General features: G+C 38.9%; 3 protein-coding genes and 1 long non-coding RNA gene across 10 annotated transcripts; 2 read left to right on the top strand and 2 right to left on the bottom strand.

Annotated features, from left to right (window-relative positions):
• Nucleotides 1-46,307: 46,307 nt before the first annotated feature.
• Nucleotides 46,308-146,390, bottom strand: TBC1D1 (TBC1 domain family member 1). Of its 7 annotated transcripts, none has more exons than XM_014262241.2 (22): nucleotides 146,300-146,390; nucleotides 138,111-138,633; nucleotides 98,491-99,024; nucleotides 95,382-95,471; nucleotides 94,252-94,356; nucleotides 93,498-93,630; nucleotides 92,001-92,092; nucleotides 90,305-90,415; nucleotides 87,215-87,343; nucleotides 85,104-85,172; nucleotides 83,731-84,020; nucleotides 81,933-82,061; nucleotides 79,451-79,570; nucleotides 78,152-78,291; nucleotides 67,792-67,977; nucleotides 63,857-64,018; nucleotides 61,890-62,048; nucleotides 57,149-57,393; nucleotides 56,559-56,718; nucleotides 52,215-52,384; nucleotides 49,352-49,522; nucleotides 46,308-48,099 (listed from the first exon to the last, which is right to left on the bottom strand). In XM_014262241.2, exons 2-22 carry the CDS (start codon nucleotides 138,525-138,527, stop codon nucleotides 47,902-47,904), a joined length of 3,810 nt encoding a protein of 1,269 aa, XP_014117716.2. In that variant the 5' UTR covers nucleotides 138,528-138,633; nucleotides 146,300-146,390; the 3' UTR covers nucleotides 46,308-47,901. The 7 variants fall into 7 exon arrangements, with proteins under 7 accessions (XP_014117716.2, XP_014117706.2, XP_014117723.2 ...); XM_014262231.2 differs by lacking the exon at nucleotides 146,300-146,390 and adding an exon at nucleotides 146,072-146,180; XM_014262248.2 differs by lacking the exon at nucleotides 146,300-146,390 and adding an exon at nucleotides 146,072-146,180 and having other exon boundaries at nucleotides 83,770-84,020.
• LOC148184125 (uncharacterized) lies at nucleotides 115,754-116,855 on the top strand. The gene is made up of 3 exons (XR_015772664.1): nucleotides 115,754-115,901; nucleotides 116,569-116,644; nucleotides 116,727-116,855. It is a non-coding gene; the product is annotated as an uncharacterized LOC148184125 (long non-coding RNA).
• A 1,906-nt stretch (nucleotides 146,391-148,296) lies between the features above and the next one.
• Nucleotides 148,297-170,288, bottom strand: PGM2 (phosphoglucomutase 2). The gene is made up of 14 exons (XM_005517778.3): nucleotides 170,173-170,288; nucleotides 165,631-165,798; nucleotides 164,687-164,793; nucleotides 164,245-164,329; nucleotides 163,000-163,083; nucleotides 162,242-162,435; nucleotides 160,929-161,118; nucleotides 160,171-160,268; nucleotides 157,528-157,708; nucleotides 157,316-157,409; nucleotides 156,103-156,232; nucleotides 153,462-153,651; nucleotides 152,730-152,863; nucleotides 148,297-151,900 (listed from the first exon to the last, which is right to left on the bottom strand). Exons 1-14 carry the CDS (start codon nucleotides 170,245-170,247, stop codon nucleotides 151,798-151,800), a joined length of 1,833 nt encoding a protein of 610 aa, XP_005517835.1. The 5' UTR covers nucleotides 170,248-170,288; the 3' UTR covers nucleotides 148,297-151,797.
• A 19,627-nt stretch (nucleotides 170,289-189,915) lies between these two features.
• RELL1 (RELT like 1) lies at nucleotides 189,916-213,152 on the top strand. The gene is made up of 7 exons (XM_005517779.3): nucleotides 189,916-190,060; nucleotides 200,324-200,563; nucleotides 202,277-202,348; nucleotides 203,590-203,647; nucleotides 206,237-206,476; nucleotides 207,145-207,327; nucleotides 210,677-213,152. Exons 1-6 carry the CDS (start codon nucleotides 189,973-189,975, stop codon nucleotides 207,323-207,325), a joined length of 879 nt encoding a protein of 292 aa, XP_005517836.1. The 5' UTR covers nucleotides 189,916-189,972; the 3' UTR covers nucleotides 207,326-207,327; nucleotides 210,677-213,152.
• The last annotated feature ends 6,722 nt before the right edge of the window (nucleotides 213,153-219,874 follow it).

The following is a 219,874-nucleotide window of genomic DNA, read 5'->3' as shown; positions in this document are numbered from 1 at the left end:
TGAATGGCATGGTAAAGTCATATAAGGAGCGTTTCCTGGATTTTTATACTCAACTATATAATGTATATATACACTGGGCATGCCCAAAACATTTATTATATTATGTTAAGTAAACTATATTTTGGGAGAGAGAATTTAACTTGAGTAAAACATAATAGCCATAAAGTTAATATCTGTAATTTAGAAAATGCTTCTTTCATGAAACTCTGTCGCTAGTACCCAAAAGGTAAGTGTAAATTATGTTATGGCGAGCTAGTTGCAAAAGCAATTAAAAGTCTATATTCCTCCCAAAAGAAGGAAAAAATACAGGAAACAGTAAAGTAACTGGAACAAATAATCAAGTTTTAAAACACACCTTACAGGCTGAAAATTTTAACCTCTGTTCAGTGAAAATAAGATAGCCAGTGTTTATCATCAGTCTATGTTGATTTTCTGTCTGCATAACTATCCTTCCTTTCAATGGTCTCAACTTGTGTTCCAACCAGGCAGCTTCCTTCAAAATGAAGGAAGTAAAGGACATGGTTGGTATGTTCTTCAAGAGTCAACTGGTATCTTGAACAGTCAGGAATGATTTTGAAGTGGCAGGAGTCTATAGAACACATCTAAAACACAATTCATGTGAGAGGCTTTAGAAAAAGTTACTAAACAACTGCTGAGATGAAGACAGCAGTGAAACTGGGGGAGTGGAAGCTGCTATTCTTACTAGAAAAAGGCTAATGTTATATCCATTATATACAGTTATATATGTCTATAGTCAAGGCAAAAAGAAAGACCTGGGAAGAGGAACTGTAGGCAAGTAAGTCTCACCTCAGCCCTGGAAAGATAAGGGAGCATGATTCTTGGGGATCATTTCCAGTAACATAAAGATGGAAAGATGAACCAAGGGTAAATCCTTGAGAGGCCTGACTGCAGTCTGCGAGGAGCAGGCTACATGGAGTATTTATTGACTTTGGTGAAGATTTTGACATGTCAGAAGCAAATGAGAAAACTGAATCTCTCTGAGCTGGCAGATGATATAACATGCAGCTATGGCCACAAACTGGAGGTTCAGACTGGACATTACAAAAACATTTCCATCAGGAGGATGGTGCAGCACTGGAAGAGATTGTCTGGGAAGGCAGGGGAATCTGGATGCTTAGAGGACTTGACCAAAGTCATAGCTGACCTATCAACCAGCACTGGTGGTAGTCCTGCTTTCAGAAAGAGGCTGGAGTTGATGACCTTCACAGGCCTCTTTTAACCAGTGTTCCTGTGACTGTGTACTTGCCAATGATCTTCAAGCAGCACTTCAGCAAAGCCAGCTGAACTACTGTGAGCTACTCTGAGCATGACACCTTTATTGCTTCATGTAGCTTAGTCCAGACACAGTCAGGACCTTCCTTCAGACTTAGGCCTTTGCAATTGCAGTTGTGACATTCCTGACTCAACTTCGACAGCCCTTTGTGGGGGTGTAAGGGCTGCTGAAGTTCCATGTATTGGACTGCAGTGGGAATCCACATGCCAGGTAAGCCCAGAAAGGAACTTAAGGCTCCCTCTTCCCTCTAATCAGTTATTATCAGCAACATCAAAGGGAGAGTGGGCTTCCTCAAGCCATTTGCATCATGGAGTGACTACCCCCTCCCCTTGTCCAGGTTACAGGGTAGGGCAAGGCTGGGTGGGCACTGATCCCTGCCCAGCTCCTTTCTAGTCCTGTCCTCGTACCTGCCACAGCACACTGTGTACGGTGCTCACCACACACCGCGTGTGCTGTTGTGCACAGCCCCCCGCAACCATGAGGGGACTGCGACACTGAGTGCCCAGATGTGCTTCGTAGATTGGGCAACATCATTCCCTTGCTGGGGAAAAGCTGTGAAGCAGCAATGCAGCAAACAGGAAATGATTCACCAGTTTTCTGCACCCATCTCAGGCAATATTTGTGCTGCAACAAATGCGCTGTTTGATTTTGCCCTACAAAGTGCTTATAAAATTAGCAACAAAGAAACACCATTTTTTGTTCTTAACTTTGAAGAGCTACAAATGTCTATTTTAGACTGCCCAGATACTGGCTGCATTGAGTTGTTTACTGCAACACAGTGTCTTATTCTTCACTGACTAACTTTCCTTACAGAGACTGCCAAGCACAAATTAGGTCAACCTAAGCGGCAGTATGAAATGCAATTAGCCAAAAACTTCTTTTAATTAGTGCTGTTATTCAGGGTGGGGAGAGCTTAGCTCACAGTCAATTGGCGTAGGGCACTTTGATAGAGAGAGACTCTTTCTAAAGAAAGGTGGATCTAACGCTGGATTTCTGCCCAATATATTTTGAAATTTTGGTTGCAATCTTTTATGACTAGAGTGAGGACTGTAATTTGTGCCTGTAGGGTGCTCTGCATAACACTACTAGACTGCAATGAAACAGCAAATAATCATTCTTACGGACAACACCCTCTTGCAGCTAGAATCAGCGATTCTAAGTCTTCAGGCACTCTGTGTCAGAGCCACAGACACAGAGACTGTGTTGTTAAGAGACTGTTTCCCTCCTTCCTGAAGCACCAAAAGTGCACTTGTGCCTCTGCACAGCAGCTCCTGCTGCACTGCCTGACCAGGACCTGGCATCCTTCACACTGTGGCTGTATCCCTGGGCTCAGTTCAGGAGCCCACCTTGCAGGGGATACAAAAGGCAGATCAGTATGGCTTCCAGAGACCAAACCCCCCACAGGGCTGAATTTGATGTTATGGGCATCTTAACTCTCATACAGGCCTGAGACTAAAGGAGTGTTTAAGTTAGTTTGATACCTCTGAAGAGAGTCAATCCTCACCCAAGCAGGATCTGTATGAAGAGATTCCTACTTTTCATCACTGAGCAACTTTCACATTCCCTCACCTCTCCCCTGCAGTCAGTGTAAGACACTGACCAATTTTGCTTAAATAACAGGAAAAACACTAGCCAAGGCTTTAATTTCTGCTCCTTGCTCATTTTTCACCCTTACAAGCCATCTCCTATCTGGAGTGAACAAAATGATTTGCATTTTTCCATGTACAAGTTCTAGTGTGTACTCATGCAGGACAAGCTACTGATTAATAATTCTGAGTAATATATAATACACTTATGAGAATCTCCTGGAGTAAAAGGCTAAATATAGTATTAGTGAGCATAGACTGTAATAAAAATCATTCAAGTGCCAATATGGAAAAATATGCTTGGGAACACCCAACAAAGCTCCAAAAATAAATAATTTTTGCACTGGCTTTGAATCAACTAATTTTTGAAAACAGTCTAGCTACATTCAGGCAGTATTGCACCAAAACTAGTAAAGCTTTGGGAGAGGCATGATAATAGGATAATGTATGCAAATTAAAATCCAACTGGGTGAATTTATTATAATGCACATCAGAATCCCACATCTGTATATAAATTAAGTCCTTCCCTAAGTTTTAAAATATTGTCTAAGTGTGGCATAAACTTTGTGCTGATGAACCACACAGGTTTTTGTTATCATCATGAGAGTTGCATTTTAGCTGGAAAATTGTTTTAAGGATAAAGCATCCCATCTTCTACTGAAATCTCAACATCTGGACAGTACAGCAAGCCTCAGGGTTTGCTGTAGTTCTTATCTTGGCCTGGCTTACTGTGAAAAAGTGTCATCATATATCCTAGGAGTTGGACTGCATTAATGATCATATTCTTTCAAAAGCTTAGAAGGTGCCTATTTTAATACATAGTGTGGAAGAGCAAAGAAAATCTGGTTATAAAATGGTAACATTAGTGAAGGATTAAACATGTTATTCAAGTTCTTTACCTGGATTATAATTTATTTAGACTTATTTCAGTTTTGTATAAAGCCTGCAGCCATAGCCACTAGAAGCTTGTCACAAAATGTAACATTTTTTAAACTACCATCATTTGAATTTATCAGTGACCACTGTGCATACATTTAGCAAGAATTAATGTGGGCAACTTAGAATTAAATAGAATTAAATATATAATTTCATATTTAATAAGCAGATTTAAAAGGTTTGATCTTCAGATGAAGAAACCTAGAAGATGAATTCAAAATCTCTCCCAGACCCCTCTTCAGGTAGGAAACAGTTGCCTCCTGGATTTTCAGCATTCATTCATAGGTGAAAAAGGAGGATCAGAAAAGGAATGGGATCTTACTGTGCAGTCTGGCCTGAAACATCTTTCTGCCCTGGTAATGAGTTCAATTTTGTTAATGGAAATTGAAAGACTTTCAGTGACTGGAACAGTGATTAAAACTCAGACATCAGAAAGAAATAGTGAAGCTATATTTTGAGAACTCAAAAAGTATAGTTATAGGAACTGTTAAGAGATGCTCACCAAAAAAGCCAATGTTAATAGCTAATTTTCAGTGACTTCACAGTAAACTGCTTCTTAATAGTCTGGAAACCTGTAAAAAAGTTTGATTAATTCTGCAAGACCTAGTGGGCATTGTATATTTAGCTTAGTGAAAAATATTTTATGGAAAATACCACATAGCTGTGCAAAAATAGGCTGTTCTGTGAATACCAACATTAAAAATGCATCCTTATTTCTGATTTTAACTTTTTCATTTTATTGTTAAGGCATAAATGCATCAAAATAGATGTTAATTGATACTTCTCCTGCAGTTTTATTCCTGACTTTATTAGGTTATGTAGACATGGTACTTATGAACATGGCTTAATGGTGAGTTCTTGGTTAAAGGTTGGATTTGATGATTTTAGGGTGTTTTCCAACCTAAATGATTGTATGATTCTATCTTTATCTTTACAGAAATGCCTGCTAAAACAGACCTGTCATCTAACTGTGACCACAAGTGAATGTTTCACAGAGAAACAAACCAATTTCTACTTTAATCATTGGCTATGAAGCAGTTTTGTGCTCACAGTATGTACATTTTCCCTTTTATGTAAATCTACCTATCATCTGCATCAACTCTGATAATGCTGTTAAAGCAAAATATATCATATGCTTAGAAACATAGAGCCTCCTTGCTTAAGTTGACAGCCTTTTTATATTAGTTTAAAAATCAATCCTTCCTCAAACTGAGGATTAGCCAGCTACACAATAATGATCAGTTTTGTAGTATGTGAAATGTGTCAAAACTAATAACTAAAGTCTGCTCAAACAAAAGAATGTGTTCAAAAAGATTAGTGGATTACTGAAGGCTCACACAGTCTGATGCCACTTTTCATGCTTCTTGGACAGCTTTTAGCATGTCTCAGCTGCTGCCTTTAAGCATGTGCTCTTTAAGCATGGAAAATAATGCAGGACTTTATAGGAGAGCTGTGCTGATGCTTTGAATGAGATGGCTATTTGGTAAGCTGGAGTCATAAAAGGCTTTCCTTTTTCATCAGAAGGATTTTCTACAAAGCCTGGGAGAGATCCTGTGCTTCAGTTAGAACAAGCCCAGTTAATACATACCATCCCCATACAACTGCTGACTGCAGCAGGCTTAACCAGCAGATGCTCATGCACTCTCACAGTTTCTTGTCAGGCACTGTACAACTGCTCTTCATTCAGACCTGCCTTAGAAGCTGCTGCCAGAGGGACAAGGTGCTCCGTGGGGCTGGCAGCTCACAGCAGCACAGATAGTAGTGCTCAGGGTGGATGCCCTCAGCCAGAGAGAGAAGGGTCAGTGTTAGGCTAGCAAACACATGGACCAAATGATCTCTCATGACTGCAAAATTCATCAACTTTGGTATTTTCACTGAAGACCGGTAGACTTTCAGGTCTCCTTCCTAATGATGTGTGGATAGTTTTATTAGCACTGCATCTTCAATAGCCTGATTTGATGTGCTTGGAGGAGTGCTTCTAAGTGATGGCAACTGTCTACTTGGTGTGACATCATCACCCACAGCACGCTCAGATGCCGAGATATTGATAGTTTTGACAAGAGGCTTTAAAGGTTTGAGTTAAAATGGTACACTCTGCCCTGTATTCACCTGCCTAAGCAGTTTTGGGAATTCTGTGAGAATGTTGTGACTATTCAAAAACGATCATCCTTAAACTTGAATTCTTCTTTGAAACAGGTTTCTGAGGACTAGTGGTACACACTTTGCAGGAGTAAAATTTTCACAGGGCAGATATCTAACTTGTAAACATTTCAGTGCATAAGAAAAACCCCTGTTATCTCATGTGTGGTATCACTAATGGACAAAATGTTGAGACAGGTATAATCCCACAGAGACAGATTTGGATGTGTTTTCCTAGTCACATTTTGCTGTCTTTCTGTATTCTGTGTACTGCTGTAGGTAGCTTACATGCTGGTAAGTTGTCATTAACTTTTCTTGAAACTTCAGAGTCTCACTGTGTTGTACAGAACCTGCAGAATGCTTGCAGAAGTCCTTTGCAGTTAATCTAAATCTAAAACCACTACTGTTGCAATTTCAGTTTCAGCTACTGTCCTGCAATCCACTGTTCCATCAGGTGATTGTGGAACTATTTTACTTCATTTCTGTGCATGAGCAATTTGTCAAACATGAGATTTATTTAAATATTGCTTCAAGTTTAAGTATTGTTTTTGACATTGTTATTTATTAAGTTCAGAAAAGAAATACAGCCACTTCTGCCAATACAAGAATGGACAAGTTGTTAGATAGTCTACTCTGATGCTATCAAGTTCCTGTAAATCATTGAGTGATTGCCAGTTTTCATGCTTTCTGTATGCTGCTTTGAAAAATTGACTTCTGAAAACCTGTTTTGCTTAGGCTGCCATGGTATTTTTGAATCATGATTTCAATGTCAATTTTAAATCTGTGTCTCATAGATAACTGAGGCTGTGGGCAGATTTCTTTCTTTGTGACTATTGCTGTGGAACACTGGAATCTGCAACGGGTACTGTTGCATAGTCTTTCAGTTGTGCAGTGAATGAAAGAATACATTTCTGGTACACCTGTGCAGTCTACATCCTTCAAAACAATGAGGTATTCACAGTCCTGCTTTTCATCTCCCTGCTCCAAAGTTCAGTAAGAGGACACAGTGCCATTACTTTCTAACACCAAACACTCTAATTATATTGGTCAGCTAATTACTGATTAGATAGAAAGTAGTCCCTATTAGACACATGAAGGTGATCACCTCTTATCACATCCTGGGTAAATGCTGTTCATTGTAAGTGCATGCTCTGTTATCACTATTTTTAGTTCTCTTCTTTGTAAGGTATTTTTTATTCTCTTCTTTAAGCACTAAGGAGCACAATACATTATTAACTATGATGAAATCTTGGCCTTTCCTGTTTTGAAATGTCTGAGAAAAATGTATGAGGATGGGCACTACCTTGATTCTGGGAACATGAAGACTCCTCTCTTCAGTGAGCATCTTCAAGCACTGTTGAAGGGGCCACCACTTCCCCTGGACTGTAGCTGTGGTCTCATGGGCCCTGGTGAAGGAGCAGCCCAAGGTTTTGGTGAGCCACATGCACACCAGGCAGCATACACTCTTCTTGTGGTCCCAGAAGAGCTGCAGCTGGAAGGACAAATAAATCAAAAGATAGCCAGTCACCTCCTCCTGGCATGGCATCTCATGGGCTCAGTGCTCAGTTCCTGTGGATTTTCCATGGACGCAGCTTTCTGCTGCAGCAGACATTGGCCAAGCTGGCTGCTCAGGGAGGTGGCTGCTTCAATCCCTACAGGTGCATTGAGGTGTGTTTATGCACAGGCAGCCAGGATCAGAGGAGAGGTGGGAACAAGAGCAAATGTTATCATTCCCAGATGAAAACTGGTCTGTAACTCCAAATGGAAAACACTCAGTCCATATAGGAAAACTACGAACTTTGCACTTTTTTCATACACCTTTTTTTTTTAATGTGTGTAAGTGTGAAATACCTACATTTTTTTCTATTAAAAGTTTGATTTGTTGAAATACGATTTTTCATCAGAAGTAATAAATGATGGATATGTCCTTAACAGTCTTCTTTAAAACTGCATAAACCCAAATAAAACATTCCTTGTGGTATTAGTAGGGTAATGCAATATGCTATAAAGGTCATATTCATAAAAAGATATTCTATACTGCGTAGTCTTGGTGTTGGAAATTAGCCCAAGTCAACTCTTGCTACGCTAATCATTCTTTACCCTGTGTGCTCCCTGACTTCTGCAGGATACTGATGGTCAATAAATAATCATACTTACTTAAGTAGAAAAGTAGCTGCTGTAAAAGTAATGTTGTTTGATTTCTGTTGATAATGTAGGAATAAGTCCTTTAGCAGGCAATACTCTGTCTGAAGTAAAAATTTTCATTTCCTGGACATGAACTACATAATGAGACATCAATTGTAGACTGCCACTGAAGGGAGTCAAACCTAGTTTGCTCAGAAGCCACCTACAAAGCATAAGGTGTGATTAAAACAGTATGTTGTGAAATAAGGTGAGACTATAACAGTATCTTCTGAAAAGTCTTTGATTCTTTCCCTTTTCAACTACAAACAATACTAATTACAGGAGGGGCAGAGAAGTAAAATAATAGAAGTTACCCTAATTATCTGGAGTCTCTATTTTGTGTTGGATGGATGCTTTAGGTGTGCTTACTATGTGTTTGATTTTGTTAATGATACTTCATAAATTATATGCAAATAAAGAATGCAGATGGGAATGATTTCAGACTAAGTATGAGAATTTTATTGCTAACTATCAAAGACCTTCTAAAATGCTAACTTTTTAGACATAGTCCTTTGATCACTACAGATAGTGAATGTTAATCAAATAAAACTCCAACATTGTTCCTGTGATTCTAAATGGGAAATGAACAGTAGTTTGCCAAATTTTAATTGTTCATTTGGGCTATACTACTATCACTTTGCAAATCTCAAAGCCTGGTATTAGAGAGTATCCTTCTTATGAAGAATAATATATTCCTGGAGACATGCCTGAATATCACTGGCTTGAGAGCACTAGTATTCCTCACTTCTGAGAGCTGAATTAATACTTCCTCTGAGTGCTGCAGCAAGTTGCAGTGCTGGGTGTATTGTGGGTTTGCATAAGGCAAGACTGGACAGAATATTTCTAGGTTAGCTGGAAGGTGGGGTGATGAGAGCTGCCACACTCCTCTGACAGGCTAATGGCAGGGCTGTGGCATGGTTTCCCGCAGCTTTCACAGAGCTCTTTAGGTTGCAGAAGTGAGGCCATCACAACATGCCTACTCACCATCCCACTAAGCCATGGTCACTATGGGCCTTGCAAAGGCCTCCTTTTGACACTCAAATCATGGAGCCAGCCAAGTTATGGTTTACCTGAAAAAAAAAAGCAAAACAATAATGAGGGAAAGGAAACACCCTTCTTGTCTTCTGCCTAGCAATCCTCTGATGAGGGAGCCATAACTTAGCACCAAAATAAAGAAGCTTCTTTGATTAGGTACTAGGGGAAAAAATATACCCTGGAGGAAAAACATCGTAAGAAAGAAGAATGACACTATTTTTCCTTTTCTTAGGCTCAGGTCATGCATGTTTACATTGCTCAGATGTTTATTCTACTGTAGCTTAAACTCTACACTAAAACTGAAACAATTATAAGATACTGTTTGTAGAATACCTTCTAACATAGACTTTCAGGTATAAATCAAGATACTGAGGAGGAAAATGCTCATTCATTTCATAAATATTAGGATTTTTTAGCATCTGTCTGTATCAAGCTCTGATAAAACACTTCTATGAGCATTTTAATGTGGATTTCTCCTGTTCTTTTAAAAGCTCAGTTGTAAGCTTTTAACCTCCTTCTGACCATCTTTAGATGGTTTAAGAAGGAACAAAAAACTTTGCAAATGCATAGACTTGCGCAGTTGTCTCTACAACTCTACATCTATACACCAGCCCTTCCCCATGCAACAGAGGGAAACTTCTCAAAAGTAACCCAGAGAGGAAGTGGTGTAACCACCACCATCTTCAGGGTCAGCATAAAGTTCCTTTTGGAATGGGCCAAGAGCCACTTCAGTGGCTCTGGAGAAGAGGTTCTCTCTGTAAGCAGGCTGGGGTGAGGGTGAAGGGCAGACACATGGTGCTACAACCCTTCAGGTGCTGAGAATGGCTTCCCCACCCTCCTGGCACCCAAGCGTGCATGTGCCTCACAAGTCAGGCATCTCTCTGTCCTCAGGTAAGTTCCTGCCTTAGGCAGGGGCAGGGAGCAGTGAAGTAGGAGCAGTGCCCTGCAAAGACACCCATCCCTCAGCCCGGGGCTGCCTGCGAGGCAGGCAGCAGCCAGTGCTGGGAGGAGGGGCCACGAAGTGGGAGAGGTAGGAAAATTCCAGAGGGTAAAAGTTACGTTAAGAAGATGTGGGGACACCTTTGGAAAAGACTTGGGCGTGGCTCTCCCAGAAATTATTATTACTATTTATTAGCACAAGAGCAAAGAGCAAAGGCTCTTCTGTGCCTCTTTTCTTATTTCAATGTTAAAGACCCACAATAAGCCAAATTAATCTTTAACAAAGAATACTTCCTCCTGTTTTTCCTGGGAACACTATCATAATAATCGGGGTGGCTGGTGTCCCCTGAGCAGGTACAAAGTGGGAGGCATAAGTCTTTCCTCACCAACCCCAGTGATACAGCCAGAATAGTCTTTTGACATAGTGCCTGCCATGCAATATGCTAAGAAGAAACACTCCACTTTCCTGGACTCCATGTGTTTGCAAGAGTTCAGATCTTGCCAAGTAAGCACAAAAGGAACTGGTATTTCATAGAATCACAGAATGGTTTGGGTTGAAAGTTGCCTTAAAGATCATCTAGGAACCCTCCTGCTATGGGCAGGGAAACTTCCACTAGGCCGGGTTACTCAGAGCCCCATCCAGTCTAGGGTTGAACTTCTCCAGGGATGGGGAGTTCACAAACTCTTTGGGCAATATTTTACTTCAAAATGGAAGTGTAAGGCCTTTGCAAAGCTTTTAATTACAAAACAAAAGTTTTGTAATTAAACAGGCTTTTTGTCAGAAGTGGGCTCTGAACAATTTTCACAACGTGAATGGCACAAAGCTCATCTCCTCAGAGTCCCCCAAAGAGGTTCTGCCTCTCTGCACATACCATAGCAGGATTTCTCTGCCAGAGATTTTGTAGACTTCAGCCTGGTGAGGAGATTTTCATTTCTTTAAATACACTGGCAAATTTTGCTGTCAGAATAGGGAGGATGCTTAAAGAAAGGTTGGGAAAATTCTTTTTTTGTGTGCAAAATATTATTCTGCCACATACACATATGCAGCTGTGGGATGGTTCATTATTCTATTGAACCAGGACAGCATGTGGACCACAGTCTATCACTATTCTAACACCATATTAAGCAGTAATTTGCTACCTGTCAGCAATGGAAATGGATGTAGTTTCTTGAAAGGCTGACTGCTCGGCATTCACACTGTCCTTGGAAAGTCCTTCATCAGCAGACAAAGGGTGGCGGGGCTGATGGATACCTGGCACAGGAGGATACCTTTACTACATTTGGATGTGTGCCATGGAAAGCACCCATGTACCAGCAGGGAAGTACTAGTGCTGGCCCTGGGGCACACTAGAAAGAAAGTGCTCCAGGGAGAGCAGAATCCAGGTATCTGTCATTGCAAATATGTGCAGTACTAAGATCTGGTAAGAATATGGATGAACATGGGTTTATGTGTTTTTCTCTTAAATATCTACATTAATAAAGATGTAATCTGCAATAGAATGGGAAAACATGATAATCAGATTATAATACTCAAATCTTATTCTGACTTTATGCACTGTACCTTTTACTTTCTGCACTGTATTTTATTTAGGTAGTGTTTAAGACCTCCCGTCTTAAACAGGAGAGTCTGGGCATCTCTTTTACACAAACACAAACTCACAAGATTCCCAGCTTGGGCTCTGGGCCACTTTTTTCTCCTGCATATTTTCTACTACAGTCTCCAGGAGTATACACATGCAGAAGACACTATCTGGTCTGCAACAGGGATATAATTGATGAGAGGTATGATGAAAATTCATGAAAATTTAGATCTGAGATAATGCTGGAGTGTATATAGTTATTATCCACAATGAATTTAAAAGTGTGAATGCAAGGATTACCCAGGTTTTTTGCAATTGCACTGCTGGCATGTTAATCATATTGCATACATGGTGGTGTAAATAGTGCATAGTAGCAGCAAGCACATAATCTGTGCTAGGAAGTAAATGGTGGCATGGAAAGAGCCAAAAAACAGCAGGTAGTGCCTATCTTGAGGTAGATACTCAATATCCAGTGCCATGGATATTGTCCTTCCCACATAGTAACAGTCCATCAAACTTGGCTGAAGTGTAGCTCAAGCTCATTATAAAGATATAAAATATTAATTGGAACCAAATTTCTGTTTCCTCTTTTATTCTACTGACAAAAATAGCTTTGTAAAAGTCCATTACTCCTTTAACCATAGACTAAAAAATGCTTTTAATTACATCACCTTTCATGGTATGACATATTTAAATGCTGTACCTGGCTCAGGTATCACAGAAAACAGTTTCTCCTGAAGGGTTATCAATAAAAGCATACATGATAGAGCCATTATTTATGGCAAATAAATGCTAATTTTACCTTTGCTAGACATTATAAACATATTGAGATAGCTAAAAAAAATAATTTAAGCATTTGTTGAAGGAAATTTCCAATACAAAGAAAAGTCTTTTTTCCACTATGTCTCTCTCTCAAAAAAAAAAAAAAAATACAAACAGTGGAGAATAGGTAATAAAAGCCATTTTCCCCTATTACTGTTTATGGATAAAGTTCCACACACATGACCAGTGCTGGGCAGAAAGATGTAAATACATCGGAACTCTCTTGAATAATGTAGATGTCTTTCCTTTTCTTGTAGATCAGGCTTAAACTGAGTATAATCAGGTTATCTGTGAGAAGTTATAAGAACCATCTCTGTGAGGCCATTTGGAGGAAGGGAAATACTAAACTTGCTTTTTTTGCATATTTGTGACAGTAAGACCAGTCTAAGTCTAATTAATGATAAGGAATTATATAATGGGAATAATTTCTTCTAGTCACAACCATCCTAAAATTAAAATAACAGATTATGAAAAATATCAAAATGATCCCTTCCAAGTAATTTCCAAATAAGAATATTTTTAAGATTTCCCTTGTACAATAGCTTCTTTGTGAACAGGAAACACTGATTTTTGTGTTACAATGCTTATAAAATGGGAAAAAATTTGATTTAATTGTTCATTTAGAAGTGGTCTTGGAAGCAATTTTCAAGCAGCTGTATTTCTGTGGATTATTCCCTCAGTGTTGTTCGTGACATATGGTATTACTAAATGTCACAAATCATCCTGGGACACCGTGTATTTGTACAGTGCAGATTATTTATTTTGCCAAGTCCAGGTTTTTCTTTCTTAGCTTTAGAATTTGGAAACAATCCCAAAGGTAATAGGAAAGTTTGAGAACCTTCTCTTAAATATGCCTCTTGGCTGGCTCCCTGTCCTGTTTTCTTGAGCTCTCCAGGGACACACATCACTGCTACTCATGCAGTCCTTATGAAGTTGCCTACAGGTCTTCTCAACTTCTTACAATTGTTAAAAAAAAAAAAAAGAGCAGACTTTTGAAAACTAGGCTTTTTCTTTGAGTTCACAAAGTCTAGCTGCTTTATAGTGCTGGATAATGAAGCTACATGTGACTGCTCCCAGCTCTCCCACACCTGCAATGTGAGGGGTTATAAATCAAATGCAGTAGTTTGCCTTGTTTTGCTTCTAACCGGGTCAACCTCTCCCAAAAAGAAAATTCCAGAAAGCAAAGAACCATAACAATTGGTTGCTGCACATAATGCTTCTCTATCGTTACATAAAGAACTTCACAATAATCATAAAAAGCTGGACTGGTTATTCAGAGATTTCACAACTGGAGATCTCAGTTTGTCTGCACTTGGAGGTTCCTTTCAGCTGTTTACCTTTTCTTATGATTTTGGTACAAAAAGGGTTGGTTTTTTTTCCATACCCCTTCATTTACTAAACCAAACTCAGGCCAGAAGGCATCAATGAAATCCAGTACAAGATTTGGATTGATTTATTTGTTTATAGTCAAGAGGGAGAATGAAAGCTGAGTTCCAGCAACAGCTAAGTGTTTACATGAATTTGAATCTAGCAGAATGAATGACTCTGTTAAATCTTATGGGCTTAAAACTCATTTGTCAATAATCTTATTTTATTTATGAACATGTATTATAAAACAAGAATCATCATTCTTTCTGCTTCTGGAGATGTTTGGAATTTAAAATCTCACCTCTGTTGCTTTTACAGCTGAAATAAGCACCCTTTGCCTGGATGTTGGATGATGTCCTCCCTCATATCCTGCATTTCACACCCTCTCCCCACTAATATTGTGCAATACCAATCTTGAAAAGAATCAGCTTTGTTTTGAATGGAGTAGGAAGCCTTTTGAAAAGTAGTATGTGGTCAGGTAGTGAAAGTGTTGTTACATGATGTTTGCCAAAGAGGTGAATCAAAGACATTTAGACCTTTTGCTAACTTATTAGGCACCTCCTAAGCAAGGTTTTGGGCTTTGATCTTCTAGCCTTAGTGGCCTTTTGCCACTGTTTAATCTAATTATATCAAACCTCACTGGAGCCAGCCAGAGTCCCCACACATGGATCATCATAAAGCAAAAGCACTGTTTTAATTACAGTCTTATTCCTGTGTGTGGGCAGGTGTCACAGGTGTGCTTGTCACATCCTGCTAATATCCCAGACTCCTCAGTGCAGGAGTCTTGTCAGCACCATCACTGTGAATGCCATGGTCACAGTTCTAGACATGTAGAAGTGTTAGAGAATAACATAACATAAAATTTGATAGAGGAGAGCCCAGTGCTGCCACAGCATCCTTCTGATGACACCCTGAGCTGAGGTCTGCTGAGTGTTAGTTATTGAGGTAACTGTGAACAGGGAGTTTATGTGGTCCCTGCAGAAGGAGTCTCTATTCCTTCAGAGCTTGTTTTGTGCTGGAGACTCCATAAGGAAAGGAAGTATCTCCCTGGTGCTATGTTGCCAAGTCATGTTTAGCTTCATCCAGTGAAAGCCATGAGGAGAGACAGCCTGGGGTGCTGGGGCGCAGGGATAGGTAGAAGGTGACTGGGAAGGATATCCTACACAGTCCAGGGAGATGCAGCAGGCTCAGACAGACATCAGCTTCAGTTTGGAAGGGGTTATTGTTATCCAGGGAAAAGGGCACTAAACATTGTCATGAAGCCTGGATTACACATTCTCTGCGTTGCTGCCAGGTGCTGCTGCTGTCTTACTGTTTCCTTGGGTCACCCCTCACACTTCTGTTTCCTGTCCCAAAGTCTGACAGTCTGATCTGGCTCTTAGGGCTCTCCTGATGCTCTGATTGCCCTTGCACAGAGCAGTCCTGACTCCAACCTATGCTTCCATATCAAACAAGGGTGATTCATGCCCTTCTGAAGCTTTGAATTCACCTATGGTAGATGTGGACATTTGCAATGCCTTTTCTCTGCTGTTTTAAATCAATTTCTATTTTAGGAATAGAAGTGTTGATCAAATAGAGACAGAGCAAAACAGAAAAAGTAATTAATTTTCTGGATTTTTTTTTCTCATGATGGAATTCACAGCCATCAGAGAAGTGATCACAATAACTAATAGATGTATTTAAATTTTTATTATTTTTTTAAGATTTTGAAGCTTTTAAGTAGTTTTTCTGACACTATGTAGTAAGGAAATCTTCAGTGATTCAGGAATTCCTTTAAAGGTCTTCAGCAGTTAATAAGTTGAACTGAACAGATGAGTCTGTGACACTCATTGTTTATGGACACAGAGGAAGCATACCTTATATAAGTAAATCCAAAAATTGTTTGAATAGTGGAAAATGTATCAATTTAATTCTAGAATTGTTATTAGTCTAGATCTAATTGTTGCTGAAATTGAATGATAATTCTTTTAGACAAAGTCTTAGTTATAGTAATATGATCCATCTCTTCTCTCAGGCAACCAGCAGTAGGACAAGAAGACATGATCTAAAGCTGTGCCAGGGGAGGTTTAGGTTGGACATTTAGGAAGAAGTTCTTCACAGGAAAGGTGAAGGCATTGGAATGGGCTGCCCAGGGAGGTGGTGGAATCACCATCCCTGGAGGTGTTTCACGAAGGACTGGATGTGGCACTCAGTGCCATGGTCTGGTTGACACAGTGATGTTGGGTCATAGGTTGGACTTGATGTCAAAGATCTTTTCCAACCTTATCATTTCTGTGATTCTGTAATTCAACTGAAATCATAACACTTGCAGTTCTTAGTAGACATCCTTTTTCTCAGGGTAATGGTCACCCTTGCACTGCACCTTTGCGTCCTGAAGTCAGCAGCTTTGGGCTATTTGAGAGGGTGACACAGTATGTCATCAGCCTCTGAAGTGCCTCTTTGGGAGGAAGATTGTATTGATGCAATTGGTTTCTTCTTCCTCCTTCTGGGATCCACCTGAGGTACTCTTGTTAGTTTGCTAACATACTTACACACTTCTATTTTTCTTCTTTGGTCTGCACTATTACATTACATCAGCATTAAATATGTATGATGTCTTCTGCATAGGTGAGTTACTGTTTCTTTGTTCTGATTTCCCTAAATGCAGTTTAGTGCAGCTCTATACTTTATCATCCCACATCTGTCTTTATGCCATCCCCTGTGTCTCTGCTTCTCAGGGCCTCTGCTGTTGTATCAGACTGATGTTTCTCTCCATCAGTGTATTAGAGTTGTTAGTTAATATTTTATTCTACAGGAAACAACTGCTTATCATGGCTACCAATAAAAAATGAGATTATACCATGCAGTGATAAACAAATACATTATCTGTAGATACTGGATTAGTTAGAAAAATTGTTGCAAGAGCCAAGCTCAGTAAAACAAAGCTTCACACAGATGAGGGAGAGAGCAGCCTGACAAGGTTCAGTCCCAAGGCTATGCAAACTCCCTGCAGAAGTGATGGCCTGTCTGTAGCCATGATGTGGCCACATTATGGAGTTACAGGGTTACCAAGGCCCTAAAACTCTTCTGCTCACAGGTAGTAAAGCTGTCCATCTCACTGCAGCAAGCAGTGCTTCTTCTGCAGTTGTTTAGGCCAGAAGGCACCTCTGGGCATCATGTGGTCCAATGCCCAATTCAAAGCAGGGCTGGCTTAGGTGGCCTTCAAAAGACTGCAATGGCTCTACTCTTCAGGGCTGTTATTAACAGTGGTTTTTCTCACCAATTAAAATCCAAGGTGTGATACTGTTGTGGTTTAATCTCAGCTAGCAGCTAAGCACCACACAGTCACTCACACCCATCTCCCCTTCCCTGACCAGATGGGGGAAGAAATAGGAAGGATGAAAGTGGAGAAAACTTGTGGGTTGATACAAGAACAGTCTGATAATTAAAATAAAAATAATTGCAATTATAATAACAAAAACAATATTAATAAATAGGGGCAGTGGGGCAGAGTGGGAGGAAAACAAAGAGATATAAAAGTAAAACCCAAGAAAGATAAGATAAAAATTGAAACATTCATTGGAGGTGAAATTCCTCACCAGCAATCAAATTATGCCCAGCCAGTCATCAAAGGGCAGTCCCCTCACCTACATTATTGTTAAGCATGATGCCATATAGTAGGGAATATACCTTTGGTCAGCTGTTTGTAGGGAATATCCCTTTTAGTCAGCTCCCTCCCTTTTTGTGCACTCCCAGCCTACTTGCTGGTGTGGAGGTGTGAGAAGCAGAAAAGGCCTTGGCTCTGTGTTAGCACTGCCCAGCAGGAACTAAAACATCCCTGTGTTATCAGCACTTCTCAGCACAAATCCCAAACACAGCCCCATACCAGCTACTGTGAAGAAAATTAACTCTGCCCCAGCCAAAACTAGCACAGGTGCCATAAGGTAAAGAAGCCAGAGTCAATGGGCTTAATTTTCTGCATGAAATAAAATAAACCCCTCAAGCATCCCAAAACTACTACTCTCAGAACAGGTCCTGCTAAATAGTCATGACTTTAAAATAATCAATTTCAACTTTAAAATTCAACTTTCTTTATGTTATATGGTTGGTCTAACATTATTTTAGTTGAGCAAGATGGAGAAATCAGAGCCTGGGCAAGGTATTGCTGGCACACATTTCTAACTCAAGTTCATCCAGCAAGCTTGCCAGTCAATTAGGAGGCCATATCTCTGATGACACTGCACCTATTCTTGTGCAGAGCAGGAATTCCTTGTGACATGGAGGGGTTCCCAGAAGCTGGAGTGTGTCTGCTTGGGTGAAGTGTGGAGCCTGGGGGATAACAGGGTGGGGGAACTGAACAAGGAAGAGGATACTGACCTTTTGCTCCCTGGGGCCCTTGATGAACTGGGAAAAAATCTGTCAGTGAAAGGTGCTGTATGTCCAGGATCACCAAAAGCAGCTGTATTTATATGCTTATCTTGGAAGTACATATTTTAAAAGAATTTGCTCCATGTGTCAATCTACTCAGATTGAAATAATCAGCAGGGATAGTGGTGTTTTATTTAACACTCTCCTTGGTTGTATTTCATGGGGATTTATATGCTTAAATAAGTCATAGAGGGGTTACTTGGGTGAGCCAGTGGCTGATGCCAGAGCTGACAAAGAGCAGAGGCATCCTGCAACCCTGAATATTGAGCTGACACTAGACCAGTGTGCCCTTCTCACTGTCCCAAGGAGAGTACTCTGTATTTCAAAAACGAAAGTGAGTTCAATGTGGCAAAAGTAAGATAAAGTTCAAAGGCTATGAGTTGTAGTGGAGCAAATACAGCCTAGAAATATATAAAGGGAGGGAGCCCAGAGGATGGAGCCAGGCTTTTATGGGTGGTGCCAAGAAATAGGATAAGAGGCAGAGGGCAGGAACTGATGCGCAGGAAGTTCTGCTGAATATGAGGAAGAATTTCTTTACTGTGTGGGTGACCAAGCCCTGGAACAGATTGGCCAGAGAGTCTGTGGAGTTCACTGGAGATAATCAAGAACCATCTGGACACAATCCTGTGCCATGTGCTCTGGGATGACCCTGGTTGAGCAGGGAGGTTGGACCAGATGAGCCACTGTGCTCCCTTCCAACCTGACCCATTCTGTCATTCTGTGAATTAATTTCCAAGCAGTGATAGCAATTAATCATGGAAAGAATTTAGATGCCATGAGCTCTCCATCTCTCATTTATAAATAAAATTCTCTGCTTAAAAACTTACAACCATTTGGAAAATAAATCATTCAGGCAAGGCTTTGACCCATCTTGCATACAATGTAAAATGAAAACTTTCCTGATAAACACTCTATAAATTGACCTATACATTTCCCTCTAGTGGCAAAGAGACATTGTCACTATTTGATCTCAGGTTAGTACTCTGATGTTGTTTTGACTTGTGGCAGTTTTTCTTGTAATTTATCCCTGTAATTGAAATTACCATATTCTGGATTACTTGTGATATTCCAGGAAATGAAGTTACTCCCTTTCTCATTCCCCCTTTTTTTTTTTTAGTAAAACATCAATCTTATTAATTTATTGTCCCTAATGACTTTCTTAAATTTTCCTATTTCAGATTTCCTGTAAGAAAAACAGTAATGAATAAATGTTAGCTATCAGCTCTATGAATCTCAGCCTAAATCAAGTAAGTGTGTAGACAAAGTTCTGATTGATTTATGGTAATGCAGACATTTTTCATGATCCCAAATAAATGTAATCTTTCTTCTTAAAAAAAAAATTGTTGTTGTATCCTTAAATGACCTGCTAGTAAATAATTATGTTTGTCTATATAAACAAGCTCTTAGTAAGATATTAGCCACAGACATTTGTTTCTCAGCTTGCTCCTTAGTCAGCTTATTCTCAGTTGTCCAGTACCCTGCACTAGAGATGACGGACCAAAATGTTGGTAACATGCCAGACAACGGGTCCTAAGTTCCACCACACAGTCATGTGCCTTTAAGAATTTGAGATTTTTGTTGAAAATAATGTAGATATTCCAATATTTCCCCCCCACCCCAGCATTATCATTCCAGCACATTTTTTTTTTTTCTCTGAGGCAAGTAGCTACACTGATGCATTTTCTAAATACTTTTGCTTAGTTTTGACTGGACCAGAATATGACTAAATTATTAGGGTTACTTGTGACTGTAACACTGGACTGTATCCACTGTGTGGATATGGGCTGAACAAGTATGAATTGAAGGAAAGCAAGAGTATGTAATGAGATACAAACTAGGAAAACCATGACTTCATTTGACTGGGTTGGCACCAAGATAGAGAGGGCACAGTTGATGGATATTGATGGAGGGGAGTATAGAAAGATGCAACTGGGCAATGTTAGATCAGTGGGAGGGAGTTATGGGCCTCCTTCACTCCAGGCTTAGGTCCAGGTTTGTAAAGTCTCTTGATTCATTCCCGACATTTCTTCTACACATATTTCTGAAAGCCTTTCCCTTGTCTTGGAGGTGGTGATATATATCACTTTGACTTGTGAAGTAATTATCCCCTTCTTTATGCCTGCCTTGCAGGGCTCCTCCAGGAACAAGCTCAGCCATATCTGCTGATGATCTATTTGAGGAAAACCTTTCCCAGTCCCACCCTTCTGGGTGTTGATAGGGCAGCAAATTAAAAATTCAAAGCCTTTGGCACAGGGGTGGCTGTTTCAGATAGAGTAGAAACTGAAGATACCCCCTCCTATCTCTCCTTGATGTTAATCAGTTATCAAGACATTGGCAGGTTCCAGCATTCTGTCTAAACCAATGATGTAATTTCTACAAGTAGGCTTGAAGACCTTGGCAAACTAGCTCTGTTTATTTCCTCATCCTTAAGAGCTCTGATATTGCTATTCCTGATTGAAATTCAAGGCCTTTGGAAATTCAGTTGATTTTAAAGCCAAGCTCAGAACTCTGAAGCTCTCCATTCCTGGACACCTCTTGGGGCAGGGACCTGAGCATATTTCCTGTGCAAGAGCTGGCTTGCCCAAACACCACAGCTGAATGACCAGGAACATTTTCTGGAGGGTCACCTTGTTCTTGGCTAAGCTATAAAATCTCTGTAAGAGATTATACAAAAAAATGTGACTGTAGTTGAAATACCAAGAGCAGGTGTGATTAGTGGGTCAAGGATCTCTCACTTTCCTCCCTTTTCTTCTCTCACAAAATGCTCATGCATTACACAGAAGTCCTAAAGCCGCTTGTATCCACTCTCCACGTGAAAGAGTTTCTCACTTTGTGCCTTGTCCAGTGCCACATAACCTTTTTCAGGCATATGATTTTAAAAATGAACATTTATCAATCAATTCATCATCTCTATTACACAGTACCTTACCATAACCAGAGACCCTGAAATAAAGAAAACCATGTCTAAGTCATACTTGCTCTGAGACCCCAGCTGCTCTTCAGTGACTCCCTCTATGCAGCCTTTTTTTTTTCATACATGCTGTCAGTTTTATGCCCAAGGTAGTGGGAGAGTGCTAGCATTCCTCCCCAGGGCACAGTTACAGGAATTCCCAGGGTGCTCACTGCTCAGAAATGGCAGGCATGGCAGAGGCTTACACACAAGACCAAGATGGAAGTAAATGGAAAACTTAACATAGCTATAAATAGGCAGAGCTGCTATTTAAGCTTCCACATATAGGAATTAGCTGCTTTAAGGAAGATCTTTGGTATGAGAATTCTCTAGAGAGGACAACCGGAGAGACCCCAGATAATTTTATTTATGTTTGCCAAGTGACAACAGCCAGTAGTTTGCTGTTTAAGGGGTATTGGAAAGGACTCCAAAAAAGAATAAAACATAATTTTAAAGTCTAATAGATATAAGGAGATAAGTAATTTCAAAGATAGTATGGGCAATCCCATCTCTGTGGGGAGAGAACATTTTTCACAGTAGTCACTACTGAACCTAGCAGTAAGATCTGATGATGTCAGACTGAAGCTAGAAAAATTGCTATTGGAATTGAGGTATAAAATTGTGAAGTTAATTAAAAAATGGAGGATCTCATTGTGGACTGGGACAGGTTCTTCACCACCTGAAGTCTTATATCAAGACTGAATGTCTTGGAAACCATTTCATTATTTCCTCTTGAGATTACTGGATCTTATACAGGAATCACTCAGAGAAACTCTCTGTTCTGTATTTTGTCAGAGGTGTCAGCATGGTCCCTTTTGACCTTAACACCTGTGAAAAAAATCAGAGCCATTTTCCTTCTCTGTAATAAGAAGGCATTCCATGACATGACAGAGAGTATGCATGGAGAAATGTGATAAACTTAACCCAAGAAGAAACATGACTTACTTATGAATGGAAATGTCAGACAGTATTGCCATTGATGTCCATCTGTCACTGGAGCACACAAGATCAAGTGTTGTGTTTGTACAGCATCTGGCACAGAAGAAAGCCAGCCTCTGAGAAGGTAGGTACTGTGATAGAAAACTGAAAGTCTGAACATGCTCTTTGGGATTACGGCTGAAGTACTACTGCAGAGGAGATTCTTGGGGCCTCCAATCTCCACTTTGGCAGGAAAGGGCAGGCTGGGTTGAGTTTCTCAACTGTATGGGACACAACTTATGTAACACCAACTGATTGCTGACTTTTACCATCAAATTAAATATATTTGACTGATACTTTCATTCTTTGCCTTTTTAAAGACAATGGGAAGTTTAGCCATTTCTTCCTGCAGAAATAGTGTTGGCTCTTCAAATATGTGTAGAAATGGAAATCTGAGCTTGATCCTGTTTTCTCTGCCACTCTCTTTAAGAGCAGGACTTGAGGCTCAGTAGAAAGGTTTCCTGGATAAAAAAAAAAAAAAACAAAACCAAAAGTAGAAACCTGGTCCTGTGCTTTAGGTTCAGTTCTGAAACCATCATAACAGAAGTAAAAGCTGTAGCATTTTCTAGGACAGGACAAAGATTGGGAAAGCAACCCCCTCCAAAACAATGTAATTACAATGGCAGAAGGCGGCAGGTGAATAAAGCAAACTGGATCCACCAAATGAAAACACAGCAATGCTGTAACACTACCTTCCTTCACTGATCTCACCCAGTCCAATGTTCACATAAATCAGGCAGGGGTGTGCCAGAGAGGCATTAATTCACTGAAGACATCTGACCCAGGTCAGAGACTGCATGATAAACTGGAGCATGTCTCGAGGCACTCGCCTTGGGATTGAGCAGCAACCTGCACAGATATGCTTTCCTGAAATGCATCCAGATGATCTGGTTCATCAGTCAGAGCGATCCCAGCTTCCCTCCCCACCCTGTGTCCCACCTGGCTAATCCATAAGCAAGGCTTACCATTCCTGCAGGCTGCCTGTGGCATGGGGCTGAGGTAAGCTGGCAGAAGGCTGCTGGGCAGTTCTCTTACAGGCACATACTCCATTTCACACAAGGCAGCAAAGTACACACACCCGTGGCATTTTCAGAAAATCTGCTCCCTAAGTCAACACGAGAATCCCCACTGATGTCAGCAGACACAGGCAGGTCACTGCTCAGTGCTTTTGTGCTCATCCACCCATCCTTGCAGGTGGCAGAGCAGGACACCCCAGCACATATACACGCATCGGTGTGACACTGGTGTGAGACAGTGACACAGATCAGTGCCACCAGCTTTAGCAGGTCTCAGTTCACCCCAAAAACAACAGTGTGGAACAAACCAGTCTGGAGTCTGCCCAGCTTGGTACTGAGAGAAGGTGACCTCCTGAAAGGTTCTAACATCCTGACCACACTGCCCTGATGGGAGGAGACTCCCGAGCAAGAAACGTCTCAGAAGAAGCTCAGGACCTGACCACTTAGAAAAATTAGGTGGAGAGCCATTTATCTTACTTCATATGATGGAAGTTAATTTTTATCAATAATTGAAATCCATTTTCATACATTTTCTAAATAAACATACACAATGAGCAGAGCCTTTTTCTTGTGAGCATCCCCTTACATTTCCTCTGCAGCCAGTCAATCCACATCCTTTAAATAAAAACATTGATAGGGTATTTGCAACCAGCAGTGCCTTTACATGTGTTTTCTCACAGTGCACAGACAAAAACCTCTTTGCTAGAGATAGCTTAGGCTATTTAGGATGGAAATAGCTGTTGTATATACTAGAATTCTACCTTGCATTAGTCTTCAGGCAGGTGAGTCTCCTGCCCTCACCTTTCTCATACCCTGGGGAAGCCTCTCTGCCTGCCTCCTCTGCTCCCACACCTGACCCAAATCCTCACCCTCCATCCTTGACATGATGTCATATCCCACATCCAGTGCACATGTCCTTCTTTCCCCTTACACAGCTGTGAGGGAAGAGCTGTGGTCTGGCTGCAGACATCCCAGGATGGAAGTGTCTCTGCAAACCAAGCTTAGTTTGAGTTGAACTGTAGCAATATCTCGGGTGAAATCTGCTCTTCACATGCAGTGGTCCCTTGTGGTCACCTCTGAAAAGGTAGCCCTTTGTTTCTGAGGAACACCCACCAGATATTTGTGTAAAGATCTGGCTGGCCTTACCCACACTAAAAGAGAGCTCAGTGAAGTGGTGGCTCTCCCAGCCAGGATTTCTCGTGCAGCTTCAGACTGTGACGAGGTGTGAAATCCAGTCCTGAGAGGGGCACATAATGAGAAAAATCATACACTTAAAAACCTTTTAGACTTCACAAAAATAAGAGCAATCACTTAAGTTTCTGGCATAGATTAACTCTGCTGGTCCCTGGAAATGCCTGCATGACCATCTTGTCAGTGGAGAATACTCAAAGCAATTTCCCCTTGTTGTGGTTTTAAAGTAGTAACTAAAAAAATTACTAGAAAACTTACTTATTTCTTGCTGTGAGATATGGATTAGAACAAGAGCAAAACAGGCTTAAAACTTAAAAGGAATAAAGAAAGTTTATTAACAAAACTACAAGAATAAGAACACCAGAATAAACTTCCAGAAAACTCCTTTAACCCCCACTACCCAACCATTTCTTTGTTCACATGACAACATAGAGACAACAAACTTTGGAACTTTGGTGTTTAAACAGTCCCCCATTCCTGCTGGAATCTTTTCATCAGTCTCTGTAGAGAAACAGAAGTCTTCTTCTGCTAATCTATGGAGTTTCTCACGAGAAAACTATTTCTGTTATAGCTTTCTATTTTTCTGATGCCAGCTGCCCGGAAATCTGTCACCAGTTCACTCCTCCCATTTCACATCACTCTGAGGTGTGTATGGGCCATGAGTCTAGGGATGTCATTTTTAAGGATGAGTTATTCAAAGGCAAAAGTTCTTTTCATCTGTCTCTGTGAGCTTCTCTGGAAACAGAAGTTTTCTCTTTGCCTCAAGCAGCCCCAAATCTTCAACTATTACTTCTCCCCTTCTGTTCCAGCACTTCACTGTATCACAATTACTCCACCTTTTGCTCAAAATCTGAACTTTGAACACTCCATTCCTCCCAATATACTCTGTCATGAATTAAAGGAGTTTTTTCAGAACATTATTGTCCATCTCCATAGCTTTAACAGAAAAAATATTTCGGCTTAATTAAAGCATCTCCTTATTCTCTAACTTTTCTGAAGCTTAATTCTTTTCTTTACTGTCTCTGATAGTTTATAAAGTCTCTTTACATGTTGATTACTCTCTTTTTCTCTCTCTGGAATAAAAGGATTAATCTGCAAGTCTCATCTGGGTAATGAAAAGGTTAAAATCTTGCCCAGGCTTTGTGGATGGTTCTGTGATCTCTGCCGGAGCAGCGGCTGGAGCTGTCTGCGATGGAAGATTCTTCATGGCTGCTCTGGAGAGTGTGGTCGCTGTCTCAGCACACCACAGGTCAAGAGCTTTTTTTTCTTTCTTTACTCAGCAGTCTCTGGTGAATTCAGTCACAGCAAAAACTGCAGCCGAGCCAGGGACCGGCCTGGCCCGGCCAGAGCCCGGGGCAAGCCCCGCAGGCCCCATCTCCCGGCTGGGAGCCGCTGGGCCCAGCCCAGCCCCTGCCCGGGCCACATGGCCTGGCAGAGAATGGGAGGCCGGAGCTCTGTTACCTTTCACAGCCAGGAAACAAAGAGACAAAGAAATTCCCAGGCTTAGGTCTTAAGGTGGTGTTCACAGGTTGATCTCACTTTTCAATGGTTAAAACTGCTGTCAATTCTTAGAAATGGCCAGCTGTTGGCTAGGAGACAAACTCCCATCAGCCTCCGGCAGTTTTAACTTCCTTAGGTGTTTCTCTGTGTTTTCTTAAATGCCAATCTGTCACACCCCTGAAATATCCCTAAGAGTAAAGAGGAAAAATAAAGACAATGGGAGGTGCATTGGCAGATGGATGGGATGTAAGGAAGTTATCATAACTATATGACACTGGAGCATGAGAAAGCACTTTTTTATGCAATATTACAAAGAAATTTCAGCAAGGTATGTGATGCAGGCCAACCAACATTGCCCCAGAAGCTGTCATTGCAGCACCTGGTACTGGCTGCATGGCAAGGAGCGCTGTGAGGTGTTCAGTTTCTCTAATAATTAAAAGCTTGCTCCTGCCAGTTGCTGAGTGTGCCCATCTTATGTCCCTTTGGCTGAAGGTAAGGACAGCCATATCCACATGACAAGAAGCTTTGGCAGGATGACAGGCTTTGAGGGCCAAAATTTCATCAGTAAGATCACATTAAACATTTACATGGTAAAAAAAATAAGATCTGGAACTAAAATAAAAAATCAATAGCTCTATCTACCAATACACAAACCTCTTCATTTTCTTCACTTCTTCATTTTCTTGCCTTTGTTTTGATCTGGGTTTTAAAAACATGCTGAATTGTGGGAAGCTGTTCCAGACCTGCACAATGAAAATGCAGTTACAGAATTGCAACTTAGCTGTTACATACAGGACACCAACCTTTACTGCTGCCACAAACAAACTTCTTGGCAAAATTTGGAGAAAACAAAAAATGTTATACATGAGTAGAAGGACTTGATACCTCAAGGAGAAAGCTTATTTCTGTATCAAGCATGTTCTTGTCAAGAACAGTCTAGAGAATTTGAGACAACCAATGGACTCCTAATTTTGAAATGATGTCAAATTCAGAATACAGAAATAGTAATGGGATGGTAAGATCATGTAATCTTGTCATACAATACATGTCATCTGCTGTACAGGGCATCCTGTGGTATTCAAATACATACCTACATTTTATAATCCCTGAGAATTCATTTGATCTGTGGTTTTGTTTTTAAGGTTTTGTTCATAACTTGGAATGTTTTTTATGCTGTAATTGAGAAAGCAGCTTTTAAGTCATTCAAAGCAGAGACTACTTTGAGATAAGCAGGTTTTTGAACACTCTTGCTACTTCTTCTATTCATTGATTGAGGAATATCATTGGCAGGGATATGGTGAACATCAGTCAAAATCCTGGAAGACCTAGATTTCACAGGTGGTATCTGAATCACTGACCAGACATGATGGCATGTGACTGCAGAGACTGACAATGGGAGGAAACTGAAACACACAAACTTATAAAGCTGGAAGTTGATAGAGCAGGGAAGATAAAAAGAATATTGAATGATCTAACAAAACACACAGATTGCAGAAGCAGAGTCATTCAGGCTGAAAACTTTGTGAGTTTGATGCTATGATATAAAAAGATATAATAGTACTGGGACTGGAGTGGAACCTGTTGATTTTACTGTTTCAAAGTGATGTGTAAATTAAGATTAATGGAGAGGTAAACTTCAGTTCTGAACAGAAATGTAAAGGAAATTTTATTGAACAGGTCAGAGACACTGGGGACCACAAAGGAACTGATGAGAATATTTCTAAACATTGCTATGTCTCCACATTTTAGACAGTAATGGATGGTTGGATGGATGACAAATGAGAGCACAGTGTAGTACCAGGGAGACACATGAAAGCTACTATTAAAGAAAGTAGAAATGGATTAGCCACTGCCTGAGGAAATCAGATATCAGAGTTAGCAGTCAAGCCATGGAGTGGAGTCTACAGGGAACAGAGGAAAAGGAAGACCATAAAAGTTTATGCTAAAGAAGATTTGTCTGTCTCAGAACGATATCAAACAGCACTCTAAGAAAAAGATGAGTTATGGATCATCTCAGAGGCCCTAAGTATCTCCTAGATAAGTAATATTGGGAGGAGACTTGTGCAGTAGGCCTTTAGACAAATCTCTGTGAATTTCATTGGAAGATGGAGCTGTGTTAAACATGTGGTTTACATGTGTTCTCACAAGGGTGACACTTGGCTGTGCATTGATGATACACTGCCTGCTTAATTGATATCTGGTTGAATATATGGCTACTGTAATTTAGGACATCAAAAAAGACAATTTTTATTTTTTGGTCTGTGCTGCTACACTGCTGATGGCTGCTCATGTCCAAAGCAATTGTCACAGAGACACATTTCAACTTTTTCTTACCCTGTCACAGCAGTGACCTCACTCAGCTTTCCTTCTTTCTCTCCTCTCAATGACTCTTCTGTTTCTCACTTTGTTCCACACCAGCCAAAGTTTTTTCTCAGCCACTTGTTTCCCCTTTACTGTTTTCTCTCACTGCCTTTAAATTTTGTTGTGACTAAAAAGCAAGAACCACAAAAGACTTAAGTTATATGGAGGGGAGGAACAGACACAAGTGGGAACCAGACACAAGGACCTGTACCTTCACACGTTTTGTGGAAGATACAAGTCACTTTCCTTCATGGAAAGGCCATGCTTCCCTCCTAGAAATCTGCAGCAGAAATTGCTCTCGGGGGGAAAAAGAGAGAGAAATGTTTTGTAATCCATATTGGCACAAAGTCAGGTAGTAATTAGTTGGGGTGAGCTAACCAAAACATCAAAAGGAACTGTACAGAGCACACACATAGCTTTCCTGTCAAGAACCTTGCAGAGTGATTGTACTGTGCCTAGTGCTTACGAGCCCAGGATACAATCCATCTAACCAAAATACAGTCTTTCATCAGGCATGCTACTGGTACTAGACAGATTTGGAATTATTGACATTTAGAAACTCATTTTCAGAGACAGGCATCAGCCAACAAATATCTAAGCCAAAGAGACTATTGTAATGTGCAAAATAAATAATGTACACAGTGAATTATTTATTAATTAATTAATGTTGTCATAAATAAGCTTTTACTGCTGAGCCTTTGAAAAAGTGTAAACTCATCTAAGTAAAAGACAACCCAAGCTAAAAGGAAGGGAAAATTATTCTGGATATTGAAAGTAGTGAAGTAAAATGTCCTAAAGAACATTTTTGCTAAACTTCCTATGCTGGAGTCCACAGAGACTGGAGCTACCAAAATACTGATGAAAAAGATGGTGTCTCTAGTGTAGTGATTTATCAAAATACTTCACAAAGTTCTTAACATACATTGGTAAGAAAACAGATTCCTCAATGTAATTTCAAACTAGTTATCCTAATATCCACTCATCTTTAATTGCCAGTAACTTCACTCAGGACTTGCTAACAGTTTCTGTTTTAAAGAGTAGCAGTGGCACAAGTATTTGTTAATGCAAAGCTTTTTTCCTTTAAACACACCACTATTAAAACAAGTTTCTGTAAAGTGTACAGTTTTCTTACCTTGGAGCTGCTTACAGACAGTTAAGCTCTTCATTTCCTTGTCTGCTAAACTCATAGTCTGAATGATTCCCAACTCAGTCTCAAAGAGAAATATCCTTCAGCTCAATTTTTGGAATCATGGTTTTTGGGTTTAGGGAACTCTATTCTATTACAAACCCCCACAGCAATGCAGGCAAAATAGGAAAAACCCTGAAGTGAAGTAGACCCAGCCATTCCTTGACCCCACTAAAAGTAAGCTTGATACATGAAGACTTAGCTGTTGTGGCAGTTTCCATGGCTAACATATTTCCTTCCTAACATATTTTCTGAGGAATAGCATCTGGTGGAAAATAGTTTCTTCCTCCCACAAAACTACAAGACTTTGAAATCTTTCCTATCCTGAGCTGGATGAAACCCAATATTTTTTGAAGCAGTTTGTAGAAACCAAGAGATGCCTCACCAGCCAAGAGCCTGGTCTGAGGTGTTCAGCACTGACTGTCCTTCTCCCTGGCCTAACAAGACATTCGTTTCACCTGTCCCAAGGTGAGAGGAACCATTAATAAAGAAAAGAAACAATTATGTGTGCAAAATGAGCAATTTTCTATAACAAACATAAGAACTTAAGAAACCACCCCAAACACATTCCTTATCACTCCCCAACAGAGAGAACACTTGGGAAGTGAGTGCTGTTTCTTTAGCCTGGAGCTGGCTGGGTCCAACCTCAGGCTTTTTTCTCATTCCAGAGGAGGGCTCTAACCCCAACCAAATGGGATATTATGACAAAATAGCCTGATCTGTCCTTACAAATATGCCTCTTTCTCTCCCTTAAAATAAAAATGAAAAAAGGGGGAGGGGAAGGGAAGGGAAGGGAAGGGGAAAGGGGAAAGGGGAAAGGGGAAAGGGGAAAGGGGAAAGGGGAGAGGAAAGTAATTGTTTACATACACATCCTAGTGAAAGATTCTCAAGCCTGACCAGAGCAGGCAATACCTGATCAAAAGCATTTGGCTGCAAAATTCATGACCAACTCTATTTGAAAATTGCTATTCAGAGGTAGCTTTAACCACCACCACTGCTCTCTCTGGGCTCCTCGGTGTTTGTTTTTCCACATCCCCTGGTAAATTTGCACAAGGGTTCAAGGTCCGCTGCCGTGCGTGCTCCCTTTGCCAGCCCCGTTTCTGTGGTGTGTGCAGGAGCTCCGGGTGACCTTTGCAGTCCCATCCCGCTCCCCCCGCAGGGCTGGGCCGGGATGTTGCCAAGGGACTGCCGATCTCATGAAGCAATGCGGAGCCGCCGGGGCTGCCTGACCCTCCGGGACAGCTTTGTCACTTGGCCCCCAGCACGCAGCTCTGGGCGGATATGATTTCTTGGCTTTGCCCCCAGCACAGCTTTCCTGCCAATTCCTCCGCATTTGCATTCTGCTGGTGCTCCCAATAGAAAAGGCGCTGCTCCCACCAGCGCCGGCCACACCTGCTGGTGGGTCACAGTGGCCCAATTCACAGCAAAAACCTTCCCAAACTTCAGCCTCCCCTACTGCACCTTCTGCAGCTGCCTTGAGCTCTGTGGTGATCTCTCCCAGCACAAGCCCCTGTTCCCTTTGCCCCTCTCCCAATGGCACATTGCACAAGCCAGCATGTCTACAAAAAACCCTACAGAAGAATAATTTTAGTCTGCATTAGTTACTGTTGTGAATGTAAAGGGAACAGCAAAGGAAAAAAGAATCTACTTAACTTTCAGATCCTTAGTAACAAAAAATTTGTAGAGTGAAGTAAAATCAGACAACTAGAGTGAGGTGAAATCCACAGTGGGATCAAGTGGTTGGCAGTAACTAAATTAAGAAGATATAGCTGAAGAAACACAATATTTTAGGCTTGATTTTCATCAGTAGATAGAAGCAAGTATGCATGGAAAGTAATCCAAACTCATTGTGCACCAGCTGCTCTGAGTGAGCACAGTAAGGCCAGCCCAGGCACTGGTACAAGTTGTACACAGCCCTAGGACACGGTCTATCCACCAGTCACTTCTGGCTGCACTTCTTCACACCACAAAGGCAATGCCATTACATGCAGTCTTGCTTTTACTCATATTTATTTTGGTTTTCTGTCTCCTTTTCCTTAAATTCTCAGTCTGCAACTTAAAAAAAGGATTACATCACTTGGTACAATGTAATTAGCCTAAACAAGGGAAATTGAATTTACTAGGAGGAAATCCTGGTTTTGCTCTAATGCTTCCTGCTTGTTCTGGATATTTGGCTCAAAAAGATCACAGGGAGAGTACCTGATTCATCATCAGTATGTTTTTCCTTAAAAGCTCTGGACATCAAATGTATGCCTTTACTTTCCTAATCACCATAGGTATTTATTCATAGCCTTACTGACTGGCATCTAATGACATCAAAAACTCAACTTATAGCACATGACACCCACAGTTTGCCCCAATGGCCTACACCAGTTTCAGTAGTGCTGCCCTGCTTTATTAGCCCACCTTTTTCCTGAACTAGCTTTCTTCCCTTGGTGCTGCTCACATTTCAAAGCACACAGATGCTACAGGTGAGGTATTCAGCCCAGCTTCATCTCCTTTACCTCCTGCAGGGGGTTCACCTCACTGAAGAGGCTCAAAACAGGTGAAGCAAGGGTGGATACAATGGGGGTAGGAATTGGGGGAGCAGTTTCTTAGCATCTTTTGTAGAAACATGTTGCATTGGGGTGCAGCTTGCAGCTGGCCAGCTGTGCTGCTTCAGTGACCCATGGAGATTTGGGATGTACCTGTCTATCTCACACCAGCGATGGCAGTGAAGGTAGACTCCCCTGTGCAGGTTTATGTATGGGCAGCAATGCAGAGAGCTCTGCTCCAGCTGCAGACTTGTCCAGAAACAGGTGTTTAACCTGTGTGAAGCCAAGACATGAGGTTTATTACCAAAGGAACCATAGGCCATGGTTTCTCTGCTAGGTTCCTTTGTCACCCTCTCCCTAGACTCAGCATGGTTGCTTGTAGAGAGGCAGCACAGGATCTCACCACACTTGTTCTCAGGTAAAGTGATCTCAGCTTCATCAGTCTGGCTTTTCCAGAGGTGTTTCCCACTTCACCTCACCTCCTGTGTTTTGTTCTGCACAGACTGTGACAGGATGTGTCCTATCACCCACTGTCTGTCATACTGTGCTCCAAGGCGTTGTCCCTCTGGGATAGACTGGCAGTGACACAGGAGAATAATCTGGGAGACCAGCCTGTTTCAATCAGTATCAGCCATGTCCCAGTGCTGCCCAGTGGCTCTCACATGTTGATGCTTTTCTCAAGACCCCCTGTGGTCTTAAGAGATACCCTCCTCTGGATCTCCCGCCCCTGCTCACACCAAATACAAAGCTAGGGAATTTTGGATGGCACTGCTCAACAAAATTGGTCTCCTGCCATGCCTTGCTGCAGCCCTGCCCTATTCACACATCCTTGGCAGTCACAGTGGCCCCACACCAGGCAAGGGGTGTTTGCTGTCCAGGGGTACCCTGCCCAGCCTCTCATTGCTCAGTGATGCTGCATATATTTCTCTTGTTGCATGGGAAAAAGCATTAGTCTTGGTGTCCTTGGGTTTTTTTTTATAGAAATACATAAGTTTGGACAAAGGAAGTTAATCACCTTTTGCTAAAAATAGGGATGACTGCAGCACCGACCTAGCAGCAATGTAGATCTGTGCTGATTTAATGTTAGGGCCCACTCTTGGAAGAACAGCTAAATATTCCAGCTTTCTAAATGTTAAGATACATGTCTAATCGTGATCTATTTAGAGAAAACAGTTCAGACATCTAATACACAGCCAAAAGTGAAAGGTACTTCCTAAAGTCTTGGGTGGCAAGCAGACTGCTGCCTATCCCTATGTCCTAGCACTACTCACAGCCCCCCAGCCCAGTGATAAGTTTCAACATTTTCTGCCTCTACAGCTGAGCTTCTTTATCCTGGCTCAGTGCCACCATGCTCTGCAGTTTGATGAGTTTATGCCCAGGAAAGGCAGAGCTGTTTCAGGGTTAGAGTGTCTGAGTGAGGCTAAAGACTCCAGCACAAATCTCCCTTCTGCCTCTGCTTTTGCAGAGCATGGTGAGCCCAAATAGAAAGAGTTAAACTCATTTTGTTTCTACCACTGTACTCATAAAGAGAGAAAAAATGGGGAGTCCTCTTCAAGGCAGTTGAAAAATTTGCAGATGAAAAGTTCTATAGAAGTGTAGAGAAATATAATAATGCTTTCTAACTATCTCTTGGTAACAGAGAGATGTAAAATTGATGGATTCTAATTTGAAGTGATAAGTTGTAAACATGATTTTTTTCTAGGTAAGACTTTTTAAAAAATTGTCAAATTACAATACAAAGTATTGAATTGCATAATATTGAAATATTCTGAGCATAAGATGCAATATGACACAAACATCCTACTCATGTCAACTTAAACAAATAATCTGCATTTTGAGATCTTTTTCTCTGCATGTATCTACAAACTAAGCAGTGACCAGGCAGCTGTGCCATGTGTCAGCAATGTGAAACAGGTTCTGCCCCTCACACCTGATTTAGAAGAAAATGAGGTCAAGTATTGCCTTACCTCTGGGAGTCTGCCGTCCAAGACATTCTGATGCCCCAGAATTAGGTAGAACAGCAGGTGCAGATCAGCAAAAAAAGCAAGAAACAAAAAATATTTTCTAGCTGTCTTGTGTGTTTTCTCTGGAAAAAGCACATTTAGGTTGCTCTGCCAACAGTCAGGCATGTGCATTGTGTAAGGCTGAGTGGGCCTGGTGGTTTGCTGTCACCAAGTATGGACAGAAATTTGTATTGTGAATAGAAGATGGGCTGCCCAGAGATTTTCTTAAGGGCTTGTTCTGCAAAGCATGTCAGAAGTGCTGCTCTCTTTCTGCGTCCAGATGATCACAGCATGAAGAAACTACTGCTCTGCATAGCTAGAGGCTCAAGAGGGTTGTAAAGATCATAACAATAAAATGTGAATCTTATCTTGTTGTGTTTCAGAGTAGCTGTTTGTGACAGAATATTGTGATAAAATCAACATATATGCTGTGCTGCAGACTGGGTAAGCATGATGCAAGACTCATCCTTCTTCTTGGTCTTTAGCCTTCAGAGGCAGTTTTGGAAGAGACAGCATCATTTAGCATCTTTAGAAATAACACCACCTTTGCCTCTTTAAACTAAGGTCTTTCTGACTTGTGTGATTGCTACTCATTTGGGGACTGAAACAGACTCAGCCACAAGAAGGTGTCTTTGGTGGGCAGGCCAGCAAAGGCAACCAGGATAACCGGTGTGGAATGCATGGGATGCCTAACCTTCCTTCAGTTCCAATGTTGCAGCTTCCTGCCTGGACAAATGAATAAGTCTGAGCCCAGAAGGATATCAGGTGTGTTAGCTCTGATTAAAACTATTACCTCTCATTGTAGATGTTGCCTCTCTAGATAAGGCACAGGCACAGCAACTGGCAATGGGATGTTGCCCTTAGAAGTGCCTGTAAAGACTTCCCTGGTGTGAGATTCATCTCATGTCTCTTGAGAGAGGGATAAATCCGTTTCTCAGATTTAAAGCAAAACTGAAAGTTTTGTCTATTCTTTCTAGCAAAGAATAAGGAATACAAACCCAGACTTGCAGCAGAGGCATTACATTTTTCTCTTCCAAATCAAATGATGCCTTTCCATAACCGTATCAACAGCCATAACAATGTCTGTAGACAAGGCTGGATTAATTCGTTAGCAACAATTAATGGAATCACATTGCAGAACTATCAAAATCCAGAATTGCTACTTTAAATTGAACCTCTCTTGAATTTTCCTGGGTGGTACCTTTCTTAATCTCTTGTTCCAAGTGAAAGGTGAAAAGTCTTTTTTTAAGCTTCACTTTATTACTAAAAATAAAACTAGCACAGATGAACTTTGAAGTATATGTAATTAAGTTTCATGTGATTAGAGGATCCAGCGTTGACAGGGACTCACTTTACGTAAGTGAAATGATGATGTTCTCAGCCAGTGCTAGTGGAGAGCAGGTTATTGATTGCTAACAGCATAAATCTGCTTTTGATTTGTAACATTGGTGGGTCACCTTGAAGAAACAGACTGACCTAATTTTAGGTTCGTATTTATGATACATCAGTTTTGATCTATCAGCACATTACAGTAAAGTTTAATGTTAAGGATTTCACTGAATTTTATGACAAATCCTAATACAGAAGCTGGAAACCTTGGGTTTCTAAGGTGGAAACTGTGTTTAGCTGCGTGCTATTTAAAGACTTTTGAAAACATTTTCCAGAGCTGCACTGGCCTAGGCTATTGCCTGGGAGCAAGTCTGCAGCTGCTTGCTTGCAGCACCCACTGGAACTGTGTTTCTTCTTGTGGGACAAGTTGACACCTTTTCATTTCATAGTGGTTTTGTTTTGCTGAATGCAAATAAATAAATAATGTTTGTGTGACAAGGGCCCCCCTTTGGTCCCGAGTGCATCCCATATTCTCCCTGGAGAGTCAGGAACCCGTCTCCTGATCCGCTGGTTACTGCAGTGTGGCAGCACTGCTGGCAGCTGCCTGGCAGCCCTGCCCTGTCCCAGCATTGGCACCTGTGTGCTGCAGGGAGCAGGGCTGTGCAGGGCCTGCCTGCAGCCTCCACTGCAGCTACACCCTGTCCTTAGCTGGGTATGTCAGCCTGCCAAACCCAGCCCCAGGGAGCAGGTGAAGAGCAGCACAGTTGCTGTTTTGCCCCACATCACGATGGAGCCAGAGAGGTTTTCTAGTACCATTACAGCAGTGGCTTTTGCTCCTCTGTCTCTATTGCCATAAAAGGAGGAGAAGAGCACTTTTCTACTCCCCAGAAAAACTGTGGCTAAAAACAAATGAAGGATTTTGAGTCACTCAGTAACAACGATGGGTATCAGATAGCATAAAGCAGAGATCACCCTGCTTGTCTTCTGCATTCTCTCTCAGTTGATTCATTGCTTTCTTTCAGACCTTTTCAAACTTGTTTCATGAACTAAGACTTCCACGATCCTAGTAATTACAATACATACAAAGTTTTCACCAAAACCTTTTCAAACCAAAAATTATTTATAATAACTAGAAACTTTTTTCTTCTCCAAGTCATCCAAAGATAATTTCTTGGACGTCTCTCATGGCTTCCACTTTCTTTTGGAGTTGTTGGCAACGAAGCACCTTTAAACACAAACTATTTGAAACAACATTACCATCTAGTGGAGAATATGATCCAGCACGGATGTGAATTCCTTAATGGAGAAATATACAGTGTGTGACTGTTGCACAAATGCTGAATTAGGAAGTCAATTAAATATTAATTTTGAAAATCAATGCTTGAAGTTAGCTGACTTTTTCAACAGAGAAGTAAAAGAGTCTTTGAGTCATACTGTACTGTAGATCAGTAATATTAGAAATGCAGGAAATCAGTATACGAATCTCTAGATTAGTCTTAATTCCCTAGGATTTTCAGAAGAAAACTTGGATATTTTGATAAACAAAATGCAATTACTCTATAAAAAATATGTAAAAATTAAAGCCTGAATTTAATCAATATAAATCAAATCCAAACTTTCATCTTTCAGGTTGGTGTAAATGGAAACCTTGAGGCAGACTCAGCCACATGGCTTGTCCTGGAAACTTCCTTAGGCCTGACCAGCTGTCCTTTCCCTGTCCATCCCCTTGTGTGCAGGCGGTTCAGTGTCTCTGGTGCTGAACACTGTGCATCACTTCCAGTGTGCAGGACAGGAGCTGGTGATCAGTTTGGCCAGCAGCAGAGGACAGGACTTTCCTCTGGTCACAGGGCTTTCACTTTCTGCACCTCCACCCTGCCCTTCCTACACTTTCTCTCTAATGCTCAGTTTGTTTATTGGGTTTCTCAGTACTGTGTCCCACCAGTTGCTTTTCCTGCACAGGCTTTGGTAAAACAGCCAGTTTCAGGCTGTTTCAGCATTCAGTGGGGCCTCCACAGTGAAGCACAGCTCTAGGAGTGTGCATGTAACAACTCTCTTAATGTCTGGTCTCATCCTGACCTACCATGCTTCTTCCCTCATTGCCACATTTACTTCAGCACTGTGGCTGAAACCAGTTTCCACTTCTAGACTGGGCTAGCTTGTCAATCCTCTGTAGCCTAAACCCCTCTGATTTAGGCAAAAGTTACCTGGTAGGAAAACACACAATCCTCTGGGAACACAACTTTTTACAGTGCTCAAATGCCAAAGTAGAAAGCTTGACAGAAAAATCATCCTCCCATGATGAGGGCCACACTTTCACTTGTAGAAGGTTGCCTAGAACAACATGCACACGTGTGAAAGGTCACACTAGGAACTTGGTTCAGCTCCTCCACTTTCCCTGCTGCTCTGTACAGCCCCTGGTATCACTGAGGAAAGCTGCATCTGGTGGGAGTTGCTGTCTGGAGGGCACAGAAGCACTCTGTGCAGCACAGCTGCAGTGGTTGCACAACACTGAAAACAGCATCACAGCACCTCCTTTGCTTGGGGTCACAGTAGCTGCCTTGCTTTGGAGATTACAGGCTTAGGTCTTAAACTCCAAGGGTAATAAACACATTGAAAAGTAACCCAGCAACAACAACAGAGCCCCTCCCCCAGAGGCAGTTTGTTATCTGAAGTAGGGATAATCAGGGTGTCATAATGGAATGGATGATCAAATTCCTCCCTGGGGATAAATTTGGGTACTTTAGTATCAGGAATTAAAAGGAAAATAAAATGAGACAATAAAATACCTGCCAGAAGTTTTGTGAGTTTTCTTTTTAGAATCAAATTTCTTCCCCTCTGATAAGATGCAGCAGGGTAATACTTCAAAATTGTTGGTGTTTCTTCACTTACATAGACAGTACATGCTAGTCTGAGATACAGAAAGTCCTTAAAACTTGCAATTAAGAATATCATTACAATCTGCCCAGGGTATGACAATACTGAAATCAGCCTGAAATTTGTGATGGGCCTGGGTATTAGACCTGTTTAATTTTTAAACCTTCTCCAGTAACAGCAATGGCTACATACCCAGGCTAATTGCCTGAAGCTTTACAATCCTTTTGCAAAAGATGGTTGGAGAGAGCTGGAAAAAGCTCTTTCATTACAGCCAGAAAATAGGAAAAATGGCCAAATGAATTAAGGCAAGGGAATGAGTGTGGCATTTTCTTTGTGAAATATGCAGTACATTCTTTTCACAATTCTATCTAACCTCCAGTGAGACTCATAACTGCTTTCTTTTGCTTCCAAATTAGGCCAGTTTGGTATCCAGTGAGAGCATCAGACTAGATGTCCCGGGGTTTGTTAAACTAACACAGCTGACAGCTCATGAGTGCGTACTTTTAAATGTTGCTTGCTTTTAAATGTTGCTCCTATCTTTAAAAAATGCAGCCATGATCTGGTCTCAGACCAGTGCCTTGCCTATCTATGTAACAGTGGGGACTGAAAACAGGGGAAGATGGGTGGTCATGATGCACATAATTCCAGACTGGAAACTTCAGTGAATCTCGCAAGCCTCTATAGGGGAGAAAGAAATGCAGGTATAGGAGATTTTTTTGCATAGATGATGTTTCAGAAGAACAAGCTTAGGAAGGTTTCTGACTGGTCTTGATTCTTATAGTGGTATCGTGTCCAATGGAAACAAAATGTCCCAATGCAGTGGAAATTACATAATTGAGAATGAATAACCTATGTCATAACTACAGAATAAATCTTGGGGTGATAAAAATGACTGAAAAGACCTTAGGAGCCATGGCCATTGCCAGCAAATTTAATATGAGTTCCCAGTGGGTGCTGGAACAAGTATGTTATCTACAAACACAGAAATTAAGGACTAACCACAGGTATGCAGAAGACCAATGAAGCATCCCATACAATTTCTGTGCCTGTCTTCCTGTAATTATGAAAAATGAAAGGTTGTACACAAGCCCTTAACATAAATGGCCAGCAGCTGGTAAAATGCTTCATATTGCCTGCATGCTCACTGTACTTTAGTGAAGTCTTGAAGCTGACCTCAACTTCTCAACACTCAAGGTAAGTCAACATGGCTGACATGTAGCAAGCTCTTTCTGTACTCCAAGCTAGCTGGGCACAGGCCAACTCCAAAATGGGAATCATGTAGTGGCACGAGTTTGGGACTGCACTGAGCTCAAACTGACAAACTGGGCCAGGAAACAGAGCAATAAGATCTAACTACCTCTTTTGGAAGGCTTAGTATATCTCAGAGCTCATATCATGTAAGTTGGATTCTTGGGAATTGTGGAGATATGCCTTGAGAAATAGTGAAGAATCAGGAATGGAAAGGAGGGGCTGAATTTGGAACCATTCATCAGGAATGGTACATGGTCTAACTTACATCCTTTATTCCTGACTGAAAGAGCAAGATCCTGGTATGCATAAAAGGTTTTGGACTGCCCATGACCTCAGTTTCCTTAGGGAAGGGGGCTGGCAGTGCCAACAATTTCTGGGCAGAAACCATGCTTGGTAATGTGGGAAATCTGGGAGAAAATATAAAATCTTCTAAGAACTCCATTCCAATGGCTAATCTGCCTGAACAACAGCAACAACAACAAAATCTTTTGGCTCTGCAGGGTCTTTAATGTTTTGTTCTTGTTTGACCCTTCTAGATCAAACTGTCATGGAAAGTGAAAAAGTCATCATCTCTTGACACTTGCTAGATCATATGCTGCTGGTTTTCCAGAAGAGATACTTCACCAAAATGTACAGGACTGGGATTAGCATAGAGTCAATGACTCTCGTGGACCTCACAGCTCACAGAGGAAAGTACCTTAGTCCCCAGTGACGTTTTTTCCTCTTGACTGTTTGGCTCATCAGGACAGGGTGTTCAAGTGACAGATAACAGAGCTTGCAGATGTTTGGCTTATGTCTGTGTTGTGTGCATGTCCCATCTTTATGTTGCAAGATAGAGTAGCTGGTGGGAGGGGAATACAGAAGAGGGAAAGTATTGTATAACCTTCTCTCTGAGGGAATTTTTAGTCACTGCAGTAACTAAAAATTCCTGAAATTCATAGCCCACAGCAGTGAGCTGTTGCAGGTTTTTTGCTGGGATTTCTCTGGAGGTCATACAAAAGGTTTGGGTAAATCCCTGCTGTCAGCTCTTTTCAGTGCTTCTGAAACACTCATTTCCTCCTTCTCACACATACACTTATGTTCATTTAATCATAGAACTTCCTACTTCTTTTTTAAGCAAAAGCTGACAATGGAAGTTTTTATCTTTTGTTGAGGCATGAAGTTTTTGAAAAGGGGGAACAAGGATTTACTGTACTTGCAACAAAAACTCAGTAAATAATAATTAGCACAGATCCACTCAAATGTCCAAATATATACTCCTTAATTTGTCCACAATTTTAAGCAGCTGTTGCCTTAATTTGTACCTATTTAGTCATGTCTTTTAAACACTGGCCCCCAGTTAAAATGGTATTGCTTTCTGGAACTGAGATGCTGCAACAAATAAAGAGAGAATCTGAAATGCTGGCGCTTTTTTTTTGTTGTTGTTGTTGTTTCCTTTTAAACAAATGCTAATAATTTTGGATGCCTAAAGATATTCTGAGGATAGTAAATGCTGTTTATGCCTGCTTGATTTAGGCTAAAACTGACTTATTTTTCCTACCCTATATGAAACTTGGCAGCTACTAGAGTATGGGTAATGGCTAGCTATGGCACCTTTCATGCCAGCCAGCATATCTAAGCCAGCATGCAGTAACACTGAAGTCAGCAGCTATATATGACTCCATCACTCTATCCCATTAGATCCTGCAGGAGCTGACTGGGCCACCTAGAGTTTCTGCAGCTATAATTTGTGCTCAGGCACAGTAAAACACCTACGTATGTTCTGTCTCACCATCCTTTTTCTTGTTTTCCTACAAAGTCAGTGCATTAAAGCAATCTTCCTTTGACATAGTTTAGTAGTTTAATGCCAAACAATGAAATTAAGGTCAGAAACATGAGACTCAACAATAAAACACAAATTTGTGAGCAAATAACTTTCTCATTAAATGCAAGGCAAGATAACAGGTATCACTAAAAAATGGCTCCAGCAAGGGCTGTATAATAATAGATCAGCATCATGGATTGCCTTCATGTAAGCTCCAGCAAAGTTACATATTCTAAGTGTCTGTGGCTGAACTTGCTACTTAAATTATTTGATCTCTACATAGTATGGAAGCTTGTTCTAAGCATGATGAAAATGTCAGCACATCCCAGAGATATGCCAGAAGCTCTTGGAAGATATGGAAGATATTTTTGTATAACAAGTCTTCTTTAATTTTCCACTCTAGCAGATCATTCTGACCAGATGACTATGTTATGTAATCAGGTCTTGACTTTCTCCACTGTTTGAAAAGAACAGAACATTTTCTTTATCAGAAAAACCCTGCTGACACTGAAGCCTGCCTTTATGAGCTCCATCAGGAACTACAAAAAACCTGAAGGTTTTCTGAGGCTTATCCCAATTATTTCACTATGCTCAGATTTGTATTGCCTCTCATTTGAATGGGTATTTGCACTCACCTCTTTATGGTACATCAGACATCCTACTGCAGGTCTTGAAAATGTCATGGCTTTATCCTGTCTGGCCCTACATGCTTTCTTAATAGTCCCATCTCTTTCCATTTTTAATAAGCATCTTGGTTTTTCCTCCTCTCAAAATGAGCATAATGTCTATTAACAACTTGCTGGACATGTTTACTATATAGAATACACTTCAAAGGCTGTAGAATGATTCTGTACTTACATACTAATTACATTGCTATTTTGCCATTTGCAAGGTTCACTGCTCCTCTGTATCTGCTGGTTACCTCAGTCTCTAACTACTGAAACCACCATTTAAGATTCCTTACCAAAAAAATTCCAGAGACAATTGGTGTTATCAGGCCATTAAACACTAAATAACAACCACATTTCAGGTTTTGTTTGTTTGCAGATGTTTTGTGATATGCCCAAAAAGAAAACTGCCAATAATGAGCTGGGAAGACATAGATGTACCACTAATCCCACCAAGAATCTGTGCCTTCATGACCTCAAAATCCCAGCCAAAAGCTGACTCTTGGAGCTACTCAGCTCATCTTAACTAGTACATGGAAGAAACTCTCTTTAAGACAACCATTGCCGTGGCAATTTCAAATCTGCAACATTACAAGAAATGTCACCATCTACAGAGCCAACAACACCCAATGCATCAAATGCTGGAAACACAGATAAAAGATACTGTATATAGGAGTGTTTTTAGCATTCACTCATCCTGTAACAGCTTATGAAAAAAAAAACCTGAGAAAACTGAACTTGAAATTTCTTAACGGTGGTTAAACAGTCACCCCCTGCCCCTCCTTCTCCCTCCCCTGCTTCCAAAAGAAATAGGATGAACCAAATTGTAGCAAGGCATTTTCTTCCTGACGACCATCTTGATTAGAATGACTTGCAAATAACTCCTGAGAAATGGCAACTCGCTGCCTCTCTAGTAACAGAGGAGCAGACAGATACAAGATAATTATCATATTCTGCTTTTAGCTAGGAAATGAAAAATGTATTTTTATCTCCTTTGCAGACAAGCAGTCTGAAATGTTAACAAAAGGAAAGGTATTACAGAAGAGTTCTAGAGAGTGACAGAAAGAAATAGACATCTGGTTGAACCTAGGATCAATAGCTGTTGTCAGAACATTTTTGTCAGCTGTTCCCAATCAAAAAAAAAAAAAAAAAAAAAATTTTCCTAAAACCTCTTTGGTTCTGAAATGATGCATGAGGAAAAATCAGGGATGGGGACCTAGTACAAGCTTCTCCAGAAGCCCTATTTTAATAATTTCTGTTCTCTCTGCAAGAGGAGTTTCATAATCTTTCAGCATCTATAGCCCCAATGCTTTTCTAGCACCATGAAAACATATGATACTATTATACAGAAGGAAAAATGCATTTATACAAAAGAATAACTAGAGTCTTGTACATAATGAAGTCCATCTTGATTTGCTCTGGGTTATGCTGGAAAGGCCTACTTTGAGGTACAGAATTCTTGCAGCCTCAGGTTTGTCTAGATGAAAGGAACATTTTCCGGCAGCTACATGAGCAAATGTGTACCTAGTGATCCACCCTGATTTAGGTTATGTAAAACTTAGTGGGTGTAAGTTACACATGTGCTTTCTGAAGGCAATGCCTGGATTGCACTCCTGATGATTGGCCTGGCTGCCAGCGCTCTTCTCCCTCCCATGCACCTGTTCTAGCGAAGCTCTGTTGAAGAAAATGGGTGTGACACCATATAAACGCTGTGCAATGATCTAAGGTGCCTCAAGTAACCATGGCATTCATCCAGCTGTAGTCAAAATGTATTATTTTCATTTCAAGCACTTCTTCTGACGTCATCAAGACCAAAACTGTGTTTGCAAATACAGTGAAGCATTTGATGTGGAAAAGAACGTGAACATAGAATTTTGAAGCAGATGGGAGACTACTAAGGGCCGTGTTACACAGAGCAACCATTGTGCTGGAGGTGCCTAAGCTGGCTCCAGGAGAACAGGCTGGCTTGGTCAGGGAAGAGCAGCAGCATGCACAGACACCTAAACAAGCCCTGAGCAGCACAGCCCCAGAAACAGCAGCAGTGTAGATATGAAACCTAAGCTGTGTGTTGGGGAGCAGCAAGAGCAGGGCTGCTCTGAAGGGGACAGTGAGCCAGGAGCTGAGGATGACAGGCAGGCAAAGGGGACAACTTACTGACAAGGGGCATGCCCCACAAAGCAAGAAAAACCAAGCAAGGCAGGTCAACAGATCACCAGTCAAAGCTGAGTTCAAGCAGGAAAGCCAAGCCCATAGGTCAGGATCAACAAGCAAACAGCCAGATGCAGGTGTGGCTGCAACATAGCTCAGGCAAGGGCCAAGCACAAGAGATTCAGTTTAAAATGCATCTCCTAAAAGACGGTGGCAGCGTTGGAAGCACCTGGCTTTTTCCAGCTTTCTGTTAAATGACTGAATGCTGCTGGAGGCCTGAAGTGCCTCTAAGCCAGATGTCTGCATTATCTAATTAAGCAGTCAAATCTCCAGCAGAGAGGGGAATGTATTGAGGGCACTGACAGTATCCCACCTGACTTGGCTAAGAAGTGGTGTGCTCTGCCATTTTGACATACCAGGCTATTTTATTACAATGGAATTGCAGCACCTACTGTAGCGGGCTTGAAGTACAAAGAACTGGATTCAGTTCCTTGCTCCACTTAATGATGGAATAAGATTCCAAAGGAGAAAAAGCACCAGCTGTCTTGTCTTCTTTGCCATGCAGAGACTACTGTCCTTCATTCAGAGTCCTACTAGCTGCAGTTTTGTGACTTAAATAATGCAATTCTTACCAGATTATTGTTTGAAATAAATCCCAAGGATATTGATTGACTGCTGTGCTACAGTCCTTGCTGCTCAGGATTGCTGGCAGTGCCTCCACTCCAGCATGTGTCAAGCAAGAGCTGGTGGGTGCTGGGTATCTGCAGAGGAGGTACCTGGTAAGGACACAACATGCTTTAGTGGGACTGAGAGAGTTACTGTTGGGAGGGAGGAATAGCTGCCAGTAAAGGACCAGGTTCCAGGGATTGTGTTTCCCATTTTACATTGTTTCAGCAGCGCACTGCCTGACATACCAAGTACACCTTACAGATCTTCTGGAGCAATCTTTCAGAAAAACAGTAAGATCGTTTGACACGACTTAGATCTGGATTGCACTGGATGCCAACAACCAGTGAGAAACTGAAGTATTTGGTGCAAGTCATTGCACTTTTTTGTGACTCAATTCTCTCTCTAAACAAGGGAATTTGTGCCTTTATGAAAGTGCTTTGATCTTCCCACAATAGGCACTGTATAATTTCTCAGATTCTGTATTAAATAATGATCTCTGGAAATAGACAACAGGGCAAAATACAGAAGTACAACACCCAGGTACCTACCACAGTCACTCACACTAGATGGAAGAAAACCAAACCAGAACTGGGTGACCGCAACACACCACAGCTGGTCCTCCATACACGCAGTGCTGTTCACTGCAGAGGTTTCAGAGATCCTGCCTTTTTCTTGTTCCACATGTCAGCATTAGTTCTTTCCACACTTCTGGCTAACCTCTCTCTGGCGTACTGCATCCATGTGATTCACTAGCACGCTTACACTGCATCCCTTGCTGCCTTTGTCATGCACCTTTGGAAGCCTAAGTTGCACATACCAATGAACTCCTTCCCTCCTTCTTCACTGTTATTTCTTTACTTCAAAGGTTAAGCATCACTGCTGAGGATTTTTATCTGTAGAAGTGATATGGAGAAAATGTTGATTATTTCAACTTCAATTTTCCAGGAGTGGTTCATTTGCTGTTTCTGCTGAGGGATTCAAGGTATGGATTTTCAGGTGGCTTTTTAAAAAAATATTCTCTGAATCAGAAATTATTGTTCATATGGAAGACAGTATGTGATGATTTCTGGTACTCAGAAAATAGGAGATCTAATTTTACATATTCTGAAGGATGTTCAGCTACAGCACAGTTGGAGTATCAAGTATCTGGGACTAGCTCTAGGCTCTATTACTTCTTTCTCATACTTCTGGAAGGAAAAGCCCCGAGCTTTTACAGAGTTGAGAACTTGCTAAGTTCTATTACTTCCCTTCCGCTTTAGTCCAAAGCCTTTTAATGAGAATTGTGTCTAAGCCCATTACTAAGTGCACTTAGATGAGAACTAGAGACACTGTTCTCAGAAAGCATGACTGGTAAATAGGTAACAAGCAACTTCAGGCTTTTCTAACTACACAGAAGGACCTGTTTCATTGTACCAGGGAGTTAATGGAAATTAACAACCACTGTAGACAGTACAGTACTTCCAGGAGAAGTCTCACCTTATGTGGTTTTGAACTGGCACCCCACCCCACCCACTGTGGTTTTGTTTTTCAAAGTCAAAAAATGTAACAACATAGATTTAGGCATAGATTATTATTATTTTTATTGCTCTTGTTAAAAAGTCAGTGTATGAACTATGGCATTATGCTGTAAAAATACAACATTACTGAGTGATCTAACAGTATGAGTGAGGTCCATTACGACAAGATTTTAAACATGAAGCGTAAGCTTCACTATGGATTTCCAAATTAAAAAAACAAGCTTAAGAGGTAAATGGATTAATAATAACTGATGTATGTGGAATTTCAATACTAAATGAATACAAAGTGGACTTGCAAAAACCAAACATATAAAAATTGTATCCTGTGTGAATGTCCACTGTAACAAAATACTAGTGCCTATTAACTCAGTGCTTAGGGACTGAAAAAAACTATGGCAATATTTCTAATTCTCAGGCAAACTCAAACAACAGCATAACAATGGGTATTATTGCAAAGTGTTGCTTTAACTGGCTTGCAAACTACTCTTACATTAAGGAAAGTGAGACTTTTTTAGACATGCAATCTTATTTGAAAGATGCATTGCAAAAATAATGGTGTCCTAATTAGAACTTCTGTACCCTTTATGAAACAGTTTAAGAATATCTGGCACACCATGAAGCTCTTGAAATAACTCCACTTCTTCAGAAAAAGTCTTTACATTTCTCAGAGGATGGGTGGGCACAGAGTAGCAAATAAAGGGGAAAATAATGACAGTGGACATTACTTTCCCAGCAAAAAAGATGTCTTATATCACACAGCAGATCAGAAATAAATAAGATAAAATTAGAGGAGTCTGAATATAAATCCTAGAATGATGCTGCAAGAGTCACAGGCTTCAGCAAATAATGTCAGTATATTTTGTTAGGAATAATGCAATTACTATATACAGAATGCTTATCAGATAATGCTAACAAACAATATACTAAATCAGTGGTAGTTAAACAAGAAATATACTAAACCAACACAGTTAAAAAAAAGGAAGGCAACCCCCAGTTATGCATAGTTACATATGAAAATGTCCAGCTCCCTGGCGTCCGTCCAATGAATTGACACCTTCAAGCATCAGGAAGCATTCTGAGGTGTAAACATAATTAACAGAACCCAGCCAAGCTGTAGGGGAATTACACTGTCAAAAATCTCAAGTCTAATCACAAATCACCTGTAAATGTTACCACTGCATAGCTGCAATGGGGCAGTCATCCATTTACACTGACATATTTCTTCAAAAGACCTTCTAAAGGATGTCCTACTTAACATGGTGATGATCCAGACACAACCAAAAATGTGACAAACCCAAAGCACTTAGGTTTAGAAGCACTTACTGAAGAATCCATACCATATTTACAGTATATTGCGTAGGACTGCACACACTAGTAAGTTTCTCCTGTTTACTATTTCTTATGTGGAATCTTACTCCTCACAGCATTTCTACATACTAAGAAGAGAAGAGTCTTTTCCCCAATAAACCAGCTTCTCTGGTACGGAAGCCACCATGCCAATATCTTGCTTTGCCACAGTAAGGCGTGTACAATGAACATGACAACGTCAAATCCCCATGGATCATGACAAAATGACTCAGTTCTTCCCTTTGTTTCTTGCTCAGCTTCTCTGCTCCCTTACAACTGTGCAGGTCAGTCAGCAGCCAGTTCTTGTCTAGCAAGTAGAGGCTTCCCATCTCTATCACCCATCTTTTTTTGCATCTCTTCCACAGCTTTCAGCAGAGCTGCTCGCTCCTGCTCAAGAGTGAGAATGGACTGCTTCAGTTTGCCTTCATTGGTCAATAAAAGCTCTACTGTAGCTTCGAGGTTTTGGATTTTGCCATTAGCCACCTATCAAAGTAAAAAGATAGGAGGGAAGAAAGGATGGGAAGGGAAAAAAGGGTAAATTCATTAATGACTGAAACCATCTTTATTTTTTTAGATACGTGAATACATATAAAATACTTTAGAAATTAAACTCAGAATATAATGCAAAGTAATGAAATTAGAAAGTTACCAAATCTGCAAATTTTATACCGAAGAACTTCAGGTTAAGATAAGCATATATGGGTCAGTTGGGAGATATTTTTGGCCAGCCACACTCGTTGCTTTGCAAAACAAAGACAACTCAACATTGAGTCCAACAAACACCAGGTCTGAAGGCAAAGAAGAGGATTTAGAGCAATATGCAAATGGAAAACAAATTGTGGAAAATTTCAAAAACTCTCCCTCAAAAGGCTGCACATACTGACATTCTACTTCATGGTGAAACAAAGTATTAGATTGTTCAGACTGATCATGTGAGACCTGTAGGTACTGTGACAACATCAGATATCTGGAAGTTTCATCACTGGATAACATTTGGAGACATGAATATAGGGTGGTCTTTGCTTTCAGCAAAGTATTTGCCTTTCTGATAAACCCACTACCCATCATGTAATTGTGATGGGTTAAAAAGTTCAGCCTTTGGGGACAAAATACTGGGGACAAAGAGTATTGACCCACATTATTTGATGATGCATTTTCCTCCTATCAGCAATGGGTCACCTTCCACCCTATGAAACAAAGTCTGATGAAGCCCACCTCCAAGACAAAGGGATTGCTCCAACACCACAGGGTTAGATAGTTAAGTTCCCTGCTGTGATTCTAGCTGCTGGCTTGCCAGCACTCAAGTGGAGATGAGCTTCGTAATAAACTGTTTAAGTCTGTCAGGTCTATAGGGACAGGAGTGGGTGAAAGATCACAGAATCACAGACTGGTAGGGTTGGAAGGGATCACTGGAAGTCATCTAGTCACAGCCTCCCTGCTCAACCACGGTCCCCATGATATCTAAAGATACGATTTTAATTACAAGAGAAGAGGCAGTGTGTTGAATCAACTTTTCAGTAATTACAAGTATATGCTCTAACCACCCTTCTCTCACGAATTCTTCTGCATGTAAACTTTGAAGGCTAAAGTAAGTAAAACTTTTAAGTGGCTATATTTTAAATTCACTAGACCAAACATTAACCCCTCCTGTGATGTAGTGTAGGACAGTATCTTCTGAAAAGGTGTATAAATTAGTAAATTAGAATGTTAAGGATATATGAAATATAAATTGTACCTGCAGTTCTTCCAGAAGATCAAAGTTTTGTTTGCGCAAGCTACTGTTTGCCTTTTCTAATTTATCCAGTCTCTGATTGTCATTTAAAGATGAATCTATAAGCTCATCCTGAAGCACATGATATTCAACTTCATAAGCTTGCAACTGTTTGGCAATATCCATTTCAAACACCTGTTGTATATAAAAACATTATTAAGTGCTGTGCAGATCAAAAACATTAGTCTTTCAAGGCTTCAAAATATATTGATCTAGATCTAAATTAGATATTTAATCAGTGTATATAAAAAAAGGACTTATTTTTTGGCATTGACATTTCCTATTGTGGAAATGGCAAGCCCGAGGCAGTAGAGTGCAATACATTAGCATTGGATCTACTTGAAAACTTTGCTACTGATTCGCTGCCTGACTTAAGCAAAACTACTTACACTAAAGGTTTCAAGGGTGTGGACTTTGTAGGGTATTCCCCTTTTCAAATTTAATACATCTCAGTTGGTATAAACCCTTCCAGTCATACCCGGAATCAGTTATCAGTTCAGAAAAAGTGTGGTCCAAACTCATCTGCCACATGTACAAATGTAAGGCTAAGTAAAATAAAAGCTTTAAATAAAAAACAGTAGACTTTACTATCTTTATTTATGATTCTATAGTCTTTTTACAGACTGAAAGAAAATTATCTATCCTTACACTAACACACTTAACAAAGACATTATGTAATATCAAAATAGATTTCTATTATTGTTAACTACAAATCACTGAAACAAATGGTCAGTCTTATCCATGAACATTTAGAAAACATTTTATTTTAAAATCAGATAAATAAACTGAGATGAAGAGTGACCCAAAGGAAAAAACCTACTATATTCTTTTCCTTTTTCTAGGTTTTGGCAAGCATCTGCCTTCAAATTATTCGTAACTATGACTCCCATCTCCTCTACAAGCAGCGAAGAAGGTAGTAAATTAAAAGGACAAGTGTGCCAAGTCACAGAACATAGAAGAAATAAAAGTTGATTACAAAATGTATTTGAAAAATAGCCCAAGAATGGAAGTTCCAGGGTAATTCTTTATTTTTAAACCTCTTGTACTTTATTCATCTTGAAAATGAGTCAAATGTCAAATCACATCTTAAATACCTGTTAAAAGTAACAGGAACATTTGCCTATTTTATTTATCTGCTCTGTCTACAAAACTTTAACTACTGGTTAAAGAAAACATCGGTTTATGAAATGTTTCTGTCACATGTCCAATAAAAAATTATCTCATAGTTAAATGACAGAAGAAACATATACACTGGGCATCTATGCACAGAAGGAATACAGTTTAATTCAAGTTTGATTACACATAGGGAATTTTAATTTTCTGTCAATCTGAGCATCTCTGGAGAAGACACCCTGTTGAAATTTCAGTAAAACAAGCAGTGCAATTCAGCAGGGCAGGGTGTTAGTTCATCTCATGACCTCTGCCACTTCTAGCCTCTGTGCTCCTGAAGAGGGAGGGAAATCCCTGCTGTCATAACCAGAGTATCAAATCTGAAAGAAGGGAAACATGAGGCAATAAAAAGTTTAATTTGTAACCTAGCCAACTGAAGGCATGTTAAGGCACAGAACCGAAGGCCATGCTGCAGAAGGATGAAGACCATGGGGATTAAACCAGGAGCTGTGTATGGACTGTGGGCTGGTCTAGCAGCTGTTCTCTTCAAAGTCAGCCCTGATCAAAGCAGGGGAACTGCTCTTCATTCTACTCACTTCTACCTACCCACTTCAAATTTAGAGCAGTCAGGGCTGCCTAAACAGAGCATCCCTTGCTCCTTCCACTCAAAGCACAGGGTTTTCTGCAGGCCACCTAAGCACTGCAGGTCTTTCAGCCTGGCAGGTAACATACAACATCCTTCTCCCACTGGAAATTCCTTGCTTTCCTTCCCCTTACACAGACTTTCTAGTCCTCATCTCCTTCCTTTGATAGTAAGCACTAGGAGTCATTTTTCTGGCCCTAATGTGAGCTGTGTCCCCAGGAGCTTTGCTGCCAGGGCTCGGAGGGAGCCCCTGGCCAGCCCTCTGCAGAGCACTGTGCTGCTGCTGCTACTTTCTTTATCAACCCACAGGCCTTGATCTCCAGCAGCCTTTGGGAGGTTGTCAGCATCTGTGGTTCTGCACAGTGCAGCCCCTAGGTTCTGGACCACAAAGGCCTTCAGAAAAACTGGCTAAAGCCCATCTTCTCTTTGCCTGGTGCAGTTTAGATGTCAAGCATAAAAACACTAAGGGTTTTTAAGCAGGCAAGCCTTAATTAAAATAATTTCTGATTTTTTCATATTCCATAAGTATCACCTCGAGTATTCTGCTATCTTGGTAATACTGCATTTTCTTGTCTGCTGTTTAAAACAACTGTATCAAGGATTCCAAGTTTTGCTGTCTAGAGTCACAACCCACTGCAACTCCTGCAACATGGGTCACAACCCATGCACTCCTGACAGAATTACAAAGGTGCTGTTGGTACTTACTGGGGCAGCACCATAAAAGCCAGTAGAGACAGAGTCAATGTAGGGAGGTTTCTAGTTTCATTAAGTAAGGGTAACATTTGTGATACTGTTAGTCAATTATTGCTTCTGATATGCAACTTGGAAGGCAAGATTCTAAGGTGAAAAATAAATAATTTTCACTAAAGGCTTTATAAAGCGACAATATCCAGTGGTTACAATGCCATACAAAGCTACTAAGTCATCTTAGTTTACAAGTCATCTGCTTCCAAAAGTTTTCAACATCTTCCAAACTACAAGAGAGCTCTCAGGTTGAAGTAGCTGTTCTGCTTTTTCTATCAAGAACAGGAGCATTCCTTTGCACACCACTGATGTGTTCAGTTTATTTCATACCTGACTGATGGTCTTTTCCATCTGTACCAAACCCAAGTTGGGGAGAGTGCTTTTAATAAAATCAACAATAGTTTCTAGATTCTCATGCTGCAGAATCAAGGGCTTGTGGCTTCCCAAAAGGCTTAAAGCCACTTTAAATATAGCCTCAGATCCTTGAAGAAAAAGCATATCTGTGAAAACAAGGAAAAAACAGGTTATATCAAGCAATCACATCTTTTGAAAAGAATATCAAAACAATAAATTGTCCAATAACAACAACTTCTGATAGAAGTGATCTGGAGATTAGATACACTGTGCTGGGCAAGTGCTTTTTGCTACGGCTTTAGAAGTTTTATAGGATCAAGATTATTACTGTGAATAGCACACTTGACTAACACAATCACTAATTTGTTTAGTGGGTTTTCACAAAAAAAAAAAGCAATTCAAGTTTAAGCTAAGTCTGCAATAAACTAGGTAATCAAGTTTATCAATGTTGCCACTTTTTATGCATGTTATAATTTAGTGGGCTGTTTTAATGTTTGTAGGAATATAAATCTGAATAGAAATCTAATCCAAATGCCCTTTAAAATTGTAATACAACAGGGAAAAAAACCTATACCTGAAGACACAACTAAAGATCTGAATTTTTGTTTTTTTCTCATGTGGTGGAAAAAGCCACAAAACGATGATACAACACTGAGCATGAGGCTAAATGCACATTTTCCAGTAGTTTCAAGTTTCAGGTGCACATGCTTATTTATGTGCCTCAACCACTTCTGTTAATATGCTAATAATGATACTAATAAGTGCCCTGAAATCTTACTCATACAGCTCAAGTGTAAATATTGCAGGTGGCCCTGCAATGACAGCACCTGGCATACCAAGCACACTGAAATCACAGTATACAGTGACTTTTCAATGTAATGCCCTTCCCTTTCTTCTCTTTTCCAAAGTGCCTATGTATTTATAGAGTAAAGAAATATAAGTCTGCAATAAAGGCATCAGACAAGAAACCAAATCTGTATTGCCCTCCATTTGACTTTCCTGCTACTCTAACTCAGAATCTGCTCCTGGTTTCATTGAAGGACTCACCTTGCTACAGACATAAGCACCTAACAAATGAAACAATACTGATAGAGGTGATAAAGGAATAGAAGATACTGTGGGGTTTTTATCATATTTCCTAAATATAAATTTACTTTGAAAGGGCTTCTCTCTTGTTCTTTCCCCACTTTGTATTTGAAGCTGTGATTGCAGCCACAATCACATACAAAGTAGCACAGTGGCACAAAAAAAAAAAAAGAAAAAAAGGTATATCTTGATATTAAAAAAAAAGAAAAAAAAAATATGAGTAAAGCAGAGAGGTAGAAAAAACCCACCATGCTGTAAGGGAAACAACTACTAGCAAAACTATAGTTATCTCTGATGTAGTGAAGAACCTATGAAAGCACTGGCTAACAGCTTTTCTTACTAAAACCAAACTCTATTTCCAAATTTGTATCATAATTAAATTCCCCTCTTTCACTCTTTAGCTTGCAATGTTGAAGCCGTAACTCTGTATGTCTCTCCAAGAAAGAAAAGCACAAATGAAAACTAACCACAAATCTCACACTTTTTCCCTGTTTGTCCTAAAAGGGGTGTAACATTTTTCAGCTCTGTGTTGAGCTGAATATGAACTCCAGTGGCAGAAATTATTAAAAAGTGGTGGCATCTGCCTCAATTCTCTGTTGAAACTCAAAACTATGGGAAAATTATTCATAGAGAAAGCTCTATATTAGGACAGGAAATACTGAAGAACAGCTAGAAACACGAAGTGAAAAACACGGAGATAAAAAGAATGTTTTTATGATTCAGCACCTGCCCCATAATGACATGCAGATTAACTCAAGGTGACCTAAAAGTTGTTAATTAATGTATGTGTGATTGAGCTGGTAATAACACAGCTGAAATCTCTCTCTCATTTAAAACAGCAAGTACTTAACAAAGACCTATTTGTTATCCACTCCCCATGCTTCATATTAAGTGGGCTCCCAGCCAACAACAATACAGTGAAGGTACCCAAATTAATGTCAGCATGATTGACAGTCTACAGGATTAAAAAAATCAAGTTTTATCTACAATCTTGAAACAAAATAAACACTGCTCTATCAAATCTCCTCTATTAGTAAGTGAGCAGGGGTACTAAATAACGCATCTTTCTTAACACTGTACTTTCAACAGCTCCTGCTCATGAGAAGTATTGAAAGTTTGGACAGAAATAAAAACTTAAAAGGAGTTTTGCTATTTGATTCATAAAACAGTCTAACCCACTTCTTTTACATACTGTCTGTTAGATGCCTGCAAAAAGCACACTTTATGGAAATCCAAAGGATTGGTCTGTAACAACTGTATAATTAAATAAGAGCTAGTTTCAGATACTAGAGGTTCAGAAATAACATGTTAGAAAATGGCAGTGCAATCTCAAACTGTTAGTAACCTATAAATCAGTTACTTCAGCATCAATATTCTTTCCTCTCAAGGGTTCTAGTAAATGAAGAATAAAAATTTGGATGTTCTGCAAAAGTGCATGAAGACATAGGTCAAAAATGACTGGATTTTAACTTGCCATGCTGCTAATGACAGCCACTGGCAGAGTGATAGCTCTAGCCTTTTTTATTTAAAGTTGTGTTTCAGAATCTTTAATATGGGCAAGGATGAGATTTTACTTTCTAATGTAAGAGAATGTCCAATGTTCCTAACCTACATAGCTCCAGTAAACACTGTTTTAAGGAAATTACTAAATACAAAGGAAATACTGAATTTAATGAAAACACTAAATACAAAACTGCAAGAGTTGGTCACATTGAACTTTCTCTCTAAAAAACATCAGAGGTTTTTAAGAGGCAACAGTTTCTGTCACACATGCTTTTCTCTTCTTGACCCAAAATCATACATGTGAAGATCATGCTTCCGTGCCTTCTATTCTAAGGCAAAGTCTTTGTTTTCTAAAGCCCTGCAATCCCTTCAATGACAGAGAAAATACTAATCTGACTATTAAGGCAGAAATCCAAATATACTGGATACACAAGGCACTTTTATAACCTCACTGCAGTCAACTGCTCCATTCAAATGCTTCTTACCATGTACAATACTATGAAAGATTAAGAATAACAAAAAGATGAGCTAATCATAAACTTGGTATATGACACTTGCATACAGCATTTCATGATTCCTACAATTTATTATTGTCAGCTACATACTTGTTGAAGTACATTAACCTGCTTTGAACTCTTCCAGGTAAAAAAACATGCTGTTTTCCCATGAGTTTGAATGCTAATCATGGGACATACAGCTCTTTTCACTGTGAATTTTTCTAGCCTTACTTTTAGCATGTCCTTCAACAGAACTGCTGTTTGTTCTTCTGGAGCTCTATATTACTATTTGTGGTAGACAGGACCATATTGTTTTTAAATCAGGAAAGTGTCAATATTAATCCACAAATAAATAATTTCTTCATTGCATCTCTTAAATGGGACTAAGGCAAATCAAACTAGCTTCTCACTAGAAGAGAAGAACTGGGGAGAAAGCTCCAATCCACCCCACTCATTATGGACAATCCAGTACCACATAATGAAGTTGAAAAACAAACAACTGAAAAGGAAACAACAAAGCATCCTATCAAACATGAATCTATGAAATATACATCCAGAAGAAAGCATCAAGGTAAATTTTTAATTGGCATTTAATTAAAAAGGAAAGCTTCTGTAGATTCTAAAAATAGGCAATAGATGTGACTTTAGAAACTAAATCCCAGATGATTCCAAACATTTTTGGAACTAAAATTGCCAGGATAAGAAACACAGTTTAAATGTCTTGTATTTCTGCAGAGTAAATCCACAATTACACTGCAAGGGCCATCTCTGTGTGTGTTTTAAAACATAATCCTCGAGATAATCTTCTGCTGACACTGCTGGAAATTATGATAGTGGAGTAAGTGGATATATTTCTCAGATGATGCCTTTGCCACATCTCTTTTTAGCTTGGAAATAACTAATTGTTGGTGTTGAAGTGTCATTGTCATAATACAATGGCTGCCTTCACGGCATCAAATTTTACATCTCTAGAAGTGGTTACAAGGTGGGAAAAGGTAACAACGAAGATGAAAAGACATTAGGGACTGTAGTTTACTTTCCTCGTCTCTCTTCCAGTTTTACTGACACACTGCACACTCCATAGGATGACTCCTGTTGTTTTTCTCCTGTTCACAGTTAGCAAAGTTTTTCTCCTGGATGTCTAAAACAGGTTGGATAATAATGCTGTTCCTAATAACAAGATTCCAAATGTAAGACTTCAGAAAGAACAGGGAGAAGTCTTATGAAGAATTACCAAACACTCTGGACACAAATCCAAGGGGAAACTGGGAGGCAAACATGGTGAGAAACCAGGGAGCAGCATAGAGGCTGGGGCCAATCTCATGTTCCTCTAGGTGGTTATAGAGATCTCGATGGTAGTCATGAAGAAGTCGAGACAATTGGTACATCTGGATCTGCATGGAATAAGAATAAATTACTAAAGATCAATGAGTTTTAACATTCATAATAGCGAAGACCATGATTCATACTTGTCAGAAACAGAGAAAGGTATTTGTCAACTGATGTTTGGATGAAATTGTGTGGGAATAAGAAATACTTGGAAGCCACCTAAAAGACACAGGATGGGTCACCTTTAAGCCTACAACAGGCTCAATTGTACAGTCACTTGAACCGCATTTGAATACTTATTTATGGTTTCCATAGTTTCCCCAGAAGTATTTTGATTTGAAAATCATGCATTTAAGATGATGTATTCTTTTCCTAGATTATCCTTCCCTATTTTTAAGAACTCAGTATAAGTTTAGGCTTTGACAATGCTAGCTGTATTGCATTATTATTATTTAACATTAGCATCCTTTACTTAAAAAAATAATGAAATCATACCTGTAAAATTGTCATGTCAGGACGATACTGTTTTCTCAGGCCCATGTCAAACATAAGAAACTTCAGCATTTTAAAAGCATCTTCTTCACTCATATGAAGTAGTAAAACTCCTGCTACAAAACTGAGGCCCTGGCAATATCCTACTTCCTGGTCCAGGAGTGAATAGGCCTTCAAAATATTGTAGAGTGACAGCTGCCCAGCTCCCAGCTGTGCTGAGAAGTATGGATGTGTTGGAAACGTGCGCCCTGTGAAAAGAGCTGAAGTTAGTGACTTAAACTAAAAAATAAACAACAAAAATCCCCAAATCCTTGTCATGTTGTCAAATTAAACAGTCTTTCAAAAATGTAGATTCTTTTGAGAAGTAGATTTTGAGCCAACCCACAGGAATACCATAAGAATGTTAACAATACAGAACAATTGACTCTTATACTCTACCACTGTTTTGTTACAATCATTGCAAAGTTCATTTAGAAACTGTCAGGGGGTGGGGAAAACCTGTTATTTGGAACATCTGAATACCTGATTCTTAAGACTGGCCCCTGAACAGTTTATTATAAGTTAATAAACTATTATAAGGATTATTATAAGTTGTCCTAATAAGGACAACTATTAGGATCCAGGCACAGACTTAGAACATCTGAACTACTTGGGATGAGGCCCCTTCCCTTTATTTTTTCTTTTTGTCTTTTTCATCTAAATGTGTCTCTTGTCACAACCATCCTTACCTTTGTCCCTCCCAGTCTCTATTTGCTTTTTTTTTTCCTGCAGCTGTACAATACAAATTGTATAGCTGGATATCAGCTATGATATATGCTATATATATATGTACATATTTTATATATATATATATGTGTGTGTGTGTGTGTGTGTGTATATGTATATGTATGTATATATATGTGTGTGTATATATATATATACAAATACACACATATTATGTGAGAGCACAGCTAATCGAGGCAGCCAACAAACACAGCATTTAGTGCAGCCATTTCTGGGTTTTGTTTCCTTAAGCTTTGAGCATACAGAGACTATGTCCAGGATCAGCAGGGGACTCCTGGAAGTGTGAGGGTACTGCTGCTGGCTGCCAAGGCTGATGCTAACCAACCCCTTGTCAGTTGTCCTTGATGACAAGATGCCTGGAGCCTTTGTTCCAGCTGATCCCTTGTAAGCAAGGGTCACTGGTGACCTGGGCAATGGGGCAGAGCACACCCTCAGCAAGCCTGAAGGTAATACAAAACTGTAAGGAGTGACAGATACACCTGATACCATCCACAGGGACCTCAACAGGCTGGCCAAATGAGCTGCCAGGAACTTTATAAAGTTCAATAAAGTGCAAAATTCCTGCACTTGGAGGGAACAAATCTGTGCAACAGTATTTGCCACCCATCTGGAAAACAGCTTTGCAGAAAAGGACCTGAGGTTTCTGGTGGTCACCAGGTCACACATGAGCCAGCAATTTGTCCTTGCAGCAAAGAAGGCTGATGGTATCCTGGGCTGCATTAGGAATGCTGCCAGCAGCCGGAGGCAGCTGATCCTTCCCCTCTAGTCAGCACTGGTGAGGCCACATCTGGAGTGCAGTGCCCAGTTCTCTGCTCCCACTACAAAAGAGATACAGCCACACTGGAGAGAGCCCAGCAAAGGGCCATCAGGATAACAGAGGGACTGAAGCATCTCTTCTATGAAGAGAGGTTGAGAGAATGGGGACCGTTAAGACCAGAGAAGAAAAGGCTCAGGAGGATGTTACCAGTGTGCACAAATATCCAGTGGAAGGGAATGAAGAAGAAGAAGCCAGGCCCTTCCCAGTAGTGCTCACTGACAGAACAAGAGGCAATGGGCACACATGGAAAACCAGGAAATTATAAAGGTGGATAGACACTGGCACAGGCTGCCCAAAGAGGTTGTGAATTCTCCATCTATGGACTTATTCAAAGGCTGAGCAAACATGATCCTAAACAGCCTGGGCAGACCTTGCTTTGAGAAAGGGAGATTTGGACTAGATGACCTCAAGAGCTCATTTCCAATCTCAACCACTCTGTGATTCTGTGAACAAAGACATTAAAGACTTAACCTTTACAGATTTAAAAAAAAAAATTCCAAAGGCAAATTTTTCGCTTTCAGGAAAAACCCTCCCCCTATCAAACTTCCTCTGTGAAATACCTCAACAGAGGAGGAATTTGAATACCTCTTTTGTTCTAGTATTAAGTGGAGCTTGTTTTATGGTTGCCCACTTGTTAAATACCACCCCACCCTTTAGCTCCTGGAATGCTGCTGTGCTGCCAGATAATATCAGAACTCCTGTTACAAGACAAAGCCTGGGGCAGAGTTCTTCTGCCATCTGGTAGTTGCTCTACCTGTCACATGTGACATGGCATTCAGTTCTGAGTAGGTCTCCCTTGCCAGGGTGTCAGAGTTGAATGCTACAGAATAAGTATTTCTAGCTTTCAAATGAGAAGGAGCTTGCAGTCCTCTGCTTGAAGTACAAGTTACTGCAGCACAGTCTAAAGGAAGACCTGCACTGCCTCACTCAGGCAGCAAAGTTCATTTCATGTAAGTCATGAAAAAGAGTTAAAAGCTTAGCAAGAATAAAACCACTAAGAACTTCTAAAAACCAGTAAATAGAGGAGGAGAAGAACTACTAAACTCACAAGCTGATGTGTTTCCAAGTGCTGTGATGTTAGCTTAATTAAGAATTTTAGCCTTCATTTTGGAGCAAAGATCTCTGGCCCTGCCAAAAAGATTAAATTAACTGTGATACCTCTAGAGCCCCAGAATGCAATAGGGACTACTAAAAAAGTACCTATTACTTTATTTTTTAAAATTTAATAAAACAAAAAGTAATTTTTCTACTGTGTTGTTCAGCAACACCCAGTGATGGATGGTTTCCTACACTGATAACATTGTAACATGTAAATTGGGCCAGCAAAGCAGCTGCTATACCTCAGCTCTGCATCCACATGCACATACCTGGCCTCAGGAAGCACTATTTACATCTGAGGATGCATCAATTCAACTAAGTTCGAGCATGCTCTCAGAAGGATTCTTAAAGATTTAAGAAAAAATGCTTCTGATAGCCTGAAGGAACACAAGTCAAAACGTACAAATCCCTTCTAGCTCTCTATCCAGTTATTTCAGTGTGAATCACTAGGAAGTCTTCAGCTTCCTCATTCACCTTATGGTTATGACAGGGCCCAATTCCTCTTTCAGCTAATGGGCTGGCAAATAGCCAGCAGAAACTACAATTTGCATGAAAACCACCATGAAGTTACCGATTTGCCAACACATGCAGTCATTTGTTTCTACAAGAGTGTGTGGCTAAGATGAGAAAGTATTTGTGTGCAGAATCGGGTAGAAAATACAAACAGCTTGCCGAGCCAGTAATCCCCAGTTTGCTATTCGAGACAACCAAGTTCAGACTGACTGTGCTCCCTACTGTCCAGGAGTCATTCCAGCACCATCCCTCTGCTAAGGTGTTCAATTAATTAACCCAGCACAAAACTGTTCACCTCTCACTGAACCACTTCAGTGTCCCACCCTTCACTGCCAGGGCTATCAACACCAGGTATGCTGGACCATTAGGTATTTGCTAGTAAATGATCTCTGGCTGCATGTAAATGTCTCTCTCAAACACAAAAGATTGTTGTCTGGCACTGCTCAGTCCAGGGGAATTCCTAGATTGGTGTGCAAAATCTGAAGGAAGACAATTTACACACACTACCACTGCCTATTCCCAGCTGGCATTAAAGCTCCTTGGCTTGTTACTTTCCCAGTGCCATGTCAAAACCAGGCAGGTCTGCCAAGTAGGGGAAAGTGAAGGTGACCTCCACCAGCACCCTTTCCCACCTCCTGCCACACCACTGTCTGCAGAAACACACCTGTTCCTTCACATTCCTGTGTATTTTCTATGCACTGCTTTGGTATTTTGCTATACTTGGTGTATATACTTTTGGTATTTTGACTCACTTTACCAAGTGCTCCAAAAAAGGAGAAAATAGCCTCTTTATTATCTAAAGCTTAGGTCACCAGTTAAGCTTGACAAATCTTCTCACAGTTTAGTACCCACTGAAGACAGCACACTGAATTTTTAATAAAATAATAAAGGGGTGCTCCCAGACAGCTCTGTGTAGGGGTAATCCTACCTCATCAAGAGGCAAGAAAGGGGGTAGATCCATTTGCAGTGAAAAATGCTTAAATACTGCTTGAGTAGTTATAAAGAGCAGAATTATGATGGGACAATTCTGTACTACTGCTTTACAGAAAAGATGTAAGAGAAAATAATGCAATGGGTATTAATCATTCAGATCAGTCCAAGTACAACTTTTCTTATAAATTTTTATCATTCTTTCACATGACATTTGGTTACTTGCAGTACATCATTTCCTTTGATGGAATTTTTCACTGCAAATTCATTTAATCAAATGCAGTGATAATGGACTTCTTAAATTGACCCACACAGCTCCTCAGAACCAAAGTGTCAGTGCTATGCTCTGGAAGACATTTATTTTTTACCTTTATTAGGGAAGAGCATAATGAATACTGAGTTCAATGTGGGGTTATCCCCCACACAAGAGCTGTGATCCTCTTGGAAAAACATCAGCTCCTGATTTCTCCCACCAGATTAGAAACAATTCTTACCAACAACCTATTACTAAATAGTGAAAGGCATTTTGTGTGTCAGCTTCTTGAAGTATCTTACAGAGATACTAAGCCCCTTGTTTTAATTTCAGACCACTACTGTACTTACCTAGGTCAATAAGAATTGCATGCTGTTGGGAAGTTAGTTGTTTCAGGAGTTCTTTGTAAGGTGTGTCCTTTGGTTGTTGTTTACTTGGAAACTGATGTTTAAGATGGTATTGCTCAGCTAGAAACTTCCAGATCTCCCCACGGTGGTGACGTGGTACTCCTGAGCAGGGAAAACAATTAAACCATTAATTTGTACTCCTACTGAGGGCTCTGCTGTAGTTGAGCTAACAGGATTGAGGAACTGAAAATGCCTATCTGCTACAAAGGCAGGCAGGTCCCTATTGGCCACCTCCAGTGGACCATAGAAGTAGATGAAACTACAGCACTTTTAACTTGCTCAACCAATAAAAGACATCAGCACCTTAAGAGGAGTGATTTAAAGCAGAAAGAAATGCTACAAACTGCCTAAGGTTAATCCAGTCTGAGAAGCACTAGAAGAGGCATCAAGAATTGCAATACTGGTCTCTGAAAAGCAATAAGCTTATCTCCCATTTTTCCATGTAAAGTACACAATAAAGCACTGCAATGGAACTAATTCACACTTTTCACTCATATAGCATGGCCTCTGATGTTATGAGTACATTTTAGGAAGGTGGGATGCACAGATACCAAAAATATAAATAGGTACAAATGAGATGTGATCTAGAGACTACAACACAAGGCAGATAATCTGATAGCAAGTATTGTATTTCTAGTTTTGCCATCGGCTTGCTTAATGACTGGTACACATAAAAATGTTTTAAAGTTTGAATTTATTTCTCTTTAAAAAGGGCAGATGCTACATAACTATTTCACATAAGTAATGATAGCCTTCATTTTAAACTGGATGGAAAGCTTTGAGAGTAGAATTAATTCAGCACAAGACTCACTATTAAATCACCTGCAAAAGAAATCAATGCACTTTCACCTGGGGAAGTGTTCTGTCTAATCCATAATGCACTGGAACCAGATACTACAGTTTGAAATTAATTTACAGCTTGAAGTTTTAAGGACTGTTTTTTTTCTTCTGGTATATATATAACATATGGAGGACAATAACAATAGGAGGAATCAAGACTTACCCAAGCATACAAGTTACACGGAAAGATAGCAAAACATACTAGGATTTGATATTGTTCGAAATCTAGACTTACCCAGTCATTTTAAATGGGCAATTTGGTTTCATTTGCTTGTATAATTGCACATAGTCAGGTGCAATATTTAAAATATAAAGCTTCTGAGAGTGGTAAAATCTTATTACTTCCTTTACGTCTTGGAAACCTCTGTAAAGAGCTACAAAAAGCTCCTTGGAGTAGCCACCTTCACCATTGGTCCATACAGCTCTCAGCCTAAGGCCTTTGGGTCCAACCATGGCAAATATAACATTGAGTAATAGCCCAATTTCTTAGAACATTTAAAAAACATCCTTAGGTTATATTACTTTTGCTGCAGTGGAGATAGGGGTGGTTAGTCAGCCCTGCAGTTGCGAGGAAGACTGTAAGTGGTGCTTGCAGGGACAAAGTGTTCTTGAACTCAGAGAAAAGGCAGTTCTGCAGAGATACCCATGTTTATTGTTTGTGCACACAGTACACAGGCTGGAACAGAGAATTTCCAGAAAACAGTGCAGAGGGCTTCTTCAGTTATTCACACAGTCATTTATTGGTATTATCCAGGCTTTTTTTCTTTAATTGTAAATTTTAATTTATAAAATCAGATTGCAAAAATTGCAATACATTGAGGTAGCATACAACTGTCCTGGTAAGGGCAGATGTTATTTAAAAATGTATGCTATAGCTCCTGTGATACAACTGCAGCTACCACTGAAAGGGACTGGTAGTTGCATAACCACGATGGTACCATTGTTTAGTCAGCAGCCTGAGGAACAGCACTAGAGAGAATATGGTTATAAGGAGTGGTTAAGTGGCCACACTATTCCTTTTCAGATACAATTTACATGCATTTCAACAACTCTAAAAACGAACTGTTTACCTTGTCCAACAGCAGCATGTATTTTTTCCACATCAAATTTAATCTTTGACCTTCCAGGTGTGCTCAACATTTTTTCCCAAATCAAAGTTACATCTTTTAAGCATGGTGTGATTTCTTCATAGTCAAGTTTCAGGCGTCTGTTCTGCAAATTGTTTTCAGATGCTAAAAAGTGATATAATGAATGTAGCAGTTAATATTGCTTACTATTTGTAAAATGGATTAATTTAACTTATAACTCTCCCATGCTATCCACCTGAAACATTTCATATCTAAAATTTCAAGATTCTGGGGTTGAATTGGTTTGTTTGGTTTTTTAAAGATATTATATGCAATATTAATTGTGTTTGACCAGTTAAATTGAATTCCCTACTCCTAATCAACTCCTAAATATGAAGAAACATGAGACACGATGACTAATGAAATAAACATAAGATTTTTATAACAGGAATTTTCCTTTTCCCAGCTCTTCAGTACAGAAGAATTTCAGCAAATAAAAACAGAAACCAAATTTAGTCATCTATTTGCTATGCATACAGCCCCATAATAGTAATGACAAACAAAATACAATAGCTGGGAAAGCATCAAAAGACCAAGGCAGAAATGAAAATTATTCCATAGCTGAGTATAATTCCAAAATTTAGAAGTAGAGTAAGAATTGCAAAGGAAGTTTTGGTGAAACTTTTAAGTTGTTTTTTTCTGTAGGGGCATTTTAGTACTATAATGTGTCTGGAAAACAAGATTTATTAATGTTAATCATGTAAACTAAATAATAAAGCATGTTTTGTAATAGTGGATAGATTTGTGCAGGTAATTAGACTGAAAAAATAGAATAGGAAAAAAAGAGGAGGAGCTCATATGAGATACAAATATGTTGATCATCTATTCCTAAAAGGATGAAATGATGAAAGAAAATGGTATAAGGAAATCAAGATGAAGATACAAAGACAACACTAAGGAGAGACAAACAGTGGGAAATTTATGGAGAAATTAACAAAATAGGTTCCAATTTTTTAACTAGGCTGGTAAGGTGGCTGAGTACTCAGTGCACCCAGTTCAAGGCCAAGAGCAGCTCTCTACTTGCAAAAAATGAGAGGAGCAAAAGTTCAAAATACATAAAAGACTGGAAAGGTTCTATAGTATTAAATAAAAATTAAAAGGTAATTGTCCTACAAATAACATGATTTGAAGCTATCTTTAAGAAAAAATAATGTATCATGAAGTGATTGTGTTTCTTAACTAATTTGCCCCAATGTATTTGCAGTACTTCTTTTTTGTGATGATGCATTGCTGTAATGGTAACAAGGTACACTTATTTTGAGGACATTCTGTCATATATCATAAGCCTGATGCTACATTTGAGGATTTCACAGTATGAACTGATAGAATCACTCCTATCCATTTCAGTCTTGAGACAGTCTATGTTAAAATGTTATTATATTATCTTTTGGTAATTTAACTCTCCATAACTTGTATTTTCAACTCCTTTATATAAATCTAATAAACAGTTAAAGATTGCTTAACATTTTAATTGCATAATGACACTATCAACACACTAAACTCAGCTTGTTCTGAGACCTGTATCTGCAGTTAAGATTTTGTAAATTATTGAATTCTGAGAGTCACAAAGGGTTATCTTGTCCTGTACTCCCACTGACTATACAAGCTTCTTGATTTTAAAAACTGAAAAGAACTGTTTATATCTGGGAAGTGTACCTCCTCATCCTGTAGTTGCTTTCACATGTGAATGACTTAATTCAATGAGGTTATTCATGTGAGTGTTGAGGTTACCCAAGTTCTTTCAAGGTTTGGACCTCAGATTATTTAATTTTTAATTCAGTGATTAACTACAGATACATTAAATACATGCACTCATAGTTTTATTTTAGGTGTGTGTTCACACAAAATACTTCAGTCTATCTAAACAATTTGTCAACTTCACATTTTTGTCAGTGAAAAAAAAACCCAACACATTTATAAATCAGAATATTAAAGACCTTAAAACACAGATGGCATTGCATGAATATAACTAAAAACGGGCATTTAAATTTCAGCTTATAGGAAAAACTTGGACCAATCTTTTAATGTGTCATCTTCTGCAAACAAGTATTTTCTGGTGCTTGGCAACTTTTCAGACTTTTCTGCTTTATTCAATATTCTTATGCTATGTAGAAAAATGTGACATGTGAGGACTGAGGAGAGAATAATCCTTTATCAACAGCTTATTTAGATACTGACACTACCCAATTCCCAATATCACACATAAGCACTAGCTGCAGCACAATCATCTGTTGTTTTCAAGCATTGTCTCACCATCTGAGCTCTTCATGCAGCAGCTACCTAGGACAACTTCCTCACCCCACAGGGCATAAAGCACAGCTGGGCCTTGAGTTCTGCTAACACCCACCTCATTCATTCCCTAACTAGCTTTTTAGACATGTTCATCTTAATGTATGTATGATGGTTTTTCAATTTTTTCTTTTGGGCAGACAAAACTGGAGCATAGAGTTAAACTTGCTAAAATGTGTATGGATATTAGTGACCTACACTTGCCAAAAATTTGACTGCAGGCTGTAGATTCAGATAACTTGAATACAAGAGAATTTTTTTTTAAAAAATCAGGACTATAAATACACAGAACAGAGAAAATTTATTTCTAAATGCCATAAAAAAGTTACAGAAACTCAATTACAACAGCACTGTTCTAAGCTTGAAGAGGTTGTATAAATAATTTCTCTAAGTATCTCTTCTCCAGATGGTCTCAGCCTCTGCCCAAGGGCACTGTATATCTGGCATCCATTGCCATATTTTATTTTAATGGATTAGCTAATACATTGCTGGGAATATGCTTGTCACCTGTGGAGTTCTTAGGAAACTCGGGTGTCAGGTGTTCCTCAGTCAGGGTTGAAACAGGAGAGCTACACTGCTGGGAGCAAACAGCCTACAGGTGGGCCAAGTGCTTTGGCAGGCCATATCCAATATCCAAGAGGTGTTCTGTCTTTCCAGGTACGTGTCTTAGCCTGAGTTTAAAGAAGGATTTCATGTTTGGTGTACTGAACTTTTCATACAGCTGGGCCCTCTCTCTACACACTTCTTGGAAGTCAATCCTTCCTCAAGTTTAGACAAGAAAAATAAATATTACCATTTTCATACCAGGTACCTCCCCTTTTGAGGGTTCAGGTCCCTAGTCCCTTCCTGAACATCTAAAATCACCCAGATAAAAATTCTGTCCTCAGAAATCTTCAAAGCTCAGCTCTCAAAGGCAATCACTTGTGATTCTGCACACAGCTGTTCTTTATGAATAAAAACTGAGTAAAAAATTTATGAGTAAAAATTGCCACCAAAATGTATTTGCTGCAGCTAAATCATTCACAGAAAGATTGTGGTTAAGAACGACTGCACATTACAGTTTATCAGGTTCCTTCTCATCACGCTCTGGACTGATTTAAGTCCTTACCACTCTACAGAAACCTTGCCTGCACAGCGTGAGTACTACTACTGGAACCCATGGTTTCAAGTCCACAACAGCCTCTTTAAGAACTTCCTTTGAACATCAAGACTGGCTGAACACAACATTGCAATGACCAATACTTAGACAAGGACCCGTGGATGTGAATGTAGAAAATAGTTCATGATACTGATCATGCTCAATTCCTTGTGAGAGCTTCTAGACACCAGCCTAAAAGAACCCAGTCATAGTAAAGAGAGTGTCCTTCATTCAGATCAAGTAAACAAATAATAAGATGAAGTAATAAAAAATTATCATCCATTGTCACCTACACTAATGAGTGCTGAGGGAGATGTTGCTAATCTGATTTACCTGTGTGTTTCTAGAATGTTTCATTAAGGCTTGGTGCAGTCTACTACGAAGGCCACAGAGAAAACCAAAAGGTGAATTTGTATTCCAGTATGGTGTGGTACTCAAGAACTTCACCAACCTTGTAACTTCTGGTTTTCTTTCTCCATTCTGAGGAGCAGTATCTGCTGAATAATGGCTTTCTTCCACAGTTCACGCAGCTCATGGGGTGTCCGCTTCCTTTCTTCTTTCACTGGCCCAAAGGGGCCATCTTCACATACTGGTTCCAGTGGGGATCTGGGTGGAAGATCTCCCAATTCACAGTAATCTTTAAAAAAAAGAAGCTGTTGTTAACTACTTGGATGTCATGAACAGGTGAATGAAAGGACAATTTGAAAGGCTGCACATATACAGATACACACTTCTACATATATGCACACTAACTCACGTATCCATCTACATCTACACAGATAGATAGGTAAGAGGTAACAATACCTCTTACTGGTTTCCCAAATGACAGTTTCAAGCAGACTTAAAAGCTGCTTCAGAGTAAGAATCATACAGGCTAAAGCCTAGAATAACTTTTTCTATCACCTGGTAAAAACACTGTACCACACACCAAGACCACATCTTGCTAATTACTGCTTTACATACAGAGAACTAAAAGGAAAAGGCAAATTTGAGAAATTACAAAAACATAACCTACAGCTGAAACATGGCATGATTCAAAAAGCAGATAAAATCAAATATAGCAGCCACATAATTTGAAGAATAATCTCTGAAGTGTGTTTAACAAAGACGCCCTTAGCTGCACAAACACACCACCACCTAAGGCCATACAATGGGATGATTACCAGTTCTTAAAGTAAATAGGCGGAGAGACAGGCACTTAAGACATGCTTGCTTTCACTTCTCATTTTTAACCATATCATAACCTGTACTTTTTCTTTTGGCTTCAGATGGCCTACCACAAAATATATCATTTTGTCAAGCATGCAAGGCAATTCCAAGACTGAAAACATTACAAAAGAAAGTGAACATTAAATAAATCTCAGGCAAATTGAAAATTCATTTATTTTTAGGGAAAGGGTACATAACATTGTTTTAAATCAAGTAATCAATGTAAGAAGCACAAGCTGTTATACTTTGTTTTCTTAATACCTGCTGTAGTATTACTTAATTTTATTGTTTTATACAGCTTCTCTGGAGGCTCAGTAGTCTTTGACACAACCTGTATCTAGAAGAAAAATTACTCAATTCACCAACTTTAAAATGAATGGTCAAAACAACCAATATCTTCCTACCAAATCTCAAATAAAAGGCCATCACAACAGCATTTCTTCACCCAACAAAAATGACTATGAAATGGCTCCCTGAGCTATACAGGCAAGACAGTGCTTTCAAGTTAGTGCAACAAAATCCATTCACAGACTCGCTAACCAAGGACAAGTACATCTGTGTGTGCTATTTCAAACAGCTCCTGCAGAAGGAGCATTCCTGAAGCAATTATTCTGATGGCAGCTCAGTGGTCCACTTCTTTATCATTGCCATCATGGTAAAGATTTTGAATTAAACACACACAGCATCTAATCTCTTCAAAAAATAACAAAATAGGAAGGTTTCCCCCCCTTTAAGTTCTGCCCAGACTGTCACTCCACTTTGACTCATGCAGTACATATGCAGCTACTCTTTCCTTGTTTGTTTGAAGGCACTTGCACAACTGAGCTCAGATGACTAAGAAAGGAAATGTTCACAGCTGTTCACTTCTGCTTTTCTGAGTCTTGCCACTGTCAGCCTTCTCCTCTCAAAGAGACAGAGAGAAGTAGAGTGGCTCCAAATACCCCCCGTTTCCTTATACAACATTTATTTGCTTTCCACCACAAAGTCTAGGGCTAAAATGCACATAAAGAGTGTAACGTTTTCAACTAGCAGAACAATTTAAACCTTTACTACCTTGCACTCTGGATATAGGTGTGGATACCCATGCTTCTGGTATCTAAAGCATTTCAAAGAACAATGAACATCACGGGAATGAGAATTCAGCAAAGGTCAAATAATTGACACTTTAATGGCAATCACCATTTTTGCAAAGAAAACGGAAAAACTGACAGGTGCACTCAGAAACATGGCTGGTTATGAAAAGCATCAATGCAATGAAGAGACTGTATTATATTCATTAATAGAAACTAGGGAATATTAATATTTTTTCTTTACAGGTACATGGAAAGACTTCAATGGCCTAAGATGTGCAGTTCTGAAAGAGATACAGGCAACTGTCAGCACATAGAGAAGATACACTCACTCAGTAATTTTCAATTTGTATTGACCATGAGAGGAAAATTATTTTTATTTGATTGCTGGTTTTGATGCAATCATTGGTTTTGATGCATGTGCTATACTGTCACCAATGTTTTGTACAATTTTATGTAGAATTACTAAATATAGTAGCTTTGATCCAAATTTTCCTCAGTGCATAGTGAGAAATATTTAAAGGCAAATGCTCTTAAGGATAATTCTGGTAAAATTCACTTAATTTGCTTGAATAAAATAATAAAGAAATAAAAAGACAATCTTCAAGGGAAGTTTTTAATTTCCTCTAATGCTGCATGCAATAATCACACCATAAGAGGAATCAAGAAAAGTGGTCACCATACAGCAATGCAAAAAAGTAGAAGTGATCCAGATAGGAAACCCCTTATCTACTGGTACACTGTACACTCTCTGTAGTCTGTTCACATCTTACGTTCACATTCCATTCTCATAGCATCCAATATGGAATGCAGGCACATCTTGGGGGAAAACAAGTCTCTTCTACACATTCTCCCAGTGGTTTGTGTATCTCTTTTAGAGTCAGATGTGTATTCTGATTTTATGTATGTATATACACATTAATATGTTAGAAAATAATAGACTATGTCCCAATACAGTTTATGGCTACCTACTCACTAAAAAAGACCTAAACCCAAAAAAACCCAGGCTGGCAAAACGCATGCAAGGAAATGGATTAAATACAATGCATTCCTAAAGCAAGAATGAACACATTCCACATCTAGAATCTTCTTTCTTCTTCTGTCTCTAATGTACACATCCCACCTCCTCAGGCCAAATTTTAGTGATTAGTCCTCAACTATCAAATTCACAAGTTTATCAGAGGCATTACTCACTTGTTGTTCTCCAGTGATCAAACTGTGGCAACACCTGAAATGCTGCAAAGCATTAATTACTGAAGACCATGGTCCTGCTTCCCATCTGTTCCTGACTAATCTGATAAAATCAGTATTCATTAAAGATATAATGCTTAGGGCTATAAAAGAAAACCGAAAGGTTACAAAATTCTGGAAGCTCAACAATTATGATTATCAACCCTACCTCTAATGCTTCTGTGAAGAATCCTGGGATTGATTTTGCCTTCCAAACAGCAGCTCCTTTTCTATTTTTTCTTTTGCTTCTTATCACTTGTGGACATTCAACAGAAAGTCTAAAGTCTATTCTGATAAAGTCCAACACTTTCAAAAGCTGCCTTCCTTCCTGTCTGCACACTGGCATGAGGCAACATTTACAGAATGGAAAATGAACCTGTTTAACTGCTCAGGTGGCCTGTCAGAAGTCTGCAGAGTTGCATCAGCTGTTTGGCTGGTAAATGAGGGAGGAAGGTGGAACGTGAAGGTAATCCCTCAAAGCAAAATAAGAAACTCAGACATTTGGTAAGTCAGCACTAACCCAGTGTCCATGAACACACAAGGTGATAGAGAGACATGTCACCCAGCTTCCAGATTCAGAACAGACAAGAGCAGAAATATTGCAACAAGGAACTGAGTATTGCATTGTTACGCACCAGGATCTGGAGGATAGCAGAGAAAGCGAAGACAAACAGTAGAGTGATTCAACTGTATGTAACTGGGAGCTCACATTCCCCTGAACCGAACTGCCACATCTTAAAATCCAAGCAATGTGCAGCCTTCAGAAATTTTATGAGATTAGTAGGTGCACTTAAACAGGACCTGAATGCTTCAGTACACACTGAAAGACTGCTTCCCTGTTCATCTGCCAACTTAGTCATCTTTTGTTGACTCCTATTCCACGTTTGACCTGACCCTAACTCCTTTCAAATATATTGCTTCCTTTGTTTCCATATAAAATTCTACCTCTATACATGCTATTTATTCCTAAAAGCTACTGCATTTCTGTTCTCTAAGGTTCAGGATTTGGCAAGTTGACTCAATGACTATTTGTATATTTGATCAATGGTAATTGTATAGTAGTTTTCCATTTGAGGTTCATACTTGGACTTCAGAACTATTCTTCTGCACAGTGGAATTTTACAAGTCTGTGGGTCAAACCCAAGGATTCCCTGAGAGACTGCACTTCACTGGGAAAACCACCATCTTTCCTGGGCTTGTGAGAACTTCTTCAAGGTACTGAATTGCAGATAACACTGCTCATAACCCAGATGGAAATGTTGCTCAAATATTCTAGTGCATCCACACATACCTCAAAAGCACTTCTCTTACGCTTCCACCACTTATAATACCTAATAAAGGACAAGGCCAGTACGAACAATGGACTGAGACAGGATTTGTACAGCTCATCTTTTCATGTATACTCAGCTGTTGGCTTCACATGGCAGTGCTTCAACCCTAAGGTGCAGAGTATCCTTACACTCCAAAAGGATCAACAAAAGCATTACACAAACCTCTTACATGGAAAGATGACACAAAAAACTAATTACAGAAGATTAAGAAGGAAGTATCATGATATTTTACTACCAGGGACCACACTAAAAAAAGTCTTTACATGGAAAGATGGTGAATTAGCTCAACAGTAATTAAAACAGACCATATCTGATCAGACATAGTATGAACAGGGATATTTCATTTGTAAATAACAAAGAAAAAATAAGTTTATCAAATGTTTTCCTAATTGATCCACCTTAGTATTAAACAAGGTTTAAGTGGCAAACCAACCTGAAAGCCTAAATTGAAAAAACATTCATTCAGAAGCACTTAGTCTGACCAAACTCAACTATCAAAACCAAGACAAGATTCATCTTTGACTAGAAACTCCAATGCTTCAAGCAGAAAGGAAGGGGCTGATAGGGAGGAGGTTCGATAATAATCCATTACCACCATCCTCACTATGGAATTGTTTACACATGGCTCTCTACAACCAGTCACATCCACTCTCTGGGGTTAAAAAGTCAGACAAGATACGGTAAGAATGTGGACAAAAGAATCCATTAAGCCTTTTATTTCTTGCATTATGTTATTTTTCTTTGTTGCATTTTGAACTTTACAAAATTCAGCTTGGAAAACAAACAAGAGAATTTCAGTCATTTATGATTCAATTGCCAAAAGAAAAGATGTCAACAACATCCTTAGTTCTCTTCAGATTTTCCATACAGGTAGTACAGCACCTTCTGCAAAATGCAAACTTCTGTAACCAAGGATATAATACTCCTATTATTTTACACAGCTGACTGGAATATTTAGCTTCATAACTGGATGTGGTAAAATGACCACATCTGGTCATTTCTGTAATCACTAAGCTTCAGATACAGAATCACAAGAAGCAACAAGTTCTTCTAATCTGACATACATCTTAAAGCAATGACTGAATGAAGAATTCTTGAAAAATTGTGTATCTCAACACTGTTGATTAAATTCAGCTCTGAAAGATGCTTGGCTTTTCAAGCCAAGACTTAAAAAGTACTCACTACCTCCAAATTAATCTCATTTACTAATATCATCAGTCTCTGAGAAAGGAATGCTCTGATACTTCAATGGGGACAGATGCCATCAAACATTAATCGTGTACTTACTGGTTGTAGCCAAACTTCTGTGCCATAAATCAAGATTGAGCTCTGAAAGGAGCAGAACTGAGTAATCAATTATAACCAACTGGCTTTAATTAATAACTGTGTTGCTAAAACACTACTGGCAAATACATTACAAATAATTTACACCTCATAAACACTCTAAGCACAGAATGCTAAAGCATCAGTTTATAGTATTTGCAATGCTACTACAAAATGACTTTTAAAAAATTTGCTTAAATAATCAAGAGATATAGCCCACACCACAAAGCACATGAACAGATAGGTAGATGTTAACTACAGCTGATTTCAAGAATAACAGTTCTTCAAAATTTTCTTCAGCACTTAGGATTTAACAGTTTACCACCTCTATCTGACAGAGGCTGAAACCAAATTAATTTTAATTAATGAATCAATTTCATTTTCCTGTACAGAGATATTTGTGCTTTCTAAACCATTTTTTTTCTGCAACTCAAGCTCTAAAATAAAATGTAGTTGACTTTTTTATCTGAATTTATTTGCTGAGTACTGTGAAGTCATACAAGCATCTCATTGCTCTGAATTTCAACTTCTTTAACTGTTCAACAGGTAACTTCATCACACATTGCCCACGTTAAATCCCTCATTCTATAACCTAAAACCAACACAGCTGTTACAAAAGTCTTGTCTACTTCCAACACACCTCTCTCAGCAACAAACACCACTATTTTCCTTCAAAAACCATTCACATTCCCCTTAAAATCCAGCAATTGACTTGACTGTGCTGGGAGTTTGACAATTTCCAAAACAATACTCCTACTACGACCAATTCTGAACAGCCAATAAGTGAAAACTGTAGTGAAAACTGTCCACTTCCCTGCCTTCTCTATTGCTTGTGTAATAATGTGAGTGGGACTAGAAAACTGACCCAACTGAAAATTAGGGCCTTTGAGTATGCCATACTTCATCTGGTTTAAAATGATCACTGAGTTTTCTCTGCACCTTCTTAACAGTGAACAAAGAACTAAAGAGTCCTAGACCACTTGCATAGCCAAAAAAATGTGGCTCTTGAGTGATGCTACTGAAGTAGGAAAATCTGTCTGCAAGTAGGGTGGGGAGGTATAAAGGTAAAAATCAAATAACCGAAGAAACACATTTATTACTTAGAATGCTTAAGACAGTGAGCAGGAGAGACAGAGCTTTAGAATAAGAATAATAAAAACCTTATTTCAAAAGAAATGTAATACTGTAACAGATCACAGTGCGATCCATTTGGTAGAAAGACTCTGCTTCCCTTTTTCCATCTCTCCACTTGGCAGGATTCAACACTCATTACGCTCCCACAAATAAACGAGAACAAAATTCCGAGGATGGAATTCCAAGGATGAGATGGTATGTCTGAAGGTGCCAGTGAGAGAAATGCTGCTCCCTGGTGCTCCACACCACTCGCAGCACCACAACCCTTAGAACGAACCAGCTAACAGCAGGAGTTGAAACCGGAGAATTTGAACTGCAGCTTGCTACAACGAACTAGCACAATTCAACAGTCCATCCTCCAGCTACCAACTGTAAAGTACTGCAGATCATTTCACCCACGTGGAAAATCCTTTCTAGGTCTTCAAACTGGAGATCAGCCTCATCTTCAGGCTCACCAGAGATCACCTGGCTCTCCTGTCAGGACTAGAATGCAGTACAAATTGCATAATAATTCTCTGATGTGTTTAATTGTAAAGTTATGTACAGAAGCAGGAAATAATACTGGGGGAAGGGGAAAGTGGCAGCACCAACAAGTAGGAAGTGGCTAGAAAAGGGCATGCATGTGGGGCTTTGGTTCCACAACAACCAAAAGGAATGGTTTCTCTACAAGGCTCTGTGTTGTCTCAGAGTGTTTGCCTTGCTGAGCACGGCTACATTAGTCCAATCATCAGGCAATGCAGGAATCTCAACTGGCAAGAAAAAATGGCTTTCCACCATATCTATTTGCAGTATTTTTCTTCTACTGATTTAGAACTTAATAGAATCCTTCATGTATAGTAAATCTTTCCTTTTAAATAATGGTGTCTACAAAACAACTGTGCTTTCTGCCTGGTAATTCATGATGCAACCCCCAAAGCACAAGCCAGCAACCATTCTGCTCCACCTGAGCTACAAAAAATGAAGTTTATGAGCACTTCCTAAAGAATTAAAGGATCCAGAAGTGTAAGGCAGTGGGACTCAGTGCTGTTTAAGCAGTTCAAGCTTCAAGTGGAAACTCAGGATATTGGACTTTGATCATTCAGTACCTCAAAAGAGTAAGATCAAAATTTCAGCAAAAGCTTTGTACCAGTTGTCTGGGGTTTCTCTTTAAACTTTTAGTAAATACACCTTCATATCCTGCTGTGTTATCCACACAGAGAGCAGCAATGAACATGATGCATTTTGAGATTCAGCTCACCACCTGCCTATACAAATGTTACCACAAATGTCAGAGCCTAGGTTTTTCTGTGTGTATAAAGCTTAAAGCTCTCTCGAGTTCTTATGACAAGTTATACATTCTTATGAACAATTTACTCATTACAACCCAAAGAAATTACAGGCACAGAGTAGTTTCCTTTTGTTGACAATGCCTGCCCACATGTGGTAAGAGCAATGCAAGTTCAAGCACCCTGGTGGATTTTACTTTTAACACCAAGTTTAGTAAATCAGCCTAGGCTAAACGTGAAAAACTGTATCATCTCTGAGTTGCAGAGATCTGGGTCTCTTGGCTGACTGACTTACTAGCTTTTAAACACACCCCTTCACCAGCTTTTTTCCTTACTCCTCTGCTGCAGATAACCCTGAAGCAGGGTGTTGACTGGCACCTGAAGGGAGAAACTGGTCAGTAGAGTCTGTGTCTATAAAGAGAAACCCATAAATCACAGATGTTCCCTTATTTCCCTCCCTTCCTGCTTACTTTTGCAGAACATGACAAAGCATGTTATCTTTAAAACCTTCCCTGCCCTCTGTCCAATTTGGCTGAAATTGATCTTTTGGAGATACATCAGCTGTTTGTGTAAATTAAAGGAAATCAGTCTAAAAAGACTGAGAAAGACTTAAAAAAAGACAGAATATGAAAGAGAAGCAAGATGATGAATGACAGGTTACATTTACTTTGGAACTAGAGGGGTTTCTCAGTTAATTGTGATGGTGAGTCCAATGTAAGACCAGCTGTACAGCAGCTCTCTTTAAGGCTACAGAGACTGGATAACGAGTATCCTTCACTGCTAGAAATGTTCCAGGAGATGCATAAAAGTCCAAATAGAAAAACCCAGTATTTGCTTTAAATAATAAAAAAATCCTGCTGGCTCTGACTTTTCTTCTGCTCATAAACTGAGTATGTACAGTGAAACAAAAAAGAACATGAATGAAGAAAAAAGGCCAAATATTTTAAATTGCTGCTCCTATTAATAGCACATCCTGTTTTCCATTTTGGCCACACTTGTTTCCCAAACTATTCTGCTTACCCAGCTGCAGGTTGTTAAGATTGTATCTTGCAGCTATTATGTCTCAGAGGAAATGCTTGGGTAGGCCATTTAGGTGGATTTTATTTTCCTATTTAATATGGGAATGTTTTGTGGTTTTCAAAAACAAGTAAGACTATTTCCAGTCACAAAGAGATGCATCAAGCCTGCAAAAATAGATGTTTCATATAACAGTCCTTCAAATGCCTTTAAGTGCAACAGAACATTTCACATGTATGTTCACACAACATGCTCCTGAGATCACTTCACTTTGAAGTACACTAAATTTGAGAGGCATTTGTACCCATATGCAGCTTACCTCACTGTCAGTCAAATTGCAAGCAGTGCATTAATGACAGAAACACTTCTGTTATGTGCCTACTCCAGTTAATCAAGGTCTCAGTTTAAGATGCAAGAGAAACATCTCAGTGACATTAGGATGGTTATGTTTTACAACATTTACTGTAAGGTACTGTTCCTTTCTGTTTCCTTACAATTTTTCTTATTTCTCATACAATGGCCTTAGAGGAAGTCAGAAGTTATAGCTTTCAAAGCTCATGCTGTGAAATTCAGACCTTAGTGAGCCAGAGAATTTTCTCAGGCATTCTTGGCCCCAGCATGTCCTGTACTATCTGGCTTACATAAAGTGAATGCACAAAATGATGCACATGCATGCTTACACACTGTGATTTTCTTCTAGTCTGTGGTTCTTCAGCTCTACAGAATTTCATAAAATAATTGGATAATAATAATGGGAACAGTGGATAATTATGATTCAAGTGGCAAATATCACAGACTGGAGCAGCCTACATGAGGACAAAGTATGTACTACAGAGCTCAACTGAGATCATAAAAGAAATGTTATTCCTGCTGGTACACCTGGATTTTTTTAGTCTGTAGTTCTGTACTCCAACACTGAAAAATGAAAGAGATGCATCCCCGTTTCTTCAGCACAATACTTGGTAATGCATTTTTCTCCAGAACTCAAAATAGTACACATAAAAATAATTTCTTCTCTGTCTAGTTAACATGAGATAACAGGAACAATTTACATATGAAGCTGAAAAGTAAAAATTCAACAGCTGAGTATTAGCAAAAAGTAAGTGCTAAACTGCAATGACAGTACAAACAGAAAACCAGGCAAATATATCCCCTTGGTAGACACAATGATTCACACTTCACACACTACATACACAAATAAGCTCACAGAAGCAAACAAACCCAGACTTTACCATCGTATCTGCTGGGAGAATCACATGCTTTCTGAGGGGTGGCCACTCGCAGGAATATCTGCTGCCTCCATGAATGCCTTCGAGTCCTGACAGGGCTGTCCCCATCAAGGGCCTGCTGGCCGTGCTTGGATTCGTAGTCGCTACAACGGCAGAACACACAACAGTTTGTGAGTAAGTCACCTGGATCTGCTAGAAACAGTGACACAGCCTTCAGTGACTACACGGGCCACTGCCTTGGCAGTGCAGTGTGCTGTGCACATGCCGGGGCAAGCTCTCAGTGTAAGGAAGGTGAAACACGCTGTGTGGCAGAGGCTTACACATGGCTGCAAACAGCACTGAGGTTCACTAATGGGCTGGCACCTCTGTACAGTCTACTCTTTCCAGTTTTAATTAGTTTTCAGTTTTATTTGCAGCAGTATATTAGTCAGAACATATTAAAGACACATACACAATAATGTAGATTTATCATTACACTATTTACATGCCATCCACAAAACTTTAGCAGTTATTCATAGGAGACACAAAGACTTGCTGATGCCTTTTATCAGTACTCATCAAGGAGCTCTATAAACACCAACTAAACTTCTGTGCACTGGGTATGCAATATATTCCCTCTCAACACAGACTGGGATAAAAACTTCTAAGCTTTCTGTTAGCAAGTCTGCTTCTGAAATACGCAACAAACTTGGGAACAGAATCCAAGAATCTTGGATATTACTCCTTTGATGTCATCCACGCATGCCATATAGAGGTTTCTGTTCAGAATACAAAATGAAATAGTGAGGAATGATGCTGTGTTCCTATTAAAAATCTCACTAATAACTTTCATCTGTTAGAACTCTTAATGACTCACTGCTTTATTCCAGCCATTGGCTAAATGGCTACATGAGTCTTTGTAGAAGCTGAAAGGGATAAATGAAATCCAGATAGCTCTGGCAGCAACAGGGAGGAGCATTTTACAGGTCATCCTCTCCTTCCAATTTGAGGACACTGACATTGCTTAGGATGAATCATATATTCTCCTAACTGAAAATTCTCTCCTATGTCAGGAATAATCACAGAAGTACATAGATGGATATTGCATGATCATCGCAACATCAAAAATGGCTAAGAACTGCCATAATGGGAGAGTAGTCTGGGATAGCTTCATCCTTTTGACAGCAATTACATGCACAATACACACAGGTGAAGAGTTGCACAAACCAGGTTTTGCAAGTGCAAGAAGCATTTGAATTATTGCAGAGAAAAAAAATCTTAGAAAATACAGTTTTACCTCCAGGCTTTAAGAGAGAACCCTACCTTGTTGTGCTCCTAAAGTCAGAGGTGTTATTTTCATCTACAGGAGCCAGAAATTTTAAGAAATTTGGCACAGAAGAGGAAGAATGAAGCTTTTTCCTTAAGGCAGTACGGTAGGAGATGCTGAGAGTGCAGTTGGGAAAAGTAGAGTTTAGAACAAAGAAGTATAAATCCACAGACTAAAAATAACATACATTCCTAAGTTTCAAACAAAAGGCAGCTAAATCCTGAAGAACTGAGTATCAAGGAAACTAAAGTCAAAACTAAAACTGCCAAATAAGTACTGCTTTGAGATACATATTTATTTGGGCAAACTAAAATGTTCCAATGTATATAAATATACTTCCAGTAAAGTTATTATTCTTTTCTATATCCCAAGATTTTTAGTGCATGTTTCAAATAAATTCCTTTAATCTAATAAGAACCAATGCCAACTTTATCACATTTTCTTAAATATCAGTTTCAATGACCGACTAAGTTTGGGGGAAAAGGTTAGGACAAGTTGATACTGATAATCTTTGTGCTGGCAAATGAAAAATAAGACTTTGGCAAAAGCTATTTTGTAAAGCATTAACAGGGTTTTATTCAGACAAACCTGGAACCTTTAAGTTAAAAGTTAAGCCTTCTGACTGATAATTCAGGATTGTGGCTCTATTTATGCAACAGACAGGAGCGCTAATAAAATTTCATCAATAGTCTTCTGGCCAACATAATTATTTTAAAAGAAATTATTTTAATTTAAAAGAATTATTTAACTATCTTTTAAAATATCAAGTCTGAAACATACTCAGAAGAAGGTTAATAGAATGAAGTAAGAACAACTCAGATAATGAGAAGTTTTTGTTTGGAGTGAAAATATAGAAAACTACTTGACTGATGATACTAGAAGACCTTTTCTCAGATGAGTACACAAAATCACATGAGTAGGAGAATATACTCCTGAAAAAGTAAGTTTAAGAAAGAATTGTTTCTGATAAACCATAATGTTCTATCTGGCTGGCATTTAGCACTGTTTCCTGAAGATGTGAATGGAAGTGGGGGCGGGGGACAGAATACTCTGGGATAATCACTAGCATGAAGTGAAGCAGGTTCTTTAGTAGCTAGTATTGAGATAAAGAAGATAAGGCTGTAGCATGATGTGCCCTGCAAACAGGGTTCACTTTACAATCACATTGTAAATCCATTACAATTACATGGTAATTCCACTTACAGATTTGGGAAGCTTGATTGCATTGATTAAAACTCATTAACCCACTTGATATCCCTACCAATTTCCATTTCCAGTCTTGTTGCCTACATGTTCAATATCCTTAAGAAACTGGGAAAGGAAAAGAGAAGTTGCAACTGTGCATACAGAATCATTACCAAATCACTTGGAAAAATTTGCTTCAAGAATTTAACCTTCAGGATTCAAGTCCTACTAAACTGAAGAGTTAACAGGATTCTGCAGACTCACATTTTCTGCCCTGAGCTATGTTATACTTCTGAGATAAAGCTGAACTAAGAGATGCTAATTAGTAGTCAGCAAGTACAACTGAAGAAACTGGTGAAACAGTGTCCTCAGTTGAGTATTTTCTCAGGTTTAGAAAAATCAGCACCTTGGGGAAACAGGAAACTTTCACATGAGAGAAAAAAAAAGAAAAATAAGCAACAAAAACTGCTTGCCAATGGACGTGACTGTTGACAGTGCTTCTGAGGACATTTGGTCTCACTAGCTTTTTAAGCTAAAATAAGCAGTTTTAACTCAAGGGGTTAAGAAAGAGTTTCATAGTTTATGATTTTCAGAGAGCCACTTAGTTTCAGGTTCTCAGGGAAACAAAGTGTTAGTGTCCTTTCCTTCAATGCTGTCTCTCTAAATTTTAATTGTAAAAAAGAAGGCATGGAAATTATAATGTGATACTGCTGCAAGTAACCAAAACAAATGATGGGCTGATAGGCTGAGGTTTTTGTTTGTTCTTGGGTTTTTGTTTTGTGAGGAGTGGGGACAGTGGTAGGGTTCTATGTGGTGGTGTTTTTTCCTATCAGCTATCCATATTCCTGCTGCTTCTTGCCCCATGTAGTTAATTTGGTCAACTTGCCTTTTAATGTCAGGCAAAAAGGAACAGTAGTATGTTTTTGTGTTACTATGAACAAAGGACAGAACCAAATGCTTCAAGAAGGACAGAGCGAGCTCTCAGGTTCTTGGCAACTTATCCCTCACACAATTTAGGGTGTGCTGCTGTCTGCTGCATAACAACAAATTACTCTGGAAACACTGGTTCTAAAGAAAGAGCCAGTGTCTGAAAGAATTTGATTGATTAAAACAATACATTATTTAAGTACCAGCTCTACATTCAGTAGTGGAGCAGTTAAAGAGCTCCCTCTCCCATAAAAGTCTTCCACCTTTGGTCTGTACTAAATTATTTTAATTATTTATGCTATAGTTTCATATTTATGACATAGGCAAACAAACCCTACCCCAAACTATTTGTAGGTACTAGCTCACCTTTTTTGTGCAAAATGCCCACTTGGTTCTCCACTTGAATTATGCCTTAGATATTTTAAAAAGTTGGGTGAAGAGGCCGAGGGATTAAGACGAGCTAGAGTAGGAGAACGTGCAAGTTGACCAGAAGAACTTTTAGATTTGCCGACAGATTCATTCACACCATTTAGTGCGGATTCCAACCAGAGCGATGGAGTTGAGGTAGCATAGAGAACAAAACAGAAAGAAAGGAAAGGAGGGAAAAAAAAATGAAATCCCTTCTCTAATCTTTGAAAGGGAGCTGGCATATGTAAATGAGACATTTCCTATGTTTTTCTCAGTTAATGTAGTAACTGTAAGAATTCATCATTTTTTTAACCTAATCAGGAAAGTCCCAAAGTCACATCTACAGCCTGCAGCAAGGCATTTCAGAATATGACTAATTATAACTCACCAAAAAATGGCACTAACATCCCTACTTCTTCTTCCTTATATGTGCTTCTCCTTGATTGCTATGATAAAGTCAGGCATATGACCAAGAGTTCCAATGAACAAGTGAAATGCTGTAGGATGAACTGAATTTAGTTCTACTTTGAAAACAATTTTTGAAATGACGTAAGCTGCTCAAGAACATTCACAAAACAGGACTTGGTAGAAGTCTATAACTCACATGATTTTTGAGAACTTTAAGTATACTTGTCTTTTAAGTTTTCCATTTCCTCTGTTTCTGTACATTTGCTATGAAATGGAAGCAATAGGGATTTCTTTTGTATTTGAGTTATGTGAGGGAGCAAGCACACTCAGGCCTTACTAAAAGTTACATGACCAAACCCAAACAGAAACAACCAAAGAAATAAAAAAAATACTTAATTTCTAGCTGCATTCCTATAGTAAGATAGCAACTGACAGAACAAGCAGACACAAGTTCCAGGACAGCTCTTGTGGAGATAACAAACAATCAGTAAGTCCTAAACTGCACTACAAAAACATACTAGCACTTTAGAATTAAAAAGGTTCAAAGAAGGGACAAAAGGGCGACCCAGGTTATATTTCCTTTTTTTTTTCTCCACTGTCATCCATTTCAGACATGTTCATTTACTGCCCTGCCTCCTGCAGGAAAAAATGGGCTGGAACACATGAGATTTCTTACTAATTTATGTAAACGAGCAGTTTGGGCAGTGAAACAGAAGCCTATGGACAGAAGTGTTTCAACAGTAATTGGAAAAAGAAGGATGGGAGAAAACTGTCATAAAGTTAAGAGAGGACTAAAGATGCAGAGGCAGGCCTTTGAAGGAGGACAGCTTGAACAATATCCATATTAAAGGAAGCAGTAGTTTGTTTTTGTGAGTAAAATCTAAATAAGCTCATTGAAAAGCTAGACAGGAGCCCCACCTCTACCAATAACTAGGCACTTTAAGTCACTTCTGTGTGCTACTTCAAAGCTACATATGAAATCACCAACTAGCAAGGTTTTCAGGATCACAGAGGCTACTGGATTTTTCTCTGTAAATAGAAAACAAGAAGTAGCATTTATTTACACTGCTCACAGATCAAAACAATAAAAATGATTGCTTAGAGAAATATAACCTAATCAAGTAGTTTGTGACATATTCTGTGGAACTACACATCTCATGTCTTCTCTCCCCTGTGAAGCAGACAGGACTAAAGGTGTTTTTAAAAAGAATACCCACAAACCTCCAAGAAGTGATACACTGCTGCAACACATCTCTTATCCACTAGGAGGGCATATCTGGTATGCAATTATCATCCTCATATATACCCTCAACAAACAAAATCATAACCTGCTTTTAACAAGGCTTACTTTCTTTTGTGAGGAGTCTCTGTGCTCACTGAGTGATACCTCATAAGTTTCCTCTGAGGAAGAGATGGCGATGTTTCGACAGGTCCCAGAGATTCCTGGCTCTCCGTCGGTAAATGACTGAGTGTGTTTGCTCGCCTCCGAAAGCTCTGCTGGGGAAACGTAACAGACTGCTCCAGAGAGGAATCCTCTGTGTCACTGCAGAGATCATCCACTGATCCACTGGTCTTGACAGCATTTTCTGCAGGAAGTGTAGGAACTCTGTCTTTCTCTTTTTCACACAATGGTGGCTCCTAGCAGTGGAAGAAATAAGGTTATCAATATGTGGGCTTAGAATCCATCTTTGAGATTGCAGTACTGTGCCATTCACATCCCACAGACATATGCTTCAAACACAGATGTGTGTTTTTACCAAGCTAGGTCAAGGAAAGATGTTTGATGGTTTTTGTCCTTGTTATTCATCACTTCAGCCAACAAAGCAGAATTTTTGTTTTGCAGAGAAAATTGTGAGCAATTTTGAGAGTAATTGTATTTTATAGTATGTTGAATACAACTCAGAAGAAATAAGGTCAGAACAAAAGGGTGAGGTTTGGCTAACAGTGAAAAGGATGGCACTGCAGAATGATGTATCTTTAATAACCTAACCATATAATATTCCTCCTGTCTACCTGCAGATTCATACAAAGAATTTAAGCTTATGACTAGGTGCCTGTTTCAATCCCAAGCCATGAATTTTCTTTATTCCTCAACTTGTGTGTTTCCTGCAGAATCAGCCATTCTTTTGAAAACATAAGCAGAAAGAGGAGACCTCTTTTTTACATGACGCCAGGAATCTGCAGGTGAGCAGGCATTACAGCAGAATCAATAGCTGTATATCTAAGCCTGCAGAGTGCTATACTGCCTCCAGGGAAGAAGACCAGCTTTTTGCATGCTGTTTGTTTGTATTGTTTTATGCAAACTAAAAGCTTTCTAACCACACAAACAGGGAAATTACTCTACTTCTTGTTTTAGTTTTATATTTCTTATGAATATAGTCCTGCATTCATGGTATGAACTTTTATGGCTAAAACCAGATTAGGATTGGCAGCATGATTATTACAGCACTTGTTTTGCTGCACACTGTTGTAAAATTCAGATGGTGTTATATAATATTATTTTATTTCACATATATTCATATATCATACAAAGTATATGTTATATACAGTACAAGGCATTTCTAATCCACTTCTCTGGTTTATAACACAGGGAACAGAATGAAAAGCTTGAAAGCAACTTGAAACATTTCACATCTGACCGTATTTCATACTTGCTTAGTTGTTTCAGGAAATATTTTTTGAAGTGCTTAAATATGAACAATTATCCCAGGCTTTACTTACCTTATTTGTGCTGCTTAAGGTACTGGATATAGAGCTGTCCAAATCCAGTGGACCTCTGGCTTTACTGCCCTGCAGAAATAAAGCACATCAGCAGTTAAGATTATGATATATGGGGCACACCAAAGAAATTCTGGCAGCACAGTTGGGATCTGTAATTTCAACAGACAGTGTTAAATTTAGTTTCCTAAAATGCCTAAAAATACCCTTTTTACCTATGGAAAACAGATGCTTCATTCAGGATAGTCTCTGCCAACTTGAAGGATCCTGTAGAATTAAGGAATTCTCATGGGCAATAGTAATGTGCTTTCCATGATATGTACATAATCACGTATTTCACATGTATTAGAACTACTGTTAAAGTACCTTATGTATTAGGTACTTACAAAGATACAGAGAAATGAAAAGGATGTCTTTTACAAAGGACTAAACCCATATAAATTCACAATGCAGGAAACATAATTTCTGGTATTGTGATTTCAGTGCCTACAAATCAGAAAGCATAAATATTTCCGTAGAATCTGTGAACAGTATTTTTGAATCATTTGTTTGAGCAATGTTTTTGTGTAACCAAGAAAAATACCTGAGCAATTCTGATGTGCTAACACAATTACGAAACTTGTATCTTCCTAACCTTAAATAATATAATTTTTTAATGTTCTGAAGTTAAACCTCACATTCTCTTTGAAGTTTTATTCCAGGTAAAATATAAAATGTCATTATTCACAACAGTGACTATCTCTCTTTGAAGTTCAGCCAAAATTTCTGGCTTCAGATCTGACCAAAATCAAGAGTTTCCATCAAAACAGCAATGCCAGTGAAAATGCAACTGATGTACAGCTATGCTTATGTGAAGGCAGCTTATACCAGTCAGGACAAGTTGAAAAATATTAGAACAGTACTACAGCTAATGCAACAACAGGAACATGACGTTTCATATCCTGAGCACAGCTGCAGCAGGATTTGACGGGGTGAATTCTAGAAATGCTGTCTGGGAAGTAACGAGAAAATACGAAACTAAAAATCATCTCTGTTTGTACCATGGTAACAGGAAAACTATGTTTTTGCTATCATTTGTCTTAAGAGGATGGATTAGATGAAACAAGCTTTGAAAACCTAGTTTTGTCACTATGAGTTGCTTGTCTGTGAACAATTAAATTGTACTAGATATTGCTTCAATGTAAATTTTAGCTGACTATAAATGAGAAATTTTTGTTTCTGAATATTTGTTGTTTGGCATTCTGTCATAATTCTTTTGTTTTAAGGGAGAAGGCCTGATTTTTTTAATCCTTTGTCAAGCAGAAGTCCTTCCAAGCCTCCTACTATTTTCCTCAGACTTTTCTCATGAGGTGCAAAATGAAGTATATTTGAATGAGAAGACACTTCATAGATTTCAATTGTGATTAAACTTGATGTCTGATTTAATTTCAAATTGCTGCTGTTCACTTTCAGCAGCTAATTTCAGTGATCAGTTCATGATAAACATTTTTACAGAATCACAGAACTAACTAGGTTGGAAAAGAATCACTATCATGTAGAAGTTCAAGCTTTTTTCACTAATCAGTATTTCCAGACACTGTCTACAGAGAATTTTACCAGATGTAATATTGCATAGATGACTTCATGCTCTTAGTGCCATTCTTTACATTCCTTACCTTCAAATAATCTACAGGATTTAAAAGTTCAGATATCCCACTATTCATCATTTCTGTGCCACTAATAAACACATCTCATTAGAAATGCTTAGTCAGCTCCTAAGTAGCTTTCTTCTACATAAAGAGCAGTGAACAATTATAATTACTGTTTTAATTTCCTAAATCCAAAAGAGAAATAAACTAACTGCTGCCTTTCATAAGTCCTCATGTTAAACTTCATATTAATTTTTTGAAATGCCTATATACACGCTTTCTTATCTAGGAATTAGTTCACTTCATCTAGGACTTGGTCTTCTCTCTATCAAAGCCCTGCTTTTTTTGTCTTCTAAGATGTACACTCAATTATTTTTGTCACTGTGACTCTAACAACCTTTAGACTACAGCCTGAAATGATAACAAGTATCAAATAAGCAAAGCAATGATATTATGTTCAAAGACAATAAACATGAAGATACTTACACGTGATAAAATACTTTCAAAAGATTCTGTAAGAGACCTTTTTGCTTTGTTCTTTAACATGTCTAATCTGAATCTTGAAGCACTGCTGGGCACTTCATTTACAGCATTCTCAGGAAGAGGTTGTGAAGCCTGCAAGCGTTTAAAAACGGAAATGTGAAATACTCAACAGCATGTAGAAAATATCAGTCAATAGTTTGAAGACTTCTATAACCTGAATCAATAGTTTTTCCTTGTGTCCTCAGCTTGTCATGCCTTTTTCTGTAGTGATACTTGAACTGAAGTTTAACAAGCTATCCTAAAGTAAGGACAGCAAATCTCTTACAGGAAACATGTTGAGTGAACTAGCATGCTTCAGAAGAACTGCATTTTCAGTACAAATTTATGGCTCTGTTGACAAATTTTCATTTACACCAATGTAGAATTGTACAACTTCTAAATGTTTAAGTGTAACAGATTAGAGATTTCTCATGGATTTCCTTTTCTTCAACTAAGAAATTAACCAAAATCTCATCATTAACAGCAACTCTCAACTTCATTATAGTAAAATGGGTCCTTCAAAGGGCCCGGAAGATGTGTAACAACCTAACTCTTCCATATATTTCACCACTAGAAACACTTCCACCTTAAAGCTAACACTCAATTGAGAGTTTTGCATCTTAAATAAATATTTCAGTCCATTTTTAGTCCCAGTGAATACTAATGCAGTGAACATAAAAATGATACTATGATGCAAATATTAGTCTCCAAACCCAGTACCTGCAGTAGAAACCAGAGCTCAGTTTTCAAGGCTGTTTTGGGAGGTTCATCTTGAAGCTCACAGGCACCATAGCCCTCTCTGCTTGTCCCTAAATTCAGAGATCCGGATGCTTGATCTGTGCAATTACTAGCTGAATGATATAACCATCACCAAATTGTCCTGCCTAGATGTAATTTTAAAGCATTCTATTTCCAGTATGACAACTTTACAGGTTCCTGTATTTCCTTTTTACCTTCTGTCCTGGTTATGCCAGGACAAGGTTAATTTTTGCAATAGCCAGGAGGGGCCATGGCCAGGACCTGAAGGATATTTTATACCATCTGTCATTGCTGGAGGTAGGGGGAAAAGGTCTCTATTCAGAGAGAAGAGGCTTCTTCCAGGCAAAAAAAAGTGTCAGGAGGGAGTGTTCCAGTACTATCTATCATTGAGGGGTGGATTCTGTGTGAATAATTCCTTTTCTTGTACCCTCTGTGACTAGTATTGTTGCTATCACTGGTCATTTTCTTATCTCATTGCTGTTTCCAGTAAATTGTTCTTATCTCAGCCTGTGATCTTTGCCTTTTGTGCCTCCAATTATCCTCTCCATCTCACCAAGGTAGGTGCCTGGCTAGGAGAGTCTTGGTGGGGGCACTGAATGGGGTGTACCATTCCTAAACCATGACACCTTCCCTCATCTTATTCTCCAAGGGTAAATCAGATGCAGCTTGCTATTACATTCTTAAGAAAAGACACTTATTTTGAAGTGTTTTTGTTGAACAAGATCCATGTACTAGTATCACATTCTGTCTTTTTTCTCTCCTGATTTATATATATATATATATTTTAAAAAAGGCAATGAAAAGCATGAAAGCGAATATGCGGAACAGAAGGGAACAGGGACATCAGGGTGCCATGGGTTAATGATTGCCAAGACAAATAACAGAGTATGTGTTCAAAGGTATCTACTATTACACAGGCCTGGAGATAAATTATCGGAGTAAATATAAAATGTTATGCTGAGACAAATGAGGGGAAGTCAGTTCTCTTCTTAGAACACTGGCATCTTTGCAAGTGTCAGATTAACCAATTTGGTTTCAGGAACTGAGTGAACAGATTGCAGCAGGCCTTATAAATTTTCCAATCGTTGAAGACATACTAAGATCTTATCTCACTTTGTATATCCCTATTTCCAAGCTGTTTGTAACTGACAACTATTTGACCATCAGCTAGCATTACACCAAATAAAAATATTTCATGTATGATGACAGAGGACCTCAGGCCATGTTTCTTCCTCTTATCCCACAACTGAAATGCTTTTTTCTTAAAAGTGTGTTTCTGGTGGATGCCCAAGACAATAAATCAGAGAGTGAAATATGTAATTTTCTTTGTTTACTCAGGAGGGTCAATAATTAGCTAGTAAGCCATAAAAGGAGAAGAGATTAACAAGGTGAAAATACAGTAAAGGAAGATTTGCTGCTCTTTTCCCAATTTCTTCCCATGTGTAATAACTCTCCATATATTCATTTGCTAGTTTATATACACAAATGGCTGACAGCAATCATCACAGTGGAATTACCAACCAACAGTAGAGGGACAGCCAAGAGTTTTAAAAGGGTCTAAATAATTGGAAATGAAAGTTTCCAGAGAATGGATGGAATCCTTTTTTAAATACTAACCTCCTTGAGTTGTCTCAAGGTAGCTACTCACAAACCAAGGCATCCAAAATTACTAATCCCTTTGGAAAAACCTTAACTGTGCTGTATATATAGCCAGATAAACAACACTAATAGAACCTGACAGAAAATAAAAGGTAGGTCAACTCTTTGGACATGGATGAGAGTCTCTGCTGCTGTTTCTGCAGCAATCCTCCTCAACTTAAGGCCACTTAAAATGGTTGTTTGCACACAAGAAATAACTTTCAGTCTTGAGTAAATGTAATAGGCTTTATCAATTAGCAAATCCAACGTGTTGTCATCACAGTGACAGTGAGATGGCAAATGCCACAGATCAGCTGAGAGCAATCACAAATTCATTATACATACTCTCACATATATTGAATTTTCATTGCAGTGAGAACAAATAAACAATTTAGTAGTCTGCCCTGTCTGCACCTCTGACTCCTAGGCCTGAAATCAGACCCAGGAGTTTTCCAGGGACCTCAAAATTGGAGACATCTGTTTTGGCACATGACAATAATTTATGAGCCATAAGCAAACCCAGTATTCACCGCTGCTAACACACTGAAGTTTCAATTCGCAAGTGATGGAAATTGGCCTTCGGAAAGATATAAAAATCAAACAGAAATTTTTTTCCTGGTTTCTCCTTACACAAACTAAAATTGGATTATTACTTACCTGTTTTGCTTCTCCAACATGAACATGGTCCTTCTGTTTTTCTTCATACATGTTCCTCAAAAGAGAGATAACCAGCTCATTCTCTTTTTGTTCATTTCGTGGTCTTAACTTCTGTAATTGAAAACACCACAAGCACAGTAATTACACATTTGTGTGACAGTCAGCAAATATTAACTTTTTCATTTGTCACTGTAATAAATCATGAAGGTAGGAACAAGTTTAGTCTGTTAATGCTACTACTCCGGTCCACCAGAGGACACCAGTGTCCCAGGCAAAACACCACACAGCCACAAACACATTGACCTCACTTCATACACAACAGAATTTACACCTAAGACAGAGGACAACTGTACAGACATCAAACTGCCACAAGCAAATAAAGGCTTTAAAAATAATTTTGACAATTTTCTTTTGATATAAAGAAAACTGAACCACTGTAGCTCTGAGTTTGCAGCACACATGGAGTAATGTCCTAGAGATAGGATTCACAACAGTTCTCATAGAAATCCTTCACACTGGACATTTAGTTTTTGGGAAATGACATTGATTTTTCATAAATTAGTGCACAAGGTAAACGTATTTATCTGTGCTGCATTTTATTTAGATTGGAATTATTTTAAGAGAAGATTTTAAACCAATTTATTAAAGAACTTAATCCCAGAAACTTAAATTTGAAGAACATATGCTGCCTTAAATCTATTGATATAACACAGAGGATACAGTATGAATTAATGCCAAGGTAGCACATTAGAATAATACCACAGGAAGACAGTTACCTAAAAATGCAAATCATGGTAACAATACATGGATCTGCAAGAATGCAACATTCCAGGCTGTCCAGTTGAAAAAGTTAGCTGAGAAAGATGGGCAGGAAATTTGTACTTTACCCTTAGTTTTACTAAGTTAATGGTTTGCAGACCATCACTAGAAGCAATTAACAGTTTCCTGTGACTACTAGAAGCTTTAGACTGTGTGCAGAACACAGAAAGGCACCAGCGCTGCTGGCTGCTGTATGCTAAGAAATTACTTAGCTCATGGAACTGGTCCCACAAAATAACTTCCAAATTTGGTACTGAGTGATAAACTGCCATATGGAAACACACAAAGAGACTGAAAAGCCTCAAGAGAGGAAGGAAACACTACTTTTTAAAAAGTCTGAAATTTCCTAATCTTCAACAGCGTGTCAATCCCAGTGACATTTGCTACAATGCACATCATCTCTTTTAAATCCAGCTATGCTTTCCTCTGTCCTAAAATAGATTTAATTAAGAAGACAGGAAGTTTAACTTCTTTAGTTAGTTTGACATGAATTAAGATCTAGGATAAATTTTAGGCAAGAAATTTTCTGATCTGGGAATAGTACAGTAATTTGTTTTGGTCAAACTAACAGTTTGAATGCCCTCACAGTACAAGTTACTGCCATAAATGTGTTCAGTTTACTCAGTGAAAAGGCAACATCTTCATGGAAAGCAAGGAGTATTGGGGAAAAAAATTAGTAAAATAGTCATTTTCATCAAAAGATAAGTTTTTAAGAGCTCAAGAAAAACAACTGAAATTAAAGCACAAGCTGGCTAACCATCTATTAAATAAAAATAATGAATGATTTGCAAAAAAATGAAAATGACTTCTGTATTTTACGCAGATGTTAAAAAAAACGCACCAACTGCTTTAAAATCTTGTAGGAAACAAAGCTTACCTGAACCTCTTCAAAAACAGAGGCCTGTTCCTGGTTATTTAGTGTGGTTAGATGCTTTTGTAGTTCTAGTTTAGTCTTAGAAGGGTGCAACCCTACACCGAGAGGAACGAAGAAGAACAAATTACAGGGTGAATTTTTTCAGAAGTAATCAATCACATAAATATGCTCACAGTTTAAGCCTAAGCTGCTCAATTATTTGAGCTGGTCCATTCCACGATTTCATAAGAGGGCATTAGAAAGAACTCTAGGTTAATTTAAAGCTACTGCTAAACTCATGTCTTTAAAATGAGGGACATGAACTCTGCAATGAGGAGATTTACTGAGCATAGACCAGGATTATACTCTTAGCTGAAGATTTCATTATCACACAAAAATAAACCCACAATCTACTGCATTTTAGTAGACTGTTTCGTTAGTGTTTTGTGCAGTGCTGCTTGGATTTTGTTTATGGTATAAATAGAATTGTTTTCCATTTTCTCCAATTTCTGGGCCCTTCTGAAAATGAGTAAATTTATTGCTTGTTAGTGAAGGTCTTACTTTGCCTCTTGATGGAAACATTTACTGACAGTCTAAAGCAGACTACCCTTTCATTCAGATTATTTTTTGTGTTCTCATCCTGGATTAAATTCCTTTCCTCTATTTTCTATGGAAAAACAGCAAACCATCAGTACTGTGCGCTTCAGCTTCTGATCATAGAGTATCTCCTTCAGAAGCAGACAATAAAATTAACAAGATGGCATGATTGAAGGCATTAAGGAACATTTGCTTTTAAAAAACTTCCCAGCAGTCACAGCTAGTTGAAAACCAAAATAGAGTGAAAGTAATTTTGGAAGTTCTCCAGTTTCATCAAATTAACATTAGGCAGGTTTTAGTCCAACAAGCCACTATCATATGATCTGACAAGCTGCTGTTGCCTTTTATTCACCCCAAACATCACTTAAATGAACAAAACCTAACTGTGAGATTTGCTGAAACATAAAGAAGTTTTTTATGTCTTGAACTTCTGTTCTGGGCAACAACTACAATTCTAATGTCTGCATTTTCATGAAGGAGCATAGATGAACACCACAAACACACATATTAAAAGCATATTGTTCAGTTCCTACTTAGTGATAGCATAATACCAGTTTCTAAGTGGATTCAGAAGGACAGCAGGTCATAGCTATTGCAGCCTCTCTCGTTCAGAGGCTCCTTATCTACAGTCTTCTGCATTTATAGGGCTAATAGAGCCAAACAAGCTGCAACTCACTAATGTTTACACTTGTAAATTGTTTTCAGAAGTTCAACTAAAACACAATGAAGGAGCTTAACTCTTGTCAGAAAATTCTTATTACTTTACAGAAAACCTGACACTTCTAAATAAAAAAACTGGCTTTCAACTTTCTACCCCAAGTCCCAAACTCTTTTTAAGCATTAATTTTCTTTAGGATTTTACATACTGTCCCCCAATGGAAGTGCAAGAAAAAATATTCAGCCAGAAAATGCTTTAAACCTCACCTTCTATCTTTTCACAGAGTTTATGCAAACTCTGCATAGGACACCCTTCACAGAGCTGGGGCTGTGCCTTCGAAGTTTGTTGCACAGCAGCCACAGTGAAAGCCTGTTTCAATGTCATCATGATTTCATCAACCTGAAAAGAATGGTGTGCAAAAGAACAGAATTTCAGTCTTCCACTGTTTTCCTTAACACAAACACAACAGTCTTTTAGAATTATACTGCCCCTTGCTTGGGAATGTGCTTACAATTAAAAAGACAAGCTGTTCCTATGTCGGTTCTGTGGACAAACATACAAGCACGATAAAACTCGTCATGAACTCATGGCTCTTCCAGGCCACCCAATTTTATTACTGTGGTCTAATGAAAGATCCTACTCTCTATCTCAAACCCCTTTTTTGTCTACGACAAAAAAAGCTTACTGCAGCTGTGATGCACAGGTCTTACTTAGAGCACAGGAGCGTAGTCCTGATTTTCAGAACAGGTGCTCTAAGAGAAAACTCTCCCCAAAAAATAGGCATAAGGTCTAAATTAGTTTGTGAAATGAAAGGAAGTGGATTTTAAACAGGGTTTTAACTTCTGCCCCCAAAACAAATTAAAAGATCTCTTGCAGACTGTTATACTAATTACATTTTTCAAATACTTGTATTTCTGAGTGGAACAAGATTTGAAGACATACAGCAAAATAAAGAGCATGGAGCAACAGAAGACTTTTAGGGCCTAATATTCTATTTGGCTATTCTTTTCTTTCACTTACCAGTGCTTCATCTGTACACTGAAACACATAGCAAACAAAGTGGAAGCCTCCATTTTCTGAAGACTCTCTGCAGATGAACCCAAAGTGATCCACATGTCTAATTCCCTAGCAAAGAAACAACAGCAATGAAATAGTCATATTTACTCTCAATGTTTTGTATCTGTATTTCTTTCAGGAAGAAAAGAACAAAATAGCATTACATATATCATTTATACGTCTTACACTTATTATACATCACTTATCTCTGCTACAGCTACATTAAAGACATCTGGCCATTAAAATTGTCCTGTTCTAGAACCTAATACTTCATGAATCTTTTGAATTTCAATTAAGTCAGACATTGTTTGTTTTTTTGTTTTGTTTTTAATGGATGAAGTATGTAAGACCCATATGGCAGACCAAAAGATTAATACACTCTATTCAAAATGTATTTTACGCTGATATTTTCAGAATATGTATGTGCCTGTATGTTTAGTGATGAAAGCTACTGTCATCAAATTAAAAAACAAAGTAATTTATAGACAACAAAATCTACAAAACAAACAAAACCAACTTAGGCAGAAGGACTGAGAAGTAAACTCTGTGGCACAAGGAACAGAGATTAACAGTGAATGAGGAGGCTCTGACACACTCCTGCCCTCAGCGCATCACATACACTATCTCTGCACGGCAGAGGACTGTCTTTGTTTCAATACATGCAACTTATACTCTTGAAAAGAACATATTTCTTAAGTATTTTTAAGATAACTCTTACATATAAGTTTTCTTGTTTCATTCTTACTTCTTGAAAAATATGGCTCAGAGATCCCAAGATTTGCACAATCGTGAATCATGCTCACTGCAATCTCAAACAAGAGTGTGTTCTGACCAGTATGTTCCTTCTAGCTAATATTATTCATCCACTGCACACAGAAGTGAGTCTTTATCTCAGAAATCACAATTCAAAGCATGAAAGAAGAATGATGGTCTTATAAAATTACTGATTAATTAACAGCTTTTCAATAGCAATCACTGAAACTGCTGTTGAGAGAATATATATGGAGTGCAAAGAGAGAGGATTACATGAGCATTCACAAGTAGAGAATGTTTAAACAATTAAAAAAGAGAAAAAGAATACACTACAATCTTACCTGAGAACAAAAGGATATTTCTTTAAAGCTTTTCTCAATTGCGACTTTTTTTGTGTCAGGACTGATAAGGTAAACTTCAGACTGGCCAATCTAAAAAGAGCACAACAAATTGCAAGGCACTAACAAGTACAATTTTTTTATATATACCTGTATATTTATACCAATTAACATATTATTATTATTAACATATTAACATAACCAGAAAGAACACTGAAACACTGATTTGGCATTGAGCGCTCTGTGCATTACAGCACTGAGGTTTAATGAGACAAGAGACTAAAAATAACATTTAAACTGATGAGAGCAACGTTTTATCAGAAGTAAGCTACTTTGCACTGAGAGAAATATACTCACACTCCCTTTTCTTATTTTCTGCAGTCTTGGAATGTACCACAGTCACAGAAGCTACTTAATAAGAGTGCTCTAAAATTTAAATCCAAGTGTGTGCCTCTTCCTGTATTCCACCTAATATTTTTTAGGGTTTTATTTATTTATTTATGGCACATATAACATTAAATTTAAAGCACTTAACTCAAAAAATTATACAAAAGAATTTATTGGAGTAAATTTCCTAATGATATTTAATCTGCAGGCCATTTGTGCAGTCAAAAAAAATGATGCTAAGTACTGATGAGCAAAGGGCATTTTTAAGCTGAAACTATTGTTTTCATTTGTTCATCTTCTGGCAACATCTTTGTAAGGTGGTAACAGAAAAATTTAAATTCCTCATATTTTCTAGCGTATCAGAGACTGCTAGAAACAAGTCTCACATCAGATTTTAGGAAGGCAGGTGGAATTTGGATCCACTTATGACTATGACTTAGAGAAAGAAACCTGCTCCAGTCACTACCAAATCCCAAGAGATGCACATAAAAACATCAGCAGCACCAATATAACTGTACTTTCTTTAGAAAGGAGGAGGGAATGAACCTTGTGTGTGAATAGATCAAGTCAGATGTGCCACCTCTCTGTCTAAAATCCTGTGCATTCACCTTCCACCTCTTCTTTCACTTCAACCAGTCACAATGGTTTTCCCCAGACGCCTGCTGGTTTCCCTGTATTGTCCCTGGGGCTGACCCCTTGCATGTGTTCATGGGGCTATTTCTTCCAGCACCTACTCAGCAGCCTCCTGAGCCTGCTGTCTGCCCCTCCCTGCAGCAAGACGCTCCTCCTTATTGCTCAGTCCCACATAATTCTTTCACATTTGGCCCCAGGGCAGTAGTGATCATTGGAAGTTAACTGAATAAAGGGAAAGAACCCAAACTACTGAACCTCTTTCCCCCCCTGCCCCCAATATACAGCCAGGAGAAAAACCTAAACATACCCCCTCCTCCCCCCCAGATCCCAAGAAACTGGCTAGGAAAGCAGTTCTTCAGGAAGATATATGAAAATCAGGACTGTTTGAATCAGGTGAAGAGAGCTGGCAGATAACTAAACTGAATATGTTTTCATACTTCATGCATCAACCAACCTTTGCTTCAGTCCAGGGGAAAATCTAAGTAACTAGCTGAGAAGATACCAACCATTTTTTCCCCCTCTGGATATCAAGTTAATTGTAAGCATTTCCTATGTAGCCACAAACTGTTGAGACCTGAGCATGCCGCCTGCATTCCCTGACTCAGAGCCTGCTGAACACAGGGGACAGGTAACCAACAAAGTCAGCTCTGTCATGAGCCGCTGCCTGTGGATTCTGAAGGCACAAACTAGAGTTACTTCACTTCCTTATATTCAGCTGAATTTAGACTGGCTGAATAGGAAAAGAATACTGCTGTGCATACTAAACAATATTTTCCCAGGCAAAACGCAACCCAGGACACAAAGCCAACTCAGCAAATTTTGGAAACGTGCCTGCCAGCAGGTGACTGACATATTCAGGCTGAAACTGCAGATGTCTTTCAGAACTGTTGCAACTATTTAGTATAAATTAAAAATGCACTCACTGGAGTAAGAAGATCTGGACCTACCCAGCCCAACTCTAATCTATTTCTAAAACATGTGCCATGAATCAATAATGGAATAATGATTTACTTAAAATTAGGCATTATTATTACAAAGGGTACCTTATTTTCTATGTGAAATACATGCTCAGGGGAAGAAGGTGAACATGCCTTTCTTTTTACTAGGGAAGAAACACCTCTCCAACTTCTTACACTCTCAGTTTGATGTCAGCCTGCCACAACCAAACAGAAGCTTTAATTCAGATACAGCTGACTACAATGGTTTCTGCATGCTACTTTTTACAGATACAACACAGTGGCAAATCCTTCTAAAGGATTCTCTTTCCCTGCTTTAAAAAACCTGCTATAATTGCACACACTCCACTCCATTACTGGCCTTAAGAGCGCCCAGCTCCAACAGCAGCTGACAGATCCAAGATGACCTTAGGAAAGTCTTTACAGTATCAGCTCCAGGTCTGTACTATACTCAGAAGACACAAGCTAAGTAAAATATGTTGCACAGCTTATCTATCATGAGGATTGTAAGAGGAGCAAATACCACATTCCTTACTTGCTTCTCAGTTCTTGGAAGAGGGTTTTGCTGCTCACCTATGAAGGCAAGGGCATTGCCAGCCACACCACAGCAGGGCAGGAGTGGAGGCATCTGTGGAGCAGTGTAGGAAGCTATTAACACTACTACTCCATCATTACACAGACATGTTGGCAGCAGGAGCACCTTCATCAATTATACTGCTTATCGTGGGACAAAGTCTACTAGCTCTCAGTTATAGTCCTGCTCTAGTTAAAGGTAATTAATTCCCTTGGAAATTTATCTCTGCTGTTACTAGCTAGTGTAAATGTACATACCATTCTGCAATTGCACAATTACCTACTGACTTGCAGTAACTTTCTAAACACTTTCTTTAGAAGCCTAAGGTTTCAGGTAGTACTGTTTTAAACTATTTAATATAAACTTATTTAGAATATGTAAACCAATTTGCACTAACAAGTACTGCTCTCCAGAGAAATAGGCATGTTTAAGTTAAGCTTTGGTAATTGCAATTAAGTTATCAAAGAAGTAACTGCCATCTGTCAGAACATCTGCTTTGGTGTCTGCCACTCCAAACTCCAAAATGTGAAAATGCCACCAGAAGCCACAAATCTTGCTTTACCGTAAACAACATAGTCCGGTTTTCTGCAATGTCAGTTGGCTGCACAACACTGTGTCCATAGACGAGTTGACTTTTTAGGTTCAGTGAAACTGCATCTTCTTCAAAAGACCTGACAAAGCTGTTACTCCTAAGGCTTCCCTCTTGGAAATCCTTCTTAAAAGCAAAGGAACGAAGTCCAGGTTGAGAAAAAGATTTCCTAATTGGCCTTTTTTCCTCCTCTTCATTGACCAAGGGCTGGAATACAGAACGCAATTTGCTGCTGAAAGAGAAGCCTCCAAAGTTACTGGAAGTTTCATGTTGTTGGGGTGATGAGTTGAAATCTGAATTATTTGTACAACTTGCACGATTAAATTTCTCAATGCATTCATCTATGAGTGCTGGAGGTGCATTTTTATGTGCTACCGTTACCCGTCCACAGAACAGCACCTCAAACTTTTTGGCAAAAGGGTCTTCAACATCTGAGAGATTATTCTGAAACTCTTCTTGACGGGCAATTTTTCCAGCTTGTCGAATAGAGCTTATAATCTCAGGCACCTACAGGAGGGGGGAAAAGAATGGACATTAGCATCCAGTGGTTTATGACAAACAAACTGCAAAATTAAAAGACTCACTGTAGTGATTTTCCTGGAAGGATACTTTGATTTAGTTTCAAAAATAAAAGACCAGTTGAAGTGATCTTGTATTTATTCAAGAGATACATTATAGCAGTAGAACACTAAGAACAGGAATTTTTCATTTGTCTCCTTGCCAGGAGTTCACCATCATCAACACTTTGTCAAAAGAGCTTTGTTCCTTGAAATGCTCTTCATCCTCAGTAAAACTTTTGCTGTTGAAGCAACCAGTGTAACATGACAAATTCCAACTCAAAATGAAAGACAAAAGTACTTCAGATAGCGTACAAGAAGCCATGGACTAATTAATTGGTAAAGTTATTTAATCTCTGGTATTTTTCACCCCCTTCTTTTACTCAAACACTCATGTCACGTAGGTTAATGAATCTCTTGCAAATTTACTTTCCCCTTCATAATAGCATATTACATTGTTACTGCAATTTGGTGTTTTTTTTAAAAAAATGTAAATAGCTGTACTTTTTAATAACTATATTCATTATTTTAGATGTTCATTTTTATTCTACTGTCCTAGATGACACTCTTAAATAGTATTACCTCTCATACAGTATGATTTGCAGGGCATCTGTATGAGACAGCAGTCAGCTACAGATCACAGATGCTGTAATTAGAACCCAAAGGGCCATGTTTTGAGTGACAGTAAACTGTCTCAGTTGCTGATATGGTTGGACAGTACTGATATACATACGCTCTCTGCTAAGCTGCTGCGAGGCCAACGCCTGGTTACATCACTCTGCTTTGAATGACCTAGGAGATTAAGGCTCTTCTGCAGCCTGTGCTGCTCCTGCTGTAATGAAAAATGTGAGGCCAGCATCTATGATTACAACTGTTAATTCTGCCAGCTTCTTTATTTACCAAAGCTACTTTGAGAAAAATCCATGCAAAGTGTGCTAATTTCCTGACAAAACAAATTTACCCTGTCATGCATCAACTGGAACTCACTTTACTTACAAGTATTGGGTTGCAGATAGTACAGAAAGAAGTCTGGGAGCAGCAGACTAAATTGCAGCCCAGAAGAACCACCTCCCCTATGAGAAAAGGCATCCCTAAGCCTAGAGAATATTTTGGAGACCTGGCCTCTGGTGTTTTTTCAGACATTTTTACAGTTATGTATTGCTTAATCATAACGCAGTAATATGCATAAACCAACTGAGGAAACAGCAAAGAACTCTGAGGGAAAAAAAATTTGAACAGTGAAAATCAAATGAATATTTTGGGTGCTCATAAAGACCTCAATAGGATTCCTTTTATAGACAAGGAAACAAAGATAAAGATATGGATAGATGGATAGATGGATAGATAGATAGATAGATAGATAGGCAGACAGAGACAGATATTCACACACATATAGCTAGTAGATTTAAAACAGTAAATAACACATTACAAAATAGGAATTCAGGAAGCATTACTTCACCCTTCAGTGCAAGGCATGAGTCATCAGCTAATCATTCAACAAAGATAATAGGGAAGAATGGACAAGAAAAGCAGGGTCAAGAATAAGTCCATTCTCTGATATGTCACAAACCAGTCAGAAAGCCTTGGGCTCATGCCTTTGTGGCTAACTTCTTAATCGTACACAAGGAGAACATTAAGGGTATAACAAATCTTTAGTACCTGAAAATATGTATTTGCTCTACAGTGAGCTTAAGGTCGGTCTACCTCTTCATTTACTTAACACTTCTTGAAAGAAAAAATTTTTGAGTGGCACAACATATCAGAATTACAGTAAAACATAAAATTTCACTCTACCCACATTTGAAGCTGCAACTGCTTTAGCAGTTTTTATAAACATGTTTTACTCTTGTGGGAGTGAGTGTCTGGACTCACCAGCCAAAGGCACTTTTACTATTTAGCTGTCCAGGATACACGCAGAGACCAGCAATCCCACCTCCACTTTTGTTGAGGCTGCAGAGGCAGCAGCAAAGGACTGAAGCATTTTCTGAACTCTGCTTACTTTGGTGAAGCCAGGAACATCAGCTCTCACAAAGAGGGCCCCTATCTCAACCACAGTTAAGCTCCCCTAGCAACACACACATCAATGACTATAAGGACAGTTTCCAGCAGTGCAGGTGCTGCAAGGGTTACAGCTGAGCTAAAGCACTGACAAGGTATTATGGAACCAGAACATATATGCAATTACTGAATTTAACTTCTTCAATGTTTTTTGTTATCAAACACCTTAGATATTGACAAAATAGCTATTCAAGAGCACCTATACTTCATATACAGACAGTGTGTAGGGAAAGACACTACATCACACAGAAGGACTTTGCAGTAATTAATAAACTTTGTGTCTGAGGAGACCCAGCAGGCCTGTTGATGGAAAATCAAGGGGAGTATTTATTTATTTATTTTCACACATGCTAGGGCTTGAATCATGTCATTGATAAGTAACAGCTGGCTTCCGTGCTACACTTACTAAAAAACACAGACTCTTCTGTTCTCACTTACAGACCTAAAAAAATTTTCAGCCTGCTAATAAAATTTTATTACTGATGATTAGGCAACTGATGCAGCAGCAGCAGAAGCAGCATATCACCACTTCACTTTCCTGTGATGTTTATGTATGTTAAACATTTATCTGTTTTCATTAGTAAAGACATGATCCATGATGAATGAAAAAAAACATCCAAAACACTCATTTCCCTGGAACTGCTATTTGACTGATCAAGACTAGTGCTCTTTTTATCTACCTGTACCACTCCAGACTTTTTATGCAAGTATGGAAAATAAACAACCCACTTGCCCTCTGTATCCTCTGACATTGGCTCTCTGAGTAAGAAGACCTGGATGCTGATTAAACAAACATGAAGTAAACAGTAGTTAAAAATAAATATATTATAATTATTTCAGGTTACCATTAGAATAAAGATGTAGGCTATATCTTGGCAAATGTTTATTAACCACAGCTGGAACTTTTCCAGATTAAGTAGCATGCCAGTAACCACATCTCTTGCAAACCTCCAAAAATTAATTAGGATATAAACAGAATCAGGTTTTATGGCTCTTCAACTTGTATCAAAAAGCAGCAAGGATGAAGTTGCTCCTGAATTAAGTTAATGCTGCTTGGAGTCTTTTAAAGGCTGTGGGCTCTTTCTGAATGTACAAAAAAATTGGGTTTTTTTTCTTTTTTTTTTTAAATTGCAAAGGTAGCCACAAGCTGGCATAGGTTGCCCAGAGAGATTGCAGAGTCTCCATCCTTGTGGATATGCAAACTCTGACTGGACATTGGCTGAGCAGCCTGCTCTAGGCAACACTGCTTTGAGCAGGGGGCTGAACTAGGTGATCTCCTGAGGGGCCACCCCATGTTACCTTGGTGATATAGGTACCAACTGCTTTCATACATATTGGCAATCGTGCCTACTAATCTGAACTTGCTAAGACAGTGAGGGAAGACTGTTGCACACAGGTAGGATTTCTTCATGCCATGCAAATCCTCTTTTCTAGCATGCTTCTACTCTTAAGTGTTTTCTGACTTGTTTCTTAATATAAAGATATAATTAGTGGATTATTTTTGTAATCTGAAAAAACACTGCACCTGACCTAAAATTATTTTCCTAAACCCACAAAACTATGTACAGAACACGAGTGTAAGCAACAATAAACCTTTACCAAACACAAAGCATTACCTTCTTATCACCTCAGGCCGAACAAGGCTACTGAACACAAGACACAACTGAAATGTACTAGGGAAAAAGTTTTGTGTTTAGAGTGTCTGAATTAGATACAGAAAAAGATCACGTATCTATAACCATTAAAAATAACACTGGACTTGTGGGTTTTTTTAAAGCGTACCACATTATTTCTGCTATAATGAGAATGTTTACTTTGCAGAGACAAAGCAGGGAACCGAAATGCTGAGTATTCTTGTGGCTTGGCTTCAAGTATTCAAGCATTCAAAATACAAACCAACACCTGGAACTTCCTAGTACACATTACTCAGTTACAAGACAAATAGCTACAGCTTCTATGCACCAAATCATGACAAAAGGCAGTAATTTTTGAGCAGCGTGGGTTTGCTACATCTGAAGAACAAACAGCTCTTCCCCCTCACATAAATTGCAGCTGCTTTTTTACCCCCTGAAACTAGCAGTCACTAGCAGTAAGTTTACATACAAGTGTGTAAGAGGTCAAGGTCTTTATCCTTCAGAGATGTAAGGAAGAGCTAGAAACTATTTTAATGAAAAGAGCCCAGTAACAGCTGATTGCAACAGCTGACTTTTGGTAAGACCAGACTAAAAGAAAGATTATTCCTCATTTCTTTTATACATAGTATAGTTAAGAAAGCAAAATGTGCCACAGAAAAAGAACTGCTAACACATCACCTGGGAGGACTAGGTGAAAAAAAGGATAAAGTGGGATAATTTATTATTCTAGATGTTATACAATGTTTATGCCTGTAGTACAAATCTACCTGTTTATACGTACCAGTCTCTGCATAAGGCTTCAGGTGAGTCAAGGGCTCAAGCACTGGCTTAACGATTTCAAGGACAAAATGGGTTTTGTTTAACCTAAGACAGACCTGTGCTGATGGGAACTGGTCTTATGCAACAGACTCCAGAAACTACTGGAGACTGAAAAACACCAGGGTCAGATTCTTAGGCTGAACTTCAGATCTCACACCACCCTAGCCAGAACAAAGCCTTGAAAATCTTTCACAAAACCCTTGAAACAAGTAGATGTTTTGATTGAATTTTGCTAGCTTACTCAAGCGAGAGAGGACATCTGAATTATTTTAAAGTGCTTTTATGTGCTTTTTTCTCCTGATCAATAGAGCAGGCTCAATAAAATATGTCAAGAAATCTAATGCTTTGCTGTTAGTATCTTTCCTTCTTTATTTTAGTAGACAGTACTGCTACAGAAAAGATACTTAACCACAGGAGAAGTTCTCTAGTTGTATCAGAACAGATAGCAATATTTTTGTCACCAATAAGGTATTTACAGTCATAGAATATTTTGTAAAAGTAGTAGAATGAAGAAATTAAAATAATTTTTTAACATATACAATGCATATAAAAGGTAATACAGCACAGTACTTACTTTTAAAAAGACAGCATAAAAGTTTTTATTTCAGTAGTTTGATATGTAATAAAAATCAGCTGGTCTATTTACAGCACACTGGTGGCAAAATAGCTGTCCAGAAATCAACACAGATCAGCATTTCCTGTCCTTACTACTCCTTAACCCGCAGCAGTGGTCAACTGACTTCTTGAACACTTTCCTCCACTCATAGGATTAAAAGTTTGGCATTTTTAAATCAAAAACATTTTAATTAATATATATTACAGATACTCTTCTTTTTAAATTGAGATGCTGCACAATTCTTCTTCCAAAATCACAGAATAGTTTAATTTTGAAGTGATCTCTGTTGGTGCAGTCTCCCACACAAAGCAAGCAAATTTCCAAGTTAGATAAAACTTCAAACTTTGATGAGATGCTGGGGGTCACATCCAGCTAAGTTCCAAGTTGGAATACCAAGACAGAATTTCCTTACTCTGTGGCATTAGCAGAAATTCAAGGTAGAAAAGAATTATGAACTTTTACGGTTAATTTCTATTTCAGAAAAAGGCCTTTTATAGTCAGGTCGTATCTCAAGTGTCTTCACAGGGCTTTTCTGGCTTCTGTTATCTTGCTTAGAGACTGGGCCACTACAGTCTTCTACACCTCCCTGACTTTTTCCAGTCATTAACTTCAATTCTTGTTTTAAAACCTTTCGCCTATTGACCCTTAATAAACAGATTTGACTTCAGTTTTATTCCTCCCACAAAGCCACTTTCAAACCCAGATTTAATTCAGGGAACAACAAAGTTTACAGCTCTTCCAGTCCGTGGCCGATGACTGCCCTTGCAAGCTCCTGTCAGTTTTTCTGTGCATAGCAAATGCACCAGGGGTAGAACTAAAGTGACATTCTTACCAACAGCTCCCTAAGTACTTTAGATTGGCAGGTGCACAGCAAGACAAGTCACCTTTACTCCATGACTTCACTTCTCAACATATGTGATCTAAAATTTTGCTGCTGTATCCTCATAAAACAGCTATAAACTGTGCCACTCTTAGTAGCTTCACCAGCCACACATGTTGGTCTAGCACATTTCTCACTATTGTACATAAGATGCACTGTGTGTCTCAACCAGGGAACCCATGAATGTCTTTTGAAAAGGACAACAAGTTGGAGCACAACCAGAGGGCTGGGGGTGTGTAGCCAGGGTAGCAGCCAGCAGGACTAACCACAGCGCAGTTGTGTTGCTTAGGGAGGGCTGTGAAACCTACAAAAGCAAGACAGAGGTGTTGTTTCAGCCTTAATAAGGGAGAGTTCAACAGCTGAATATCACCATGGGGATATTTCTTCCATGAAAGGAAGAACAGTCATACACATGCTTACTTGTGGGCATGGTTTCCTTAGTAAGGTTTGAATGGGCATTATACAAAGAAAGGGATAAGTGAGGGTGATAAGTCTGAGACTCAAACTTTGCAGGGATGCTTGTAAGAAGCTGATGAATCTGTACTAAAATTCAAAGGGTATTCTGTGTGGGGCAGAAGAGTTATCTGTTTAAATCTAGTTCTTTTTGACCTGGATGAATGGATGAATGCCACTAGCATCATCTGAGATAGGACTGACACAGTAAGCACCAAGGGTAGAGCTCCATGCAGCCAATACATACTCTTAACAGCATACACATTATCATAAAAAGCTGTAAAGGGGACTCGACTTCCCACACATATCAAGTGGTACCTCCAGAAGATTGTTAAAGTGCTGCAGACTGAGGTCACAAGTACTGTTACTGTGAAAGTACACTTTCACAGTATTGCATTCCTTTTAATATTACAGGCAAATCTCAAGAACATTCCTCATGATTCCTCAGCCAGACAGAAAAGAGAACACTTCTTTTTGCAAAATCATGTGAGTTTGAGAGCACTACATGTAATTTAAAGGGGCACAAAAAGGTTTTCTTTCCTTTTGAAAAAAAATTCAAACCAGTATTTGCAGAATCTGTTCATAGAGTATTGTAAACAAGCTCAGAAATAGATCTTAAGTGTACTAAATATTCTAACCAAGTTGGACTGTTCTGTTTTGTGATGGTGCTTTCTCCCCAAGAGAGATGCACCATGTTGCTGATACACTTAAAGGGTTTCATACACATGCTTTTAAGACATACCTTATTTGAAGCCTGAAATAAAACAAAAGCTCTCCATAAATAAACTGCCATGTCCTAGATTGCTTCTTACTTTTGGATCCTTCCTCATGGAAATGCATAACCCAAAAGCAAACTGCAGTTGACAAAGTCTCCATGTGTATTTAGAATACCTCCAAATACAACAACACCTGACAAGTTCTGAAGGGGGTATTCCTACAAATTGTGCTTTTGGAAAGAACACAGGTATACTCTGCCATATACCTGGTGGGCTTATTGTATGGTGCTCTCTAATTCATATTTGCCCAGTCCTTTCAGTCCTTACAATAAAAACCATTTATTTTCATCTTGTACAGCTTTATCAGCTCCTCCATTCAGTACCATAAACTTATACAGAACAACTGTGGAATAAGTCAAAAGATATTTCAAATAAAGCATTAACATCTTCAGATGTATTTTCTCCGTATTTTGTTTCAAAGGTTTATTTTCACACGATTTCACAGATGAAAACAGCATTCAAGACATAGAAGTAGTTGCTGGTCATACCTACAGGGTTCCTGGCTCACATTTTACAAGGTGAGCACTGAACAAAGAGGCAATATTGCTGTAAAGCAGTAACTAGAAATATGTGTGCTCATTCATTATCAACAGAGATTAAATCCTTTTTTTTGGGAGAGGGGCAAAATGGAACTGCAAGCAGCTCCCTTCACAGGGTTGGGACAGGCTTGAGACTTTGCTGGAGGCTATGGGGTGGGAAACAGAAGGAAGTCTATTCTTAAATAGCTATAAATGGAAAAAGACAGCAATGGCATTTTAAAGCTTTCAGGACAAGAGTTCTTTTATGTTTTGATTTTTTTTTTGAGGTGGAGCGGAAATTTATCTTTTACAAGTGAAAGGCAATAACAAGGACTTAAAACAGGAAATTAGGTAGTAACTTCTTCTGTTTTTTAGAATTATTAATCAGATTAAATTTCACTTGTACAATAGGAGACAGGCTCTCTCCTGATCTCCTTTTCTCTTGGGCTTCTGGCAGTTATCAAAATTGGTATAACTGGCAAAATAGGGATTAGCAAAACAGACAGAAGTGAATATAATTTCTTTACAAATTTAAAAAAAAAGCCTGAAATTCTTCTGTCCTTTTTATCAATCTTCAACTCCAAATAAGAAAGGAGGAAAACTCCATGCGTATCCTCACTAGAACTAAGGTTATTTCTGATATAACCTTCATGACAGCTGACCCAAACGTGTGTCAAAATCTCCCTCCCCTCAACATTTATTTTGACAAAGGAAGATAGTGGGGGGAAGTCAACCTATGAATGCTTTTGATTGACATGATGCGTAAGTTTTATCTGCAGCAGAGTAAAACACCATCTCTTACTCTGACAACAGAGTTGACAGATTTCCAAACAGACAGCCACACAGCCCTTCTTTCTAGGGCTGCTGGTGGGAGGCACAGGGACAGATGATGTTTTTAATTGGAAGAATCTTACTTGAACATTAAACTTATAAAGGTCTCAGAGGAACTGGAGCAAAGAAGCTGATCAGCTTTTTCCAGCATTCTGCCAGACTGGTACAAAATCCTGGTGAAATGATTTGCTTGTGGATGAGCACATTTGCTGCTTTGTCATATAGTAACAGATTTCAGCTGCCTCAGGTCAACTCACAGGAGAACAGGAGGGGAAAGCAACGACTAAACTTCCCATGAAAACTACTCTTTCACTTAAAAGAGCAGTTAGTTCACCATTTTTCACCCTTCTCTGCTGTAAAACAGAACAAAAAAAAAATGCTGACAGAATTATAAGAAGCTACATAATTTTTGTATGATTCCACTTTTCATAAACAAAACCACATCAGCTGCATGACCTGTGTTTGCATATAAAAATATGCTTTCGTCTGAAAAGGTCAGCCTTCAATGACTGTATGTCAACAAATTAGAAATGTTGCTTTCACAGAACAATAAACTGTAGATTATATTCCAATGGGACATAGCCAAATCTGAAATTCCAAAACATATTATTGGTTCAGGTTCTGAACCATATTTAAAGACAGGCTGGGTAACACCAGTTTTGAAGACAGGCCCCTTGTACATAATTGTCTAGAACTCCAAAGCACTTCTACAAATTTCCTTCTTTATGCCTTGCATTTGAGGAGATTAGAAGCTATAAAAAGCTCCACAGAAACAAAACCAGCATGAAACATTTAGTGCCAACCATCCAAATTTCCATGACAACGGCTTCAGTGAGCTCACCTCATTGGTACTACAGCAGCAGACCAATAGTTTGGTAAATATAGAGAGGCAACTGTTAAGATCTGGTAAAAGTAGCCAAATATCTATTTGGCTACATAACTCCTTGAAATGAGCACATAAATCGCCCAAAATGGTTAACTGAAAAAGAAAGCTGTTTAGTTTAGCTCAGCTTTGCCATTTTCAGTAGCAAGGAGTGTGCCTGTGCAACTATGCATAAGCAGCCTCTTTTCCCCAAACCTGCAATTGCACAGAATATCTCTACCTGAAAATCCTGTTCAGTAGCGGCATATCAAAGGTTCCCCCTGGGAAAAAAAACATGCTTTTGATTATAGTGATGGTGCTACAAAGGTATAAAGAAAAACATTCACATGTCCAAAGCTAGCAACTTTTGAGTTGGAAAGGAACTTCCAGATACTCCAGAATAATGTTTGGTTTTAAAATGTGACCATCAACATGTGTGCTTACATACACAGTGCCCTGAGAATGGAAAACAACAAACATTTTTACATTCTCTTCACAGTTCTTCAACTAGTAACAGACAGAAGTCTAGGGCACAGAAATTCCAGATAACCTCTTCAGGCCTAATATTTTCACTAAGCACTAGCCAAAAGGTCAACATCCAAATAAAACAAAAACTCCCTGATGGGAACCTACTCCCTCCATCAGGGCCATCCATTGTGCCACAGTGTGCCCACACAGCCAAAGCCATGTGTATGCTGTTTGTCCAGCTTCTCTAACCGGACTCTTAAGTATAAGCTGGTGTGACTACTTCACTACTTTATTTTGAACCAGGAATGTGCTTGAGAGTGGATTCTCCCATTCCACTTGTGTGACAGACTACATTACAGGGGTGTCTCAAAACACCAGGGCTGCCACCCATTTAAACAGAACTAAACCTTCATTTTGTGATACATTTCACTGCAAACAGGCGTTTGGTTCACAGCATGAAATCAGGGCCAATTCAAAGTAAAAGTCACTTCCCAGAGTGAGGTATAGAACCTATCCTCAGCACCAGAGGTGCCCCTTGAACAACACATTGCTATATGGCACTTACTAACATAGATGCAACCTACAGGGGATTTCATCCAGGCCAAGAACTGCAGCTTTCATGTACCTGATCCAGGGATACTGGCCTGGCCTTTTGGGAACTTGAAAGCACAAGGCAAAAGAAGCAGCAGAAACCCTGTCGTAATGCTCTAGTCCACTGAAAGAGGGTAAAGGTGCCTGAACATCCCTCTTGCTTCTCAGTAAGAAAACCATGTTTTTCAGAAAGATTTTACTTTTAAAAAGGGATACTAAGCAGGTTTGCAGATGATAGAAAACTGGGGGGAGCTGTGACTCTCTCAAAGGCAGGGAAGCCCTGCAGAATGACCTTGATAAACTAGCAGACTGGGCAATCACCAGACACAGAAGTTCAAAAAGGGCAAGTGCCAGATTCTGCACCTGGCATGGGGCAATCCTGGATGTACAGACAGACCAGGGAATGAAATGCTGGAAAGCAGTGCCACGGTAAGGGACCTGGGGTTCTGGTCCATGACAAGCTGAACAGGAGTCAGCAGTGCCCTGGCAGCCAGGAGGGCCAAGCGTGTCCTGGGGGCACCAGGCCCAGCATGGCCAGCCAGGCAAGGGAGGGGATTGTCCTGCTCTGCCCTGAGCTGGGGCAGCCTCATCTTGAATATTGTGTGCAGCTTTGGGTGCCACAGTATAAGACGGATCTAAAGCTGTTAGAGAGTGTCCTAAGGAGGGCAACAAAGATGGTGAAGGGCCTTGAGGAGTGGCTGAGGTCACTTGGCCTCTTCAGGCTGAAGGAGACTGAGGGGAGACCTCATTGCAGTCTGCAGCTTCCTCATGAAGGGAAGAGGAGGGGCAAATAATACTGATTTCCTCTCTGTGGTGACCAGTGACAGGACATGAAGGAATGGCCTGAAGTTGTGTCAGAGAGGTTTAGGTTGGATATTAAAAAAAGGTGCTTCACCCAGAGGGTGGTTGGGCACTGGAACAGGCTCCACAGGGCAGTGGTCACAGCACCAAGAAGTGCTTGGATGATGCATGTGGTGTGACTCTTGGGGGTGTCTTGTGCAGGGCCATGAAGCTGGGCTTCATCCTAGTGGGTCCCTGCCAACTCAGCTTGTTCTGTGATTCTGTGAAAACACTCCTATTAAAATTCTATATCTATGCATTAATGCATCTCATGATTTGTTACTGTAACTTCGTTAAAAAGTAAGAATAACTGAAAACAACTCGAATACAACTCAGTAGAGTTAACTCAGTGATAAAACCAATACATAGTAGCTGAAGTAATACCCTTGCTTCAGCTCCTGCTCTTTGAATTCTGGCTGCCTTTCCCAGCTCTGCTGCCTCACCTCCCCATACAAATTAGTAAGCACCTCTTGACATATTTTGTGTATCATAACTGATACATAAAATACTACCAAAACAGAGGCTGAGAATGTTTTTCCTCTGAGTCATTGCCATCCATAAATATTTCAGATTGAACAGTTGACGTGTAAAGGCTTCTAACTAAAAAAAAAAAAAAAAAAAAAGCCAAGCTGTAATTCTATTAATTGAATAATAACTGAATAATTCCATTGAGGATTTACTTCTTAAGTCATTAGTCAACCTCTGTAGACCATACACAACCTCAGCTCCTTCAAATTTAGAATAAAAATGTTCAGAAGACTTCTTAAAGTATTTAAAGCTTTTATTAGATGGCACAATAAAAAAGTTCCAACAACCCCTTAAAGCAGAGGTTTCTCAGAAATGGTGGAGCTTCTACATCAGGATGATGGGAAGTTACAAACTGCAAAGGGGTTCTTTACCTGACTTTTCCCTAAGGATATTTCCATTTATGGCACCCAGAGTGGAACTGCTGCTTTGGTGTTCTCATGAACACCTCTAGTACACATAAAAGACTGCTCCATTAAAGTAACCTTTTGAAAAAAGGCTATGATGTGAAATGGTATTTTAAATCATCAAACATAAAGCAAATAAAGTTAAAATACAGTGCTGCAGACATATGTATATATGGCAAAAAATCTAAGCAAATCCTCAGTTGTATTATCCATCTTTGATACGACCTGGGGTTTTCCCTGATCCTGCAGGATTTACTAGTAGTTTTGCTACTGGTTGGCTCAGAACATGTTAACCACATGAAGACAGCTACCACCAACTTCCAGAGTGCCCTTCCGCAAAGAAAAGCAAACAGTGCTTGACTGGAGGCTAAAAGTTCTGTTTTGAATTGCAGAGGACAGAACCTGAACAAAAGAGCAAGCTCAGCTACCTTGTCAGGCTGGGCTTGTTAAATCTGAAGGTCAACATGAACCTGAAAGAAGATACTCATGAGAAATTAATTCAGAAAGGCATAAATGATTCAAGAGAAAAACCCTGCTAAACTGCAATCTCTATGGCCAAGAATTTCTCTGTGGAAAGCTCTACTCCTTACTAAGCATCCCTAATGTACCTGACAGATGCAGAGGACTCTACTACACCTGCGCAGTCACACAAATGCCATGTGAACGACTATACTCCAGCCCTCTCCCATCAAATGGGGAACATCTAAGCAGAGCAGGTGCAATTAGAGCCTGGCATGCAGAATAAAAGCAAATAGTTCCAAAGGAAACTTAACTGCTGAGTAACTGAGAGGTTTCACCACAGGACTGACTTCATTTCAAATGCTGAGCGCATATTCCTCAGTCATCACCCAGGCCCCCGCAGGGGAAGGCGAGGAGTGACTGGCATACAGAAAACACTGCATTTGAACTGCCTGGTATTTTGTGATAATCTGCATTTATCTGAAAGCTGTCAATTGCCAACAGCATTTTACATCAACATAAACTGACCTGGAGAATCACACTGAGCAGAAATGTAGTGTTCTCTGACAAGGGCATTGTGCAAGCCTGGGCACCAAAACACAGCTCTGGCAGAAATCTGCACTTTCTCTTTGCTACATTGCTGGCACCCAGCCTGGGAGACAAGCGAGGGTCTGTCCTTTCGGCCCTACTCAAAGCATCAATGGCTTCAAGGAGATTCTTCCACAAGCAAAACTATGGCTTTTGAGCCTTCCCTCCTCAGTGATTCCCAATTCTTCCCTGGCACTAGTTCTCTATTAAGTACTTGATTCTTGATACAGTACGCAAGTATTCAAATTCCTTTACAATAAGGGTTATCAGAGATGAATGCACTAGCACAAACAAGAGTTTCACCCCATAGAATACCATCACCACTTACCTACCCAAAAATTGATCATAAGTAAGATGGGCTTAAAAGTAAGACAGGTTTAACACACATGTAAGTTTTTTGGCTTTAGATGGTTTTAAAATGCCTCATTATGAGGGCTACTGAAGAGACCAAAACTTGATTTGTTTGGCTAAAATGTAAGTCATTCACTGAGGGATTAAAGATGTCCAAAGGTGCTTGCTCTACTTTGCTGGAAGTTGTGAGGAATAAAAGGAAGAGGCATCCAGTTAAACTGGAGCAAAACATCCTCGTAAATCAATGTGATATACCCTAGAACAGACCAGCAAAAAAGCTAAAATCACCCTTTCAGAACACTCTTAAAAAAAAAAAAAAAAAAAAAAGCAGGAGGGGATTTCTTGGCCATCCTGATTTTCAGTCTCTCATTCCTCTTCATTCTTTGCAGAAGGCAAAATAATTTCATTTGTAGCTCCTGATCTGAACTAAGATCATACTGTTATGTATATTGTTACTACCATCCATGCTCCTTCAGAGGTATACTAGGCACTCTGTTATATAAAAATAGTAGGATTGATGGCAAAACAGCAGCAAGACCAATTCTAACAGAGCATATAAAGCTATATTAGGATTACAGGAAATGTAAGTGGCACTTCCAATATTATTATGGTTACTTCTTCAGTAATATTTCATGGCACAAGTCAAGTGTTGCATCTTGCTGCACTGAATAGGAAAGAAACTTTGATGATGGCTTGAGAGCTTCTGAAACTGAGGAAAGCTCATAGGCCCTTCCAACTCAGAAATCCTTGAAAGAAACCAAAACCAAACTAAAACTTACTTCTTGTTTTGCTGTTGGGAACTTCAGAGCATCTATTATGGATACACACTAAAATCTGATTTTCGTAGGAGAAGGAATCCAAACAATCAGCTTTCTCAGCTCAAGGTCCAAGATTAGCTACACTGTAAACCCACCCTTTTCTTCAAGTGCTGGTGGCACATAAGTGGAGGTTCCTCAGGCTTCAGCAACACACTCTGTCCCTCTCAGCCCCCCTCAGGAGGGAACACCTCTTTCCCACCTGCTGTCCTGCAGGCTGGAGGCAGCTGCTCAAGGTGGATTGATCCCTATCAGCAAAATCATTACAGAAGAAACCTTAAATTAAATTATGTAACTATGCTTTGCGTTTTATCTTAGTTATTTTCTTTACTGGTTCCTTGTTGGTTTATAATCCTTCAGACAAAATAAACTGAAGTTAACACAGCTATTAAATTATATACAGCAACTTTTTTATAGCTAGAAAGACAAACTTCAAATTTCATAGCTAGCTGAGACTCTGAGGACACATTTACTCAAAATTCTCTATTTATACAATTTCTTGAAGTAAGAACTGTTTCTATTTCTTCAGCAATCACTTCTCTAATTCTGGTTTCTGTAAAGCTGCTTTGGAATAGAAACTTTCATTATAAAATTAAGCAATTTGTAAAGAACTAAGACAAATATCTTTTTTTAACTACAGCTATATTAAATATTATAGGAACAGAAGTAAAATTACTTTTAACACTTGTCACTGTATTATTATCGCTATTACTAATCCATTAATAATGTGCCAGTTTAGCACTAAAACTCTGTATGTCTTTTTTCTTAGTCTGAAAGCTTTGACATTTTTCAACCCCACAATGATTACTTTTAATAACAGTTACTTCAGTGCTCTAAACTGAATTGAACAGTCTTTGTGTATCCACAAAAGCAACTGTATTTTCTACTCAGAATAGTGCAAACATGGTTTACACTTTGAAGAGACTGAGCTTTTAGGAGCTTAGTCAAAGGTTTCCCTTAAGTCAGTTGTCTAACTTTGTATCAAACCATGCAGGAAAAACAGGTATAACTGTTCTTTTTTATTTAAATAGTTTTAGGAGGCTAAAACAAGTCAGTACTTTAGAATTCATTATCTACAGAGCCATCATTCAGGGGTTTAGCCAGCATCCATATGGCCAATGGGGCAGCATCAATCTACATACAACTCAAGTAGGGCTTTATCCTCCAGCTCAGAATGGGCCCCATGGCTGAGCCTGGCAGCACTGCAAAACTCAGCCCTGAGGAGCCTGTGTGCAGGTAAGAGACAAGCTGGGTAAAACTGCATGTAAATATGTGTAGACAAGATATATTAAAAGGTTATATTTATACAAACACTAGGGAAATCAGTTTTATACACATGAGAGTAAATTGCTTCACATGTAGCTATCTGTAGGCCTGGTGACCTGCTTGGTGAGAATAAACACTTCCATTACTTAAGTGGGGGGGGTCACTCATTTTTAAGTAATAGATGCAAGGGGACAACTTTCCTTCGAGGGGGGCAGTTTCCTCCTCCCCCCATCCCACAGTCCTTCCTTTTCCTGGAATGGGCCACCATCTTATCAAAACTGAAAGGCTTGCATTTGTGTTGAAAGCCCACAGCAATAGCTCCTACATTTTTCCTGAGTAGATTTTGGCAGGCAGGAAAGCTTTCTCTACTAACAAGGCTCACTTTATATTTCTAAGTACGCTGCCTTGCTTTCCCTCCCAAATTAGAGCTGACAATTAATGGCCATCAAAAGAATAAAACTAAGTAGTTGTGAGGAACCAGCATTGAAATAATTAGTTTTGAAAGCCCAGAAAGCACTCCTAAAAGCAGTTATAAGTGTGTTTGTGCAAGAGCTTGCTTCTCTAAAAACACAGGGAACTTCGTGTGCTACAAGTTCTGACCTCCTCCAACACCAACTCCCCTCAGACCAGCTGCCTTTCCCAGCTGACAAGTGAACAATGAGGGAGGGAAATGAGGCATCCCTTGGGGGCACCCTTGAAGTACGTACTCAATTGCATCACTCGTCTTTGACAGCAGCCACACGTATAGGAGACCGACATAAAAGTCGGGACGAGCATCAGCCGGTGTCCCTCCTTCAGGTAACATGGCAAACCCGGTCTGAGGCTATGTACAAGACAGAGCCTGAGGAGTGACAGGAGAGGTAAGTAACTACACGTGCTCCACCCAACAGGTCATCACCCAGAGAAAAAAAGACAAGTGGAAAGAGAGAAGGATACATTTCGATTTTGCAGGGTGTGTCTAAAAGTCAGCAGTCTCCTTTCAAAACAGAAGAGAGCAAATCCTTCCATCTGAGAATCTGAACAAAGGCAAAGCCACATATCAAGCACTTCCCGTTAAGTATCTCCCGAGGGTAGGTATTTCACCTGTTAAATATTCAGGAACAGGGATGCAGAAGTAATTAAGCAACTTGACCATTTACACCTGACAACAGAGAAGGGCGAATCAGGTTTTATGTGGTCTGCTTAGCAGCTTACGCTATCGGCTGAATTTCAAGATATAGGTGGGGGTTTTTTCCCAGCTAATTTATTCAAGGAACCTACAATTCTTGACCGCCATACAGCTGTTTCACACACTTGTGCTCTTCCACATATGCCTTGACACAGAATATCATTTGCAGCTCCTTGTAAATTCAGAATGACTGTTACTTTAGAATTATTTTTTTAAACAGCAGCCCAAAACTATATTCTAGAGATCCTTAACCAGCTTTACTGCTTTGCATCCATATGTAACTTCAGCTACAGTGGAAAATCCTACTGAAGCCCTAGACACACAGATGAAGATGCCAGCACGACACATGCGTTGTCATAGTTAAACATATAAGTGTCCCACTAAAATCCAACTTATTGTTCTTCATAAATTCAGAGCATGACAAAAACGATGGAAAAAAAAAAAAGTCCAAAACAAACAGTGGGAGCGCTGTTACACATTCCCCAGAGTGCAAAAGTAGCGTTAGACTTCAACAGGCACTAAGATCAGGCCTTCTGAGCAGTTTTAATTACTGTTCTCCCCCTTTGCAGATCTGCAGCAAGGGCGAACCAGTCGGCCAGACCTGCAGCTTCGCTTTCAGCCCCTAAACCCAAGCCACGTCTAACAGTAGGTTGACTTTACTGGTCACTTTGAGTGCTCCTGCTTTTCCCTGGCTGAACAATACAGCAGAGCTCTGCTCCCTTCCCAGAGACGACTGACTTGCCTTGAAATTACACGCGAACATCTGCAAGCCCTAAGGCTGGGCTTTACTTCCCGAGCGCTGAGGGCGGCGGGCGCCGCGCCGCCTACCTTGGCCACCCAGCTGAACAATGGTGACATCCTAGGGGCTCCGGCGCGGCGATTCCCGGCTCCGGCCGCTCCTCTCCGCCTCTCCCGCCCGCCGCTCCCACCGCCTCATGCGCCGGGAGGGGCCGGGCCCGCGCCGACTCCCGACGTGTCCCCGCTGCCGAGCGCCGGCCGGCGGCACCGCGAGCTCTCCGCGCCGGGGACACTGCCCGTGGCGGCGCCGGCTGCAGCCGCGGGGCTGCGGGGCGGGAAGGGAAAGGAAGGGCCGCAGCCGCGTCCCGCCCCCGCCGCGCTCCGCCTCCGGCGGGGCTCCCCGCGCCCGGGCTGCGGCCGCCCGATCCCGGCGGGCGGGAAGGGAGCGGGCTCGGGAAGGGAGCGGGCTCGCCCTCCGGCAGCGCGCCCGGCAACGCAGACAACCGCCGGCCGCCGCCTCGCGCTGCCCGGCCGCGTAGGTCAGCGCCCACGACGGGACTCGTAACTAAAATTTTCTGGGAACATCCCGGCATCGAAGCCATTCCTAACATTAAAGGATCGAGCGAAAAATAATCTGTTTGAAACCACTGTGAAATGTTACACTTCCAGTCCGTCTTGCCATTCGTGTTAACTAATGGCGTTTGACATCACACGCTAGCAGCTCAACTTCCAGAAATCAGACTGTCGTGGAAGGGCAGACAGCAGCGTACATGTTTCCGGCAGCTCCAGGGATGTTACCTGCCACTCAGCCAGGAATGCTGATTCCTGTCGTTGCTCCGGCTGAGCTGGCTGTGAACACCCCCCTCCACTCAGTGGCCGCAGGGCTGCCTGAAACAACTAATTTTCCTGAGTTTGGAGGAAGGGCATAGAACCAGGAAAGGAAAAAAGGCTTGGTGTTCACAGGAGATAATCCACTGGGCTCAAAACAAAAAGCCCTTTATTTTCCACCACCTCAGAGAAACAACATGAAGAACTACATTTGCACAATTGTAACACGAAAGCACAGGGGTCTGCTGTGCACTTCTCAGTAAAATTCGACTGGTCAAAGTTAGATGATGGAAGTGCCAAATTCAGCTCTTCATTTTGCCCAACGACACTCTCACTAAGACAGCTATTCCACTGCGAGAGTGCCCTGCATGTGCTCGCACTTGCACACTTATGGCTAATGGAATGATCTCCAGGTTAGAGCCGACACTGCTCCAGTTGTTTGAGTTATTAAATGAAAACAGAAGGGAAAGAGTGACATCCACGCACATGGGCCAGAGAGAAGCAGAGCCAATCTCACAGCTCACTGAGACAGAAAAGGGGTAGTTTTGGCACTTGCCCCAGACTGCATGACCCTGCAGCCCTGGGTTTGGTTCATGCAAAGCAAACAAGGCAGCGAGCTGCCAGAGAGCTCTATCACCTCCTAATGTGGTGCTGCTGAGTGTCCTAGCACTGCTGTATGTCTGTCATGGGCCGCAGAGGGATGAGGTGGCAACACAAAAGCAGTTCTTCTCAGGCTGCACCTAAGCTACAGTTTCTGAAATGAAAACCTAAACAAATATATTTCAGATCTTCATAAAAAGAGAACAGAGATCCATTTTCTAATAGTTCTACAGATTAGAGATAATTCACAAGGATGGCCAATGGCTCTATCATTATGATAGTGGCCATGGACATTTTGATTGTACAGATGTTCTTAGCCATAAGACAAGTAAGTGACTAAATATGACTTACACTCATTCTGGTAGCAGTCTCTAAAGGCTTACTGGCATGATAGAGGGAGAAATTTTCACTGCTGCTACTGTTCATGATGTACAGAACACATACATGAAAAAGTAACATCTGTTCTCTGGGCCTTAAACTCAGAACCTGACAAGAACTCTTATCACCTGAAATACAGAACCAGGTCTGCTTTTATTTCATGAAGTAACTGGAGGGCATGAGCAAGGCAGAATGCTCATCATTATGTGCTGCTCATGGCTGTACAGTATAACCACTCTATTTGATGGTAGCATGAAAGTCTCAAGAGTCACATTTCTCTAATGCTGAGTGTGAACAATATTACTTCTAAATAATTATTTCTTCCCCTTTCTCTGAGGAGATCCTGCCAGCTTGGGAGTTTTTCTGGCTCCCCCTTCCTGACTGACATCTTTACACAATTTTAAACTAACAATACACACATCTGCCCCTGAGTCCACATTAAGCACTGATGTCAGTCAGGATATCTGGCTTCTCGCCCTGTTTGCAACTGGCTCAAACAGCCATCTCCAGTGTGTCACTTCATACTACTTAACTTTGAAACCTGTTGCATGTAGTTGTTATAGTGACATTTGTATGATTTAAAATGCACTCTGAAAACTTCTAGATGGTTCTATAGGATTGGGAAGAAGGGTGGTATTGTGGTGAAGATACTGAATTAGGAGATAGCATGATCATTCATTGAATTCCAGCTTCTCCTATTAACATGACTTTCAGGCATGCTACATAACTGCTCTCTCTGCATTAGTTCATCTACTAAGCAAAGATGATAGATGCTGGCCTTGAAGGAAGGAGAAGTGGGAACACTGACTTTTGGGAAACAGCTGGAAGCGATGCTTAAATGTTTGGCTATAAAAACATGTAGTAATGCATTAAATTCTTCAGTATAAATGAAAAGGTCAGTGTGTTGCTCACCTTCCAAAAAAGATGCATTTAGTAATGCAATGGGAACAATAACTGCATTCATTTTTCATGATTAAATTTCTAAAAAGAGAACCTCTGTTTCGTAGTATTTTCAGTTTGGCTTGTGTAGATAACTGTCTCTCCAAAAATACTACATACCCATTTTGGGGAAATGGAAAAATTCAGGGTCAAGGAATAACATCTGTACTGCATAAATAGTAAGTAGCACTTGACACCATCTTATCCAAGTGTATGATCTCTTAAAAATCAAAACAAACCCCTCAGTCCTATAAGCTGTTCCATGTTATCATGGAAAGTATTAGCAAGATATTTGCGGCTATTTTTAAAATAGCAACAATTTAAATACTTCAAAGCCACAACTTAAAGCTTACATTGTCAGAAAGGTGATCTTTCTGTTTTACAGATGTCCTACATAAATTTACACATACACAAATACCCCCATTATTTTTTCTCCATTAAAAGAAGGCATTTGGAGCATGAGAGATATAAAAAGAGAAGGGACACATAAGGAAATAGTAAGAAAAAAGGAGAGTGCAGTTGACCTTTCAACTCGTAAGATGAGTGTTTTTGATCCATTCTCCTCTGATTTCAGTTTCTCTAGTTTTAATGGCCATAAATATTTTTGTGAGTCTTCACAGTGTGTCATCACTGAATGATGTCTCACAAGAACTTGCATTAAGGGTACAACCACAACTGTGGTACTTGAGAACTGGCCTCTCATGTTGCTCTTGTGTTATCACTAGTGGTGATTTTAAAGCAGATCCAATTCACATTTTAAGTTTTTTTCTTCTGAATTGTACTTGAATATATTCTAGTAGTTATTCTTCTCATGAATTATCCCCTCTGTCCACATTCACCTGCAACTTTCACTTATGTCCTTCCTCCCTGTACCCAGGAAGGTCTTGATAAATTCGGGTGAAAAAAATACAAGAAAAAAGCATGCCTGCCTTTAATTATCACTTTCCAATATTTGGTCTTTGTTTAAAAACACCCACAATTTTTATCCTTTATCACTTATTTCTCACTGTTCTTTAGGATTTCCCCAAGTATTGTCTCATCCTTTCCCCTTCCAGATGTGATTGTGAGAAATGAACTTGTAAAAATTCGTAAAAATCTAAATAAATGTATATAACAATAACGAAATAAAATATAAAGTACAGTATGACACACAAGCCCTTCCCAGATCTAGCCACGAATTCCCACTCAAAGGATAACGATCCTAGCCGGCGCCCATCAACAAAAGAATAGACAGGACACGGCCCATCAAGCTGACAGGAAAAAAAAAAAAAACTCCTCAAACTGACAAGGACAGGCTCGGTGACCATCAACGGGGAAGAATAGGCAGGACACGAAACATCAAGCCAAAACGGAGAGGCACCGACGAGATATTCATCACCGGACCCGAACACCTCGCCTTGCGGGCTACCGTTGGGGGAAGCCATCAAGTAAACAAAAGGAAAAATCCAGCCGAAATATCCATCGGCTCCAACCCGGATCCAGCCATCCCATCCGGATGGCCTGAACCACAAGAGCCACTCAGAATTTCTTTACATATGAGGAGACTCGGTCCGGACGTCCATTCGACTCTATTCTCCAATGCCAGGAAATCAATTCATACGACAATCAAGGACTGTTGATGAATGGTGCCTGCCTGGAATTTGGCCTCAAGGCTAAAAATCCCTATAAAAACCCCGGACAGTCTACCCTCCTGCGTGGATTTGGGAACACCTATACCTTTGAGTATAGACCCCTGTCCACCCAGCGCTGCGCTGTTTGTTTTATTGTGGTTTTCCCTCATTGTTTATTTTTTTATAAAAATTGTTTTATAATAAATTGTTTTTATTTAACCCAAATCTGCCTTTGCATTTATAACATGATGGTTTCTACTTCATCAGAGAAAAAAGAGAGAAAGAAAGTAACTACTGTGAGAGTGCTGTTTGGGATGTGAATTCAAAATGTAATAATGTTTTGGTTCATAGATGCAGCTGTAATAAATCATACCAAAACAAAGGTATCTAAGGAAACACCAGACTTTTATGGCACCTTCAGACAATGCAAGATGCAAAAAATAATTTATCTGAATCCATCAAGGAAAAAGAGTAATGAATCCTCTAGATTTCATCCTATCCAAAGACTCAGTCAAGCCTAACTCAGTGGCTTCTGAATAGATACTGTGGTGAAGAAAATAGTAAGTTTTGTTACTTCTTTGGCTAAATTATAAGCAAATGTTTTTCTCAATACAAAATAAAATATTAACCATAAAACCAAATTACTTCACCAAACCAGATCTGCACCAGACCCCAGATGAAAGACAACAGCAAGACCCAACACCTAACCACAATCTGGTAGTGGTTGTCCCTTTGAATTAAAGTGCATAGGAGCCCACTGCCCATGCTAAAGATGAAATCCAGCTTTCACCAAAGCACCTGGGATGACTTCCTTGACGGTTTCTAGACACTCAGTGGAAACAGAAATTACATAGATTTGGATAATCTTCTTAGTACTGTGAGTGAAATTTTTTTTTATATTGGCTAACCAGTAGCAAATATGAAAAATGCTGACATTGGGCCAGTGCCCAGAGATAACTTGCAATTTGCTCCCTGTGTGGCAGACAGAAGAGAACAGTTCCTCACCAGGCTGCTGGGCACTGATTCAGCAGCAGATTCCTTTCCAACCTCTCCTGTAGTTTTAGCTTACATATAATTGTCTTTTCCACCACAAAATTTGTAATTGCTAAAATGCTTTAATTCAAGTGATATTAAGATTTCTCCCTCAGGAATGAAAAGTCATGTTGGGGATGGGCTACCTCTTCCCTTCTCTCTCCAGCAGTGTCAGAGCATAAGAGGGTTACCATGTGCTGAGGCTCAATTGCACCTCAGCAAGAGGTATTCTTTCTGGGTATTCTTAAGTGTTAACTGTTCTACCCCCAAACCAAAATATTCTTAGTTTTCCTGGGAATTGCTTAACAATAAGAACTATCAGTTCAGGTTTGTCTCTCAGTAGGTGTAGGGCCCAGAACTTACCTACAGTCAACGGAGCTATATTGCTGTTCATATACAATGAGCAGCTGAGTGTAAAAGCTATTTATTTGAGAATTGCCCCTACTAAAATCACAGATCAAGTTGTTACTATAACCTTATGCATCTTAAGCATAGATAACCAAAAGAGGAAAAAATTAACATATTGTCCTGTTGTTTTCCAGAATCAAGCTGAAGACATTTTAATGGCTGTAAGGTTGCCCTCATATCATAAGCCTCCCTGTTTGGGTGCTCTTGGACAAAACCCTGGTGGGAGAACTGAAGCAGCCAGCTGAGAACTACTGCAGCCCTTTGAAGCTAATTAAGAAGTGCACTCAGCTGCCTGCCCAACCCTTGCTCTACATTGCTTCTCAGCACCAGCCTTCCATTTGATTACAGGCTGCAGCACACTCCTTCCCTAGGTATTTCCAGTGTAATATAAAATTGAGAATACCACTGGAACCTACCAACATAATTATCTGCGTGTGCAGTAATTTTGTATGGAGCATATAAATCTGCCTTTTTATTAAATTATCTGTGATTTTTATGTTGTTATGTTGTGCTGTTGATGATATTCATTCTCAGCTGTCTTGAAAGCAGAAAACCTTATCAGCCATGTTCCCTTGCACACATTTTTAACTTACTGTTTCTAATCTCTCTCCTTCCTACCCTCTTCTGCTGGCTTATTAACCCATTGAGTGTATGTTTGCCAGTGATGTGGACTCTTTTGCTTTTGTATTTTTGGCTAAGTCATTCAAGTCATAGCTGTGTCTTTCAAGTACAGTGAAAGCCACAAAATGGCAATAAACTATCTTTCAAACCAAAACTGAATCTGAATTTCCCCATGATTCAGTTGGCTTTCCATTCAGAAATTTACAGTTCCAGGTTTCACTACAAACAACATTCCACATTTAGTTACTTTAAGACAATTCTGTTTTAACTCCTAAAACACACACTGGAAAACATTTGTGAAATATAACACACAATAGAGAGGCTTTTAAAATACAGCAGCAGGATTTGTCCTTATGGCTCTTTTGTGGTTTTGATAAAGCTGCATCGCTTCAAAGGGCTCAGGATACACTACTGTAAGTCACCGCTACACATTTCACCCACATGTGCTGACTGCGCTTCCGCTCCTCTGCCACAACAATGGAAGCCTGTGCGTGCTGACTCAGCCATCCGAAAAAACATGGATCCACACAACCCAAATGCAGCCCCTCACCACAGGTTCTGTTAACCATCTTATCACCAAGAAGGGGAGATGGCTGCATCATTTCATGTAAGACTCATGAAGTTGGTAATATTTGGAAATGTGTACATATTTTCAGGAATAAAGTCTAAAGTGTTAGTTGACATGCAGTACACTACTGAAATACATAAATAAATACATAACTAATCATGGGTCAGTTCTGCCACTTCCTCCTTTCTGGGTATTCTTAGTACCAATAGGGAACTCTGGCATTGCAGGAGACCCCTGCTCAAAGCTGTATGGATGGGCTAGACAGCTGACTTCTTCACTGAAGTGATCTGCTAAGTTCAGGTAACACTGCAACTTGCAAGTCTGAGCTCATGTATTTGAATAATTTGCAAGTCTTAATTCACATATTTGAATCCGTTCACAGGTGTAAAGACTCAAATGGATAAGTGAACCTCAGAAGTCATCTAAGCAGGTCTTTTAGAATCATAGAATCAATTTAGGTTGGAAAAGACCTGTAAGATTATCAAGTCCAACCACTAACCCAGCAGTGCCAAATTCACCACTAAAGCATGTCCTAAAGTGTCACATGCACACATTTTTTGAATGCTTCCAGGGATGGTGATTTTACCACTTCCCTGAGCAGCCTGATCCAATGCCTGGGAACCCTATTACTGAGGAATTTTTTCCCAATATCCAATTTAAACCTTCCCTGGTGCAACTGAAGCTATTTCCTTTTATCATAGAACTTTTTACATGGGAAAAGTGGCCAATCCCCACCTCACAACAACCTTTCAGATCATTGCAAAGAGTGTTCTGGGGTCTCCCCTGAGCCTTCTCCAGACCAAACAATCCCAGCTCCCTCAGCTGCTCTTCATAAGCCTTGTGCTCCAGACCTTTCACCAGCTCTGTTACCTTTCTCTGGCCCAGCCCCTTAATGTTTTTCTTGCTGTGAGGTGCCCAGAACTGGAGACAGGACTCAAGGTGTGGCCACACCAGAGCCGAGCCCTGCTCCTGCTGGCCACACTATTGCTTACACAGGCCAGGATGCCATTGACCTTCTTGGCCACCTGGGCACAGCTGGCTCATGTTCAGCCAGCTGTGGCCACATTCCAGCCACTCTGCCCCCAGTCCACAGCACTGCCTGGGGCTGTTGTGACTCAAGTGTAGGATCCAGCACTTCACCATGGTGAACCTCTTGCAACTGGCCTTGGCCTAATTATCCAGCCTGTCCAGATCCCTCTGCAGAGCCTTTGTGTCCTCCAGGAGATCAACATTCCCACTCAGTTTGGTGTCACCTGTGAATTTACTGAGGGTGCCCTTGATCTCCTTGTCCAGATCACAAATAAAGATTAAACAGACATAGATATTTTATGACATTTCATCCACAGTATATTAAATTTTCAAGTGTCCCATTGCTTTCAATTATAATTTATGAGTAGAATGGCCAGTTTTAATCAACATTCCCAGCTTTTTCTCTTAGCATGCAAAAAGCTGTAACATACAGTCAAACAACAAGAAATTAATAAGAATCAAGTATTACTTTCTGTCATTGTAGATCCACAATGCCATTCCCATACAAGTGCTTTGATTTTACTCACAACTCCAATTAAGACAAAAACCTGGAAGTCTAATTCAGCTGATGTTTCAAGCTGGCATCAAGACTTCCAGAGCTGGCTGACATGCCTGTGCAAATGTGTGTACTTGAAGTCAGGTCACTGAGGGTTATCTGGCTAAGGAAGATTTGTCATGTATCTACATTTTATATGGCTTGTTGGAAGTACATTGTCTCAACATGTGCAAAGGGGTTTATCCTGAGACCTTGACAGTTTCTTTTCTGTAACTTTAGCAAGAAATGTAATCAGAAATCTGTGTTTTGTTTGTTTGAGGTTCCTGGGAACTTTTCTGACTCTTCCAAATCTAGCATGCATATGGGTAGTCTATTAAACACAAAATCTGAAAGAGAAGGAAAAAAAGGACAACTCCATTCTAAAAAAAAACTTGAAGCATGTCTTCTGCAGTACACAAACTCCCTGCAGAAAGCCCACTGAAAACCTCCTCCCAGTGAAGAGGAAGCCTGCATACAGGCAATGCATGCACTCTGAGATGTAAAAGCTATTCATTTGAGAATTGCCCTCATTTAAATGACAGACCAAGTTGCTACTATGTCCTTATGTGTCTTAAAGATGTATCTGGAACAGTACACAGTTAATAAGATACATATAAGGAATATCCAGAAGTTCTGCAAGTTTCTAGAAGATAAACTTTTGTCCTTACACACATAGAAACTTACCATAGCAAGCCCCTAATATGACTGAGAGATAATGTTTTCACAGCTATCATATATTCTGCTGAGGGGAGTTGAAACCTCAGAACACTGGCTGACATCATACGTGTTTTGTTTTGTGAAATTTAACACACAAGAATAAACTCCAGAAATAGCAGTATTTATGTTCGATCGACTTTGCATAGTGCTGCTTCTTGTTACATAGTAAAATACAAACTCATTCCAATATTTTTAGAGGCATTGAAAAAATTCTGAAAAAACACCCCAGTGGAAAACAAAAAACCCAAAAAACCCACTAGAAGAACCCAAACAGAACTTCAGTAGGACAATTCTGGGAAAAAAAAAAATAAAAAAGGAAATTACAGTACTGAAATGACAGTACTTTCTTACTGAAAATCCACCAGCATCTTTCAACCAATTTTAACCAGTTTTAGATTAAGCCTTCGGTATCTCTGAGGTAAGGTGAGCAATTCTCCTGCTGGTGGAAAACAGAAGAGGTGAAAACTATTACAGCAATCACAGTATCTTACATTTGCTCTAGACAGCCACTAAGTGGCACTTAAACACTTCATCTTAAACCCTGATGAATCTGAGAACTTGTGAAGAGTCTGGGGGAACAAAAGGAGTTCTGCACGCTGGGGAGTAATCTCTTTTAAGAACAATGAAGTTCTTTTCCTGCAATTAGAAAAGCTTCCTAGCGGCCCGGCTAGGAATGCTGCTGTCAGGAATGCTGTTCGGAGCTCCACAGCAGCAGAGATACTGCAGAGAGCTCCGCAGAAGCAACCACTTTCTGTCCTAAATCCCAGTCCTGATTCGGGAATCCGAGTGCCTCGTTCCAGTGTGTCATTCCCCACTATTGTGTCGCTGTGAAAAAAGCACTTAAATCGGGAAAACTGAAATGCCTCATTGCTGCTGGACAGCTGGTCCAACAAATGCAATCCTAACATGGATTGTTCCTGACGCAACTTCTAGAAATGCCTCTGAATTCAGCTTCAGTGGAGACCTCTGAAGGTATCAACACTCTTTGTACTTGATGCACATTAGAACATGGTTTTCATAGTCTGCGGAGAATTAAAAGCGATGAACGGGGCTTTGCTCTTTGTAAGACTTTAGTAAATTACAGCTTCATAGACATCCAGCATACTTCTTTTTGAAATTTTAAATAAAGAAAGAAACCTAATTTTTTTAATAGTGGTGTTGAATCAACCATGTTAATCATCTTGAATATGTTCTTGTATTTGAGTTATAATTTTTCTTGTCTGGTTTTAAAAGTAGTTCTGTTTCATTAAAAATCTTTCTACATGAATTAATTACAGGTATTGGAAACCTTTTTTTCCTATGTGAGCAACATAACTGTCATTGAAAAAAAATGTAATGATAAAACCAAGCAGAATATATTATATAAATTATATTGTATTATAGGTGCTAACCAAGCAAATATCTACAAGCATGTTTAAAGTCATTGTTGCAAGTGTGTCTGTTGTCTTCAAAGGAACTAGCCTGAAGTTAAAGTGCATACAGATTTTCAGCCTCAAAGACTCAGAAATAATATTTATGTATAATTTGCTTCCTGACTCTCCAAAAAAACACCTCCATTTCACTTAGCCAAAGGTTTAGATGCAAATACACCACCAGATATTCACTGCAAGGTGTAGTTTACAGTTTTGTGCTGAATGTGGCCTCCAAAAAAGCTCAAACGAGGAGTTAAAAAATTTATTTTTATTCCCTCTTCCTGTGCAAGTTCTTTACATTCTAAGTAGAAGCACAGCATATAAAGCAACACAACAAACCACATCATGATTATTAAAAATACAGTTTTGAAGCACATTCTGCCTGTGTGCAGCTAGTTTTGTGGGGTTCTTTTAAAGGCTGAAACACGAATCTCACAAATGAAAAGTGTTCAATCAGTTATGCAGAAGGACCAAACTTAACCCAACGCAAGAAGAGTCATCATCATCAGTGAAGCTGCTTTTATGGCTAGCAAGAGATCTCAATTACTGTCACTCTGGGAAAAGTGGGGGGAGGGTGGGAAAGAAAGGGGAAGTCCACATCAACCAGCAGTTTCATACAAAGGACAAACCAAGTATAAACTGGCATTATCCACTCAATCCTTGTATCAGATCCTCGATGATCAACCTTTAGGGCAAACACACATATCCACTTAAGCCTGTATTTGTCCAGTCACACAAATCATTCTTTAGGAAAATATTTCCCACAGCCCTTCCCATAACTTGACGTCCACAGAGAGGTAAAAAAAACAGAAGTACAGAACAACTGTGTCCACACCAGGCAAGGGAAAGCACTGATTTTACGACAATGATTTTCTACCATTATTCACTTTGACATATAACAGGATGGGAGATTGTGCTGCTAAAGTAAATACAGTGGTTATATATGCCTCCTCTGCTTTGGTTTTCTGCTCCACTACAGCCAAAGAGCCCCCATCTGATGACCTTGGGGGCACAGCATAAATGTCTGCCCAGGAAAGGCAAAACTCTAAATGAAAAGCCAACTGCATGGAAACATAAGGAGCTATTTCAGGGAGGTGATTTACTCAGTATCATCATTTATGAATTGGCATCTTCATATTTTAACATGGATGGCTTGCATTTGTCTTTCAGGGCCATTTTTAAATCTGAAAAGAAGAAAATACAACTCCCTGAACATGAATGTCCATGTTTAAGTAGCTCCAAGTGAGCTTAACACCAAGCTTCCTAATGAAACTTGCAAAGCACTGAACATAGGAGGTTTTGGTTTTACCAGTTTTGAGGAAAGATAATTGATATCAACCAAATATGAGCCAGAATCACACTTGAGTCTGCCTGAAGAGACTGTACTAACCTACGTGACAGACATGGCCTCTGTTTATTCATGCATTTGACAAAAATTATCACTTTTGCTAACTAAATCACACTGTCCTCAATATGCTGTTGTACTGTGTGCCACAAAAACGAACACTGTTTTAGGTAAGACTGATTTTTTTTAAATAAAAACTGTTATTTTTCAAAGCACTATTTCCCCCTTTCCAATATACACTTTCTGGCTTTAAATTGCATACTGCTATCATATCACTAAGTATCCACAAAATTAATTTAAGAACTTCACAACTATGCATACTTCATATTACTTAAGTGTTAAGTACTTCCAAACTTCTTCTAGTCTTAACTTCAGCAAGCCTCAGCAGTGGGTAACTCAGAAAATACACTGGAGTTCCTTCATCATTAAGTATTTCTTTGTATATTAGTGTGCATGCAGTTTATATTTAATACTGCTACAAATCAAACAGTATTTTCTGAACTCTCAATTCTGAATACACAACTTATATTTCCACACTTGTATTGCTCACTCAGAACTTTTCCATGGCACAAGTCTTTCAGTTTGGTTTGGGTTTTTTTTATTTGCCCAGCACCATCTGCTTGATGCACCTTTGTTTGAAGCTGTTGCACTGATGGGGCTGCAAGGCAATGAGGAGATTCATTCACTTCGTTTATGTCTTGCATCCAACATCTTTGCAGAAATCAGACTTTACTACACCACAGTAAGGTGAGCTGCATAATTTTGTTACTACATATTTTGTTACTGATACAATTTGTGAAGCTGAGGACTTTAATATGATTAGTGCTCAAGTAATATGTGGATAGACAGTCTCCCAGATGGAGACCACCCACTTTGTGATGTTTATGTCTTTTTAGAACAAGTCTACTTTGGACTCACTGGGAAGGTATGCAGTGATTTCTTCTCACACATTACTAGCAGGACAAATTTCAATGTTGGTGACACTTTCACCAAATATTCTGAGTTGGGAGGGACCCACAAGGATCACCAAGTCCAACTTCTCAGTAAATGGCCCATATAGGGATTGAATTCACAACCTTGGTGTTATGAGCGTTGTGTTCCAAACAAGGTGGCTCTGTGTACAGAGGCCAAGGAAGCTCGCAAGTGTCCCTGTGCATCTCCATCCTCACAGTCCTACTTTTAAGATCTACGTCATTCTACAAAGAAAGAACTACAGGTTTCCTGCTCCACGGCCCAATCCCTTTGGAGTATTCCTGGTGTGGCACTCAATTTCCCCCACCTGCTTATGAAAGCACTGGGAAAAACTTGTCCCAAATTATTTTATGTTCACTTTAGTTTCCAAATTTATGTCAACTTAAAATTTGACAAAAAACAACTATGGTGATCTAGCAGGGTGCACTAAATCAGTTTTGGAGCAGAATGAAATTAGCTTCTTTTACCTTAGCCTCTAAAGCAGCTCAACACAGGGCTGGACAAACATCATGCCAGTACAAGGGAAAACACCAAGGAAGTACATCAAGGGATGGATCAGAAGAGAAAAGAATAACAGAATTGCCTCTTTTGACAGAGGACAGCTATAAAATCTCCTCAGTGTACCATCATACACTACACTTGAATTAAAATCCCACAGCAGTTTAAGACTGAATGAACTGGGGATCTGAGGCTGAGCCTTCTCTCTGCTCTAGGTGGCGATGCCCTGACTCCCACAAAGGTGCACATGAAACTGTTCTGTGATCGTGTTAGGATGCTGATTTCATTGAAACTTCATCACTTTTCTTTTGGAATATTCAAATTGCTCTGAAACACCTCACTGAGTATAGAGAAGAGGGAAAAAGGTAGGAATGTGCAAATCAGCAAACAAGGGAATACAAGGCCACAGAAACTTGCTTAAGATGTCTTGCTTAACTGTCTTAAACTTGCTTAAGATGTTAAGAGTGAGCTGCTCTTCAGAGATAGGTAAGGAAGCTCTTCTCTGTGTGGACAGGAGCTTTTAAAGAAAACTTGACTATAGCTCTGAAGGATGCTTAGATATTCATGGCTCCAGTTACCTGTGCTGGACATCACTGGTCACAAATTAGACAAAAAGGATGGTTAGTAATCAGATGAGAAGCCATCACAAATTCACTAATTATGTTTTTGCCTCAGTTCCACTGTTTTGTATTTCTGCTACAATCCCCAACAGGAAAAGTGAAAGAACAGTTAATAACCTTGAACAATAAACAGCTTTGGCATGAATGCTGACCCTAAAATAAAGTGTGTGTAACATCACAAGTAACACACAGCTACTTTCAGTATTATTTAAGTTGAAAAATATATGAACAATGTCATCTGATACAGTTTACTAAACAGTTAGCTATTACACTAAGATAAGAAATCACAAGAATATACAATTTCTATGATGCTGCTGCCATAAGACTAGGAATAGGCAACTCTTTTTATAAACCTTGTGATTAATTTAATTTTCCTTGATCAAACATTATGTCTGACTGTAAGTCAGACAGCAGCACTGGTATTACACAAATTACTTCCTCCATGTGGCAATCACACAGGGTTTAGGGAAATCCCACACTATTTTTATAAAATGAGTGAACACACAAGCACTTAGCTGATGCAGCATGTCACAAAGTCACTCTAAGATTTGACAAGAGCTCTATAAAGGCTTGGAATAATGCTGCTAGGGACAGGGTTACTGGTCACTAAGGTTCCCTAACAGATGAGCTCACATACATGAATTGTTTGAACAGATCCCAGGATAGAACTGGTGTCATCATACTCACGCTCAAGAACCCTGTAAAGCTTAATTAATTGTGAGAGTACTGAAAGCACAGCTGGCTGTGTGCAGTACACATGATATTCTGATAGGATTTACACAGATAAACTTTGACCTACTTTATAAACTGGACTGTGTATGTGCACAGCACAAATATGTATTTGATTTTTCGTTTGTTCTGCTGCATTTTTTATGCCCCCTTCTGTATTTTACATTTTCTTCAGTTAGTATTTGGGAGACAGGAGAGATGTCCAAAATCAAAAGGCAGTGCTAGCAGTTCCAAATTACACAGATTTAATCAAAAACTCCAAAGGTGCATAAGGAGGCAGAAAACAGTCAAATTAAGCTCTCACTTGCTAAGTCTCACTAACCTTAGTCCAGTTAATTGATTTTGTTTCAGTGTTTTATGTTTTTTGCAAAAGAAGAACCGTGTTTTAATCTCCCTAGACTCATCAGACAGTAAAATACAGAAGAAAAAGATCACTTGTATCTTTAAAATTATCTTCTCTGAATTCTTTTAAGAAAGGGAAATGGTGCTATTAAAAATGAGATACTTAGTGAGGCTATACCTTAGAGTCTAAAGTAAAAAAAAGTCGTGTAAGAGCTGACAGTCATGAAGCCAAGCCTCACAACAACTGCTTAGGAGTTCACTGGGCCTCTGCCATTCCTTTTATAGATGAATAATGTGAAGTTCAGCTCTGTGCAGCCTCACAGAGAGCTAAGTGTTGATTATCTGAAACCAGTTTCTTCAGCACATAATCAGATCATAAACAACATGTGTTTTTGTGTGTTGAGTGCTGCATTCCAGGTAAGACAGCGTGATCTACTTAAGTGCATAAGCTATTTTAACTCATGAAAGTAGGTGAAGGTTGTTTAAAAGCATAGTAACTGTTAAAGCAATGGGTGGACAAAAAACCTGAAGATCTCTGACAACAGAAGAGGTCACACAACCAAAAAGCTCATCAACACGCCAGGTGCTACACTTCAAGTGCCTCAGTGTAAGGAGATGGTTCCTATCTGTGTCTGCCTTGGGGCAGATTTGGCACAGGTGAAGTCAGTGAGCAGGCTCAGGTTTCCAGCTGGTGTCCCGCTATGCTGCAACCACACAGACACTGCAACTCTCATGGTAACACTCCTGCAGCTGCCTGGGCCAAAAGCTGTCCCTGATAGATGATGCTACAAAGAGAAGATTCAGAAGCACCACACAGTCCTGTGCAGCTGTGATCCTGTTTAAATGTCAGGCAATATTTTTCTATTAAGCAGAAAAGTTCTACCCAGGGTTTTGCCATCATAGCATTAACTTCTCTGATAGATGATGCTACAAAGAGAAGATTCAGAAGCACCACACAGTCCTGTGCAGCTGTGATCCTGTTTAAATGTCAGGCAATATTTTTCTATTAAGCAGAAAAGTTCTACCCAGGGTTTTGCCATCATAGCATTAACTTCTCTGATAGATGATGCTACAAAGAGAAGATTCAGAAGCACCACACAGTCCTGTGCAGCTGTGATCCTGTTTAAATGTTAGGCAATATTTTTCTATTAAGCAGAAAAGTTCTACCCAGGGTTTTGCCATCATAGCATTAACTTCTCTGGTAAACACAAGCATATATTACAGGGTGTTATGACAACTTGGGTCCAGAGTCTTGGGGACTAAAAGAAACCTAACCCACACAAACAAAAACACCAGTACAAAATGTAACCCTTTAAAAATCTGACCTGAACTTTTTACTTTTCTTCATACTTCAGCTCTGCATTGGTAATGTTACAGAAATATTTTCCTTGCAAGACATCAGGCTCAAGTTTCTAGGCTTTCCCTCAAACTCTCTAAACCTACAGATTCATATCACAGAATAAAAAAGGGGAAACTTTCAAGCATTTTGAGCATCTGCTTCACTAAAAAAAAAAATTAAAAAATTACAGTACTGTCTGCCAACCTCTACTCTGCATCCAGGAATTTATTTTACCCTGTGATCAGAAAGAACAGGTGGATGATGCACTCTACAGACAGCACTGAGTAGCTTCACATTAGCATACTCTGGTCCCGATGAGAGACTTCAACCACGCAAGTATCTGCTGTAGGAAAAACACAGCAGGACATAGTTAATCCAGTCAGTTTCCAGAAAGCCTCGGTAAGAACTTGCCAACCCAAGACAGAGACATGATTAGGAAAGCCGAAGTCCACCTGGAACTGAATCTAGCAAGGGTTGTCAAAGGCAACAAAAAAGTCTTTATAGCTATGTAGGTGACAGAAGACAGGCTTGGGAAAATGTGAGCCTGCTGCTGAATAGAGCACAGGACATGGAAAAATGCTGAGATACTGAATGTCCTCTTTGACTCAGACCTCTGTGAAACCATTAAATTTAGAACTGTAAGTCTTCATTTACAATAAATATAAAAGTATAATAAAGGACAGCACAATCTTAACTTGCCTTAAATCTAAACTAGTTCAGGGCATGAGTCAGATAAACTTGTGACCTGTGTTCCATTTGCCAGCCCAAACATCCATCAAGTAAGATTAAACACATCTAAGTAAAACAAATCATTCAATATGCCAAAGAAGGATCAACATAATGACATCTGGAATTACTTTTCCAAGCTGAAAATAAGAACAGAAATTACTCATCCTCCATAATGTTTTGGCTACTTTGCATCTGCTGTAGGGGGATACCATGCTACAGTATGCCATTAGCTTCACATTATTTCTCTCTTTCATTTCTTGGAGTGAATGATGTACTAAAGCAGGGCATTATATAGAAGGAAAGCTGGGGAGAATGAGCTCAGGAAAAAGGCACACCTCACCTGCAGTTCCTAACAGTTTAGAACTAGCACATCTCAAATGTAGGACAAAAATGCCAATATTTTAAAAAGTATATAGTTTTCAACAACAACAGTGATATCAACAGCATCACACTTCTGTAGTACATAAGCAAATATCAGATCAGAGGCCACTGGGGAGATACAGAGCATGGAGCATATATAGTTTCATTTCCATCGCACTCCTACAGTAGCCAAGCAAGCTGTCTCAACAAGGTGTTCAGCAAGGCTGTGTTCTTATGCTGAAGGGATTAATCTGCAAACAGACTTAGTGGAGATTGAATTTTTCCCCAGCTTCCCCCACCATTACTCACCTGACCTATAAATAGCCATCATAAGCTCCCTGCAGGCAATATAATTGAATCCAGCTCCATTCCTGAGCACCTACAAAGAATATGCAATGTTTCAGCCCCATCCTCAGGCAGAAATTACTCAATCATGAGGCCACATCAGAACCCCTGCAGAATGAGGGTGTAAGGATAAGAAACTTCACTATCTGTAACTAGTGGAAACTTACTGAAGTTATATATGAAGAAAGGAACACTCCAGATGTCATGTCTGACAAATCTACTTGGAAAGAAGACTAATCCTTAAGAGAAGCTCTGTCTAGGCAGGGTAAACCCATCTTTTAAGCACAAAGCAGAGTGGAATGATCTCCATATTCACATGCTTCTTTTCAAGTGTCATCTATCCTTCCCTACTCACTGCTATCCAGGAGTAGTATCACTAGGGAAAGTGAGCCACACACTGCCACTATGGTACAATGGAAACAATTATAGAAGATCCTACAGAGGGAAGACAAAGACCACAATGGGGCACTACCTTTTCTTTCACTGCTAAAGAGCAGCAAAACAAAGAATTCCTTGCAAAGAATCCTGACATTATTTAATGTTAATTACCTGTCTACTGATTTCTTCTCTAAAGTGGATATGTTGGAAATGCAGCAACAATGAACCCAAGAGCCTTGTATTCATATGCAGGAAAAACATGCACGGCATGCACCTCCATCAGCTCTAGAGCTGAGATAAATATTACTCAGCAACAATAACAAAACTCATATATTAAACAGTAAAATAACCCCTCACTAATCAGATGTATGTTCTTGCTCAATTTGTATTTATAAAGAACTAAAACTACAGTTAATGGACTGCAGCCTATCTGCAATGCTTATGCTAAAAACCTGACCATGTCTGGATTTCTGTACTTTCTACCACCTCCAGCGGTATGCCTCTGCATGACTTGCAGGTTTCTTGTCCTCTTTTTAAAGGCTTTAATTGTTTAGTCTCCTACTCAACTGCCTTTGTCTTAACATCCTAATCTTCCTACAGTACTTCTCCCACAGACATACTTCTGCCCCCTTTTATTCTACTTATCTTAAGGTGAGGATACACACAGAACTTATTTGCAAAGCCACAAAGTACCTTCTACTTCAAATCCTCAGCCAGACCCAACTTAATCCAAGAACTCTTTGTCAAATATAACTCTACAACAGATTTATATATGCAGACACAAAGAATTGTGACTCTTACAGTTTACAATATTATTGTAATTAGTAACTATCATAAAAGTCTGGATGTCCAAGATTGTTGGCTAAAGATTGCTATGAACATGTAAATTTTGTGACTAAACATATCTGGACTACTGTAATTTTACAGACCTGAAGCAAATAGGAAAAAAAAGATCCTCACAAACAAGAGTGATAGCACAGGAGTCTGCTGAGTTGCACAGCTGCAAAAGTTCACTTTCTAAAATCTATTTCTTCTGAAACTGAACATGAACTGCAGCAACAATTCTAAATTCTTCATCCCAACTCACTGGCTTCTAAGAAACAGCTCCTTCAGTTTGCAACAAAGGCATATGTGCACTCCCTATCCCTTCAATTTGGGCATCTGCAAAACAGGTAACATCAGTTCACTCCTTAGAAATATATAAACATCAACTAGCTAAAAGGCATTATATGACCATATTCAGGGCAAAGTAACAGCACCCTAAAAAGCACAAAGGACTTACTTAAAATGTGGAAATTGCACAAAATTTAAGTAAAAGAGACAGGGCTTCACTTTAGATGGCAACACCACCTTGCATTTCCATTACCCTTTGGTTAAAACATAGGTCCACATATGCTGATTAGATGTCTACCTAGACTGCAAAGAAGAGAAACAACTCTTTCATGCAATGCAAGTTAAGAGACCAGGTGGAAGGTAGTTTTTGAAAGGATAGATACCTGTGTGAATCTAGAGCTAAGCAGTTAAAATAGGCACCCAAAAGGTTTGGGTGCTGCCTCCAAAAACATGTAGACACAGCTGCAAATTTAACTACAGACTTAATCTGTTCTTGACCATTTCAACACATCCAGGAATTTGATCAAACAAGTAGAAAAAGTACTTGAATCTTTTGTTGCAAAAGAAAATGTAAGAAAATGTACTGGAGGTGATCAGTGCTGTGTTCTCACTATAATCCTGGAAAATCACAAGCACAAGTAAATGCATAAGCAAACTGAAAAATGCATTCACCAGCCGCTATCCAATGCCAAGTTCTGAAATATTTCATTATTTCTGCTTATTATATCTGCTACTCCTTATTTTTGCTCTTACATACATAAACTTAGTATTCTATATTTAAGTTGACAGGATTTCTCACTTGAATGCCTATGACTTACAACGTATTTGCCTTTAAATTTACTGGAACTGCCATTTTATCTGGGGGGATTTAACTAAAGCTGTTTCCATATGTTTTGAGCTGTAAGCTTGAGACCACGGATTTGGAACTGTACAATGTTTGCTATTGGGCAAGTTGGCATAAATCCCATGTGTGGTGTATATTCACATAATAACTCCAGGATTCTTCAGCAGGACACCTCCAATGATTCAAGTGAGCACGCTGTTTTCCAACATTATGGAGACTAGAGTCGACATTGAAGAGGTGAAGGATACATCACCATTATTCCCCCCTGTAAACAATAATTTTGTGTGAAATCCTATTCACTTTACTCATTCATGAGAGTCAGGGTTTCCCATTACTCTCAAAAGGAAGAGATTCACAATTTTAATGTTTCCACTTTTTCAGCAAAGACAGAATTGGTTAGGAACTAATTAGGAAATGCAAACTAAGCCAAAACTCATCCACTGTCAGACATGCCTACCCAATTCCCTTCTAACACCATGCAACAACAAGCCTGCACGTCATGGAGGTACAGACACTGTCTTTCTCCCACTCTCTAAACCTGCCTGCCAGGCTTTGTGAATTATAGAGCTAGGAAAAGGTTTCCACAGGGTCCTGTTGTTAGAGATATGATACATATGGAGGATCCACACTACCCTCTCTTTCTGAGAAAGGAGGTATCTCTGTTTCCCAGTCACACAGCTCTCAACTCAGGAAAACAGAAATTTGAGAGGTCTGAGTGCAGGATTAGATAAAGTTCACAAGTGACTCGAGAGTGAAATACTAGCCCTAGTGACATCAACAGAAAAGCTCTCACTGACTTAAGGGCCAAGATGTCAGCCCATATCTCAAACTAAAGTGTTTTTTAAGCTGATGAAATTCAGGCCCTGATCCTGTAGGAGATGTACACACCTTTCATTTCACATACTGAGCAGTTCAAATTCCACCGAGCAATTAACATCAAATAAAGTAAGTCAGTAAGTTTTAATGAGATCTAGTCTCTAATTATAAGTACAACCTTAAGGTCTTACAGTGTAGTGAAACGATTCAAACAGCACAAGAGCAACTCCATGGATGCTTGCTTTGGTTCTTTTCTTTTTACTTACTTTTGTCTGATCATCAGCTTTAAATACATAGCAGATACTTTGCTGATTTGCTACTTCATCCTTTATCAGACAAGCAAAGTAGCTTGGATCTTGGCTATTGTGAATCAGTTTGTGGACCTGCTGTGGCTTGTATTCAAACAAACTGGAGCAAATTAAAGGATCCCACTGCTGGGTTTTCCCTGTGTCCGGCTCACATCGCAAACTGGCTGACGAAACACAAAGTCGGATTTGGCTGACGCTGGGTTCTTCTTTGGAAGACTTTGCACTGAGCAACCGGATCTCGGCCACAATCCAAGGCAGCATTGACATAGTGGTTAGGGAATGCACTGGGAGAGAACCCACGAGCTGGAGACTGAAACTTGCTGAGAAATCACTAGGTGTTTGACACTTTTTAACTTTGAAAGTTATTGGCTCCATTTTACAGTCCTTTAGGGAACCTGGACTAATTCACCAATATTTCAGTTCCGTGGAATGACATTATCTGGATGCTGGATGGCTCCTTTGATTAAGAGACAGAAGAATTCTGAAAGGAAAAGAAACAGTTATGTAGGTGCTGGAACTCTATGAAAAACCAACTCTCACCAATACAAATCATTAAAGCTTAACATCTGAATACAACTACCATGGCCCACCTGGCAAGTTCTCCCTCTTTACTTTGGGCCTTACCATTTCAAGTACAACAAATATAATTGTAATAAATACATTGCAAAGAAAAGAGTCAGTCCTGATTTAAAATTTGCTTTATGACCTTAGCTCAACTATCTAATGAATAACTAAATTACAATGAACATTCTTTCTAGCCTGGGTATGTTTCATGGGCAGGCACACATAGATCACACTGGCCTATTTCAATTCTATTATCACAGGAAGAACTCAGCTGAGCTATTCTGACCTTCATGAGAGAATGACAGTTGAAGTCACTGCCTGCTAAGACACCTTTACATTTGGGGGGAAAAAAAAAAAAAATCAGCTTGACAACCTACTTGTCCATAGGTGAATGACTTTGAATTTGGCTATTAACATGGGGTTGTTTCCTTACGTATAGTTTGCCCAGTGATTATTGGCTGTAACTAAACAGATTTTTTCAATAAATAATACCCTAGAAATCACTGTCATCTAAAAATGCCAGCAGCAGTCAACTGAGTGATTTTGCTGAAAAACCTGTCAGACAGCAGTCACAAGCAACAATCCTTACAGCATTCTGGGAAGAACCAGATGACGATCACAACTCATGGTTGAATCTTAATGCTGGTCAGCCAGACAGGAATACTTAAATATTAACCAGACTGACACTATCATTTTCATTTCTTAAAATATCAAATGGAATATACCAAGTTACACACAACCCTGTTGTAACCCTGTTATACCCAGCATCTACTACCACTACTGTTATTATGTATTAGTACTTTTAGTAATGAAATCCAATAATTGCAGTTATTTATGCATTCCATTTCATAAAATGCAGTCCATGAAAACAGATAGATTGGCATTTGTTATACTACCCTGCTTTAACTGCTCTTCAATTGACCCTAGTTTCAGCTGTTAGATTATATTGTGTGAGACTGACACGAGGCTGACAAGCCTGTAATTGCCTGTGGTTAAATACCAGGACACTAGTTTACCATCAGTCTTAAGAGAGTTTCTCATGATAAGACCTATTAAAAACAACATAAATAGTACCAAGATATCCTTAAAAAACATTTTAATTACATTTGAACAAGTTGGATAACATTGGATAAATGGCATCCGTGTACTGTGGCATAAGTATTTCTTGTCTTTGTTCGTCTACAAATATGATGGAAACCAGCACTATTTTTCTCATGTGTTTCCATTAAACTTTGTCCTTCATTCGCTCTTGTAATATTATTTTCAGACTGAGTTTTTAACAGTCTTTCACCTTGTTGAAAATGAAAGGAAATTTCATGATTAAAAAAGCCCCAACACTTTTTTAAAAATTTCAAGATGGAAATTAATTTTGAACTGTTTAAAATGTAACCAATCTGTAAATGTCCCAGTGGGGGAAAATGTTTCTGCAGTAACTGGCAAACTGTAAAAACAAGAGAACTGCAGAAATCATCTTTGGGTACATTTACCTTTTTTACTTTTTCATCTTTTGACAAAGGAACACTGTGGCAATATTACCGGTTCCAAGAATAGCAAATTTAGCAAGTGCAAGTTTTCAAGATACTATTCAATGAATTCATAATAAATAGCAGTCTAGATGTGCGGATCAATTTTTTAGAAGTCTTTTCTTAAACCTCTGTATGTGCATCTGCACGTGGGAGGTGTGAGAAAAAGGGCCATGAAAATCCAGAATTTGTACACCTCATTTTAAATATACTACAATTGGGAAGTTTTTTTTTTGTTTATTTCACAAATGAGCAAGAAAATAAGCATCTTGAATTTATGTTAATTTAATTACATCCTAAATGAAATTGCATTAAGCTGTGGCAGAGGTGGTTCAGGTTGGACATCAGGAAGAATTTCTTCACTGAAAGGGTGGTAAGGGTTGGAAGAGGCTACCCAGGATGTGGTGGAGTCACTGTCCCTGGAAATGTTCAAGAAACAACTGGACATGGTACTTGGTGCTATAATCTAATTCACATGGCAGTGTTGAGTCAAATGCTGGACATGATGATCTTGGAGACCTTTGCCAACATCAATGATCCTGTGATTCTAAATGGCATAGCAGCTTCAGGAAGCATTTTTACACCTTATCAACACAGACTGCTAAACACAGTTATGATTACAGTTTTCCATCAGCCAAGAATCAAAATGGTATATTCTTTGACAAAATATTATAGATTTTTTCTCCTTAACTGCAACAATGAAAAACAGTTCAGCAACTGCAGGGAAGACTGAATTCATTTGTAACTACCATGGTGTGTAGTCTAAAGTACATAAAAATCAAGGTTTTAGGTTTTAGTGCTCTTGTCACTCAGTGTCACAGACAATAATCTCAGGATAAGAAAGCCTAAGAAAATTTCATTCTTAGTTGAAAACAGGAGAACTGAGCTACCACACAGAAAACTATGTATTAGCCACACACTTTTTATGGCAAATTTCTAATTTGTGTTTTCTGAGAACCCATCTTAAAAAAATTACAGGCATGCAAAAATACAACAAAGTCATCCTTGTTTCAATCAACTTTTCAAGTTTATTTTTAATTACTGCCATCTACCATGCTCTTTTACCCCAGATCTACAAGGCAATACAGCCTCAAAGAGAAGTGAATATCACAATATTTTGCACATGCAATATCACATTAGCATGCTAACTAAGAACTCAACAGTATATAAAAAACCCAAGGTTGATACTCTGTCATATTTAAACAAACACTGTACTGATGGAATGTATTTAATATAAATGTGAAGCTTCTTGACATTCATCTCTTTTTAAAAAAAATAAACACCTTGGAAAATCAACAGCATAAATACTCCAATGTCTGCATTTGTTATTTCCAAAGAAAAATACTTACTACTAAATTAAACTACTTTAATTACTTGCTACTAAATCAAACTAGTTAAGCAGAAGTCAAAATAGATGATCTTTTTCCCTAATGTTAGAAGAGGCTGAAAGTGCAGTTTCTCAGAGCACAAATTTAGCAGCACCAGAAAGTCTCCTTATCTAACCCGAATTGTTCTCTATGTTACTGTTCTTCATGTTCCATTTCCCTTTCCCAGCCATTCTTTCTTTGTTCTCACCTCCTGTCACTTATTGTAAACAAATGCTGCCAGAATTTATGCCAATTTCATGCTGTCGGTGTTAATGTCCTTCAAGTTTACATCAAGGACTAGGTTTTACTTCAAGACCATGATGTATTTGTGTACATGCTTAATTTAGACCTAAAAATAGTTTTGTTCTTCTAAACAGGCCTTTTCCCAGTCATAAAATTAAGCACACATTATGGCCAAAGAGTAGCCATGCTCTCAGCCCATCCATGTCTGCCCTGACTCCACTGCTTAGAATTTTAGCACCTTTACTCATCTTTGGTTGCAACCTTTCAGTTCATGCCCTCTGAAATTTGGCTCTGCTGTTGCCTTAGGAGTTTACCATACATATTAGTACAGTAGGCTCAAAGAAGTTTCCTCTTCCTCCCAAGTCTCTGATTAACTCATGCTTATTAAATGTTTATTCCACCTCTAATCCAAGAGGGAACAGAAAAGATACAAAAATAAATCTGTCTACTAGTTTCCTTCTACCTCAACTCTGATGTTCCTTCAGCAGTTCTAAGAGCCAATCAGCTTCATTACTCTGGGCTTTGCTTAGCACGCTGGATGTGTTCTCCCAGTGCTCACAGATACAACTGGGACAGCTCCTCTTTCTCCTCTCCACCAGCATCTTTTGAAGGATCTTGGTCGCCCTTGCTCTCAAAACTGAGAGCAGCTTGAGTGGCATTCCTCAGCTGACAGCTTTGCTGCTGAGAAAGATATAGTTTATAGAGATATAGAGAATACGAACCTTTTTGTTCCTACTGTTTAGTCTGCTTTGATTTAGGTGTATTTGCACCAGAAGCAAAAAAACAGCCGAACTGTAGCGCGTAAGATACACAAACCACATTAATATATCTATCCCTGCCTTCTATATTAGGGGACACCAGACTGACTCATTAATGGGGAAGATACACATGGGAACACATGTGCCTTTTGTCCTCAACTTCTCTTTTGCTCTGATCAACCCAGTCACTTCTCACAAGCAGAGAGCAGACTTAGAAAGCATGCAATACTACACTGATGGTCCTGTTCTAGCAAAATCTGATACTGTTTTTTTAAAGCCCTAAACCAATGAAAAAAAAATTTATATATTAGACTCTTGCTCTCCAAAATCAAGTTACATTCTCACTGTGTTATGTCACCAAGTTAAAAGGGACGCCTTCAGAGAGAAGGCAGGGTGATGGCAAGACTGCATGAAAGGGAGAGCTATACAAATTATTATTTCTGCCATTCTGAACCCCATGTGAAGGTACATGTCTAAGCAGCATCACGCAGGACAGCATTCCTCAAAACTCACCTTCTCTCAAGAGAGCAAAGAAGGCAAGGTATTGGCTCCAGGTGCCAGCTGGTTAGATGGGGCCAGGTAGACTTTGAGATTAGGAAGAAGAATCTTGTGGGGTTATTGTGCTAATAACCTGGGAAAGTGAGGCACTGAAAATCAGGTTTGTGCACCTGGGGGAACACCAGGGAGATTTGGGATAGACTCAAACTACTGATACAGAAAAAAGACAAAGAGAGGACCAAAAAAAACATCCCCTCCCCACCCCCCAAAAAATTAAAAAAAAAAAAAGGACAAATTTTGACAGTGGCGAAGTGTTGTCCTCCTCTTGTCCTTTCTTCCCAACCGGACTAAATTCGATACGGACATGAAGCCAGAAGTTTTCAATTATTGTTCAGAACATTGGTAATTGCAGACTTAAGCAACCCTTTACCCTCCTCCAGCTCCTTCTACTTAGGTAGTTGTTGGAGTGCTGGGACTCACAGCAGACCTGACAAGCTTAGGAGATGCGTCAAGCAGGGACAGTGAGAGCTTCACACAGCAATGAATAAATGAGGGGTTTGAGCTGGGAGTTGAACAGAAAGATGCCATCTTCCTCGACCTTTGCAGTTCTTCTGAGAGACAACTGTGCAGTTCCTCCACATCAGGCTTGGGACATGACACCAGCTTTAGTTTATATAAGCCTCTCTAAGTCAGTTTTCTCCCTTTCAAGAAGCTAAGCAAAAAATGCAACCATACAGCAAGGTCTTATGAAAAACAGCTGGTGTTAAACAGCACAAATTTGTTCAGCTCCTCTCTGCAAGGCATTAACACTGAACCCTGTTGACAAATGGAACCAGAGGAACTGGTACTGACTGCACTTCACCACTGATTATTTTAGCAAAAATATCATACTACTTAAGGATTATGAGGAGCCCTGGCATGCAGCCAGAACTCTGGAACACTAGCCAGAACTAAAAACCACTTGTCTCCCTCTCTTTCTGATCCCTAACTGAAATTTACATTGTCTTTGCTCAAGATGACAGAACACAAATGAGAATATATATATTAAGTTTGTCATGACACTAAGAACAGTGTTCAAAAGGTTTTTTATTTAATTCAAATAGGCACTTGGAAGCATGACACACCCCTATTGTTGCAAGGATATTCTTTTTATCTCATAGTTACTTATTATATGCCGTTTCCCTTCTGAAGCTATGGTTTGCTCTGGGCAACAGCATGTGCAAGTCCAGAAACCAATCTGCCTCAGAAAGTAGCTTTAATTTCCATTATTTTTTCATTAAATGCCGACTTTTCAAAGATGTAATGCTTAAATGCTGTCAGCAACTCCAGACTGCGGTCCAGATTTGACCATTTACTCTGGTACTGGTTCCAGTAATAAACACATCTAAAATATTTACCAGTACAGCCAGCGTTTATATCACTCCTCAAGTAAGTTTTAAAAATAGGCTATTAAACAAAAAAAAAAAAAATGCAATAGAATGGTAGTATGTTCTTGATTACAAACACACACATTTATAATCAACTATCAAATGAAGAAAATAGCTGTTCCTGCCCGTAACGCCTGTTGCTATTTCCTTAACCAGGTCCATGGAAATTAATATGCTGATGATTGAAGTGTTCTGACTCAAAGACAGCTGAACAAAATATTGAGCTGTTCTGTGCTCTAAATGCACTAATGCATTAAAAAAACCCAAACCAACACAACTTTGTAAAAGAAAGCTTGCTAGGTAAATTACATTAGGAACAGCATTCTTTTCTGTTCAACTGCATATCCACAGCCAAAATGCATTCAACTTTGCAATTAACCAAATTAAAGTGAAAAAAGTGTCAAGTCATCCACATATCACTGAATGTGTTTCACTTTCCTTCCATCCTGACGTTCTCACCTGCAAACATTTCTACTTTTGTGTATTACCTGTGATTTTTGGCATTCCTATATAAGAACCCCTGAGAAATTTCTATTTCAGCACTTACAAGTGCTAAAAGTACAGTCATATGCATCAGCTCAGATTAGCTCCAAAATTCGCTATTCAGAAAATGTATAATTTATTAATTTTGACCCACGATGTTCCATTCAATCTCTGGGCTTAACGCAGACACAAATCCCACCATCTGCACTACTGAAGGTTCCTACAGCAGATCTGCCGTGTTAGCCTCTCTCCGAAATAAAACACAGCACACAAAGGCCTCAATCTTTTCAAACTGCGCTATAAATAACCACATTCGTTCCATACCGCTCGTGAACGCAGTTTCAAGAGATCATTCCCTTGCTGGCTTAGTTCGCGAATTTAAAGGGCCCTAAGAGCACTGCGCCGCTGCGGGCGGATTCGAAGTTACATCTGGTGGTGCCAGGGTAGGAAAGGTCCGCTTTTGCCCAGGCAAGAGCCGCTTTGCTGCTCCGAGAAGGAGCGGGCTCTGGGAGGAGTTATACCCACCGATTTTGCGTAGGTGGGCGAGGAAACAGCAAACAAAAGAGAAAAATAACTAAAGGCACCTCAGGTCACTGACAGATTAAATTCAAGCGGGTCTTTTGGTTATTCTGGGGAGCCAGCTCTCCCAGAACACCGCCAACCGAAAACAGCGGCACCGGCGCCCCCGTCCCCGCTGCCCGGCCGCCCCGTCCCGCAGCAACGCTGTTCCCTCAGGCAGAGCAGCGGCTCCGCCGGGAGCCAGGGCGCGACCCCGCCGCGGCGGCCGGGAGCGCGCAGCCCGCCCTTCCCGCCGCGGCCAGGAGCGGGGCCCCGGCCAGAGCCGCCCGGCGCCGGGGACTGCTTCCCCTCGCAGCGCGGGTGCCGTGCTCCTCGCCACAACTCTTCACTTCCTCTGCGCCAAGAGCTGCTCTTCCTCCTTCCCCCTACCCTCCCAAAACGCTGCTCGGCCCCGCCGGCGCAGCTCCCCCGAGCTGGCCCTCAGCGGAGGCACGGCGGCCCCCACCGCTGCCCCCGACAGGCCCGGGCGCCGCTTACCGCCGCAGGATGTGCTCGCCGCAGGGAAGTGCCGTCGGCGGGCTGCGGCCGCGGGCTGACAGGCGCGGCCGGGCACCCCCCGCGCGGGGAGGCGGGCGGGGCCGGTAACGGGCTCCGGGACGGGCCAGGGGGCTGCCCTCCGCCTCCTGCCCCTCTCCGCCGCCTGCCCTCCGCCTCCTGCTCTGCCCTCTTCCTCCTGCCCCTCTCCGCCGCCCGCCCCTCCCCTACCTGCCGGCGGGCCGGGACGAGAGGGACCCGCGCCGCACACCCGGCCGGGCCGTTCGCCAGCGCGGGCGAAAATGGCAACAGGCGGCTGGTACAGGCACGGGGGGGGCGGACAGCACGGGCGCCCGGCAGAGACGGCCGGCAGCCGGCGACAGGGGGACGCCCATGTCGCGACAGCGGGCGGCTGAAACTTCCTCCCCTCGCCCTTTAAGTTCCTCTTGAAGAGCGTTTTGGCGACACTGCCCCGTGTGTCTGGCACAGGTTGTAATCTCTCGCGGAAAACGTGTTGTCGCCTTGCGGTAGTGAGCCTGGGCGATGGCGGGGTCAGCTGAAGTGGCGAGCGAAGGCTGCTCACAAAACTGAACTAGCTTGGCTCGCGAGCTCTGAAGCGGTCAAGTCCCCACTCGGCTGTGGGCCCAGCTCTGGCCGCAGGGCAGGGCAGCCTTTTGAGAGCTCACCTGAGTCACCTCGACGGCTTCGTCAAAGAAACCACACTTGCGTACGCATAAAATCATTGTAAGAATAGGTATTAGTTGGTCTTCCAGCTGCCAGAAAGGATAAGGCATGAATGGATCTGGAGACTTAATTATACTTCTCTGCCAGTGGAGATGATTAAGGCACCCTACATCCCCGTTGTGCAAACCACTTTTGCACTCAATTAATTTCAAGTCTTATTGGCAGTAAGACCACTGATTTATTTACTTTTAAGCCTGTGTGCTTTTCTAGAATCAGAGCTTTCTAAAGGAAATCTGCTCTGCTGCTGTGAGGGAAACAATCAAGCTGTTAAATGCAAGCACAATGTTGCCGCAGGTTATGAGAAACAAGCAGATTCTGGTATCCAAGGACATCCCCTGCTTATAAAGTGTAGATACACATGTAGGTACAAAGTGCATTGTGTCTCTATGACCTTTGGCATCTAGGTGTACTTCCATAGGATCGCTGGTAAGTGACTTGAGGTATGTAAGTAGCAGTTCACCCAGAGTGCTTGCTCCCAGTCTGTGCTCAGGTCATGGTTTGCTGCTTTCACTTCAGATACGGGAATAGGTACAAGTGCCTCTTGCTTTTCAGTGACATCTTTACGATCCTTGGAAAGAGGAATGCCACCTCCTTGCAACCTGTGCCTGTCTTTAGATTTTAAACCATCACAACTAAGGACAATGCTCTTACTCCAGTTATCACACAATACCAGTACCTAAGTCAAGTATGCCCTTTTGCTCATTTTAAACCTGACTGAGCATTATACGCCTCTGGTAACCATGCTGTAGCAGAAGGTGAACCACAATTCCCACCCAGACAGCTCTGGCACTTCAGCCAAGGCTCATACTTTCAGAAATTACCAACCAATGATCTTAGAAAGACTTTTTTAGCTGCTTCACTGTTGCCTTTCAAAAAACATAATGGAACCGATAAGGATCCTATGAGACTATTTCTTGCTTCTTGGAAAATCCTTGAACAACAACCGAAGTCAATACTAGAGCATCACAATTAGAAATACTTTCTTCTTTCTCCTCTTTGATGTTGGTAAAGAAATCAGCCTCAGAGTGTTCAGCCTGCCTGCAATGAAAGTTGCCTAATCATTACCTTTCAGGCTACATTCAACAGCATTCCTTCTCTGCATCCTGATGCAGTGATGTTGGCTTCTACTTCCTGAAGCTGATCAGGAATACTAACCTTGATGAATGTGTATCTTATATAGTGCAAAAATGTACTGGGAAAGAAAGCAATTCAGCTTAATTACCTTTGATTAGTTTTGCACTTAGAGACAGAAAGCTTTTACTGGTGGTTATTTTTATTTACAATTAATTATATATATGTATGGCATCCAGATGCCTTCAGCGCCAGAATCCTAAAAATCCCCAAACTTGTTAATATTTATATTGGTGGTTAGCAGCTGTTAATTTAATACCATATTAATATTACTATTTCCAGTAATTGTTAATCAAGGATATAAGAGTTGCTTGGTGGTGGTACGTGAAAATAAAAGCCATGACCACTGGAACTTTTAAAAGAATGGGCAAGAAGAAAAACTTTATTTACAGAAACTTTGTAGGTAAATCAGTTACATATTCAAGCACACATTTGTACAACATGAACATTGCTTATATAATACATCTTCCCTTGGAATGAATTCCAGTTATCCTTGTATTTGTTGTATATAGCAAATTTTATTTGTTGTATATAGCAAAATTATCAAATAAATCCTTTTGCAATTCAAGTACAGTACTTGAGTATCATAACAGTATTTTTACATAATATGCCATGGACTAAGTTCATAGCCTGTAAGGAAGATGGAATGTATTTACTTCCTTCCAGCCAAACTGTTTCAATCCATCCCTGAATTTTAAATTATTCAGTAAATTTTATGAAACTGGGTTTGTAAAAAAACTAATAACCTTTAAGTGAAGTCCATTGGTCTACTCCTAAAGCATTACTGTTTGGGGTTTTATTTTGGCAGAGTTTGGAGTACTATGCTAATCTTTCTGAGCCCTTCCCTCTAGTCCCATAGGCCTAATCCCCTATAGGATCAATGTTTACAACTGTCACTGGAATTGTGTTTTCATCTGTTATATAAAACAGGCTCATTTTACATGTCTTTGGTAATGTAGGGATGTGTCTTTCTCTAGAAAGAGCCAAGAATTCCCTTATGCCTGAGTTCAGTCTGGGCTGCAAGCACTCTTCATTCCAGTCACGGCAATTCCCATTTCTGGATAAAACACTAGTACACCTGCTCCCAGTTCAAGGCTGCTCTTTTATAAATTACATTTGTCTGTGTTTTAATAGCTATCTTGAGACTAATACTGTCTAAGTAGGCTTCATTATCTTACACAACACTTTAGTGTAACAATTAGACTTAGAATTAAGATTAGAATTAGAAACTGCAGCTTAACACCCGTTCTGACTTGCAATACTAACTTCTCTCTTTGCTATACTCTTGCTGCCTTTGTTTTGATTCTTTACTTCAGTACTAGATCCTCTTTTCTCTGATGCAACACAAAGTTGGTAAAGACTTTAGCAATAACAAGTTTTCTCTTGTAATTTTGCAGTTTGTTGTAATTGCTCAAGCAGCTGCTTTTTTTGGCCACACAACCCCCACCCCCAAGTTGTGAACTTCTGTCTGGAATAGAGAAAGGAATGGAGCAAATAAATTCCTTTACCTTAGGAAGACAATGATAAAGATTAGGTCATCATCCAATGTCTGTATTGTTTCTGAAGATGCTCTAAAGCCATACTAAGGATGTTTCAGTACACGAGTGCATTGCAGGTCGCACTTCCAGACTTCTAACACTAGCAAAATCCTAATCCAGCTTTGGCACATGTAAAATATGCCTCTCTAGCCTGTGATTTTAAGACAAACACATAAAAAAATTAGAACCTCTAATCCCGTCTTCAGTTCTTCCCCATTAATTCAGTAAAGCATCCTTTAACATATTCTGTACCAAAATAAATGTGAGTCCTCCCAATACAAATGAAAGTAAAAGGAATGATGGAATGGTTTCAGTCTGAAGGTCCCCTTTAAAAATCACCTAGTTCAACCACCCTACATGAAGCAGGACCACCTTTCACCAGATCAGACTGCTCAAAGCTGCATCCAACTTAGCCTTGAACACTTTCAGGCATCCAACAGCTTTGCTGGGCAACTTGTTCCCATTTCTCATGGCCCTCAGTATAAAAAAAATAAAAATCTTTCTTTGTATCCAATTAAATCTATCCTCTTTCACTTTAAAACTGTTTCCCTTTCTCCTGTCACTACAGACCATGGTAAAAAGTATGTTTCTTATAAGCTCTCTTCATATATTGAAAGATCTCATAGCCTCTTCTACAGGCTGAGCAGCCTCAGCACTCTCAGTCTTTTTTCCCAGTACAGGTATTCTAACCCTCTGGCTGTTTTCATGACTTTCCTCTGGACCTACTCTAACAGGTTCATGTCATTCTTGTGCTGGGATGCAGTACTCCAGGTGGGGTTTCACAAGAGCAGAGTGGAGGGAATGAATCACCTCCCCTGTTGAAGCCCAACGCTGCAGGCTTGTACAGACCCACAAAACTTCTTCCAGCCCTGGGTGTAGCTCATCAATGCCCAAATAGAAGGCACTGCCCCAGCCTGGCTCCTGAAGAACCATTCCTCTGTCTGCCTTCAAGCAAGGAGGAAGCCAGTAAGCAGATCCTGCATGATGGGATAGTGCTTTTTATCATGCCAATGTACTCCCTTACACAACTAGCTCAGGCATGGAAACTCCCCTCTGGAAAAGTACAGAGACATTCACATGGAGGCTTGAAGATATTCGTTCTGATGGGTCATAATTCACTCAACTAGGCTGACTTGAGAGGCAGCTGTCATATCTTAGAAGGTGTCATAAACCACCAAAGATCCCTGAAGCATCCCCAGACTCATTTTTGAGGCCTCTCACCACAAGACTGCACACGATCTGCAGTGGTACATCAGACTGTAAAAATTTTCTCCTTCCAGTCCCCCCAGGGCTGCCTCTCTGTACCAAGCTGCACAACTGCTGCAATCTTCAAATTGCACTGAAAATAATAAGCACAGAGGACTTGAATTCTGGGAGGATAATCAAGCTTAGAAATTTTGCATTTCTAAGTATGTACCTATGGTTCTGACTATTGATGCTACACTGATACCCAAAGCAAGTACTGAAAATGCAGAAAACCCCATATTAAAGTCAACTGGCAAACTCCAAAAAACCCTCTCAGGCTTTGCAAGCACAGACAAGAGCATGCAATGAAATGGAAACTTCTGCTCTAAGTTAAACACAGAGTTATGCACCAAGTCAGGGCAGCAAACAGTGTGAGAGGCTCCAAAATTGGGCTATGCATTGAACTAATTAAGCTGTGTTCAGTGAGGCAACAAAAAGGGGCTGTATGTAGATATACTATCTTAATGGGTTCATAGTGTTCAAAGACAGTTTAGTACACTTTGTGTCTCTAGCCTGGAATATGATATATAGTCCGACAGCAAATAGATATTTAACAAATTTGCTGCGAGTTCCTCATTTATTTGGGCCAAAATCCCTATAAAAGATCACTACTTCTGAATCATCTGCCCCAAGTTTGTCCATCTCACCACAGGCTTTAAATATTTCCTGTTAACAGGAGAACTTGCTTTGCAAATCTAAACCTAGACATAGTTGCATAGTGTTTTCAGATTATATGCACACAAAAGAAACAAGTCACCACAAAACAGGCTGTTTCAGATACCAGAATATTACTTATATTTAATTAAAACAAATTTTGATTGAAATACATTTGCAGTCAACTTTCAGTTCATAAAGCTTTTAGTTCAACTGATGGGTTTTTTGGTCCATTAAGGGTAAAGGTACTTTCCTGTCAAAATAAGATACTAGAGCTAAGAGTACCCAAAGTAACTCTTAAAAGCAGAAGTCTTTATAGTCAGAGTTCTCAGATGTTTGGTCCTAAAAAAACTTAAACTCCTTAAATAATGCACTTCTAATGCTGCAAAACCCAATCAAGGTAGTTATTTTGCTATTTTACTCAGTCTTTCGTTGAAGTTTGTTTTTTTCTGGTTGAAAGAAGTGTTTTTCAAGAGCATTGACCAATTCATCTAGTTCCCTCTTCAGCTGTTCAGCATCACTGGAAAATGAAAATCACACAAACATAGAAAACAGTGAAACAATGGAAGAGCTAAAATGTATATTTTTAGTATGAGGAATTTTTAAATCTGTTGCATTGCTTTAGACAAACATTTTCTATTAATGCTGAAAGTGTATATATTTGATTTCTTATGGCAATGCACTGATGTTCACTTTCAACTGATATACATGAAGACTATGAAGAAATAGAACTCCATATATAAACTATATATAATATATTTAAATATAATATGATAATCTATATATAGATTATTATATATATAGTATAATCTAAAGTGGAATGGCAAATTTAAGTTCAGAAGATCTTCTGTTACTAAATGTAAGTGATTATAAGTGTAATTATTATACTTGTAACAGTATTCTTAGATGACTTCATCTGTGAAAAAGTGTTATTTTCATTACATAAGCTAATAATTATTTATCTTTAAGATTGTATGATTTCCAAGGCTAACAGTTAAGGATATAATTATTAAACATAAAAGGGTTTGAAATATATTAAAATACTTTATATTTGATTAAACAATTTTAAAGGAACTATGTATGTAAAAAAGGGGTGAAAATATTTGCATTTATTTAAGGCAGAATGTTTTTGCTGATATTGTTCACTGAATGCAAAACTGAGTTCAAAGAAATTACAGTAACAAGAATGCATCAAAAAATTTTGCAGAGTTGAAGCTTTACACAAGTACACTGACTAAAATGACTTTAGTAATATTATTTGATCATGGAGAGCTCCTATTTCACTAAAACAATACCAAAGATCCACACAGACTCTACTACACCAAATGTAGTGCTGTAAGTGACAATACCTGTTTCCAGGGGGTGCACAAAGTTCAGAATAGTATTTGATCTTTGGTTCCGTCCCACTGGTTCTAATTGTGGCCACTCCTCCATTAGCAAAAGTGAATGTTATCATCTGGCTGCTTTTACTAGTAGGAAGTATCTAGAAATATTAAGAATTTTTTTTTTTTAAACTTGGAAAGAGACTATAAACCCACGACTTGATGTTAGATAACATGACAAAAGCATCAGCTACAATTATAGTTAAGTTCTGTTTTCTTCAACATTGTGGTCTTGAGACCACAAGGATAGGCTTGCCCTCAGCCTGGAATCTGGTTGAACTGCATCACTGCTAGGTAGTTGATTTCAAATCTAGGCAACTCTTTTACTGCTAAAAGAAGTTGAGCTATCATGGCATTTCTCAAGAGGAAAGGAAGTGGAGATTGTGGAATGATGTAGAATCCAAAGCCACATCTTAATAGGCAGTTTAACTTGCACCCACAAGAAAACAATGCAGATTGCTGTAGCAAGGCAGCAAGATCCTCCTACTGCCCTTTACAAGCTGTCATCTTGGAGAGAAAAGTATACCATAAAACCTAACAAAAAACCCAACACCCCCTTGGCTTCCTCTCACCAAAGCAAAACAATTGTCACCAGTCTAACTTATTTTATGACTCAGTATGTAAACACGTTTAGTGTTTCTCCACAGAATGTTTTATGTATGTGTGTATGCTTTACATGCAATTTAGAAAGATACTTACAGCCTTTTGATCTGGCTGGCTGCTGTCATACCCAGTAGTTAGATCCCTTATTCCAGAAACTTTAAATCTACCACAAGATTTTGGGTATGTATTTTTTCCATCAAAATTTCTAAGGTTGTCAAAAAGCTGTTGAATAACTTTAGGATCATGGCAGATGAAATACGAAGCTTTGGTAATATGGAAGCCGTATCTGTGAAGACACAGTATTAGGGAATCCAGACACATTATACAACCTTCCAAAAAGCAACACTCATACTCATCCAACTGAAGCATCAGTTCATGCCCTTAAAATTAAAAAAAGGTATAAACAGCTTAATTATCCCATTTTACATACTTTAAAGAAACTTCTGTGCAAATGCCTTTTATTTTTAATGATAAAAACAATGTTTACAGCAAAACCAGAAGAAAAAAAGATACCATTATTGCCTTGAAGAGCTCTAACCACCAATGGAAGGGATTACATCTAGTAGCTTCTTTGAGTGGATTCCAGCTGATCTTTTCTAAGTAAAACAAATCCTAGATTGCTTTTTCCAATCACACTTCATTAAAGCATTTCTACTCTCCCATTAAAGTTTTTACTAAACCAAACTGTTCTGAACGTTGTCTCTCTACCTCACCTGTTTGCTGCCAGGTAATGTGATGCATCAAAGACGAATGACCCAGTAACACTGACTTTTCAAAACAGCATATTGTTGAAAAACATGCAAGCCTGGACTGGTTGTTCAAGTGAGCTCTTGCTACAGATCAAGACTTGATAAATATCCTTGATGGCAGTGAAAATCTGAGGGTCAAAATCTTCATTAGTACTAGGATGTTTGCACTAGAAATCTGAATGCCTTCTTAAACAGAGTCATGTTTATACTAAATGGACATCTTGAAAGATTAATAGTAGTTAAATTAGTCTTAAGAGTTCAGTAAGGGGAATTAACAAAACCTATCCTGTATCTGAAAGAAGTAATAAGCCTACTAGGAGCATGTCCTTTTTCTGATCTGCATTTACTTCAGGACAGATTCCCCTTCTACATTTCCAAAATACAAAATAGAGTTTCTTCTGCTTCAACTATAACTCAGAAGGCAAATCTAACAAAAAAGTAAAGTAGTAAGTAGTAGAAAACTGCAACTCTATATTAGCCACAAACAAAAATCAAAGACGTACTAAACAACCCCTCAAAACAAAACAAGAACCCTCCTTCCAGCTCATTATCAAACAACAGTTGAATCAGGCAGATTTGTATCTTTCCCTCTATCTGTAGCTCTGCCACAAAGTGACTATGAGCAGTGACATCTTACAGACTGCTTTTATGCTAAAGCAGCTCCAAGTCCTCTTCAGTGGCTATGTGCACAGCAGCATTGTGGCACAGCTCAATTCCACTCTGTCAAATATTCTGTGGTCAACCTGAAGTGGGTGTTTACTGTATTAGTATATAAAGAAATAGTAAAAAAAACCTCAAGCCAGAAGTTGAATATTTAATTCTTGAATATGCACTTCCAGCTAGTAGCATTTAAGGGAATTCTCACATCAGATACTGTATTTGCCGCTCTAGGTATGAATTCCTCTTTCATGCTCTCATATCACACAATTTATGTACACAGCATTAGCAAGTCTTTGCCACTTGATTCCTTCCTAAGGAGATGATGAAACTAGCATGGCTAATGCTGCACACAAATAAGAACTCAGGATTGGCAAAACAAGCGGCACAAAGGCTGGAATTTTCCATGAGTTTCTTTGCAGGTTCCACTCTCTCCTGTTAGTGTCTACAAGTCAAGAAGAGCTGGAGAGTATCAAATAGCCTGTGCTTCTCCCTCCTTTAAAACAAACAACCCAAAACCTCCACAAAAACCACTCCCTGCCCCATGAAATCAAATATTCATCTTTGCTATTGACTTCTTTTAATCTATTAAAAAAGAACAAAAGAAAAAGTAGTGCCTCATATTAGAAGTTCTTGGAGGGATACCCAGCTGTATATAGCCAAAAGTAATGGCTAGTCACAGCATGCAGCTCAAATCTCATTAATCAGGGGCAGAAAGAGAAAAGGACAACCAAAACTCAGCAACAATAATCTATCCAAAAAAGAAAAAAAATACTAATACAATAAAAAGCCTAACTTTAGAGCCAACTAGAATTAATTTAATCATAAGTAGCCCTGCAAGGACAGAAGCAAGCTGGCTTCTATATACAGCATAAATAAGCCAGAGCTACTGAGACCCATTCTGCCATCAACATTTTTGTGTGTCTGGCTCATTTGAGCAGCAAGAAACACTATAATCTCTACAGGTCAGCAATACAGCTGGCCAAAAACCTGCCCAATCTTCTGTAAAAGGACCCAAGTGCAGAACTTCTCAAAAGGAAAAAACCTTTCAGACAAGTGAAGAAAAACAAAAAGATCTCATTAACTAATAGAGAATTAGTAAGGTAGTTATTATTACATCTAAAATACCCTAAAACAACACAAAACAAAGTAATAAATTTGTCCACAAGACAGGAACACTTTCTGGAAGCTACTATTAGCACAGAATTGTTTTAATAGTACAATAATAATATTTTAGTTCTTTATAAACTACGGGTTGCTATTGAGTCCCTATTAACCCCAGTATGTGAAATTGAGAAAATCTGAAAATAAAAAATTAAAATTGAACTCACTCATCATAGACAGCTTTCAGCTGCTGAGACAAAGACAAATTCCTCGTTGCCAAAAAGCTGGCCATTTCTGCAGTTATAACAGCAGCACTGACACCATCTTTGTCCAGAACAGCAGGACAGCACATATACCCTAAACAAGGAAAATTAGATATAATTTGACACATTTTTAACAGGAAATAGGATGGGGAGGGAAGGTTAGCCAACATCTTTGAAAGGAGAAATGCACATTACCATAGTACAGACATTTTAGAGTCAAAACAAAAGTAGAAAAATTGTATCATTTTAATAAGCAAGGTATTTAATGAAATTTCAAGACAGAGATTTGCATCGTATCAGTGCCACATGCTCCCAGGTCCTTATGGAGCTTTCTAGAAAGAGAAATGCCACACTGCAGGAATAATGCAAATATAACATTGTCTCAAATGTGATTACCTTATACGGTAGCATAAGGTAACACTGATAATTATGTGTGAAATTAGTCACTTTTTCTCTGGTTCTCAGGTACTGACATACTTGAATAGCACTATAGCTTTACAATTTCCTTCTCATGAATTCATAATTTTCATTTGTGGCTTTCAACTATGGCTTTCCAGTTTACAAATGTAATTTGAAGTAGTTTTTACTTTATTTTATTCCCATTTACACTGAGCTTAAATCTGTCAGGTAAAAATACTCAACTCCAAGTCTGGAAAATGCGTTTGTTTCTGTTTTTTAAAAATAGTTTATGCAGAATTTGCAATCCAAATCTGCATAGCCATGCTACTGTACATATATACTCCTAGTCCACAAACTTTGTGCTAAGCAGAGATACAAAAGTTTTAACCACTAGTATCAATTAGCCAAATAGATAATTATCTGTTACTCACTAGAAATACACCCATTGCATTGAGGACACCCTTACGTTGCCATTTTTACCTTTTTTTTTTTTTTTACATTTTATTTCATTAATGAAACGCTAACAGAGCACTAGCAAAAATTGCTCAGAGAAACTGTAGAATAGCCTTCCCTGGGGATATTCAGGAACCATCTGGGCCCAATCCTGTGTAATGTGCCCTAGGAAGCCCTTTTTGAGTAGCAAGGTTGGACCAAATGACCTCCAGCAGCCCCTTCCAACCTTACCCATTCTGTGATTCTCTGCAATTCTACCACTTTTTGCAGTTGTTCTATTTTCACTGTTTTGCAAGATATGAGAACATAACATTCTGTCCCTCACCTATAGCCTCTTCAAATGCAAAGAGAACAGCTTTCCCCTGGTCCATGAGCTGTTTGGCACGGTTGCCCATCCACTTGAAACCTGTCAGTGTTTCCTACGGCAGCGAGGAGAAATCAAAGGCATTAAAAAGGAAAGCAATGTTTTATAAGCATATGACACTTTGTAGGAAAGCTAATAAAAGAACATGGTATAATGTGTAACATGTTGCTTACCTCAAAGTGAAAACCTTCCTTTAGAGCAATTGCTCTCAGGATTTTGGAAGAAACAGTACTGGATAACATGTAGACATCTTTAATGGCACAAGTATCCCTACTGTTATTTTTCCAGCAAGTGAAGATCCACCAGCCTAAAAGAGCTCCTAGTTCATTTCCAGAAAACACTTTCCATTCACCACTAGAGGCAAAATAATATTAGAAAGTATGAACTCAAAGGATAACACAGGGGGCAAAAAAAGTAATTTATTGGTTCTTCTATAAATTAGTATTAACAAATAAACCACTGCCTTGGAATTCCAAGTTACAGTAACAAGGTATCACATGTTCATAATGAACAAAGAAAAAAAATTCCTCCCTCAATGCATTCTGAAACTGTTACCTTTCTCCTCCATCATACACATAAGCTTTTGCAGTTATCCAAAGATGAAACAGTGATATTTCCAATATATTTTAAGTAAAACAAAAATGTTCAGCATACAAATTACAAACTCAGTGATTAAGACAAGCACAGAGAGACAAAAATACAGTTCTCAAGTGATCAGTATTTTTAGTTAACCCAGTGACAAATACTTTTCATTTAATCACAAATACATCAATTAGTCATTGGGAAGATTGGAAAAAAAACTTAAATGGGTAAAAAAGATTAATATTGATGTGTTGCTAGAACAGGCAAAAAAAATGAAGAAAAGAGGAGACAAATGTCAAAATTGTCAAAAAAATTCCCGGTCACAGAAGGGGACAGAGACACTTTCAAACTGACAAAACCAAGACCTACAGAAACAGTACCTGTTGTGAAAGAGAAGCAGACTCAGTCTCCTGCATTTATTGATGCCAACAGGCACAAAGCAATGCACAGCGGCAACTTAGTGTAAGAGTGTTGAGAGAGTGTGCTCTAGCAGGAGGTTCTGTCAAAGAAGAAGTACAGATACTGTAGAAGCCTATATTAATATTTGATTAGTGTATGAAAAGCTGTGACAGAAGTCTGAGAAGACACAGGACTGGAAATTAGGAGACACCAAGACTGGCTAAGCAACGAGCACAGAGGTAGCAGAATGAGAGCACCACGCTCTCACTGGTAATGGATACAATAAACTAACACCCCTCTCCAAGTTTCTGATACCTCAAAGTTTTCAGACAAAAAGCATGAGGTATTTTGCACTCTTGTTTTAACCCATCATAAGTAGCATAATCCTTTTTATACCTTTTCCTCAGTGCTGAATTGCCAGTTGAGGCTGGCACAGACCAACACTATTGAAATATGAACCTTCCAACTAACACAGTGCAAGATACAGCAGAATGTCCACAAAAGACCATTCTTCTTCCAAAGGCAGAGAAACCTCCTTAGTTCATGCTGTGAGGCTAATGAGTTTAAAAGCACCCCAAAACTCCAAAGAAAATACTGCCACTTTTAAAGCTACTGCTTTAGTTTTTTTGGTCATCTGTCAAGGAAAATGGGTATTTGCACTGTCTCCTTTTATTGGACTTTGGAAATTTGGAAATTGATACAGATCCAACTATTTAATTTATCCACATCCTATAAAGGCATCTAGCAGATGTCCATATCATCCCTTGTGTACCAAAGACCATTGCCATAATTTTACATCCCTCTTCTGGCTCTTATGCACAGGGAAATCATATATGCTGGCCCAGCAGCAGATTTTTTTTCTGCTCCTCTTGAAGCTGGAAACCTTGAAGTTTATTTTTACTAAGGATTTATAGCTTCCAACTGCTCAGATTAGTTTCTGATTTATCAAGATAAGGAAGAAACACCACTATTTGTAGATATGATAACAACTGCTTGAACTTCAGCTTTCTTTTATTCATCAGATAAAATCACAATACAGAAATGTAAACAATTGTAGAAGTACAGGATATCAGAGGAAATGAAACAAGGGGACAGCCATATTGAGTCAGAACTATAGGTTCCATTTCACAAATATGGACAATTTATGGTAAACCCCTGACTGAGCAAGTTTACCTTTTGTGACCCCCTTCTTTGACTGGGTATGCAAAGACAAATAATGCACATATAGGTGGTTCTTGAAAGGGAGAGTACAAATGACTACACCAAGAAGTACCAAACTGTGAAAAACCTTAAGGTGAAATGCAAATACATAACATTATGTAAAGAAGTGGGAAACTGAGCAAGAGAAGCACAAATCATCTGATGATTAGTAAAGTGCTTGGTTTAACAGGATTTGAGAAAGAAGACACTCATATGAAGAACAAGAGATTATCAGGGAACTATACAGATTCTCCTGAATCCAAGTTATTGTTTAATAAACCTAGAATGAAAAAACATTTATTGGTCTTAAGTTAAAAAAATCTAACTGAAAACCCACCTTTGAAAAGGTATGGCACAATAATAACAATTCACATGCTTCTGTGCATCCCTAAACTACAGCAAGTGCCAACTATTTATTCAGGCTTCTGAACACCGTCTAATATTGATAATTATTTCATATCCTGCCCCTACTGTGGTCTGCTTCATACAGTCTTCTCACATTTCTGTGTGTTTTCAATCCAAAAAATTACTACTGTGACTATTCTTCCTCTGCAATGCAAGTAACAAGAATTCTCCAAATGAGTCTAACCTTGGGAGTAAAAATGTCAATGGTTTGCATTACTTTATTACCATACCTCTCTTGTTTCTCTGCCACTGCCAGTCGATCAGCATCAGGATCATTTGCTAAAATGATTCTTGCCCCATCTTTTTCAGCCAAAGCAAAAGACAATGTCTGGAAAAGTGGAAAGCAGGACGAGATGAGCATTAATATTCCCAAATAATATTTTCACTTTCTTTATAGGTTTTAAGTAATTTTCCCAATTTATTTAATCTCAAACACACAATCATTATGTGTCTCTCAAAACACCCAAGAACTTCTAGCCTGGCAGCAGAAGAACATAGTCAGGACCTTTGACTTTACCTACATCATTCCACTTCTGTAGCACAACTTAAAAGCTACCTCAATTTAATGGGATCCTTCAAAAACAAAGTGTAACAGAAATAGTAGCAGAAACTCTAACCACCTGTCAGGACTTCTGCCCCCTCCTGGTGTTGTGTCAGAACAAAAGAGTAGAAGCCTTCCAAAAACAACTGAAGATTTTTATTATTATTTTATTTTTAAAAATTAACTACCACTTTGTCCCATGTGCAGATCCTGCCCATTCTGTTAAAGCATAGAACAAAGTAGTTCAAAGTTATAGGAAATTACTACCTGTCTGGTTCCAAGAGGGCTACGTTAATGACAGAATACCAGCTAACTCTTCACTAAATGTAAGGCTATGAAACAGATTAAAAATAGACTTTCCACCAATATCTACAGCTGTGACTTTTGGTAAAAAGGAAAACACTGAGAGATATCACAACTATTAAATAAATAAATAAATTTATTTACCAGAACACCTTTGCCTTCTTCAGGATTTGGATACTTCACTGTGGGAAAATCTGGATCAGGATCTTTTTGCTCCGGAACAGCAAAAGGAGGGCTGAGGTCAAATGCCTTGAATGCCAACTGCACAAATTTATGTCCTACGCCATGCACAGAAGTATGAACAAATTTCAGGTTTGTTTCCTTGTTTATATTCCTGAAATAAAACAGGTCAATAGTAAACTTGGACATGGAAGACTGTTCTGCACAAAACTGACTACGTTTGGAAACAGATACAACTCAGTATTCTATACCACTGTTCATAAAATTATGAATTAAAGGAGGTGAGATTTTAAAAGCAATGGCTTGAAAATTGGCTTAGCCTCATTTTTCAACAATATGAGTCACTCTTGACATCCAATATCCTGGTATGTGCAAATCACTGGAGTAAGAAAGACAGTGCACTCTACATATCCCAGACAAGGCAAGTGAAAAGAGACTCTTCATCCCCAACTCTAGCATTTAAACCAGCCCCAAAGACTGAACACAGAGAGTCAACAGCAGCCTGCCCAATTTGAGCGTACTCACTTTTAGGAGGTAAAAAGTGTTGGGCATACCTAAAATCATGCAAACTCCTAAGGAGACATTTAAATCCAATTCTGAAAAAGCAGTTTAGTAGCCCCAGCTTTCTAGTAACTCCTTTTGACTGCTTTTAGCAAGAGTAAGAACATGGCTACTGGTGGTTAGAATTTCTACATAAAATAAGCAGATCTAAAAGGTTGATACTCATCTACTACATAAATCAATTCTAACTGTTAATCACCAAGAAAACATCCACTTCATTTTGCTGAGTAAACATTTTACTAAGCAAGTGATAGGAATAGGCTGTTGTAAAGCCCCCAAGGCTACCAGGAGCACAAGCAAGGCTGGAAGGACAGAGCAAGAGCTTTTTTGTCCAGAACTGGCTTAACAACCTGGTTCACTGTCTCTCAGAATCTTGTTTTAAGGCTGGTGGGCTGTCCATGCCAGCTCACCTCCAACAGCTCCAGTCTTGCTGTGACACCTGGCTGATGCATGGCCATGAAAATACAGGGAGACATCATCAGAAATTTGCTCCCTTTTCTGGCTTTGACTTATGCCAGGACTGGCAGAAGACTTTATGAACTGCCTTACTACACCACCACACAGCTGCCAGTGCTACCACAAAAGACAACAAAAAGGCACAGACAGAACTGGATCATGGCAGGATTGTGGCCACCCTCACTTCCATCAATTTAAACTGCCTGGCTAACATACTAGATGGAATATCCTATATTCTTAAAGGAATTAACACCAGTCACCTGTAAAAGCACTGTTTCTGTATGTCTTTGAAATACTCCTTATTGACCATGGCATATGGATCATGAAGTAGTGAGCTGCCGTCAATCAGTTTGTCATCCCAAGCCCGAGGCCACGGTTCTTGGTTCTCCTCAATAGCCTGAGAAATTCCTTTGTCATGAGGAGAAATGATCTGAGCACCGTTTTCCCAGTAAACCTAAATAAAATAGGTAAGTGAATATATGATCATTAATCTTGTAAGATAGTTTTGTTATGTTTTTGTTGGTTAAGGTGCAGTACATTCACTAGAGTATTACAGTAAATTAGGTTTAGGTATACCCAAAGTATTCTGTTCATATTCTCAGTGTGTCTTCTCACATTCCTTTTTTATTCCATTAAAAAAAAAGCAGTTTAATTTTATCAAAAGATATCAAGATCTATAACGACACACAAAACAAGGCCTGGTCATTTACTGAGAAAACTTCCATTTTTGTATATTGGAAACAGGCTGTATAAGACTGCCCAGCTGCTGAATGACTGGCAATTCAGCTGTGTTTTTTAGTGTGGACAGCAGATTACAATGGCATTCTGCTTTCTCGAGCAAAGACTTTAATTATATTATTAGTTTAAGATGATTCTACCTTTAAGTACATAGAATAGACAGGAGAGATAAAGAGACTAGTAATTAATTTAGTCTATACCATTATAGGAACTATATACAATTGCATTAGTTTCTCTACATGGAAAAAACAGAGCCAGAAAATAGATCACATTGGAATACCTTGTAACCATTGTCTTGTTTTGGATTATGGGAAGCAGTAACCATAATTCCAGCACAAAGCTTCAGATGAGTTACTGTGTATGGCTGTAACAAGAAAAAGTTACTTGAGTAGATTGTGCAACATATTATATATTATTTCTTCTCATGCCCATATAATACTTCCATAGTGCTGAATGAAAAGGCAGGATGTGATTCCTACACACTGACTCCTTAAAGCAGAAGCTAAATAGTACTTGCTTCACTAGATTCCATGCGGCACAACTTCAGCCCTTGCTTTTTCTTGCACATTTTTCCATTTATATGTTATTAATATTGTTCCAGATGCCTTGTGAATCTTTAGGGTAGTGTATTTCTAGAAGGAAGCCAGATGCACATGCTGCCTACTCTAGAATGATTTGAGGTACCTGAGACCTTAGAGGGTGCCAAGTCTGTTGGGGTAATGACCAAAGTCAGCACAGGACAGAGAACTGCAGCTCAAGCAGTCTCATCCATGCTGTCTTTTGGGAGCAACTACTCTATTGGGGTTCAGAAAGGAATTGTTTTGGAGAGAGCTCTTATAAATGAGCTCAAAACAGGTGGAATGAATGAAAAATAAAGCATTATTCACAAACACAGCTCCAGTTTGTATTTACTCCTATTTCACTTTATTTAATAGTGAAATGCAATCAACTGCAGCTCTTGCAACACTACTTTAAGCTGCACTATTAAGAATTTGACCCTAAATCTACAAAAAAAAAAAAATTATCAGTATAAGAATGCTGTGTTCTGTTTGCAATGCTCACTGGAGCAATTGGTATAGAGAGAAATTATTGCTTTTCGTACCAGGGCCAAGAGCAAGGCTTTTCTATATTGCTCTGGAGACACCTGGTGTTTTGATGGCCATCGTGGACACACTCCAACAACCCTTCTGGCAAAACATCACTGCACTCCAGCAACTTGCTATTATGGATTCAATACTCGCCCCTTGTTCCCAAAAAAAAAGGTAAAAATCCTGCCAAATGTGAGTGCATGTTTCAGACTTCAGACTCCACAGTAATCTGCTGACATTCCACTTTCTCCCTTCTTTTGCTATGGATGTTGTAAACTATATATAGCTAAATAAGAACAAGACTGACTGCAGGAAGAGCTTAAAAAGTAAGAACTGTTTGTGTAGTTATCCTTAATATAGATAATGCAAGGTTATCTGACAGAATTTGTTTATATATAAAGATATAGTACATAAAAAGACATAATAGAAAAACCTACCACAAAGGGAGTTGGTATTATATCAGAGAATAGATAAACTTGAACTCCCTGACTGATGAAGGTATTGGCAGCAAGTCTTGCAAACCTAAACAGGAAGAAAAGATACCTTGGGAATATATTCATTTTCTTACCAATTAGTTTGCTAGAATTTACAGCTTTCCCTCCTACCCTAATGCAATTACAAAATCCTGACAGCAAACACCATCACTTACCAATATATCTCAATTATTATACAGACCCAATTTAAATGTATTCCCTCACTATTCCCAATAGACAAAGCACACCTCTAACAACTGCTTTGGCATTACCAGTATGTAATAATATTGTAAATCCCACATATTAATTCACTTTACAGAAAGAAAATATAGTTGAAGTAGATATAAATCCATCATGGATCACACAAGGCATCTACAAAATACTAAATACAAAAAATAAGTAATACCTTTTGCTACTACCTCCACTGGAAAGATGAGCACGAGCATCAAACCCAATCACAACTCCTCTCTTTTTCAGGTCACTGAAATTCTTCTCAAGGTATCTGCAAAATCCCTAAAGACAACAACAAATCCACCTCATTAACTCAATACTGATGTTTAATTTATCACAGCATTAAGATGATTGCTAAGATGGTGATGTCTTAGGAAACTGAGCAGACAGCATCTCACTGAACTACTCTGGGATTCAGCTTGTTCAGGACCAATAAACACCAAGAAATATCAGAAACCTTCCAATCAATATTGCAAACCTGGACAGCATTTAAGTACTTTTTAAAATATCAGAACCAACTCCAAAAAGAACAGGTAGCACTATTAGTCCAAAATGCAGGTTTTGAGAAATGATTCAGCTGTCTTAGGTCTCACATAAGGAAGAGAATAGCTGGCCTATATTTCAGGTTTTTAACCAAATCTCACCCTTAATAATGACATCTCTTTAGCATATGTGACATCACCACTACAGGCTGCAGTTATTCAAGGTTGTGGGCTTCTTCCCCAAGTAGATCTACTTTAGGATCTATGTATGTATACATACCTTCACTGCTTTTATGTTAATCCATGTCCAGCACACACAAAGCTTAGCCAAATGTTGGCCACCTTTGTAGTTGTTACAACAGCACTAACTGTTACACTTGACCTTAATTGCAGCTGTGTATAAATTAAATTGCAAATCAAGTATAGAAAGTAACTTCTTTTAATGGTTTAATAGCTTCTCTCTGCTTGTTTTCAGAGATCAGCACTCAGCTAATAATTACAATTTAATTACTTCTGAAAACTGGAAGAATAGGATACAGCTCATACTTCCATAGAATACTCATTTGCTTGCCATAAATGAGGCTCTTCCATTCATATACACAACCAGTTAAGTGAAATGAAGTGCTGAACACAATACCTGGGTTGTCTGGATAATAGTCAAGTCATTCATGTGGGAAATCCCTGCTCCCATGGCAGCTCTGAGCCCTGCTGTGCCAAACTCCATCCGTGAGCCAAAGTATTTCTGCAGTTCTCCGGCATTTCCTTCCGCAAGCAATTGTTTCACGATTGCATAAGTTTTTGGATTCTGTTGATACAAAATTCAGATATTCTCAATGAGGTTTTGTTTGTTTTAACAGAACTGACTTTCTGTCCCAGTCTCTGGGTTTCAGTATAAAAACATAGCACACAACCTCAAGAACACCAGAACTCCTGCCGTTGTCTTAATTTTAAATCAGTACAACCTCAAATATTATTTATTTTAGATTTCTCTCCTTAAGTGAACATGCTACCTGGACATGTGTGTGTATGTATATATATCTCGCAGTTAGAAACATTAAAAGATTTCCAAGACGTTTTTACGTACTTTAATGTTTAATGTTTTCTATTTTTAAAAACAAAACAAACAAAAAGCAACACTTTCACAGTTCAGAGAATTTTTCCTCATCACAAGAAATACTCTAAACATTTAAGACAGTAAGTTTACGTAAGTAAGCTGATTATTAAGAAATATTTGTTATTTCTCTAGCACTATATGTAGCGTTTAAAACAAATTAAATCATAACCTTGTCCCAAGACTGGCTAGTACCAGAGGTTGCAGCAAAACTAAGCAGACTGGGCAGAAAATAATTTCCAACATATTTGCAGGTAATGCTTGTAAAAATAAGCACAACCCCACAATGAAAACCTAGAAATTACAGCCAAATTCTTAAATAAAATTACTCGAGAGTGGCAACAAAAAGGCCATGTCAAACCACTTGAGAACAGTGAGGAGTTTCTAACTTTCACTGCTTTTCTTCATATATTGTTTCCACAGATTCTCTATTGTTATTTACTCCTTTTGTTTCCAGACTTAGGGAATTATCAAAGTCCTGTATACCTCAACTTCTCAGCGTAATAACATGAGACTTGTGAAGTTCAGTATTTGATTTCTTGAGAGCTGACAGGCCAAGAGGACAGATGGTGGGTGGCAGACTCCTAACAACAGGATTACCTAGGGAGGCAGCAGGTTACTCACTGCATGAGTACACATACTTTACTCTGGAGTACAAAGATTATAATTTCCAAAGGGACACAAACTTGATTTCTAGGCAATCAAATGACCTCATAAAATTCATAGACTTTACTATTTCCTGGATGACCTAGGTATGCTTACAGCAAGGGAAAGCATATCATCCTAGGCAAACAGGAAAAAAACAATTAAATGTAAAACCAACTATCTTCTGCAGCTTCAGAAAATGCTGCAGAACACACAGAGTATTAGGCATGTAAGTTTGCCTACAAAGGTATAAACATTCTGCACATCAAACTGAGACCAGAGTTGGGATGTCCTAACCACTGACCTGTGTTCCCATTGCCTCAGGACAAACAACATAGCTTAAATACTTAAAAGGCTAAAGAGCCTTTGGTACTAATAAGCAAACTGCATAATGCAGAATAAACTAAAGAACGAAAAAAAAAGAAATCCACTTCTTGAGTGCAATTAACAATTAGGTACCCCAGAATTACTGATTTCCAGTGCAAAATTTACCAATTTACCAGTCCAAGAATGTAGTAACTGACACTTCCTCGTAGGCAGCTTGACATAATTATCTATTATTATAGATAATTACATAAGTAATTACATTCTGTAAGAATAAATATAATTCAATGTTGTTATAGAATATATAGGACAGCATGACTGAGTTTAGGCTGTTTACAAGTCGACGTCAAGTTTTTGCTTTAACATCAGGCCTATGTCTCAAAGGTAAAGCCTGAACGACACCATTTGCATCCATTTTTGTACACTGCCTTGTCACCTTTTATTTCCTCTGTGTGAGCTTTGTGCACACAAGTCATCTCTTACTACTGAAATGGGCATTTTTTTAGGTAGATACTACAAGTGTTTGACAGACTAGGAGCTGTAATGCCAATGCAGAAGGGCATCAGGAACATCCTGCAGCAGGAACAACCAAGCAGCTGTTTGTTGCAGTTAGAGGAATTTCCCAGGTTTGGTATCTACTGTGAAACTAGAGGGAACCTCCAGTTTTTTAAGTCTGGTTAAATGTACACATCCAGGTGGCTACCCACATCTTAAGAGTTTCAGGCCATAAAACTGTCTAAAGAAAACTTGGTTGCATTAATTTTTCTCCACTTCCTGCCTCCACCCCACACCAAAAAATGGTAAAAGCCAGGCCAAGTCTATTCAATATGGAAGAAGGATTTTTCCAGAACTATTGTTATAATTGTTTATGGCTATATTCTCCTAAGAATCTGCTGCCTTTTTTTGGGGTTTTTTTTTGTTTGGTTTTTTTTGTGGAGAATTCTATGATGCCATTTTACACAGCTAAGTAAAAAACCTAATCTTAGTTTTGGCTTTTTCTTCTGCTTAAACTCTTCACAGCATCTCTACCAAAGAAGGACCAAATTGGATCAGAAGGATGAAGTGCTGGTCTTTTTCCCTTCTTATTGAGTCTCTCAGGTTATGCTTTTTCTGCTTTCAAATTAAACCAGATGTGAGTATGGGAGTACCATTTCTGTGAGTACAGTGGCAGGTGATTTAATACCAAGTTAATATCCACTAGTGCAATTAGCTTGAACATCACCTAGTAACACTCAAGTTATTTACTTTTATTAATCCACTACAGGAAGACCCAATGACTTATCATCAGTAGAGGAGTCCCCACAAGGTTTTAGAGGAGAGGAAAAGCTTCTGATTAAACAAATTTTTATTAAAACCAGGAGCTACCTTCCATTCATAATTCTATGACTGATAATATAAAGAATGAAAAAAATGCTATTACTGTAATGAACAGAGCGATGAAAACAGCCTAGTAACAAGCACAGTAATTGTAGGTAGGAACTTCCAGTTAGGTCAGCAGAACCTCCATCAGCCATAAGGGCTTGCTCCTGCAGACAATTATTTTGTAAGAAATGTAGGGCTTATCATCATTAAATATTAACCTATCTCTGCATGTCAAAGAGGAACTTCTTTTTAATATCAGAGTAAATGGACAAGGGTTATATGTGATTCTGTTGCTCAATACAAACATGTAACAACTCCCTGAGAAATTAAAATACCTCACCATTTCTGAGCAATCAGCAATGGGTATTGCACACTAGTCAATTATTACTGAGTCAAAGATGCAAGTGTTAACAGAGGGCTAAACTTTCAAAAGTAAAGATGCTATAAGGGATACTGCATTAGATTTCCAGAGAGTTTAACATATTCCAGAGGGAATAACCAGTTGAAAAGCAAATTATTACACAGATAATAAGAAGCTTTAAAACCAAACTATTTTCTCAAAATCAATTAAATTGGGAAAAAAAGGCACAAAAGCTTATTGTAATTTAACATGACACATTAGCATTTCTGAAAAGAGGACTAGTTTGGCACAGGTCTATCATTAATAAAACCAGAACTGGGTAACTGGTCAGTTAAACAGCTGACTGATCTTTAATAAAGAATCACAACAAGCTCAAGGTACTTCTAATGATGTCCTTTAGAACCTGGAAAGAACACTAAAAAAAGAATTATTATATGCTTCCACTGATAATTTTGAAATAAGTAGAAGATGCCTTACCAAACAGGTATGTGTGCTGCACAAAACTCAGAGAGCATTGTTGAGTCACTCAGTCACTTCAGTGACTGAAGAGGGTGCAATGGCCAGTGTGTTCCCATAAAACCGAATTAACAAATTATATGAAAAGGGACATAAAAAATGCAAACCAAATGTGCCAATAGTGGTGTGCATCTCAGTGGGACCTGCAGCAGCCAGCAACTACATGACCATTTCCAGAACATCACTATGGCGAGATGCTTCTTTCTTTAGGTATGTGGAAAACAGAAACACAGAGAAGATTTTAGTTCTGCATATAGAGCTGTCAAAACCAGAAACAAAGATAAGTCTCAACAGGAAGGGAAATAACACTTGAAAAAAAAAACAGGACTGACAACTTCTGCATTTCCAAGTGTTTTTGAAGTGAGCCCACACGTCTCTTGGGATCAATATTTTAGTAAACAAAACTTGGAAGGCACCAGGAGGTTTTTAACACCAAGAGACGGGTAACACGGCAATGTGTGCTGGTCATTAATAATTTAAGTCTGTCAACCGCCCTGCGACTGAAGCGGTTCGGAACAATACAGGCCCTTTTGAAACAGACGTTCAGTACAGCTAAAAGCCAGACTGAGACCATCCGGGGGGGGTTTCGGCACGGAAGCGGCGGCAGGTGACGGAGCCGCAGCACCGGGCGGGGGGCGGCAGCAGCCCCGCAGCCCCACCTGATGGGGATGGACAGAGGGGTGGAGGGAGAGCATCCCTTGGTCAGAGAGCTCTAAAAGCAGAACCAAAGGAGCAAGCGGGTGCTTTTACCGCACCCCAAACCGGCACAGTGCAACAGCCGGGCACCACCCCGCGCCTCCTGACCCTTCTCCAGCCTACGCCCACCCAGCCCCTGCCTGGCCAGAACCGCCGCCCCTCACCTTATCCCAGAGCAGCCACTGTTCGGCCGCGCGGCGGAGCGCAGCATCATCCCCCGCGGAGCCCCGCGCTGCCATCGCGCTGCCGCCCCAGCCGCCGCCACTCCGCTCCTTCCCTCTTCCGGAGCGCGGCCGCTCCGCTCCGCCCGCCGCACCGCCCCTGCTCCGCCCCGCCCGCCCGGGACGGGGTCAGGGCTGGGGCCGGGGCAGAGGCCGCGGCCGGACAGGGCGGCTCCGCTCGTGTCCTGCCCTCCGGGGCCGGGTCGGGGCTGTCGCATAGACCGGGGGTTTAATAATACTTCCCCGGGGCGCTGAGTGTTGTCACAGCCCCAGTGGAGCTGCGGCTGCGGCCCAGGGGAGCCCCGAGGGGAGCCCCGGGCAACCCTTGGTCCCAGCCCCCGCACTGCGCCGAGCGGAGGAGGAGCGTTCCCAAATACCTTCTTTTTTCTTTTTCTTTCTTTTCAAAGTTCTTGTCTAATGCTTTCTGGGACCGCTCTGAACAGAGTGGCCAGAACCATGCAACTCGCAAAGTGCCACAGTCCTGAAAACTTCGTGATCTAATGACACTAGAAGAGGCTGAAAGGAAAGGAAAGAATAGTCAGCTGCTGCGATGAACACAGTTTTTCCGGAAAACAATATAGTGTAAACTATTTCAAAATACCACATAACAGTTAGATTCTTCCTAGTGATTCTTTCAAAATTAATTTTCCAAGAAAGAGTTCAAAACCCAACAGTTTTTAATGAGAAGCCCTAGATACTGAGCTGGAGAAAAACCGGTTGACTATGTGTTAAAACTGAGACATAAACGATGAAGGGTTTTTCCCTTTTTTTTTTTTTTTCTCCAGCTGTTACCAAACTCAGCTGAAATTGACAAAATAAAACTCAAAAAACCCATTCAATAAACCAAGTAAGTTTGCTGACTTTATACTCTTTTTTTGGGAACTTAAAATACTGTGCCTAATTTTAATTTAATCTTCTTCAAAACAGGTGAAACCATTACTAAATTCAAATTAATGCTAGAATTTCAGGGCGAGGTACTGTGTGGGGTACCTAAAGCATCTCTCTCAATCTACTCAAGTACCTACTTACTCAAGTGAAAAGTTTCAGATGAATATTGAATGTTAAGCATTGGGCTCAGTGTGGCTGCAGCTACACAGGCTTTTCACACCAAGTATGAATTAAATGATATTTGTCTGTTAGCTGAATTAGGCTTTAGCCATAACACCACAACATCAAGTTGCTTTATTTAGCTTGCAGATAGGAAGAGCAATGAATGCATCAATGGTGCTCATCAATGTCTTCAGCCATGTTTTGAATTTTATATTATCTACAACTATATGTTGTTCAGAGGGATTTTACCAAAGTATATAATATATACCAAAGTATATAAATACCTGAAGGGAGGGTGCAAAGGGGATGGAGCCAGGTTTTTTTTCAGTGGTGCTCACTGACAGGACAAGAGGCACAAACTGAAACAGAGGAGGTTCCAGGTGAACTTTAGGAAATAATGTTTCACTGTGATGGTGACTGAGCACTGACACAAGTTGCTTAAGGAGGTTTTGGAGTCTTCATCCTTGGAAATATATAAAGGACATCTGAACATGGTTTTGGGCAAGAGGGTCTTGAGCAGGGAAGTTTGACCAAATGATCTCCAGAGGTCTTCTCCAACCTCAACCATTCTGTGAATTTGAGATGTTGATAAATTCTGTAATACGTAAGAAGTTTTATGTTCTGGCAAGGAGCCTAATTTTTTCCTCTGCTGACTTCTGCAGTACTGTGATACAGCTGTAGGGAAAATTTGTGAAATGCTAACAGAAAATGAATGTCAAAACCACTGATATTTTCTTGTTGTATGTACAGATATTAGATTTAAACTCTTCGACCCAGTTTCCCCCATTTTCAGTATGCTCTTAGTGCATGATTCATTCTCCATTTGCAGTCACCTGAACATGACAATTGCTATTTGTGTTACCTACAGAAATAAAAGGACTAAGGATTATAGGATATTACTGGTAAGAATTTAAAGTTAGCTTTAGGTTCTCAGAGCTTAGAGTGCATATTTGTCTTAGCTCCCCTAGTTTAAGCAGTCTGAAAATTTAAAGGTATTTTATTAGTATGAAGATAGTATTTAAAGGTATTTATTAGTAATGAAAATTTTCACTCTCATCACTAGCTTGAAATACTAGTAGGGGGCAGGAAAGAAAAAAGCTTTGATTCTGCAGCACAGATTGACAGAAACTGTGGTGCACATTGCACGTTTCAAAAAGCACATATAGCCCTCAGAAGAGGATGTTGTCTTAAATTAAGCACTGTTCTCTGAGATAGGGGAGGGGGAAGCAGGGGAAGAAAAGGAAGGATGTGGTGGGTATTGTATTCCTGGCTTGAATTTTAGTATTTGTTCTCCACTTCTGTTGTCTACCAGCTAACCCAAGGATGTGTCAGATTATTTTATATTTCCTCTTGGAAAATTTTTCTCTATTGTTTATTGTAAGCTTTTGATTCACAAATGAAAGTCTTTTATAATTTCCACTGTTTAGCATAGATTCCTGATCTCTGGTAGTCAGGCAGATCTTGGATCCTGTGGCAGCAGAACTACTAAAACATGCTTTTTTTTCTCTTATTCTAGGCTGCATTCAGTTTCTAGGTTCAAGGATAAATTAACTTATGTTTGTTCAACAGATAGAGCTAATGCCAGTTCTTTTCAAGTATATTTTGGATTGCTGCCCTTCTCTTACATGTAAAGACCAAAAATGCAAGCCAAAGGGAAAAAAAAAATTAGTCTGACTAATGAATACATGATCTTGAACTCACTCCTTGTGCAAATGATTCAAATTATCCTGTAACAAACAAGAAACATTTGATATTATGATTTCATGAAATACAAGAGTAATATGCAGTTTATTTTGACCCAATTCCTTTACGAAAGAAGTGAGTAGGGTGCATTATTTTTATATATCTTTCAGTTTAATTGTGATTAAACTTTATTCCCTCCCTAGTTAATTTTATAGATACCTAGGTAGAATTACCAGGCCTACAACTTGATTTGAATAACACTGTGCTGTGTGTTACAGAAATTGGATTGAGAGGAATTCTGACACTCTTCTCACCCTAAGCTAAGGAAAGCTTTCTTAACCAGGATTAGTTATCCAAAGTAGAAGTAAAAAAATCTAAACTGGTTGCAGCATAAATATACCGGATAGATATTTGCCTTAACAACAACAAGTTATGCAGATTTTCATAACTTGTTATGAAAACGTAACAAGTTTCCCAAAAATGTTAAGCTTCTAAATCCAACTTTAGACTTCTAAGTAAGCTGTTTCTCAAAAGTGCTGAACCTGCAGCAGTTCCCATTGAATGCTCAGGCTTGTAAATGCATGGCTGAGAGGCACGATGGCAATATCAAAGGGGAAAGGCGGTTGCTTTAAAAGAACTGGCACAGTATGCTTTTATAATATGCAGCTCCACTCCACAGTTTACACCACTAAAGTTGAAATATTTGTTTTAAAAGTGAGCTCACATGCAAAAGATTTATCTGATGCCCTATTGATGAAGGAAATAGTATCTAAAATTTGGAAAGTTAGTAGCAGCATATTTCTGTTAGAAAGCTGCTCTAAGAAGGTAACACCAAATGCCCTACCTTGTTTTTCCCAAATAAATAAAAAAAATCTGCAATTAAGGAACTGACTTAAAAGATGTAGCATCTTATTAATGTAGATTATTTACTTTTTGTAGAGGAGGTAAGCATATCCTACTGAAACCACAAAAGACCTAAATGAAAGGCTATACTGAGAAATTTGTACAGTAGGTCTTAAAATGGCCCCAAGCAAGTTGGAAATTCTACTACAGTACGCTTATGCTTTTTAAACAGCTTCATTTTTAATCTCCACAAAATTTTAATTAAAATGAAGCAGAATAATTAAAACCCCCGAACCTAAAGTTCTTCCTAACCGAGGTCAGGCTTCTCGCAATGATTTAATGGGCACTGGCTGCCCTCTAGCGGTCAGAGCAGGAAGAACCACCGAGGTCATCTGCTGCTCGATGTTGAGCTGGAGCTGCGTCCCCGGGTCCTGCCTTACAAAAAACTCCCCACGTTTCTGCCAGATAATAATTGTTTCATAATGTAGTATTAGTCTTCCTGTAATTTGGGGCATCTCTCCTTGTCTTTAGATTTAGACAACAGAAAACGAATGTCAGTGAATAAAAAATATCTGCACTCTTTCGTATTTCAATATTCCTGTTTCCAGAGTGTTCCAGTATCAAGTAATGAAAAGAAATACTGAAAAAAATAACAGGAGTGCCATGCATCGAGAAAACTAACATCTTTCCCATACATAATTTTGCATAAAACTTTAAAGTGTGCATTCAACTACATTTTTACTTCCTGAAGTATAATAGTTAATATATAGAAAACTTAAGTAAATTATCACAGTAATACATGTTAGTAAAGACTGTGAAACTTCACTACAGGCCTAAGGGGTTTGTTTTCTTTCTATGTTCCCTGACCAAACTGTTGAAAGGAATTAATGTTGCTACCTCTGACAACAATTTGCTTTTGTAACAATTACAGTATTAATAAAATTTTTCTGGTGTCATGTGCTTGCTTGGTAAATGCAAATATTACTCTAGGCATTTGGCTTGATGCCTTCACTGCTTTAGAAATTATTTTGAGATTGGCTTTCTGATTAGCATAATTATGCTCCTTTTTATTCTTGGTTTACTTGCCAAATACTCAAAGTTGCTTCCTGCTTGTTCCTACTTTGTAGGTGATAGGTTAGTCATAGGATGCTTGTTTTTCATGGCAAGATGGCAATGATACGTGATTAGAAGAAGTAATAGTGTAATGCCCTGCAATTCTACCCCATCTTCTAGAATCAAAATGCACTGAAAAGGTTTGAACGTTTGATTTCAAGTAGTTTCTTTCTTAAAATAATAAAACCTTCAAAACACCACCAGAAGTAATCATCTCTTTGCAAACAAGTAATTAATAATATTTGCCCCCTCCATCACAATTACCTGATACCAATAACAGACTTTGTCAAGGGATATATGAGCACCAAAGAATTAGAGCTATAATAGGAATTGATAGTTCATAGTGCTTTGGATCATGTGGTAACCAAACCTTAAAAACAAGGTGAGTTAAAAGTGTACAAAAGCTTTACTCTTGAGGAAGGAAAACAATATACAAAAAGGTTCTTGCAGATGGAGATGTATATCACACATAGTTGATATTTATTTATAAATAAAATTTAAAGCTTTATTAATCCCAGATGGCCCAAGCCATCTCTACTTGAAAAGGCATTTATTGCCACTTTGGTAGTCAGCCAAGAGGCCAGGATGGCTTGGTGGCACTATAGCCTGTTCACTCAGTACCATGGGAAAGCCCAAATCTGGTGACTTGTAGACAGAGCACAAGTGCCATTCAAACCCTCTTTGGTGAATGACCTCTAGGTATTGTGCACCAAGGACAAGAGAGGGAACAAAGTTTCTGTAAGTGATAGCTAATGAAAGAATTATACTGAGTGATAAAGCTGTAACACATTTTGAATCCTGGTATTTCACTACTCTAGCACCACTTTATTAGTATATACTGCCTGCTTATTGTAATACAATATCATTGTAGAGGAAACTGTACTATTTCCTCTGTAGATATAAATATTTGCTGGAACAGTCTTCCTGAGAAAAACACCATTAAATAATTCTCAAACAATTCAGTGTCAATAAGACAAGATAATACTTTTCTATAAAGACATGCTTTAAATAAATAATCTATCTTACAAATTAAAAGATTAATAAGTATGAAGTTAACTGGAAGAATAAATCCTATATATAGTTAATACATGTTGACTCATTGCCACTGTGGGCAAGTGTGATGTGCAGGCACAGACAATTGTTTACATTTTTCTGTAAGATCTTTCTGTACATCTCTTGCATACTACTGATGCAGTAATGTGTGAGCTCAGCCACCTGCCAGATAAAATGTCAGCAAGAAGACTTACTGAATGCACTAGCTTATTAGTTGAAAAGATTAAACAGAGCATTCAGCTCAGGCTTTATAACAAAAGCATGTAAATACACACACAGACACAAGTCATTCAGTTTCCCATGCTACAAATTTTGAATCATGCAGTAGCTGAAGTTTGCATAGTGTATCTCCAAATGTGTGTGACATAAATTTTGGGGGCACATATGGTCTTATTTACCTCCCTCCCCCTTGTATCATATGAGGAACTTTTACTACTGTTAGTAGCATTTTATACAGCAAATAACAGCGAATTTATACAGCACTAGAAGTGTTATACATAGCAATCCAACAGCAAAAAGATTGTATGTTTTGCTGTCTTTTAAAATTAGGTTTGCAAGCTTTTAAACAAGACGCCTAAGGAACAGAAATTGAATATGTAAACATCAGTTCTAGCCATATGTGCAAGAGTACAGATTGTTGGAGGCTGTTCAGATAGTCAGTTGCCTTGTCCCATAGTCTGTTTGATCTCAATGAACACCTATGGGCCCCAGCTGTCAATCACCTGATAGACAGAAATGTATTTAAGGGCAAACCTTGCTTATTCATACAGAAGGAAAGTTCCCCCCCTCAAAATTAAGTAATATAATTAGACATTGGATAGCAGCAGCTGTTCTAACTACAGCATGACCAGTGCATTACTTTTCTTCCCAACTACTTCTTCCCTCCCTAGAGAGCTGCATTTTATGATTTATTGTGCTGCCTGTTATCTCTTAAAGTCAATACACTTAAAAATAGCGCTTCAAAAGGGATCCTGATTCCGAGGTAAAACTCTCCCTCATATTGCTCACTTTCATCCAGGAGCCTAAATATTAGCAGATCTGATGTATATATATCTCTTTATTATCTCTGAGAATGCTTCTTGCTGAGACTTTCCTCTGCACTACTCTGCCAGAAGTAGAAGTTTACACCTAAGTATTCTTTAGGGCACAGTTTTAGCAAAAACATATTGTAATTAATAGTATTACCACTTCCTCACTTCTTTCCATTTTTTAATGTTATTTATTTTAAACAGCAACCTGCACTTTGCCTCTCTCCCAAGAAAGACATTTTGGTACAGTGGCAATATAAGACGCTACCTTGTTACTGACAATAAAGATAACATACCACCAGGCTATACACAGGACTGAAGAGGTAAAATATAATCACACTATGCACTGGTCAGTTCAAAGGTGTAGTGATTTCTCTTAAAGTGCCGTAGTACAGGACAAACAGTAAGCATAAAGGAGCATAGTAAGTTTTCAGCACAGCTAACATTTTGTAATAATCTAGATAGATAGACTCTTATAGACTATAAAGATTCATCACAATGTAGAAGTTTCATCCTGTATTCCAGGTCCAGAGTTTTGACTTCCAGGACTTCTGTGTAATTTTAAATTTTAGTATAATATTGCAAGTTATCATATTTCTCATTCCGTATGCTTTTATGTACTGAAGAAAAGAATCATGTAACATTTTTTGATCATGTATTTCTGGAATAAAGGGTGAGATTTTTCTTGATTGGTTAAGATTTACATTGAAAACAATGCCCTGTCTTACATTAGCTGAGAGCCATCACACTTATGAAGATACCTGAAATATCTTCATTTTGTTGCCTATTAATGACAGCAAAAGTGCAATTGGAGCTCTAGACAAGCTAATTTAAAGTGGCAGCTCTTGGCTCAGAAGCTTATTCTGATGTGAAGGTGATAAAAGCACAGAAGAAGATAGCAAAGTATACGTATATCAATCCTGTGAGAATTGCAATAAAAATTGACTAAGTTTGCAGGGTAATGGATAAAAGAGAGGCCTCCAAATAAAAAGGTCTTCTTTCCTCCATGACTCAGAAGTGACCTGAAATTAAATCTTGCCTGATGTTGCCTATGCTTCCAGGAAATTAAAATTTACTAGCTAAATTCTAGTGAAGTGACTTATTTATCTAACGGAGGCTCCCCAGGGAAACAATAAGCCATGTTTTGCATTTTGCATTTATTGTAAGGCTTTGGAGCTATTTAAGATCCTCCCGTGTTGCTGTAATGGCTTAGAGGCTCTCAGTAGGTCAGCCAGCACTGAAGCACCAAATACAATGTCAACATCATTTTTAAACACAATGGAGAACTGTTAACTGTCATGGAAAAGAGAATATATTGACCATAAAACAAACTAGGAAACAAAGAAGCCCTTCTGCATCATTATTTGGAATATTTCCAGTTATAGACATTTGACCAGACAGACTGATATAAACCTACAAATGTCAGAAAATGGAAAAAGAAGTTGGGAGAAAGTGAGGACTGAATGATACACAATGCCAGATGTCAGTAGGGCAGTTCTCTACAGAATGATTTACTATACATGTGTTTTCTGTTAATCATCCACTGGAAATATTACAGCCCTCAGAAGACAGAAACAATCAGCAATATGAGCATTACTTTTCTGTAAAACAGGGCGGGGGGATAACTCAGCAATACACAAAGGAGCAGAAGTAGTCCCTCTTCCCACCATACCCACCATCCTAAATTAACCTAAAAATACTACTGTCTCTTACTTGAAAATACTTGTAAGCAGCCATCTGTGTGACAGGCAAGGATCACATGCCAATGTTTCCTCAGATGATTAAACCACAAGCTCTTGGTGTGACTATATTGGAGCTGGTAACCTTTGCAGCTGTCAAAATAGATCTGTGTTCCTATTTTAAGGTATAGAGCTCCTTGTCCTGCAATGCTCAGCTGAACTGATCTAGATACCAAGCCTTATTTATGCACTGCCTAACTCCAGAAGCAGCTGTGGACTTTGTGACTAGAAAGAAGATCAGTTAGATGTCCTCTAAAAGAATCAACACTTTGTCTGACCCTTTCAAAAGTCACAAAGCTAGTTAAATCCCAGTTAGGGATTCAATGAAGAGACAAGCATGCAGTCAGCATGTCCCCTCCTTTGCTGAAGCAGGATACTGTGCTTCAGAAACCTGATTTCACTCAATCACTCCCAAGTTTTGTTCTCATCTATTCTCATGGGTCCTGTCAAACACGCCAGTGTTGTTTTCACACCAGCTTTAGCAATGATGACACTGACACTGTGCCAGCTAACCAGCTCTTGCTCCCCTTCCTATTGTTCTTATCATATCTGTTTAGTTTTTTCCCCAGCCCTATCATGGGTCCCACATGATCAGTAAAATGTATCAGTATAATTTGTCTTCTAAGAGCAAATTGTTATTCAGACTACTGCTTATTCCTCTGCTAGACTTCTACTGTTTTTCAGTTACAAATTGCATGAAAGGCAGAGTAAAAAACTGCCCTGTGTTTAACCACAAATGTGAATCTGTGGCAAATGCCAAACCACTAACATCTCCTCATCTGATACAGCAGTTCCTCTGAGCTGTCCAAGGGGCTGCTCCTCCTCCTGCATCCTTCTGACAACTACTGTGGCAGAAAGGCAGAAGGAACAGCTGAGAGGGAAGCAGCATGAAGTACCCACACTAAGTGTAGAGACTGTTACTATGTGATGGTTTTTTCTCTCAGTGAAACTTTCAATACTATTTGAGTTGGATTTATGTTTTGAAAAAGGGTATTTTAAAGGGGAGTTTAAAATTTGTCAGGGTTCCTTGCAGTAGAGGATTAAGTGAAAGATCTGACCTTATACAGCAGCACTGTTTTGATCTGGGTTGCACTCTGTTGTTAAGTGTTTTTTTCCATCATTGGGAAAAAAATTACCTATGTGTTCTTTCCAGTCCAAATATTTTGAACTCAAGGAATGTGAAAATATTCAGTAAGACCTTACCTTGATCAGAGGACCTCAACAGCTGAGACAAGGTTACATTTTATAACCATCAGGTAGAATTCCTGATTATGCCTACTGTTTGTACTGTGCTATCATACCAGAAGCAAATATTTGGAGATAAAAAGCCTTTTGTTGACTTAACACTCTGGAGCGATGCTATGGAATAATTTAGGTGTTTACTTTAGGAGGGTCCATAAAGGTCAAATGAATCCTTAGCAAAAAATCTCTTGTACAGTATACTGCCTATACAGTCCCTGTGCAGAGATTGAATAATATTTTTATCTAACATAATTTCAGTTGAAAATATCTCTCTATAATATATTATACATTATCCATGTGCTAGAGATATAAGTCATACAGATAATATAGAGAGATGTATTATTTCAATCTAGGTTCTGATATAGCTTTAGGCAATGACTCTCCTGAGGAAGTCTGGGTTACACACTATTCCTGGAATAATGGTTATTAAGGTTGTGATTATTGCAAGTCAGTGTTTGGTGTACATAGTGATTCATACTAAAAATATCCTTCATAAGGTTGTCTTCATCTTAATATATTAATATTGTTTGCATTATTCTGAGATAATGCTTTGCAAACCTAGGCTGGTTATAATGCAGTTCTGTTTGCACATTTTCATTCCTGCCTCCATTTCCATTAGAAAATACTTGGGTAGGAAGAAACTGATTTGTTTATATCCTAGATATATTTTGGGTTTTTTCTTGAAAATATAAAGTAAAAACTCTTTATAGGAAACACTTAACTTAGCATAAAGTTAAATATTTTATTGAAACTATTGGAAAGGAAAAATGAATGACAAGCTATGAAGGAATTTCTTACCTTCTTTCCCAGTAGTCCAGCATTTGTTACATTCTCCCAGAATACTGAAACTATGTATTCTGGCAATGTGTTAAATCATCAAACTTCATAATGTTTTGAGACTTAGACAAGTTTGAAGTATTGAAAATTTTCAAATAATCATTGTGGTAGCAGCAAAAAAATGATGATTATATCTTTGTGATTAGGATACAAGGTTGACTACAGTTCCTGCTGCTTTAAAGATTTGTCTGGTTGTACGAAGCAGGACAGCATCCACAGTTGAGAAACAGCAGAATTTCTCAGCTTTCACAATCCTTTGACTGAGACTCTTTTTAGTAAAGCAGGACCTATGGATTTATGTCCTTCTAGTTCCAAAAGGAAATCAAACAACTTGTGAACATCTGAAAAGAAGGCTAACACTTGGCTTTTCAATTAAAACCTGTCTCCTCCCTCTGCAAACATGGGAGCCTGTTCCCACCTCCTGCAGGATGTTTTATCTGTTATTATACAGCAACTAGTTTGACTGCATTTAATATACAGTTTGGGAATATCTGAAATCATATATTTGAATTAATTTACTATTTACTCTTGCCCTCCCCTCCATCATCCTAGGCAAGAAAACTTAACTTGCTAAGACTTGATATGTATGGGCAAATGCTAACCAAAAAAATCTATTAATCTACAAGATAACTTTAATATTAATTAAATAATCATACACACCTATTAAAATTCTGTAAAAGATACTTGGCTCAATCCTACGGCAAGAGTAGATGATACAGCAGGGTAACCAGGGCAATTAACCAGACCATATGCTCCACACAAAACATGGAAGATCAGCATCTCTTTTATCTCCTATTATTTGAGAACACAACCTGCTTGTTTCTTTTTAAAAAAAGCACACTGTCTTCTGGTGACAAAATTATTGTTTAAGTGCAGGTTGTATCGAAGCTAACTATTGCAGTTTTTGAAAGTATGGCACTAAAGATACGTGAACTCTTAAATAGTATTAATTTAACCAGGGCAGGACCAGATTTGTGAGAGATGTTCAGTGAGAAATGCCAGGATTTTTTCTTATTGCCAGAAGACCCTCTTCAAAAAACCCAATCCCAGAGTCCATTTTGCTTGTGGAGCCTTATCCTTCTCCCCAGAGTGACTCTAAGCTTTCCTGCTGGCCTTTGGCACTACTTGTTTCCTGATTATAGTTTTTTCTATCCTCAGTGAAAACTCTAATCAATTTAAAGTAAAGAAAATAGAAGAGTAATCTATAGATAACAGCTTCACTGGAAAACTGGGACTTCTCAGAATTATGTATTTTACCTGTTTAAATCTGTCACAAACACTGACTGTTAAAGCTGTTAAAGCAAAAAGTATTCTGATTTAGTCATACTTCAGATCTCAGCTTTGTCCTTAAATGAAAAAGAAAAGTCTGTCCAAATCTTGTAAGTTCTCACGATCAGGGGATATTATTTCCTGACTTTAAGCTTTAAGAAGCTTCTCCTTCCATTGACTTTTCCCTAGTCCTTATCCACCTGCCTCTCCTCCTGCTTTCATCTATCCCTTGATTCCCTCTCAAGCTTCAAAACTGAATCAACTCCCGAATCTGTGTTTCAGGTCTACATTCTCAGTGGTAGTTTATGCAAAGAAGTCTGTAAGTACAAAGAAAACACTGTGCGTGAGAAATCAGTGTCAATTTCACTATCTCTCCTCACTTCAGTTCTTGCCAATCAACTATTTTGTGTCTTTCAGAGAAAAAGAGCTGCTGCAAGATGCTACCTTGGTATGAAGATTACTGTACCATTAGGCTCAGAGAAGGAAAGATAAGAAGCAGCAGAAATACCCAATACTCACATTATTTAAGGAAATCCCCAAATAGTACTTAGCATGTTACATTTAATAAGCATCCATACAGCTGTTTCCACTTTATACCTTACTGAATTCAAGATTTTATATTTTTTTACATTTATTTGTGTACAACTGCTTTTAAGTATTTGCTGTCTCTAAACAATTGGTGACCTGACCTACCAGGGATTATAAATAGAAATACTGTTGTGAAAACAGTAAACTGGAATTCTAGTCAAATCTTTTCCCTCTCCCTACAGCTTTTCAGTCAGTTTGTGGCTTTTATCTAGAGAGTTTCATATCAAAAGCAGTGGAAATAAACAGGTCTAACAAGATTTAAGGTTTATCTCGATAGATCTTTTCTTCACTGAGTTTTAAACCAAACTCCTTGCACAAAAACTTGGTGAGTCATATTTGCATAAAGCAGAGTGTGCTTCTGAAATCTTGGAGAAAATAAAGGCTGTCCTTACTAAGATTTTAAATTGTAATTTAGTGATTATGTACTTGGCCCTAGGCTGTTACCTACATTATGTATTCTTGCTTAAGGACATTAAAACTTGTTGGTAATAGTTTGGTCGACCAACATGAGAAGTTTAATCATATCAGGCTAACAGATCACTTTCCTGACCTTCATTCTCTGCAAATGTATGAGGAACTGTTACTGCAGTAGTGTGTCCTTTATTTTACTGTAATAGTTTCAGCCTCAGTATTATTTTCAAGGAATGTGCTATTCCACATGCTCAAATTAAAGCAAGGCTTGTTATGAGTAAGTGAGCCTCCAACCTTATAACTGAAGCACTTAAGTCCTCTGCTAGAGGTGTCTTGGACGTCTACATCCTTTTTTTTCCGAGATCATAATTCCTAGAAGTAGAATCTAAATTTTCTGGAGAATATTACTTATGAATGATGAAGAACTAGAAAGTAGCTTCTGAACTGAGGATTGAGAAAGTGGCTAGGCAGTGTAGAGCTAAGTGTAAATGCTGCTGACAGACTAGGACCATAAATCTTGAGATAGGAAGGCCAAACAGATGTATTTATGCCATATCTCCTTGCTAGTTTACATTTACATTTGCATTCTCCTAGCCTGGTCTTTGTTATGAGTACAATCTTCAGCAGGTTATTTAATAAAGCTGGATGTGGCACAATCTGCACAAGTTACTGCTATTTGACTACCTTTTCCACTCTTATGTCAAGAAAAATAATCAAAATGCAATTGGTTTAACATTAGCATTTTATACATTAAAAAAACACCTCCCAGACAAACAGTTCCATGAAATCATAAGGGGGCAAAAGCAGTACAAAGTTAATTTTTAGAGTCCATGGTAAACATATTTGCCATGACTAATTACTTATAATGATTTAACTGCTATCTGTCATATGGTGCTAGAGACATCTGGAGACAGAGGACTTTCGATCTATAAAAAAACAAGAAAAGGCTGCCAAGTGCTCCGTTTTTAGCAAAGAGCAAATCTCTTTGTTGCATTTGAATAGAGTCACTCCAGAATTATTACATGGAAACTTAATTAATATTTATGTTTTTCAAAATACTTTGTTACTCTTCTTTCCAAATAAATTTACTATCTTCTTGCAGAATGAACAGTTTGTTACTGATGATCAAATTTCAGAAACTAAGGAGATTTACTTCAAATTTTATCTGAAGTTTTGAGCATTAAAAATAATTTCACTTGAAATTCAACTTTCAATTATTCTGTTTTCCTTAACAGGATAGAGAAGAGGAGGAAAACAAATATTTTCAAACTGGCTAGATAAAACAAATCAATAGGATTTTTTAAATTAGAATATCCAAGATATAAAATTTGTACTGATCTTTTTACTGGCTCTGGGAAGTGGAAGACATCTGTAATGCAACACACACTGCCAGTCTGCCCCGGGCAGAAGATAGGGAGTGACCCCACTCAGAAGTACTTTCTGCCCTGCTCTACACAGCCACACAAAGCCACCGAAGAACCAAGAAACAGTTCTAGGTTTCCACATATCTCCATGCATCCCTCCTGCTTTCCCCTCAGCTGAAATACAAAAGCAATCTTCCCTAGTTACTTTCTTACTTCCATTTATGAATGTTGCCAGAATTATTAGAGTTGAATCAAAATATTAATAGAATACTTCCAGATTTCCTTTTGTATCTACACTTACTGCTTTAGGCATGCAGAGATGTGAATCTACTCTTTGTAATAAGGCCGTTAATGAAGCCAATCCCTTCATGTTTTGTCACTACACACAATACTACTGAGATTTCTTCAGTTTTTCAACCCCATTACTATTGCTGAATTCCTCAGTGAGTGTCCAGCTATGACAAATTCAAACTCCATCAGATTAATTCATAATAATGTATGAATGGGGAATAGAAACCAGTGGATTTTGGTTTCATTATTGTAGACTTTTGCTTCACTTTTAATTTACTTAAGCATCACAATATAAAATATTAATATAGTATTTACATGCTAATTTTTTCTGGCTAACTATTGTGCGGTGAGTTCCTTTACAAATGTGGCAGCATAAAACTCAGGAAAAAGCTGTCCTCTATAGGGACTGGATCTACTTTGTGCTACTTCAGTTTTTGCCTCTACCTCACCCCAGGCAAGCCTCTCTGTACATTGTTTATTCATAATATGGTTCTCCACAAAACCACTAGTCTTCTTTCACAACTCCTTTCAGCCTAGGATGGACTTTGTTGTTTTCTTGTGGTCCCCTTGTCAAACTCAGAAGCTGCTTAAGATCCACTCTCTCCTCTATTTTCCAAATTACTGATCTAATAACATGCAACTCATTATATTCCACTAAAGCCCAAAGCTGTTGATTAATTTAGGAAGCTCCTGAGTTTCCTAAGAGCCACATCATAGTCTCCCAAGGCAATGAAGATATGTTTGGTTTGAAGCTTAGGACCAAGTTAATCATGTATCATGCCTAAACCTGGTTAACATCCAGAATATCAACATTTTTCTTCAGCCCCCTGAGGAAAGTTCTATCTACCAGGCATTCCTGGGGAGCACCTATTGAGTACCAACAGGAACTGGCATCTCAGGAGATGTAATGGCAACCACAACAGTTTTAAGAATTAAAGCTAATTGCCCCACTTTACTCTTTATACCCTACCACAACTGCTATAATGTCAAAGGCTAGCATCCTGGAGGGGTGTGCCAGGCACCAATTCTGGTTTCCAATAGTTTTTTTCAATCCACATGCAAATGATTGTAAAGTATTGGCTCTGTCTTTGGGACAACATCAATAACCTTACTCTATTCTTCTCTGGCAAGTAGAATCAAGTTAATTTTTTTTTATTCTCTCTGGACCAGAGAAACATTTTATCCTCATCAGTGGAACTCATTACAAACAAAGGGAAGACAGTCCTTCCCAAACCAAAAATCTGTTGTGCTTAAACTATTTCCCTGAAAGACAGCAGCCACCTGACCCTGACCTTACACATGTACAGGTAAAACTGAAACAGAATTATTAAGTCCTGTAACAAAACTGATTACTGCATTCGAAGTGTTATGAAAGATACAGAGAGACAAAGAAAGTAAGCAGGAGAGAGAGATTTCTTCTAGAAATATACTACCCTTATAGCTTTCAACCTGAAGGCTGAAATATTGTAAAACTGGGCAATTTTTCAAGTATAAAGTTCAGAATTTTAATGAAGAAGCTGTATCTTCTTTACAGCTTTGTTAAGTTTAGGATTTTTTCTGTGTAAGAATCATAGAATCACAGAATGCCTTGGGCTAGAAGGGACCTTAAAGATCTTACAGTTCCAACTCCCCTGCCGTGGGCAGGGAACATACACCTTCCACTAGATCAGGTTGTCCATTAGCAATACCTTTCAGCAATGCTTTTACTTTCATCACGAGAAACAGCTGCTTGCTGGGAAAAGTGGAAAGAACTAATTAGGAATCTAATGTTTATATAGTTTTCTGGGACTGTTCCTTGCCACTTTTCCATCACTAATGGTTTGATAATATAGCTATTTTGAGCCACAGATACCAAGTGTTTCCAAGTGCTGTGGTTTAGTCCCAGTAGGCAGCTAAGCACCACACAGCCAAACCTGGAACACCAAGGTGTGTTATACTGTCTGGATCTAGGAGTTTTTACTTTTAATACATAATTTTCCATAAACAAATACACAAGGTGTAAAGTAACCACTGTCAGGTAAGTTATCAGTCCCAAGGAGGGCTTCTTTGATGTATATAAGTGTTTTATATACTGTTGGCATTTGGATGCAGATTTAAAACATTTTGGACGTATTTTTGCCTTGAATATATAGATAATACATACAAAAAATGCTTGTAGAAAGGATGCTTAGTAAACAGAGATAGTCCTAACTGTGATTCTAGTAATAAAACTGAATAATTAAGTTATGTGGGAATATGTATAATTTGATTTTCAAAGGGCATTTTGATTATTCACAACTTACTAGCACTAGCATTGATTAGTTTCACACTGAGGTATTTGTGCGTACTTGAAATAGATGGATTTTAATATGTAATTACATATATATGAGATTAATGGTGAAATTAGCATCCTGCTAGTTCAGTATAAAGTATCTCATTAAGTCACATAAAAGGGCCTGTGACATGAGATTTCCAGTGTCACTTTCTTTTGATGTTTAAGGCCACACTACTTAAGATATGCAAACAATGATTCCTGTCTTCTACTTACCTCTGCCAATGTTTATTCTTTCTGTTTATTCTTTTACAAATGAGGACAGTTAGTTGTCTGGTTTGTTCAGGCATTATTACCAATAAAAATGAAATCCCAAAAAGATCTTCTAATGAAGAAAGTCAACACTGGAACTTAGTTTGGAGATGAAGTTTCAAGAATTAATAGTGGGTAGAGCTAAGTATTACTTAAAGAAAATTTCTTGACTACTTTGCAACAGAAAAACTAATTGCATGTTTCCTGGCTTATTTCATTTTCTAGTGGTAGGAACAAGCCGAGGATCATTCTAGAAATCATGAGGAAATAACTGATATAGATTGGGCCAATTAAACTTCATTTAAACTTGTTTTAAGACTGTTAAGGAAACTTAGTAATGTTTTGAGTCAGATTTATTATTTTTCATAAAAGCTGACAGGTGGTCTCACAGATCTTCTAGTGGCAAAGCTAATTTCATAGGTTCTCTATGCCCAGGGGTGTTTGTTCCAGCGGATGAAGAAGGGCAGGAAGCTACTGCCTCAGAAATTGTGCCAATTCCCTGCTTGTAAACCCAGATTAGTTCTCTAATCTTAAAAGGAAAAAAATAATAATAAAAGCACAGTCTTTCTGAAGTCAGAGGGAGACTAAGTTAAAGCCTACTTCTAGAGAGCTTCTTTCATGGAGGCAGACATGGTTCAGTAATCCTGCTGCATTTTGCCATTTCCTTTGAGTTGGGATCTGCAGTGCTGCACTTTACCCAAAAGAAAAGGGAAGACTGTATCTTGCTCCAAGTCTGTCACCTTCCTGACACTGAGAACAGTTCACAGAGAACCACACCCTCAAAAAAAAGAGTAAATAAAAATTTAAGAGACAGAGCAGAGGCAATTCAGGTGAACAACACTTTCTACTTTCTGTCGAAAACCCAAGAGGAATAAACTGTTTTTAAAAGTGCAAAGAACCCTGTGTCCTGCTGCTTGACTTCCTATTCTGTTGAAAAGGACAGTTGTGCTAGTTCCTCAGTTTGGTTAATAAATAGGTAAGTCTCACACCAAGTAGTAAGAAAACATCTGAGTTTCCATGTTCTCGGTTATCTACTTGACTGAGAAGAGGTATTTCCATCTATAAACATCTTAGATACTGAATCACCCTAATCTTTTAATACTTGTATCTCTGAAAAAAATAATTGCATAAAAAGTAGTGGCTACAGTTAGTACCATGAATAGAGCTGACAGTCAAGCATAGAGGAGAAGACTTAAAATTTCCATTATTTCCAGAGCACTTATTTTTTGTCTACCGCAGAAATGGTACTGATGTACTCTTTTTGAGAACATAATTTTCTGTATTTTTTTTTACTAGAAAAGGAAACTGGGAGGTGGTGAGGGGAGGAGATATCAGTTGACCTGACTGTCCCAAACACGAAGCTGGCAGTCTGGTATTGTGAATCTCCCTGTGGATGGGTCAAGTTAGGGGCTGATAAGGGTATTTCTGCACACTATGTTGGTACCAGATGAAAAAACCCATTCAAAAATCTATCTGTTTAATAATTACTGCAATATTATATCTTAAATGAGTGGTATTTACCTTAGATATTAAAAATCAGTAATAACAAGTAAATAAATTATTTAGATTAGAATAATTTAGATATTGTATTTGGAAGTACTGGGAAGGTATAGTTGCCTCTACTTTGGTACAAGAATAAGTCTTTAGTTTCATGCCATGTCAGTAGGAAAGTCCTGTGGTTGCTGAAATGGAGTGCCAAGCTCTAAGCATGGGAGTTGGTTTACTGGAGTATAAAACTAAGCTGGAGTTTAGCTTAGTTTTAGCTTAGTGAAGATTTAAGGAACAAAGCATGAATTTGAGACCTAGTACATGAGAAGAAGAAACAGAGTGAGTGGAAGCAATGCCCCCACATGCTAAGGGACAGCGAATACAGGGCCACATTTAGTTTCTGCACACTTGCATGTCCTGGTGATAATGCTGCAGTGGCGGCAACAACTTCTACAAGGTCCCATGGCTGCTCAGGGCAGGTGCACTGTATTAAGGCTCTTCCCTGCAGCTCTGGTAACAGGTTCCCTGCTGGTGCAGAGCGATTGTTCCTGACATACCTCCTCAGCCTTTGAGCCATGCCGTGCCTTGGCAGCGAAGAAGCTGCCGGCAGACAAAGCACGGCCCCTGAGGCAGCAGTGGCAGAGAAGCCTTCCCTGGCCACAGCTGAAACCCACAGGGAGACACACCCAAACCTGCCTGGGTGTGAGGCTCTCCCGTGGGCAATTCCACGAGGGTGGCACTGCACCCCAGGCACTCGGGAGCCATTGTGGCACACGACCAATGCCAAGCAGACGGGTCAAAGAGTCACCTCGGGCCTTAGGACGTGATGTCCCATGCCCATCTTGCCCCTTCGGTGCACCTCAGCGTGGCGGCTACCGGGCTAATGAAACCACGTCTGGGAGTTGTAATACTAAACTACTGTGTGGAGCGCCTTCGGCGTAAGCCCCAGAGAAGCGTTTAAGAAACGCTTCGCCGCCGTTAAGGCCGCGCACGGGCACGCGGGCTCGGCGCTGTCCCACGGCAGCTGCGGCGGGGCGGGGGCTGCCCCGGGCCGGCACCGCCCCGGGCCGGCGGCCCCGCGCAGGCGCCGTGCGGGCAGGGCGCGCCCCGCCGCCGCTGGGCCGGGCAGGGCGGCAGCGGCCCCGCTGCCAACGCGGAGCGGCGCGGGCAAGGCGCTAGGAATGGCTCCGGCAGCGACCGGCGGGATCCCGCCGACTGCGCCATCGCTGGGCCTGATGGCTGACTGGCAGGGCAACAGCTCCGCTCTCGGTGGGTCGCTGCGGCCTCGGTCCTTCGCGGTGGGACGCTTCAATCCGCGACCCCCTCGTTCCCCGCCGCCGGCCCTTGTAGCGCTCCGCAGGCTGTGACCTCGCTGGGCAGTACGGCCTCACTCGCCGCTCGGATGTCTGGTGTGACCCCGCTGCTTCTGCCGGGGGGCGACGCGGTTTCCTCGGGGTCCCCGGCGTTCGAGTCCCTGCGGGGGACGAGGGAGGAGAGTGGCAAGGCAGGGGCGCGTCCCCCTCCGACCTGGCCCCGGGCAGCCCAGGGGAGCGGGCTGGGAAGGGATCGAGGCTGAAGTTTCTCCCGCCTGTCAGCGGAGCGCGGCGGGGGCGCTCGGGCGGGCTGCGAGTGCCCTCAGCACCATCACACGGTGCTTACTGTCGCGACACCCCGGCCTGGTGATGTAGTAGGTTATGGCCAGGAGTGGGGAGGGAAAAAAACCAACCAAATAACTGTAGTGAGCTGTACGAGCTCGAGTCTGGCAGCTCCTCCGTAGTTGATTCACTTTAACTGGAATCGGATGGCTGTTGAGATAACAGTGCATGAAAGAATTGTTTCTATTTTACCCTTGCCTGTGAGTTTAAGTTTGGCTTAACGTTTAGGTTTTGGAAATGAAAAGTTGACTGTAACCCTTGAGAATTCTGAAGAGCCCTTGCACTCATACAATCACAAGAGGAAGTTAGTTTAAAATGACATTTTCTTTGTTTATGTCTAACCACAACTGTTAGGGTACTAATAATATCAAAATGAAGCAGAATTTGTTGCCTGTGTAGCCTGAAGTGCTTTTTTTTTTTGGTGCATTGTCCATGATGCTCAAACGTTTGTATTAAAAATTGATGCTCATTTCCACTCTCAGCTTGAACAGCTGTATTACTTTTGGGTGGTATGACATAAGTAAGAGAGTTTGAGAGTAAAACAGCTGGTTTGAGAGTAAACTTTCAACTTAGTTGAAACAGTTAAGATGGCCATACTTACTAGCAAAGAGCAAATCCAGAAATGCTTCTTGTCTTTCTGGCGTTCCTTTTGTATATTTGTATATTACTTGGTGTAGGCAAGCTTGGTTAGAAGGGTTTGAGATATCTACTACCTGCTGTTTATTTTCTGAAAGCAAGAGGAATGGAAGGCTTGTCATTAAGTGCTTCAGTAGAGTGGAAAGAATTAAGTACCACTGGGCACCTTAAATTTCAGATTAATATTTACTGATAGCTGTTGTCTGGGGACCTGAGGTTTTCTATGCAAAGATAGGAGGAGGAGAGAAGTTGTGGATTTCTCTTCTCTTCTTGATCATGGCTATATATATATATATATATATTTTTTTTTATAACAGATTAAAAACAACTTGCTCTTTGACTGTTACTTCAGCATATTACTGCATGTTTATACATGCTGTGATTACTATACAGTTTACCTATGTGGTATTTTGAAGAGGCTGTAAACAGATTTTTTAGTAAATGAAAGGTTGTGTGTATATATAGGTTTATACAGACCTTTTACAAATGTTTATACTCAGGATTGCTTTGTTGAACTTGAAGGTGGGTGGAGAACTCTTGGTATGCTATATGCATTTGTAGGATTTAAGAACTATAACAGCAATTTAGTCATATATGTAGGTGAATAGGATTGTACCTATGCAGGCTAAAAGTTGGCAAGTCTAGCAAGAGATGCAAAAGCTATGAAAGAATTTTATTCTCAGAGTTTTATAATTGTTTCTGACAGAGTTTTCTGTCAACGTATCTGCTGTATCTCAAGATCACAGTGTACCTTTTCACAAAACAGATGTATAAGTTTGGATTAAAATTGATTTTTGACTCCTGTAAACTAGTGAGGATTGTTGGTAGTGTGCATAAATTCATTGATGTAATGTGCTTGATGGCATTGATTTAGTGCAGCTCACTAGATGCTGATTGTATTGTAAATTTAACTAATGGTATGTAATAGTACTAAATAGCTGATATGTCCAGGAAGGATTTTATTTAATTGCTTTTTCACAGCCATACTGAAATGTGCTTTATTAAATGTATTGTAGCTGTTTGCAGAGTGTATTTTATTTGAAAACTGAAATTTGAGGAACAGATTTCCAACAGAAATGCAAATGTAAAGCACCATTTCTGTGTATTTTTGCCTATATGCTGCTCAAGTAGTGACCAAAGCAATTACACCATAAGCACTGCAATTTAGTACTGGGAAACAGTGAACCATAAGCTTTTTGTCTTTGTATGTGTTAATGCAGCATTATCAACCACATAGTGTGTTGCACAAAGAACAGACTACATCTTACTTCCTTTTATATTTAAATTTTTCCCTTTCTCAACAGGACCAAACTGCTCTATAAAGTTTTATTTATTTTTTTTTCCCTCATTGAATTCTAAATGTCAGATGCCTTCGTGGTATGAAACAGACTGATGGTTGATTAGGTTTGGTCTTCTCTGTTGGTTCTTAACAAGCTCTCTTTGTAGGGGAATTGCAATGCTTATTGCAGGTATTTCAGTGCTCAAAATTGTTGAGTCTTATATGCATTATACAGTAATACTTTTAGGTATATTTTTTTTTGCTGTGAGTAGGACCTACCTTACATAGCAGGTACCTCCTTTCTCAATCCCCACCCTACCCTCAGGCTTTCAGAGAAGCCAGTCTAAAACTTTTTGCAGAAAATTGATAGGGTGTGTAATTCAGAAAACATTGGCATTAGTGAAGAATTTGTCAGGGTGGAGACTTACCTCGTAGTTTAGAAAGCTCTCTTTCCAGACCTCCTGCAGAATTTGCCTACAGTCAAAATTTTTGTGGTGACTTTGGTGAGCCAGAGATTTTGTCTCTAATGCAAGGACTCTTAGCAGGCTGTAGCCTGAGTTACTCTGAAAAGCTTGGTGTTTTATGGTTTTGAGCACTATGGTGGGTCCCATGGATGCTGTTTTTGGTGTTATGTTCAGGTGGGTCATGCCTGAGACTTGCTGCCTGGGTCTTACTTTTGATGTTCACAAAGTAGGTGCACTTAAAATGAACTTTAAGGAAATGTGGCTGATCCTTCTGCTCCCTTTCTTGAGATACTGCATTTGACAAATCTGATGAAGGCTTTGAAGTCTGTTCTCAACAGAAATTCTTAATCAGCCCTGCTTAACCTCTAAGGCAGTTGGCAGTGTGTTATTACTTGTCAGTATGTTCCTTCATCATGTGGCTTCCTTTTTGTCATCACACTTCCTGCTTATTTCACGTCTGGTTGTAGGTTCTGATTACTACAAGGAAGCTAGAAGTTAAGCGGAATTCACAAATGTGTTGAATGTTCTTCTTCGATGATAGGTGTTTTTCCTTTGTTATTCACTTCAAGCATATTCCCTGAAGTGCAATTTCCTTGAACAATAGACAAAGCAAGTGGTAGGGAATAGGTTTTCATCACTTAAGAGTTTTTTTCCTCTAGAAAATAAACTTTTTCTTAACCTCTTCTTTACTGACTTTTCTAGTTTGTCTGCTCTCTTTCACTGCTCAGCTACCACCTGACTAGTAAGGCAGGGAAGCCCTAACAGGGAAGCCTTCATAGTTATTTTTTATGTTTTGGGCAGTGGTATATTTTGTCTTGTGATTGAAATTGCTTAATAATTCTATCTGCTTAGTTTTGCAAAAGCAATTTGAATGTAGTGTCCACAATAGACAAATACTATTTGAATCAGATAGCTCATAAAAAGTGTATTTATTTTGAAGTTGCATCAGACTGTTAATGTTAAATTTACTATTAGTAAAATAATTAAAGATGTATATTAAATGAAATCATGATTACCATCAGAGTAAATGATTTACCTAAATGATTTCCCTGCTAAGTACCTGAATTAAGAATTTAAAACTAATTAAATTCGACTTGAAAATGGAGGCCTCTACTGCGGCTGTAATGGAATGCTTTATCTCTGAGTAAGTTGAAGGTACTGAATGAAAGTATACAGCTGGTTTAGAACTTCTTATCTTTTAAGGAAATATCTGCCACTTCTGAAATGCTAGGAGATACAAGCTGGCATTGAATTAACTTTACTAAAACTCAAGTTTTTTAAAGTAAAGTTAGTTTTTAAAATTCTTTAGATTGGGGATTTAGATTAAATAATTTAGATTATTTAGTGTGTATTTAGGAAATTGAGCTAATAAACAAGGAGTTCTTATTTTTATGCCTGAATTTAAAAGCATGTAATTTAACATGAAAGAAATTTTATGCTAAATGATACTTAAAATGAATGCTATAAATGAAAGAGCACATCCAGATTGAGCAATCTGATCTAGTGAAGGAGTCCTAGCCAATAGTGGCGGGGTTGGGATTACATAGTACTTAAAGTCCTTTACAATCCAAATCATTCTATGATCCAACCACCTTTGATATCTGTCCAGGAGGTAGGAAGTGTTGTTAGTGTTTAATGTAGTTCAAAATGTCCTTCTTCTAGAGCCAGGAGAGAAGTATCATCATCAGGTGTCTTCTTACTGCAGGGGGAGCTGGGGTCACAGGCTGCCTGGCCAGTTTTCTCCTTGTGGCATTGCCACCAAAAGCTTAAGCAGTGCTTTTAGCAGCAGTGTGTGTCTGTGTGGTGAATTGAACCACAAGTGATCTAGGTACGAAAGTCAGGAAAAGAGAAAGCACCAGAAAAAGCCCCCAAAAGAGCCAAAACCCACCCATACAAACTATATTCTCTCTAATTATTTTGAACCTTAAGTGGTGGCCCTTTTTTCTGCAGGTAGGTAGACTGGCACATTAACGGTGAGGAAGCGGAGAAATTCCTAAGCTGATGTTGCTGCTGTGCAGTTTGAGCTACTGAGATGTTTGAGCAGATCATCTGCCATACTGAAATATTAAATTTGCCTTGTACTTAAATAGGTTGTATGTGATCATATTTAATTTGTTTAAATATTAATTAAGACCAACAATAGTTTGTTTGTGTATGCTGTGAGATTGATATGTTTCATTTTCATGCCTAAAATCAGGGAATATGATCCTGTAACTCCTTAAACATCATGGACAAGATAGTGAATATAAATGTACTTATTTTTAGTAGGTAGACTCAAATAATCAAATTAATAACATATAAATAAACCTTTTTAAAAGGCAGGCATGCCATAAAAGGTAAATGGCATGGGCATAATGGGCAAAATCCAGAGTAAGGAAATAGGATTCTTTACCAGTAGAACAGAGAGATTACATCATTGTTTATGGGCCACTTTCTGTAAATTAAACAATACAAAAACAAGTGGAATGTGCCTGAAGTAATCGGATGGGTTTAGAGTATACTTAGATTTAGTATATGAGATTTAGAAAACCAGTCCGTTATTTTAATGCTGAGTTGTATATTGCTAATGTAAGAACTAAACTGCTTTGATCTTGGTTATTTAAAGGATTTGTTTTCCAAGAATCTGAGTTGTACTTTAAGTGAGATAGGATTAAGATTAAATATTTCTAGAAATTTCTCATGTGCGTTATGAAAAGTTTGTCTATGCCATGTAAAAATTTAATGAAGCATGAAACATTTTTCCATTTATCTGCTAACTTTTTTCCTCTTATATTCTGTTTCCTGAAGGTGCTGTAAATTGTCTTGAGCAATTGCTGAGGTGGAAGAACAGTAGTACCTTTGTATCTGAGTAACAGTGCTTACAGCCAAAAGACTTGTCTGAGGTTGACTGTCTTTATATTTTACTTCTTAGGTAAGGATTAAGTAAGGGCAGGCAATATTCAACTTCAGTACTTGGCATATATTAATTTTTAAACAAATGAATGCCTGGGATCTGAATTAGTAGTATGAGTGCAATTTATTATTTACAGCTTAAGCATCACTAAATGTGCTGAATATTGTCGCTTCTAAACAATTTCATTTAGATCAAATCTTCAAGTAATTTTCATATGTAGAATGGTATACAATGATTGGTGTATAAAAATGCCAGGACAACAAAGCACTGAAATAAATCAGTTCTTTTATGAATTGTCTCAAGTCAAGGAAGATTGTTGTGGCCTGATTAAAACCATTGAAAAGCAGCATCATACATCACGAGAATGAGATAAACTGTCACCAGTCTGATATAAGCATAATGTACTTCTGGGGAAAGGGAATAGGGAATGTACAATGAGTGATGTAGCTGTGACTTGGGACATAATACAAAATGTATTGCCCATTTAGGTACTCAAGGCTTGGCTTTGCATTATGTCATAATTGCTGAGGGTTTTGAGGGCAGACTGTGTAGGGTGCTTGATAACGAAAGCTGAGTGCTTTGCTCTGCTTGTAAGGTTACACAGCACCAAGTATTTGATTCAGCTAAGTTAATTTCTTCCAGGATATTTTTGTTTTGCTTTTGGTGAATTTTTGTGTCTGACCAAAAAAAATATAAATTAATGGCATCACGCAGTTTCTGGACTTCGTGTAAATGATGTGGTTTTTTTATAGAAATGTTATTGATATAATGTTTTAATAGCAATATTTGTTTCTTCTTGACTTTTTGTGGGAGAGTTGAACTTTCAGGTATCTGATTGCAGCCAAAGAAAAGTCACATAGGCCTGTGTAAATAAGCTGGTATGTTGAAGTATCCATGTTAATTTAATGAATTTTTACATTAAAAAAATACTTCCCTAGTTCAAGACCTCTGTAAACCTTAACCCTTTTAATAGACTGATCTTTGCTACAGTATTCAGTTAATAAATTATGATTTTTTCAACATTCTTCTGTCAGTAAAAAAGTGTCGGTATAGGCACAATTCTTTCAACTTGTGTAGGCTGTATCTTCTGGAGCATTTGTCTAGATTACCTGTTGACTGCAGATGAGATTTTAGCTAATGAGATTTTCTCATTGGTGTTTCATATGTCAGTTTACAAGCAGAAGTACCAAATTATAAAACTGATTATGTAGGAAGAAAAAGAAACAGAAAACAAATTCAAATCATGGTTCTTGACATGAAGGCTTTTCCAGGTGTTACATATTAGGTAGGCTGGAAATCTCAACCTGAGTGGCACTTGGCAGTTTGCTCTTTTTGGGGAGTGGTGATGGTGTTAAATTGTATCTGTTTTCAGTGGCTGTGTCAAGCTGATGGGGTTTCAAGTTGATGATTTAAAAATAATTGTTTTGGACATTATACTTTTTTTAATAGAATCATAGAACGCTGAGGGTTGAAGGGGACCTTAAAGGTCATCTAGTCCCAACCCTCCCTGCACCACCTCTCACTAGACCAGGTTGCTCAAGGCCTTATCCAACCTGGCCTTGAACACTGCCCTCACAGTTAAAATTTTTTTGGACATTGTTAATGCTACTGCCATTATTTTTTGAACATACTCTGAGACTGTGGCTACATGTTACTACAATTACTCTGGGAAACTTTGTTCTAGATGTACTTGGCTATCGGTGCTCATTGTTATTTCCCCACTTCAGCCTACTCAGTCAGTGGATTGCCTTAATAGAGGAGTTTTCCAAACCTCAGGCTATCCTGATTCAGTAAAATGACTGCTTAAAAACTAAAGACTTTTGTGGCATTTTTTCTTAAATCTGGTTATCTCAGTAAACCAGTTTAAAACTGTTTTCAGGGCTACAGTCTGTCAGGAGCACAGTGAGTGGGGTAGCAGGGACTTGAATGGGAAGGGACCTCCTAAAGCCACTTTGCATCCAGAGGAATTGCAGTGAACCATGACTTGGAAAGCCATGTGATAAGGCCCCCTCGCTCTCTGAGTTTGGTGGGAATTGCCTGCCATGGTTGTGGAGAAAATAGATACTTGTTTGGGCAATGTGTGCCACTCTTGCCAAAAAGAGACTCGGAAAACCCAAAAAGTTGAGTTGGATAAATTTTGTGACCCTTCCACAAAATAGCTTGACTAGCAAGTTGCTGCAGGCAGGTGTTTCCCGTTCATTCTTCAAATGGATACAGTGCAACAAAATCCAAGGTGTCTGCCTGTTGTGGTCTTGAGTTTGAACAGGAAAGGTGCTTATTTATTAATACTCTTAAGAGCTTTTGATGTATTCTGTTTCAGTTGGATTTCTTAGATTCTGAGATGTGGTAGTCATCCAAGTAATAATTCTCTGGTGTGATGGCTTTTCTTCTGCCTTGAAAGTAAATGAAACTACTTTGTTGATTAACTTGGGTATTTGTGGCTGTTGCTACCTGATGGGTTAAAAAAAATAAAATTATATTTTGGTATATTAAAGCATGAATTATAAATTTGTAGAATACAAATAAACTGCATGTAAGATCAACCTTCTCAGTTACATAATGGTATCCCTTAGCCTTTCCTGTCTTTTGTTTCTTTGAAGTATAAAACAGTTGCAGCCTTAAAGTGTTAAATTGTAGGTATTTTTCAATGGTCTTACTCAGGCATATGTTAGAGCTTCTGAAGGTAATGTGTTGGTAAATTCTGCATACAGTCATCTGTAGGATTGCTGGCCTCTTAAAGTGAATAGCTTTCTCTTTTGGTTTTGGGAATAAACTAGACCATCTGGTTTTGTCCAAAGCAAATGTCCTGAGATTCTGTTTTAACATTTAGTTTTGGGATCTGTTCAATAATTTGTTTGCGCTTCTTTCCACTTCTCTGCATTTCTGCTCTTTCCTAGAAAATTATTTTAGTGAAATGCTTAATACATCTTTTTTTTTCTTGTTTCTAGTTGGGGTTTATCAGTTGTTATTTCAAATAATTTCCATTGTTTTCACTTTGAGCAAGTCTTGTGTGTTGAATACTACTGAATTGACAATTCAAGACTGTTCTGAAAAATTCAGAAATATTTTAAAATAAAAGGTTTACTGTTACTAGAGGAATAAAGAAAACTAAGGTAAATGCCAAACTTCTCTTTGCTGTCTGTCAGCCTACTGGTGTTTCTCAAATACAACTTAGTTATATAGCCACTGCAGGAGATGTTTATGGAATAACACTCTTTCTACAAATTTGTAGGGGCTTCCATTTTTTTTATTTTTGAAAGGAAAGGATTATTATTCTAGACATTTGTGTTGTGAAAATGTCCCTGTCATGTAAATAATTTTCTGCTGACTCTTCTGTTCTTCAACGAGTTTGATGAATGGAACAATTGTGAATTTCCTTGTCCAGTTCAATACAAGTAGATGGGAAATATCTTGAAATAGATGAATAAAAAACTAACACTTTCTGGTTGTCGTTATTTCCTACTCAAAAAAATTGTTTTCAGCTGGAGTGGAGGTGAAGAATAGAAGGTAGAAATGCATGTTGGGGATAGTAATGTTAAAGTCTTATTATTATATGGGGTGGGGAATGTATATAAGCTCTAAGGATTTGCAAAGGTTTAGAGTATGTAATTTTAGATTTCTCTGAGCTGTTGAACTTTTTATACTTCTATATTTGATATGTGAGAAGGTACTAAATTTTGGTTGCTTTGTGTATATTGGACATAAAAGTATGTTAATATTGGAAAAGATTGTCTAGAAATGTGGAATATTCATGATCTGGATGGAGCATACCTGCAAAACCTGATCTAATCAGGGCTGCTTTTAGCAGCATTTGGACTGATGAACTTCAAGGGTCCCTTGTAATGTAAATATTCTATACTTTTGATAGGTCAGAATCCCAGTTTATAACACAGAGTTTTAATCTGTGAAATTCAGAACTTAAACAAAAGTGCTTAATTATGGATATAGTGTGTGACAATGCTTCAACTTAAATTCTTTGCAAGCAAAAAGAATTCTTTCATGTCCTGTTCAAGTTTAAATACAAAAGTATTTTCAAATCTCAGGCAAACAAAGCCCACCTTATTCTGATGAGTAGGGGCTATATGCTTTTTCTTCTGAGAATTTCCACTGTCAAAAGAAAAATAAAAACCAAGGCTATTTCTTTCACACCTGATAGTTTTTCTATGCAAGGGTCAATATTCAATCCTATATTTACTCTCATGTTAGGGAAGGATCCACATTTTATTGGTAATTTTGCATGAATTTAGGACTGGAGGAACGGTATAACATTTTCCTCACTGATGTGAACAAGGAGCAAAGGTGGTGTTATTTTTCTGTGAAATATGTGAGTGCTCTATTTGAGATTACAAGCCTGTCAGGTTACAGTGTGGTTAGTTCTAAATTGATGAGGGAGTATCACACAGGCTTTTTGGATGTTAGATGTTTGTAATTGTTTGGTGAAGAGAGAGTATCTGTTGTTTCTGGTGTAGTTACTCAGCCAGTAGAGTATGTGTTGTCCTCGTCATTGGAGAAGGTACTGTGGGGATTTGCTCATGCTTGTAATTTTCTGAATTCTTTTAGCGATTTACGGTGTATAGTGATACATGTGTTTATTGATTTACGTAGATGGAGAGGTTCCGTTGGTTTTGTCAAGCCATGGCTTACAGACAACTACTTTGACAACTAAAATGGATGGCAATGATGTCAAGGCTGAACACCTAGAGTATATTGCCTTTGCTTTGGTTCCTGTTTTCTTCATCATGGGTCTCTTGGGGATCCTTATCTGCCATATCCTTAAGAAAAAAGGATATCGTTGTACAACAGAAGCTGAAGAAGTAGAAGAAGAAAAAATTGATGAAAAAATAGGTAATCAAGTTTAATAAACAAATTCCTATTTCTGTACATTGCAACTACTATGAAATAATTTATTGTGAGACTTCTGTCATTCCTGTGTCTATATTTGACATCAAAGCAGTATTAAGAATAATATTTTTGTTAGTGTATGTCACTTGGGGTTTGATCTTTGCCAGTTGAATCTAGGAGTGTTCTGCTTTCCCATGCAAGTCTGTTAACATCAAGGAAGAGCTTACAGATGGATCAAAGTATCAGTATATTTGTTTGCAACTCCACAGATGGAGTCACCAGATCATTTTTCTGCATTCTATGTGTTGTTAACAACAAAGTATTAGTGTACTAGTGCTAGATGAGTAGCGGCAAAAAGCTGCCATTTAAAACCTCAGATCTTCGTTTTATATTTTGCAATCTTAATTTGTTCCTGTTGTGTTGTCATTCTCATCGTCCCTCTCTTTATAAAGCCAAGCCTTTGGACTGAATATCTTCATTCTGCTTATAATATTTCCTTAAAGATGTCTTTGTTTTTATTGTAACATTTGTTCATTTATGCCCTGTTTTTATTGTTCCTTATTCCCACATGTTCTTACTTGGGAGGAAAAAAGGGTGTTATCATGTTATCATAGTAACATGTTAGCATTTGTAAAATATAAGTAAAATCAAAAGTCACTTGTAAATACTCCTCTTCCTTTTCTCCCAATTAATTTCTTTCATCAGGTTCATAATGAGTGCAAATTAGAGTGGCTCTGTGGTAAGGGTAGACCCATGTGGTGCAGTAATGATGTGTCAGTGTGCTCTTAAGCATTAACAGCCTGGGGCAGCTGTGCAGTGAGTGCAACTATCTGATCTGTTCCCCTGAGTGGAACAGGGGAGTGGTAATGGATCGGGGAACCTCTCCTGTGTGTCAGTGGCAGGAACTAGCTGCCTCTAAGTTACATTGCAAAGTTGCAGCTGTTCAGATGAAACGTGGGTGCAGAGGTGGGGAAGCCCCTAATTTATTACATAAGAGAAGTATTTAAAGTCTAGCCTATCAAACTTGCCTCAACCCCAATTTTTTTAAATAAAGCATTATAACAATTATTAGGGAAGGGCACAATTTTACCTCTTCATTGTTTTAGTTCCCCAATTGATCTTCCTCAGCCTTTGCAGGTTATTCTGGGGACGCTTTTAATATTGTTAATGGGTGCATTCTATTCCAAAAGATTTCAGTTTTGCTTTTTACTTAATAAATTGTTATGTCCTTGTAGATATGGTGAAAATCTTAACTTGAATCCCCCTCATACTAAAAGCTGATAGTACGTTTTTTAGAATAATAATTTGAGACATTTTAGTGGTTTGGGTTGTTTTGTTTTTCCCCTCCCTGTTAGGATTAGAAATGCTGCTCACTTGTTTGTCTCCTCCTTACTAGCCAGAGAAGGAATTTTGAAGTATGTGAAAAAGTATATTTGTGAAAATACTGAGCTTAATTAATTCTTAGCTGAGTTTGTTTGGGCTGATGTACACAGCATAAACCTGCATTCATAGTTTTTACTGAATAAGGGCAATAAAGTCTGATCTAAGCTTTCCCTCCATAGTGACAACAGATCTTGCCTCTTTTTTAAAATGTAGTTTCTTTTGGTGTGTGTTTGGTTTTGGTTGTGACTTTCTTATCATTAAATGTTTTTAAAGTAGTTCAGTTCTTGATTCATAAGGCCAAGATACTGACAACATATTTATTTCTTTACACAGAAATGAATGAAACTATACATGAGAATAATGACACTGTGGGACAAATTGTTAACTACATCATGAAAAATGAAGGTATAGTATTATATAGACATTGAAGTTAGCAGCCCTTGTGATGGTGTTCTATAAAAAATATGTTTTTTGGATACTCTGATTTATGGAATGTTCATATGCTTCCATTTAATAACCAATTTGTTCATTCTTAACTCTTTGAAATTGTCTTTACAAGGCAGTAACTTCAGGGAAAATTGGGAAGTTTCTTGCTTACTTGAAAATTGTTCAGTATGGTAAAGTCAGGTCATGTGATTCCAGATATTTTAACTGTTTAGGTATTTGGGTTTTTTTGGTTCATCTTTTTGCTTTGCCAGTGAAGTAAAAAATCAATATTGGTTTTTTAATGGCAGTTTTGAAGCCTGTGGAAACTTTTATGTTTTGACTAGATTAAACTCCTTGTCCTGAAGTGATTCTTGCAGCTCTTGTCTGATGAGAGGTTTGTGCATAACTGAGACAACTGGGTATATAGCACTAATGTTGAATTCTGTACATGTTATCTGCATGTGTGTGCAAAGTAAAGGATAAAGAGGAAGATGTGACTGAGAAAATAAAATCATAGTTAAGCACCTGGAAGGCTTGGTTAGTTCAGAATGTATTTGCCCAATAGAAGAAATGTTTAGGAGACTGGATGTTTTTATGGGACAAGAGTCTTCAGCCTTTTAATTTCAGATTAGTATAAATCAGAGTTCTAGCAATTGAATTGCCTTTGAATTACCTCTGAATGAAGATTAGTCCTCTGGGAAAGTGATAATTTTGGGTTTGCGTGTGGGGATTTTTTCTCTGCTTTTGTTTTTTTAAGACTATTAGTGCTTTGAGTTTGCGTATTTTTCCTTGAGATTTGGTTTAGGTAATTCATGTGTTTTGATAAGAAGTGAGCAATTGATAGTTCTTGTCTGATAATGAATTTGCATTTTGTAGGGCTCACTTAAACTGATGTTTTTAATCTGAAGTTGGGTTAAATGTGTGAGGTGATTCAGAGATCTTGTTCAAGAGTTTTGTTTGTAGATGGCTGTTTCATGGCTTGCACTGGGGTGGAGCTTTGAGTGCAACATGAACTGCAATTTTAGTAGCTCATGTTGAGACTGCCTGTAGACTTACATTAGCATTTTTTCTGCAGTTTTCTCTTGCGCTTTTTTGGAGTTTTGTAGTGCAGTCATCTTTCTTTTAAATGAAATTTCTTTGAGGAACTTTAATTTTGATTTTGTTTTCTTCTAAAGTTAGAACTGTTCACTTTTGAAGAGTTCTGTTTATTCTCATTGCAGCAAATGCTGATGTGTTAAAGGCCATGGTAGCAGATAGCAGTGTCTTTGAACCTGAAAGGTAATTACTCCTCATTTTAATGCATGTTTCCTGAGGCAACTAAAAGCATACAGTTTCAGAGGACATTGTCTCCTGAACACTTCTAAGACTACATTGCTTGCTTGAGTTACCAGCTATGAGAACAGTACTTTGATTTTCTGTCCTTAAATTTTAATGTATACCATGGGTTAGTGACTGACTGTTCTGGTTATGTGTTCTAGGTGCATGATACAGTGTTACTAAATTTTGGGCTAAAGATTTACAGACCGTGCAAATACTGGTTTACTTTGGGGTGGTTACATACAAGGTGGCTTAGTCCAAAGCTACTCTGGCATCAAAGAACAGAAGAGCACTCATTTCACTTGTACAGGTGCAAACTTACAAGAGACATATTTTCCTGTGTCTCCTTTTGGTTTACTTTTTTCTTTATAATTGTGGCAATCAACACTGGTTGATCTACTTCTTAGTTTTTTTCACTGCACACCTGTTTAGGTAATTATGTAGAGAAAGCAGCTCTGTTTTAGATGTGTTGTATGTGTAAAAGAACTTGCAGATGCATTGTATATGTAAAAGTGCTTGTAGCAGTATATGAGTACTTTTAGCTATGTCTAGAGTCTTTTTTTATCTCTTAGCTACATCTAGACTCAAGACTCTTTATATATAACTCTGTGTTCATATTAAGGCAGAGGAGATGAAAGGTCAAGTAGTATTGTGTCACCTATAAAAGAAGTAGGAATATATAATTTCAGCAAAACAAAGAGTTGAATATGCAACTGTTATACACCTGTTCTAACGGTGAGAGGCTTGGTTATTGAAAAAAAAAATCACCCGAATTTCCAAAGGGATTTATTCTCAAGTATAGATATTTTTAAACTTCTATGGTTCTGTAGAAATATTTATTTGAATTTTTTTGCATAGGCATGTGTAATGTTATCTTGGGCATTTTAGACTATAGTTTCAGTGGTGAATTAAAATGCGAGGAGTAAGGAGGAGGGAAAATGATTGCTCTTACAGAATCTGACAGATATTCCTGAAGCTTTTGTAATCAAGTAGAAACCCTTTTTATTTCTTTGCAAGTTCAGTGCACAATGAAACTTCCTAACTATAGAAATAGTTACAGCTGTGTAAAATCTACACTTCTCTCACTTGAAGCCGTTAGTCCTGTCTTTGCTTCAGGTATTGATCAACTTTAATTTTCCTTAATAGCATTTTCCTATTTATTTGATGACCATTAAATATTTCTTGCCGATATTTTTATTTTAAAAATAAACATCCAAGTCTTCTTTGGCATGTTTTACTTCTTTAATTTGTTCTTTCTGTTCTTCTTTGGAGTCTCTGCAGTTTGTTTGTGTCTTTCTTGAAATAACATTTCTAAACATGCATGGTAGGATCAGATGTGGCATGATTAATGCTGAGTAATGTAGATTTAGGTTCACAGGTTACACTTGTGTTATTTCCACTGTTTTGTTGTCCTTTTTAAGGAAGAATGGTGTTGATTCATGTTCAGTGCATGATCCTCTTTACCTGAAGAATGGCCATCTGTCTTGTTGCTTTTTAATCTGTGTTTGTGCAAAGGCTTTCTGCTAAAACATTGATAATCTATGTTGTTCTTACTGCAATGCATCCAGTATTTTTAGTAAGATTTGTGTATGTGTGAGTGTCTTTCATATGCATGTTCTCCTCTCATCTTTCTAATTTCTTACCTTGACCTCTATAGTTGCTATGGGTGACCCAAAGTCTGTGGGTACCTTAGCTGTTCTGCTGTTCAGCTGTTACCCAGTGAACTGAAGCACTGAGTACCACCAAAAGAAACACATTTAGTATGTCTTTGCAGTTTTACAGCAACTACAGATACATTACTTTTTGTATGTATTTTTAATTTTTTTTTACAAGGTGTGCTGCCTTACTCTACAGTTATTTCACCTTTCATGAGCTCTGGCCTGCTGTGTTACAAGACAAGTGTTAAAATTGATGCTAAAGTCCAAAAAAAATACATTTGATTTCTATCTATGCTGTCTGTTTTTCTGATTTAAAGGGAAGTCAGATTGATTCAAGTAGATAATCTCAAATGCCTTTTGGAGGTTGTACTGCTTTTTCTTTCTAGGTACTTAAAATTGAAACTGAATGATGTTGTTTCTTCTTGTTGTGGTATACATCTTAGTTTTGCCTCCTTTCAATATGTGGGACTGTGCTCTTCTTCTGGGAATTCCTTGAGATCCTGTAACAATTCTAAAATACTTTCTGTAGTTTCTCAGAGTAGTTCTTTTATGAGTATAATCAGTATAGTAAATGTCTTCATTGGTATAATTGCATGTAACCTGTTCTCTTCTACTTCAGCCTGATATTTTTTCCCCCTCTTAATTTCCTTGTCTTTTGTGTTAGTTACCTTAGCAACATGACTTGCAGCTGAATTAATTTGTGAAAGTGATTCTAACTGCAAAAATATACTGTTGGAGAGAACCGTAATCCGGACATCCTCACAAATAAACACTTCCTGTAAATCTGGTTATTCACTAGACATAACTGAATGTTGGATTTCATAATTTTTCCTTTTTAAGAAACAGTATTTTCTAGTAATTATTAAATTTTCTTTATTTCTTTTTCCTACAGCCCATTATCTCCTACCTCTCCTGAGAGTCCAGTGAGTCCAGGTACTCCTTTGTCACCAGGTGTTGTTCCATTCAGACACAATTGCAAAGCCCACCACTTCCATACAGTTGGAGGAGTGGTAGAAAAGGATGTTTGTACTCGCTGTAGTCACAAACGATGGCACCTTATAAAGCCAGCTCAAAAATCTAAAGAGAACAGAAGAAGTCGTATTGGAGAAGTTACAGTGCTTTCTGTGGGAAGGTAAGGCTTAGGTCATTTTACTGTATACTTTTCTTAGAATGCTATAGTGGCCAGTGTTGGATCAGATATCCACTAATTCTGCTGTTTATAAGGTCAATGATTTTTTTTTTTTTTTTTTTATCCTGTTACTGTTAGACTGAAGTTATTTCTGGAAGAAGTAAATGTGGTTTTTTTTTCTTCTTTTTTTTTTAAAAAGTATGTAAAAAGATGTAGATTTACTGTGGGTATAAATCTAAGGCTCTTGCTTGTTTGATACAGGCTAAAAAGAAACAAGAATTACACACTAATAAATTTCTGTTTCTGAATTTGCTATTTCTCAAGTAAGTGTGAGGCTATAGAAACCACTTCATTCTTATTGTTACTTTTAATTCCAACCTTATATTGTAGTTGTCTTTGAAAATTACTATTCTAGGAAGTGGTATGCAATCTGTGGATTCTGCTTCAAAAGACAGTTCCCTGGGAAAGTGTGATTCAGCAGGTAGTGAGTACTAGAAATACCTGTAGGTGATAGGAAGATGCTCTGAGGTGAAGCAGGGTCCATGTAGGTGTCTGCTCTCACATCTTGTTCTTGGGACCTGGAAATTTGCTTCTGCCCATGCTGTTGCTCCTGAGAATGATCTAACTCCTCTGTGGGGAAATACAAGTGAACTTTCTTTTGTTCACCTCAGATTTCGAGTCACAAAAGTGGATCACAAATCAAACTCCAAAGAACGGAAAAGCTTGATGTCCGTTACTGGCGTGGAGGGTGTCAATGGTGAGATGCCTGCCACGCCTGTGAAACAGGATGTGAGCGAAGCACCTGCCACTCCTGTGAAACAGGAAATGCAAGAGAGGAGAAGCTCAGAGTAAATGTAGGTATCAAACATTTGAACGTTTGGAACTAATACTGAAAGTGTTATATTGTGAAATATATGAAAGTAATCAGTACAGTTGAAAATGCATCAGTTCTGTGTAAAGACTCATCTTTCAATTTCAAAATTCTCTACACAGGTCTGCAAAGTTTCATGTGGTCACTCAGTTAATGATAAGTTAGGAAAGGCTTTTTTATCCCCCAGATTCTTATCTAATTGTTCATTCAGATGTTGTAATTAGAGTAGGTGTTGAAATAACTTTTGTGGGTGTGGCATCACTAGTCCAGCAGATAAAATGTTTGCATATTAATTTTTTGGCAATAAACAGTGGCTCAGATTTAATGGCGATGTGCTTATTGTCCAAAACAAACAAGTGCTGTTGACAGTTGTATCACTAGAATAACTACAGTTATTCGATAACTACAGCTGCTGCCTTCTGCTGCTGCTTTGTACTGCATGCTGTTATAAGATAGTTGCTTACTAGATACTTCTCTGATAGATCTGTGGAGCTTTGACTAATAGCAGTGGAGTCACATGAAACTGCTGATCTCACAGGGATCTAACTAAGCCAGGCGGTTGGGTTTTTCTTGTGAGTCATTAAACTTCAGTGAATTGCTTGAGTTACTCTGTTAAGCATGTGAAAAACGTGCCTGGCATGGTTTTGAAATGCAGTCCTCACTGTGGTGTTTTTGGTTTTTTTTTTTTGACAATTTAGAATATTAGGGGGGAAAAAAAACCCTGGAAGTTAATATGGTTTGCCTCTATATGATGACATGCTGATGGATAATATGAAGGGGAAAGGTGATTTTAAACAAATGTGATTCAAAATTCAGACTTGACTCTCGAGGAAGAAAGGTTCTGAGGTGACATAGTAAAGGTCCTGAACTTGAAGAAAGTGAGCAAAGTGCATAGCACCAAACCCTGTATGCTGAGAGAGAGGATAAAATTATGTTATGTCAAACTATTGGTAACCTCAAATGGAAGAGGGAAATGCACAAGAGGAAACTGAGTCTGTTTGGAAAAGCAGAAAGACTCAAATGCCTTTGAGTATCTTGAGATTAAGGTAGAGAGCTGATACACAGTGGCATACTTCTTCCTAACCCTTATTGGCAGCACAGGTTTGACTGTTGAACTGAACAGAGTGTATTTGTCTGGCTTCTATGCCTCATCACTAAATTATACCCAGGTTTTTTTAACCATTGCTGTAGAGGAAGAGAGACTTGGAGATGTGATACACTTCCAAATAATAAAAAAGTTATGGAGGGTAATGAAGTAAATAGATTTTTTTTTTTTTTCCTTCCTGAGTAAATAAGAAGACAATGATAGGCTAAATTGGAAGGAGGTGGAGCTCAGGTTTGAAAGATAAAGAAATTGGAATAAACATCTTTATTGCTGGACATTATAAGACCAAACTGGACAAATGCTTGTCTGTGCAAGTGTTTCACTTTTTTGATCTGTAGCACATTTTGACAAATTACAGGTGCCCTAGTGGCTGCTGTTCACTGTTGCTCTGAAATCTGTGAAGATTTTACAGATGTCAATGAAAGGCAAGCAGTACTCTTATTTTCTGATTCAGAATAATGTCCTTGTGCCCAAGGTTTTTTTATGCTGGTGTGGTTTCTATTTCTGCCCTTTTTAGAAATTGATATTACCTAAATGCAATAGGAGATAACATTTTATTTCACTAGATTGGCATTTCCATGTCCAGCTAATTATTTTGTTAGTTTGTTAGTGACTATTTTTATTTCTTTTCTGTATCTCTAGTGGGAGATGCAGAAATCTCATCAGATTGTTCATAATATATTTTTTTATCCCTATTTATAGGCAAGCTAGTTATCTTCTCTTTAAGCATGAGAAATAGAAAGAATAGGACATATATGAAAGTAAGTTCCAGTGCACTTTGATTAAAAAAGCCCCATCACCTTGAAATCACTTAAAGTGTTTTGTAATCCAGTTTTCTCTCTTAGTTTTTTCTTTCTTCTCCTAAATAGGAAAGCTGTTCCCTATAATTACCTAAAAGTTCTATAAATGTAAACCATTACTGCTTTAATTTAAAAATAAGCTGTTCTCTGGAGAGATATGATAGTAAAGTTATAAAAAAATTGTCCATCTATGGCAGCTTTTTATTGTAGAACCTCCCTTAGGATTTAAGTTTTGCCTCTTCTGAAAACAAATGTTCTAATAGCAGAGAAATGGCTCAGCAGAATATTTTAATGGTCTCTGTAGTCCAGCAGAGCTATTTTGTAAATCATCTGGGAAACTAGCCAGGTCTGTTTGATTTGCACTACAAAGTAATAAACAGATCTTGCTTGAAAAAAGGGTATGATACTGTTCCCTAGCATGGCTCTAGATAAGTTTTCGTCAGCTGTCATGAGAAGCTGTTCATGTATAAACAGGTAGTAGTTAGACCTTTACTTCAGTTACTTATTTCAGGCTTCTAATAAATTATAGTAACCCAATTTACTTAAACTGAATAGATAAACAGCATCTAAGACTTTTGTGCCTCTAGTCAATACATTTCTGATTAAAACTTAGAGTTTGGGGGGATTTGACTCAGATTTTTCAGATGCAGAGGAAGAAGGCAGACATAAATGTGTGCTCAACTGCTTCCAGAAAAGGTTTTTCTGTCGTTCAGAGGCAGTAGATTTGTGCCTTGTGGCTGACTTTAACCACTGTTACTGGGAGTTCTGTATGAGGTGGAATTTCTGAGCTGGACAGTACCTGAATAAAGTAGCATTGCTAATTGCCTGTATTCACTGGTACTCTGAAATCCAGGGTTTTTCTTCCCCTAAAGTGACATGTTCTGAAGCGTCCTCTACAGTTTTTCAGCTTATCTAGTGTCTTGCTGGCTGCATCATTGGAAGTTGTAGCATGTCTTCTCTATGTCTTCAAGGTCCATGTTCTCAGCACACTCGATTTCATCAGTTAATTTTATTTCAAGTATGCTTAATGGCACATAAAAAAGTGTAGTAAATACACAGCTGATAAGTGAAGTAAAATCTTTGAGTTGAGTTCTTACACATCCATTTTAAGCTACTGGGTAAACAGAAACTGGTACTGGTACACTGAAGCTATGTAACATTTTCCATTTCTAGTGCTTCGTACTGTGGTGTGATTTGTCAGTTTGTCCATGTGTTTGTCCATGCTTTTCAACAGCACTAGCTTAATCTTTAGTTCCTCTTTATGTTTTCACATGCTAAACTTGGAATGCACAGCAAGTACTTCATGCAATTGTGGCTTTTTTTTTTTTCCATTTCAGAGCACCTGATAACTTCTTAATTGGTGTGTCCATCCTAAAACTAATTTTGCTACTTAGGTTTATTTTTAGAATTGTTTTCTTCTGTTACAGGTGGAACTTTTAGAAGATGATTGTCTGCAAGCACTTTGGAGAAAATTGAAAACTCCCAAGAGATGCATACTATTTAAGGGAAATGTATTTATCGCAGTGTAGCATTTTACAAGTTCTGTGATGTCATTCCTGCAAAGTTAAACCCTTAATGGTTTTTGACCAGTAAAATAGTAAGATTTAGACACTTAAATACTGTAGGGCTGTGTGGACATCATAACAGATGGCTTCATCTTGGAAAGAAAACGTACGTACAAGTTTTTGGACAGGAAAGGTAAAAGCTTTATCATGTCTTAAACTTTTTTTATACTTAGACAAGCATTTATGATCTCAAGAGTAATACGATTACCTCGTGGATAAACTGCATTCACCCCAGTGGTCCATCTGGATTTTTCTTCTCCTGCTCTGCCCACTCCAGAATCGAAAAGTGTTTGCTGAAGATAAAAGCCAGCCTTTGAAAGATGAAAATATTAATCTTAACTGCTTGTAGCCAAGTAAAACATACAAGGAAATAATTATGTCAGCCAAATCTGCATGTGTGCCTTTAGTAATAAGCCCTCAAACTCTGCAGGGTACCTCACAGTAGAGACTGGTTCAGTTATATGCAGATGTTAAATTAAATTGTTGTTCCCCAGACCCGTACCTCTCCCTTACTGCTTAACATAGGCTGAAGAACATCTTTTCCTATGCAGTTGGATGAGCTCTTGAGGTTACTTTTCTTAAGGCCTTGTGTTCTCCTGTTTTCTTGTAACTGCTCACTCATATTTGAAGAGTGCCTAATAATTTTGCTTTTCTTTTTTTGTTCTTACCCACAGGTTTCTTATTAAGCTAAGGCAGCATATTTCAACCCTTAGATAAGGATATGGAATATTGGGCATTAAAAAAATTTATGGAATATATACTAAAGTGCTTCAAAGTGGTTTTATTGGACTGAGGGTAGTTGTATTCATTGACACCAAAATCTTAAGCCAGTGTTACTCCTTTCATATTTTAGGTGTGACTTAATGCTAAAATTACCATGGTATTGTGATGTTAATTCTCTGTATCTACTTATGACTCAGCTTTGTTCTGTTACTTGTTTTAGGGAGGGAAATCTCTGTAATACTTAGCAAACTTTCCTGTGTAATAGAAAATCACATCATTTGTTCTGAGTGCCTAAGAATATAAGCTCTAATGTAATATATTTTAGTAGAGATTGCACTATATTCTGAGAACTATAACTTAATCTGCTTTATGAACTCAATGAAAATCAGTGTATGTTTTTGAAATGTATTTATTTTACATTGATACCTTCAATCTTTTTAATACAAGTGCTCTAAATTGTGTTTCTCCTTCATATCTGAGAATTGGGTTTCTTCATCGATTTATATATGCAATGTTAACAATCAGTGTGTACAAAATTACTCTTCTTGCATGTGTATTAGTTACCCCCATGTCTTGTCGGGCAACATGAAGTTCTTTCACTCTTGCTGTAGGTATGTGCTGCTGCTGGTCTTCCTTCTGTGTGTATCCACAAGATACTGACTGGTCCTATCAATATGTACTTTTCAGCAAAGCTGTATTTGCCAAAAAAACCCACCACTACCCATCCAGACTTTAAAAATAATAAATGCTTTATTGTTCTTTTTAAAATGTATATTTTTAGAGATAATTATCTGCCCTTGAGAACCCAAAATAACTATTTGGTTGGGACTCTTAACTTCAGTGTTTAGCACTGCTCCCAGCTCCCATGAATTTAAAATCAGCTTGTGAAATCTCTTCAGTATTTAAGTTCAACATAAACACCAACCTCATCTTACAGGTGTACATTAAGCTTCACATGATTATTTGTGGGAAGAATATTTCTAGAAGATTTAATTAGTATTGATTGTAATAATAAGCTTTCAGTGTCCAAGAGATTGATGGCTATGAGTATAAAGCTACTGGAAAAAGGGAGTGTTGGAAAAACCAGCTGTTTTCAAATAATCTTTAGAAAGAAGATACACAGTTACAGACTGCCCCCAAAACTTTTTCTAAAAAAAAAAAATCACTTTGTCTTGATACTGTATTTTGATACATGATGGGTTAGTACTGCAAATAAATGTCGGAAGAATGGACAAAGTTTAAACAGTAATATGTATTTTTTTACTTATTTTAAAAGTAGTTTCTATTTTGATTCCATTGGAAATACGTAGAATAAAAGGGATAGAAAGATGTTGGATATGTAAAACATTGTTTACCTGTATAAAGTAATTATGTAAGGTATTATAAGACCTGATATGTGCAAGAATTGAATTTATGCATTGCTACCTAACTAAGAGAGGATTTAGAAACTGCCTATTTTATTGCCTTTAACACTACACTGCTATTTTGTAGGGGTATGGGTATTGCCATGTTAGTCTGCTTTTCTTAAATTTTCTTATCAAATGTATTTTTAACAAAATAGTTTATATACAACTTTTATACTACCAAGCAGTAAATAAAAAATACTGATTCTTAAGCTTGCTTCTGACTTCCTTAAGCCTTCACCCATTGAGTGACATTTAATTTTTGCACCATCTAAATGTAAAATGCAGTCTTTTTGCCTCTTAAGTTTCTGTTTATGGAGGTAGTGAGAAGATTAGGTTATAGTGTGATGTATTTCAGGCAGTTTTATTTTCTTCAGAAAGGACAGTTGCAAATACTACTTTAGTTTCATATTTAAATGGGAAAGACAGAAATCTGTGCTTTAATCCAAGCTGATATCTTGATTAAAAGTATGAAGACCTTTAACTTTTTATTGTATTTGATACGGAGCTTTTAAAAAATATTCAACGTTATTCTTAATTTTTTCATAAGGTAGAGAATGAAAAATCAAAAATAACAGGAAGTTCTTTGCAGTTGTTTCAGCCTCTGTCTGTCTGTGATACTACAATGCTTAATCTGTTACATTATGTTCTCACGTGACTCTGATCTGTAATGGGCATTAAGAAAGGGTTTTGCTTATGAATAGCGTGAAGGCGGCTTGAAGCAAGTTGTGGCTAGCTGAGATGGCATTATCAGTGTACTATCCTGTTTACAGGTTCGGTGTTTTTTATTATTTTAGTATTCGTAGCAGCATCAGTATGGTCTGTTTTAAGCTCTGTATTGGAATTTCTGAGATTGGTATACAGCTGTGGTTTAGATTCCGAATGTTAAAAAAAATAAAATTAAAAAGGTCCTTCCAGGTGTTGATCTTCAAACAGAATTGAGACATTGCTGCTGCTGAAGCTTCAGAAGATTTAACACACTATGTGAGTCTTGTTTTCAGGAATTTTTTTTTGTTCTTTTTTCTTCTATGTACAAATTCTGTGTCGTATGTGTAGTACACAGTTTTTATTAGATAATATGTACATATATTGAAATACAGGAGGATTGCTGTATTAAAGTTTGAGAAATTCTATTATAACCGGACAGACATAGACAAGTCCCTCAAAAGAAACACAAATAATTTTTTTCAAATGGATTTTGTTTTTTTCACATGAATTAGTTCTTGTGTTCCTTGTGTTCTGACAAAAGTGATACCTTATATGGTCCCTGTACTGCCACGTGTGTTGTGTGTCACTTGGTGAAAGTATTATTTCAGCCAGCTGCTCTCGTTCTGGGGAAATGCTAAAGGACAAGTGTTTTCCTGTGTACTTAATCCTGCAGATGTTGCAGCTAAGCACTGTCTGTAGGAATGACCCCAGACTCCAGTATTCCTGCAGAGGGTGTGTGTACAGCTTGCACTGGGGAGCTCTTTTGAGGCTTCTGGAGTTATGGGGCTGCCAGTGTCGTTGTGTAGTAGAACCAAACTGAAAGACAGAAGAGGGAAATAGGTGTTGAAAGCGTGATAAGAAATCACAGGAGAAAAGGGTGCCAGAGAAATTTATTGTCTGGTTGTTTTCTTTTTGGTTTTTTTTTCTCTCCTACAAATTAATCAAACTTGTACTTAACTGCATACTAATACAAAATGTGGGTTAAAAAGATCCTTTTTATGAGATTAGCCCTGTCTGGAAGAGAGGAGGACATATGGTCTGTTCTGGCTTGGTAACACTGAAAGTGCCTACTGGGTTGGAATGTGAGACTGTCTTTCCTAAGGAATTAAGTTTCCTGGCTGTTGAGTGGTTGTTGAGGACTCCCACCTGTGACCTGTAGTTTGAAGTGTGAATTAATTTGTATCTATTAACTTAGGGTTTCTGGGCACTTAAGGCTTGTTCTTTTTCTTTTTTGCTGCTAAGTGACTAACACTACTGCTAATGAGTAAGCAAGAAAAGAGTGGTTAAGTCTTGGCTATCTAATATTAATGAGCAGCATGTAAGACTTGGACAAATAAAGATGGATTTAGATTTAATTTTTTCTCAGTGTTTTGTGAAATCCTATATTTTGGGATTTTGTTTCAGGTAGGTTAGGCTCAAAGTATTGGCATCTGAAATTTGCACTTGTTTTCTTTTTTTAATTTTGATTTTTTTTTTCTCCCCAGTGGTAAGGGACCTGCACTAAGGTTCTGCTGGTCTTTTTACTCAAGCCATGATTTGATGTTATCTCTTGTTATGGATGCTCCTTTTGCCTCTCTGAGGGGGCTAGCTGATGGTGGAGCTACCATTATGCAGAGCTGGAAGGGACCCTGTCAGCCTTGGAGCTTCCTTCCTGGCAAGTTAAGGCCATCTGCATGAGGTCATATGCTTTTTGTCATATCCCCTATACATAAGGGATCTGTAGGACTGGAGCAGGATAAGGAAAAGGAAGCTGAACAGTTTGGGAAGGTAGGAGTCTGTTCCTCTAACTTTCAAGAAAAAGGTAGGAGAGATGCCAGGCTTGTAGTATTGGAAACAGGAAGGTGGCAGAAGCCTTCACGCAGACATTAGTGGCAAGATTTGAAAGCTCTGTGCTGTTGCAGTAAGCAGCCTCCAAATTATCTGTCTCCCAAATTATCTGGAGGAAAAGATGGGGTTGGTGGTGTATTTTGCTGCTAAGTTAAGTGAAGCCAAGTCCCCTGTGGCATGGATTTAGTGCAGAGACAGTTATATGGGTAGTTCTTGGCCATCTGTTTCTCTGTGTATGGCCTTGTGTGGGTCTGTGTCAGTCTAGCTTAGTACACCTGTTGTAGCTGAAACACCTCTTAAATTATATCTGGGCAGCCTCTAGCGCTGTAGAGGTGCAGTGGCATTGAGTGTAGCTGCAGCTACAACATAAAGGAGGATGTATTAGCAAATGCTTTTTTCTACCAGCGTAACCCTTCTGTTTTATATGTGTAAACCCTCTGATGCCCCCTTCCCTTGTCTATTTTCAGTCAGTCATCCCAGTCCTGTCTCTTCTGGGCTGCAGAGTTGTTAGAAGTGCAGCAGAGGCAGATGGGAGGCACTTGTGCTGGTATGTCACAATTGTGGTGGTGATCTTGAAACTGTTCTGGGGAATAGAGAACACTGGATTCAGTACACTTTTCATGGCTGTCACCATGGAGCAGAACAGCAGCAGCAAGACAACAAATCTAGCTGGTACCTGATGCAGAGGGGCAGGTTTGGAGAGACACTGCTGGGGAGGGTAGTTCAGAGGAGAGACAGCAATGGGAGTGTGAAAGACTTGGGAAGATGGACTGAAAAATAGTAGTGACAGGGCAGAAGCAGTTTGAGATGAGCTTTTGTCATTGAACTGTTCTGAAAAATGGGTTTTTGTTCTGTGGGTGTCATTAGATATCCAGCTAAATACTCAGGTGATAATATGGTTTCATTTCCGTATTGAATAAGATAGTATTTTGAAATTACCATATTAAAGTAGTATTTAACTATTGGTCTTCAATATTGATTTACAGTGAAAATAATTATCCAATAAAAGTAGCAATCTTAGGAGAGCCTTAAAATAAAATACCCATATTTCTGAAATTTTATTTTCAAAGGACTCTACAATCATATATGCATGGAGAAACAGTAATGCAGTGTTTTCAGTCAGGTGCAAGCAGATTTTGTGTAGAGTAACTGAATTTATACTTGCTGGCAGCAGAGGGAGCTATGAAGCTTTTATTGATAATTCAAAAAGTCAGTGGGTCACTGTAAAAAAAAAGAATTAAACCAAAAAATCTGAAAAAGTCACAGTTTAAAGGGTGACCTAAGGTGCCTCATAGGGCTGGGGCAGAGCTGTGGCTAATCAGGACCCAGTAACTCAGCCCCTCTCTGGCCCTGCAGTGGCCTGGAAGTAGCTGCTGCAGTTATTAAAAGGAACAATGTAAACTTCTCTCTGAGCCAAATTTTTAATCAAAGCAATGAGGAAGAACAGGATCTGTGTGTCGTATGTCAAAACAATAGCAGCGTGCATCGACTGGTAATTAACACTCATGCATGAATCTGGAAAAGTAATTCCCAGTCAGGGTGGAGTATACATATTCTTTTGTAAGGCTTTTGATAATTTGACTTGATTTTGATTAATGCTGGATCTCTAGTGTGGTTATTTATTTGCAGATGCTAATTGGATGAGTTTTTTATGTAAGTGTACATAAACAGCAGATTAATGAGTATAAGGTAAGCAAAATCAGACCAGCATTATTCTGGCAAAGTATATAGTAGTATATAGATAAACCCCTGTGTCACTTTTACCTACCAGACTGAAACTGTGGCATTAAAAATCTGTAATACTTCGTTTGTTCTTGAGACTGATTCCAGAGAAACTTGTACCACTTCTGGCCACAGCAAAATCTCTTTTTGTAGTGCGTCTAGTATTGACATCGTGGTTCAATGCCAACCAGCAGCCAAGCCCCAGGCAGCTGCTTGCTCATTCCTGCACCAGTGGGACTGGGGAAAGAATCACAAGGTTAAACACTGGAGAACTCGTGGGTTGAAATGAAGACAGATGAAGATGGTTTAGTAGGGAAAGCAGAAGTCATGCACGCAAGCAAAGCAATATAGGGGATTATTCACTGCTTCCCGTGGGCAGGCAGGTGTTCAGCCATCCCCAGGAGGGCAGGGCCCCATCATATGTGACAGTGACTTGGGAGACAAACATCATCACCCTGAAAGTCTCCACAGTGGGCACAATGTTCTGTGCTTTGGAATCTCCCTTTGGTCAGTTCAGGCCACCTGTCCCAGCTCTGCTCCCTCACAGTTTCTTTAGTGAACCTCCTAACTGGCTGAGCATGAGACAAGAAATAGTTTTTGACTTAGGACAAACACGACTTCCCAAAAAGCAAAGCATCAGTGTATTGTCAGTGCCATTCTTATTCTGATTCCAAAACACAGCACTATAACAGCTACTGAGAAGAAATTAACTCAATCCCAGCTGTAACCAGGACAATTGAAATTAAGGACATTTACATGGATTTTTTTTTTTTTTTTTTTCCTGAGGATTTTATGAATAAGCTAATCTGAGGAATGCCCCTAAATTATTTAATACATTATTTCTGGAAGAGGATCTCAAATAAGAACTAAAGGGATGTGAGATAGAAACAACCTAAGTTATTAATTCTTGCCCACATTCCTATGGTGGGTCCTCAAATACCTAAACAGAGTTTTAATCTCATTCATAAATTCATTTTGCTCTGTAGTTATCTTGCCTGTGTCACCTACCTTCCTTTCATTTTGCATAAATCTACGTAAATTACTTGGTACTGGCTCCAGATATTAAGAGCAGGGAGGGGATAGGATATGTGATCAAAGATTATTGAAAATCTGGCCATGCTTGAGGTTAAGGTGAATAGCTAAGGGTGTTGCCTTTCTCCTCTCTGCTTCTGCACTCTCATAATAATCAAGCTAATCTCTAGCTCAGAGTAAATAGAAGATAGCTTAATGAGCAAATAAATGATTTAAACTGTTGTCTTCATGTGACATGGTTTTATTGTGGCATTGGTTGAATACTTAAGTTGTCTTCAACCTGACATAATATTGGGATGCTGTATTTCCTGAAAGACTTCTGAGGTTTGTTTAGTTAATGAATGAAAGGTTTCTCGGTTGTTAGTGTATAGTAATTGAGCCATGAATTAAAGCAAAAAGCTGTTAAGTCCTGTTTATAATAATTTCAGTCAAGATTCAGAGCAGAGAATGATGTAACCTTGATAGCTTTGATCACAGTCATTATGAGGTGACTGCTTGGGATGTTGACTTCAACATTTGGATTAGAAACAAAATCAAGAGAAGTGATGTTTTTCCTGTGTCTTTGAGAGAGTCCTGTTTTCCAAACTATGTTGTACAATTTATTTTCTCTGACTAAAGGAGAAAGAGGTAGGGAGTGGAGGAGTAGCTACATATATTAAATTCTGTTGTGAAAATGGACTTAACCATTTAAAAGAAGTTTAAATGATATTTAACAAAAACCCAAAAAGTTATTGCTGCTTATGTTAAGGCATTAATAGCACTTTTTCTCTGTAATTTTCTATTTTCTCAAGTTACTGAATTTTACTCTCACAATTGCCTGAGCAAAATGGATTATTCAAGCTGGCAGTGTTTGTGTTCATTAGAATCAGTATCTGATGGACTGAGTAAGATTTGGTTCCCACATAATTATTTAAAATCTAATTTTTATGGAGGAAACTGTGTGGCTTTTAAAAATTACTTCTTGAATAAGTTAATCTTTCGCATTTATTATGAAAATTGTACTGTAGTCTGAAAAATGGCTAAGAATTCCTGGCACTTGGTGGTATCAGGGTAGAGTTGAAGGTATATAAACATATACATCAATATAAAATGCATACAAATGTTGGGGTTTTTTTTAATTTAAAAATGGCAAGGTTTTTTTACTTGGCAGATAAAAGAAGTCTGAATGTTGTATTTCCTCACCACCTGAAGTTGGTGTTACCTCATAAGTTTATTTTATGGAGGTTTTCCATATGATGTAGATTTGAGATATGCAGATGCCCAACTTTTTTTTTTCGTTTTCTGTGAGAGAACACTGAACAGTTATTTCCAATGCAGTGAATAGACTTGCTTTTTGCTGGATTTTGCCTCTTATATTTATGACAACAAGAACTTGGGCTGGAAGGCATGCACTGTCTGTGGCTCAGCTGCTCTCATGCAGGGGGTTTCAGCCTGGTGGCCCATGGTTGCAGGCAGTTGCCCGTGGAAGAGTTACTTGATTTGAATTGTCTGGAGTGTGTCTGTCCAGGGGCTCGCCTCTTATGTTTTAATGCTTGGGGAGCAAGGTGAGAAACTTGCTGTGATTTTCACTTGAAGGTTGAGCTGGAGCTCAGGTTAGAAAAATCAAATTGATTGGATATTGAAAAAAACAGGTAAGTTTTCTGAG

Source organism: Pseudopodoces humilis, chromosome 6, assembly GCF_049639895.1.
Source record: "Pseudopodoces humilis isolate 2021_Gansu_Grassland_sample_001 chromosome 6, ASM4963989v1, whole genome shotgun sequence".
Taxonomy (NCBI): Eukaryota; Metazoa; Chordata; class Aves; order Passeriformes; family Paridae; genus Pseudopodoces; species Pseudopodoces humilis.
Note: the sequence above shows the minus strand (reverse complement) of the source record. Positions and strands in the feature narration are given on the sequence as shown.

Bases quoted from the DNA above. Each gene is read 5' to 3' on its own strand.
- PGM2 (XM_005517778.3), bottom strand. From the start codon at position 170,247: ATGGCAGCGCGGGGCTCCGCGGGGGATGATGCTGCGCTCCGCCGCGCG. The intron at 161,119-162,241 runs GTGACTGGTGTT...GTTTTATTTCAG, and splicing joins CAGAAACAGTGCTTTTACAG to GAATATAAACAAGGAAACAA. The intron at 152,864-153,461 runs GTAAGTATCTTT...TAATATTTCTAG, and splicing joins GCCAGCCAGATCAAAAGGCT to ATACTTCCTACTAGTAAAAG.
- RELL1 (XM_005517779.3), top strand. From the start codon at position 189,973: ATGGCTCCGGCAGCGACCGGCGGGATCCCGCCGACTGCGCCATCGCTG. The intron at 190,061-200,323 runs GTGGGTCGCTGC...TGATTTACGTAG, and splicing joins GGGCAACAGCTCCGCTCTCG to ATGGAGAGGTTCCGTTGGTT. The intron at 206,477-207,144 runs GTAAGGCTTAGG...TGTTCACCTCAG, and splicing joins ACAGTGCTTTCTGTGGGAAG to ATTTCGAGTCACAAAAGTGG.
- TBC1D1 (XM_014262241.2), bottom strand. From the start codon at position 138,527: ATGGAGCCAATAACTTTCAAAGTTAAAAAGTGTCAAACACCTAGTGAT. The intron at 93,631-94,251 runs GTAAGTGAAAGA...CATTCTTTTCAG, and splicing joins AGTGTACAGATGAAGCACTG to GTTGATGAAATCATGATGAC. The intron at 85,173-87,214 runs GTAAGTATCTTC...TTATTTCTGCAG, and splicing joins TTGAAAGTATTTTATCACGT to GGCAGTAAAGCCAGAGGTCC.